The 272,427-nt window shown below is 48.3% G+C and overlaps 2 protein-coding genes, 1 long non-coding RNA gene and 1 pseudogene across 5 annotated transcripts; 2 read left to right on the top strand and 2 right to left on the bottom strand.

Annotated features, from left to right (window-relative positions):
* Positions 1–3,414: 3,414 nt before the first annotated feature.
* Positions 3,415–173,572, bottom strand: ABTB2 (ankyrin repeat and BTB domain containing 2). Of its 2 annotated transcripts, XM_045808515.2 has the most exons (17): positions 172,265–173,570; positions 47,995–48,141; positions 41,616–41,829; positions 21,895–22,047; positions 20,419–20,584; positions 17,683–17,772; positions 17,176–17,277; positions 15,091–15,187; positions 14,656–14,791; positions 12,601–12,830; positions 11,053–11,231; positions 10,787–10,892; positions 10,556–10,658; positions 9,942–10,032; positions 5,708–5,776; positions 5,011–5,124; positions 3,415–3,750 (listed from the first exon to the last, which is right to left on the bottom strand). In XM_045808515.2, the coding sequence occupies exons 1-17, from the start codon at positions 173,145–173,147 to the stop codon at positions 3,553–3,555; spliced, it is 3,078 nt and encodes a 1,025-aa protein (XP_045664471.2). In that variant the 5' UTR covers positions 173,148–173,570; the 3' UTR covers positions 3,415–3,552. The 2 variants fall into 2 exon arrangements, with proteins under 2 accessions (XP_045664471.2, XP_087710866.1); XM_087854740.1 differs by lacking the exon at positions 5,708–5,776 and having other exon boundaries at positions 172,265–173,572.
* A 43,662-nt stretch (positions 173,573–217,234) lies between these two features.
* LOC148107854 (uncharacterized) lies at positions 217,235–230,085 on the bottom strand. 2 transcript variants are annotated; one of them, XR_015721418.1, is made up of 3 exons: positions 229,981–230,085; positions 228,395–228,487; positions 217,235–217,383 (listed from the first exon to the last, which is right to left on the bottom strand). It is a non-coding gene; the product is annotated as an uncharacterized LOC148107854 (long non-coding RNA). The 2 variants fall into 2 exon arrangements; XR_015721419.1 differs by lacking the exon at positions 217,235–217,383 and adding an exon at positions 220,744–223,932.
* LOC123799516 (thyroid transcription factor 1-associated protein 26 pseudogene) lies at positions 225,610–226,306 on the top strand (annotated as a pseudogene).
* Positions 230,086–230,158: 73 nt separating the features above from the next.
* On the top strand, positions 230,159–266,402 carry CAT (catalase). The gene is made up of 13 exons (XM_045808512.2): positions 230,159–230,333; positions 244,545–244,716; positions 245,964–246,074; positions 247,068–247,198; positions 247,662–247,766; positions 248,363–248,488; positions 251,040–251,231; positions 251,875–252,027; positions 255,052–255,190; positions 258,275–258,405; positions 263,708–263,815; positions 265,276–265,359; positions 265,685–266,402. Exons 1-13 carry the CDS (start codon positions 230,268–230,270, stop codon positions 265,748–265,750), a joined length of 1,584 nt encoding a protein of 527 aa, XP_045664468.2. The 5' UTR covers positions 230,159–230,267; the 3' UTR covers positions 265,751–266,402.
* Positions 266,403–272,427: the final 6,025 nt, after the last annotated feature.

A 272,427-nucleotide genomic window follows, 5' to 3' on the forward strand; every position in this document is an offset into this window, starting at 1 on the left:
ACGGGCTCCATCCCCCTCCCCCAGCCGGGAGGGGGCTCCTGCCCCACCTGCTTCGTATCCACTGCTCATCTGGCCCCAGAAGACTCCGGAGTGACCAGGAGATGGACACACAGGGCTGTGGAGGCTGGGGGAGGGGAGGAAATAAGTGACCGCCACCTTGGAAAAACGTAGACCCGTTGTGTGAGGGCCATTACCGCAGCCACCAGCTCGCAGGCCTGCCTCCCTGGTCCCGCTGCCTCAGTGGGTGGGTCAGGCCTCAGCCTGGGAGGCGGGGAGGGGGAGGGGATGTCCGGTCTGTGGGCAGCTCGTTGAAGCGGGAACGTCATCGTCATCGTGTGGATTTTGCAGAGGGGTGGGGTGGCAGCAAATGGAAGGCCCGAGGCCCTCCTGCAGAGCTGTAGGAGTTCAGTGGAGGAGAAAGTTTCCATGGTCCTGGTGTCTGGCTGGCACGGGGTAACCAGCAGAGAGCAAAGGAAAGGGAAAGGAGGATTGGGAAGGGCAAGGGACCCGCAGGTCTGGAGAGGATTTCCTTTGGGAACAAGGCCCAGGATCCAGCTGCTAAGCGCCTGCTTGTCATCGCCTGCAGGGCTGCTGCAGGAGACCGAAATCCCTCTGTCTAGAACTTGCTTTCAGCCCCTTGTTTCCCTGGGACTCCTGCAAAGGACAAGTTCGCTTTCCTCTCCTCCAGCCTGCCTTTGGCTGCTAGTAGCCTGAGGTGGCAGCTGGAGGAGAAATGGCCCCCTGTGCTCTGGAGCAGTGGCCCTGAGGAGGCCCAGCCACCAGAGGTAAGGTAAGGTGACCAAACACCTCCACTTCTAGTTCTCCTAGTCCCTTTGAAAGAATCTGATTTTTTTCTAATTATTTTTTTAAGTAGGCTGCATGCCCGGAAACATGGGGCCTGAACTCACGACCCTAAGTTCAAGACCTGAGCTGAGATCAAGAGCGGGACACTTAACCGACCTAGCCACCCAGGTGCTCCTTTATTATTGAAATGCTTTCTTGGTATGTTCTGCTACACATAGGCTCAAAGGGGTCCCATCCCTCCCTCCCCTTTAGCCTGCCCTCCAAAAGAGAAGATGGCTGAGTTCTCTAGGTACTAGGACTGAGGCATGGCCTACAGGGGGCACAAGGAGGGGGGAGAGAATTGTGGGGAGGGTAGCCACTGCCCCCTGAAGGGTCGCCACTGCAGACGGCAAGTGCTGGGCAGGGACAGCCCCCCGAACCAACCTCCCAGGGGCCTCTCCAGCAGGATGGTGCCAGGGGGTGCACCTCCTGCCTGTGGCCCCCAGAGGGTGCCGTGGGTCCACGCAGAGTCCCCTCCCCACCCAGGCCAGGGCCCCAGGCTGGGCCTCAAGCTGCCTGGCCTGGGCCCCGCTCCGCAAAGCTGGGCATCAGGCCTTTCCTGGACTGGCCCCATCTGACCCCCTGAGGTCTTCACGTTGTCCCCCAACTTATGAGTTCTGGCCTACCAGTTACTGAACCACAGCCACTTGGGCCACTGTTTCTAGTGACCGTAGGAATTTTTTTTCCTGCCTCAGGTAGCAAACATTTAAAAAACCTTTATTTCTGTTGGACTTCGTACCTAGAACAAATACAACCGGTCCCAGAAGACCCTTGGACCCAAGTCACCCGCTCACTGTCCTCTCTCCATTCCCAGGTGGCACAGACCAGCTTGGGCTCAGCTGGGCTCGGAGGCAGCAGCCACTGAGGGACAGGTGCCCCCTCGTCAGGGGGAGACGGCCCTGCCTCCACCTCGCTGGGCCACACAGGTGCAGACTGCACAACGGTTTGCAGACACCGTTAAGACAACCCCAACGGTAGTTCCCACGTGAGGGTCCCGGGCTCAGGGGAGATCAAAAAAGCCCCTGACGGCCATCTTACAGCTGGTGGGGGGGTGGGGGGTGGGGAGGGTGGTGTGTGTGTGTGTGTCTGTGTTAGTCCTAACTCCTTGGGGCTGGAGGCCTGAGTAGGAAATTATCCCTGGATTCTGTTCCCCAGCTCTGAGCAACCGTCCAGCAGGAGTGACAAGGCCAAGGTCATTGTTAACAAGTGTTTATTGTTAATAAAACCATGGTACATTTACAGTAAGTGACAAGGTATAGTTACACTATCGTACAATATTACAGCAATAAAATAACGCCTATTCCTTTGTACATCCAGCTCAAGCAGCCAGTCAAAAATATTTTCCAAGATTGCAAGCCCCCGGGGGCTTTTCAAGGTAACCAAAGTGACCCCTCCCGAAGCACCCAGGGCTCTCGGTGAATAAATAGTTTCTAAGGGGCAGCCAGACAGGCCGAAGAAGGCTTCGCCCAGAGCAGCCCGTCCGGAACGCTCCCCCAGTGTCTGGTCCATAAATACGACAGGCGTCCGGCCTGGTGCTCGGCTCCCCCTGGGAGATCCTGGAGCTACAGCGGGCCTGCGGCAGGCGGGAGATGAACCCCATCCTTTCCACGCCCAGACTCGCAGTTCCCACGAGAAGTGCTCTGCTCTCTAGTCCAAGTGAAAGGACTTGCACTTGAGAGACTTAGCCAGCGGTTCAGGGAGGGGTCTGCTTCCCGAGCCCCCAGAGGCAGCCTAACTCTAGGCTTGGGGTTTCAGGATTGGCCTCTAAAAGCAGCAGCAAGAAAAGCTGAGGCCAGCAGACTTGTCCCGGTACCCTGTCCACACCCGTGCCGCCCTTGGCTCAGCCTGGAAGTCTGTGGGCATCAGCTGGGGGAACTGCCTTCTCGCACTCACAGGGCAGGGGTGTGCTCCCCCAAAGGAGGAGCCTAGACACCAAAGAAAATAGGACTCCAAGTGACCCTCTGGGCAGGGATCTTCAGGCCCCCTGGAGGCTCACATCGCAAAGGCACAGCCTTGAGGAAGAAGTTCAGGGATTTGGGCAGCCTTTCGGATGTGACCTTGAGGAAAAATACCAGCTTCTGCGTGAAGCGGCCTGGGGCCCAGAGTGTGTGTTCTCTGTCTTCATCAGGACGCCCATAGCCCCGAGGCCCGGCTGAGACAGTCCGAGCCTGGGGAGGCCTGGGGAGGCCTGGGAGTTGTGGGCGGTCAGAGCCTGAAAGGCACGGTCAGAAGCTGTTTCAAGCAGGGGTGAATCAGGATCAGCCGTAGACCTCCAGGAGGGGAGAAGGGGCACACAAGGATGAGTACAGGTGGTCCTCAAGGTGCAAACAGTATGGGGGTCGGTGGGGAGGGGGTGGGGGGAAGGGCCACCTTTTGGCCTTGTCTGCCCATCACTCGTCAAGCAAACAGCCCTGGGGCAGAGGGGTTGGAGGTGGGGCTGCCCGGTGACGGGAGGGCTCAGAGCATATCTACCTGCCGGAGGACAGAGCCACACCAGAGAGGATGTCTGCAGAAAGAGGGGGAAACTGAGTCCCATGAGCCTGGCTCCAGGAAGGCCTCCAACCAGTGCCCCTACCCCACGCCCGCAGCGGGACTCCGACCGTGCACAGGCCCGAGGTATGTACTTGTTCAGGTGTCCCCAGAAGCACTTGCTCCCAGCCTTTCACACCCCGCCCCCGGGCGTGCCGCCCCGCTGCGCCCCCACTGCGCTCAGACCCGGGAGGTGATGTACACCGAGTGCACGCGCTCGGCCAGCGTGCTCTGCAGGTCCTGCAGGGGGTCCAGGCCCTGCACCTTGCTGTTGCGGCTGTAGATGAGCTGCCGGAAGGAGTCCTGCTCCAGCAGGGCCTTCATGTGCTTGAGGAAGAAGCCTTCGCAGAACAGGGCCAGTTCAGGGGCATTGTGGATCTGTGGGGGCAGGGGAGTGTGAGAGCCAAGGCCTTCGCACAGCCCCACCAGAAACGGCACCCCCCCACCCCCAAATCTTGCCCAGGGGCCAAGGGCCTTCCCCTTATCTGGATTGCTTCCATAATTCTCTCCTCCAGACGGGACTCATCTGGGTTGAAATCCCAGCTGTGTCACCAGGAACATCACTGTCCTTGGGCCCATCATTTACTTTGCCTGCATCGCACTGCTGCCGTTACTGAACGGCAGGCGTCCTTGTTGGGTCGGAAGCCCCCTTACCAAGGCGAGGGGCGGGGAGCCCAGCCCAAGCCCAGGGCCTGAGCACTTCACCCGGTACGTGCTCGGTAACAACTTTAACTCAACCACTATCAAGTGTCCACTCTGGGCCAGGCACTGGGCACCAAGTTCTGGGGGCCAGGTTTCTGCCATGTGCTCTTAGAGCTGATGTTCTGCTTTGGGGGAGACAGAGAAGCCAGAGAACCAAGTGAGGTCACAGCAGACGGTGATCAGTGGTGTGAGAGAAGCAGCAGGTGCCTCACGGGAGAGGCCAGGGGAGTCGGGGGCCTGGGAGGAGCTTAGGAAGGCGCTTTCCTGGGGGAAGGCCGTGGGGGAGGCGTGAGCTAAGAAAGCCAGGGGGCCAGGTGAAGGGAGCCGTGGGAGGGGTCCTAGGGGGCCGGCCAGTGTGTTATTCAGCCTGCAAGCAGAGGAAGCTTCGTGGGAGGGAGGCTATAAGTAGAGGAGAGACATGGTCTTAACGCTTGTCAAAGAGCCTGGAGACGGCAGGGTGATAGCCATGCAGGGGGAGGCTGAGCCAATGTCGTGGTCCAGAGAGGTGACGGTGGGTGGCTCAGGGCAGGGTGGGCACAGTGGACATGGAATAAAATGGACAGACTGCCGATGTGTTCACAGGGAGGGAGCCGGCCTAAATGGGGCCAAGTTCTGAGCCTGAGCAGACGGCCGTGCTGTGTGCTGAGGGGCAAGCTGAAGGACAGCTTGGGGAAAATGTCAAGTAAGAACCTAAGGAAGTGATCTGACTCGGAGAAGCTCAGCCCTTTGGCCCAGGCCCCCCAGCCTGGGAAGCTCACCTCCCGAGCTGCAGGCTGCCCTGCTGAACAGTGGGGACCCTGGGCTCCAGAGGGCATCACACCCCCCTCCACTCCTTCCACAGCCTTTCGGCACGGCCCCAGCACAGGAAGGCAGCCGAGGCCCGAGGCCCCGGTGGAGCTGAGCCCGCGGGAGGCAGCAGGCGGCCATGGCGCTCACCTTGGCGTACTTGTAGGTGTTCACGGCGCTCTCCACGCTGAGGGTCTGAGAGCAGAGGATCTCGCAGTGTCTCTGCAGGGCATCCAGCTGGAACAGGCTGGCAGCTGACAGCAGCTGGTGGGGGAGGCAAACGTGGCCTTGGATGTGGGCAGCCAGGCCTGTGGCCCAGCCATCGGGGAACCGAAAACTCCGTGCAGCGGGCCCTGGTTTCTCCTAATCCTCGGGCCCTGCCCGCCTCCGCATGTCAAATCCAAGGACTGATTTCTTTCTGTTCTAGGCCACTTAGGGACTTGCTGGGACACTTTGGAAGGCACAGGATGGGGGACAGACCCTGGATGGGATTCCTGACCTCAGAAGGGTTTCAACCGTGAACTGCACTCTTTGTCTCCCGGACCTTCTAGCCAGCACCCGACCAGCAGGGGTCAGTTTTCTAAGCAGTGAGGTGAGTGGGAGGCTGCCTTTGATCCTCCTGGGCCATTATCCCTTCACTGGAGCCCTTCCTCCCCCACCCCTGGGCCAGGAGGGGGGTGGGCAAGTGGCCCTCCCTGTCACAGGAAGAGAAAGGACCAGCAGGGAATCAGGAGGTCCTGCAAGAGGCCGCCTCCCCTTTCAGCTCTCCAATGCCCCGTCCCTGGGAGCCGGCGGCGGGGCACAGGCACCCGGGCCGCTACCCCTCTCCGCGGCGCCGGGCCCTCACCTCCAGCACGTCGGCGGCTGGGATGTCCATGGCCTCCGCGCCTCCGTGGTACAGGTACTGCATCATCATCTGCGGCGGGAAGGGGCGCCGTGTGAGCGCCAAGCAGACCCGCGCACCTGGGTCCTTAGCGGGCTCCGCGGCCGCCGCTCTCCGCCCTGCGCCCGGCCGTGCCCTCCGTCCCTCCGCGGGCGGACGCACACACATCCCCCAACTCCCGGAAGCTACTCTTTGTCTGTGCAGCTTCTAGAGGTCAGCCCCGAGATTCTGCCTCCTTCCACGGGGTGGCTCCACTCCGATCCTCAGGACCGACCCGTGAGCCCAGAAGGGAAGGTACTATTCGCAGATGGGAAACTGAGGCCGGGGGAGGGGGGAGGCAGCATGGCTCAAGTCACTCAGGTCTCCTGATTCCTACACTAGACCCCCAGGCGGCACGCTGCGTATCTCTCTCACCCACATTCTAAATCTGGGCCCAGGATGGAGGGGCTGCCCTCAGAAGCTGCTTCCAACTTTCCTGTCTGTGCTGGGATCCAAGGTGGAGGTGAGAGCCAGACCCTGCCTCCCCCCTGGATTTGTTCCCTTGGACGGCAAGCACAGAGCTGGGGTGGGGATCTGCTCCAGAGGTCACCTCGCTGCCTGGCCCAGACCTGCCTGGGGCTTCTGGGAACAGAGGGCCCGGGATATCAAATGAGGTGGCCCAGGAGTGGGGGAATGACATTTAGTTTTGTTGGGGTCTAAGTGGCGAACTCTGCCATCACCCTGGAGTCTGCGAAGTTCCCCCTTGGAAACAGACAAGCGATTTGCACTGGCTGGCTGAAGAAATAGCCCCAGCAAGGAGCTGGCAAGTGTGTAAGTAAACACGGCCCCAGCCGGCACAGTTGGGCTCTGTTAGCAGCAGGGCCCCGGGCTAGAAGAGGCTCCAGAGGGTCTAGGGAAAGGAGCCCAACCCCGGGGGAACGGGAATGGGGAGATGGCCTGGCCAGACTGTCCGGCCCTGACACACACACAGAGGCGGGGCGCCCACGGGCCTGGTGCAGCCCCTGCTGCAGGAGGCGTGTGCCTCGGCGGGCCCCAGGCCTAGGTTCTTCTGCAACCGCCCCCCCCAGGGGGGGCTCAGAGCTGTTCAGGACCGCACTGTAGGGCAGCCATGGGTGAGCCGGGGCTGGGAGTGGGGTGGGCGGGTGGGCAGGAGCTCCCAGCATCGGTGACTAAGGGATGACCTCAGGGCAGCCCCTCAGCAAGAGGGGACGCAGGGGTGTTGGCAGCAACCTGCCACTCCCCTTCCCAGCCTCAGCCTTTCGGGAGCTGGTTTTGACCAGGCACAGCCAGCTGTGGCCCGTGGAGCTCCCTGAGGTTACTTGAATGCACAGTAGTCCAGGGAAGTCCAACCACAACCGCTCCCTGGGAACCCTGCGGAGGGAGCTGGGTTTTGGCCCGCCCGGCGGCCCCCAGGCAGGACGGGGGTCCTCTGCCTCCCAGCAGGCTGCCCACGGCTCTGGATAGGCTGCTCTGGGAAAGGCCTGGGCACGATCAGCAGCAGAGGGACAGCATGGTTTGCTTCTGGGCTGAACACGAACCCAGGAACCCGCATGCAGGAAGGCCACGGACACTGCACGGACAGGACCGAGGTCAAGCCAGATAAGACCAGCAGGGCTGCTCCTCAAAGGCCTGGGTTTAGTTGGCAGTGACCTCGACAAGCGTCTAGACCCGTACTAATGCCACAGCCACTGGTCACGTGTAGCTTTTAAGCATCTGAAATAAGACTGGTCTGAACTGAGACGTGCTGTGTCAGATACACACTAGATTTGAAAACTTAGTATGAAAAAAAGGAAAATGTCATTAATTTTTATATCGGCTGTACTATTTGGGCTATAAGGAGTTAAATATATCATCGAAATAAACTTTACTCATTTCTTTTTGCTTGTTTATGTGGCTAATCGGAGATGTTAAATTACATATGCGGCGTGCGTTATCTTTGTCTTGGATGGCATAGCTCCGATCTCCTTGGGCCTGTTTCCTCCTTTAGAAAACAAATACAGTGACTGATGACCTCCCTTCCTCTCTCCCTCCTTCCCTCTCTCCCCCTCTCCCAGTGCTGGGAAAGCCGGGGAGATACTCAGGGGCTGCTCGCACACTTTCAGGCTTTGTCAGGAAGCCCCGGCCTGGGGTCGAAGGGCTCGGGCTGAGCCCGGCACCAACAGCATCTGGAGGCGCCAGCGGAAACGGCGCTCCCCCATGACAGATGTGCCCACATTTCCCAGGCTCGTGCGTGCCGGGGGTGCTGGAGCTGATGTTCCCGTGGGCCCTCCCCGCAGCCCTGAGAGGCTGTCCCGGGGCTGCTGAGGCTGCTGTGGCATGGGCACCCTCCCGGTGAGCAAGCACAGTCTTGCTGGGCGGCTCGGCGGCGGCGGTCAGCTGGGGCCACACACGGACCCTCACCCCAGCTCTCGACCCGGCCCTGCTGCCTGCCGCTCCTGCACTGCCGTCCTGTGTCTGCTCATGGCCCCATCTCAAGTTTCAACTCACCTAGACTTTGGGCTTCTTAGCCAAACAAGTTTCTAGAGCTGCCCCCTTCCCAGTGAGTTGGATCAAGGGGTGGAAAAGAGGGAAGCAGAGACAGACCCCACTCTGCTGCCTGTGCCAGACCCCGGGCCTCACTTCCTCCCCGTCAGTCCCTGGTTCCGGTCCACTCTCCCCCCATCCCACTGCCACCACCTGCTCACCTCCATCAAACAACTGGACTTCTCTACAGCCTCCTACCTGGGCCCCTGGCTAGAGTCATGGCCCTTCTGGGCCCTTCCTCACCCACTGAGTGGGCTTTGTAAATGTGAACTTGACCATTCCACACAGCCTAGGTTTGAATCCCGGCTCTATCACTTCCCAGCTGTGTGACCTGAGGCAAGTTACTCAACTTCTCTGTGCCTCTGACTCATCTACCAAGAGGGAATTATGCACCTACCCCTCCAAGGACCGTGCTGTGCCCTGGAGCTTACCTGATGAACATGGGCAAAGCACTTGGAACCACGCCTGGCTAACATCAGCTAACCACTGATGACCTTTCAGTAAGCTTCCTCTGTAGGTTAAAGGTCAAACCATGCAATGGCTCCTCGGGGCAGCGTCTTCAGAACACCTAACCAGACTAGACCAGAGGGCGTTTCTGGAGCATGTTGTGGTCTCTGCTTCTGGAGTTTTGAGCACGCCGTTCCCTGGCTGGCTGGCTGGCTGCCCGCCCCAGTCCCTGACAGCCGCCACGGCTGTGGGTTACATGCCCCTCTCCTGAGCTCCCAGCGCTCCCCCCCACCTCTCACACTCTCACAGTCCTGTCTCCTGGAGGGCAAGGCCCTGCCCTGCTGTCCCCACAGTGTCCAGAGATGACGAAATGCTAAATAATCAGTGGGTGAAGACAGCATGAGGGGGAACTAAGCCATTTTAGATGAGGGCTTCCTGTGCTTCCATGAGGCACAAAGCTGTCCTGTGCAGGGCCAAGCCCTGGAGCCCATACTAACTGCCCCCTGGCCTCAGTCCCAGCCCCTGGGGGTTGTCCCTGTAGCCCAGGGTCCACCACACAGCTTGGAGACCTGGAGTTGCCACTTCCCAGAAAGGAGCTCTCAGCTGGGGCTCGGCGGAGATCCCAGCCAGTCTCCTCCCTCCACACTCTCTGGCCATGACTGGCGGCCAGCCTGTGGAGTTTCCATCACGCAACCTCTGATGTTCTCCAAAGCTGAAGGACCAAAAGACCTGACCTTGGTCTTCCACAACCAGGATGGACTCAGCTGGCTTTTTCTGCCTGGCCTGCCTGGCTGGGGTCTGATGCTTGGGAGGACTGGTGCAGCCCACACCACGCGCCTCAGAGTGCGTGCATGCCACCCGCCTGGGGGCTGGTTGATACACGAGGGGTGGGGGGCAGGGGGCTGACACACAGGTCTGTGCTGCAGGGAGCCCACCCTGAGGAATGAGGGCTCCTAACGCATGTGTGGCGGGTGCCGGGCCTGACCTGTGCATCTGTCCATCTGCCCAGGCCCCTCACCCAGTGGTCAGAGCTCAGGACTCGTGTGAGAGGCTCTGAACCGTAAGCCCACGCTGCAATGGCTATTGTGGCTGGGACAGACGCGCATGCTCCAACCGGACCACAGATTCAGCGAACGCAGAAGGCCGTGGGCGTAGAGTGCAAGATTATGGCCAACTCCCAGCTGCCTCCCGGCCCAGACGGAAACGCGCAGCACAGAGGCCCACACACCTGGAAAATGTGGTACTTCATGTCGCTGATCTCGATGGTTTTGCCACCGTCGCCGTCTTGTTCTGATTTGTTGGTCATCAGCGTCTTGAACCTGGAGCAAAGGGGGTGAAACAAGGCGGGTCTTGCACATGACTTTGACCTCATCACCGGGCAGCAACGGCACCATCCGTCACCTGACCAGTCACCGGGAGACGGGGCATTTGTACAATTACTGCGGCGCTCCCAAAATAATTCTCCGCAAATGGCAGCTTACATCATCCTGGGCTGACAGCCGGGCCGGGCCCCCATCTGTCCCCACTGCCCCCCCCATGAATGGCTGTGATGCCTGTGACCCAAAAAGTGACTCTTCATTCCAGAACATTTTCTATTAATTGAAAGCAATACCTCAACCGGGAAGAATACCACCACAGAGCTCCTCCTGGAGAACTCTGGGTGCGACCCCTACTGTCCCTCTGTCCACTCTGCCCTGTGCCCCCTGTGGGGCGGCAGGGCCTCCACGGCCACGTGACCCATCTCCGCAGGGCTGAGGCTCGTCTCCGGAACGTGGTCACCTCCGTCTACATGAAGCCGCCCCCACCCGTCCGGGGTCGGGGCTTGTTCCCCGAGGCGCCTACCTGTTAGACGCCGTCACCAGCAGGACCTTGTGAGCATAAAACAGCTTTCCTTCCACTAGGAAGGTCACGTCGGACATCTCCTTGTTGTTCAGAAAGTGAGGATCTGTGCCCGAGGGAAGAGAAGGGACGTGACCCAGGGCCCCCCGCTGCCAGGGAAGCATTCCGAGAGGCTGGGGGGGCACCAAGGGGAAGAGCGGAGACACTGAGGCCGAGGCGGCGGGGGGCGGGCACCTAGCCTGGCGGGCAGGGTCCTCCGGATCTCGGGAATGCCGGGCACCGGGCTGCTGCCGTAGCAGTGCGTGAAGATGGCGGCCAGCTGCTGCGTGACGGCGTCGTTCTGCGGGCAGAGCACAGCGAGGCCCGTGAGGCCGCCTGGTCCTCCCGCGTGGACTGCCTTCCCGGCCGGGCTCCAGCCCCCCAGGGCCGGGCCGCGGGAGTCCGGGCGCGGTGGGCGCCAGGGCCCTGCTCCGGCTGGGGACCCGCCCCGCGTCACTCACCTTGCTGGTCTTGAGGATGTCGAACAGGAGCTGCAAGCCCTCGGTCACCAGCTCCTCGTTGTACTCCTCCTCCTTGATGGAGCTGAAGTCCCGCAGGAGGCTCTGCACCACCGAGTACCGCGACTGGGAGAACGAGGTCCTCAGAGACTCGATCCACACGTGCAGCTTCCAGGGGACGCCTGCGGGACGGACGGACGGCCGTCACCTCTGCCGGCGCGCCGCACAGACCCCGGGCCCAGCCGGCAGCGACCCCCACTGCGGGCGGGCTCCCACCCCGTTCCCTCGCGCTGCGGGACTCTGAGGCCAGGGAAGGACAGCTTCCATGGACCCCGACAGGCCGGCCGAGAGGTCAGAGGGGACTTCGGGTGCCCGTCAGAGAAGGCAGAGGAATGGCTCTGGCCCAAGGGCAGGGCACCCGGATGGCTTGGCCTGGGGCCACACCAGCCCCACTGTTTGTGGGGCCCCGGAACCACTTACTGGGAAGACCTATCAATTACGAGGGCTGGCCAGGGGCACTTGGAGGCCTCGGAAACGTGCCGGACACTGGGCCCACGCCTGTCTAGAAGCCACCTGACCTCCCTCTGAGGGCTTCCACAGCACTCCGGGCACTGGCATCCAGTGGCATCTAATTACTGGGTACCAGCTCCCTGGAGTGTGTCAGTGGGGCCATAAACTAACTTAAAACTACTTTGTGGAGGTCATGACAAAAGCTAGTAATTTTCTTGGTAATTACAGAGATGGCTTCTTACCCCCCAGCCTCACTCTGGATTTAAAAAAAGGATGGATGGCATTCCCCAGAGACACGACGACGTAGGTGGCATGAGCATCCTCGGTGTTCTGACTGTAGATGGGAATGATATACCCATTTTACAGTGAGGAACACTGAGCCTGACTGGCTGCAAGATGGTGTGGCCTCCCCCTCCCCTGGCCCGGCTGGGCATCTGTGTATGGTGGTCCCTGTGACAGTAGCCACGCTGCCATCATGCACGCAGAGCTCCCGGACAGCCGGCCGCAGGCCCTGTGCCTTGTGGGACGTCATGTTCTTAGACGAAGATCAGCAGTGCCAGTGATGGCGGAATGGCTGGGGTCTCACCTAGGGCTGCCTGTCTGCGCGGCCTCCCTGGAGGAAGGAGCGCCCATAGGTGCGCAGGCCCAAGGAGCGAGTGAGTCTGGCCGAGTGACAGCAGAGCATCTTGTTGACCAGAAACGCTGACTCATAGTGATGCAGATGCTCCCAGGGCCACACATCCTGGCTGTGACAAGGCCAGGGGCCGTGGAGCTCCGACCAGGGAAGAGGACGGGCCTGAGGCTGGAGGGCTGGGGCGGTGCCCTCTAGATGCCGCCCCGTGGAGGACCATCTGAGGCTCAGGGCCTCTCCCATCCCGGCCATCGGCTGTCAGGCCTGCGGCGATGGAGTCCCGCCCTGCGCCCGGCTGCCCTGTGGCCTGTCTGCCCCTGTGGGGCCTCTTCCAGTCTGCTCTCGAAGAGCAGAGGGTGCTCGTGTGTGTGTGTGTGTGTGTGTGTGTGTGCACGCCTGCGGGGCCTCACCCAGCGCCCGCAGCTCCATGGTGATGTCCACGTAGCCATGCTCCGCGCTGTAGTACATGGCCTCCTGCAGGGCCTTCGTGCGGGTCCGGCTCAGCCGCACGGGCCCCTCGCTGCTGCTGCCCTGGCTGGAGGCATCGCTCTCCTCCACGCCCTCGGCCAGGATCTCCTCCAGGGACAGCACGTCCGCTTTGGCCTGCTGGGGCTGTGTCAGGAGCTTCCTCAGGACATTCCTGCGGGCCGAGGGATGACGGAGGCGGATGCCTGAGGTCCTGAGGGGCCCTCCCAAGCCCCGTGGACTAGACAGGCTGCTCTGGGGCACCTGTGGGCACTAGAGGCTTACGGTCTTCCCCTCTCAAGCAGGCTGGGCCGGGGCTCCCAGCACCCTCCACCTGCAGCCACCTAAGCAAGGCAGGGGAGAGTACAGGGGACCAGTCCTGGGGACCCCTCACCACACCCTGCCACCATCCTGGTATTACTAAGTCGTGGGCTTTGGGGCCAAGCAAGCCCTCCCTTCCTGGCTGTGTGATCTCAGACAGCTTGCTCTGCCTCTCTGGGCCCCGACTGCTCTGTCATCTGCAGAGCAGGGTGTCCGCGTCACCCTCTTCCAGGGTTAACCGTAGGCCAATGTGACGGCATCGGATGTAGAGCCTGACAGAGCAGAGCACTGAGATGGCAGCCAACTGCACGCGGGAAGCGTCTGAAACCCAGGACGTGCTCATACGCCTTTGTTTCCCGGCCTGCCGTGAGTCGAGACGCCGGTTACGTGGACTTCATGTGTAGAATGCTGGACTTGACGGAGCTCGCTCCCCTGTACCTGCTGCATCAGCCCTGAGAGCCCACGCACCCCGCCGTTCCTGACTGGCGACTGCAGCGTGCTCCAGGCCACATGCGGCAGGAGTGCGGACTCCAGCCCAGGACTGCTGGTTCCATGCCCCAGGCTCATTCTGTCACATCCTGTGGCCTGGGATGGTGGCCGCGGGGGCAGGTCCACAGGTCACCTCCCAGCAGCCCTGCCCAGCCCGCTCCCCAGTCTGTGATGGAGGTCGTGTTGCACCAGGCAGAGACCCCCTTGAGAGATCCAGGGTCATCTCACTGTCGCTTTGCTAGCTCACCGAGCTTACAGAGCACCTCGTTTGTGCCAGGCGCTGGCATGGGAAGGTGAGCCGGCCACCACCCCTGTCCCCCAAATCCCGTGTTCCAGAGAGAGAACGGGAAGCAGATACATGGGCAGAGTGTGTCCGCACAGGGTGAAGAGGCTGCAGTAGGGGAAAACACGGGGTGCTGGCTGGGTGAAGAGGCCTGCTGGCCCTGACGTGCAGCATGGTGCTGGGGGGCGGAGGGGAGGGTGATTTAGGTGGCTGGCGAGCAGGGACAGCATGGGCAGAAGCTGTGGAGGAGAGCATTCTAGGGAGGGGGGCACAGCGGGACACACTCTGCTTCTGAGACTGGTGTTGGAGAATAGGGCACAGTTGTCCTGCCCGCCCTTCCCTTCTGGCCCCTTTTCTGGCTTCTAATAACCTCCTCTCTTGTCTCACTCTGCCCCCTAGAGCTGCCGGATGGCTCTGGTCCCAGCCTGCTGCCCGCCCTGTCACACCCCTGGGCAGGCCTGGCCCCCACAAAGCAAGGTCCACCATCTGCTCCTGGAGTGGGATGTGATCTCCCACATGGCCACCAGGAGGCTCTTCGGGGTGAGCCATATGCTGTGCGAGGCCCCTGGAGCCCTGGGGAAGAACCACCGAGTACAGGAAGGGAAGGGACGTGGGCCCAGGGTGGGCCGGCATGCCGGGAGAGTCTACAGGAAGTGGAAGGGCCTGCCCCGGGCATCGGGACATCTGGGCTGCAGTCCCAGGTCCACCAGGAGCCGATGGTGGGTGGGGGCACAGGGGCCTCCAACATCTGAGGCCTCGAGGACCTGCCTCTTCTTTCTGGGTGGCTACCACGCAGAAACCCTGTCTGGAAAGATCTCTAGCTCTTCTGCTCCCCATGGGGACTCAGACTCCTGAAAGCCTGTTTCATGCTCCCACATCACACGGGGCAGGAACCCCAGGTGCGTACCTGTGGCCATGGGCGGCCGAGTGGCTGAAGCAGTTCATATCCTCATGGAGGGAGGAGGCCATGCCATTGGCTTCGAGCATGCTGAGTAGGGGGTCTGCCCCTCGGCTCAGCAACAAGCTGACCAGCTCGTAGTTCCCTGGAACACAAGGCAGACGGAGGCTGCTTCCACTGCCCGCGTCACCGTGTGCCTCCACTGGCCGCTGCCTGGGTGCTGAGCTCCACGAAACGCTGAGAGTGGGGCGAGGGGGAGCCCCCAGGGGCCCAGAAGGAGAGGTTTCTAGGCTTGCCCCAGGGATCTGGGCTTGGGGCTGTGAGTCTGGCTGCAAGTCTGGCTGCAGGCTCAGCCAGGCTGGGTGATGCCGCAGGGAGGGGCAGGCGGAGCCCTGGGGGCAGTGGGGGACCCTTGCTGGGCAGGGCAGCTGTCTGTATACCTACCAGCCGCAGAGGCCAGCTGCAGGGGGGTCTCCGTGTAGCTGTCCTCACCGCCACTCACCGCTGAGCCCTCCACGTGGGCCCCGGCGTCCAGCAGCAGCTGTAGGACACGGGGCAGGACACGTCAGCGTGACAGGGAGTGTCTGGGATGTGTGCAGGGGAGGCTTTGGGAGAAGGGCCTCTGGCTCCCTCCAGGCATGTGACCAAGACCCAGCTCACCTGGGCACCTGAGGAACTGGAACTCTGGAACTTGAAGTTACCCTCAGGCCTTCAAGTTTCTAGAATCTTCACCTCTACTCTTATGGCTTTGGACCAAGCCCCTGAGCTGTGGGGACCTCTGAGCTGTTTTTTCTCTTTCAAATGCTTTCCTATGAATCAACTGCAGTGACCTAAGAACTTGTGCAAATGAGCAGAATAGAAAGGATCACCCCCAATCTACCAGGGGAAACTGAGGCTCTGGGAGGCGGCAGAGGTAGTGGGAAAGGCACAAGTATTAGAGTCAGAAAGAGCTGAGTGTCAGTGCCAGCCACCAACCAGTGAGTGATGTGGGGCGGGGAACGAACCTCAACTCCCAAGGCCTCAGCCTTCCTCATCTGAAAAATGGCCAGAGGTCTGCCTTGCCGCCACACTGGGGATGAAATGAAATGGTGCTCAACCCACCACAGGGATTCAATAACCAGTGGCTTTTCAGGGTCTCACTGGAGAGGTCCGGCAAGCTACCCAGGCTGGGAGGCACAGGGCTGGGGCAAGACCTCGCCGCCCAGGACGCCTCTCTCCAGTCTGGCAAGGGCAAGATGGCACAGGGCTAACAGCCGCCAAGCCATTCCCGCGGAGCCAGGCCTGGCTTTGCCTTGGGGCAGGGGTGGTGTCCGCGCTGCTCCGACAGGTGACTTTCGGCTGCACCTCACCTTCCCTGACCGGCTGCTCTGCAACGAGCACCTAGATCCTTCCTGGATTTCTGGACATCAACCCCAGAACCTCCTCCAAACCCAGGGGAAACCCCGCCGGCCCCACAGTGGGAGACCAGGCACGAGGGGGCCAGCTGACCTCCAAGCCTGCGCCCCAGTGTGTGGGAAGTGGGAACGGCTGTTGGCTGGAGGCTCTCATCAGTCAGAAACAGGTTGTGGCGCTTTTGCCGAGCCGGTGCGCCAAGGTGGGGGAGGCGGAGGCCTGCCCGATGGGGTGAAACTGGGCCCCAGTCCAGGCAGGTCCAGGGCATAGCCCTGCACGCTGGTCCGGGCTAGGCTGGAGCTCTGCTCAGCTGCTTAGGAGGGCAGGAAGCAGCAAGCAGGCAGGGTACGGCACAGGCAGGGTACAGACCATCTGCTGAGTCACGATGGCGGGCCAGGGCTGTGCTGGCCATGACAACCGCCTGGACACGGCCCCTGCCCTCAGAGGACCTGCCATCTAGCAGACAGCGAGGGTGACACATGGACTCCCAGGAGGGAGTGTGCAACCCTGTATACCCAGTGGCCCGGGGAGCAAAGGCGTCTGGGAGTCGAGTGGCAGGGTGACTCGTGGCCATCCTGGGGTGGGCTGCTATTCAGCTCTACTTCTGGGCCTGAACCTCACCTTCATACCAGCCACAGCTACCTGGGCCATCGTGGGCACAACACGGCGTGGCCCGGCTGGATAGGTGAGCTGTGCCCCTCTGAGTCCTCTCAGGAACTGGGAAATTGAAAGACTAAGCCCATTAATGGGGACGGGCAGGGCCAGAAGGATGCCCCGATACAGGGCCAGCTCTGCGGTACCATTCACGGGGGAGCAGAAAGAGCCACGGGTGGGAAAGATGGTTGCAGGAAAGGAAACGGAGCCCACGTGCTGACTCCAGCATGCCCGGCGAGTCCCGGACAGACAGAGATACCGGGCAGGCCCGGTACTGCTTGGACCTGGCCTTGTTCCCTCAAATTCCACATGTATCCTTATAGTAAAGCCGTCTCCTTGAGGCAAACCGGGGCGGGGGGGGGGGGGTCTGTCCTGCTGACCCGGAGCAGTGCCTCCTCCCTGATTCCAGGCGGCCGCTCGCCTGGGTCAGGCACGGCTACGTTCGGGGCCCAGCCCGCCTGGCGAGCGAGGGCAGGGGCTCACCTGCACCACGGAGATGTGTCCGTGCAGCACGGCGAACGTCAGTGAGGTCCAGTGCCGGCTATCGGGGTGGATGGAGGGGTGCCTGGGAGAGTTGCTCGGAACCTGGAAAACGCCACAAAGGATCCATTTTTTTGGGTGAGTGCTGTTCCCAGGCAGGTGATGCAGGCACCTGAGTGAGAGGGGCATGCTGCAGGGGCGGTGACTAGGAGCCTATTCGAGTGCTTTCTGTTGCACTGGTCACGTCTGCATGGCGCACCCATAGCCCAGCTCAGCAGGATGGCCAGTGAGCGCTGCCTGCCCTGGGGAGAGACACGGCCGCGGACGAGGCCAGAACAGGGCTGTGCCCATTCTCTCCGCTCAGCTCCTCACTCTTGGGCCGGAAGCCCACGTGGGAGGAGAAGCGCTCTTGGCTCACGCTCATCTCCATGCATCTGTATTCCCGTTCCTCCGAAACGCTGCACCCAGCGTGGCTGCTGGACCCCGTGGGGCGCTCCTTGCTGGGCTCACCTGGATGTCCAAGTTCGCTCCCGCATCAATCAGCATCTGGACCATGGCTTCGTCCCCGGCGGCGCAGGCGTACATCAGCGGCGTCAGACCCTACGGGAATCGAAGGCCGACGCTAAACCACCTGGGAACGGACGCAGCCGCGTACTCCACAGGCCTCTGTCCCGGAAACCACAGTTGGTCTGCTGGACTCAGCTGCTCACCCCGAGCAGTCCGGCGTCGTGGCTCGACCTCCTGCCCCTTCCCGGCCCTCTGGACACACACCCCGTGAGGCGTGGGTCAAGAGCACAGGCCCCGAAGCCAGACCGGGACGCAGAGGCCACCTCTGCCATGGGGAGCTGTAAACCGTGTCCAGGTCACTCATCTCTGTGCCTCAGTTTCTTCTTTAAAATGAGAACAACAACAGCATCTAGCTCAGACGGTTGTCGTAAAGACGACGAGTGACCGTGTCTAAAGTGCTTAGTACAGAGGCAGCTGACCTCCAGAGCTAGGGAGGCACAAGAGTGCAAGGAGCCCGCCCCGCCCCGGCGACATACCGTATCCGAGCCCGCCCCCCGCCTGGGCACTAAATCGCCGCGTGACGTGATCGGCGTGCAACGTCTCATTGAGTCACCGTAACATCCCCGTTAGGGAGGCTCTATTATTATCCCCACGGGACAGACGAGGAGCAGAGAGGCCCAAGGCCAGGCCACACAAGGAGGAGGAAGAACTCACACGGGACCCCGGGGCCACCTGAGCCATGTAGCCCCCCTCCCCCGGAGGCAGCTCACAGAGTGCGGACAGGCGTCTGACTCGGACCTCTCATGCTACCGAGCAAGTCAGAGCTTTTCCGAAAGCGGAGGCCCAGTCCCTCCCCGAGTCTAGGTGGACGGCTTGCAGGGCTGCCTCCTGGCTGGGACTCTTCCTCCGGGGCCAGTCATAGCAAAGGCAGCCGTGGAAAGTGTTATTTCACAGCTGGGTCCTGGCGAGCGCGTGTCTGGAGCCCCGCGATGTTATTTATTAGGTTATTTGTGTGTAGACAAGATCTCCTTACCTCATAAATCCTTGCCTAGTGCCCAGAGATAAAGAAATGGCCTGACATTAATCACGGGCGAGAGAGCTGTTTACCCACAGATCGTCCTATAAATACCAAGGCCGAGGGCACAAACAGGCTGGAGCGTTCAGAGGAGGGAGGCTCTGGCTTGGTTTCAGCCTCCTCCGCGCTTGCTCGACTTTGCTCCCCACGCGTCTGTACACGGTCCAGCGTTTCCATCGGCTAGGAGTCTTGGGAGAAGACACTACTTTTCTGTATCCGCCCTACCCCCACTCCAGGTCCACAGGGAGGGTAAAGCAAGAAGGGCTGATGAACAGAGCTCACGGCTAATCGTGGCTGTCCTCACGTGGACAGCGAAACCCAGAAGGAACACTCACTAAGCCTTTATTGTGCGCCAGATGCAGCAGTGTCCCCGATCCCTACAGGGCAGGGACTGCTGTCCCCCTTTGATGGAAGCGAGGAAAGTGACCCTCAGGGAGGTGGAGCAGCTTGTCCAAGATGCCATGGCTATGACAGGGCGCATGGCCCTGGGCCTCACCCCGGTGCCCCGAGCGGGGAGAGGACGCCGCAGGATGAAAGCCCCCGCAAGGCCCAGGGACCTGCCCTGACAGTGGCACCCCAAGGAGATCTGGCACCCAGCCTGTGGCCTCCCTGCTGCCCTGCCTCGGCCCCATGGCCCAGCACACGCCCTGACTGTCCCACCTCTGTGCCCCTGCTCTGGGTCATCTCCTCTCCCTGGAGTGCCTGCCCCACCGCTCTCAGCTTCATCCCCACCCGCCCCCACCAGAGGCCACGTCCCCAGCCGTTCTGCTTGATCCGTCACCTGTCCAGGTCCACCTGGCACTTCAGCACTTCCCTGTCCCGTGCTGGCATCTCACGGGACAGCATTCCACCCAAGCCCTCTGCTGTCACGGAGCCTTCCCCCCGTCTGTGTGGCCTTCCAAACCACAGTGCCATCACCTATGCGGCGAGGACGCACAAAGTGGCATCAGACGAACAAACCAGACAGTCCATAGTGGTGAAGAGCCTGGAGTCAGACTGCTTCTAACCCCAGTTCTGCTCTGTACTAGCCTGTGACCTCAGGTAAGCCAACTTCTCTGTACCTCAGTTTTCCTCATCTATAAAATGGGGATAATAATAGTATGACATCCTAGAGCCACTGTCAAGACTGAATGAGTTCATCTGGGCAAAGAGCTTTGACCAGTGCCTGGAACATAGCAGTGCTCTATAAATGTTAGCTCTTCACGGCAAAAACAATAAGCAAAGCAAACAAAATCCCTCAAATTCTATCTAAAACTGTAAATCACTTCCAATGCTTCCTTTTCCAGCTTCATTTTACTCTCTAGCGCTTTTCGCGGACGTTCTCTGTGTTTTACGTTTCTATTTCTTAGCACGTGTTTCCCCGACTAGAATGTTAATTCCACGAAGGCAATGGGTTCTGTGGCCCCGGTACAGAGTAGGCCCACGAGGCGCCCAGGGCACACACCCCAGCGCTTAGCACTCACAGCTGGAAATCCTGCTGGGGCTCCTCCGGCTTCTTCCCAGCCCGGCACCAGCCGGGACAGTCCCCAGCCTTCCAGCCAGTGCAAGCAGAACTCTCCGTGACAAAGGTCTCCCCAGTGGTGCTAGGACTGTGCGACCCCCCTTGCCACGGCGAGCCCCGCCTGTGTCCCCCGCGCCCGGCTAGCAGAGCTCTCCGCACGCACCTGGTCATCCATCGTGTTCACCCCGTCCGGGCCCAGGGCGTCGATGGCCTGGTTGATGAGGTCTGTCCTGCCGCAGTTGAGCATGCGGAAGCCCAGGTCCTGGTTGAATTTTTCGGTGGCCGCTCGGGCGTCCAGCCTCCGGAAGGAGCTGAAACAGCACTCGGGTCTGCACAGACGAGACCGGCGGTGTATGAGCAGGACCGTGTGAACGCCGGGGGCGAGGGCATCGCGCACAAGGAGGCAAGGCGGACGAGGGGCAGGACGACAAGGTGGAGGGGAAGGACGGGGAATTATGGCTCCATCGGCAGCGACTGGCCTTGTCGTGCTCAGTAACATGAGCAGTACAGACTTCTGCTCCTCTACAAACATGTTAAAGCAGAGCGCTGAGCTCTCTGGAGCTGTCCACTGTCGGGAAACGATGTCCCCTCAGAAATAACCCACCAGGGACTCTGCCTGAGCAGGACGCAGCTCCAGCCCGGGCGTGGGCCACGGTGCTCGCCTGTGTGCTTTCTGCAGGGCGAAGGCTGCCCTCGGACTACAGCACGGCCACTGTGGCCCAATTCCAGTTCTTGGCTTACATCCTCTCTCCTCAAGGCTTCCTGAGGAGGCCCAGAAACACCAAACAGATGGTGGAGAGAGGCCCAGAATCCCACTGCCATCCAGCCATCCTACCAACGAGAGTCACAGATTACAAACTGCATCTATGAGACGGCACACCACAGGCTTCCCATAGGGGGCTTCAGCCTGGAGCCCTCGTTGGGCCGAAGTGTGGAAAGTTCATGTCCCAGAATGACATTTGGGAATTTGCCACGGAGACAGAGGAGCCTACAACTGGGGTTGGGGCAAAGAGTATTAAAAAAAAAAAAAAAAAAGGCAAGTCTCTCACAGGATAAGGATAGCCATGGAGAACATTCTCCAGACCGACTTTAGCAGACCAGTCCAATATAAGACGGTCGTGCTGGGAAGAAAGTTAAGAGCCCAGGCTTGGGGCCACGTAGACCTGGGTTCAAATTCAGACCCTTTGCTGAGTATCTGTAGGCAAATTATTACTCCTCCCTGGTCCTCAGTTTCTCCATTTGTAACAGGGGCATTAGAGTCCCTCCTTTTCCAAAGTTCTCATGAGGACCAAGGTGACGCATTATACAAAGGAAGGGCTCAGCCCAGCGCCTACACCAAGGAATAGTTCAGAAAAAATAGTGGCAAATATAGAAACAGAGGAGAGGAAGGACCCGCTTTTGCCGATTACCCCCCAAATATCCCACAGAGCCGGACCAAGTGCGCGTCTGCTCCGTGACCAGTGGCTGCAGAAGATGCACCCAGAAAGCAGCCAAGGTCTGGAAAGTTCAGTCTGACAGGCATGGCACCCACGCAGCATGCCTGGGGAGGGGCCCCTCCCAACCTCCAGGAGAGGGAGGTGTGCAGGGGGCTGGGCGTGGAGCTCGGGCCCCCCAGCCTCACTCGTCCCCAGTTGCGTACTTGAGCTGCCGGGGCTCACAGTCCAGGCCGGGCAGCAGCAGCCGGGCGGCCTGCCGGATGTCGCCGCTGTCCACGGTGAGGCTGCGGCGGTGCTCCGCGTAGGTGATGGCCACGCGCATCCACTCCATCAGTGGCGGCAGCAGCATGAAGGGCCTGGGAGGCAGCAGAGAGAGAGGGTCAGGCTGGGCGGGCGGGGGGTGTTCTGAGAACGGCTACAGAGGCTGGCCACCCCAGAGGCTTCAGGCAATGGGGTGTGGAGGGGGCTTGCTCCTTGTCCTCACAGAGACCCCAATCTGTCCCATTCCACGGACACTGTCATGGGTCAGGACACATTCCCATCATGGGCCACGAGCAGAACCCTAGGGCCTTAGGTGGCCGCCAATGAAAGGAAGGGTTTGCCAGTGTGTCAAATGGGGGACGCCTGTCCTCTCCAAAGAATTCAGATGGGGTCTCTGGGTCTCTCTCTGCAGGAGGGACTGCCTCCTGTGGTAGGGGCATGCGGAGGAAAGCGTCCCACAGACTCAGGCTCCCACCCCAGCTGTGCCCTGAGCAGCCGTGCTCCGTCGCCGCAGACCAGCACAGCTCGAGCCTGTGCCCTGCGTCTGTGAGCTGGGCTGTCGTGAAGCTGAGATGATGAATGGCACGCTAGGCATGCGCAGCTGACGGTCACCCCTTCCTCAACCCGCACCTGGGTGGAGGTGGGCCTTACGTCACTTCCTGTGGCCGGCCAGAGCCGCCTCAGGTTGGCGCTCCACGTCCTACAGGGACCAGTGGTCTCCGGGCCTAACACTAAAAATCCAGGGCCACAGCGACATGGGGCACTAGGGGGAAGCAGGGAGAGACTCTGCGTGGGAAGGCCTCTGAGTTGCCAGCTCCAGGGGGCACCGTTCACAGGGTAGTCCATGTGTCACCAGGGGGCGCCATTCACACGGAATGTGACTAGCGCCCACCGGCATTGAGCAATACCGCCAGCACAGCTGCTCAGGGGCTGTCCTTTCCCTGCCCCAGGCCCTCCCACCCCCATCCCGCCTGATCTGGGGTACAACTGGGGAGGCGGGGTCCGTCCACTATTGAGAGAGGCTTTTCTCCTGTCCTCTATCAGTTCTGGCAAGTCTTCCACCGTGAAGATCTTGGGAGACCACCTCAGTCCAACCCATCTCAGTGCTGGGGGAGGCCCTGACGGCCAGTCTTTGGCTGTGTGACTCAATGGACAACCAGCCTGCTCTGCCCAGAACTTTCCTTGCCCGGTCACAAGGATGAGGCAGCCCTGGCACCCTGCCCCTTGTGGCTGTTGTCTCTAAGGACAGACCGAGTCTGCCTCCCATTCCTGTGTGTGTTCCCCGCCCTCCTGATGCCTGCCACTCCTCCACACCCCACTCCCTCTGACGCCCTGTGCTCCTCGAGCATTAGGCGTCTGCTGTCACCGCCATGTTGCCCCTAGACATGCAGAGAGGTACTGTGACCAGGAAAAGGATCTCTGTTCTCTCTCTTCAGTCACTAAGTCAGTCAACTGGAACCAACGAGAGACCCTCAGATCACTTGTCTCAGATTTCCAAACACTTAGGAAATCGTCAGAACTTTAAGAGCTTCTCTCCTTGAGGGAAAGGATGCTTTTAGTTTTGAACAAACTAAGCAGATGTGATCTTGAAGGTGGTTCATTTGGAAGTAATTCTGATGTTCTGGCTCCATCGTTTCAGAAAACCTATCTGGGTCCAAGTGTACCAATCAGAGTGATGAGGAAGAGTCACGGGTGGGGGAAGCCTGGCTGGTCTTGGCCTTCAAGAGTGCCCTGGACCTCACCCCATTTCCAGTCCTGGCGATCTCCTTCACCAGGACACACCAGACCACCAGGCCCCCGTGGTTCTCAAGCCCACCCTGCCCTCCCTCCCTCTCCAGAGAATGACCTTGCTCCCACCTCTGCCCATCCAGATCCTATTTATCCTTCAAGGCTCAGTTCCAATACCTTCTCTTTCCAGAAGTCCTCCCAGATCCTCTCTCCCCAAAGAAAATAATCTCTTCCTGCTCCAGGATCCCTTAGAACTTGCTCTTCCACCAAAAATGTGTCTCATCTTCCTGACTAGACCCACTGTGCCTCAGAACAGGAACGATGGCCTGCTCATGACTGCGTACTCCCAAGTATGCCCAGCATGGGGCCTGAACACAACAGGTCCTCAATAAACACTGGCCGAATGACTAAAAGTATGGTTGAACATCAGGAACTTGTTATGATATATCTAAGTTTTCACTTCTGGACCAACTCCTTTTTTTTTTTTTCTTAAGATTTTATTTATTTATTTGACAGAGAGAGAGACAGCCAGCGAGAGAGGGAACACAAGCAGGGGGAGTGGGAGAGGAAGAAGCAGGCTCATAGCGGAGGAGCCTGACATGGGGCTCGATCCCAGAACTCTGGGATCACGCCCTGAGCCGAAGGCAGACACTTAACGACTAAGCCACCCAGGCGCCCCCCCAACTCCTGTTTCTTCCCAGAAAAGAATGGCGTACAATTTTCAAGGGCATGGTGCTGACGTGCTAGAGTGGGAAAGCCAGGACTCTATGGGGGGAGCTTATAGAATGTAGGAAGGAAAAACAAGCCATTTGTGAACTCCTCTTCTGTATACAGAGCTTTGATTATAAATACCCATTTGAATTCTCCCCAAATAGTCTTGGATTTTCCAATTCTGACATTGCAAAGCTAGAAGGCGAGCTCAGACACATATTTCTATATATATATCAGTCCTTCTGATCCAAGGGGAAGGCTTTATCTAAACCACCAGCATTGGGATTGAAGTGTAAATGAAAAGATCGTTGGTGGATTTGCCAGGCACTCTTCCCTGTTGTGGCCAACAGCCAAGACCAAGTGCCAAGTATGGACACTGAAGCTCTAAGCAGCATCTCCCAGCTGCACTAGGGGAAATCCAAGAGGGAACTTGGGGAATCACCAAGTCTAATCAGATGGTGTTGTGATTCATTATGCTCCGGGCCTCTTAGAACTCGGCACATGAAAAAATACAGTGTCGATAACCTTGGTGGACAGGTACTAGGGATTGGCTCATTCAGCCTCCATCATCTCATCTTTGTTGGAGACATAAAACGTTGAAAACTACATTTCCCAGACTCCTTTGCAGCTGGAGCTCTGGAGGCAAATTAGGTTTCGCCATTAAGATGCAGCTGCAGATCTGGTAAATAGGTGTGAGACTGAGCCCACCTTTGTGCCCCCTTTGCCTGTTCCTGCTAGCAAGCCAGGTCATGAGACACGAGGTCTGTTTTTCTTTTCTTACCCTTCCAGTGTCCATTTTCTGCCTTCCTGAGTGCTTCAGAGGCAGTGGTAGTGCTACAGAAAGCAACGACAAAGACGTCTCGATTCCGGCTTCAATCCGGGATTGCATTTCCAGGAGATGTCTCAGAGGGAACAGCCCCCCGGCTGGAGGAGTCTGGTAGCATCCTTGGAGGCTCGGCCTTGCAACCTGCTCCTTGAGCTCTTCCAGTGATTCTATTGGCATCTAATTCCCTGCATTAAATCCCTTCCTGCTTAAAATACTTAGAGTGGTTTCCATTTCCTGAATTGAACGCTGACTAGATATTCTCAACATACAGAAATCCTCCAGGGTTAAGAGTGTCCATCTGCCTCTGGGGTCGTGGTTGGCGTCCACCTGTCCACCAACAAGGCAGTGCCAGCCCCCACACGGACCTCTTCAGGCCTTTTTCCCTGGCCTTCCCACCCCTCTGTGAGCCATGGGAAGACAAAATTACAAGCAATTCATGGACTTTCTCAGTAACATCCTTCCCTTGGCCTGTGGGTTCCAGGCTACTACTTCCTTTCTGGTAATTTCATCTAGCCCACTGGACATGCTGAGAAGCTGGCCTGTATTCCTGGACGTTCTGGAAAATCCCCATAAAAATTCCCATCCATACTGGCCACGGCTGCCTCCTACCCGCCCGGTGAGAGGGCTCCAGAGGAGCAAGGCTGGGGATGGCGGACCTCTGCACTGGCCCCAGGGTCTCCTGCTTGTCCCCTTCCAAAGAAAAAAGGCGGTTTCTCTCTTCTGGCCGTTCCTCTAGGCTGAGCTTGGCTACAAGCCTTTCACTGCCAGGGCAGGTATCTGCTGTGCCAGAGGGGGAGGGGGCACAGCTGAAGGAACCCCCTTTGGTCAGCCCCTCTGCCGCCAACACTCCCCCTTGCTGGGTCCAATATCTCTGACTAGCGGTTCTGGAGTGTTTTGGTCTCAGGATCCCCTTTGTACACTTTCAGATTATTGAGGCCTCCAAAGAGGTTTTGTTTAAGTGTGTTATTCTATGGCTATTTACTGTATCAGAAATCAAAACAGAAAATGTTAGGGGTGCCTGGGTGGCTCAGTCAGTTAGCTATCTGCCTTCAGCTCCGGTCATGATCTCGGTCCTGGGACCGAGACCCGAGTCAGGCTCCCTGCAGGGAGCTTGCTTCTCCTTCTGCCTCTGACCCTTCCCCCACGTGCTCTCTCTCTCTCAAATAAATAAGTTCAGAAAATGTTAAAACATGTGAATATGCAAGTTTGCACCCCCCATCAACCTTCAGTGATACTGTCATCACCTGTCACATGGCCTCTGGAAAGCTCCCCTGGACACATGTGAGAAGATGAAAGTGAAAAGGCAAATAACACCTTATTCTTAGGAAAATAATTCTGACCCTGTAGACTCCTAACCATACTTTGAGAATCACTACCTCAAGACAAGGCTGTACTGGGGCTGAGTGTGGGGCTGGGGTTCTGCCTCTGGTGGCACACGGTCTGGCCGGTTCTAGAATACCGTATGATTTACATGCGCCCTCCCAGCCCAGCAAACTGAGGCTCCTACCCCATTCCCTGCAGCACCCTCACTGCAAGAAAGCCCCAGTGTCCTGGAAGCAAGTGAACCGGCTCCACAACCTGGGGCAGATCATTACACTCTGGGCCTGTTGTTCTCTTAAAGAAGGGGTAAGCCAGTGGCTTCTGGATATTTTCCACTGTGAGAACCTCTTCTGCTGCTATTCCACAGACCCCACGTGACAATGGCTGTATCTGCTCTGCAGTGATCAAGAGTGCGGGCTCAGGAGGGAGTCTTCCCGTGCTACTGCCACAAAGTCAGTTGTGGTCCTGTGCACCTGCAGCCTCAGTCGTCCCATCCGTGAGACAGGTATAAGTAAAAGGACCGCCTCGCGAGAAGTACGTATGGAAGTGCTCAGCCCAGCATTTGGCACACGGCAAGTTCTCAATAAAGGTGAACGATTATTACTATGTTAGTATCTGTTGATACAGAAAACACATAAAGCAAAATAGGCTATAGGAATCTGGTCCTATTAAATGCCTCAACTCTAGCTCTTCAAGCGGAGCCGACTCTCCCCTCCCCGGCCCTGCAGCAAGTATAAACATGTAAAGATTGCAAAAGCCTGCCAGCAAACTGCCCATCACCCACTCCATCCCAGCTCATAAAACAGACAGAACAAACGCAACCACTATGTTGAGTGTGATCTGGAAGCTGTTTCTGGCAGCACAGGCTCTCGGCCTTGGCGGTCGCGGGACCTTGCACATGGGAAGGGACAACGACAAGGAACACGGACTCACCAACATGTGACGTGGTGGGGAGGTGGGCACGGAATTATGTCCAGGGACCTGCACCCCCTGCACGCCCCAAATGCTGCCGGTGGCCGAACCCAAAAACCATCACGCTGTGCACACCAGCACACCGGGTGGGGCTGCTGCTGTGACAAACCAAGACGCTTAGAAGGACCACCGACCGGCAGCATTGTCCGTGTGTGCGCCCAACAGCGGCCACAGCCACGTGGGACCGGCTGGGAGCTGCACCAGTGGAAACGGGCCTGCCGCGTGAAGAGGCGGGCGCTGCCTGACCGACTCCTATTTGCTGGGGAGGAAACGGAAACCCCCTGGGGCAAGCGCTCCACCCAAGGTCACGGAGCCGGTTCCGAAGCACCAGGGAGACCGGCCCCACACGTCATGACTCAGTTTCTCCTCGTGTCTCTAAGTTAACCATATCAAGCCACGGGTCTCATAAGGCCCTTCGACAGGACCAGGCCTGCAAAAGCCATTTTTCCCCCTTAAAAAAAAAAATGAAAGAGAATGAACTTCTTAAGGCCTTGGTTTTAAGAGGTCCCTGCAGCCTGGAAAAAAAAATAAACCCAGCCCCACTCAGCAAGCTTATGATTTATTGGGATTACAGCCCTATAAGCAGTGTCTTAACAACATGGAACAGGAAACGACTCTAATTTCCAGCTCAAAGCAGGCTCTGTTCTTCCTCGAGGTGGGCAGCGGCCTCGGGGAGAGGGGCAGGTTGGCAGAGGGGCACAGGCCTGTAACTGGAGGCTGTGTGCCCTAAGCCCTCTGTCCTCCCCCGGCAGGTCCCACCCCTCTGTGCCCACCCACGAGGAGCCAGGTTTGAGCACGCAAGCAGGCCCTGGACGTGCCCCCCGGCTGGGCAGGACCTGGAGACCTGGCCTGAGTTCAGCCCTGGGAAAACCAGGCTGCGGTTTCTTCACTTCCAGCCTTGGCAGGGAGCACAGAGGGCTCCGGGGGCTGGAAGGGTCTGGGGAGGTCCGTGCCGCCTTCGGCTTGCTTGCTCCCTACGAAGAGTGCCCCCTTCCCCAGGAAGCTCAGCCACCCCGCCTGTGAGCACGCTTAGTCCAGGAGAGGAAGCTCACGGCGGCCAGCCAGACGGTCCCCCACCCTCAGCCCTACCTTCAGGTGGGGCCACTGCCAAGCACTGGGGTTGCACGGGGCCATCTCCCTGCTGCATCACCCCCTCCTAGCTCCCGTGCCCCTCCCCCCATGCTGTCTGGGCTAGGGCTATAGAGTGGCAGCATCCGGAACCAGCAAAGGGGCCAAGCTTTGCCCGATCGAACAACAGCTCTGTAGGCAAACACGCCTCTGGGAAGGTCAAGGTCAGCTCTACCAGGCCAGCTCTGAGGCCTTCCCATCGGTTGTCTAAGATTTCCGAGAGCCACTGTGGCCTCAAACATTAGCCAAACCATCCATGCGGGAAAAAACCCACCGTGTCCCACTGAAGTCAGATGCTACTCCCAGTACAAAGGAAGCAATTCTAGTCCGGCACATCTTGGGCCAATTAATTTTCTAGAATTGCTTGGTAAACCAGAATGGTTTGGCCCAGCTTGGAGTCCGAGTCGGGTAAGCACCTCCTCTGACCCCCAGGCCTATCTTCTCCAGCAGCCACTCTGCCCCAGCACCTGGAGCTGACCCACGGCAGGATCTCTGCGTGGGGTCAGAGGACTGCTGTCAGAGGCAGAGCTCAGGGCTTGCTGTGGGAGAAATACTCTTTTCTTATTAAAACTCATCTGCTATGGATTAGAGGCCTAAAAAACCTCTACTTGCCCAGATATACATATGGATATAAATTTAGAATATAACCAAGTCATTAGCTGTGAGCAATTTCTCTGCCTCTTCCCAGGGTCTGCCCGTCAGGCCCCGTGGGAGCCTAAAAGTGGGCAGTGGGATGGGAGGTCAATCGGGTGACGACTGGGGCATCTTGGCTTGGCTCCCAAGGCGTGCGGGAATAACAGAAAAACACTAACAATATTTCTAGAGCGGGCTAAGCACCTGGCACTGTTTTAAGCCCCTCATACCTACTGACTCGTTTCATACCGATGTTACGAAGCAGTTCCCCCACACATGGGGAAACTGAGGGCTGGAGAGGCGGACTGCCTTGCCCCAGATCATGCTCCTCGGTAACTGGCAGAACTGGGATGAGGTCTCTGGCTGTGTACCCCAGCCCCCGAGCTCCCACACAGAGCATTCCACTGCCGCCCAGCTGAGGAAGCTGGCCCTGGTCCCCCACTTTCTGAACACTTCCCCGTGTCCCCCATCTTAGGGATGAGGAGTTTTAGGCACAATAACCATATCTTTTGTCACCCAAACTGGCCCACTTTTCAGAGAAAACCAGAATGCTGCTGCCTATCACAATGGGCGGCAAACTGTCTCAGACAAACCAGACATCTGGTCACCCTAGCATGAGGGCCCTCTGTAAGGCACACGGCGGGCTCACGCCGTCCCCCACCCCGAAGCGGCTCTCCGTTCTGCCCCCCAGCACTGCGCCTTCACAGTGCTTACCCGCTCTGCCATCATTTCATTTGTGTGCGAGCCCGCTCTCTCTTCAGACTAGCTCTCTCCAAAGGCAGCGACTTTGCCCATTGACATTCCCACCCCTCAGCACAGGGGCCCACGTTAGAACCGCAGTCTTCGAATCTGTAAATGTGTGGCATGTTTCTCCCTCCTGGCGGCAAAGCCCTCCAGCTGCGACTGTGTTTTCAGGGGTCTGCTCTCACTCCAGAACTCTCTGTGGGGCTCCAGAGTTCTTCCCAGAGGGCTCCATGTGCCATGAAGTCAAGGGCATCTGGCCCAACTCTCTGCAGGCAAATGAGCTCGTGAAATGGGGACCAACTTCATCTTTCATTCTTGGAGGCTTGAGTTGGCTTGGGCATTGGCAAATGGTTGCCTTCAGAAAAAGAAAGTACTTCCCAGATAAAAAGACGACCAGGGGTGCCTGGGTGGCTCAGTCAGTTAAGCGTCTGCTTTTGGCTCGAGTCCTGCATCAGGCTCTCCCTTTGCCCACCCCCACCCCCCGCTGGCTTGTGCTGTCAAATAAATAAAATCTTTTAAAAAAGATTAAAAAAATAAATACAAAGACAACCATTTCACAGGAGACTTTCCGACCCAGGAGCAGTGTCCCGGGGCCGGGCTCCGCCGACTGGGGCGACCTAGGCAGTTGCGGGGCGGGGGGGGGGGGCACGGCGAGGATCTAGGGGAGCCTTCTCGGGGAGGGAAGCAGCAGATGTGCTTCCGCAGATGTCAGCGTGGCGCGGCGCCCCGGTGGAGGGGACACGGCCATCTGTCTTTGGTAACTGGGCCTGCGTCCAGGGTGGCATCTCTGTGGGCAAGACGGCATAGATTCCAGGGGAGCCTGCACACAGGCCACCCCCTCGCCACCCTCTCTGGCCCCACAGGGAGGGCTCTGCGTGCTGCGTCGGGCCCGTTACTCAGGCGCCAACTCCCTGCGCGGTGGCCGGCGGGGGGGGGCAGGCGGCTGGCCCAGCGGGCCCCGGTGGCACTGCTCCCCGCACTCTGGCAGGGAGCGGTGTGGAAGCAGGTCTCTCTCCGCTTGGCTGGGGTGTGGCTGCCTTGGCCTGCCGGCCACGCCTCACCTGCGGAGCTGCCATGTGCGTGAGACCCACCTTCTGCACCTCTGCTCAGCGTCTGGGATGGGTGACGAGAGACCACAAACTCTTTCACCATATGGAAGCCAGACCGGCAAAGGCCTCCAACCTGTTCACACACACAGCGAGGGCCCTTGCACCACCATCAGCCTCTGCCAACGAGGTAGGCTTGGGAGGAGGCTGTGGCTTAGCTGTTCTGCTTATTTGTCTCAGACACCGGGGCGGGGGGGGGGATTCTTTTTTTAGGGTTTCTGGATGGTATTCCTGTTCAGATTCAGCTGAGTATAATCACATAAAAGTTGTCCTTCCCTCCTCCACAGCCTAAAGCAAAAAAGATGACCCGTTCACGCTGTCAGGTAAAGAGTTTCTAGAAACTTCTAGGAGGCGGTAGGGGCATGGGGTTCTTGGGGCCTGACAGAGGCGTCAGGGGGTAATTCCTGATTGGCCTCTAGTGGCTTTGACCCACATCATCAGCATTGGTGAGCCCAGCCAGAGGAACAGGAAAAGATGGTATGGGCTCCCAGGACTGACCTTGCTTTCCACACCCACATCCCAACTGAAGCTTCGAAAAAGACTCTGGCGTGGGCTCCTGGGCAGTAAAGCCACACTGCTACGATTTGGTGAGGGCCTACTATGTGCCGAGCCGGCATGAGGCCACTCTGCAGGGGGGTATAATTATTAGTGTGCGTTTTACGAACGTGGAGACTGAGGCTCTGAGTGCTTGGGATGCAGATCCAAGGTCACAGAGCTAGCCACCGGCAATCTGTTTGGCTTCAAAACGAAAAACAAAAAGATTCTGGGGTCCTTCGTGAGACCAAACTGCCACCCGCAAGGTGTTCTGAGCCCACCACCTGGCTGGAACCCCGGAAGCAGGCAGGGTAGACAAAAGGCTGGCCTCAGGGGCTCACCTAGGCCCCACCCAAACTCCAGCTTCTGCACCTATGGCCTCATCAGCGCTGAAGTCAGCAGGGAACGGGAGGCCGGGCTGGACCCCAGAGCCTCAGGGGTATTCTCCAGACCTCTGGAGAGACTTTCCCTCCCGGATGTCCAATACGAAAGCAGCAAAGTGGGGTAAGTCCCAGGTGGCTGTCCCGTCCCAGGTGGTTGGTCCTGTGGGAGGAGGGGGATCTGTAGAGCTGCATGGCAGGCAAGCAGGAGCGGGCCAGAGATAGACATCATCAGAGCCGCTCTCCTGTCCCCTCAGTGCCTGTGCCGTCAGCAGCTCAGCCCTGAAAGCCACCGTTAAGAAGGCGAGGCCATTCTCTGTAGAACTGGGGCTTCCCAGCACACCCAGGCTCTCCGGGATCCTGGCGATATTGCACACAAAGGGGATTGTGGCTGCCGTGTTACAAAAACACTGCCAGTGAATGAAGCCCCCAGGCCTGGCAGCCCCCTCCCAGTCTTCTTTTCTGTGAGGACCGGTGGCCCCAACAATGCGGCAGGAAGTCAGACGCAACAGGCAGCCCCTAAGGGCACTTGTCAACGGCAGGGCCAGGATCCAGCCTGGTCGCCATCTCCCCATCCCCCGTTATCTGGCTCTGCCACTTTCTTTGTCTGCCCCCAATCCCTGGCTCATTCCTTGTCAGATGCTGGACACATGCCCGCTGTCAGGCTGGCCACCACGAGCCAGTGGGCGCTCGTCTGCCGAGGAAGAGGCCCCAAGTGGTTGAGCGCGGGCCTAAGTCACACTGGGTAGAGGTGGTGCTGCCCAAGAGACCCGGCTCCTGGGGTCTTGCGTCCTCTCTCCTGGGAGCACCCCCGATGGTATGAACACTGTGCTGTTACAATCACGCCTCCCTGCCCGAGCTCCAATCTGCCTCTTCCTAGCTGTGACCTTGGCTGCCCCCTGACCTCTCTACAGCTCAGTCTGCTCATCTGTAAATGGGAACAGTAACAGCTTGCTCCAGGAGCTCTTGTGAAAATCTCTGAGAGCTGTGTACGTCAAGTGCTTTATGGACTGTGAAGTTTGACTAGATGCTTCCAGCCCGTGTGAAATACATCAGGTCATCTCACTCCTCAGCTGGAACCTAGTAACCACAGCCCATGCTGTGGGAGCACTGGGGCTGAACCAGCAAACAAGGGGCCAGGGTACCCCAGGAACGGTGGGGAATGTCTGACTCTCAGTCCGCTTGGTCTTTGAACCAATGGGTGGATGAAATCCAGTTTTTAAAGTTTTCTTCAATCCTTGGGTGGTAGGTTGTGATAAATCTAAAGTTTGTACACATCTTTGTCCACAGCAGTCCTCACTTAGTGCTTTGTGACATCCGGTCTGCTTCACCTTCTGTCCCTCGCCTGGCTCCCCGGCTTCTGTCAGGGCTGAGTTAAAGGAATTAAGGGCAGGGACTGAGGGCGAGTATATGACAGAGAGAGAAAACACACATTTAAAAAAAAAATTATTTGAGAATGAGAGAGAGAGACAGAGAGAGTGAGCAGGGAAAGAGGGAGAGGGGGAGAGAGAGAGAATGTCCAACAGACACCCGGCTGAGTATGGAGCCCGACACGGGGCTTGATCTCACGACCCTGAGATCATGAACTGAGCCGAAGCCAAGAGTTGGCTGCTTAACTGACTGAGCCACCCCGCGCCCCGAGAAAACACGCATTCTGAGTAGATGTGATTTTTTAAAATTCACCATTGTTTCTGGATTATTTATGCATTAAACACGATTTAGTTGTTTTAGGCCTTCCATCAGGTTGACGAAAACAGTAATTACACAGCTAACAGCAGCTACCATGTATGAAAAGCTTACTCCGTGCTAACTCCTCTAAACGTAGGGCCTCCCATGACTGCTGCCAGAGCCTCTGGAAGGATCAAGCCATTTTCCAGTGCAAGCTGAGAAGTTGAGGCCAGAGAAATAAGTCCAAAGTCACCCAGCTTGGAACTGGCAGAGCAGAGACCTCATGCTGCGTCTTTCTGACACCAGAGTCCAGCCTTCAGGCTCTGCATCCTGTTTCATTAACTGAACAAATTGTTAACGGCCTACTACGTGCTGGGCACACAGTGGGAACACGGCTGGTCTATGGTGCTCACATTCTAGAGGGTGGGGAGCGGGGGGCAGACAGGTAAGCAGACAGACAGGTAGCAGCCAGGTATCACCGGGCAGAGGAAGGTGCTCTGGAGGAACGCAGCAGTGGGTAAAGTGACGGGGAAGGACCGGGTGTTGGAGGCACCGGTCACTGCCCATGGCGGACCATAAACAAGCCACTTCAGAAGTTACTGGAGGCGCCAGTCTGGGGAACACAGGGAAACAAGTACTAATTCACCCAATTGCTATTCTGATTTCTTTTACTTCCACTTTGGGTAAGCAGATGGGAATTTAATGCACAGAAAGGGGGAGAGGAAAAGAGAGAAAAGAGCTTAACGTTGCAAATCTTCTTGAAATGGTATTTAAGGGAACCCTAAGTCAGTAGCATCAAGCCCCCACTGCCATCATCTCTATTATTTGATAAGAAAACACTTTCGCAAGCTGAGCAAAAGATTAACGAGCCCACTTCTTCAGACTGAGCACACAGCCTATCCATGGCGCTTCCTATTTATGTAGAGTGCTCGGCTGAGGGGAGACATCCCCCCTTTGCATCTGGAAGGGAACAAAGAGGCGCCTCTCCTCTCTTTGTACCTCACTTGTACGGGGAGTATTTCCCCAGAACTTGGGGGGGTGCCCCGAGGAGGCAGAATCTGGACACAGAGGAGCCAGCAAAGGTGGCTCACTTTACACAGAGGGGAAACTGAGGCTCAGTTGGGAAGCTGGACTTGCCTGGATCCCAGAGCCAGAGGGGCAGGAGCTGGATGTGACCCTCCGGCACCTGTGAGGATGTACTTTCCCACTGGAGAGCCGCTCTAGCCCCACCTCGACTTATTTGCCTAGATACACAGTCAATGAGAACTTGAAAAAACAAAACCCAAATTCTCTCCAACGAATTCTTGTGATTTTAAAATGTAGATCCGGTTTTGTCGTGAAATACACACTTTGAAACCACAAAGTCCTTCTGTGACTCTTGCTGCCCCCTGCCACGCGGCCTGTCCCAGTCTTCCTGGTGGCTGTCCTTTATGGCCCAGTTAAAACCCCAGGCTGCTCGGAGGCCCTCCCCGACCCCACCAGGTTCTGCGAGGTCCCCTGAATGTGGCGGTGGTGAGGGTGACGGAGCATCTTGTGCGCCGGGAGCTGCTCTAAGGGCTCTCGGTATATGAACTCGATCCCCACAATACCCCTGTGAAGAAGAGACGAAGGCACGGAAGCTAAATGACGTGCCCAAGGCCACCAGATCGTCAGCAGCAGAGCTGGGAGCCAGCCGGGCAGGCTGCGCGGCCTGAGGGCCGAGCTTCGCTCCATCAGGTGGCAAGGGTCTGCTGGGTTTGGCTCCTTCTTTGTCTCCGGCCTCCCTCACGAGGCTGGGGACTCCGCCTTCATAACTCTCTTGCATCCCTTCCCCACGGGGCCACAGGAGCCCAGGGAGAAGTGGGTCAAGAAGCAAAGCACTGAAGATGGCACCTGCCCCTTGCGCTCTCCAAACGCTGGCTGCCTCCGTCGGGGCAGGATGGAGTCACGCTACTAGTTGCGTTAGCAGTCATTGGAGTTAGGTTAGTAATACCAGTATTAGTAATAGCAGGAACGCATTAGTCCGATCTTACAGAGACCACTTGAGAACCACATTGTAAGAAACGCCATTCTAGGTCAATGAAGACAGCTTACGCTGCGTGTCAAACATGTGTTTATGAGCATTATAATGAGGAGGGTGGCAGCTGCCATTTAATAAATATATTTTTTTTAATGAGCCAGGCGCTGAGCGCAGGGCTTCGCCACATTATCTCGTTTACTGCCGGTGACCATTGTACCTTCGCCATTTTCCCAACGAGGAAACAGAGGCCCCAAAAGATGAGCTGACCTGCAGCACTGCTTGCTGGAAGACAGCAGAGGGAACAGCTCCAGGGGGACCCGAGAGGCTTGTGGAATCTTCCTCCTCTTGGGCGGGATCTAAAACCACAGGTGTGGACTTCTGGGGGAGTGAGGGGACCCGGAACGGCTGGTGCTCTGGCTGGCTCCACCACTTCTGAATTCTGTTCACACACTTGCTGGAAACTTCTTGACTAGCCTGACATGGAACGGAGCAGCCAAGAGCTGGGCCAGACACACGCCGTCTCCCACCAGGATCTCACCTGGACAAGGGTCTCCTCGTCCGCGCAGGCCCCGGAGCCTCGGCAGGGCTAGCACTCTGGGAACCATATCCTCAGATGACTGTCAAGCCAGCACTTTGGGCCCCTGGTCCCTCTTGAGGCTGTCTGGTGGGGCAGGACCACAGACCAGACGCTCCAGGCCGGGCCGCTGGGATGGGTCTCGGGGGGAATGCCTCTCCTCGCAGCATCAAGGTGAGCAGAGTCGGAAGGGCTGCCTGGCGCCCTCTGCTCCCCTCGCTCTCAGAGGGGTCCGGGCACTGAGTGCGGAAGGCTGGAGTGAGGGCGAAGAAGAAGCCCCCAATCACGGAAAGCACTGAGCTGGAGGACGGGGCCAGGACCCTCCAGCCACAGCTGAGCCCTCTCTTTATCTCGGCCCGCAGGGCCCCGGCTTCCTGCAGCTTCGTCCTGCCCTCCGATTCCTTGCTCCCTACCACAATGCTCCAGTCTGTCTCTGCTAGGGACCGCGTTCTACCCTGCCATGCGGTCTCTGTCCAGTACAAGTGACCCTGTAATTGTAGTAGCCCAGGTCTGGCGTTCACTGTGTCCCAGGTACTGTTCTAGAATGTCAGCAAGGTGAACTCATTTAGATCTCGCACCTCACCAGTGACTGTGAGGACTGCGTGCTGTTGGTCTATAGACCCGAGCTTTGGCGGAACCTGCTGGCCGAAGGCTCTAAAATCACTAAGTGATAAGCCCGGTCTGAAAGGTGCGTGTTTCACTAGCAGTTCCCTCCTCAGACGGGGCTCTGGCAGGCTAGGAAGTCATGACGCCGGACGCTTGCAGGCTCCGTCTCCAGTCAGACTCTGGCTCGCCTCCCACGGTCCTCCTGGCTTAGCATCCTGGGCACCGGCAGCCCCCAAGCCTTCTGAGTGTGCTTCCCTCCAGCAAGGGGTGCTGGGCGAGGCCGGCGAGAGGGAAGAGGCCAGGGCTCCAGAGAACACACCGGTCTGTGGACAAGTGGTCTGCTGTCATTCCTAGGATTCCCAGAGAGTCCTCAAAGGCCCGGCGTCTCGGCCGCCACCGCCGTCAGATCACATACACTTGGGAATGCCGCTTGCTGAGCCCGGGCCCTCCAGCGCCCGAGGCTTTGAAGCAGAAAATTGGTTCACCTCCTGTGTACCTCAGCCCTCTCTGCACCTCAAACTATCTGTCTCCCTCATGTGCTCTGCCTGATGACGCTTTCTTCCAGCAATTTCTGGCGAGCTGGCAGACCTCCCGCCGCTCCTGTGTGTCCACGTCGCTGTCCTCCCCGCTGCCCAGACACCTCGTCCCCCCGAGGATGATGGCCAAGGAGGTCTCTTCCACCCACGATGCTCTTTCGACTAGCTCATCCCTCTGCCTCCAGGCACGACTAGCAAGGACCACACTTAGCCAGATGGCTGTCCATTCTCCTGCAGACCTCGGGGGAAGGCGGCTCCCCCATCTCCATGGGCAACCCTGGATGTCTGACAGCAAGTTCTTTCACTTTTCAAGCTTGGTCTCGGGTGATGACATGCCCTGCAGGGCAGCAGCTGTGACTAAGCCTGTGCTTGAGACCCTGCCTCATGCCTTGCTGACGCCTGCGATGCCGAGCTGCCAGCAGGAACGGCGCTCCGGGAGGGGGCAGGGAGTCTCCCTGTGCCAGGCTCTGCCGGGGGGGCCAGGGATGGGTGCTGGGAATGGGCAGGCAGGTGGGGCCGAGATGGCCCCGGGAGACCCCCCCCCCCCCAATCGGGTAGTCTTGAGAGTTTGAGGACCAGGGCTTAGCAACTGGGCACGGTGAAGAGCAAGGGCTTTGAGGTCAGACAGACCTGGTTCAAATCCCTGCCCAGCTGCCACTTAGCTACTGGATGCCCCCTCTGGCCTCATGCCCTCCTTTGTAAAATGGAGGTCATTCTGGCACCTATCTTGCTGATCTAGGGGGCACAAAAGAAACACAAGTAGGTAGAAAGGCCTTTTAGAAGGAAGAGCCGGCTGCCTGCTATGTGTCATCTCACTTTGTCCTCCCCACTTTACAGGCGAGGAGCCTGGAGCGTGGAGAGGCCTGTGCGGGAGGCTGGATCAGAGTCGAGGCGTCAGCGCCAAAGCCTGGACTGCTTTCCCTGGTGCTGCTGGCTCACTGCTGCAGCACGCGCACGGATGCTACAGTGCCCGGCTGTCCCTTGCTACGCCGCCCCGCCTGCCCACGCTGGGCTCCTACTGTTGCCGCAGCTCCCTCCTCCCACCACCTCCCTTCCCACACCCAGAGCAAGAGGCTCTGGGGAGACGGCCAGATACTCGGGCCCGACAGAGCCGGGCAGAGGCAGCACATGGCGTAGCAGGGGAGGCCATGATAAGCTTCACACAAGACAGACGGACGCATGTCCCACCCTCTATCAGCATGGATGCGGTCACACGGCCCCCCGTGGGAAGGAAGAAGGGTCATTTCCTCCAAGCAGACATCTGAGCATAGACTTAAGTAGACCATCAATGCTACCATGTGGCCAAACCCATGCCACCCCACTGAGCTCCTTAGCCCCTGTGAGCAAGGCAGTGGAAGAGGCCACTCAATCCCCACAGACCCAGGAATCCCCAAGCCATGCAATCCCGGAACGGGGGCCTCGGGACCACATTACGCCATCACACCGGCAATCAGAGGCTCTGTCCGATTCTGGCTGGGTGGACTTGGGACAGAGGGAGGAACTCCAAGAGTCAATGAAGTGGGGGTACAGGGGGCAGAAAGACAGCCAGCCATCCCCAGACTCACGAAAGCAAAGCTCTGTCACCCTGGAGCCAAGTCCGGCTATCTGTGTGCACGGAGAGAGGTTTCCCAGAGCTCTGGCGAGGGTACCAGCATGGCGGAGCCTTGAGGAGACGTGTGGTTTCGCCTGCCGTGGAACGCGAGCTCGGGTGGCCCCCAGGAAGGGCCGGCCAGGCTCCCCAGGGCCTGCCCAACCCGACGGAGTCCAAGCATGGCAGGATCCCCTTCGACAGCCAGGAGCCGGGCCACCACACAGCTGTCAGGCTGTCTGCCAGCCTGGGTATTTTTAGGGTGTCCTCCTTTTTGTGCCCAAATCTGAAATGTCTGGATACTTTTTTCCTAATGGCGCTTCCAATTCCTCATGTATCTAATACTCATTTGAAATGATTCATGGAAAAATGCCTTAGCTACCAATTCTTTTTGTGCCACAGACAGTGTGGATTTTAAATACTGAGATATCTACACACACACACACTTTGAAGCTCAGCGGCTACAATCACGTCCAGACAACAGCCCAGGTCATACCGAAACCCTGCCGCTGTGCTTTACAGCACGGGGGCCGGGAACTCTCCCAGGAGGAAAGCCAGGGGGCAGCCACAGATACAGTCAAGGGGTTCTGGGCGCAACGGCTACAGAGGAGCACCTCCCGGGCCTGCCCCACGGCCAACTGCCACGGCCACCGCCAGAGGGCCAAGCAGCCCAGGCCGGGGCAGTGGGCCCAAAGAAGGCTCCTCATCTTCTCCCAGCCACCTTTGCTTGGGTGATCGGGCCCCGTCTAGCACTGCTGGGACCTCACCAAACAACCAGCAAGACCCCCACCCTTCACATGTTTTCCTTGCCCTTTCTCCCTCCCAGCCAACTCTGGAAACCACAACCATTTCTCCACAAAGCAGAAACAGCTGCGGCCTAGGGCCTCTGCTCGGTTCCACCTTCCTGCCGGGTGCTTCCTTCAGGAAGCCTGGAGCCACCCCAGCCGCCTTCTTGCTCGGGGTCGGGCCCCACATTCACTGTCCTTCTCCAAGACGATGACAATCTAATAATGACCGTGGTCGTAATCACAGCAGCGGCAGCATTTACTGGGAACCTACTACGTGTGTGTCACCGGGCCACTGCTGCTTTGTCTCTTGTCATGAAAGACAGTACTGCATGTGTAGTGGTTGGGAGCAGAGCCTCTGTGGCCTTGGCAAATTATCAAATCTCCCTGCCTCCACTTCCTCATCTGTCAAATGGGGCCGTGAAGCACGCACGTTTCCTGTGGGTGCACTCACGAGGGCACACGTGTCAAGTGCTCAGCACGGTGCCTAGAGCCCAGTAAGCGCTCAGGAAACGCCATCACGATCCAAACCCTTACAACCGCTTCGTTCCCACCCCGTTCACAGCAGAGGCGGCGGAGGCTCAGGGAGACCTGAAACCTTGCATAAAGTTCTCGAGCTCCATGAACGCCGTTTGTGCCCAGACCCCTTGACTCCCGGGCCACTGCATTGCCAGCCTGCCATGTGTGTTGTATGTCTGCAGGATTTCCCGTATTTTCATGATGGCTGTCTTGAATGAGCTGGGGTGCATTGCCCCTCTGTGTTCTGTGACCGTGGGGGCACAGGAGTAGTGGGCCTGGTGGTGGAGCAGGCGTGAGGACCGCAAAGTTGATGAGACCCAGCGCCTCTCAAAGGCAGCAGCCAGCTGGGGTGGAGGCCTGGGAAAGCGGCAGCCTTCGCTCTTCAAGGCTGTAGGTCAGCTTCCTTCACCATGTGGCACAAAGCCCCTTAGGCTCACTCCCTCTCCAGGGCCTGCTGAGTGGTGGAAGGCGTGCCGATGATGCTTTCTAAACCAAGGGCCAGTCTTACTCACTCCCAGGACCTTTAAGCACGCAACTCTTGAGCCCCCAGACAGACCCTGCCGGGCGGCCATGTTAGCCACCAGCCAAGGCTCATGCCAGTGTATGTGATGTTTTGGGCAAATTATAAAAAAGCATCCTCTCTAGGGAGAAAAATTTAAAAGGCAGCCCTCTGAGTAAGACCAACTAGAAAAGGCACCTGGTCTTCAGGCTGATATGACCTTGTGGTTGTCTCCCACTTGTGCCCCTCAGTGGGTCCCCTTGTACAGTGCAAAACCTTCACATCTGTTCTTAGCAGCCCTGCTCCCAGCCGGGGAAGGGTTAGGATCCTGTAGAGAGAGCAGCAGGCCTGGGTCCTGCGGCTATGCAACCACTAACCTACCAGAGCCACAGTGCTCTTGTCGGTGACATGAGCGGACAGGGCAGAGCAGGCCTTAGATCCCTACCAGCAATGGGAACGGTGGCATCACCACGATCACAAGAGGTGACAGCTACCATCGACGGAGGGCCCGTTCCTACCCAGACACCGTCCTGAGTGCTTTTCCTTGGAGCCCTCGCTCACTCAATTCTCACAGGCCCCTTTCCAGGCAGCTGTGAATACCTGTTTTTATAAAAGGGGCGACTGAATGTCGGAGAGCCCAGGAAGTGGGTGCTAGAGCTGGAACCTCCGAGACAGAAGCCAAAATCCACTCTGAGCCTCGACGATCCCGGGCCACCCCCACCCAGGGTGAAGAGCACGACCGCAGGCCAGGGCCAGGCCCCTGTTCGCTGCATCGCCCCTGCTGAGCAGCCCCAGGGAGACCCCTACCGTTCGTTGTTCAGGGCCATCCTCGGGGGGTCCAGGTTGGGGTTCTCCATGGATTCCATCTGCGGACAGCGCAGGAAGTAGTAGAGCGTGTGGAGGGCGTCGGGGGACCAGGTGATGGGCTGCGGCGGCTGGCGGGCCTGGCGGGCGGGGCTGGAGCCCGGGCACAGCGGGCGCCGCCCCTGCATGTGGTGCATGGCGCGGGACACCAGGTCACCTGCGGGGAGGGCGGACAGGGAGAGAGAAGTTTGAGTTCACCACCCCCATCCTTCCAAGGCTCCTTGTGGCTCCAGAGAAACAGCTCCAGAGAAACAGCTCCCCTGGCTGCGGCGTGTAATTGCTGTTAACCCTGGAGCCAAAAGGCGGAGGTGGGGACAGTCACCTAGACACAGGAGAGCAATTTCACTTTCCTTTCACTGCCAGTCTCGCCTGCACAGCCGAACTACAGACTTGGCAGGGCCGGTCTCCTTCAGAACTTATGCTAATGTGGTTTCTCTTTCGACATCCCCCCTCCCTCCACCACCGCAGGGGCCTTTCCCCAGCTCTTTGACCAAGGCAGTCCCGGCCTCCAACACCCAACGCCAGGCTGCGCGGTGGTCCTCTGCCGTGCCGTCTGGCGTAGAGCCCAGGCGCTTCTGCGGGGCAGGTCCCTCCATCTGCAACATGTCAGGTTGGACGACCGCTGCCACCAGGCCTGAGTGCTCACTGCGTGCTGAGTGTTCGGTTTCCCAGGAACAGAATTTCATCTGATCCTTTTAACGCTGGGGCCCAGTATTATCCCCATTTTACAGGTGACGAAATTGAGGCTTATCTGGTAAACACACACTTAAGTGACCCCTATGTCTCCCCGGTCACAGGGAGGCTGTGGTGCTCAGAGCTTAACCAGCCAAGATCCTGTGGTTAGTAAACGGTAGAGTCTAGATTTGAATGCAGGCATGAACCGAACTGTGACCCAGGCCTGACCCGCTGAGGTCTGTGGGGTCCTCAGGTCCCCATATCCTGCGCTGTGTTACTACCCAAGTCGAGGCTTTTCAATATCCCACTGGCCTGGGACAGGAAATGTCCCATCATTGTGTGAGGCCACAATGCTGAGACAGGATGGGCCACGCAGCCCCAGGCACCTGCGGGCCCCTCTGTTCTGGGAAGAGTGGCACCCTTCCATTCTCCTCAGGCCTGAGAACTGAGGGGGGCCTTGCCTGTGGGCCAGCTCCCCCCCACCCGTGGCAGTTCCTTAGAGATAGCCCCTTCCAAAGAAAGCCTCTGGACAAGGCTGGCCCTAAGGCGAGAGAAACGAGCAGGTCTGAATCTGGTGAAGGGCATTCAGTGTGGCAGAACCAGCTCTTTTATTCAATTAACCTTCAGGATACAGCCTCTGTGAGTCGGGTTCTCTGCTCCGCTGCGTCCCGAACACCCTGCACAGGGTCTACTGCACGACAGGTGCCCCCGAAACATTTACAGAATCAAGAAATAGTCTTACATATTCATTTCATTTTAAAGTACAGCTTCTGGTAGGGCTTGACCTGAGCCCATTAGTGGCCAAGTTCCCCTAGGACAGCCTCAGTGACGGTGTCTGGCTTCCAAGCAGGGAAATCTCCTAGAACTGGAGATCTCCACTAGCAAAGAGACCTCCATGCCTCCCTGCCCTTCCTCTCTCCACACCTGACTCTGCTCATCCCTGTGACTGTAGCTCGCTGCCTGGGTACCTTGCGACTTACGGACACCTGGCTCCCATCCCCAAGACTGATTTACTTGGTCTGGGCAGGACCCAGGCATCCACTTTTGCAGAAGTTCCCTCGGTGAATCTCATGTCCAGTGACATTACGGAATCGCCAGGTTAACAGATGAGAGCCCAGATTCCAGAGTCAGATACACCTGGCTTCCAATCAGAGCTCTGCTATTTCCAACCATGTGCCTCACAGAAGTCTCATCAGAGCCTCCATTTCCTCATCTGTAAAATGGGATCTACCTATCTAACCTCAACATTGTGAGGATTCAAATAAATAGTAAGTGTACAGCACTTAACATCATGCTTGGCACAGAGTACTTGGTGAAGGTGAAATACAACACTATTATTATTACTGTCCTATTCCTATCATTCCTCTACCCTCCAGGCCACCTTCCACGGTGCTCTTCCTTCCCGGATTCTTTTCCATGCAGTCAAGCCCTGCCCCGCATTTCCCAGGATGGGCGGAGTCTTAGCCCTGAGATGCCAGGTCCCAGCCCTGCCCTCGGGCTCCTGGGTGGCAGAAACTGGCGTGGACAAGCCCCAGGCCAACCTGTCTCACAGCAGCTAGTAGTACGGCTAAGTTGGCTGCACTAAGCTGAAACCTGGCTTCCATCTCTCATGGTCAAAATATCATACCTTTTGGTAGCATCACAGGACCACAAGGAGGCGAAGTCAGAGAGTCCCTGATAGCATCAAAGAGAGACCTTGTGGAAACACTTCAAAGGCTTGACAAGGTAGAACCATTATCATTAATTATGTTTATGATTGTTTTATTGTTATTGGTGTAGAACCCTTTTGGCAGCACATTTCCAGCCAGAATGCAGGCAAGAAAATCAAGGAAGAAATGGAAGCGACCCTTAAGCATTCCCTAAAAGGAAGTCGGGTACAAAAAGAGGCCTTCCGAAGAGTGGGGGTGTGGGAAGGGCCACAAAGGCAGCAGAATGGCTGCTGGAGAGGCAGGTCCCCCGCCTCTCAGCTCCAGGCCCAGCTGCATGCCATCAGTCCCTCAGACCAAGAAGCAGGTGCCTGCGGACAACTCTGATCAGGCGTCTGAACACTCCCGCTGCTCAGCAGCCCTCCTTTCCGGCCAAAGCCAACCGCTCCCCTCGGGTGTTCTCCCCAGGGGGATCTTCCTCCCTGCCACTTCATATTTTCTAGGCTGGAGAAATGGGAAAAATAGACTAAATCTCATCTAATCTCCACAACCTCCCTGTGAGGGAGGTATTTCCATTTTACAAACGAGGAAACAGGCTCACAGAAGTTAGAGGATTCGTCCTGGCTGTACTAGTAAGTGGACCAGCTTGGACTCAACCTGGGGACCCTGAATCCCAAACACATGCTCTGGGCCATGGCTCATGAAAGTGTGGTCTGTGCCCTGAGACAGGCCTGCAAACTGTGTGTTACTGTTTGATATTGGGTCACAACAAGCTAATTCTAGAAACTGAGAGTGAGCTTTAAAAAAGTCTCATGGCAATTGGACAGAGTGATCTTCTAATCATTTTTTAAAAATTGGCTTGCATTTTACATGTCTTTGGTTTCATGCTTCTCGACATGCGTTTTCTATTCTATTTTACAAAGGTTTCGGTCTGCAGCAGAGCGGGGGCCCAGCACCCGTGTCCGTCACCGCAGCGGACTTGAGAAGTCCTGGCCCAGACCGGCCTGCACTCTTGCTCTAGTGCACGTGGGTGCTCTGAGCTGCTCCAGAAAGGTCCTTGTACTTGAGCGTCAGTTGATCCTAAGCTCGGTGAAACCTCAGTCTGAAGTCCAGAAACGCCCATAAGGCGCAGAAAAGCAAGCCCACACGGCTGGCTAATCGCGAGAGCCTCGGTGAGAAGAGCTGTGGGCTTCTCGTCTGTCCAACCCTCATCGTGAGCCATCAGATAAAAACGGCAGGCAAGAGTCTGCAAGGTAACTCTTCAAAATGAGCCTATACCACCCAGCTACCTTTAAAAAGAAATGCTTCATTTTGTTTATGTGGTATTCCCTCCCACTTACCTTTTTGTGGGGAGAGAGGGACAGGGAAAAATACAAGTGCCTACATTCCCTCTGCAGCTGGGCCTGATGCAAGAAGGAAACTTCTAAACCACCTGGCAGGCCGGTCCTGGCTAGGTGCAGGGAGTTAATGCCTGTTCAACCCGCGGTAAACTTTCGGGTACGAGGAGCTCGGTGCCAAGTATCACTAGCCTCGTTAAGTTCCTCGGTCTTGGAGAGAAAATCTGCATTATCGGCCTCCATCTTCGTCTCCTCCCTCCTTCACAGTGGGTTAGCAAAAACCCTGGTTTCAGGGTGGGGAGGTGGGGCAATGTGACATATGATCCAGCCTGTTTGGTCGTCTGTGAAAGGATGCGAAGGGGTATGCTTCTTCCCTTTGCCCCGAGGAGCGGCTGGGCCAGGGTGTGGACCCATCCTAGGTGGGTTTTAGGAGGCAAACACTGGACAATACAGAACTCATTCCTTTCCACACACACACATGGCGTCAGGGACTATTCTAATCATGGGTACAGTACAGCAGGGAACAAAACAGAGAGAGTCTATTCTCATGAAGCTGACATTCTATTCAGGGGAAAGTAAATATGAGATACATTTTATAAGATACATTTTACATATTTACAAGTGAATATGAGATACATTTTAAGTGGTGACCAGTGCTTTGAATGAACTCAAGTTGTAAGGGGGGAGCCCGAGGAATGAGAATGGGGTGCTCATCTATACAGGGGGTGCTCAGGGAAGGCCTGTCTAATAAGGTATCATTTGTGCAGAGACTTGAGGAAAATGAGATGAAGGACCAACATGGCTGAGTGTCTGGGGGAAATGGTCACAGGCAGAAGGGAGGAGCCAGTGCAAAGGCCCTGGGGAGGGAGGATCTTGGTCAGGAGGGAGTACAGTCCACAAGAGAAGAGTAGTAGGCGACGAAGCCAGATCATATATTGGATTCGGGCTGTGGTGAAGAGTTTGGATTACGCTGAGCGAGCTGGGAAGCCATGGGAGGATGGAGGGATATTCAGCAGAGGAGTGACACAATCCAATTTGTGTTTGACATGGCCCTAAATTGGGCTGAGTTGATAGGAGAGGGGGCGGCAAAAGGGGTAAACTAAACTTGGGATATTTTTAGAAGGTAGAACCAATAGGGGCTGAATGATAAGGGCAGAATGATGACAAGTCCTTCTCTTGAGGAAAGTCTCTGAATGGTCCTCCCTTTGCCTGGCTGTGGACTGTCATGGGCACAGAGGCTGCCATGGTAAAAGGCAAAGGATCAGACTCCAATCCTGATCTCAGCTGCCTGAGATGCTGGTGGCCGGGCTGCTGGCCACATCTAGGAAGCCCACAGGCCCAGGCAATTAGAAGGGTGGCCACATAAACCAGACATACCTAAGCCTACTTCCTACAGGGTCCTGGGGCAGTCATGCACTGGCCCTGACTTCTGTGATGCCCCCAGGAGACAGAAAGCTGGAAGTCCTGCTTTCTCTCCCAGCCCTATGATGAATCTGCCTTATGACCTTGAACCAGGCACTTTCTTTCCTGCTCTGGGAAGGAGGAGGAAGGAGGTGGGGGAAGAAGGATGGAGGGAGGAAGCTGTGTCCTGAAGAAGCAAAAAGGTTGCCATTCACCATTCAGAAAGCTCAAAGAAGGGGTGCCTGGGTGGCACAGCGGTTAAGCGTCTGCCTTCAGCTCAGGGCGTGATCCCAGCGTTATGGGATCGAGCCCCACATCAGGCTCCTCCGCTATGAGCCTGCTTCTTCCTCTCCCACTCCCCCTGCTTGTGTTCCCTCTCTCGCTGGCTGTCTCTATCTCTGTCAAATAAATAAATAAAATCTTAAAAAAAAAAAAAAGAAAGCTCAAAGAAATCACAAGTGGGAAGGGCGAGAGCAGAGTGAAACTGCACCTGTTTCCACACCGTGCACTTCACCCCTGTGTGTGTCCCAACCCGTCACTGGGCGGTCTCATGGGGCCACAAGGGAGAACTAAGGAGGTGGAGTGTGCAGTCTGATTTCTTAAATAACTGGGACAGCGAGAGAGAGATCAGGAGATGCATGAGATTTCTTGCCTAACAGTCTCTTTTGAAGCAGCTGCCAAACAGTAATGACCTAGACTAAGGGGTCTCCATCTGTGTTCTGCAGGGCTCTGAGATACCAGGAGAAGCCCAGGGCCACTGCAGGGCTGAGGCCACCCCAGCATAAGCAACTTCCGCCAGAGGAGCTCTGCTTTTATCTTCCATTCTCTACACTGAGATTTCAGGGGGCACTTTAAGAAAGAATAGCAATTGTAAATGTGGAGCAGTGTGGCCCAGGCAGGTGAAACAAATGAACGAATCGGGCCAGCTGTAAAATACTGAGCTATGTGACACTGCAGGGAACACGTGCTGCCCACCTTGCTGCTCCTTAGCTCCCCCGATCGCTGCCTTGCAGGAATGGGGTGCAGAGGCACGAGGTCATCTGATTTTTCAAGAGAAACCAGAGATCCAAATCTGCCTATGACTCAGCCCACATGCTAACCAAACCATACATGCTTGTGGGTCTCCAGTTTGCCATCTCTGGCCTAGAAAGATCTGGCTTTCAGAGACAGTGTGGAGGAGGGGCAGGAGGCTGGAACCTAGAAGGTGAGCTCTTCCCTGACTTCTCCCTTAGAGCCAGCTAGACTGGGATGCCCCACACTTACTCAGCTCTGAGATGCTTCCCACACAGGTGGCCAGGAGGGACTGCTCCAGGGTCCGGAGCTCCAGCTGAGCGTAGGCGTCGGCTCGCTCGTCGTGGCCCAGGGACCCACCGTTGTAAGGGCTGAAGTATGCGGGGAGGGAGAGGACACCTGTGGGGAAACAGGCAGACAGGTAAGTTCAGGAAGGAAGCCAAGGTCCACAGGCCCAGCCCTGCAGCTTCTGATAGAGCGGGGGTGGGGGTGGGGTGGTCCGTGGGCAAACCTCAAAGCTGTACTTGAGGACATCTGAGTTCTCCAGAAGCCAGAATGAGGAGCAGCCTGCTTGTAGATGCGGTTTCTTGGAGCTGCATAAGGAACCAGCCTACACGAGCTCATGGGCCATAAAAGAATTCATTCACTCCTTTGCTTCTTCATTCACGGAATATTCAGAGCGTCCTTGGCCCAGGCCCTGTGACATTCAGGATGCTGGGGTGACAAAGAGACCTGGCTTTGCCTTCAGGGACCTCAGGGGATGTGAATGTCCACCGTGTCCACCCAAAGGGTGGACCCCCCCCCCAAGTCCTCTCACTTCCTCATGTTGCCCCCTTTCCTTCTTCCTGGCGACGAAGAGACGAGGACAAACCACAGAGAAAGCGATGCTGTCTTCTGCACTCCAAGAAGGGGAAGCATCCCAGCCACTGGCCAAGTCCAATTAGTGTTTTTCATTAGCACTGCAGTGCCAGAGGGACAGAGCTGTCAGAAGCAATCCCAGAGGGTGACAGCCTGCAAATTTCTCCAACTCAATGTGTGGCTTCTTAGAAAGCACCAGAAAAGCAAAATCAGAACGGCTTAAAATTACATGTTGGTTCTTAAGAGCCCGTGGCCACAGAGATTCCCAGCCTTCGGTAACTGCCGTTTCTTTGGTCAATGCATCTTTGTCCGACACCCCCTGAACTTTTTTTTTTTTTTTTTTAAAGAAAAATACCCACAGGAATTTAATCGGTCACTTTTGGGAAGATCTCTTAAAATTCCTTGAGAGAGCTGGAGAGCCCCTGGGATGTGGCCAAATCCGGGTCAGAATTCCCTATCCTGCAAGCAGAAATGTAACGAGGATGGCGCCAGCCAGAGATGGTAAAGCAGAAAGGTCAAGACCGGGCCTCGGAGCTGGAGCGTTTGGGTTCCTCATTCCGGCCCTGTCACTTAACCAGCAGTGTGATCTTGGGCCAGTGACTTCCTTCTCTGTGCCTCGGGTTCCCTGCACGGTAGCCAGGATAAGGCAGGATAAGGCAAGCAGCTGGTTCGCAGCGTAGCCGTGAGGACGAACGGAGCTGTGATGTCCGTGCTTGCACCATGCGCGCCTCCGAGGAAGGGCTCTGTGGGGAGCTCTTGCTGTTATTTCTGCTATGCGTTGGGAATGGAGGCTTAATTTACACCACAAATTTATTCTTTCTGCAAGGTAGGCACTGCTGTCTCCAATTTAGATATTGGGGGACCGACGTTCAGAGTTTGAATAACTTGTTCAACTTAGTGGCAGAGCCAGGAGCTGAATCTGGATGTGACAGGCTCTCAAATGGGTACATTTCCCCCTCTTGTAAGCCCACATCCGAGGAGCACCCCACTGAGGCTCACCTATGGTTGTCCCAGTGCGGTGGCCCGTGCGTGTGCCAATACTGTCATATTACCACTGCCCGGTTCACCCCAGAAGTCCCCCGCTGTCCCACGGGGCAAACACGCATGGCAGTCTTCCTCCTGCCCAGACCTTGGCAGTGTTCTCTGACCTCTCTGCAGGCTCAGCTGACAGTCCACCCGGCCCTCTTCGCCTGGCCTCCCCCTGACCCAGCCTTCCTGCCTCCTCTGTGCTGCCTTACTGCTCTCCAAATCCCCCGTCACCCCTCCTGCCTGGCAGCGGCCCCTCCCATCACATTTGGGTCCCACAAGGCAAAGCAGGGCATCACAGCACTTCCTCAAAGCACTGTTCCCAGTGGGGGAAGGGGGAGGGCATGATGGGGTTCCTCCTGCTCCCCAGCCCTGTGCCCCAACGCAGAAATTCTCCCTGATGGCTGAGTACCCAAACACATTAGGAAGAGCTGGCTCTGAGCATTAAAACAAGTAAAACAAAAGAGAATTCGCTCCCCTCCAACACACACACACACACACACACACACACACACACACACACAAGAGAATTCGCTCCCCTCCAACACACACACACACACACACACACACACACACACACACACACACACAGCGCAAACATTTGGGAGAGTTTCCACACATCGAGGGGTCCTGTGCAGGCTCTGCTCCCCCTCCCTTCTCCATTATTAATCTACGGAAACAACACTGGGGACATGTGGATCAAATTTACAGTGCTTAGAGCAAGGGAAAAGGAAATTCAGCTGATTTGTCAAAGGATTCCCAGAGAGAAATGTTATGTCAATGGGTCCAGTAACAGGAGCTGGCGGGTCCATTAATAATAGTTCCCGTTTTCCTAGTCATCGCCCACCATAGGGGCTTCCATTTCATATTGTGGCAAAAGTAATTATGAACCTATTATTAATAATAATTGATGGCATCACAGCTTTTGCATAGAACCTTTTGCTTTTAAGAGATGTTTAGCATTGAGCAACGCATTCTGCCAGCGCGAGAGGCAGGGCGCTCAATGTCAGTAAGGGCCACGGCCGCTTGTCACTGAGGGCTTCCTGTGTGCCGGGCACACACGATCCCCTTTAATCCCCCAAACTTCATGACGTACTCTCTGCACCCATCTCGCAGATGAGGAAACCGAGGCCCCCAGAAGACTTGCCCAAGGTTCCTAAGGGGCAGACACTGTCCTGGGGCTAGAATTTCAATCTCTTGGGTCCCAAACTGTAACCAAATGACGCCCTGACTGCGGCTGCCTCGTCCTTTGAACAGTCCCGGGAGATTTGTGAGAAGAGGGTTCCATTCTGTGTGGGCCTGGGGTTTGACAGGAGGAAAGAGAAGCTAAGAGCCAGAAATGGGACTTTCCTTTTAATGGGTCCCCGGGCACCTCTCGCCAAAGATCCCTGGAGGCCTCCCGTGGAAGTCTGCAGACGAAGGCTGTCCCCTTATTCCCTCGGATCTTTCCAGCACGCAGCTCTACAACTTGTGCTCCACATCTGCCCCCACAAAAGCCTTTTTAGTGTCAAATTCATATAAGGCTGTTCCGCAGCAGCTCTCACTGGAGATGGAAAATCTTTATGTCCTCTCAACACCTCAGGACCTTCTTTGCCCCACACACATTCCCAGCTTTATGATAGGGGCTGCCAGCACAAGGCCATTCTGGAAAAAGGGATTTCTCTCTCTCTCTCTCTCTCTCACACACAGCCAAAAGAAAAGAGCATCTCTCTCTTTTTCCCCCCATTTTTGTAAAATCCTTAAGAAAAATTTTTTATTTCAGTCCCGATTGAAAAGCAAGCATGGCGGACTGTTTCCCTTGGTGAGTTAATAAGGACATCCTTGATCAATCCCTGTTGAACTCTCTGAAAGTGACAGAGAAAACCGTCATGCATCACTCCATCATTCCTGCGAGCGATGTGACCCACGGAATTGCAAGCAGTAGGAAGCAGTTATCCTTTACCTCCCTGTCCTGTAAAATGAGCATCTCTGCTCAAACAATATCCCCCTCGAATGTGTTCCAGCGGCATGTGAACCTCTGCATTTCTCAATCTATACACAGAACCGTCACCTTCCCTCACTCAATTTTGCTCAATCTGGTTGCCCAACTCCCAAATCTCGGAACTCATTATCTCATTCCCCAAAGCGCGGCTGCCTCCTCCCCCATCCCCTCCTGAGCACAGCACCACATCCGCCCAGTTGCACAAGGACAGCCCGTGAGTCACCCTCATCCAGCCTCCCTTCTCCTCCTCCACCTACCCGACCAATGATCAACCACAAGCCTCACTGCTTTGACCACTGGGGCGTCTCACAACTCCACCGCTGCCCTGACCCCAGTCCAGGCCACTGTCTTCCCTCACCAGATACTCACCTGCCTCCTCCCACCAGTCTTGTCCCATCCTTGCCGGCCTTACTCTGGTCAGTACTCTTACTCACTTTGGCTTGGTACTCTTCAATGACTTCCTACCGCCCCACAACAAGGGCAAATCCCTTTCCACAGGTAACAACCGATCATTTTCTTTCTCTGAAATGTAGGCACAAAAACAGTTCTACCAGTGAATGGGGGAAATCCCCAGCACCTCCCAGGAAATCGGGGGAGTCAAGAAGCCTACGCATATCTGATCCCTATGTCTCCAAGCTGTTTTGTGAGTTGGGTCCCTTGGCTCTGCGCCAGCCCTGGGTTTGGAAAAGCAACATGCTTTCTTCCCAAGAGATTCTCCACCAGTGCCCAGAGAGGGCGCCACTGAGTCAGGTGGGAAAGCCACTGAGAGGAGGCCTGGGAACTGCGCCTTTTGCGGGCGGTTGCCAACCAGGAATCAACCTGGGTTTCAGTTCGAGGGGGCACCAGCGCCCCCAAGCAAGCAGCAAGCCAGAAGCAGATGGGCCGCACACGGGTTGACAAACCAGACTTCCAGTGCTAAGGCTTTTCAGAAGCAGGGCTCAGTCCAAAGGCCAAATCATTGGGGATTTCATTCTCTTCTCTGTGAAACACTGGGGTAGAGTCGTGGCTTCTCGAGTCTTCTGCACCGGGACCCTACGGTCCGACTGGCCTGTGTGCTGATGTGTAGCACTCAAACCTTCTCCCTGCTTTCATTCCACTATCTAACCTCCTAAGTATCAACAGCGGGAACGAATAGACCCTGTTGTTATGATTTCCTGGGGTTTAATTCCCCCCACAGCTAGCATACCCCCTCCCCAGTACACACACACAATTTTAAATGTAAAGATGTCTTTTTTGTGTGTGAAAACTGGATAGATTTGCGGTTCAGCTTTTCTGACCAGTCATCAAAAAACCATCAAGACTATAATATAACCGTACCCCCCCCCCAACTCAACAGGCTATTACCAGCGCTCTCCCCAGACTTGTAAATGTTCTTTTCAGGGCATGGGGACTCCAATGGGCCCAGATCCCCGTGCAAGCCTGCATCACCCGCCCCTGCCTGCAACACTCCCCACCAGCAACCGGCTCAGGGAAGCTCATTTGTGAAGGCAGCAAAGGCCACCGCCTGTCTCCTGTTCCTTTAAAATGAAAACCGGGATGCCGAGAATTACTCTTTTATTGCCCTTGTGAGGAAACTTGGCAGGGTGTATTCTGCTGGTTTTCTTAGGAGCTGGAAGCTTGGGTGGGGTTCAATCCATAAGCTTCTGAAAATAAAAATTATATTGCCCCACTGAACAGTTTCCAAATAGCCCACATAATCCAACAGTTTTTACTTTTTAAAAAGTGTTTCCATTCTCTGATCTGGAATTTTATATATAGCACGTTTAATGCCCAGTGTTGGATATTAGTCATACGGAAACAAAGTGCTGAAAAGTTAAAGCATGAATAGTTTTCAGAGAGACCCAAAAGGAGCACAAGGACAGTCAATTCTAGAAAAACGTCACTGAGTGGTATTTCTCCTGACATTCTGAATCAAAAAAAGGTTGGGGGTGGGTGTTGAGGCAACGGGCAGGGGGAGGGGAAGGAAATAAGAAGGAAAAACCTGGCGAACTGTCCATCATTCATGTGAAACTGATTCATCAAGAATAATCTAAAGGTTGTCCAGCTCGTGCCAGAACCCACCCGAAGATGAGACCACTATGCTATGAGGCTCAGGAGTTGAAGCAGGAGAAGATGAGAGCTGGGGGAGACCGGAGTATGGGCTGAGTTTGGGAAGCAGGTTTTCACCACAGGTTAATAAGGAATGGAGGGGCGCCTGGGTGGCTCAGTCAGTTAAGCATCTGACTCTTGACTTCAGCTCAGGTCAGGATCTCAGGCTCATGAAATTGGGCCCCACATCAGGCTCCACGCTGGGCACGGAGCCTGCTTAAGATTCTCTGTCCCTCCCCTCTCTAAAAAAATAATGAATGGAGATGGGCTACCACATAGTGAGTGGTACTGTAAGCCAGGAATGGGATGAACCCCAGCATGTGAACCCACGCGAAGACCTCAGCAGGGGTCTTATTACTCGTAGCAGGGAGCTAATACTGCTACCTGCTCCACATACCACTGAGGGACACCGAAGTTCAGGTGGCCGGGTCACTAGGCTAAGGTCACAAAGCTAGAAAATGGCAGAGGGGGATTCAGACCCAGCCTGTCCGACCCCGGTATCCACACGGGTCACCAGCACGGCACACCCTCCCATGTGGGGCCCTCCCCGTCCAAGCCAAGGGACAGACACTTGCTTCTGCGCGCGCCATTCCCATAGCGGTGTGCTTTCCCTTCTTTTTAGGGTCAGGACATTAAAAGCAAACAATTGTGCTCTGGTGCACACCTGACTCTGGCTAAGTTATCAGAACACGAGTGGCTAAAGATGGTCATCCAGTTGAGTCAGGCCAGGGGACTAGGAGCTCACTGTGGAACAGTAAAATCATAATGCACATTTATGACTGCCCAGGGAGCTGGGGGCCAGAGAACCCAGGGCAAGATCAAAGGCTGCTGAAGCAGAGCGCGCTCATTGCCAGCATCCCCAATTCTCTTTAAAAAGATGATTCAAAAGAAAACGGTAAAATGCAAACCTCACCAGGAATTCTGGGCTGGAATTCACCTCCCTCTGGAACCCGTGACCGTCCTGGGCCTGCTGGCAGAGGACCTGCTTGGGGAGCTGGCCTCTGGGCTGCCTCCTTCCCTCCAGCTGGCAGCAGCACCTCTGACCTCAGGGCTGACTCACCCAATTCTCAGGGGGCTCCAAGGGGGGCCGAGGATGTATGGGGGGGAGCGGGGCCACCATAAAACAACAACAACCCAACAAAGTAGGGCTGGGGGGGTGACCCCGGAATCTCCACGAAGAATGCTGCCTCCTCGGCATTCTGGCCACTGGTTTCATTAAGATACAGATTAGTTCTGTCCTAGATCAGGAGGATGGGTGTTGGGAACCCATCAAAGAACAAACTACTAGAGATCACGGATTGCTGCTTAATTTGGGGGGAGTGAAAAACCTAATAAAATGTAGTCTTTTCATTGCCATTTCCCTTCTTTGCAAGAGAGTGAAATAAAGCCAGAGTAACCAAGCAGATCAGTTTCAGGAAATTAAACCTAAAGGTGAACTCTGGAAAAACTGGCAACAGTCACAACATCGGGCAGTATGGGGCAGAAAACTCACAGTGACCCACTGAGCTTTTTCCCATGGAAAAACATCTCCATAGTGTTTAGAGTACTTTTTAAGAGATTCTGGGTGGCCTTACTGCAAAGCATTGATGTAACACATCAAGAACCTGAGTGACCAGGAAGCGTGAGTCTTGGAACTGTTGCCTCTTAAAAAAAGAAGCCACCACGTGACCAAGGTCCTTTGTCGAATGCCGTCCTTGACCCACACCAGGTGAGCACATGAATTCCTGTGAGCCAAGACCAACATAGAGCCACTTTTGTATAAAGGCACACATTCAATGTGCATGGGTGGGTACACACAGACATCACCCTAAAATATCGGCTTTTTCCGCTGTCCGTGCAACCCAGGTAAGAGCGGTTCTCTCTATGCTAGGGTTTTAAAAAGGTTTTGAATTACCATGCTTTGTAAACTTTTTTTTTTAAACAATACATATGATTTATTGGCATAGTAAAATGTGATTGTTATAAGGGAAATGGGGGACAGGGAGGGAGGGATATCCTTAGAGAATGAGGAGGGTGACCAATGTGCTTTTTTTTTTTTAATATTTTATTTATTTATTTGACACAGAGAGAGAGACAGCCAGCAAGAGAGGGAACACAAGCAGGAGGAGTGCGAGAGGAAGCAAGCTTCCCAGCGGAGCAGGGAGCCTGATGTGGGGCTCGATCCCAGGACCCTGGGATCACGCCCTGAGCCAAAGTCAGATGCTTAACAACTGAGCCACCCAGGCACCCCCCAATGCTGCTTCTGAGCAAAGGAAATCCGTAACTTCAAATGTGGCAGAAAATTAGTTATCAGAAATTAAATATTTATATAAGAAAACAAGCAAATGTTAAAAAGAAAAATACTACAATCTATTTACCTGTAAAGAGCCCAGAATGGAGGTCATCTATCATTAAGGATAGTTCTTTCTTTCTTTCTTTCTTTTTTAACTTTATTTATTTATTTGAGAGAGAGAGGGAGTGTGCACAAGCAGTGGGAGGGGCCAAGGGAGAGAGAGAATGAGCTGAGCAGGGGGACCCGACACAGGGCTCAATTCCGGGACTCTGGGATCATGACCTGAGCTGAAGGCAGACGCTTAACCAACTGAGCCACTCAGGAACCCCCAAAGACAGTTATTTCTGCATGGGAAAATTTAAGATGAATTTTTTTCTCCATTATTCTTCATACTTTTTTCCTACTAATTAAATAATGACCACATGTATTTTAATAAAAACAAAACCATTATTACAACCATTATGAGCTCATGGAGGCAAAAAAAAAAAAAAAAAGATAAATAAAAGGAAAACCTGGTTGTTTTATAGAAATACTACTATCAGAAAACAAAAAACAAAAAGGTAAGAAGAAAGGATATTCCTTTTGGAAGAAATCCAAGCAGAAACTGTTCTGCATTGCTAATGAGGGGGTAAGATTTTGTCTGCATGCCTCACTCTAAGAATCGGCCCCTCTGAGAGCCAGCACCTTCCCCTGGCCAGGGGGTGGTGTCTCCGGGTGACTCAGGGGCTGTGTCACCAGTTGGACTCCCGCGGCATCCTGATACCAGCTCAGCTGCACTGAGCCTGTGTGATCGTGACGTGGCCCACCCGGTGGCCTGGACCTCCAGTACCCACCACGGTGGGTGCAGGCTGCAAGGTGCTGGTAACTGAGGACAGGGACAGCCAGGAAACTCTTCACGCCACGTAACCAGAATCACCAACCAAGAAGAGGCGCCTCGGGCTGCCAGCACTGGTGTGGGGGTGCCCGTGGGCACGGGGATGGGAGAGGGGGCAAACCTCAGGCCAGGACTGTTCCTGAGCCACATCTCCTGCTAGGGAGCAGCACTGCCAGGAGGAAAAAGAGGGGAGCAGAGAAATCTTCAAGTGTCAGCCCAGAGGGGAGGAGAGGGAAAAATAAGCCAAGCACCTAACACACACACAAGTCACCCCTTGGGGGTTAAGAAAGTTGCAAAGATCACAAGGTCCAGGGCAGATGGCCAAGGCATTTATTAACAGATCATGAGCGCATTAGTCAGAAATTTCCTGCACTAGAGTTCTTCTAACAAATATAACCTGCTTCAGTCGGCTTTGGGTCCCACTCCAAAGGGTTTTGACTATTAGACTTTCTAGATGAGTTAACAGAATGAGTCAAAGAGAAGACGGTTTAAAATCCAGCTCCGAATCTTATTAGCTGTGTGACCTTGGACTACTTACTTCACATCTTTGAGCCTCAATGTGCTCATCTGTGAAAAAGGCTTAATAGCTCCTAGTTCACAGGACTGAGGATTAAAAGAGGTTAAGTGAGCATTTAGCAAAATGCCTGACACATAGTAAGTGTGTAATAAATGGGAATATTCTTATAAATGGCTTTACTGATTCCCAGCGCCAATGGCTTTGGAATAAAACCACCAGATACCATATTAAAGTAGTTACCACCATTAGGAGGAAGGGATGGACCCAAAGCCAATCTATCCCATTATTTTTTTAAAGACCATTGTGGCCTACATGGATACTAAATCATGCTTTACTCACAAAAGATGGGTTATTTATTCTGCATTTGTTCACTGACTCATTTATACAACAGCTATTTATTGATGACCTAATCATGCACCAGAAGTAGCTATGCTCTGGGGATAGAAAAGTGAACAGATAAGGTCCTTACCCACTTGATGTTTGCAGTATAAGGAAGGAGGGCGGACGGTATACCAGTCAAGTCAATATCGTGTGGACAGGGCTAGAGTCAGCACAAGGAGCCCAGAGGAGGGGTGTCCAAGCCAGATTTTCCAGGGCTAGTGGTTCAAGGAAGGCTTCCTGGAGGAAGGGACATCTCAGTTGATGACAAGTAAATGCCAGTCTGATGAAGGGTTGGGTGGGTCTTCCAAGGAGAGGAAAAGCCTACTTAGGAAGGGTCTGGGGCAGTGATAGGTTGGGGAGAGGCCCAATGGGACTTGTCATGAAGTTGTGTTTGTACAGCAAGCACATTATCTGTACTAGGGTATGTGTTTATTTGGCTAATGGAGATCATTGCCCTCTTTCCACCCACCCTTGGAGCCAGTGCTAATCCAAGGGTTAGCAAACTTTCTCTGTAAAGAGTCAGAGACTAAATATTTTTGGCTTTGCAGGTCTCGGTCACAACTGCTTGACACGGCCTGTGTACTGTGCATGTACAAGAGGCAAACATATGTGCGTGGCTGTGTCTCACGTATGAAGCTATAAACACAGATTGGCATTTCACATCATCTTCATGTGTCATGAAACAGCCTTCTTTTAATGAGCTTTTCCAACCATTTAAAAATGTAAAAGTCATCCTTAGCTTGTGGACCCTATGGAAACAGGGGTCAGGTGGGATGTGGCCCTGGGGCCACACCTGCTGACCCCTGTACTGATCCAGAGCCACCCGGAGGGACTGAGAGGGGGAGTGCAGAGGGATGGGCAGACTGCGACTGGCCTCGGGGGACGGGACGGGGGAGGGCACCGGTCACTAGAGTCTCACAGCCTGGGGCTCTGTCTTGAGGGCAACACAGACCCACTGAAAGGGTTCAAGCTGTTGAGTGCCATGGTCACACGCACATTTCGACAGAGAGATCAGGCAGCGGCGTGTGAACGGCTGGGAGGCAGCATCAGGCCGGGAGCCCATGCTGCTGGCGGACACCACCTTCTCCGCCCTGGGACTTCACAGTCCCAAACCCACACCGGCCGCTGCCTGGGCTCTTCCCACAAGAAAGCCGCGCATTTCTGTCACCTTTTGCAAGAAGCACTTCAACGTCAAAGACAGAGGTAGCAGATGGTAGTTTTTGGAACCAAAATTCAGCAAGGTACCATTTTTAAGGCCAAATAAGTGAAAACTGTATTTGACTACTTTTAAAATTGATGATGTTCCTAGGTCAACTTGAAGCAGTTGGCAAATTTCAGTCAGGCTCAAAAAGGTAACTCCCAAAGAATGGGAGAGTTTTTACAACACAGGCCTTGAGATCTGGGTCAGAACAAAGACACCCCAATGCTGAGTGCGTTGGGGACACCAGGGCCCAGAGGCCGTCGTGCCCCCTTCGTAACTCATACAGAGCTCACACACACATACCCGCCCCCACACATAGACAAACGGCTGCTTGCAAGCAGCTAAATCCTGCAACAGAGAACACACTCTCTAAGGCCCTGGGACCCTCTGTGTCAAGGTTAACTGATGGCTGCGGAAATTTTAGCACTGGGCTATTCCCATGATTCATTCACTCACGCAAATATCCCTTATGTGCCTATTAATTACCCTGAGCTTGGCACTAGGAGCACAGAGGTGAATAGATTCAGGATTCTGCTCTAGAGGATAGGAAAACCATGTAGACAAATAATTAAAATGCAGTAGGGCATATGTTGGGGAGGGGGTCTGGAGTCTGTAATAGAAATTTGGACAGAGCCTAGAAAGAGGGCTTTTGTTATGTGCTGTCATGAGCTAAGGAGGAAAAATAACAGAATGTTTCAGAAAGCTCCCACTTACTCCAAGAATCCCAAAAAGGGATTTTATAGACTTCATGAGAAGCAAACAGTCCCTGGTCAACCCACGGCTGAGCAACACCACGCAATACCAGAGTGGGTTGAAGAGGATGGAGGGGGGGGGGCAAGGAAGGAAGCTCATTTCTAGAAAGGAGGAGCAATTCTACAGAATTGCTCATTTCTGGGCTGAGGACATGCCAAACCTCACTGGGTCACTCCCAGGATCTTGAAGGACACCGTATCTTTCCCTGCTAAGATGTATGAAAACGGTCACTGGGTGCTTGAAACTGTGCCGATGCTCTCAGCGACCTACGCGATGCCATTCCTTCTTTCTAACAGAAACCCTGCACTATTCTGTCTGGAATAGTCACATACTCTGAGCCCTAGGGGACGCTTCCTTGGCCTCCCTATAGCTGTGCAACATGATTTCAGACAACGGACATAAATTCCAGGCGTTCTGGAAAATGTCATTTTTCCCAACCTAAGAGGACAGGCCACCCAGCTGGCAGAACTTCAGCTTTTCTTACTGCCTCCAACGTGACACACCATCCAAAGGTGCAGCAGCAGCCGCTGTGCGAACAGGAGGCAGGCTACCTGTGGCAAACGCTGGAGCACCGTCCAGGGCCCACAGTCCTTCAGTGGAGGGGGGGGGTGGCTGCAGGAAGGGACAAGAGCGAGATGAGAGCCAATGTGCTCAGGATGGCAGAGCAGAAAGCAGAAAGAGCCTGGGTCTCCCACAGCCTCACCAAGCAGCTACCTACCAGCAGGAACTGCCGGTCTCTGAATGTTTTCCAGGAGAAAACTAACCCCTTGTTGGTCAGCGCGTTTGTTTTCTAGGGCTGCCGTGACAAAGTCCCACAGACGGGTGGCTCACAGAAAGCTATTTTCTCACAGTCCTGGAGGCTGGAAGGGCGAGATCAGATGTTGGCAGGGCTGTTTTCCCCGGAGGCCTCCCTCCTTGGCTTGTATTTGATCGTGCTCTCCCCGTGCTCTGTGTCTGCGTCCTAATCTCTTCTTACTAGGACACCGATCATATTGGATGAGGGCCCACTCATACGGCCTCATTTTACCTTCATTACCTGCCTAAAGGCTCTATTTCCAAACACAATCACATGCTGAGGTACTGGGGTTTAGGACTTCAACAGACGAATTTTGGAGGGACACAATTCCGACTCTTAACAGTCAGGTTTCCAATGACTTGCAGATGAAGGGATCTCTCTAATACAAAGATGATTTCTGTAAAACACGTTTCCGAACTATTTTTATGCCATAGAACCCTTTGTTTGAATGAAATCATGTGGAAAGTCCCACAATAAAGCCCTCTCCCCACTCCCAGGGCCCCCACATCTCCATGAAGGGTGGATGACTGCTCAAAGCCCAGTGTCCATTCTGGCTGGCTGTGGAAATGCCCCTCAGACCCCACCAAGAACAGAGTGGTCTGGTCCATGATGCCAAGCCCACAGCAACTCCAGCCCTCATTTAGTTCAGACCGGAAGCTTCGTGGCAGACCTTCCTGGCAAATCATTCGGCCACTACCAGGTGAGTATCCATGCAATGCCACTCACAGTTTAATTTCAAAAAGGCAGGTAAGCAGAAAGAGAAACTAAAAATCATGGTAACTTTACCACTTGAGATACTCCCCACTGACATGATGGTTTTGTATCCTTCAGGCTTTGGAATACGCACCTATGCTTTGAATGTGCATTTATACTTTAAATAAACCTTTAAAAAAATAATTTTTGAGAGACAGAAAGAGAGAAAGCATGCATGAGCAACGGGGAGGGGCAGAGGGGGAGGGAGAGAATCTCAAGCAGACTCCCCACTGAGGGAGGAGCCTGACATGGGGCTTGATCCCACGACCCCAAGATCACGAGCCAAGCCGAAACCAAGAGTCGGATACTTAACCAACTGTACCACCCAGGTGCCCCTGTATTTTTATTTTTTAAAAAGGAACCCTACCATATACTTTAATAACCTCCCTTTTTGCTTAATATTTCATGGACATTCTCCACGGCCCCAAAGAATGTTTCTCATCATTGTTTTCAGTGGCTGGACACACCATACCTGAGGCTCACGGGAGTTACTGCCATTATTTTGGGTGAGTCAGGAGGGACCCCTCGAATAGGACTTCACAGTAGGCAGTGTTCCCCAAGTCACTTCAAACTCTGGTGCTCTTGCACTGAGAAGCTCCCTCAACGGAAGGGCTCCACCGGGGAGGGGAGGAACGTCCTCTCCCACCTGGGACCTGTTAGGTGACCTTATCAGGGCCTCCTAACAGGCATCAAGCAGCACCGTCCACCTCTGTCTTCATTTGAAAACCGGTCTCACCAAAAGGGAATTAAAGCCCCAGGAAGATGCTGGATTTCCTCGCACGTGTCTTTGGATGACAGACTCTCTCGCAGAGGCCTCGAAGGGCTGGCTATGGGGCTGTATCCAGGGAGAAGCACTCGGGTCTCTAGTCCACTGATATCTAGCCCGGGACTTGCAAACAGGTCCACTCTCGAAGGGGTCCTTTCCCCCCTGGGAAGCCCAGGACTCTCAGTGCTTTCCATGAGAACCCAAATGGGAAGATCTCTTGCTAAGCCGCAGGTTTCTGGGGGAAAGACAGCCTGCAGCAAGCTTCCCTGGGAGGGCGGCCTCTCCTGGGGGAGCTTCCTTGTTCGGCTGCCGTGGGCATGGCAGATTCTCTGCCTGTCTGCAGAGCTGAATGTGACCCCGTGCACTTCAGCTACAACTTTGGGCTTTGGCCGGAGTCCCTCACTGTTTGTTTTACAAACTCCTACTTACAGTCTCAAATTAGGCTCATTAAAAAGCCAGCTCCCCAAAGGGCTATAAACGTCACACGGACAAGCGGAGAGTGAGTTTACAAGGCTGGCGTGTGATCTGCCCACCAAGACCGCCGCGGACCCAGTGGAAATAGTGAATCAGCCTTTTTGGGCAAAACCCCTTTCCCGGGCCCTCCCCGACCGAAGCTGTGCTGGCAATGGGCCAGAGAAGAGGCAGCTCGGGGAAGTCCTTTCTGGACAGCTGGGCTGGCTCGTTCTTGGATTTGAGTGGCACTGGGAGAGGGGTCTGCTGCTGCCCCCAAATCCTCTGCTAACTCAGCCTTTTCTCACTTCTTCATGCGCAGCACGCCAGCTGTTTACGCCGCCCCCCCGCCCGCCCCGTGCTCATCATCGCAAGCAGAGGCCGCTGCCACCATCCTCCAGTACTGCTTCTCCTGCCCTCATCCTAGCTGTCATCTCTGCTTTGCAGCTTCTGCCCGTGGCAGGGGCCACACCCGGTGGCCGGCGGGTCTAGGTGAGTGGAGGGCAGAGAATGTGTCTCCTGATCCCCGGCATCAGGCTCATTCTTGAAGCATCCACCAGTCAGCATGCCCCGAACTCCACTGAGGCTGAATGTAGCCATGTGTCACCTCGGAGATCTTACTCTCCAGCCCCAAGCCACCTGCCAGAGGGCCAAGGTGAGAAAGAATCAAAGTCTTCTAACCTCCCTGACGAAGTTTCAGGAGATGCTTTCTCCATCCCAGGGCTTTACTAAAACACACGCAAACAACACTTCTCCTACCTTCACCTTCCACCCCCCATGTAAACCAGAACACACCCCATATCTATATGGGCTGGAAGGGACTATAGAAACCACACGGCCTCCAGCCCTACTCGTGCTTACCTGCGGTCTAGATTTAACATGGGGCCATCATGTTACCTGTATTCGTCCCCACCCAGTACCCAGAGCTCCAGCTCATCACCGCTCTGATGTGTGACATGCCCAGCCAAGTGGCTGTTGGAGGGCATGCTCCCAGAGACCACAAACTCACTTCATCCTAAGAGAGCTCAAGTGCAGCTCCAACGGCTAGAAAGTTCTCATTCAATCCAATTCTATCTTGTTGCAGCTTCTACACCCCCGGTCCTGTGTCCACACCAGTAAACCTACCCCCTGCCCATGGTGGGGCCCCTGCCTCCATCACAAGCTCCCCATGGGCCATAGCTCTACCCCTCCTAGATCTGGGAGCCCAGGACTCCTGCACAACTCTGGGGTGTGTGGTGTGTGTGTCTACCCTGACTGCTCCAGAGTCTGAAATGCTCACAATTACAGCCTCAACATTAGTGGCTTCTGTATCGATGGCCACCGGCCCCCCCCTTCCCAAAGCCGACCCCGACAATAGTGCAGTGGTTAGGACTCCAGGCCTTGTGAATTAGGCAGGCCCAACCTCAACTCTTGGCTCCAGCGCTTACTTGCCGTGTGGCTTGAGACAAGTGACACCTTCTCTGAGCTTGTTTCCCTGCCTGTGAAATGGGGATAAGACCCACTCTCAGAAAGCAAGAATGAGGATCAGCTGAGACCACGTGCAGATGGACTTAGTACACGTAGTGCCAGGTACAGAGTGGGCACCCAGTGGACAGAGGCTGTCCCTGTCAGTGCCACCATCCCCGGCCGTGCCATCAGCTCGTAGCGACTGCCACTGCACTCTGCTCTTCTCCCAAGTCCTCATGCTTGATGCAGGAGTTCTTTGTGGTCCGAGGTGGGGGGGGGGAGCTTACGAAGGGCAGAAGCGATATTTTTCATCTCCCTCACTCCTTCTCTCTGCCATCCCTGCCGTGCCGAGAACATAGAAAGTATGAAAAACCCAGGTTCAGAGAGCACGAATTGGACACTTGCAATATTAAAGCAAACCAAAAGAATGGCTGTGGCTTCAGATGACATGAAAGGTTAAAGAAAACCACCATCTCTGTGACATCCGTCCCCTCCAAAAGCAGGTCTGGGAGGGCAGGTCAGAGCGCAGGGACTGGTGGGGGGCTGACCGCTCTGCCACAGACAGTGGAGCAGAATGGAAGGAGAGAGGGTGTGTCAGCGTGGCCGCCCGCCTCAGCCCTCCCCCACCCTGAGCCCCCTCCGAAAGATGGGCTGGAGAGCCAAGCGCTGGAACCATCTGCAAGGCCTGGCCGCCACCGTTCTGGTGAAGCCGACCAGCTGTAAACAGCGGCTTTGCAGACCGTAGAGCCCACCCTCTTCGCCCCTAGCTCGCCCCTAGCTCGCCTACTCCTCTACCTTAAAAAGAAACAGAGGGGGAGAGAGGGAGAGAGAGAGAGATTGTGAGAAGGAGGGAAGGAGGGAGAAAGGGAAAGAGAAGAAAGTGTTTATCTGAAAAATAAACAATGAGTGCTACACGACTGCTTTGAACTTAGAACCCTTGTGACATTTCCATTAACTAAGTTTTAGAAAAAGCCACTGCCTATTTGACTCTCTTAGTCTTCAAATAAACATTGGGAATGGCTTGGCAGGATGAACCCTCCAGCTGCCCAGCCCCCAGGAGCCGGGTCTCTCAGAAGGGGCGGTTTTAATAGAGGGGCTCTCCCGTGGGGATGGAGAGTAAAAATGAAGCTCCCCTTACAGGAATGACAGCCCTGCGTCCTCGGGGAGCAGTTAACAGCTGCAGACTGGAGGCGGACGTGCAGAGGGAGCACGGGGTCAGAACGAAATGTCCCAGGGAACCTGAGACTGAACGGTGTCCCCATTTTATCATTAAGCAAGCGATGCTGGAAGATGGTAAGCCTGACATCACACGGCTAGGAAGCAAGAGCCCGCACGCCTCACCGCTCTGTTATAGGAAATCTGGGCCTAGCATTTACAAGTCACGGTTGTTTTTGTTAATCTGAGATACAGTTCATATATCCTAAAACTCCTCCTTTAGGGGCGCCTGGGTGGCTCAGTTGGTTAAGTATCCGTCTGACTCTTGATTTCGGCTCACGTCATGATCTCATGGTTGTAAGATTGAGCCCCGTGTGGGGCTCCGTGCTGGGCGTGGGGGCTGCTTAAGATTCTCTCTCCCCCTCCCCCCCTTAAAAACACAAAACAAAAAACCAACTCATCCTTTAGAAAGATACACTTCGGTGGTTTTTAGTAGAGTCACAGAGTTGTGAAACCGTACCACTATTTAATTCCAGAACATTTTCATCATCCCAAAAGACACCCTGCACCCCTGAGGAGCCATACGCATGGTCCATCCCCACCGCCGCCCCGCGTCCTTCAGCCCTGGCGACCAGTAAGCGACTACCTGTCTCTCTGAGCACACCTACCCTGGACGGTTCGTATAGATGGCGTCGCACAAGCAGCAGTCTGCCGTGTCTGGCTTCTCTTATGGAGTTTAATGTTTTCAAGGTTCATCCATGCCGTGGCCCGTGTCAGTCCTTTACTCCTTTTTGTGCCCAAATGATCTTCGGTTGTGTGAATAAACCACGTGCCATGTCCCTCTTCATTTGTTGATGAACATTGGGTTTCTTTCCACTTGGGGGCTACTGGGGAGAACACGGCTGTGAACATTCCCATACAAGCTTCTGTGAGGACCTTCGTTTTCGGTTCTCCCAAGGAGAACCCTAGAGTGACACTGCTGGGTCAGAGGGCAATCCCATGTTTCACTTTTTGAGGAACTGCCAGACCATTTTCCACAGGGACAGCATCATTTTAAGTTCCCACCAGTGGTCTAGGAGGGTTCCTCGCCAACACCTGTTACTGTCTTTTTGGTTAAAACCATCCTAGTGGGTATGAAGCTGTATCTCATCCTGTGACAGTTTTTAAAAAATATATCGATTCTTTGGCAATGACTCGATGCTAGAATGGGCTTCCTCAGGAGGCGTGCCACCACAGAAGATGTGGAGGAAGCCCAGAGAAAAATGAGACAAGCACATTTAATAAGAAATCAGTCCTAGGACATTAGGATGATCCTAAGAATGAAGCTTCCTCGCCAGCTTCATGTCAAATTACTTCTTTTATAATAATAATTAATGCACGCTTACTTCAGAAAAATAGAGAAAATACAGTCCAGTGCAAGGTAAAAAATACAAGTCACCCATAATGCCATTCCTTAAAGAAGTCCTGATGTAATTTTTAAACACGCGGTGTTGTAGCATTCCACTTACTACACAGCAAAGCATTTTCTCGGGCCATTAAAGAGCTTCGAGACAAGCCTTTAAATGTCTACACGGTCACTGCCCCCTGTTGCAGGCTCCGCTAGCCTGCTTTGTTCCGGGTCTCCCACATGTGTTCACTTTCCTGTCTTCTGAAACTAACCATCATTTAGTTCCCAGCATCAGGGCCTCTGGTTGGATAGAACTTCCTTCGGGAGGGGGGGTTGGAATCTGTGCGGAAGCCCCTGGAGAGCCTGTAGGATGGATAGACAGGCACGTGCATGTGTGCACACATGTATGCACATGCATGCAAGTGCACATACACACTTGCACACACACACACACACACACACACACACACCACACGCAGTCCTTACACCACCCCGGGATGACCATTCTGATGAAAGAAAGTGGAGAAGGTGGACCTGTGGACTTGGGGACACCACAGTCCCCAAGCACTGAAGGTCACTGAGTTCACAAAGACACTGAGGGGCAGCAAAGCTCAATAAAGGGGAATCTGAGGGCCACACTGAGGTTTGAATGCAGGTTAGTCCCTGACCCAGGGATGCTGGGCACATCTTCAGCCTTTCAGCAGTAAAATGGGGCCCAAAACACCAAAAGTACCTTGCAGGGGGCTGTGAGGGTCCAGGGAGAGACTAGGGCTGTGCCTGGGACACAGAATGTGCTAGAAATGGTCCCTGGGGCCAGGCGGTGAGCAGAGAAAGCCCTAGTAAGTTAGCAATGGGGAGGCTTGCCCCCCGAAGGCTCCTGAATGAGCAGCTCCACCCTAAAGCATCTGTGACCACTTATTTGCCTGTTTCCAACCCTACTCACTCCACAAAGCCCAGGCCACGGGACTCTGCGTGGTGTCCACCTAAAGTTGCTGATTTGGCAAGAGGCTTAGACTGCCTCTTCTGGCCCCTTCCCTCTAATTTCCTCACTAAACTTTAGTACAGATGTGGCTCCTCTTTTCCCAGTTTTTGAAAATCTTCCCCAAAGCATTGTTCCAGACAGCCCAGGAGCAATGAGCACATGCCTCCCCTGACCCAGGGTTCTAATGCCATTCTCCAGTAAAAGGACCCAGAGTCCCAACAGAGAAATGGCAGGTTCTAAGAACGGGCAGCTGTACAAAAGATGAGCCTGGACATGTAGCACCAGAAAGTACGAGAGGGGCCGAAAAAAGAAAACGATAGGGTGTGCCAAAGGATGCAGGAGCCCAGCGAAAGAGCTCCCAATGGCCCAAGCTGGAACACTGCGAGAGAGAAAAAATAACATAGCATTGGATTATAATCCAAAGTAGAAAATAAATATCCATGTGTCCATATGATTAATAATGATGGGATGACTGAAGGGGAAAACAGTTAAATCTTTCATACAAAATAGTTCTAACTAACTTATGTAAATGCATCTCCCTCCAGGAGGTGGGGCATAAATTCCTTCCCCTGAAGTGTGGGATGGGCATAGTGACTTCCTCCTAAGTAGTATCATATGGAAAGGGCTGGTGGAGAAAGTGTACCTTTACAGCGAGAAGCCTGACAGACACTACCTCAGCCAGGTGGTCGGGGTTAACGTCATCAGTGACGAGACACGTTGATATCATGGACCCTTGATAGGACGTGAGAACCAGGGTGCTTGACCTCTGTGATCTTCTGCCCCCAAATCCTACAATCCCAACCTGATCATGAGAAAAACCTCAAACCCAAATTGAAGGGTATTCCACAAAATACACAACCGGTACTCGTCCAAACTGTTAAGCTCACCAAGAATAAGGAGAGGCCGAGAAACTGTCAGAGCCAAGGGAGACATGGGACTTTAAATATAACACAGGATGCTGTGACAGGAAAACATTAGGTAAGAACTAAGGAAATCCTATTGGAGCATGGGCTGTAGCCAACAACAGCGTATCAGCATTCATTCATTATGACAAATGTACAATGCGACACATCTAAGATGATAATAGGGGAAATTAGGTGTGGAGTATTTGGGAACTTGCTGTAATATTCTTGCAGCTTTTCTGTAAATCTAAAACTTCTGAAGTAAAATGTTTATTAAATGTTATTAAATAAGTAAATTCTTAAAACAAAAAAAAGAAGGTGCCAGAAGCATCATGTGTACTTCCCAAATTCCTAGTAAGGTGGCCTGTCCCAGAATCTCTAAAGTCCTTCTAAAATCTGCAGTCACTTAGCTCATACGACACTTGCAATTCTTAATTGCGTTATATCTATTGATTTGTATATCCATTCATAAAACATTTTTATTGAGCCCGTACTGGGGGGGGGCAGGCACGGTGCTAGGCCCAGAAGATATGATGGTGGAGAATTCGGTTTTTCCCTTTTCCCTGTGCTGGGGGCTGTGACGGGAGGTGCCCTGTGGAATTGGCTTGGTTCTTCTGTGACCAGGGAGGCAGCTGGGGTTGCTGGGTGAGCGTTCTGGCCCATACGCAGGCACTTTGTGCACTTAGTTGGCACCTTTGGGTAGCTAGGCATTTAACGAGGCTGACGTCCTTTAGGACACTTCGGGTTGCGTTATTTGCTTTTTTACCCCCCATATTTTTTTTTTCTGATTACAAAGGTAAATACGATTATTTAAAAATCAGAATGACAATACAAATTTTAAAAAAGGAAGTTTCCTATAATATATATATAATATATACTTAATACAGTGTAAACTTTTTCTTCAAATAGTTTTTTTGTATATATATTAACATATCAATATATTTTCCACAGAGAGGTAAAAAATAATGTCATTATGATCCTAACACTAAGTCTATATTTTGTGGACATTTTTTCAGCTCATTATACTTGGCAATACATGTATGTGTGTGTAGGGGGGAGTGTGTTTGTGTGTGTGTATGTGTGTGTGTGTGTGTATATATATATATATATATATATATAATTATTATTATTATTTTTTAAGATCTGCACAGTTTTCTGCTACACCTGCCTCCCCACATTGGGACTGTGTCCACAGCTGGCCCCCCTGGTGCCCTGGCTTTCTACTGGCTCAGTAAGAGGTTTCCCCTTTTCATGGCTCCTCCCCTGCTGGGGTGGGGGCAGCCAGCAGAGCGGCTCCTGGGAGGAGGTGCCCAGAGCAGGCCCTGAGTCAGGCAGCGGAGCTTCCAGATGAAATCATGCTACTGCGAGCTGCGTGTGGACACCCGGGCGGGGCCCGCTGAGCACTGACTCAGTGAGGTAGGAGGGAAGGGACGGGGGCACCCATCTCAAGCAGAACTGGTAACAGCTGATGAGAACACCCTAGCCTGCCTGGAGAACACAAGAACCACAGTAAATTACCCAGGGCTTCCCCATTAGGGAGATTCCGGTTACTTTCACTGATAACAGGACAACTGCTTACACCGGCTGAGGGTGAGGCTGAGCCAGGGAGGCGCCGGGGCTGCTTCCACCCCGTGGAGGAGAGATGCAATCCTCTGTTGTGCCTCAAAGTGTCAGTGTTGCAGGCTGGGCTTCTCATAAAACAAGACCAAGGTGCTTTGCACGTAATTGTTTCCTCGTGCAAACGCAAGGCTACGCGCAGTGCTGAGGACTGGGGACATCGAGGGGACTCATTCTGCCCAATGAGGGTGATGCTACCTGCTCCTGCCAGCTTCTGAGGCCACTGGGCATCCTGGCTCAGGCCGGGAAGGGCGCCCTTTCAGGGCCCTCACGCACTGAGACAGAGACTGCTGTGGTCATCTGCTGAAATGTTCAGTGTCTGGTGCTTCCCTCCAAAACACAAACTCCTTTTGGCAGGAGTTGCCTGAATGATGGTGGGCATGTGACAGGTGCTCAATAAATATCTTCTGGGGGAAAAAAAATGAATGACATTAACTAGCTGTCCCACTGTGACCTGGGTAACTTATCTGACTTCTTCTAGACCTCAGTTTCTTCATCTGTAAAATGGATGTGGTGTCTTCTCTCTAGTGTGTATGGGGAGAATTAAGAGGGCAAATGCACATGAGCCCGAAACCCAATGCCTGACACTGCAAGAGTTTAAGAAACCACTAAATGGGCTCTTTCTGTTACCATCATCAGAGGTGAGAAGCATCCTCCAGCCTGCAGGAAACGGCCACATCCCCAGCACTCAGTGAATTCGCCTTTGTTCAACCAGCCCCACAGGAAGGAACGGCGCCTTTCATCCCACCTTCCTAAGAGGATTTGCCTATCAGAGTCCTGGAAAGGACCCTGTCTGAGTGGAGATCCTGCCGTTTGGTTCCTAAAGCACAAGCCACGGGTCCCAGGAAGCAGCAACAAACAACCCATCACTGATTGCCATTTTGCAAACCTTTTCCAGATCCAGGCTGCTGAGTCCCGCTAAAGGCACTCATTAGTTGCAGGAGGCCAGCCCTTAGCTAACTGAACAGTTTTTGTGCCCCAGGTAACAGAGCCAGGAAGGCAGAGTGGAACCTGTTCGTCCCTGATACAAACCTTCCAGGGAGCAAAGCCCTGAATGGGGAGCTGCATGCTCAGGGCAAGCACAGCACCCGGTTTCTCTGCTGCCCAGGGGCAGGCCAATCTCCAGAAGGGAAAGGAAGTGCTGTCTGGCGAGGCCTGGTGGGGACAGCTCTGCAAGCAAGAGGAGGAAAGAGGTCCTGGTGGGAAGTCCCTGATGATTCTTGTTCTGGGTTGGGGGTGGGGGGTAAAAAATGGGAATAAAGATAGAGGCTGGAGGAAAGGGGGTAAAAAAAAATAAAGAGTTGAAATAGAGGGAGCTCTTTCCCTAAAAGAAGAGGTCATTTGGAAACATCTCTTCACAGGAAATCTAAAAATGCATTTTGAAATAGCTGAGAAGATATGGAAATTTTCTTCTTCCTTCTCTCTTACGGAAGTTTAGAGAGTTCACACTTGCCTTCCACCTCTGGCCTTGCGTGAAGGGCAGAACACACAGGATACAGTTTCATGTACTTTTCAAGAAAAATAAATTCTTCCTGATTTGGGCTGGTTCATCCGAGGGCTTTCAGAGAGCTTATGTGCAGGGCTGGAGAAGGACCCTGCCCCTCCAGATTTCCCAGACAGCAGCTCCTTGCAAGGTCAGGGTGGGGGGATCCCCTGCCCCCTTCTTCAGGACATGCAGATTACAGACAGTTAGAAGCAGAGAGGACCCCATTCCCTTTTGATCCTGTCCCCGCACCCTTCCCCCCAATTTACTGATTTACTCCAGGAGGCCTCAGGGCCCAAGGCCGGGCCTTGATCTCCAGGGGAAGCAGAAGTGATTGAGATGCCCATACATCAGGCTTGTCGGCAGGGCCCAGGAGGGAGCAGGGAGGATAAACAGACAAAGAGTGAGGAGGGGGGAGATAAACGAATTCACATCAGCTGCAAAGCGCCTCCCCTTGATGGATTAGCACCTTCCTCTGCCCTAATCATTCTAGACAGCCTCAGTGGCTTGGGCCAGCCAGGGCCATCTGGGAACCCTCAGGGATTTGGACTCTTGGTTCCATGGAAATGTTTTGGCAGCTATTATCCGTGATCCTCAAGTTTATGAGAAAGTTGAATGTAAACATAAAGACTTAATATTTAAATTGTACAAGGAAAGCAAGCTATTTAAAGTCACGGCCAAGAGCAGGGCCTTTGGAGACAGATCACCTACCTCTGAATCATCGTGCCTGTGGGCTCCCATCTGTAAAATAAAGCCCACAGCACCACCTCTATGGGGTTGTTAGGAAAATTACATGTGCCAACGGATACAGAATAAACAATATTGGTAGTTTTTTTTAACAATCACCATGACTAGACCCCACGACATTTCTGGATGTTCTGATTTTACACTGTTTTCCTATTATCTCTATGAATTCCTTTGCCAGATTCTTCGTGCTTCTTATGATCACCACAATACGCTCTTTGTAAAGGATAGTCTCCCTTTCTGAATTGTTATTTGTATAAATCTGAACTTGCCTAATTCAGGCTGGCTTACATGGGGGACCCACTCAAGAAGAGCCCTAGGCTACACAGCCAAGAAGCTAGGACACCCTCCTAAAGGTAATTCGGATCTCCATCTCCTTCCCTAAATCACAGCTACCTATGGGGGAAGGGCCACAGGTATAAACAAGTGTGAAGGCACCGAGAAGCCCCAGTGAAAACCATGTCCCACCCAAAGGAAGGAAATCCTGGAAACACTCTGTTCCAAGGATAGGCCAAGTCCAGTCCACTCGTATTTCTGTAACTCTCATCTTATTTGGAGAGAAAAAGTCTGGCCTTGACGTTTTCAGACACTCTAGTTTCCTCAAGGGGGAGTAGCAGGGAGGCAGGGCACCCCAGGTTCAGGGTGCCCTCGTTACCATCAATTTCCTCTGGCATCTGAGAAGGAAGGTCAAGGTGGGACAGAGCAGGCCACCTCTACCCAGAAATGTGCTGTCTTCCCTGAGGACATCAGTTTCCATCTTCTAATCTTCCCTGACACTACCTGGTCCACGAGACCATCATTGCTCATGTGGCTTTCTGCAGTGGCCTAGCTGATCTCCCTGTTGCTCTCTTTATACTTCATTCCCAGTGGAACAAAGAGAAGGATCCTGTTAAGACCAAGAAGCCAAGTCTGATCACGCCACTCCTCTATTCAAAGCCCTCCTATGGTCTACACCTGTGGGCCCTCCTTCCACCCAGCACTGCATGCTGAGTAGGTCTTTAAATTGGCTTCAGAGCCCTATATCATCCCCCATACCCCAATCTCTCTGGCCACACTACACTGGCCCCCTTGCTGTTCTAACAAGACAGGCGTGATGCAGCCACAGGGCCTTTGAACTTGCTGCTCCTTTTCCTGAAATGCTCCTTTCCCCAGGTATCTGCATGGCTGGCTCCCTCCCTCACCTCTTTCAGGGCTTTTCACAAATACCACGCTTCCAGTGAGCTCTTCCCTGACTTGTATCTGCCCACCTCCAGCTCTCCCTATTCACATTTCCTGCAATATTTTTCTCTACTACATGGCTCACCATCAAATAGATTATGTATTCTACTAAATTATTTTCTTCATGAATATTATCGAAACCCCATGAGGCAGGGCTTTTGTTTGTTTGATTCATTGCTGTATTCTTAACATCTAGAATAATCCCGGGATATAGTAGGTGCTCAATAAATATTTGTTGGATGAATATCAACCATATGACCATATTAATATGCATCCATGCATTTGCATAAATATTAATCCAGGACCTACCATATGGTAAGTACTTAACATATAGAATCCCATTAAACCTTGTAACAGCCCGTGAGAGGAGGTGTGAGCTCTACTTTATAAATGACAAGGCCAGGCCTGGCAGCTAAGCTAAGAGGCTCTCTTGGCTATTCTCTTTATGTCTGGTCTAATGACTCCTCACACCCTATTGTGATCAATGGCATCCTTTTGCTCAGCCGACTGGAAGCTCCACGAGGGCCAGGGCGGAGTCTGGCCTCTTCATCCCTGTGTCCTTGATGCTCAGTAAATATCCATGAAATGAGTACAGTCTGATGAAGAGTGGCGGGGTGGGATTCACTGCCTTGCCTTTCATCTAGCTCCTGGATTTGGTTCCCACCTGCAGAGCTTTTCAGAAGCATAGAAAGCAGTTTACCCTGAGGCTGAGCCAATCAAGACTTCATGCTCAGGCTTCTCCATCTTTCCTATCCCACCCACCCCCACCCTGGGCTTTTTGCCAGCTAAGAACAACTACCCAAACAAACTGCAAAACAGGCCTTTTCCTGCAACTCAGACCTATACTGTAGTACAAGGCCAGTCTCTCTGACAAGAGTCTATGATAAAAATTGACATTTTGGGGGCTAACGGCAGTTGTCACACTCTCCCTGCCCTAGGCCCCCTCCCCCACCCTCTCCTCGCTTCTTGGCAAAAATCCACCACAGACCCACCATCAAGACAAAGGGCGGGAAGGTGTTCTAGTCTGAATTGACCATTTTCCTAGAGAAGCAAGTAGTCTAGGCTTTTTTTTTTTTTTTTTTAATATTGGATAAAGACCCAAGAGCCTGGGGACTGAATTATCACTTAATAGTTAGGTGGAGTTTCTTATTTCAGTTACACAATTTCCTCACCACAAGATAGTTTAACGGACACAGAAGATTTGACAATTCATATGAAAATCATCATAACCTCAATGGCTACTCATCACAGTCCATTTTTCCCTGGGCTTCTGAGAACAGGGGAGAAGACAAGGTTGTGTGTGTGCAGGCCACGCCCGTCCCACCACCTTGCCCGCTTAGAGCTGGAGCCAAGGGAGCTCTCAAAGAACGCCCTCCTTCCAGTGCCGGAAACTTCCATTTGATGCACCCACTCCACTTGCTAGGGCGGAAGCCAAGCTGCTGACAGGAAGAGCTCAAAGGTGGGCAGTCAGGATTCCAGGGAATCTCTGACGATCCACCTGGCCAAAGCACGTGGGCTCCCAAGAGCCAGGCTTCACTTCCTCTGTTGGCAACCCCTTGAGAAGGGTCCCCCAGCCCCTCCACTGTCAGCACTGGTTCATCAGGGACAGGGGAGATTCTGTAATAATAAACTAATCATGCAATAGATGCTCCCTGGGCCCAGTCCACTGAAGCATCATGTCCCTGAGGGCCTGGGCTTACATCTTCAGAAAGGCCAAGTTCACAGGGTATGGGCGGCGAGGGAGAGAGACAGAGAGAGAGAGGCAGTTGCCTTTTTTCTCAAAGAGCAGCATTATGGCACGGTGGTTAAAAGAATTTGAGAGCCAGATGGTCTGAGTTCTAGTCTCAGTTCCACCAGTTACTGTGTGACCTTGGGCAAATTACTTAACCCCTCAATTTCCTCATCCGTACAGTGGAAATAAGTCAGTAACCTTCATGGGGCGTTGTGAGGATTCTGGGGGTTCATACCTCTGTTCTACAGCCTCACAAAGGGGAAATGGAAAATGTAATCAAACATTCGTTCGTGCATTGCTGGGGAAGGGGAGGGAGGATAAGGAGACGAGGCGGCCTTCACCCCAGGGACAGTCCAAAGGTGCCTCCGTCATCCTCCGAATTTCCAGTGAGAGGACATCCCTACTGCCCCAGTGCCACAGAAGGAGTGGGAGATGCTGGAAGGACACCACAAACCACTCATAGGCCCCTCTCTGGGGGTCCAGGCTGGAGCCAGGAAAAGGGCCCAGCAGGCTTGTTTTGTATCCCCTACACCCAGAGTTCCAATATTGCTCATTTATTATTATTTATTATTATTTTTAAAGATTTTAAAGATTAAAGATTTTATTTATTTATTTGACAGAGAGAGACAGCCAGCAAGAGAGGGAACACAAGCAGGGGGAGTGGGAGAGGAAGAAGCAGGTTCCCAGCAGAGGAGCCTGATGTGGGGCTCGATCCCAGGATCACACCCTGAGCTGAAGTCAGATGCTTAACGACTGAGCCACCCAGGCGCCCCTCATTTATTATTATTTTTAAGAGGCCCTGTCAGTCTTCTATTCTTCTTTAGAAAGAATGTAACCTCAGCTACATTTTATTCTAAAACGTAAACACTTGTCACCCTTCCTCATCCGTGAAAGATGCCAAGCTTTTAGGATCCAGGCTGAGTTTCAGTCAGAAACAGGCCAGAGCCCCCAAGACGCTGCTGTGAGAGGCTAACCCCTTCAAGGTGTCCTGTGAAGGCTCCACACGGGTGATCTTGCCTCCCAGCCCCTCATTTACTTTAACAAACCAAGCAAATCAAAAAGCAGAGAATACTGCCCGGGCCCTACCTCTGGATCTCTCGGCAGCGTCACTCTTGACCTTAACTGTGCTCTGGAAACCCCCACTTCTGAGGCTGCGTTGTGACTACGGAAAGAGTGGGCTTTGCCTTTTAGAAATGAAACCAAGATTCATTCAGGCACAGGTCTGTGAAGTACCTCTGTTGTCACCCGTGAGTCAGACCTCGCCACGCCCTCCTGGTCCCTCGGGGGCTCAGGGCACAGTATCTGACACGTGGGTTGTCGTGATGGGACAGTGACACAGCCAACACTCACATCGTGCTGCTGCTGCGTGCCATGCCACACGGCGGCCCGGGAGTGGAAGCTCTTGTGGGACCGGGTGTGGTTCCTTTTTTGGGGGGCTGGGGGGAGGGGAGGAATCCCCTAAGAGAGCTCTCTGCCGTCGCAGCTGCATTCATCCCGAGGGAGGGGCCGGTACCGGTGTCCTGGGGGAGGAGGGACTGTGGACTCGCGGGAAAAGTGACCAGCGCGCTCGTCTCTGTCACAAGACCGTGTGACAGATCTAGCTAGTCACCGCAGGCCGCGGAGCCCCACTTCTGCCCCGAGCTACACGGTTCCCTGTGCATCTCCTCAGCTAATCTCCACCGAAGTCCCTAGAGAATGGGCACAGTCACTGTCTTCATTTTCCAGAAGGGGGAACTACAGCTCAGAAAGAGGGCCCTGCCGCTAAGTGGAGGCCGGTAGGTCACTTACAGGGCCTCCCCAAGGGCCTGACCCCAGGAGAACCAAGGCTCCTCCCACACTAGGGCATCTCTCCTTGCTCCCTTGCCTCCCTCCCTGCTACACCTCTCCTCATCTCCCCCTGCCTGCCCGCTCACAGGCAACCTGTCGGGGAGCCTGATGAAGCAGCAGACTGGACGTGGGGGGCCTGCACAGGGGTCCCTACTGGTGGGGCTTTCTCCCTTTGGAGTAGCCATCACACACAGGACAAGAACAGCCAGGAGCTGCAGATGGGGAGGCTGTGGGCCCCACACCCAGAGGGGTGAGAGAGGTCTGCTTCTGCCAGGACTAGCCTCCTGCCCCGGGACAAATCACTTCTAACCCCCCTTTCCTCACCCACAACCCTCCCCGCCCTCCGGAAAGAAACCACTAAAATAATCAGGGGAGATAGACCCTCGTCTTATCCCCATTTTCCAGATTGTTACTGTCTATCTGTGAAAATGGGAACGATACTGGTTCTCTTATGAGGCTTCTAGGACGACTCCGTAAGATCATTTATGAAATGCACCCGGCATAGACTCAGTGTTTGGAAGGTGAACACTCAAAGTCCATCCACAGCCAGCCCTAAGGTCAAGCCTCAAGTCAGACCAGAATGGAGCCCTGAGACCTCCAGAGCCCGACGCTCTTCCAGGACACGCCCCAGCCCCAGGTATCTGCTCGGTGACTCAGCAGAGGGCCTTCCACTGCCTCATAAAAAAATTATCCTGGAAAACCCCTCTTGACTGTGGCCAAGATCCTTCTGTACCCTAGGACATGAGTGGATGTGTCTGCAGAAAGGATGGAATTTGAAGCATTGGGTTCAACACAAAATGGCCCCACGCATGTAATTCTCAAACCACCTTGGTTTCTGCACCAGTCCCATGCCATGCCCTGCAGGAGCTCTGGACATACAGAGAGAGAGGAGATCAGCTTCTTCCCTGGCACCAGCCTGGGTACCGGCAGACCAGTCTGCCTGGGGAACCGGGATGCTGACCCAAGGAGATGTCACTGTTGACCAAAAGGGGTGTTGTGGGTTTTTTTTTTTTTTTTCCCTCTCTCTCTCTCTAAATCACTTCCAGTTGTTAAATGAATAAACTCTAAAATACTTAGAAGATAAGAGGACAATCTATCAGGTCTCCCCTGACCTTTGAAAGCTCAAAGTGAAAAGGGAAGCAGGCCTGGGCTGGCTGTGGGAAAAGTAGATAAACAGCAGTTTCATGGGCAACACAAAGGGACTGAAAACCCTGCACATTTTAAGCGTGTGACTGGAATAATCCACAGCTGGGCCCCCGGCACAAAATGCAGGCTAATAAAGCGCACGGGAAACAGAGATATCCAGGGGCCCTCATTATAACCGAGTGAGCGCTTCTCTGTGCCCGCTTAAGCCTTCCACGGAGATCACCTCATTTCAGCTGCTCTCCGCGCAGTGGGTGGGAGCGGGGTTGAGAGTCGGTCTGGCTGCATGGCTATAGTCACTGCCACCCCTTCTGCACCCACCTCGCCTCGCTGGCTGGGCAAACTGGGCACACTATTAAACGCTTTAGGCCTCAATTTCCTCATCTGTAAAATGGGGGGACTAGGACCTACCTAGAAGACTGCTGTCCATGCTAAACAAAGCAAACCACATAAAGTGCTTGGCAGATTTTGGGACACAAGCCTCCAGTTAACATCAGCTATCGTTACTATTCCCGCAACTGTGACCAGCCCTGTGACTGACGTGCGTGTCACCTCTAGCACGCACACGATTAGGCTGGAACTTCCCAAGGTCGGAAGCTACTCACACTGGGTCCAGTTTCCTCTCCAGAAGGGAGTTGTCCCCCACCCTGCCTCCGTGGAGCCACCTCCCTGCAAAACCTTCCCTGCAGGCAGAGGGGCTCCTGCCGCCCCCCCATTCAGAAATCACTGCCTGAAGCAAACCACCCAGGAACAGGAACCGTTTGGGGGTCTGTCCAGGGAAGCAGACTGCAAAGCAGCCACTGGAAATGCTTGGCTGGGCAGACCCGAGGCCCGGCTCTGGCTGAACCACGGCTGCGCTGTGAGCCGCAGACCCGGAAGGCTTCCCCGAGGTGCCAGGACACGGAAGGCACGAGCCGGGACTAGCCGCGGCTGAGACCCCAAGCTGTCCGCAGCGACACCGCCTTTGTTTGCCGGTTCTCCTCCTCTGACCCAAAGGGATGAGCAGGAGAGGGTCTGGGGGCTTCGTCACAGGAGGGCTGTCTTCAGACCTTGGCCCTGACTCCCCCGGGGCGCCTCGCACGCTTCCGCACACCCTGGGACACTTCAGCAAGTGCAGAGTCTTACCATGAAGACAAACGAGCTTTTTGGCAGACTGCTGCTTCTCCCCTGAGCGCTGAGCCACGTCTGGGCCGCCACTGGCACAACCCAGAGCCAGCCGCTGCCGGCAGAGAAAGGCTGCTCCCTAAGGTGGATCTCGGGGTGCTGCCCACCCGTGCCTGTGACTATCACACCTGTGACAGAAGGCCTTCCGTGAGGCCACAGCCCTGCCCACAGGAGACTTACAATCCGAGAGGAAAGAGATAGTGACCAAAAAATTCTAACGAGGTCATCCCAGGCCCAGACTCAATAGAGCAGTCGGAATCACCCCTCCAGCACATACCTCGGACCATGTCGCCCCTCCGCTCGAAGCCCTCCAAGGGCTTCCCCGCTCACTCAGAGTGGAGTCCTGAGAATGGCCTGTAGGACCCTGTGGGGCTGGCCCCAGGGCATCTCAGATCCTACTGCCCCGTGTCTCACTGGAACTCCTCAGGCCTTTGCGCAGGCTGTCCCTTTTGCCCAGAATAGTCTTCTCCCACAGTCCCACATGGCAAGTTCTCTCAGCTCCTTCCAGCCTTGTTACAGTCATTAAATCCGTCCCTGACTAGCCCATTTCAAACTCCGACTCCACCGCCTGCCCTCCTGCCCTGCCTTCCATTCTTGCCCATTTCCCCCTTCCCCCTTCCCACCCTCTCACATACTATATACACTTACTGTCTTCACTGCTGGTCATCTTCCCGTCCCCCCGAATCCCCAAATCCACTGAGACATAAAGGCAGAGATGTGTGTTTCATTCTCTGACATACCCAAAACACCCAAGACAGTGTCTGGCACATTCCAGGCATTTGGTAGACATTTGTTGAATGAATGAATCAATGAATGAATGCATACTATGACAGGGTATTTGAGCACTTGGAGTAGAAGGGCAAATTTGATCTAGGGGTCAGGAAAAGCCCCCCTAGAGCCTGAGGGTATTGGGGAGAGGGAAGTAAGGGTAGGGAATCACCTCCTGACAGCCAGTCTCTGCCCTAGGAAGGGTGAAGGTGTTGCCCTTGCCCCCTCCCCACGAGGGACAATTCCACCGACAGAGGGCGACACCCAGGCCTAGTCCTGGCCATCCCAGGTACTTCCGGCTACCTGGGCAGACATCTCCACTTCAGAGCATGAAGATTGCCTCGAAGAGAGCTACTTGCTGAAGCCTGACCTTTGAAATCGTTCGTCAGCCAAATCCCCCTGAAGATTCTCAAGTCAAAGACTATACCTAGTCCAATCCTGGCTATTAGGTTGAAGGACAGAATGGAAGTACCCAACAGAAAGTTAAAAATAAATGATATTTATTGAAAGCACATTATGAGCCAGGCACTATTATAAATTGTTTTCAGGCTTCATTACTGATGAATTGGGCATCTCCAGTACGGTGACAGGCGGATAATAATGGAACCCGCCTCACAGTGTGCTTCTGAGCAGCACAGGAATTCAAAGTAGGAAGTACTTAGAACAGAACCTGTCCCTCTAAGTCTTCGCCACTACGTCACCTTCCTCAACAGATGAGAAGACTGGGCCACAGAAAGGTGACATAACCCAGCCCAGCTTCCACAGCTCACAGGTCAAGCCAGGATTCAAACACAAGCCGTCTGATTTCAGAGTTGATGTTCTTTACCCTATGTTACATCGTTCTCAGAAATCAGGCTCCTCAAAGCAGAGTTCTCTCTGAAAATTAAATTGTACTTGGCCTTATTTGTAGGACATCGGCTGAAAGATCCGGCAGCCAGCTATGGCTGAAAAGCCCAGGACCTACCCGCTCCCCTCGAAGGCTCCCCTCCCCCCTCCCCAAGTATCCGCAGCCACTGTGCTCTTCTGGACCATATTGTAAACTGAAGAAGAATCCCAGCCTTCGATGCTGCAACCACAGAAACGCATGGACCCCAGCAGAGGAGCAAGGCCTCCCTCCTCCTGGGGCCACAAGTGTCTGTCACATACGTATCGGTCTTTGCTGTCAGTTCCTGGGAGTGTGTGACCACCAGCAGCCCTCCCACACAAATGCCAGTGGAAGGACAGAGCGGCTGGCTGGGGCCCCACACTTCTTGCTCCCTCCTCCCCAACACCCTGACTTGGATGCCCTCCTATAAAAAAAAAAGAGAGACTTCCTCACTTCTTTAATTATGGCTTCATTTCCATTCCACGTTCCTCGAAGACAGGACGGCTTTTAACTCAAAGTAGGAATCCTTAAAAGGCGGAGTGTGGAGTTGCAGCTCCGTCCAGTTGAGAGGGGGACGTGAAGGGAGGGGCACCTGCCGGCACATAACACCGCCCCGCAGGGTATTGAAGAAAGGTTACAAGGGACTTAGTTCACAGTGTGGTTTTCATACATGAATGCAAACCTACAACTTTTTAAAAAGGGACCTGTTGCTTTTTGGGGGGGGAGACTTCGGCAACATCCACTGAAGTCGTCATGACATGATGACCCCTTAAAACTGCGAGAACTACGACGCCGGCAACGCAGATGCAGTGCCGAGGCCGTGCGGAGTGGCATGCTGCTGGCGGGGGCCACGGACCACGGTGGGGACCCCCCCAGGAGCTCGGCAACCCCCCCGAGCCCGCAGGCTCTGCGCTGCTGGGCCAGCTCTCAGTGTGGCCCTGAGGTCAGCAGCGGTCGAGGCACTAGTCCATAGGCACCGCTGAGCAACTGAAAAAGCTGGGCAGGACTGGGGAACCACTAGTTTTACGCCCAAAGCATCCACGGTTAGGGAAGGATTTAAATCCGATACTACGAGAGCAAGCCGCTCACAGCATCTTTGACCCGAACCACCCCCCCCAGCTTCACAGGGAGTCAGAAGCCCTTCGGGAGTCTCCTCCAACGGCACAGGGCTAAGGCCCAGAACGTGGGCCACAGGGCAGGCCCCCGGGCGGCGGGGGGGTCTCACCACCACCACCTGAGGAAGGGAAGGCCTTAGGGGCCTGAGCCCACCTGAACACCTAACTTGGAGCCTGGTCCCCCTCGGGAGCTCTTGCGGAAGCCCCGTCACTGCACGGTAGCAGCAGAGTGGACGAAGGCCCAGGCCCAGCCCTGCGCTCGCGGGGTCTGTGGTGCGGCCGGTGAGACAAGGCCTCACCCAAGTCGAGGCGCAGCCGTGGCCCCGGCAGCATGGCTGTGATGGCGCCCAGGGGCCAGGACGGCTTCCGGGGGGGGGGGGGGGGACCAACCCGAGCTGGTCCTGGAAGAAGAGCAGGGAAGTTCGGACAGAGAGAGGCAGGGGTAAGGGTCCAGGGAGCAGCAAAGGCAGAAGGGTGCAAGCTGCCCCAGAACAGAAAGAAGAGGGGGCGTGAGGGGCAGGCGTTCATAAGAGAGGGGGGCCGGGAATGCTGGCGAGGTGCGTGGGGACAGGGAGCCTGAATGTCACCCCCTGGTGATAAGGGGACACTGAGGGCATCCATGCAAGAGAAGTCTCTCCAGGCCTCCTGAAAGGCCTTGCAAGCGTTTGGGCACTCCCAGACCGTGAGTTGTGAGTTCCGTAGGGGCAGGGGGTTCGCTCCCAGCACCCATGGAAATGCCTGGCACATGGTGCATCCTCAGTAAATATTTGCTGAATAAAGTCATGACAGATGTGTATCCAGAACCCCTTCCTTCCTGGCCCAAGGAGGCATGGGTTTCCCGTGGCAAAGCAGGTGGGGGTGGGGGTGGCTTCCTAGACATCAAATGACAGGGTTTTGGCCAACTGCAACAAGTCCTCAAATGACCCCTAGGGTCAGCTTTCTGCTCGCATGGGGATGAAACTTAGCCCTGGGAGAGGAGGGAGGGATGTAGAAAGTGAACAGTCATGGCAGAACACCTCATCCTTCCAGTCTCCGCATCAATTCTCCCAAACCCCAGAAGCCGTGATTGAGGTTCCCCCTCAAAGAGGGACATCAGCAGCCCCGAGCTCCCTTCTGCAGCTCGCACAGTGGGTGCCTCCCTACCAACACCACAGCCGCCGTTACTGTGATCCCTCCATGTGCCAGCACCATACAGATGGCCCTCTGCTCACTTAGTCCTCGGGGTAACATGGAGAGGTGGGTTCCATCATCCCCATTTTAGAGATGAGAAAGTTGAGGTCCAGGCAGGCTAAGTAACTTGTAAGGTCACACAGGGGCAGAGTGAGATCCACACTGGCCTGACATCAAAGCTCATGTTCTTCATCTCTACACTCACCCCTCCATCCGGATCCCTGACATTACCCCAAAGAGGAAGGGAAGGGGGACAGGTGCCTGCAGAATGGACAAGTAGAAGCCGGCGGGTTAAGTGATGAACATTCCACCCTGGCTTAGGAGCAAGGCCTGGCTTGGCTGTGATAGAGGGAAGCGGGGAGGGGCCTCTTAAGATGCAAGGAGACCGGCTCCTCCCTTCTCCTATGACAACCAAACCAAAACAGAGGGGGCGAGGCTGCCAGTGGGCGTGGGAGCGCATCACTCCCAAGTGAATCACGCCTCTGTGCAGGGCGAGGTGCCTGCTCAGACAGCCGACACTACTTCTGCTCTGCCTGTGTGGGAGCCGAAGGGTGAGCGGCAGAGCTCTTTGAAAGGGAGATGCATGAAGTCTGGCCAGAAGCATGCACAGACACCCCGCACCCTCCCAAGCACCCAGGGGACATTAGGGGGACTGGCTCTGTTGAGGGGATGATGTCTGCCGCCTTGTCCTGGGTCACGGTGACCAGGCATCCACTCCTGTGCCCGGTAGGGTGTCAGGTGCTCTGGGCCATAGGAGAGACATGGTCTTATTGAAACGGTAAAAGGAGAATTCTTTTTTTTTTTTTTTAAGATTTTATTTATTTATTTAACAGAGATAGCCAGCGAGAGAGGGAACACAAGCAGGGGGAGTGGGAGAGGAAGAAGCAGGCTCATAGTGGAGGAGCCTGATGTGGGGCTCGATCCCATAACGCCAGGATCACGCCCTGAGCCGAAGGCAGGCGCTTAACCGCTATGCCACCCAGGCGCCCCTAAAAGGAGAATTCTTTACTCAGTTTATCTCGTATTAGATGCATTTTTATAAAATTCCTTTTTTTTTTTTTCTGGGACCAAGCACAATGCAAATAAGTGACCAAGTTCTTTCAAGTGAAGCAGTACACAGGTATTCGGGGTTATGTCGCAGAACGGACAGTGGAGTTGAGGACACAGCTGTCCTCGTGCAGCAGCAGACGAGCAACGCAAGGCTATGTGGAATAAAAGGAGAGGAGTTCTCCTGCAGACTAAAACAACGGTGGTTTGGAGGATAAAAACAGACCGAAATGGCTCCCGATTATCGCAGTTCACGGGCACTCAGGAGCCAGTAGAAGAGAAACTGCCCTTACCCATTCCATCCTGCCTGCTCACAGGGTGTGGTGTGCGGGGCACTGGTGGATCTGAGCCTGCCACAAGGGGCTCATCACACATCTGGCGAAGGGGAGGCTCTCAGGAGAGAAGTAGCACTGATGGTCAGTCCCACATGGTGGTTCTGAGTTCAGGCTCCAGGGACCTCGCCGAGGGAGACGAGCCTGGCTGCGGAGGGTCAAAGAGGTGAACTGTAAGGCAGGCCACCTGACATGGCACCGTCCCCAAGCCAGAGCCCCACACTCCACACCCAGGGGAAGGATACGTGGAGCCAGTCAGGGGGCCAGATGCCAGGCTCCTTCCTGAATCTTCACATTTCCCCACTTCCTTTTGGTCTGTCTGGGCAGCTCATAATGACCGCTGCTTAACTAGCCTTCCCTAGTCACAGCAGGGGGGTGCCATTTGGATAGCATGACCCAGCCTCCACGGGACCACTGACACCTTCCCAGAGAACTGGAAAGGGAATCTAGAAAGGTCCCTAAGGTGCGCAGTTAGGCATGCACCCCCAGCCCCAATCCCCAACTGTGCCCTTGTTTACAAAGAAGCCCACGTGAGAGAGGAAAGCAGCTAAGGAGAAGAGGGAGGGAGAAAAGGAGACGTGGTGCATACTGCTGGACCTTGGGTCACAGCACATCCCAAGGCTCAGCTCTCCTGCCTTTGGGCTCTGCCTGCTTCCAATAATCCTTTTCCTTTTGTATTTCTACCTTACGCTCAAATATGTTTTGTATAACTTACAACCACAAGATCTAGCCATTACAATCCCTAATCTAGTACCAGAGCCAATGAGACGACCAGCTGGGCCAGAAGACGCAAGGTGGTCTCCAGGGAGCCATCAGGGGACCAGATCTGGACACCTGGCCCCCTCCTGCCTCGTTCCAGGTGGCCATCACCTGGCCAATGTACAGCTCAGGGCTGACTCCATCCCTCCATCCCTCGGAGGAAAGGGGCTTCCATGGCTGCCATCAGTGGAAACGCCTCCTGTTAGCAGTGGCCCTGAGCTCCCTCCCCCACTTCCCAGCTAATACCCATCTCCATGCTGGAGAAGACTGGCCTGTTATCTCCTCAGCATTCTTCCCGGGTGACAGCAGGCTTGTCTGCTGCAAAACCAAACGCCCTGGCCCCTTCTGGGCCGGGAGCATCCCTGCCACTGTCTCTCATCTCATCACTAGCACCTGGGCCAGGGGACAGCCGAGGCCTGGGGTTTGTCACTCCCTTCCTTCAGAAGGACTGGGAGCACCGCCCAGAAGGCCGCGGCCGCGGCCCCAGCCCAGAGATGCGGCCCAGATGCGGCCCAGCTCAGAGAAGCCAGCCCGGCTTACTGAAGTAGCGACACTGATTCCAGGGAGCCACAGAGGAAACAAAAAGCCCGTGGTTATCTCTGCTTCTTCCGGCCTGGGAACAGTGCGCCTCCTCCCTCCCCCACCCAGTAAGGGGTTCACGGTCTGCTTTATCCTCCCAAAGAAGGGCTACATCTTTGGCCTTCAGCGCACTTGGAACAAAACTGCCCTGTCTGGCCATCACACCCTTGGACTAAAGATGACCACACTCTCTCCTTCAACACCCCCTTAGTAAAGTTCACCTGTCCTTCCTTACGTAGCTCGTAAGGGCGCGGACTGTGTAGATGTGTATTTTCCCAGACGATGTAGCAGTGGAGGGACAGTACCCACAGCTTAACACACCATGACTTAACTAACAAGAAATCACATGAGCACTGATGAAGTGCCAGGTACTGAGCTGACTGCTTGGCAGACACAATTTCATGAAACCCTCGTGGCTACCCTGTAAGGAGGGTACTGATACGTTTTCCATGTTACAGACGAGGAAGCAGAGGCTCAGAAAATCCAGGTCACCTCCCAAGTCCTAAGGCTGGTGACTGACAGAGCCTGGAGCGAATCCCCATTCCCCATGCTAAACTTGCTCAGGACTGTGAGTGCCAAGCCCCCACTCCTTCTGACCTCAGAAGGAGGGGAGGCTTCTATTAGCACCTACTTGCTTATGCTGGTATACAATGGCGCTGGCGAATGTGGTGGCCACCAGCCATGTGTGGCTACCAGGCACTTAAAGTAAGGCCAGTGAATATCAGGAACTAAATTTTTACTTTCATTAGTTTCAATTAATTTAAATAGTCACGTGTGGTTAGTGGCTACCATCCTGGGCAACACAAGTATAAAACCATATTTTGTGCAAAGTACTTCCATAGGTACCATATCATCCCATTTTCAGGCAAACAGAGCAGGTAAAATTAACCCCTTTTACAGATGAGAAAACCGAAGTTCAGGGGTTTGCTCAAGTTTCATTTACTCTAAGCTCTCAAACTATTTCCATCATGTGTCCTTTACTCAAACTTGACCTCTGACCTGAGGGCCGGGAAAGATGGTCTTGACTGGGCCGCACTCTGGATCCACTATTAAATGGACACGTCACTTTCTCACCTTCCCCTCCTACGTGCTGAAAAGTAAGAGGGACAGATGCACATGGCAGAATATTCTAGAAAGCCTGGGGTATGGTCTCCTCAGACCAAAGGGAAAGGTAGTCAGGATTCAAGATCCTTCTAAGCTCCTGTGTGGTTCCAAGTCACCTTTTTTTTTAAATTAAATTTTTTTTTAAAGATTTTATTTATTTGATGGAGAGAGAGACAGCCAGCGAGAGGGAACACAGGCAGGGGGAGTGGGAGAGGAAGAAGCAGGCTCCCAGCGGAGGAGCCTGATGTGGGGCTCGATCCCAGAACACCGGGATCACGCCCTGGGCCAAAGGCAGATGCTTAACGACTGAGCCACCCAGGTGCCCCCCAAGTCACCTTTCTAAAGTGAGGAAAATGAGGCAGAAATTAGATAAATTCTTTCCCTGGTCCACCAGACTTGTCTCAGAAACCATAATTAGGGGGAAAAAACATTGTCCCACATTCTGGCCTCAAGGACATTCCAATGCCTCGGTAAATGAAACCCAACTCCTGATCGTTTCCTTTAGGACCAATCCAATCCTCAGGACATCGCCATTCAGCCAAAAATGGTATAATCCACTGGGTGGGCATTAAGTCCTTGCCAAACACCCTGGAACCCGCCCAATATTCATTCCCACTCCTGGTCCTTTGTGAAAGCCAACCGATGAGTCTCAGCTATGATGCCAACACTAGGGTCGGTTTATAATCATACGCCCATACTACAGCCAGGTTACAATCTCCTGGGGGGCGGGGGGACATCTAGAGGTGGAAATAAATCACATGAGAAACAAACAGAACACGTGAATTTAATAAAATACAGACAGAAAATAAACTACTAGTCCAGCCACTAGTGACCAGTGCAATGTTATGTTTTTCCCTCTGGTCCCCGGTGAGTGCCCCCTAATTCTGGGAAAGGCTCCCTTTCGTCTTCTGAGTCAGGCCTGAAGGAAGACTGCCGTATTTCAGCCTTGGGTTTCTAGCAGAGAAACAAACCCGGTTTTGTCGTGTAATTTTCTGCACCTCCACTGTAATAACACATCATTTGTGAATCTATGCTAAAGCAAACACCATCTGGAGGCTGTGTCAAAAGCGGTCCGGGGTTCTGACCTTCGAGATGTAAGGGGTTTGTTTGGGAAAAGGAGGCTGAGTGGGGGGAGAATCAAGACGGTAATGAGACACGGTGTCGGCAACCTGTACCGGGTGACATGTGGAGGCTCAATGTTGGAAAACGAGGCTGGTGTCAGGTTCCAAACACTCGAGGCAAAATCACCAATAATTCTTTTTTTTTTTTCTTTCCCAAGTGAAAAATGTTTCCTGAAGTCTATTTTCTCAGTTTCTTACCGCAACTCTCTCACACACACGCACACACACACACTCACACTCACTCCAGTGGGGAGGAGCGTAGGGGAGCCACGGGCTATCCAAAAGGAAAATGACATCCTGAAGGGTCTGGCCGGCGAGCTGTTTTGGGGACTGCCGTAGCCGTGCAGCTGCGAGAATGAGGCAGAATGTGCCCTGTCTGCAGCCCAAGGCTCTGGGGGTCTCTGAATCTCTACCACAGCACGGCTCACGCGGACACAAGACCACTCACAGGAGTCACTGCCTTCTCAGGACCTGAGCTGCTTAGACACAAGCTCATTTAAGACATTCAAAAATTCTCAACACACAAGATAGTTCTGTTCTTCCTCACGCGTGAAAGGAGCCTCAATGGTCAGCACGAAGAGCAGCTGGGCCTGTAAGATGGTTTTTTATGAAGGCAGGTCTTACGGCTGACCTCTGAATCCTGACTTGAATCAGCTAAGTCCTTCTGAACGCACAGGGAGGGCAACTGCTCCAGAATGAATGCACACCCCTGGGTCCTTCTCTGGAGGGCGAAATTAAAAGAAAAATGAACCCAAGAGCCACGTGTGCCTTTGGAAGACCTGGTTCTACGGCATCAGAGGAAAAAGCATGACTAAAGCATTGAGAATTGGTCCTCACCAAAAAGCCACTCAGAGCAGCTAAGTCTCCAGGAGCCCCTCTGGGACTGCAAGAGATGAGGAAGAGTTTTTGGACTAGAAGGGGCCGCAGAGGCCAGCCCTGCAAGGAGCAGGCTTGCCTTCACACACCCAGAAGAATCAGCTAACAGCGAGAATTTTCTGCTAATGATGAAGATGTTTTATATCTACGCCGTCCAACATAATGGTCACTGGTCACATTTTGGCTTTGGGCACTTGATGTGTGGCTCGTGTGCCTGTCTTAATTTAACATTAATTGAAATATAAACTTAGTCACATGAGGCGAGTGGTTACAGTACTGGAGAACACCATAAAATCAAACCCCAATCACTTCATGAAAAAGCGCCCAAACTGCCTTCAGCAAAGCGCTCTGACAGTTACTCTTTTTCCTTCTTTAAAAAAAAAAAAAAAAAAAGCTCAGCCAAGCTCACACCTTCTAACACCAGGACAGCCAGCCACAAAACCTAGGAGGCCCACTTGGGACCAGCCATCTTCTAGCCAAGATGGGCCCTGATGCATTGCCCCCAGAAGAGACATTCTCTGCCTGATGGTCACCAATCCTGTGAAGCCATCAAATCCTTCCAGAGCATATCTGACCAATCATGGGCCACGCTGCCTCTGGCCAGCCCAGACTCCCTCGGGGGGCAAGACCCACACAGTGGAGCACCCCCAGTTCCCCTTCAAGGCCTGCAGGCAGACTGCTTGAATGACCCCAAAACTCCACTGTCTCAGGGCTCCCCTCAAAAGCCACAACCCGTTTTGTCCAATAAAATCTCAAGGGGTTGTTGTGGTTGTTTAAATTCAGTTAATTAACATATGGTGTATTATTAGTTTTAGGGGTAGAATTTGGTGACTCATAGTTGCATACAACACCCAGCGTTCATTCCATCACGTGCCCTCCTTAATGCCCATCACCCAGTTACCTCTTCCCCCCACCCCTCCCCACCCTAGCAATCTTCAGTTTGTTTCCTACAGTTAAGAGCCTCTTACGGTTTGTCTGCCTCTCTGATTTCGTCTTATTTTATTTTACTCTCTTCCCCTATGCTCCTCTGTTTTGTTTCTTAAATTCCACATATGAGTGAAATCATATGATAATTGTCTTTCTCTGATCGACTTACAGAAATCTCAAGGTTTAAGATGAAGTCCCGTGGCATACCTACAGATTGCCATGTTGGCCTGTAGAATCACTCATTTCAGCAGATACCGGTAATTATTAGACACCACCCACATGCCTTCTCTACAGCTCGTTTGAATAAGGAATAACACAGATTGCTGCCCTGCTCTATCATTAATTTTCTCCACTAATCCTGACAGTGAGGGAGAGATAGAGGGAAGAACTAGCATACCTGCTTCAGAGATGAGAAAAGTACACCCGTCAGGGGTTTACAGAGGTGGAGTTAATGACCCAGCAGAAGACTGAGGATTACCTTGTGTCGCTTTGGCAAGTCGCTTAGCCTCTCAGTGCTTCAGTATCACGTGTCAAATAGGAATAAAAAAAAAAAAGCAGCTGCCTCTTAGGGTTGTCAGGAGTACACTTGTTTGCACAGTACTTAGAAAGGTGCCCAGCACAGAGAGAGCTCCCCGAGAGTCTCTGTGCTTATTCAGAAGGCTGTGATGTGTATGCCTGGGGGTGCGGGGACAGTACTATATGCTTACACACCTGGTTGTGTAAGCATACACACCACTGCTCCGTGCACACCATCCTACATGTGAGCAGTTTAACAGATGCTTGGCCAAGTCCAAGCACTCAGTGTGTTTGCTATCGTCCACTATTGCTATTATTCTGTTACTGGTGTCAGGCCTGTTAGCATTTTGGTCTAACAGCCTGATGGGTCTCTCCATCCCAGCTCAACCTCTGCTCTCCCACCCATCGTCTATCATGAGGTCCCGTGTGCCTGGCATCACCTTTGAGCCTGAATGAGGTTGGGAGGCTCAGATGCTATAGCTGTGGTCTGAATCAGGTGTGGTGATTTCACAGAAGATCAAGGTGGGTGAGATAAGAGAGGTCATGCAGCTGCATCCCCTAAACTCCTATAGGTAGTGTGGGGGATTGGGCAAGAACTACCACAGAAACTTCCAGAAGATAAACAGATTTCTTTTTTTTTTTCTTTTAAGATTTTATTTATGTATTTGAGAGAGAGATTGAGAGAACGAGTGGGAGGAGGGGCAGAGGGACAAGCAGACTCCCTGTGGAACAGGGAGCTCGACTCGGGACTCGATCCCAAAACCCTGGGATCATGACCTGAGCCAAAGGCAGACACTTAACTGACTGAACCACCCAGGTTTCTGATAGCGGGGAGGGCAGGTTGTACAATCTTCCCCAGCTCAACTCCATTCCTTCTCAGAAACAAGCAAACCTCTTTCGTCTGGGCATGTGCAAATTCAGCCTTTGACACTTACGGATCTGCGGGGTGTCTGTCTCCTTCCCTCCCTTTCAGCAGGTGGGCTCTGGCCTAGAGCCTTACTAAGCAGTTGAGTGTCACCAATCAATGGCTTTTCAGAACTGGCTGGGTGGGTCACAGGGTCACACATATTGCTGTCCTCAAAAGTCCAGCACCCCTAGAGAACTAGGATTAGTCAACAAATCCTCAGAGCCTCCCCAAAACGAACTTAAAAAAAAAAAAAAGATCTCTGCTAAATGTAAGGCTTTGGAGAGATTGCTTTCAGGGGCGCTCCTGCCCAGGTGCAGAGTGGACAGAATCACAACCACCTTCCAAGCACCTTGAAGTGTCCCTGTGAAACCCCCAGAGGCCCTGGGAGCTGAGGAGGACCACGGTCAAGCGGCACAGGCAGAAACACACTGAATACAAAATGAGGATTTTCTGAGTTCAACAGCCCACCTGATCCCGGCTGAGAAAGTACCTGTGTGGCAGGGCGGTGTGCCGCTACCTGAATAATGCATCCTCCAGGTCCCACCTGCCGACCGCGGTGTAATTCGATGAGGGGTCTCCCAAGAGGACACGTCGGCGGCGCACGCCACCGCGCCAGGCCCTCGAGGACGGGGTAGAATTCCCAGATCAGGCTTCTCCCCCAGAATGCCGTCCAGAAACACTCCTGCACCTTTCTAGGGATCAGTCTGCACTGATAACAACAGAGTAACAGGTTTTCTAAATGGACACTTGGCCCAGCACTGCCTTTTTGGAAGAATTCCGTAATGGTTACTCATTTCTTGGTGTTTTCTTAACTCTTCTAATACCTCCTTTTACAGATATTTAAACTGACCCCGATGGAGACCAAGTGTTCTGCCTGAGGCCACGTAAAAGGTGAGGGCAGAGCCGAGGGGACACAAGGCTCCTGATTCCCACTCTAGCTTTCCTTCTACCCTATTCCATGGCCCCAGCTCTGCCAAATGCCTCGTCCTGTCCTGTGTGGGTTCAGAGTATCCTTACATTTCAGTGATACTCTGTAGGGCACGTTCACATCTCCTGTCTCCATCTCTCTCCCGAGGTTCAACAATCTGAGTTTCTAGAGGAAAGATGGAAGCGAATGTAAAAACCAACGCAGCCAGAATGGTTGGGTGCACAGCGTGATAGCTGTGGATATGAAAAATCCAGGCTGACTAAAAGATAAATACACACATGCCTCTTTGCTTTACACAACTATTTACCATAGGGTTCCAGTAAGTAGCCTGTTTTTCTCATGCATTTGAAGGAAGACTTAACTTAGAAAAATCCTCCCCCCCCCCACCATTTTTGGGTTTATACCAATTGCATTATGGTAATTGGTATAAACCGATTTTTTTTTTCACTGCCAGCTTTTTATTTCCGAGAAACCAAGGTGGGGATAAAAGGACTATGAAGGATAATGGTTACTGACCATAATGAGATTCCCATTTTACAGATTCACAGGGAGGTCAGAAGAGAATTCTACACCCTGGGAGAAAAAAGGCCTCAAGAAACCTGATGCTTCCTTAGCTGTAATGAGTTAATCCACTTAGATCTCATGCATAATGGGCATGATGATAAATTTATAATTATCAGCATTCTCACTCTTTTAAAATGCTCTCACACATTCTCTTCTGGCGTCCCCCACCCGAGGCACAGCCATTTGCACAGACTGGTGAATAAGCTGCATTCTTCTGGCTTTTAACAAACACCACACAGTGCTGTCTGTACCACCCCCCAAATTAAATCAGGCTTGTTGCAGCACAGCTGCGGCTACTGGCTGCCAGCCTTTCTGGAGGCCGGCACAACTTCCGACTTGGCAGGGTGGGCTCTAGTGTTCGCAGACCCTTCCAGCCCCAAATACCACCACACCCCTGGTACGGTGAGCCGGGCCCCCTGCAAGAGAACAAGGCCAACTCACGTCCTCATCAGAAGCAGCATGGGGGCCTCTCATTCTCATGACCATTCTTTCACAGAGACGTAAATGCGGCCCAGAAATGCAACAGGTTCGGTGCTTGGCACACAGTAGGTTCACAGTAGATGGCAGTGAGGGTTGGGGCCAGGCACAGCATTGCAGCCTTTCTCGGAGGAGCGCAAAAACACTTCTAGCCAGTCCTCTTCCATCAACTTATGCCTTGAGCAAGGCGAGGGGATTGTGCTCCCGTGATCACCGACCCGAGCGCTCCCCTGCAGAGGGGGGACCTGAGACTCCAAGGTCAAGCCCCTCGATGTGTGGGAGCCGAGATTTAGCCCTCGGTCAGCCTGACTTTGTTCCTGCTCTTTTTGGAGTCTTTGAGCGCCCCAGATGCAGGGGAAGAGACAAGACAGAGGTGGGGCTGGAGCGTGGCGCTCTTGCAACAGAGCAAACAGGAACACACAGTGAGGCTGTGGGGGTCTCTTTCGATTGTACCTCCAGCAATGATACAACAGCCCACCCCCACAACGTCTCCCCAGGGACTTCCTCCATTAGCCTTGATAAATTACAAGGCCCCTCGGCAGGGACTGCTTCTTCTTCTCAGCTTTGTTTGCAGCATTGTCCCAGTGAGGCTCACATAAAGGGCTATTATTAATGGTGACAATAATGCAATACTGTTTTCTCAAGGGCCTCCACAAAGGTTTGCCAGACCCATGCCATGCTACTTCCTGCCAGCTTTCACTGGTGGCTTTCACCTGGGCACTGCTGGCTGCCTGGGGGCGGAGGGTGGTACCCAGCGCGGCCCCCTCCCCCCATTTGTGCTGCCTTAACTCCGTCTCTTTAGCTTCTCAAGGGCCCTGAATATCGGGCAGGGGAAAAGGGCCCAATCCAGCACATCAGAATGCCGGCAGAGGACGAAGAGGGCAGCCGCAGGGGACAAACCCAGGCCAAGGAGATAATACGCCCCAGCTTTGTTTTGAACTGAGCTCACTTGCAGCCCAGGGCATAGAGTGAAAAGCTCTGGGGACTGGTTCAGCGTCAGGAGTGTTTTGTAGCTCTGGTTTTCATTAGGCACTTTGGGCCCGTGGAAGCTCTGATAGGTTAAGGGTTCATCTCTTGAGAGACGCTGCCTGTGATGAAGGAGGGGACACGGAGGGGAGCCCTTGCGTGTTTGGGCTCGTGGGTCGGGGTCCACGTGTGCAAGTGTATGCATGAAGGCCAGGCTCATCCTTCACATTCCTGAGCTCTGGGCTCCAGCTAGAAATTCATTAATAAAGGCTCAGTGCGGGAAATAAAAGGCTTTTATTGCAACAAAAGCCACCATCAGGATGAAGGGGGGAGGATGTGGAGGGGAGGTGGGGTTTAAACATAAGTTCTTCTGCAGGTTCGCAGCTTTTAATTAGCATACCTCTGGGGACGGAGTCCTCACCTCTACCCCCACGCTTATAAACAGCAGGTCTGCTCTTGCTTTACTTTTACTGTCACCCATGACAGGCCCAGGTCACCAAAGGAGCTGGGCTCTTCCTTGAGCCTCTCATACATGTGGTCGACCTGTTCTCGGGGAGGCTGGAGAGGCAGGCAGGTGTGGGACAGGTGTGGCACGCTCCCGTCATGCACCAGTAGATCACAAGCTTCCTCTGTGGCTAGAGCTCAAATCTAGGCCCAGTGGGGAAGCAAAGACCATGAGCCTAGACTTGCTGCCCAAGCCCTTTCCTCCCAGTCCAAAGAGCAAGATCAAGCTCAGAAACTAGAGGCGTATCTGACATGCACGATACCACCACCTTCTCCACCCCTACCCCCAGCCCTCTTGCTGACAGCTGCTGGGGAGGCTGTGATCTGGGGGCCTAGGAGGGAGAACCAGAAACCGCCTGCTAACAGGGGGGTCATGGGGGGTGCTGTGGGCCCAGGTAGCTCCCCTTCCCACACTGACGTCTTCACAAAGTGTCTTTTGATTGGCTCTGCTCTGTAAAATCAATGGTTTAACAGAAAACGTTTCCCGGGGGCGCCTGGGTGGCTCAGTTGTTAAGCGTCTGCCCCTGGCTCAGGGCGTGATCCCGGCGTTCTGGGATCGAGCCCCACATTAGGCTCCTCTGCTGGGAGCCTGCTTCTTCCTCTCCCACTCCCCCTGCCTGCGTTCCCTCTGTCGCTGGCTGCCTATCTCTGTCAAATAAATATATAAAATCTTTAAAAAAAAAAAAAAGGAAAGAAAGAAAAGAAAACGTTTCCCATCTTCTTCTCCAAGGGAAGCGGCCCAGGCCTTCCTAAGCTTCTCCAGCAGGACCAAAGAAAGGGCTCCGGGCCCTCCTGATCTTTGAGCGGCAGCTTGGAGAGGAGCACCGCTCCCCATGGAGCACTGTGAGCAGGGAGCCACAGGCTGGGATTCTAAGCTAGACTCTCCCTCAGTCCTGATTTCTTCCTCTGTGAGAGGCGAGCTTCCATTACGCTACATCCACGATTATGTGGCGGCACATCCAGAGCACACGTGGACGTGGCTCCTTCCCTGGGACCGTGGACAGGAAGAGGCATGATCAGAGGTCTGGGTACAGCTGGCGTCTCTACAATATGCTGGGGAGGTTAGAGTGGACGGAGGCCCTTGGAAATCACGCTTAATGGCCCCAATCCATGGGAATTTGCCCAGCTCCTCGAGGGGCGATCTTTCCAACTTGTTCAGAAAGTCATCTTGTTTGACATTTGGCTGCCAACATTTAGTTGAGTGGGTCACTTTTTCTACCTCTTTCAATTCGTCCCCACCCCCAACACTGATCAAAGAAACCCAAACTGAGACTCAAAGCCCATAGCCAGCTATAATGCGCTCCCTGAACAGGACCAGTGGTGGGTGTCATGGACTGGCCACTCTTCAGCACCCCCGGCACGCTGAACTCAGAAGCGTGTCCCAGGGCTACTGCCTGGGGGCAGATGCAACACATCTTTGGGCCTGGCTCCGCAGGGCACCAACCGCCCCTTCCTGGCCTGGTTCCTTCATCCTTAGAATAAGGGGCTTAGCTTCGCTTTCCTGTAAATGTTCTTCTAGCCTAAAATTTCACAATTCCTCCACCCTTCAACGGGCTCGGCCCCCAGAAGTGGGGGATCGTAATCCAGCACGAAGGGCCAGGAATGAGGAGACATGCATTGCAGAGCCTGTTCTTTACTGATAACTCGGAACTTCAAGTCATCGTACTCTCTTATGACTCAGTTTCCTTATCTAAGGATAAAGGAGAGGGCAATAGGCCTGTCCTTCCTAAGGGAAAAGCACGATAAAGGAAGGAACAGAAGCGAATGCACCCAGTTTGAGAGGCAGGTCTTTGATAGCCCTTAAAACCTGAACCGAGTAAACGCCCCCACTCTCACTGTCTGTTCTCTCTAGCAGAGACAGGCAGAGAATGGGGCACGGCTGCATCAGCACTTCTACAGTCTACACAGTCACCGGTTGAGGCCTCTGACATCTCGGGGGTACGACGACAGTTCTCAGAGATCTCAGTCCAAACAGGGATGCTCTTAAGACCCACAGGTAGCCCAAAGGGGTCCCTTCCGCGACCAGTCCCAAGCGGATGTCGCAGCAAAAGGAAAACGCCCTCTTTGAGCAAGGAGGAGAGAACACGGATTGAGAGGTGCTGAGGTCTGGGATCTGGTCCCAACACTACCGCTAACGCATCATGCGACTCCGAAGAAGTCCCATCCCCTGCCCGAGCCCCATTTCCTCGTCTGGGAGCTGAGCTAGCCTACTGGAGCGATCCCTTCTGGCTGACGCTGGGCACTCCTCCTATGGAGCAGGAAAACAGTAATGGGTCTTGTTATTTCGGAGCAAAGGCCCTAATTGTTCTCTACAGCATGAACTCCTCTATCTAAAAACCACAACCTCTGCTTCCCTCCCTCCCCCGGCCGCCCCCTTCCTCTGAGATCCGCAACACTGTTACAGAATATTCAATTCTTTTTCTTCAGTGCTTGGGCTGAAGACTCTGATGACTAAGCCATTGAATTTTAATATGCTACTGTGCTCCCGGGAGGATTCCTTCATTTCCCAGCTCCCACCTCTCTGGCCCCCTGCGCCCCGTGGACATGTGGTAGTCGTTAGAAGCCGTTTGATGAAGTTTGGGCTTGCCGAGTCAAGGACAGACAGGGGAGGGCTGCTAGTGAGGCATGATAAATGGACACAACAGGCCAGAGAGCCACTCAAAAAATAAACATAAAGCTCCTTTTGAGTGAGCCCACTAAAAACAAATTCCCAAAAAGCTTCCTCCTCCTTTTAGTGTGTGTGTGTGTGGGGGGGTGGTGGCGGTGCTGGTGGGAGAGGGAAGGTCTCCTGATGGAAATGAACACGGCTTGGAGGGAGGAACAATTCTCTTTATTGGCAGCAACAAGGAGCGCGCCTCGGGGCGCTGCCAGCCATATGCCAGGAACGCGGAGTCCTCCGGAGCTGAGGCTGGGCATCCAACTCTCGGCTGCCCGAGAGGCAGCGGCCCTCAGGAGAGCCGGCCAACGCTGGCCCACTTCCACGGAGAAACGTGCGTCCCCACGTCCCTGGGGGAAAGACTCTTCTGGTCAAGAACACCCCATGTGGGTTCAGTCTTGCTGACTTTCTGAAAGCCCTTCACAGTCCCAGGGGACTTCCTCAAATTTTCTTTCCTGGATCCCCACCCCAGCCTCTTGCCCACCCCGATGCCCTTACTCCCTCCCCCATAGCCTCCATTTCCATCCAAGCAATTAAAAACCCTAGCCCTGAACTCTAAACACAAACGCGGAGCGTGACACCTGCCAATGCGAGTGTGCACAGGCATGGCAAGGACATCGTGGTCATAAGAGACGCATTTTTTTTTTTTTTGAGATGCATACTGCAGTAGAGGGGATGCGGTGACATGAGCTATGGGTTATGTTTTCAAATACTCCAGTAACAATGGGGACGGAGACACAGGGGAAGTGGGGCAAGATCGCAATAACTGTTGAGTCTGGGGAATGGGTACGTGGTCGGGAGGTCTTCGTACAACTCTTTACACGTGTCTATACGCTCAGAAATATTCATAGTAAAGAACAACAGTCTTGAACAAAATGCCAGACTTTCAGTGGTAAGCATTTCACTTGCGAGCTGAGTTTCTTCACAAGTCTGTGACCTGGAGCGTGAGAGCACTCGCCTTAGCAGTGGACAAGCATGGCACTTCCGGAAGCTTTCCTTGCGGATTTCACTGATTTGTTATGCAAGAGTTGGGCAACCGGGTGCTGCCTGAGAAGGAAGTATATCAATGTTCTTATGCTTTCCAGGAGGCCTTGTGAAGTCACCTCCCATGTTGGGGTTATTTGGGAGATCTCCCCACGGATCCCTTTGGCACACTCTTCGGATGCACTGTAGGATGGCTAAGAGAACTGATAGTTCCCTCCTCGTCCATTATTCCCCAACTGTAAATAATACACAGACGTAGGCAAAACACATCCCCCAACTTCGTTTTTTGTTTTTATGTTACCGATTGAATTTTCCTCTTACACATTTGAGAGCTCGTGCAGACAAGCTCACAGGACCACAGCAGGGTGAGAAACAGGAGGCGGAGGAGCCGTCACTTGGGGAGCACACCCCTCCCTCCGGGAGCATCTCTGCACCAGCCCTAGGAATGCCGTTCCCCGGAGCAGCAGCTTGGACCCGGGAGGCCTGGGTTTGAGTCCTGCTCCGCCACCGGCCCAAACCTCAGGCAGCTCCCCGAAGCTTGCCACACCTCTGTTGCCTCATCTGTAGAACAGGGTGAACGCCAAGTGCCTGGAAAGGCATCAGAAGGCTGCACGGAGGGTGGGCAAGCTGCCCGATGGGTTTCCTAGGGTTGCTGTAAGAAAACACCACGGACGGGGTGGCTTCAAGCAACAGAAATGTATCCTCTTACACGTCTGCAGACTGCAAGTCTGAGATCAAGGTGTCCACAGGGCCACGCTTTCTCGGGCCAGAATCCTTTCTTGCTTCTTGCTAGCTGCTGGTCGTGGCTGCAGATCCTTGGCATTCCTGGGCCTCTAGATGCCTGGCTCCAATCTCGGCCTCCACCCACACATGGTGCTCTTCTCCCTGTGTGTCTGTGCTGCAGGTTCCTGCTTCTGATAAGGATGCCGGCCATGTCCGATTAGCGGCCCAGCCTACTCTATTAGGACTTCATCTTCCGTAGTTACATCAGCAACAACCCGACTTCCAAACAACATCACACCGTCACATTCTGAGGTGCTGGGCCTCGAGTTTCAACATATCTTTTAGGGGACACAGTTCAGCCCTAACACTCTTTTTTTTTTTTTTTTTTTAAGTTTTTCATTTGTTTGTTTCAGTTTGTTTGTTTTTTGAGAGAGAGAGAGAGTGAATGAGAGAGCAGAAGCAGAAGGAGCAGCAGAGGGAGAGTGAGAAGCAGACTCCCCACTGAGCAGGGAGCCCGATGCGGGGCTCCATCCCAGGACCTGGGATCATGACCTGAGCCCAAGGCAGACACTTAACCGACGGAGCCGCCTGGGTGCCCCAGCCCTAACACTCTCTTGCAGGCTTATCGGAGCCATAGCTGCGTCTCCTGTCAGTCTGTGGCTGGGGGGAGAAAACTGCCCACCAGGCCCGTTCGGCGGTTACTATGCTGGAGAAATGCCCATTGTGACAGGAACAGCTTCTTCTCCTTTTGCGGTTTTTGCTAAAAAGGGGATTGGTTTTACGAAAAATGTTGTGGTTTTCATCAGGAAGTGCCCCTAGCTGGAGCCCAGAGAATGGGAGCGTTGCTCCATGGCAGTTAAACTGAGAAATCCTTGGCTTTGTCATGAAGGGCAGATCTGCTGTGGGCGTGGAGGATGTGCCTGTGTGGTTTGAGACCTGAAAACACTCCTGGGCCACCGACTTGCAACACTACCTACGTCTGGCTGGGAGAAGTCATGAAGAAAAAGAAGTGGGGGATTGAGTCACTATCCTTCCAGGTTCTTCCCTAGAGGTTGCTAAGTTTTTACGGTAAAAGGTCAGATAGTAAATATTTTATGCTTTGGGGGGCCATCTGGTCTCTGTTATGACTACCCAACTTTGCCGTTCTATCGGGAAAGCAGCCACAGACAACATATAAACAAATGGGCATGGCTGAGTTCCAATGAAACTTTATTTACAGACACTGAAATTTGAACTTCATAGAAATTCTATGTACCATTAAGCATTATTTATCTTTTACTGTTTTTCAACCATTTCAAATGTAAAAACCACCCTTTGGGGACAGAATTTGTCTCAGCGCCCCAGAGTGCGGACCCCTGATTGTCACGCTACCAGGGAGATGAGGCGGTGTGTTTCCCCACAGCACGCCACTGCTGGCATATTACCTCATTTTTCAACACAACTTTGCACTTCATAGCATATTTTCATAGGATTAGGAAACTGATCCTCTTATCCACCCCATTGGTAAGCACACTAGACATTATCCCCATTTTACAGATGAGAAAACAGAGACTCCAATAAGTCAAATGCCCTGTTAGGAAGTGATAAAGCCAGACAGAAACATACATCTTCTGACTCCTTGTCTGGTACGCCAGCTAATACTCCACATCCCCAAATGTAGGCCAAGCCAGCTACTCCCCCCCAGATGTACATACTCCCTGATCAGCACTGGTCATCTTCCCGTCACTTTTCTAGGAATTCTGCCACAACTGGGGTGTTGGTGCGGAGCAAAGCAGTCTCCTCCAGAATCCTAGCTTCCCAACTAGGACGAGCAGGTGTAACGCTGACCTCGGAGGAGGAGGGACTTGGAGCAGCTCCCACTGCTCCCGCTGCACCCACACAGGGCAAGGAGCGGAGTCTCAGGACCGGCTGGGGCCCGATTAGCTCCTGATCCCGATGCTTCTAATCGGCGACACCGTTCAAGCCACTCTTCCTTCTGCATCTGTGTCAGGAGTTGACAACAAGATGCTTATGAGGTCAGGCGTGCAAGGTAAATGAGTGAAGTTTGGGGGATAGAGGCGCACAGCAAATTGGAGAACATCTGCTCCACTGGACGGGGCAGATACCACTCTGCTTTAGCCAGCTGTTGCCAGGTCACGAGATCTCTGAAGTTTAAATGATAGCATATTTATTATTTATTTTTTTTAGGGAGTATTAGGTCAAAAGATACCCATAGGCCTCTGCGTGCAGCCTCTGCCCTGAAGCCTGTCTCTAAACTTCAGGCAGGCGAAACCACCTTGTAGCACATAAAGCTGACTCTTTTCCCCCAAACACTCATTACCAGCAGCCAAAGGTGTGGGTGGGTGGGTTTTTGGAGAGGAGACAAGGAGAAACAAGCAGCCATATGACCCTGAATAGAGTAGTACAAGGAAAAAACAAAACAAAAAAAGCCTTGGTGTTTGGAAGTAGATGAACACTGAATTATTCAAGGCAGGTTCAGCCCAGGGCAGAAATAGAAAATAAGTCCTTGCCATGTCCCTATTCAGACTAAATTGAACTTGACGGTACCCCGTCACAAGACACCTTTGATGGAAATGAAGATGATAATCACTGATGCCATCCAGCATGGTGATTGATAATGTTCCCTCTTCCAAATCACAACAGTGTCCTTGAATCCCAGCAAGGGGCCTGGCTTGGGTCCAACATTCAGACTCTGGATCCAGAGGAAGGAGCTCAAGGCTCAGTGGGTACCCTGCTCCCAGTTTACACTCTGTAAATACCGATAACTTGCCTTTTGCACCATGACCCATTACATGCTCTTTGATGGTAGAACCGTGTTGCGGTCGTCCTTGAAACCCTGGCACCCTCGGTGCCAAACCTCAGCAGAGGCTTCGATTGGCCAACGCAATGCTGTGTGTAGCACCCGGCAGGGCCCCATGATTGCTGAGCCAGCACATGGAAATCAACACTTATGGAACATTCCTGCACCGGGTGCTTTATTCCACCTGATAATCGTAATAAAACAAGGAGCTACTGCTCCTGTTCCCGTTGTACAGATAAAATGAAAATTAAACCTAGGAGTTTAAGCAACTTTCTTAAGGTAAAAAAACCTGATGAGAAGTCAAGCTGGGATCTAAACCCAGGTCTGAGCCCCCAAAGTCCACTCTTTCACTGGGATGTGAGAAACACCTGCCATGCATTGCCAAGGACATCGCTCCAAGGGCCGCTGCACTCAAGTGACCAGTGCATCCTTCATGGGGAGGAAGGGGACTGCTGGGAGGAGCAGTGTGGAAGGAAAAAACAGGATGGCACTTGACTGATTGGACCCCTCCTCGGGTCTGCCTTGGACCAAACAAGGTCCGGGGCTGTTCCAAGGAGATACCTGTCACCCAGGGAGCTTGATGGCGGAGCCTGACACAGGCACGTGACACAGAGTTGCCACGTCACACGCTTTCTAAATCTTCCTACTTCCAAAGTGCATTCTGCGCTCAGGCTCTGGAGTCAGGAAGGCCCCATGGCCTCCTGACTTCCTAGTGACTGTCCATCCCTGTTTCAGCTCGCCAGGCCTCAGTTTCTTCATCTGTAACTGAAGGTGGTGAAGCACCCACACCTCCGTGGGCTGCTGGGAGGATGAAATAAAATATCTGTAAAGTGCTTAGCACAGTGCTTGGCATACAATCAGAACACAATATAATGCTGCCAGTGGTTGGTTTGTTGGAACCTTTAATTTTAAAATAATTATAGTTTCACAGGAAGCAGCAAAACTGCAGAAAGGTCCCGTGTACCCTTCACCCAGTTCCCCTAGATGGTTACATATTACCGTACAATGGCAAAACTAGGAAACAGACATTGGAATAATGGGTATGTACGGTTTTACGCCATTTTATCACATTTTTATGGCTTATTTTTAGGATTAAAACCATTTTAGAATTTATAACTATCATGAGAGGCAGCATAGGGCTGTGGTTAATTGTGCGGCCTTTAACTGCAGGCCATCTGGGTTCTAGAACTGGGTTTGGCCATTACTGGCTGTGTGACCTCCAGTAAGTTACTTAACTGCTCTGTGCCCTAGTCCCCTTATCCGTAAAAGGGGAGCGACAAGAATAGAACTTCTCTGGCAGGATCACTAGGATTAAATAACTTAATATATGTTAAGTGCTTAAATAGTGCCAGGTAGACACTTAAGAAAACACTCCATGAGTTTTAGCTACTGTTATGTTCATAATTTTTCCTATTTCTGGGGCCCAGACAGGGCGGGGGGAGAGTAACGTTGGCCTGCTTCTGTCATGGAGCTCAGGTCTTTCTTCCCCTTTGGTTGCTGCTCAGGATGCTTTACAGAAGTGAGCCAAGGAAATACCGGGCATCTGCTTTCGTTGCTGTTTTGTTTTGGAATAAACCCTTGCTGCTTTCTGGAGAAAAATCAGGCAGCCTGGGCCTGAATCTGCTTTTTGGAAGGCCTGGGGTCTCTGTTGTGGAATCTTGACGGACTCCAGGCTCACTGTTTTGGAAAGTAAGCTGGCAGGGAACGTGGGAGGGGCAGAGCTGGCTGGCTCTACTGGCCTTTCTACCTCATGAAGGCCAGCGCTTGAGCCCGGATCGTGGTATCCCAGAACGCTCAGGCTTTCTCTGAAAGACTCCTCCATCCATCCGACTGGTGGCCCCCTGGACGGGCTTCCCAGCACAGCAGCATGAGCAGACCTCAGGAGGGTGGACGAAACAGGAACCCATCCTGACAATGCGCCCGTGGGAGGAAAGCCGATGGTGGCCACACGGTCAGGCTTCAAGGTCAAAGTTCCTAAGAACTTACATGTCCTTACGCACTAGTATCGGAGCAAAGACGTAGACAAGAGGAAGATCAGAAACGTACGGCTGCATGGAGGGTGTCACCCCCAAACAGGCTGTTGCTACGGGAGGAGGGAGGACGGCCGTCACACTCGTCACTGCCATTCATTAAGCACTTTGTGCTGGGGAGACTCAGCTGTCAGACCAACGTAAGATGTGGTACCATCACCCAATTTCACAGTAAAGGAATAGAAGGTTGGAGAGGCTCAGAGCTAGAAGCCACAGAGCCAGGAATTAAACCCAGGCTCAAGAACTCCCACGTGGGAGCTCTCAGAGCCACCGGGCTGCACCCCTGCCCTGCAGCCACAGCTCCCCAAGGCTGGCTCTCATTTTGCCCTTTATGAATGGCTACGATGCATGGTTGGCTCGGTTCTGCTTACAGCCCTTCTAGTATGATCTTATGCACCCTTGCATTAGGTAGTGGATTGAAATGGTTTCTATATATGAACAAACAAAAACCAGCACACAGCAGCTGGATAACATTAAAAATAAAAGACAGGTTTTTGTTTTTGTTTTTTTCTTTTCTTTTCTTTTCTTTTTTTGGCCAAGCAGGTCTCACTGTGTTTCATTTGGGAGATAAATTTCAGTTTTGGGATCCTATTAGCTGCATGGGTCAGCCCGCGCTGGCTTGCCTGGCCCAATACCGGGCAAAGGTGCCTTGAAATTCCACGATGCGTTCGTGCCGTGGAAACCTCGCCTGCTTTCCCACTTCCAGCCGGCTCTCATCCTCGGGCCGAGGCTGCCAGTCATTCCAGACTATGTGGGGGGATGACGTCAACAGGGAGAACTGGACCAGCGGCCTTGACCGTCTGACTCCTGCCCGGGGCCCCAGTCCTGGGGCTGCTGAGCCTCACGGAGGGGACGGACATCTCCAGGTGCTGAATGAGTCACCTGCACTCCATGCTGGCCGGGCCAGCCCGACATCTCTCATTCCACTCCCTGGGCCGTGAGTGTGAACTAAACAAACCGTGAGGGCCAAGTACGCCACACACTGACGCCCTCACCTCAAAACCCAACAGGAAAATCAGATTCCATCATTTGGAATCTATTTAGCTTGGATGCATGACAGCATTCCTTACTCAAGACCTGAGTCGGAACAGGGCCAGAGCCCACAGGCTAAGGCTCCGCTGAGGAGAGGCAGAGCTGCAGGCACGGTCCTCCTCACCCTCTTGGAGTGTGGGCTGTAAACTATGACAAAAGAAAAGTTGGTGGACATCCCCCCTACCCCCGTGAGAAATGTGCCATCCTGCCTGCTGTGCAAACAGCACATGCCAGACTTTTCCAGAGCCATTCGGTTGAGGGGAAATTGTGGGGACAACGGCTTGCCACAAGCTTCCCCTCAATATTGGGCATCATTTTCCTTTGATTCTGCCCTAACAGGGGGCTAAAATAGCAACATGATCTCTGGTTTCCTGCCTAGAAACAGCCGCCGATGACACTGGGACCCAACGGCAGCTCCTAAGTCCAGAATTCACCCCCACATCTGTGGGTCTCAGCTCCGTGCCTCCTTTTCGTATCATTTCCCATCTGCTTCTCCCAAGCTGGTACGGCCAGTCTTCCCTGGTCTGCCGGGCCTCGGTAAGGACAGTTGTTAATTAAGCACAGCAGGCTGAGCAATAATAATACATCCTGCCACCCTTTCGTGTCAAGAACACCAAAACTCTCAAACCTGTTAGATGAGCTGCGTGCACTATTCTGTCGGGTCGGCTGTGGTCTTCTTCACGGGCGAGCGAAACAACGGCCAGAGCCGGTGACTGTCCTGCTAGAGGTGTCACAGGGGGCCACCGCCGGCCGGTGGAGAGACGAGACACTCAAGCACTCCGAGCAAGGTCACTGTCACATACTTGGACAGACACCTTTCCACATTTAATTCAGCGACTTGTTGAGCTTACATAAAAGAAGAAAAGGGCCTTCGGGCCTTACCAACGTGGGAGGGCTCAGAAATAACAACTCAGAGGTCTTCGGAATCACACGAAAGGCCCTGCAATGAGTAGAATGACATGTCCAAGCAGAAAAAAAAAATTGGCATTAAAGAGAGCCCTGTCAAAAATCCTGACTCAGTGTGACCAACAATTCCCTAGACCACACTGCTGAAGGGTCCTGACCAATTTAAAAGTTTTAAAAGCATTTAAAATAGACCTTCCTGCTCCCCAAAACTTAATCAGTTATTCTTGGCTGCAAATAAAACCGATGCTGGTACTCACTTAAAGCTATATTTCATAATCCAGTTACTATTCTTAAGGGATAATATTAATACATACAATCCTTCTTGGCTATATATACACCATGTGGAAAAAATATAGGGCAACATGATTCTTACGCACACACGCGTGCACACACACAGACACACACACGCTCTCTCACTCACTCCCTGGCCCAAGCCTGCCATTTCATCTGCTTTATTGGCATGCACATCTGGATTATATAAATTTCAAGTATGGTTTTCAATATTAGTACCGCTTAGGGTTACAATATTTGACAAATCTCAAATGCCAGGATGTCAAATCAAATTAGCTTGACCAGCCACAGGAGCAAAGGGGTGAGTGGGATGTATAGTTGAAGGGCTAGAAAAATAAACATAAGCTGGCAGAGGGGCCACTGTTTCTTGCTTAGTTGGCACCGAGGTTTCAGGATTGACCTCACGAACTCTCAAATCCAGGATACTGGGGAGGGACCTGCCGATCCACGTTTCCATTCCTTACGAGAACAGTCTAAGGAAGTGAGCAATGAGGCTCGGGGGGGGTCTGGTCATTCATCCCGATTTCCACGGTGCAGCATTATGAGGACACTCACATTTTCAAATGATTCTTGTCAAGGCAATTCCACTGCAAGGCAGTTTTGTGGATTTAGTGCCATCCCCAGAGACACAAAGTATATGAAAAATATTTTTCGGGATAAATCTATCACCCTCGATCTTTCATACTGCTTTAATACTACTTGATCTAACCGTAACAACTAGATCAGGGGCTGGCCCAGGAGATGCCCAGTTGGCTGGGAATGTGTGCTTGAAGGCTCAAAGGGAACTACTTGAATCCACAGCCCCAGTTAATCCACAGTCTCATTAAGAGCATCTCTGAAATTTCAGATTTTACCTTTACTCCTCTGGTTCAAGTCTGACCCCCCGCCCCCGCCCCCGCCCCAGTGGAGAATCTTCTGGTGGGTCATGTGGGTCTAGGCTGCTCAGACACTGAGTATTTTATGATCAAATCTAAAAGTGGCCACAAAAAAAATTACCCAATACTTTTTTTTTCTTTTGCCAAGTATTTAACTCTACTTGAATTAAAATCCCACCATTTTCTAAGTGTCTTATTAAAAAATTACAGATTCTGGGACGCCTGGGCGGCTGCCTTCGGCTCAGGTCATGATCCTGGAGTCCCAGGATCGAGTCCCACATCAGGTTCCCTGCTCAGTGGGGAGTCTTTTTCTCCCTCTGACCTACCCCCCTCTTGTGAACTCTCTCTCCCTCTCTCGTTCTCTCACTCTCAAATAAATAAAATCTTTAAAAAATAATAATAAAAATAAATTAAAAAGTACAGATTCTCTCTTAATACTCACATATCACCTGTTAGAAACTCCTCTAAGATAATTAAATTTCTTCAGTGTTTTTTGCCTAGCCCCTAGCAATGCTAATAGATGTTACGTGAAAAAAAAAAAAAAGTGCTCACGGTGAATTACATTTGGGCACTACTGGGTTAAACAAGTTAAGTTTGCTCTTTTACTGTAGGACTTCTCAAGAGCCTTGAATGCGCAACAATGCGTATTATAAAATGCCAAGAAGGAAAGACAGTGTAATGCATTTTCCAAACATATTTGGCCATGGACCCTGGAAAGTGGTGCATTTTTACATGGCCAGTGTTCTAAGATTCGCTTTGGGGATTAGGTGATACTGGGGTCCTCTACTTCATAATCACCACCTCAAATCTGCAGATAAGGAAACCAGGGCTGTCCAATGTGCTGGCTTCCATCATGAGGGACTGGCTGAGTGTCACCAGCTCCTGTGAGCACACGATGGACAGAATCGTAGAACCGTGGCCGCCCTCTGGCTTCCCACAGCACCTTGCAGGGTCTGAGGCTGTCAGTAACACAGCTTTACTGCCTGCCAGGTCTCCCAAATGTCCAGCACTCTGGCGGGGGGGGGGGGGTGGACACCGCACAGGCGCATTCGTGAGCATGAAATCACTGCACACACAAAGCTGTGTGTTTGGCCTTTCCAAGCAGGAGACTCAACGCCAACTTGGCAATACTTAGGAGATGTGCTCCAAGTCAGGCCACCACCGCAAACAGGCTGGGGAGATGCCCAAGGATCCTGGCCACTACGGACATGCAGCGGACTCCAAAGGCCACCGTGAACATCTCGGGTGGCCTAATGTTTGAGAATGACTTGTGAAAGACGTAGAGATGCCGCTCTATGGGAGACGATGCCTGTGTGCACGGAGGTCCTGCTTTCTTCCTGGTGTTCTGACAGCCACCGCGGAAAATGAAATAGAAACCAGAAATCATCCTTTAACTTCAAAATGAAACCTGCAAGATGCGGTACAGCGAGCACGACTGAGGCGCCGTGTCAGCCCTCAGCACAAGCAACGTCGCTTCCTGGAAGCTCCCTCCTGCCGTGTGCTGGGTGTGTGTTCCGTACGTTAGTCGTCACTGCCTGAACCCTGTGAGAAGGCCACGGTCGAGCCTATTTTACAGATGAGTTAATGAGGCCAGAGCAGTCGAAGGGGCAGAGTCAGGATCCGAACCCAGGTCTACCTAGTGTCACAGCCTGAGCTACCCCCACCTAGCCCCCCAACAAACCTTTAGGAGCCCTTACTTTGTACTGCATACCATGGGCGCTAAATGGATCAGATGGGGACTCTGCTCTCGAGGAGAAAGAAGATGTTAAGAGGAAAGACCTGAGGCGTGGAGAGTCCAATTCCAGAAGGCGCTAGCCAGCATTCAGAGAGAAAATGCCTTCCATACCCATTGTTCTAATGGTCGCTGTCCTAAATGCTTTTTATAAATAAACCCACTCGATCCTCTTGAGGATCCTATGCGGTAGGGACTATTACGCCCTTGTACAGATGAGAACACGGAGCCAAGAAATGGTTAGAAACTTGCCCCAGGTGACACGAGCAGAGAGGATGGAGCTGGGATGGGAGCCTGGCACACGCAGGCTTGATCACTGTCCTAGACATCATGGCAAAGGGAGGTGAGTCTGGAGCTAAGACGGTGAGTTAAGCCGGGCTAAGGTCCTGGGCTGTGTCTCCTGCGCTTGCCTGCTGGGCTGGGCTGCCTCCAGCACACAGGCCAGGGAGGAGAGCGTCGCCCGGTTCTCGCTGTGCCTGTGCGGGATGCCGTCTGCAAAAGCCTTCAGCCACCCGGCCCTTCCTAGCTCCAGCAGCTGCCCCGGGGCCCCTCTCTTCTCCTTGTCATTTTAGAAAGGTGTAGCTCTATAATCTGCTGACAGTGACTGTTTTCCCAGCCCAGGTCCGGGAGCCACAATAGCTGTCCTAAGCCTTTTGACCTCAGAGCCCCTATTACTAACTTAACAGGCATGTCTAGTGGGATCTGCCGCCGGATAATGGTCCCTCAACGCTTACAGAGTCGAACTACATTAAGCCCTGAAGACCAATGGACGTTGTAAGCACCTCCCACTGAGTCAGTGACTAAGGGCTTTACTTTACATGTCACTTCTTCTCATCCTTACAACCACCCTGTTCTCTACAGAAGTTAAGTGACTCACCCAGCGATGACCCGGAAGCCGTCGGAGGTGGAATGTAAGTGAAGAGCCACAGCCTGACACCCAGCAGAGCCCTTTCTGGACATGGAGTGTGCACCCCTCCTGCACGCACGTGCGGACACCCCTTCAGTGTGCAGCAAGAGCTCTTCGGTACATACCAAGGACACAGCACGAGTTCTCTAAGACCTTCCTACTGAAACCGTCGACCCTGGGTCCACACAGGCTGGCTCTCAGATCCGCGTCTGCCCTTTGGTGTGGAGGTCCCCTCACTCTGCAAGCGGGGCTCCCAGCTCTGCACCGGCTTGAATCACCTCAAGTTCCGTAGCACAGCTGCCCACACCCCAGCCTCGGATCTGTTCTGGCTTCTACCAAAGGCCAGGGTGTGATCCCAATACGTGCAGACAGTGTCATGCTTCCCATCTGCTTACAAGAGCCTCGGCCCCTCCCTGGGCCCTTGTGTCGAGACAGTCCTGTAACTATCACCAATGCTGGGCCAACCATGCTTTGAGGTCCTCGCACAGCCCTTTGTGGCTACCTGCTAGGCAGGCCACTGAGTCCCAGAGGCCAATTTGCTTTCTTCAGAAAAACCAGATGATGCCCAAGAGCCATTTGCCACAATGAAGCCGCACCCCTGGTTCAGCATATCGACAGCTTACCCTCCTGAGGTCCATATGAATGGATACGGGCTACATCCCAGGAAGGAGTGAGATCTCAAAGCCCACCTTCCAGCTCTTGGAACTTCAGGCCTCTCGTTCAAATCTTATGCTTTTTATATGTGTTCAAAAAGTTATCCTAAAGTAATCATTTAGCCATGTGCAAATATTTTGCTACAGATGAAGCTCATGACAATGTTGATAAAACAGGGAAACTGTAAACCAAAATGCCCAGTCACAAGCGATGAATTACATAAATCCATTACGCAGAGCATCCCATACGATGAATACTTTGCAAGACATTAAGAATGAATATGTACAAGACCTATACTTATTGACTTGGAATGATATTTATAGTGTATTGAATGAACAGATTATTAATAGTCTGCAAGCGAGATCACATTTTTGTAAAAAAAAAAAAAATCTGTGTGTGCATTAACCTTTTTTTCCCCAAAGATTTTATTCATTCATTTGAGAGAGAGAGAGCAAGAGAGAGCACAAGCAGGGGGAGGAGCAGAGGGAGAAGGAGAAGCAGACTCCCCACTGAGCAGGGAGCCGATGGGGGGCTCGATCCCAGGACCCCAAGATCATGACCTGAGCCGAAGGCTGATGCTTAACTGAGCCACCCAGGAATCCCTGTGCATTGACCTCATATGAAGGCACTCTCTAAACCGTGAGATTATAGATGACTTTATGGATCAAAAAGAAGCACATTGTTTTTAAAGTTTGTCTACACTGAACATGTTAGTTGTACAACAATCATAAAAAGTTTTCTTTTGATTGAAGAAACAGCATGTGTCCATTTAGCAAGTGTAAAAAAATATATGGAACACAAACAAAACAAAACCACCATCCCACAAATCCAAGCTTCAAAGTTTCAAATCAGTGCAAAGGCAAATAGTAGTAATTTAGGGCACAGATCAAAATGGAAAATTGTCACTAAACGCCAGCCAGTCTAGAGGGTATCATCCCCAGGTGGCCCCAGAGGACACTATTTTTTGTAGGTGGTCTTTCTACATCAAAACATTTCCCAGAGGGGCGCCTGGGTGGCACAGCGGTTAAGCATCTATCTTTGGCTCAGGGCGTGATCCCGGCGTTATGGGATCTAGCCCCATATCAGGCTCCTCCGCTATGAGCCTGCTTCTTCCTCTCCCACTCCCCCTGCTTGTGTTCCCTCTCTCGCTGGCTGTCTTTATCTCTGTCGAATAAATAAATAAAATCTTTAAAAAAAAAAAAAAACATTTCCCAGAGAATGAGAAACTGCCAGGAAGCTTAGTCCTCGGGGTCAAGACCCACATTTGGTTCCTTACTGTCGTAAAGATGCTTCAAACTGGTTTTCTTGTTTCCTAACAAGGTCCCCTCCGAAGCCAGAAGGAAGGAAGAATGGACTCTTCCCCAGCCAATGTTATGGGAGTAAGTTGCTGGGTTCTCTTACCCCCTACCCAGCTTTATAATGTCCTTGTACAGAATTTCTCGAACGTCACCATATTCATGATCCCTGAGATCTTGTCAAAGTGCACGCTTGAATTCAGCAGGTCTGGGGTGGGGCCAGACACTCTGCATTGCTAAACTGCATTCCCAGGTGATGCCGAGGCTGGTCCAGGGCCCACAGTTTGAGAAGCAAAGCACAATCCATGATTCTCAGATGGGGGGCCTGGCTCAGCCCAAATCCATCATCCAGGAGGGCAGAAACGGCTTGGCTTTAGGAAAAGTCTGACCTCCTCAGGTCACTAGTGTGACCAATCAGCAAATGATCTAGATGGAACTCTGAAGGATCCTGACGACTTACTGTTCCTGTTCCTATCAAAATGAGCCGTTTACCGCAGTTAGCAGAGGGAGCAGCCCCCATGCCCGGGCTGCCCTACAGAAACGCTGTAGAGCCAGAAACACCCGTGGGTACCTGAACCAGGTGGGTGGTACCAGAGATTCCATTCAGAAGCAGGACACTCATGACAGCAAAAACGAAGCAGCCCCAAACAGTCATTCTGATTGGCTGTGCCTGACACTAGAAGGAAGGTGTGAGGCCACACTTAGGGGGAATTAGAGAAGGATGAACAGGAAGCAGGGAAAGGACTACTGTTAACAGGAAAGGTAGGGCGAGCAGAGGACATAATAACAGTAAGAGATGGACCCAAGTAGCCCGCTGCAGCCGTAAGCGTGTCCCCAAGGGCCCCGAACAATGGCAGCAGACGCTGAGCTTGCGCACCCCCCACTTGACACTGTCTAGACCTGGAGGGGCCTTAATGAGGCTGGGTGGCGAGGCGACTCCATTTTTCATCCCTGACACTCAGATGGGCAGTCCTCAGCCCAGGACCTTGGCCAGTCAATCAGCCCCCAGCTCGGCTGTGTATAAACACCTTCCCTCCTCCATCAGCAAGGGAGGCAGGTGCTGGAGATCTGGTCACGGTCAGTTGGACAATCTGATAAAGCCTTCCTGGGGTCGCGGTGGCCCGAACAGACCGGCATAATTAGACCAGGCGGAGGGGCTGTCAGACAGCCCAGGCGGAAATAACAGGCCTCTGCCAATCAAAGGGAAACCCAACCGAGGTGGCGGGTGGGGAGGGGGGCGTCCGTTGTACCAGCGGACGGTGGGGGAGGGGAGGCTTCCCCGAGGCTGGCCGGGGACTCTGGCAGGGCTTCGCAGCTCATTATGCGAGCCCCAGAGCTAGGCGGGGGCTATCGATCACTATCGGGGGTCTCCGGGGACTCGTCATTATGCAGCAGGACCTGGCGTGTGCTCTGCTCTGGAGGTAACCAGAGGAACATGGCAACGCATCCTTGCCAGTGGGAAAACAGGTTGGCCTCCCCACCACCCCCTCTTTTTTAATTATCTTGCAGCTCTTTTAACTGGGAAGGTGCAACAACGGACAGTTACTATTAAAAGAGCACAGCAGGCTTGTCGTTTACAAAGCCATTCTATCCATGTCATCTCGGAAGGTCAAAGTGGGGGGGCAGTGCTTACGGGAGCCTAGCTGGGAAGGCTGGGGCTCACCACCCCAGCCTTTGGTCCTGTTACACTCACCCCGTCACACACGTGCACAAATGGCTGGACTTAGTCAGGGATTCCAGGATTTTCAAGAGCTGGGCAGAGCTCACCAGCCTCTGTCCCAGCCCAAGGGCACAGCATTTGGCTAGCCGCTCTCCCACTGCTTTTCAGGAAAAGGGACCCAGGACACAGTGAGGCAATCATTCTCCTAACCCTTTCATTCCATGTCTTCTATTTAATTAGCCAAAAGTTGTCCTCCTGCAGCTTGCATCTGGGATGGATGGGAACCCGATAGACAGTTTCTGTCCTCGGCCCGTGTGCACCTTGAGAAGCAGAAGGCTGACTTTTGGCCCATCCTCCAAATGAATTCAACTCCATAACCCAACAGTACTGAAGGTTTCTTGGGGAAAATCAAAGAAAGTTCACACTGCGCAGTGACAGGAGAAAACTTCATCTGGCCTCCCTTCATAGTCCTACTTCCTCCAGCCTTCCTTTCCCAGGGCCCGCTGAGGTCCCCACGATCCACCACCATTTTCATGTTGTTCCTTCCCCTGCCCTCACTCCCAGCAAAACAAAAGCCATTTAACTGTTATTCTCAACGTGTCCCCAGGAGGCTGAAAAACATATTCATGGGCATGATGTTGTGTGAAAACAGCCAGACGCAGAATGTTATGTATTACAGGATTCCACGTACATGATAGCCTCAACAGACAGACCATGATGTAGGACAGAACAGCGGCTGTCGGGGGTTGGGCAGGGGGAGAGGATGACCACAAAGCAGAGTAAATGGGAGCTTTTGGGAGTGATGGAACTATTCTGTATCTTGACGGCAGTGATGGTTATACAAAAGTACACATGCATTAAAACTCATAGAACTGTACACATCCCCAAAAACCAATTTTACCATATGAAGATAATTAAAAAAAAATTTGTGCCAACAGAACTGGTCCCCTCCTGGGATGGCGGTGGAGAAATTCTGCAATTATGAATGATGGACTGATCCTAGTCACCAAATAGAGCCACTTCCTCCAAATCCTTCCAGTGACAGCCTTTACACGACACACACAACCTCTCTGCCCACACCAGGGCCTCAGCCTGCATTACTCTGCTTTGGGGACCCCATTCATCATATGCAATGTGAATGGTACCCAGAAATCTATTCAATGGAATACCCTCCCCACCCCCACCCACGGCTGCCTCCTATAATCAGAGGAACATTCCAGGCCTATCTTGTGAGCCTCTGGCTCTGTCCCTGATCTCTCAGCCGCTCTTCCTCCCACACCACCCCCCAACACTAGCCTTCTTTTCTTTCCTCAGATACACCAAGCTCGTCCCCATCTCTAGGCCTCTGCACCAGCTGTGCCCCACCTGTAACACTCCTCCCTTCACCTTGCATAGTCAGTGCCTTCTGTTCACTCAGGTCCCAGCTCCAAAGTCTCCTCCCTGGAGAGACCTTTCCTGAGCCCTTTGCATGGAGCACTGTGTTTCTGTGGCTTTTTTTTTTTTTTTTTCTGGTTCTGGAACATTTCACTATTGCTTGTCTGTTTTCCCAGCAAAAGAGGGAAGGATGTATGTTAGGCAGTCAGAGGACCATCTTGCTCACCGTCACATCCACATCACCTAGGACAGGCCCAAACGTGCCCAAACACAGCGACTAGACCATGAAGACGACAGAGCTTGAACAAAATGGGGAAAGGATTACGAGGGTGGGGGAGGGGGCGAGGAGGAGTGGTGAAGTCACAAATTTATGAATTCTCTTTTGCCTTTTGCCCAAAGTTTTACACCCAAATATTTCACCCCCCATTTGGTTATTGAACATTTTTCAAACATACAGCAAAGTTGAAAACATTTTATGGTGAACCCCCCTGTGCGGCTGCTACGCAGACCACCACCATCACTTACATTTTGCTAAACTTGTATTACCATAGGCCTGTCCATCGGTCTGGTCCTCTATCTGTCCTTTAACCCGTCTGACTTTTTCTCTGACAATTTCTCTCCCACAAGCTAAAATGGCCCCTTTGCATAAACAAAGGAAACACACCAAGGATGAGAACACTCCTCGGAGCTGTCCCAAGTGCAAGAAGAATCATATTTTTCCAGGAGCTGGGGCCCCTGGCAGCCGGGCATCCCTTCCAAGTTTTCCGAGCGCTCTCCCTGAGCGCTGAAACCATCAAGCAGCACAGAGCACCAGGCGGCCTCATTAGTCTCCTTAGTCGTGTTTGTGGCCCAGGGGGGAGGGGGAGGCGGGAGGAGGTGCTTAGGGACTCAAGGGTTCACAGGGGGACGACAATGAAGGACGACCCTCAGCCACGTTTCCAAGGCCACTGCCCTGGAAGCAGGCTTCTGTCTTGCTGCAGAAATCGCTCCCCGGGTGCATAAGGGAAGGGTGTAGCGGAGTGTCCTCGGAAATGCTTCCTCTATCGTCCTGACGCAAAGCCCAGCTCTCCTCTGGGCGCTCCTGCGTCTGGTCATAACATCAGCAGTGACCTTCACAGTCCTGCTGGGGTGATTCATCACATGTCCGCACCTCTACCCATGCCTTCACATGGAAACCCAACAACAGGGACATTTTCACTGAGGTCACACGGGCTGAAGGAGAGCCTGCTTTTCCGATTCTGATATCGGCACTGCCTGGAAAACTGGCTCTGCCCGGGAAGACGGTGGGTCAGTGGCGTGAATCTATGGTCAGTCGAGTTCCGAGGAGGATGGAAAGAGCTCACCAAACACGACTTTGTACTTCTAGGCCCAGAAGGACCAGCTTGTCACGTCGTAATGACGTCCTCGGCTGCCCTAAACAGCTTTCCTGTCCTATCTTGGTGGATGTTTAGAGTCTTAGGGGTGCCTGGGTGGCTCAGTTGGTTAAGTGTCTGCCTTTGGCTCAGGTCATGATCCCAGGGTCCTGGGATCAAGCCCCACATTGGGCTCCCTGCTCAGCGGGCAGTGAGCTTCTCCCTCTCCCACTCCCCCTGCTTGTCCTGTCAAATGGATAAATAGAGTCTTAGGAAAGGTAATGGGTCTCCCCCCCACACCCAGGAAAAATAAAGTGCATGTCAACACAACACTGTGCAATTATTTTTAGGGCGTCACCATGGCGCACCCACGAACAGCCGTGGTTAATGCTAACGCAGCTGACTGCACACTGGGTTCCACGCCTGGCACTTCACCCACATCGTCTTATACAATCTCATGACCCCTTCATCACTGCCATTATCCCGTTCTCAGAGGCACAACATGAAGCAGAGAAAGGCAAAGCAATTTACCTTCCAGAACTACATGACTGGTAGGCAGCCGAGTTGGGGTCTACCCAGACCTGACTCCAGGACCACCGAGAAGCTCATGGCCTTCTTGCGATCCCTCAAAGCAATTGTGCTCAAGCCATGACTTGAAGCTACCCTGACCCCAGGTCTTCCTTCCCATGCAAATGGCTTCTTAGAGTCAACTGATGAGACAGTGTCTCCTGACAGGCCAGCCGGAATGGGTGCTGGGCGAGAGCCAGGAGCCTAAAGCTCTGGGGCCTGAACACGGGAGGCCTAGCGGCAGGTCACTAAAACCTGAGAGACAGGGAATCAACCCCCAAAGCACAGAATACCCCATAAAGAACCAGCTCCTTAGCAGATGTCAGATTGCACCCATGAGCCCAATTCAGGCCAGATGTGTGTTGCTTGGCCCACACAACTTTGCCTTTTTTTTTTTTTTTAAAGTTTAAATTTGAATAGCTTTTGGTTGGGTCCTGCAGCTGACAGTATAGTCCTCACTATTCCCAATTGTCCTGCCTCCAATACCTTCATTAACAACATGAACAAAGACCTAGCCCCTGAAAACATGTGAGTGGAATTCCTAAATCGCAGCAAACCAGATGTATTGACTCCTACGATGGAATTTTGATACTGACCCCCAAACACTTCTCCTACCGCTTTGGATTTTACAAGCGCCAAAGCTCCCCACCCCCAGACTTTCTCAGAATGCCCATTTCCATGTTTGCTCATAAGCTAACACTTCTCTAAGCATACAATAAGAGTCAGCAAACAAGTAGGTGGATGTTAGCTCACTCCATTTTTCTCCTACGGTCAGAAAAAAAGAGTGAATCAATAAAAACACTGGGGTATTACAAAGTTTTTACAAAAATTTTCATATACAAAAATAGAATTAAAAAATGATTCCAAATGGTTTCATTGGTGGTTAATGGTTAAAAATTTTTAAGTGGTTAAAAATACCTGGTCTAAAAAAATCCCAAACCAAACTACCCTATTCTTCAGCTTTAGCTTGTGTTATTCCCTCGGCACTAAGAGTTAAAATATTTATGTAAGTTAATAGTCTTTTACACAAATATAGCAATAGAGAAAAGTTGTGTTCTACAACGAAAGCACATATAAAGATGTGTGCTCCACAGACATGTGAAGATAGGAAGGACGTACAAGGAGACACTACCTCATGCCTGTCAGGATGGCCACTATTCCCAAATCAGAAAATTACAATTGTTGGCAAGGACGTGAAGAAACAGAAACCTTTGTGCACTGCTGGTAGGATTGTAAAATGGTACAACCACTGTGGAAAACAGTATGGAGGTTCCTCACAATATTAAAAATAGACCTACCATGTGATCCAGCAACATCTACTTTTGCGTATATATGCAAAGGATCGAAAGCAGGGTCTGGAAGAGATTATCTGCACACCTGTGTTCATGGCAACATTGTTCACAATAGCCAAGAGGTCGGAGCTACCCCAATGTCCACCAATGGATGAATGGGTAAATAAAATATGGTATGCGCATATATTGCAATACTATTCGGCCTTAAGAAGGAAGGAGATCTGACATAGGCTATGACATGGGTGAACCCTGAGGACGTTATGTTGAGTGAGATAAACCAGTCACAGAGAGGCAAATACTGTATGATTCCACATATATGAGGTAGCTAAAGTAGTCTAATTCATAAAAACAGAAAGTAGAATGGTTACCAGGAGTTGGCAGGAGGGGGAAGAGGGGAGCTGTTTAATGGGTACTGAGTTCCAGATTTGCAAGATGAGAAAGTTCTGGAGATCTGTTTCACAACAATGTGAATATATTTCATACTACTAAACTACCTAAACATGGTTAAGGAGGTCAATTTTATGTTTTTACCACAGTTCAAAAAATATATTTAAAAAATGAAAACAAATGGATGAATACTGCTGAAGTTTGGGTGTGTCTCTGGGGGTCGATTCATGGGATACGTGTGTTCTGTGTTTCTTTCATCCTTTTTTTACAATGACCGAATATTATCAGACAAAAATCAGTAGAGTCATCCCCTTTGCGAAAAAGAATGTCAGGTTTAACAGGGTTCTAAGGACAGGATAAGGGGTTATACGTTAATAGGAATTTCCTGGATGAAGTACAACTCTTTGCTTGGGGTAGCTGGCAGAAGAGACTCCATCTGAAATATCTGGGCCAGAGTACTGGCCCTTAAAATTATGTTTATTTTAAATACAGAGAGCAGGAGAGACCCTAATACACTCATATAAGTTTGCATTATAAGTAAGGGGACATGATAGATGGAATGAAGCATTTTCTTACCCTTTTTCCTTTCCTTTTTTTTTTAAATTAAAATCTTAAACAGTGTGGGAACCCTAGTGATTCTAATCTTTATTTTGTTTCTATCTCAAACAATGTTCCTAAACGCTCTATTTTTATATTCCGAGAAGGCCCTGCAAATTCCTCACTTCTGTAAACTACCTTAATGTGCTTATGCATGTTGAGTTTTCGCATATCTAAAATCAGAATGGGGTTTACAGTCTACGTATACTCTAAATACAGACCTTCTGAGTCCCTCAAAAAGTTATTTCTAAATCAGTATTGAAGAAAAACAACACTTATGCAAAAGAAATACTACTCTTAGCACAGTGCCAGGAAATTTAGTGATATCGGGATTTACACCTTAAAAAATTAATAGTAGCGTCTGTTATGTGTTAGAAAAAATAAAACAAGCCCAACAAACTCGATGCTGTGGACAGTATGTCTCAGAACAGGGCTGAATTTTTTAAGCTGGATTTAAAGAGTGATATCGAGTAAAATGTAATCTGTTTACAGCCCACGTATTTAGGTGTGGACAAAATCATGAAACGAATAAAATATACAAGCAACTGGATGAGGGCAGGTATCTTTGCAGAGTGGGACTGGATTTGGGTTCAGTCCCATTTGAGATCAATCATCTGCATTCTCAAGATGGCAGCAGGAGTTAAGTGTTACACGGTGGCCAGGGGAGCAGAGAAGGCACAACTTTCTCTTGTGAAGGTTCTAATTCCTCCCTGACTTAGCAGTCCATGCCAATCCAAGTAACCCCAGGAAAATAATTTCTAGACTTTAAAAGTGTGCTTCTTCTCTGAAATAGATGGTGGTAGTTGAAGAAAGCAGATATTTCAGGCAGCTCATTAGCCACATATGGCAGATAGGAAAATCATCTATACATCATCAAAGACAGGTGGCCTTCAGAAAAGCTTCAGAGGGGAAGAAAAAAAAAAGTGGAACAAAAGAAAAGTGTGTGCCAGAGAGGAGGGAATAATTGTGACTCGAACACAGACGGATAAGTGTCTCCGGGAATTCCACAGCCAGGACTAATAGCTAAAATTACCAGCTTAAACTATTTCCCATGTTCATTCTCCGAAGTGCTATAAATGGAAACAGTTATAAATTTTTTTCCCCAATAAAGTGTTCATATTCTTCTTTCTAAGACACAAGAGACTAACGCTCATTTAAGACCAACTGAGGAAAAAATAGAATTTTATAGCCACTGTGCAAAACCCTGAAAACCTTCATGTGCTGGGTAGCAAAGGGAGCAAGTGGTTTCCAGGTTTCTCAGCAGCACCCCCCCCCCCCCCCCCCCGGTCCCGCACTCAGGGCAGCCTAGAGCCTGTCCTTATGTGCGCATATCAATGAGCTTCAGATCTAAGTCAATGCCACAGTGATCCCCAAGGGAACTGGCTAAGTGTTCCTAACAGCCTGCTAAACTTTGGGAATTTGGAGGACAATAGTATCTTTTTCTAATTGGATCAGAATCTGCTTTGATGTCTTCATCCCAAGTGGACCAGCTTCTGCTTCCCAGCCAGCCCATCATGCTGGGGTGAGGGGTCTGTAAACAACATTCCCAGCCTGGAGGGAGCAGAGCTGGAGACCCCTTTGTCAACTGAACACACGGGGCTGCGGAACTGGCCAGCTGACTCTGGAAGATCACAGGCTAGGACAGCCGTGGCTGGGTGCTCTCTGGGGATGGGATGCGGGACAGCAAACTGTTCCTCCCACGGATCTTGATTAGGTTTATTTTTTACATTGTTTTTAATGTTATCATTTAACATGAATGGGCTTTCAGTTGGGCGAAAAGAGTATGAAAAGAAACATCCCTACTTGAGGCTAAATTAGAGTTTGGGTTTTTAAAAAAGGGTCTTCGAATGGCTCACACAAATCAAACAAAAGTACCATTTAAATGACTGTGGTAGGGACCTGAGCTCAGCAGATTCATACACCTAAAACATGGGCCATGTACACAGAGTCGCAGAGTCCCAAGCCCAGCCTCCACACTTTGCAGATCTAATGAACTGGGGCAGACGGCAGGCAAGTCTAAATAGACCTTCAATCAAAAATACGTCATTCTGCTTGAAACCCTGGTCTGAAGTCCACTGGATCAGGACCAGGACTGCATTCCTTTTGTTCATACGGTAACCCCGCTCCCTCCCCAGTAATGAAATTAAAGCCGCAGCGTTCAACGACAGGGCTGGGAATGGTTTAGCAGACTCGCGTGGAAACTTCGAAAAGAACTGCAAGAAGCTACATGCCCGGTGGCACAAAGATGATCTTTCCTACTCTGCAAATTGGTGAAATGTTAACCTGAAACCAGCCAGTGGACTGGAGGATCCTTTTAGTCACGGTGTAGAAGGCGGCCAGCCCAGGGCCACTGGTGTCCAGTCTTCTCAGAAACCAGCCAGTCATCTTGCCTTTGCCCCGCTGGACTATGGGATGCTCGCGCTATGGAACACTTCTGTGATAACAGGTGCCAGGGCATTCGATAGCGAACGGACAAAAGTCCTGACTTAAGGGTCTTCCCTTCTCGTGGGGGGAAAGGGGTCATGGATAATTAGCAAATATACATAGCAGATAGCAGTTGTTGATATGAAGAAAAATTAAGCAAGACAAGGGAATGGAGAGGGACAGGGGAGTGGAGCTCCCCCACAGGGAGCTGGAGGGGGTGCCAGTGAAGCAGAGACCCACACCAAGGGAAAATGCCTACGATGGGCCACTTGGGTGAAGTGCTAGGCCACGAGCAGGTGCACAGCCCTGAGGGGTGGTAACAGAGGAGTCACCCAGGAATGCAGGGGCCAGATCACAGAGAGCTTGGAGGCCACCGAAGGAGCTTGAATTTGATTTTAAGTGTGATCAGAGGCCTTTGGTCAGGGGAGTGGCAAGGCAAATTCTGATTCCCGGGGAGACAGGTCGGGAGGATGCCGATGTTGTGGAGGGGAGAGAAGACAACAGCCTAGATGAGAGCAGAAACAGAGGATTCTTTGAAGGCAGAGCCAGCAGGCTGGCTGATGGATCAGATGTGGGACAGGAGAAAGAAGAATCGAGGATAACTGCCGGGTTTTTGGCAGAGTGACTAAAATATGCCACTTGCAGATAAAAGAAGGCTTAGGTGAGAAGTGCGTCTGGGAAGGTGAAATCAGGACGTCAGTTTTGGGGCATCAAATCTGTGACATCTGATGGGAGACAGAAGGCAGGGGGAGAAGAGCTGGGGGTCAAGGGAGGCAGTCCAGGCTGGAGGTGCAATGTGAGTCTCAGAACCAAATGAGATCACCCAAGGAATGAGCAGAGATGGAGAGGCCCCAGGGCCAAGCGCCGGAGAGCTCTCGAGCCCTCTGGGGAAGGACGGAGAACCCACCAGAGGGACAGTGAAGAAGAGTAAGGGTGTTCTAGACACCAAGAAGAGCTTGTTCCAGGAAGGAAGAGTGACCCACGGGGTCCGACGTTGTGCATGAACAGCGGAGGAAATAGGTGGGGGGAGAGAGAGAGCAAACCTGGTAAAATGTTCACACTGGGGATCTGGGTGAAAGGGAGAAGGGGATACTTCATTCTATGCTTGCAACTACATCTGAAATTTTGTCCAAGTCAAAAGGAAAATGATGTTTTTGAGCGGTCCCATCAGATGAGGCACATAGAACAGGCCAGAGTCCGGCCATCCTGGAGCTGTAGATACCTCTACTAGGCCAACTCCAGTGGAGTGGAGTAGATAAAATCCTGATTGTTGGTGGGCCCAACAGAGAAGAAAAGGGGAGAAAATGATGATACTAACTAGAGACAACACTTTCAGGGGGTTTCACTGTAGACTAGAACACAGAAATGGGAGGGGGCCGTGGGCAGGAGGTCAAGTGAAAAAAAAATTTTAGGAGGGTATGTATGTGAGATAGCATCTTTGCTGATGAGAACAATCCAGCAGAACTTTAGGGACAGAGCTCCTTCAGAGGCTAGAGTGGGTGGGCTGCTCATACAGAAATGGAGGGCTGGCCACAGACAGGTGGAGAGACAGGCCATCCGCCGGAGGCGCGGGAGTACGTCGACACGGATGCAAGGTCATTCAACTTGGCAAAGGCAAGAGGAGGAGATTCCCTTCTGATTGTTTATATTTCCTCAGTGATATATAAAGCAAAGTCAGCAACTGAACAGAGAAGGAGAAAGTAAGTGTTTAAGGTTTCAGAAAGGAGAGGAGCTGTGGGGAAAATAATATAGTGAACGGGCTGCCAAGCAAAGCAGAAAGCTCAGTTGAGGTAGGTGGCCGTAAACTTCAAGTGAATCTAATCAGGATGATGACATGCATGTTCTCTCCCAGCCACGTTCAGCTGCTCGGGTGCCAGCAGGCAGAGGGCAGACGAGGGTTCAACCAAGATTAAGGTTTTCCAGAAAGTGTGAAATGGAGTGACGGACGAGGCAGTGATGATAGTGACGGGTCCTGAAATCTAATGTGGGTAGGGAGGGAAGAGAAGGATGAAGGGTGTTCATGGACTGTGGGATCAAAAGGATTGGAGGTCCCACTGGAATAAAGGGCACCACTCGAGTGTCAGGACACAAGAATTAAGCCAGAAAGATAGGAGGTGGTGGTGGCAAGGGGGGGGGGGGGGAGAGAGAGAGAGAGGACTTCAGAGATGCTGCCGTTAGTGGTCATGACAGGGCCCAGGGAGGTGTCCAAGAGCAGGTAGCTGAAGTCAGTAAAGGACAAGACCATTGGGAGTGAGGAGGTCCAGGAACCAAGAGGGCAGTGTTCTCTGTGGGTGCTGACGCTGCCCGGAATGAGGTGGGGGTGGCAGTGGCGAGAAGGGCAGTGAGGCAGAGCCCCCATCTTCAAGGAAGGGTGGGGGTCTGAAGATGGGCAGATTAGTGAAATGAGGGGTAGAAGCAGGTGGCATAATCTGAAATGCCTGAGGCTTTGCAGGACCTGGGAGTCTGTTTGTTTGTTTTCTTTCTCAGGGGAAAATAAGGGGGAAAGGTCTGGAAATGACAATAAGGAGCCAGGGAGAGTCCTGACCTGTATCCAGGCCCTGTGGACACAGACTGTGGGAGACACAAACAGCCACTCCCCGAGAAGCCTGTAGGTCAGTAACGGCCTCCAGCCCACAGGGAGGTTTAATGACAACATGATGGCAAAGGAAATGTTAAAAAAAAAAAAAATCCGGACTTCTGAACAACTCTGACATGCTCCAAGATGTAGAAAAATTTACCGCCATTCATAAGTCTGTATATATGAATAAAAGCCTAACACCCATAAGACTAAAGGCCTCCTGTCAGGACGTATGGACGATTTAGCCATCTATAGATGGCTTACCATGAAAGGAAACACCTTTTATAAAAGAGCTTCCCTAAGGAAGATAGTTGAGTCTCGGCACTTTAGGTACCTATCCATCTCACATCGCTGCTTGTCCGCCTCATGCCTGGTGCACGGCAGATGCTCTGTGTGAAATCAGGAACAGATCTGCTTTTCCTTCAAAGTCCCTGGCCTCTCTGAAGCCTTTGTACCTCGTGCTGGATCTTTCTCCCGTCTTCTCAGCGCCGTATTTTTTAAGTGGTTAACTTGAAGAATGTCAGCCAAATTCTGGTTAACTTTTTCTAATGTGCTTTGGAGTAGAGTATCTTAAAATGAAAACATAACCATATGTTCAAGCTGCGAGTATATAGACAGTCTGTCCAACTTCTGTCATCTCACTCAGACAGGCTGAGTGACTTGCCCATGATCACACGAGGTATGTGAGACAAGGAGCCAGAACCCAGGACCCCTGGCTCCCAACCACTCCAATATACACCGCGTAACATACGTTCTCATCTCAGCGCAATGGCACTGACCGGCCTCAATCACTTATGGCATACCCTCGGCATAAAACTCAGGTCTTAATTTCTACCTTTAAAACAATGAAGGTTACAGAAAGAAACTTGGGTCAGGGGTAGAGGACGTAGATCTCATTTTTTTTTCCTTTTAAACCAATTACTTTTAAAAGCCATTTTACTCACTCTCCAGCCTTCCCATAGAAAACCATGATTGGCTTGGATACACACCAAAGCCGAAGGGTTGAGTGTTTCCTCTGTAAAATTGGGCCTGCATAAATGTTTAAATTAATGAAGATCCCTGTTCTAATTTCATTCTTGGTGCTTCTCACCCTCTTTCAAATTCCGGCCCTTGAACGGTTTGAGTGATTGAAGATGCAGCTTAAGGTTTCATAGGAGATTTTCAGGGACGTCTGCATTAATCCTCTGTTCCGTGCAATGTAGAAAACATTAAGTAAAATTGTCTGAAGTTAAAATATGTACTTAATTCCCACTACGGGGGATGGATCTTTTTAGCAGATGTTTTTCTGGAATGGCTGGTGATTGTAAAATAGGAAGAACTAAAAGAATCAAAGTCAAAGTAGGTAAGGAGGATGGACCGGGCAGGGGTCTGGACCAGGAGGCAGGAATGGCATATCAATTAAATTTCCAGACTATTGCTTATGAAAAATAAGCTGTCTTCGGATTGTTTCTAGGACGTGGCTATGCATGGTGGTCATGGACCAAAGAAAATGAATCCAAATTGACGTAAAAAATATAATAATCATTTAAGCAGGTCGTTCCTGTGATGTTTAAGCCAGGATCTCCAAGGGTATCGGGTTCCCTTGTTTGGAAGGACTGTGTGTTTGGGAAGTCGTGACAGTGCAGTCCTCGTGGAAAACAATGAAGGCAGTTGTTTGCCAAGGCCGAAGAGGCTGCAGCTCTGCAAATCTTGCTCCATCGGGGACCTGCTGGCCCACCACTCCCCATGGGACGACTTAGGCCAGTGAGCGAACCCTGCCTGAAGCCTTCCGGGGGCCCGGCCTTTTCATTTGCAACTGGCTTGTCTTTTCCCAGACTGAAACTGACATCAAGGATACTTTGGGCCCCCATGCCAAGGGCATTTGGAGTTTGCTTGTCTGGGGCTCCCATTCTGCACCGTTCCTCCACTGGAAGTAACTGAGGAGCGGGAGATGTGGGAGGCAGTGGAGGGCTATGGAGGCAGACCATCTCCCCTGTCTGCCACTTACTGGCTCTGAGAACCCCTTATGCTCTCGTTTCATGTCTGTAAGATCGGAGTACCATTACCACCTGCTTCAGAAAACCACTGGGAAGACTGAGGCGAGACTAGAGTAGATGACAGGGTGTCTGGCACACAGAGCTCTGTGCTTCCTGCTCACGTCAGGGAGGGTGCAAGGGGGGGATGCGAGGACCTTCAAGGTAAGAAAGGGGCTGCTTTCATGGCTCTTAACAGTATATTGTTTTCTTTTAGCGGAGCTATTCTCCAAGCCCCGTGAATCTCACTGCCGTGTTAGCTCAGCATGAATACCCCTACATTAAGAATCATGTCACACTCCTGTCTCACAAGTTGCAGAAACCCAAATCAGACTGCATTCAACTTTGGGTAGTGGGAGACATAGCGAAGGCCTTTCAATTTCCACAGCCATGATCAGAATGAAATGTTCTCGTATCAGGCGTTTCACATTTTAGAATTCAATTACAAAACCCTACCATTTAGCTTGTTAGGCTGGCTGCTCCACCCCAGGAAGAGTGACAAAAGACAATCTCTACAGCCAGGCTCCAAGTTCCAACGCTATAAATCACTGGTTATCGGATGGAGTGGAACTCATTAATATAAACGAGAAGCCTGAAAGGCACCCATTAGCATGCTATTAATTTGTTTGACGATCTCCGGCATGGCAAGAGCTAAAATCGTTAGGCTGGGCAATACTACATCCCGTGCAGAAGAATAATCTAGTCCCATTAATTTTTGTCTTGGGCTTGCCAAATGTAATTGGGCATAATCAGAGCTCATACATCCCCTCATCACTTTTTCATCCTTTCTTCCAAAAGAAGAACATTGGGGGTGGGGGATGAGCTCTTGGTGCTCAAGAAACATAACCCACAAGAAGAGGTTTCAAGTTGCAACAATCCCCATAAGGACTGTAAATGTTCTTACCTTTTTGTTTTCTTTCCTTTGTTCTTTGTTTGTTTCTCATGAAAAGAATGTGAATCATAAACACTTTTCCGGTTGGGTTAACTTTCCTTATCCTTCCTTCCATCCATCCATCTCATTTATTATGAGTGGGGGAGGGGAGGATCCATTCTATCCCAGCAGGGAAATAGGACTGTCTTCGATCTTTGCCATTAACAAGGAGGCATGAGGGAAGGAGAGAAGGTGAAGCGGCTCTATCTACGTCTCTGTGGCCTCATGTCTTTCTGTCCAATTACAGGGCATTTCTGTAGCTGGTTAGTTTCCCAGCTTCACAGGCTATCACAGAAAAGCGACTCACAGCCTTGAAGGCCTCTGCCAGTGTCTTGACTCACCTGGGTCACTGTGGTCATTAAGGACACCAGAGAAGAGGGAGCTACTCACCTGCTCCTGAACACACCCCTTCTCTGTGGTTGTTGCTGGTCAGAGGACACCCACCCACCTCGGTCAAGCCAGCAAATAAATGACTTGAAGACAAAAATTGTGTTGTTAGAGTTTTTCAGACAATAGGGCTGCACATAAGGGCCTGTGGACGCAAAATCGGTCTTCCAATGATCGTCCTGACTACACTGAGTTTTAAAAATCTAAATCAACGGATGTGTGCTCTGCCTGTCCGTCAAAAAGCGAGCATAAATGATGAGTAAGTACACTGGTGCAGTCACATGTACTAGCAAAGCATGCAGGCCTCACCCCAAAGCTGAAAGGGAGAGAAGACGGAAATGCTGGTGAGCTTTGCAATTTTGTTGAAAACCAATCATTTTAGCATCACCCTCCATCTGCAATCCAGAGAAGAATCCACCTTGGAGCATTCAGAGCTCCTCAGCTTCTCCTCACTGCGGGATATGTAACATTAGAAAACATTTTGACTTCGTACATCTTCAGGGCACAAAATCTGGCAAATATTATAAAGAATAAAGAAATAAAAAATCCTGTGTGTTTCCAACTCCCTAAGATAATCACTAGTAACACTTTGGTACATTTCCACACACAGCTGACATGTGTTTTTACAGAACTGGACCATGGCAGATAGAGTTTCCTGTCCCGCCCTCCTGCCTACCACGGCTGGATATTTGCTAAGCATTTCCCTAGGCCACCACATTTCCCTCAAATATGTACTCTTTAATGGATGCATACATTTCACCATATCCAAGTGCTGTGATTAATTTCACCATTCTCAGATGATATATAGACAGGATTTTAATTTCTCCCTGGCTTCTTTACTAAAATTAAACTCTTATCTTCCTATCTGAAAGTCATGATCAGACAGATTCAAATCCATCAAGGGATATTCTATTGGGGGAAACTCGAGAGCAGGAATTCTTGCATGACAATCTCTGGTAGGAGAAGGTCCACTGGCTCTCCAGCCATAGAGGGCTCAAGCAACAGCCAGAAAGGTTACCAAGACCTGAAATCAAGTGTTGGTCTGGGCCCACCATTTCTGTCCTCGGTTTATGCCGGTCAGTGGGGCTGTGGCCCTCAAATGATTCAGTGTTTGTGGCCTTGAAAATATCTTAGGCAGCAAAGCAAGATGTTCCCTGTGGTCAGCTAATGCTAAGGAGCCTCCAAAGCCTCAGAAACAGGACCTCTTAAACCCTTATATCCGAAGCCCCGGTCAGAAGGGAAGCTGGGACGTTCCTGGTAGTTTGGCTTATTACCAAGAAGGCATCCCAGATTCATGGGGGTGGGGGTGTTCTGGGCTAGGCAGGGGTCTGGAGCTGTCAAGCCTCCAGTTGTAAATGGAACCGTATCTGTGTATCTAGGTGCTGGGTTGTTGGTGCTTCTCTGGGAGGGCAGGGTTAAGATAAGCACCTGATAAGAGAGCTCTAACTCAATTTCCTGCTCTGGCAGATTTATTCCTGAAGAGTTTCATTCCCAACATTCCTGTCCTTCAGGCCTTTAAGACAAAGGCCACGGGACACTTTCTCAGGTGGGAACCCAGGAGAGAGACCACACAATGAGGATCTCCCACTCCCCACAGTCCTATCGGGTTTATGGTACTTGAGAAGATGGCCGTGGTCAGCTTACTACATTGGTCAAGAGAAAGAGCCACAGAGAGGCGGACGAAGAGGTGTAAAGGTGACTTCCTGCACTGAACAGGGTCTAACTGCACGTCAGCCAACCATCAACTACCATCCGACGGCTTACAAAGCTTTCCTTTCCAATTCTATCTTCCACTTTTATTTACCAATCAAGAACAGGTCACTTTACAGGGTGATAAGAAGATCAGAAGCAGCCTCCCCACATCTGAGACGATCTTGATCATTTGCAAGGAATTCACAAGTGGCACAGTGGAGGAGCTTCCTGTCTAGCGGAAGAAGGGATCAAATGTTTTCTTTTTAAATGCCAGCTCAAATGCACTCTTCGCCCTTCACAGCGGTTGCTCTTTAAATGCATGTAACTGACGTGAATGCAAATATAAACACTTGAAGGAAAAAAGCTTCTGGTAGCAAACACTTAGAGGAAACTAACCATGTGCCAGCACTGTCAGAAGCACTTGCGATACGTGAATTCACTTCATCTTCCCAACAGCCTCTGAGGTAGGTATGGTTCCCATTTCACAGATGGTCAAGTGACTGTCCGTGGACACAGAGCTAGGAAGCGGTGGGGCCAGGATCTGAACCCAGGCAGTCTAGCTAGGAGGGTTCTAGGCCAACCGATGGCTGAAGCAGCCCTGCAGACTGGTATTTTGGCTGCACAGGCCCTGGAGTGAGGGTCGGGGGTGGGGGTGGGGCAGGAGCATGAACTTGTCCTCCCTCTGTCGGCCTCAGTTTCCGGATGCCATTCTCTGTGTACTTTACAGGCCATTTAAGGGATTGTCAGGAGAAATTCTGGCCGGGTGTAATTTCTGCGGGATGCACTGACATCACAGCCCAGCCGCCGTCTAAGGTTAAGACCCTCCGGAAAAGTGTCTGGAATAGCGCACGAGGGCGGATAACTGGCTTCCACATCAGAGCACACATCGCAGGCTAAGGAAAATACAGGCTTCAAAGGAAGACCCCACATAGGTGAGCTTGATCTGCAGGAGGCCCTTGCATCCTCTGGCCGAAGATCAAAACGTTAAGCTGCGCCTCCACACTGAAACTCAGCAGCACGCACCCAAGAGACCAGGCCTGGGCTCACACGTTAACTCTTGGCAGCGTTTTCCTAAAGCGTGTGAGCGGAGAAGCCTTCGCGGGACTAGCCTGCTCCCGCGTGCACGTGTGCTCGGTAACGCACAGCTCATCTGTCCCCACCAAAGGAGTGAACCCTGCAGTCTGAAGCGGCTGATACTCCCGACGGCATCACCAGGGCGGCAGTCACCCCTCAGGGACCGCTTTCCCAGCAAACCAAGCCATCGAGTCAAGGGAGCCATTGCTGAGATCTTGCAGAAATCCTGGCAGAAAACAATCGTGGGCCTCATGTAAATGGTCTACTGGTGGCTTCGAGGCTGGCTTGGAAATGAGTGGAATAAGGGAATAGGAGGCGCTAAAGAGCTTACATCTCAGTCTATTTCATTCATGGTGATTTCCACTCTCAGAGACAGCCGAGCTAGACTACAAAAGACGCTACATTATGCTTCCCCTCCAAGTTTTCGTTTTGCAAATGTCTAAACTTACAGACAAACGGGAAGGCGAATACAGTGAGTACCCATATGCCCTTCACCTTACACTTACTTCTAAAAATATGAAGAGTCAGCAAAGCCTCAATTGCATAAAATAATACAATTGGATTTGTACAATTTGGACTCAATTTCTTAGAGGGGATAATAATTCTAAAATGTACAAGAGTCCACTCTCGGGGTGCATGGGTGGCTTAGATGGTTAAGCATCTGCTTTTGGCTCAGATCGTGATCCCAGGGTCCTGGGATCGAGCCCCACGTCCAGCTCCCAGCTCAGCAGGGAGTCAGCTTCTCTCTCTCCCTCTGCCTCTCTTCCCTCCTCATGCTCTGTCTCTGTCTCAAATGAATAAATTTAAAAATATTTTTTAAAAAAAGAGTCCATTCTCGAAGTGTAGTTGGGAGACTAAAATACCTTTCATGTGATGATTAAGTATTTGCGAGGTCTCAGCACCATGAATCTAAGCCAATTTTCTCATTAAGTAACACTGTAGATAAAGTTCAAAGCGAATGGAGCCCACTACACATCTGGGTTGTTTTCAAAAAGATATTCGCTTGGGGGCGCCTGGGTGGCTCAGTTGGTTAAGCGTCTGACTCGTGATTTTGGCTCAGGTCATGATCTCAGGGCGGTGAGATCGAGCCCCACATTGAGCTCTGCACTGGGTGTGGAGCCTGCGCAAACTTCTCCCTCTCCCTCTGCCCCTTCCCCCTGCATACACTTGCTCTCTCTCAAAAAAAGAAAAAAAAAAAGGATTTTCACTTGTGTTCTGGCTTTTTGCCAGCCAGTAAAACTATTTCTGCTTTAGGGAAAGAAAGACTGGAAAGTGAGCCACTTTTCTTTAGTTGTCTTTTCCTTTTTATAAACAAATATTACCTTACAATATTTAGAAAATTCTGCCACGTGAGAGCTCTGATGACCTCAACACATAACATGTATTCAGAGTTGCCTAGTGACTGAATCAAAGCTTGCCTACCGGTTTTCCAACCACAGCAAGAAATGACAGCTAATAGTGTCATAAGGGACTTAACAAAAAAAACCCAAAAAAAAGCAAAGCAGAATAAATCTTCAAGCAAGAAGACTCAGTGACGGGCCACCGAGTGTGAGACTGACTTTCTTGCATGCCTCCTTGAATGAATCACTCACTCACTCAGAGCTCAGTACCCTAAGAACCCATAAAACAGTGTCCCAAACCATCCCGACCTCCTCTTGGAACTGCCAGACTAGTCAACAGCAACCAGTGTGTGAGGTGCTCCAAAAGGTAACTGTCACTGGTCACACACGGAGAAGTCCAGAACAACTAGGGCACGTCTCTAAAATACTTGTGAAATCAGAACTGAGAAATGACCAACCATGTTCAACTGAATCACATTTCCCCTAGGTCTTCCCCGATCCCCTTGGATGTACATCCTGCATCTCGACTACCTCCTAAAGCTCGTGGATAACTCAACAGCTCACGTACCCGAAACCTAGCTCTTCGGCGATCTCCACCAACCAGAACTCGGTCAATGATCAGGAAATGAAGGACAAGAGCTTGAACAGTCAACAGTAATGCCCTGGACCCCATTCATGGCTCCAACAGGAGGGCTGTCCAGACTCACACCACGATTCTTTCCTTCCATGTACATTCGAGAGAGTGATCTCCTTGGGGGTACAGGTAACGCTCTCCGGGTCTGATTCTACACTACCAGTGGGTAGAAGTCCAGCCCCACAGTGGATGATTCTCTGAGTTACAACATGGCAGAATAAAAACAGTGGGTGTTTTAGAATCAGGGTCCTTGGGCAAGTTCCTTAATTTCTCTGAGCTCTGATTTCCTTATTCTTAAAACACAGTGTAAAACGTTTCCTTCGAGAGAGTGCATATTGCAAAGCCACGGGGCACAGTCGTGAAGGATGTGGGCTCTGGAGCCAGACCACACAGGATGGAATCCCAGCCCTGCACCTCTTGTTCCACGATTCCAGACAAGTCACTTCACTTCTCTGAGCCTCAGCCTCCTCACCAGCAGGATGGAGGTAGTAACAGTAGCACTTACGTCATAGCTGGGGAGGACCCATACTATGGGGACTACACGAGTGGATACTTAGAACACAGAGCAAGCACTCAATGATGCTCGTTATCATTCATCATTATTACTCTACATACAGTTCCCAGCTCGTCATCACCTGACACATAACAGATACTCAGAAGAGCGTACTGACTCCAGGAAAGCTGGCTGGTTTTTGTTTTTTCCTCAGACCACAGCTTGTTTGGAGAAATGAGAGCTAACAGCTTTAGAAGGGCTTAAAAATGTACAAAAAGAGGAGCGCCTGGGTGGCTCAGTTGGTTAAGCTTCCGACTCTAGGTTTTGGCTCAGGTCATGATCTCGGGGTCCTGGGATCGAGGTCCACATCGGGCTCAGTGGGGAGTCCGCTTGAGATTCTCTCTCCCTGCCCCTCTCCCTGTGCTTCTCCCCCCACTCATGTGCATGCTCTCTAAAATAAATAAAAATATTTTTTAAAAAATGTACAAAAAAGAGAAAGCAGACATAACTCACGACTAAGCATGGGGCCATTTGGTATTGGGGTCAACGCCCAGTCACATCTTGGGGTCCCTGGGTGACTCACTCCGTCAGAGCAAGCACGGTGCTGTAAGAAGACTCATACGAAGACTCTGAGTCATCAAGAACACATTCATGTCTGCTCAGCTCACTCTGTTTCAGAAAACAGGAAACTGTGTGAAACACTTCTAAGACACTCAGGTCTAAACAGTTGACAAGTTTTACGACAGTGACAAAGTTTGGGCGCTTACGGCACATGAATGTGCAGCTACCCTGGCTGACCTATGTCCCCGCAGTCTGACGGGCTGAGGTTTCAGCCGAGGCAGATTTATGGTGAAGCCAAGGAAGCTTAAATTCGGGGCAACCCCTACATGCATAGGTCCCTTCCAGAACCCTTGGTGGGTCTAGCAAGTGTTCAGTTGGACATGTGTTTTTACAAAATTTGGCCAAAGCAAGATGACTGACACCAGTTAAGACTGCTGTCTCTTTCCGCTCCAACTGGCCATCCATCCAGTGTCCAAGGGCATTAGGTGGGCACTTCCGGGAGCTGGGTGAAGGGGAGTCGAGTTGGGGACACAGTCCACTAGGCTTAGTGGTGAGCAGTCGTTTCCACAGACAGTTAATATATCACTAACCTTGTGTGTACCAAGGACATCCAGACACATCACCGTGGTCGAATGTGTTCTGACACAGGGTGCCGGTTGTATGAAGGCAGGAACGGGTCATACCGCGCTCAGCACCAGAAGGGGATGGGGGCAAAGAAGAAGAAATGAAGCTCAGAATGCAATGGGGCCAGAAGCTAGTTTGTAGGAAATTCTTCTAAATCTCACCACTTGTAAATACATGTGATCACTGTTTCTCTAAATTTAACAACAGTTCTATAAATATTTGACATCACCAACGAGTTGGTGAGTATCTGTTATAAAATAAAGCCAAAATATAGTTTTCTAAACTATCAGTGATACAAGAAAAACAAACTTTAGAAGAACGATTCTAAAGGGAAGACTGAATTATCCCTATAGAAGGGAGCTTAAAAGCATTGTCATATGAAGAGGTGATCAAAGCCAAAAACTGTGGGGAAAAAGTCCTGTCAAGGTGTATCAGGCAGTTAATCAAATGATTGCTCTGGATTTTGCGATGTGTCAGCTTTCATGAACGTGTTGTAGTATCATTTTCATTCTAAAGAAATACTTGCATAATTTTATGCTCATGTTGCATTTGTAATTTTGGATCCTTTTTTTTTTTTTTTTAACAATCTAATCCATTTATTTGAGAGAGAGAGAATATGAGCGGGAGGAGGGGCAGAGGAGACATAGACTTCTGGCTGAGCAGGGAGCCCGACAAGGGACTCGATCCCAGCACTTCGGGCTCATGACCTGAGCTGAAGGTAGACACTCAACCGACTGAGCCACGCAGGCGCCCTGGATTCTTTTTCTTTTTTTTTAAAGATTTTTAAAATTTATTTATGTGACAGAGAGAGAGCCAGCGAGAGAGGGAACACAGCAGGGGGAGTGGGAGAGGAAGAAGCAGGCTCCTAGCGGAGGAGCCCGATGTGGGACTCGATCCCAGAACGCCGGGATCACGCCCTGAGCCGAAGGCAGACGCTTAACGACTGCGCTACCCAGGTGCCCCTGGATTCTTTTTCTTAACTGCATAAGCTTGAGGTCTCACCGAACCTGGACTGCCCCTGACGGTGGCCTAGTGTGAGCTTCAGATCACTTAGGTCTGACCCCGAGACTGATGACCCCTGTGGTTTAGGAGGCGTCTTCCTCCACCCACTAGGCCTCCACTCTTGTTTCTAAAAGCGGGATAAGCACTGTGTGTGTGTGTGTGTGTGTGTGTGTGTGTGTGTGTGTGATGCGTGTCGGTGAAATGAGATAAGGCCTAGAAGGGGCTGAGCAGCAGGAAGGACTCCAGGACCTCTAGATACTGTTCACCTAAGTGGGGATGATTTTTAAGTCCTCTTCAGATCCACTATCCAACTCGTGACTTACAACCTTATTTGGATATCTCACAGATGCCCCAATCTCAGCATGTCCCAAACCTGGTCCTCTCCCCTTAGGCCCCTCCCCCAGCTCAATGAAAGCCTCCGTATCTACCCTGCTGTGAACGCCAGACGCCTGAGTCCCGATCGTCCTGTCCCACTCAACGCTGCCAACATCTAATCAACTTCCAAATCTGTCACTGTGGTGTCCTTCAAACCACCTACTTGCCTCAATCCTGAAGCTACCTTGGTCTGAGCTTGCTCCCTCTCCCCTGGAGCACCCCAGAGCCTCCACACAGGCTTCCCGCTCACCGCCCCTGCCCTAAGCACCCATCCACTCTCCAGCTAGAGCGAGTCTTCCTTTCCCAGCACAGTTCTGACCATGACAACCCCTGCCTCAGGACGAATACCACAATCCTTAGTCGTGCTTACCACTCCAGCCGAGCCACTCCAGTCTTTATGTCCTTGCTGATTTCTGCCGCAGGGCCCTTGCACAGGCTGTCCCCTTTCCCTGTACAGTCCCTCCGCTCCGCACCCACACTCAAGTCCTCCCTCTCAGAGCCTGGCTTCAGGAGACTTCCTTCACCCAGTGCGATCAGGTGTCCATGGTTCAGGGGGCACACGGTTCTCCTCCAGGGGCTGGGCTGCACTGTGGTTAAGCACTGTTTAATGCACAGCCCCCTGATGAACCTCGCTGTCCCCTGCCCTTCCCTATCCTCTGTCCCCAGCACAGCTCCTCCACACCAAACACTCAAGGCCAGCTTTTAGAACACATGCGTGCACACGTGTGATATTTTTCGAAGGTAGGCCACTCCTCGGTGCTGGCCCCTCTCCTCAGCCCAAGGCCCAAGGGAGGATACCAGTTGGACTTAGGATGGCACAGTCATGAAGGAAATCACGTGGAGAGGACATTGTTCTATTCCCAAGGGGCTCCACACACAGCCCCCTCCTCCACTGCCCTCTGTTGCTGACCTTTTAGGCCTGTGAGAAGGAACTGCTTCTCCGCTCTCTGCCTCCCAGCTCGTTCTGGGACCCCGGGCCTCAGGCCGGTGGCTCGTGGCAGGCCTCACGCACGCCCAGAATGGCGGCCTCACCCCTCGGAGAACTGCAAGCTGCGAGGCGAAGCTGGCTGGGAGCACAACACTTGCATGCTACACCCCAGAAAGGCCCACTGCCGTGCTCAATTTATCTGCCGCCAAGAGGTCTAAAAATACCGAAGGTGAGGCCTCATCGTCCAAGTACCAGAGCCGCTTGGACAAGGGCTCAGCCGGCCCCTGGTCAGCCTGAGCTCCAAACCAACCAGAATCAGTTTGCTGTAAAACACGACCTTCTGCACAGGGAGCTTCAAACCAACCCCTCAACCACCCCCTGAAACCAGATTAAGGCAGCGCCTCGCCTCACCTCACCTAGAAATTCTGCAGTTGCCACTGATATTTTACCTGAGAGGGAGAATGGTTCTTCCGGGGGTGGTGGCTGAGGTGGCTCTCCAGGGCCGGAAAAAAATTTAAAAAAATTTTTTTTTTTTTTTTTTAAATAAGGTCTGCATTTTCAATGTGAGGCAATCGTTAACACACAGCCCTGGCTCCTAGCATCCCGCCTTAGGCTAATTATGCCATTTCTCTTGAGTGGAATCCTATAGTGAAAGAGCCAGCAATTGACTATTTCTCTCTGCTGGGGCAGGACTTTATCTTCTTCTTCTTCTTCTTCTTTTTTTTTTTTTTTTAAGTGGGGCTCAAACTCAACAACCCTGAGATCAAGAGTTGCGTACTCCACCGGCTGAGCCAGCCGGGTGCCCTTGGGGTAGGACTTCTAATTGTCAGTTCATTCAGAGAAAGTGACTCAAAATAATCCTCTGGAACCTCCGGTGGTTCTGCCTGGAAAGATGTCTTTGAAGTGACTGAGCACCTCCAGATGTACCCAAGAGAGTTCCCAGTTTGGTTCAACACTGGAATCCCAGGAAAACGCACATTCTCCACTCACCTTCAGAGGGTCTCTGAGGGGTAAGAAACACTGGATTTGGGGGTCAGAAGCTTCTGGCTCAGATCTACAGAATCAGGCAAGCTTTCTCGACTGTGAATCAGGGGTGGTGGCTACTGTAGGGGTTGCCTCCAGGATAAAAGATGTGAACCACAGGCATCGGTGGGGCTGGACCCATATTTGCTGCCGTGGAACCTGGTCTCTGGCTTTTGGGCCTAGTCGAGTATTCAGTACTTTATTATTTCTAGATCAAAAAGATCACTCTAAAACGGTCCCTGCATCCAACTGGTTTGCAATCCTCGGAGTTCCTCTTTCTTCTTTCCTCTCTTGGTTGATCTAAGAAAAACGAGCCTCCCCAAGGGTATTCCTTAACATCAGACTGCTTAAGAGCAGCAACAAATGTTTACTGAGCACTTACTATATGCCACGAACTATGGAAATACGTTTCGTGCATTATTCCACTCAATCCTCTCAACAACCCTGTGTGATAGCTTCTATTATTCTCACTCTGCAAGAGGAAACAAGCTCAGAGAAGGTAAGTAACTTGTGATAGGTTACAGAGCTAGCAAGCGGTGGAGCTGGGCCTCAACCAAGCCTAAGTGATTCTAAAAACTACATTCTTTAAAAAATTAAAAACAAAACAAAACAAAACAAAACCTTCCTTAGCAAGTGAGAGACACACACTAAAATCAAATCTGTATTCTTGATTTGGAAACGGCCCAGGGACTAAAAGGCTTAATAAGAGCTCATTGTCCGTGGGACAATTTATACACAAGCCCATGTGCATTTTTTTTGCTCAAGGGTTCTGGAGCCTTCTGTGAAATGAGGTCAGCAGCTGGAGAGCGGCTGGCAGTGGGAAGAGGAGTAAGAGGATGACCAGACACCCCAAACAGGCACTCCTGAGGGCTGGCTCACAGACAGATCCTACTATTGGCTGGCTCCTGAGCACCCCAGCTGTCTCCTGGGTAGGATGTGGTCTGACCACATTCTTTCAAGTGTCTGGTAGCTCCTTGCAGGCCACCTGGCTCACGAGACCAGCCGCACCTGAGCAGCAGCCAGACTCACCAGAGAGGCCCCACCTCCTGCCCCCGTGGAGCCGGCCATGTCCCCGGTTAAGTCAAGGCCCTTCCATCCCTCATGAGCAACCAAGGGCGATCGGACAGGTGGACATCTGGAGAAGTCATCTCAAACACCCAGAGAGATAGCAGGCGTTGGCAGCACACATGCGCGTACGTGCACACACATGCACACAGACGATGCTATCAGCCGTGCCATGTAAGTGGGAGAGATGTCACTGTGAGGACTCACCTGCCTCAGTTTCCTCATCTGTGAAACAGGCTTAATAGTAGGACTTTGCGACTCTGGCAAAATGGGTTAATATGCACAAAGCTCTCAGAACACTGCCTGCTGCTTAACACTCATCGAGCGCTGCTAGTTATCATTACTACTACTACCGCCACGGCAATGGGCAGCAAGAGTTCACAGACTCACTGCATAAAACCTCAACCCCCCCCCCGCCCTCGGAGAGGGACTTCCCCAGCTCTGGCCGGCGGAAGCTAAGGCCAAGTTCTTCTCCAAGCTGGGGGAAGGTCACGGGGGCGTGACCCGGCTGACACGCAGCGCTGGGGTGAGGGGACTGCCAGGGGTGTGCTAAGTGAATAAACATCTGAGAACCAGTCCCCAAATTTTACAACAGTAGCAGGAGACTGATGCCAGGGACCGAGGGTTGACAGAAAACACTCCCTGGGACGTTCCCCCGAGTGTGGCTTTGATCCACTGAGAGCCACCACCCAAACCCAGCAAGGGCGGAGCTGGATCCCAGCCGTTCCACAAGTCCTGGGAGGGTCCCAGACTTTTGAGGCTGCCGCTCTTCCTGGATAAACTGAGGCAGAGCAGAGACTTCCGTAAGCTGTTCAGTGAAGGTGGGGTGGGTCTGAGCTTATACTTCCGCTTCGGTGAAGGCAGGGCCCAGGCACGTTTCCTCAACGAAGCGTCTATACCCCGAGTCTGCCCCAGCACACAGTATGACATGTTAGTCAGCTGCGGCTGCTAGAACGAAAACCACAGGCCGAGTGGCTAAAACAACAGAAACATTTCTTCTCAGTTCTGCAGGCTGGAAAGCCCAAGATCAAGGCTCAGCAAGGTCTGGTGTCTGGTGAGAGCTTGCAGCAGAGGACCAGCTACTGTCTCACTGTGTTCTCACATAGATGTCTCTCTCCACCCCCTCCTCATTCTCCCTCTTAGAATGCCACCAATCCTCCTGGATCACACCCCCACCTTCATGACCTTAATTATCCTTTATTTTACCCTTGATCACCTCCTAAAGAACTGATCTCCAGATATGACCACACAGGGGGTGTTAGGGCTTCAACATATGAATTTAGGGGGACACAATTCTGTCCGTAGCATATGTGTTCAACAGTACTTGCTACACAAGGAAAGGACTAGAAAGGCAAGCCAGAGTGTGTTTTCAAGGGCCTACTACGTGCCACACATTGGGCTACCTGCTGCAGGGCATAACCTTTCCTTCTCTCCACAGCAGCCACAGGCGACAGGTTCTCATTTGAAAGGAGGACACAGAGGCCAAGAGGTGAGCGTCCCCTAGCCCCAGGTCTCATGGCTGGTGAGTGGCAGAGCCCAGCCTTCAGCCCATGTGTGTCCACCCCTGATGCCTGAACCCTCCTGGCGAGATGGGCCACATGACTTATGGGGATCAGGGAAAAATGAAAGTATGGAGCCCCTCGTTCAAACTTAAAGGGTTTCAAGATAGTGACAATAAGTCAGTAAGTGAAGCGTGGGGCCCTTCTGAGTGGGGGCCCTATAAGACCCCACAGGATACACACCCATGAGGCTGGCTCTGCCGCTAGGGGTTGGCTCTGAGAAGCTGAGGGAGACACGGAGTGTACAACACGTAATCAGCCCCGCAGTGCTCCTGACCATTTTCACTTTGCCACGTTCCAGTTCAACTCTCCAAATGACTTCTCCAGAAAGGCCATCAAGTATTATCTTACCCTCTTAAAAAAAAACAAAAAAACTGAAGACTGGAAAAATCTCTGCCAGAAGCATTCAGAATTCCACATTAAAAGGAGGCCTGTGCTTTAGTGAGTCTGTCTTCTGGATAAGTCTACGTTTGCAGGAGGCCACGTGAGTGGCAGACACTCTGTGGAAACAAGCTTGCCGGCATTTGGAAAGCTAAGTGGGACCAGATCCTCGGTTGAGGAGCCCCAGTTACCACAGAGCGAGTTGTCCTGATTAAAACCAGTGGCTGGAGGTTCCTGGATTTCACTGAATAAACACACCCAGTTCGGGCCGACTGATTCCTGCTGACGGAGAGAAGGGAGTCTACCTGAAATGACCTGTGTCCAGGGCACTCCTGACCTCAGGCTTGGAGGAGTCTGGGGTCTGGCTCTCAGAGGCTCAAAAACCCATCTCTGGGAAACTCTGAAACAATAGAAAGCTGTTTGGGGGCAGCCAAAAAGCTCTGGGGAATACAGCTCCAAATATTCATGAGGAGGAATGGAAACAATTAGACTGATTCCAGGGATGAGTTCTGGGTTCCCATTCTCCTCTCTCCCCCCAACCAGCTCCCTTCTCCTCCGTTTCTCTTCCCCTTACCCAAATCCCAGCTCACCCACAAGCCTCAGCAGATGCAGCAGGGAGGAAAGGGAGACTTCTGGCTGGCCACAGCCCTGAGGCCTTTTTCTCCCCCCACCATGAGTCCGGTTCTCAGGCACACAGGTCTCCAAGCCGATTTCCCTTTTCCTAGTAGCAATCCGAAGCGACCACCCTTCATGCGTTAGACTATCTTTCATGGCAGGATGTCCATGCTTCTGACACAGGGACAGAATCCCCAAACACCTGTGCTGGGCAGTCCCTTTACAGAGAAGGGACATGAGGTGGCATGGGATAATTTGTCCAGGTCAGCATACACAGCCACTTCTAACCAACCTGTGTCAAGCTGCTAGTTAAATGTTTACACTTAGAGTTGTAAGGTAAGAAAAAGATGTTTTGCAGAGTTCTAACACCTGACATGACCAGAGCCAACTTCATGACTCAGTGGCCAGATTTGTTCGAATACGGCTAAAAACACTAACATCACTGCTTTACCCACCTAGCAGGACAGGAACTATGGTTCCAGGCTTCTAAGGGTGCTCCGTGGGGCACGGGGTGGAGACAGCTCTCGGCCGAGGGCACCCAACATGAGCCCATGTTCTGTGGTCTGTCCCAGGCTCTGGCCACACAGTAGCACTTGTCACATGGGTATTAGACAAGTTGCAAACTATTCCCTTTTATCCTTTTTCAACCATCAGTAATCGGGACCCTCCAGAGAGACAAGAACTCCTCAGCAGGTAAGTACTCACTTTCTAGAAATGACTTCATTTTAAACTCAGCTCCAGCCCAGCCAGTGGTCTGGAACTCCTGATCCTTTGGGAGGCAAAGATACTCTGTGGATCCTCTCCTACATTCTGCTCAGTTGCTTTCCTAAAACCGACAGGCTTAAGTCGGTGACCAAGCGTAAACATGTGTCTGCCACGAGCATCTCACCATCAAGCACAAGGCACCAGGCTGAGTGCTGAGAAAGCCGAGGCCAAGTTACTGTTTCCAGCAGGGCCGCTAATCTGTGAGTTCTAGCATATACACAAATACATGCAAATACATACTTACCCATACACATTTGAAATATGCCACATACTTAAACGTGATAAAACTGCAACAACAAGACTGCACATAAAGAACTTCCAAGGGGCGCCGGGGTGGCTCAGTCAGTTAAACGTCTGCCTTCGGCTCAGGTCATGATCATGGGGGTCCTGGGATGGGGCCCCGCATTGGGCTCCCTGCTCAGCCGGGGGTCTGCTTTTCCCTCTCCCTCTGTCTCTCCCCCCACCTGTGCACTCTGTCTCCCAAATAAATAAAATCTTTAAAGTAAAATAAAGAGCTTCCCAGAATAAATCAAGCTCAGCTAGGCCTACCCTAACAGACTGCATGAAAGGCACACTAAGGACCAATGCATGCATACGGCCGTAGTGAGGCTGAAGAGGTGAGCAGTCCACAACACAGCTCCCCGCTCCACATGCCAATGATCTCATGGCGGGGCGGGGGGGGGCAGCCCAGAAAGGCACATGGGGAAGAACTTAAAGATCTGGGCAGAACACTCAGGCCTCATCAGTATCAGCTCCAGAATGACCATGCGGGAGGGGCTTGGGGCAGGAGAGACATCAGGGTGTTTCATTCTCTGCCACTAGCAGGCAACTACCGATCCACAGAGGTAAGGTGACTCCAACCTCCAACCTCCAACCAGAAACGCACGGAAGACCTCTTGACATCTCACAGAGTACACGGTCAGATGCCTCATAAAAACACAACCTGTCTTGGGTGGGTGACACACGTCACCTGTGAGATGAGTTTCTACTCTAGAGTCGCTGGACAAGGCCAAGCTCAGGCAGTCCTTGCCCTCTGATTCCACTGCCCTGCGTTCAGATCGTTATCACAGTCATTAGCATGTTTGGACAGGCCTGTCTACCCTGGAGACTATAATCTTCCTGCCAGCAAAGGCGCTGGGACATGTCCCCTCTCCCAGTGTTGTAGTCTTACTTCCAAAGACAGCGCTCGGCCCACAGAGCAGCCAGTGAGCAGGCGTAGCCGGAGAGAACAAAGGTAACGAGCGACGGTAAGGGAAAGTGCTGGTCAGCAGGACTGCGAGTGGAAGGGCAACCAGACACCACCGAGAGAAGTCACGTCCCAACCATTCCTCGAGAAGGAAGCTCAGGCTCCGAGGGTTCAGGTGACTGGCCAAAGGTCACTCGGCCATCTGCTGGCAGAGCCAGGACGTGACTCCAGTCTCAGCTAACCAGACAATGGAGCAGTCATCAAAATGCCAACTTAGGTTTCTGGGCTCTCTGAAAGAAGGTGGTTTTACTTGATTGTGAATCACCAAATAAGTACAGAGTCCAAAAGCCCAGGGGATTGTTTTCCAGTTCGTGCCAGCTGGGGTGTCAGGACTCCATGTTCCGAGTTGGGAGGTGACCCATTGTGTGATAAGGACCCAATGCATTGCTCTCAGGTTTTCCTTGAGCCGCTTAATCACCAACCCAAGTAATCCACGAAACCCGGTGTTTAGAGCAACCAGATGCTTTGATGAAGAAATACCAAGAGGTATCATCTGAGGGCTAAGGAAGGCAGCTGGCACGCCTGTCAAAGGACTGGCCCAGTTATCGGCCTGAGTTCGCTACGCTGCCAAAGGCACCTCTTCCCCAGACTAAACTTCTGGAGCCAGAGACGAGCACTGCCTTAGCAAGAGTGACAGCACACACTCCTGCAGCTGGGGACCACATTTTGTCATCCCCACAGAGTAACAGGAATGGCACTGGAGCACAGACCACCCCAAACTCCAGGAGACGAGACTGGCAAGGCGGTGCATTGAAGGTCTGCTGCCTGGGTCTGGTGAACAGGGAGCCTCGCTTCAATCCTTCTTTCCCACAGTCCCATGGACTTTAGGCGGTCCCTCCATGGTCAGGTGGAGAAGGTCACAGAGCCATCAGCAAGGCTCCTTTCGGCTTTCTTCCCACCTTGTCATAGAGGTACAGGGCCCACAGGACCAAGTGATGCCTGGGCTGGCCAGTGTCTCAGAGGCAGGGCAGGGGAAGCTAGGTGGAGGATGGCTCCATGCCACGGATGGGCTGTGGGCGAGAAGGGAATGGCCACCACGCTCGGAGCCATGGCTGCGCTGCTGACTTTGGGAAGCAGTTCAGGATCAGGCAGATCTGGGTGCGAGGCCCCTCACCATCCCTGGTCGCCCCGTGGGAAGTTACTCCACCTCTCCAAGCCCCAGTTTTGTCATCTGGAAAATGAGTCACCATCCCTTCTTTGACAGCAGACGGATAATGAGTTACTAGCTATGAAGCATGTGGAGCCTAGGGCCTAGAACGTACTAATCCCTTAATACAGATTCCCTAATTTTATTTTTATTCTTAACACACAGCTCATTCCCCAGGATCCTGAGTCACAGGACTGAATGTGATTTGATGTCTCTCGGTCTCACGTACATGCATGGGTGACCCAAACAGGAACCAGTCTAGCTTTGAAGGTACTGATGTGTTTATAGGAGGAAGGAGCAGACTTTCTTAAGGATGTTAAACTTGGGCAAACACTGAAACATTCTGCATCTCCTGGGCAAGCCCTGTGTGAAGACAGGGCCCTAGAAATGCACTCGGTGGCAGAAGCAGTCCAGTGGATGAGGAGAAATTGTACTTGGATGATTTCCAAGTTGAAAGGCCATGGCCATTTCAACTCCCCACCAGTGGAGAGACTTACGACAACAGGTCACCTGAATGGACGTGTCTCACCACAGCAGAATCTTTTCTCCAAAGGAGAGTGGAAACGGGAAGCCCAAGTTTTGGGTGGGTGGCATGGAGGGCCTTTTCCATTCACTCACCTAGCCATCACTGAGTACTTCCTCCACGAGCACCGTGTGTCCACATCAGAGGGTTGCCAAATTCTCCCAGCGCATACATACCAGGCTAAATTTATTTCCCCCGGGGCAAGGCCTGCTTGCTGCCTTTCCCCTCCTAAGGACAACAGCTTGTTTCTGTTACCAACACAGTTTTTATCTTTCTTTCCGCCAGATGCACTAAGGTCTGCCATGAAGTTTTGCTTTGCACCATTTCAAGATATGCCACCTTGGGTGAAGTCTTTGCAAGGAGAGAAGGGACATCTGCAGATTTCCCCCTCCACAGAAGTCCTGACTGCACAGAAGTCAGACCTTCATAAACCTTTCTGGACAAATCACGGACAGCGGTGTGCCAAGAGCTCAAAGGAAGAGGAGAAACATTAACCAACCAATTCGAAAAAACACAAACAAACACAGAGATTTAAGCAGGAGGATAAGGAAGGAGAGTTTGAAGGTCAGTTCCCCTTTTATGATCCATAGAAAATCAAAACCTATGGATTTTAGGTTTTTAAAATGATATTTCTTTTTCCAGAAAGATGCCTGTGAACTGGATGTTTCACTGGGATGCTTCTGGGTAGAAAGCAACAAAAAGGAGCTTAAACAGTAATGGGAATTATTAGCTCTTAAGTCATCTCAGGTAGAGGAGTTTCAGGGTTGGTTGGTTCTGTGGCTTAACATTATCATGAAGGATCCAAGTTATTTCCTTTTCTCCCCCTCAGTCTGCATCAAGATGGTGGACTCTACCCTATTTCCCTGCATAGCCACTGGATGGCTCCTGTTTGGGTTAACAACAATTCGCAGTGGGCGGACCTCATCTGGAATCTGATTCAAACTAACCAACTTATAGAAGATATTTTGGAGGCCACCAGGTAAACCTGAATATGCAGTAGGTACTGGGTCATATCAAGGAATTATGATGATGTCATTGTGACAATTAAACATAAGAAGCTATATAACATGTAAGCAAATCCTTATTTCTTCAAAGGATGCATACTGAAGTACTTAGGGATAAAATGTCATGATGTCTGGGGTTTGATTTATCTCAGACAAGTAGAGGCATAAAGACAGTGTCAAAATGGTGCTAACCGTTGAATCTGGGTGATGGATATACAGTTGTGCATTACACAATTCTCTACTCGTTTTAATGTTTAAAAATATTTTGTAACAAGGATTTAGTAAGTAAGGTATGCTATGATCTCACCTTGCCTTCAGAAAGCTCACCATGCCTTCCAGCTGTTCTTCCTTGAGGCCCTTTGGACCTTCTCTGCCACCTTTCTGGGATGTTTCCCAAGATCCTTGCATTTCTGGCTCCTTCTTACACTCAGACTTCTGTCCCGATGTTACCTCCTCGCATTGGCTTTACTTCCCCCCACAATCTTTCTCTATCTTATTAGCCTGATTTTGCTGCCATTCGGTACTCATTGCTACCTGGAGTTACCCCATTTGTTTACTAGTTACTGTCTATTTCTTCCATCTAGAACAATCTCCGTGAGAAGAGTGACCTAGTGTACCCTCTACAATCTTTCTCCAGTGCCAAGTCAGCAGCACGCATATAGAAGGCTCTCAAATATGTGAACGAAGAAATCAAATTCTCTCTCTTCTTAAAAGCCCTCTGCTTAAAAGCAGAGTGATTACCATTTAATGAACAATTTGCGTATATTCATTTAATCCTCACAATAATCCTAGGAGGGCAGGTCTTGTGCTACGATTAAGGTCCAAGACTTATTTAGCCGCTGCACACTAAAGGTGACACACACCTGACACACAGGCTTCTAGGCCATTCCTGGGCCCTTGGACTGGGATCCTTGATTGATACCCAGATTTTCTCATGGAGCCTGGATTCGACACAGTGCTCTAGGCAGTTAGTGTCATTCGATTAGGCCTGGTCCATGAGGTGAGGTCTACTTGCCATTCCCATACTAGGTCTTGCTATTGTAGATGTCAGTGTGATGGAGTTCCCCCTCCAACAGTTCTTTCTGGGGTTCATTCCTGCCTCTTCAGGAAATGCAAAACTGGAGGCTCCAAACAAACCTTGGCCTTGGCGAGTGACCCTGCCAGACCGCTGGATCAGCCTCCAGAAGGTTATTAAGTAGCGCGGCCCAGCTGCCAAAGCCCTGTGAGGCTTGGCATGCAAGGAAGGGCTCCCCTGTGGGGACTGCTGGCTGTCCCCATCACTTACAGATCAGAATTCCCAGCTCCGCCACTCTGCCGCTTCCCACACTTTTCCGCCGAGAAGGCACACGGAAGCACAAAGACCAAAAGCAGGAATCAGGAGACCTACGTCCAGTCGGGACTCTGCCTCTCCATGAAGGCTGCTTCACTCCTCCCGCCTCCGATTCACACCTGAAGGGAAGTCCCTTCCAGTTCTGACCTCAGATTCAAGGTCTGTTTTCAGAGCTTTGACATTATGTGCGTAACGCCCGGCACAGAGAAGGTCTCCCATCAATGTTTACAGGAGGGAAAGGAGCCTCTTAGTGGGCCATCGGCAGGCTCTTGCAGGGGGTGATCTCAGCACGGTGGAGAGGGCAAGACTAAGAGTCTGCATACCTTCCAGTATGTTCTTCCTCCATTGAGGCCCTCTAATAGTGGGAGAAAAATCAATGGGTCAAAAGTCTGCTGTTTACTGGCTAGGTGACCTTGGGCAAGCTTCCTCATTATAAGATGCAGATAATTATAGTACCTCCAGTAAAGGGTTGTCGGAATAACATGATGCCTGTAAGGAACTTGGAACAGTGCATGACGCATAGTAAGTGCCCCAAGTTAGCTATTATTACTCTTCTTACGACCAATACTAGTCTTTGGGTTATCCAACCTAGAAGGGAGGGGATTCTCCTGCCTGGTTAGATGTTAGATAAAGGTTACTGAAAGGTTCCATCAGTTCCATTCATTCCTCCCCCTCTATATGACCTGATTGATGGGTTAGAATGATTTCCTCTAAAGCTAGATTTTTCATGGAGGGTAAAGGGACCTGTATGGTGGAGAACAGTCTACACTGCACTTGAAGTATGAAGATGTGATTCCTCAGGTGATGCGAAAACATATGTATGTATTTTCTTAAACCTCAGAGCAACCATTTTATAAAACAGAACTACACCAAGAGATGGTAAAAACATGTAATAGATAAAACGCAATACTAAGAATTGTTCAAATAATCTAAAGGCAGGAAAAAGGAAAGTGGAGTAAGAACAGTGGGGACAAACAAAAAATAAAATGGTAGAACCTAGATCCAAACATGCCAACAACTACATTAAGTGCAAACAGGCTAAACCAGTGCAGACAGAGATGGTGAGAACAGAGAAAAAACAAAATGCAACTACATGCCGTTTACCAGAAACTCACTTGGCATGTGATAGGAACCAGTTAAAATTAAATGTATAGAGCAATAGCCTATGGGAACATGTATCAAAAGAAAACTGGAGTGGCTACCATTAATATCAGCTCGAGTAGACTTCAGAGCAAAGGTAATTCTTCGGGACAAAGAGGGCCATTACAACACTGGCTTTTACATAAAGCATTGGCAAAGATGAAGTTTCTAGTAGGACGAGGTAGAAACCATTCAGAAAGACCCTCTTCTCCCCACCCCCTCTCCCCCATCTCAGCTGCCCCGGAGCCCAGTGGCACCGCCTGGCTCTCCCTCCCCGCCTCAGGTCCATCTAGCTCTCTGTACTCACCCCCCAGTTCCCTTCCCATCTCAATGAGCTTCTGAGGGAAAACCACCCCAAGGCATCAGTGACCTTGTTGAAAAAACTGTCCCCAGTCCAGGATTACACCTTCATCCTCTGGACCACATTCTCAACTCTGTAGCACCACGCTGTGTTCGTGGGGCTCTACGCCCGTGCTGTTGAGAATGTGGGGCAAAAATCCCCTCACTTCTATTCTCCGCCCCCCGCACCCGCCTCACATTTCTACCAAGAGAAACTATATAGGGGGGAAAAAACCTTTAAAAACCAAATGATCCTGCCCAGAAGAAAGGGTTCTGGATTATGTTTTCTGCTTCTACGACCTTGGCAGGATCTGGTTGAAACAAGCCCCCGGCGGTGTGCGTGTGTATGGTTAGACGTGCTCTGGCTGCTGTCTGGCCTCCCCAGCCTGGCTCCTCGCAGGGGTTCACACTTCCACCCCCCACACCGCCTGCACCCTCCAACGTGTCATCTACGCGGTGTGCGAAAATACCGAGACTGCGGTGCCCTCAGCAGCTCTGGACAACTCTGGTCCCACTCGATTTCCAAAGCAAGACTTGGTTTGTGCTCAGACCGGTCCTGCTGTCCAGGCTGCAGACAGGCTGGGCCGGCAGCTCAGAGTCAGAAGTCGGACAGATGGAGGCATCACGTGGGTCAGACGGGCTGGCGGGAGGCCCACCCAGTATCCTCCTTCTGGAGAGGCACTGGCCTCGGCAGTCAGGCAATCTTCTTTCTTCCCAGGCCTGCAGTTTCACAAGTGATGAAATCTGTTATCAGGGGAGAACTCATGTTTTGGACGGTGAGAAATCCTGCAGTGACAGGCTCCCTCCACGGCACTGGGGTGAGGGACTCGGGCTGTGCTGCTGGGGAGAGCCCACCATGAGCCTGGCTTCGCTGCTCACTTGCTGTGTGACTTGAGGCAGGGTGCCTAACCTCTCTGAGCCTCCCCAGCCTCTTCTGCCAACCCAGGACATAGTCTCTGCCTTCCTCTGGGGTTGTGAGGATTAAATGAAACAAGGTATGCCAAGTGCTTTGCTCGGGGCCTGCACAGAGGAGCTGCGGAATGAACAGTTTCTGTTGGTACCGCCACGGGATCATTCGTTCCTACAGCGGGGAAACCACTCCTTTTATGTCCTCCATGATGCCTCTAAGACGCCGGCCCAGGGCAGGCATTCAGGGAACCCTTGCCGGCTACACAGTCACACTATCTGGATCTAGTTAGCTACAGGTACTTCAAAAGGAACATTTAATAACACCCCTCCTTGTCTGGTTTAGTTCAGAAACGGAAAGCAAATTAGCCACCACACCATCCAGGATTCTGAAAACCTGTGGCCTCTAATATTCTCACACCTTCCACTGGCACCTGCAGCTGATTAAAAGCAAGGATCTGCGAGATGAACTTGTCTGTGATACTTGACGGCACACAGCTTAGACCAAACGGTCTCACTAAGCCTTGCAGGTGGCACTGAGCTGGAGATGGACCGGAAGAAAAGAGAGGTGGCCCTTCAATCCATCTGGCATAATTTAAGGTACCATTAGGACAGGAATCAGCACAGTCACCAGCAACTCGGACCTAATGGCTCTTTCCCTCAAACCTATGACGTGGCTCTCGAAGACGCACTCCGAAGTGCTCTTCTTCCAGAGAGGAAAGGTTACATGGAACAAACGTACACTGAAGCCAGTGAATATAATGAAGAATAAATTGCTCTAATAGTTGCAACAAAAAGACACTTGTGAGCTTCGCATTTGCACTAATGGTCTGTGGAAGCTCTCTTCAAATAAAAAAGGTACCCTTGCCTAGCCTAACGTGGCAGATGTGTTTCTCCATAAAACTGGCTTTTCCATCTGACTTTTCCTCCCGGATCGCCCAGCCTACCGCCCTCCCCCCCACCTCCCAGGTCCCCCAGTGCCTTGTCTCCACGGCATCCATCCTTCTCTCTTCTACCCAGAGCCCCCTTATGGTTCCATGACCAGCAGGGCTCCAGGCCCTCCCTTCCAGCATGGAACTGCACGTGCGCAATGGACTACAGCGATTGGTTCAATGGTGGGCCTACGACCTCAGGCCACTCAGGGCCAATGAGACTCTGATCCAGGGTTTTCACTGGAGCTGCCAGGCAAGCAAACGGCCTTGTCCCGTTTGCTATGAGGCTTTAAAGCTGAGGCCGCTGCAGGTAGCTTATAATCACGAGGAAAAAAGCTGATGGATAACGGAGCCACCCAAGGAGCAGCATCAAGAGGAGGGAGCAAACGATCCCCTGAGCCCCTGAATCAAAGCACCCTGAAGCCAACCTTACTTCAGGACTTTTAAATAGGCCAGTGTAGGTCCTTCTTCTTGAATCAGCTTGAAATGTGTCTGCAATGTACAGAGTCCCGACACAGCAGTTTTAAACAGAAGTGTACTTGGAAGTAGCAACTTGATGGCTTCTCAGCTTCAGAAAACTTGGAGTGGGAGAGCGCTGCACTGGATCCCCAGAATTCTTCCCATCTGGCCGCCCGGAAGAATGGGCACAGGGCTGGCCACCTCTGAGCAAGTGGCTGCTGACTTAGAAATGCGGCCACCTGGGACGCCTGGGGGGCTCAGTCAGTTAAACATTGGACTCTTGGTTTCGGCTCGGGTCATGATCTCGGGGTCATGGGATCGAGTCCTACATGAGGCTCTGCGCCCAGTGCAGAGTCTGCTTTGGATTCTCTCCCTCACCCTGCTGCTCATGCTCTTTCTCTAATAAATAACTAAATAAATAAAATCTTTATAAAAAAAATGCTGGTGACCTCACTTAGATAATACTGCTCAGGTTAATAGGTCTTGGGTAATGACAAAGTACGGGTCCCTCAGGGGACCCAACATCTGGCCGCAGTCGGGTCACTCATTGTCCCTGGGACCTCAAACATACCCTCGATTCCTTCTAATAAGAGAATGAAGCCATCTGCCTGGAACACAGGGAAAATGAGAGGCACTACCCCCATGGCACTGAACAACATGGGCTTTGAGTTCGGTAGATTTGGGTTCAAATCCCCGGTCTGCCCTCAACCAGCTATGTGATCTTAGGTCACAGGCTTAATCTCTCCGGGCCAGTTTCCACGTCTGTAAAACAGAAACAGAGTGTTACCATGTGGGGTTGTTTTAAGGATTAAACACGGTGAAGTTTCTAAAGTGTTCAGCAATGTAGCTGGTCCAGAGTAAAGGCTCAATAAATGTTAGCTGTAATGGAGATCAAATGAGGCAGAACGTGGAAGGACTTTGTAAAAACCGTAAGGTGCTGTCCCCATTTAGTGAGTATTGCCCTCACCTCACTCCTAAACTGTTGGTGGTTAGAATGTCATAGTGTGGGGTGAGGGCAATCAACCCAGTGAAATGACTTCAAGCGATCCATCATACCTGATTCAGCAGAGAGAGAGAGACAGCTAGCTGTCAATGGGGCACAGGGGTGCGAACCCCATGCTGTCATTGTCATTGCATCAACAGTTTAGCTCACTCCCCAAGAAACAGATCAGGGCAGTTCATGGAAAGCTCTATCAGTAGCGACCTGTTAAATGTTCCTCTGGAAGCCTGGAACTGTTCCCAAGCTGTGAACAGTCTGGCCCGTTCTGCACTTTTCCAGAGCGACATCTGCAAAAGTACAGGCAAGATCCCCTTCCTGATTTTTCTACTTCTTTTAACAACTTCATGGGCAGGATGAAAAGGTGCTTCTTTATGAATGAGAAACTTCAGTTGCTGGACTTGGCGGCAGAGATTTCCAAGAAACCCAGCCGTGAGGAGTGCTGCCTGACGGCAGACCCCTCCTATCTTCCACGGGCACATCCCGTAAAATGAGGCAGTGTGGGGTTTCACAGGGGCCGCTCGCAGGAAAGAGACAGCTGTGGCAAAACCAAAAAGATATTCCTTCCAGGCTCTGGAGAAAAAAGTCCCCCCCAGGCTGAAGGGACGCTGTTTTTTAGTGTGGGAGCTTTAAAAAACACATAACCAGTCCAAGAAGTGCTTTCCACAAACATACAAAAGGGTCACTTCAAATAACCCAAGGATTGCTTAATATGGAAAAACTTAAAGCTTGAAAATCAGGTCCATAAAACGTAAGGAGTCGTGGAAAAACAACCCCATTTGATTTTGCACTACTCGTGAAGGAAAATAGATAGATTGTTCTCTCTCTCTCTTTTCTAACTGCAGCCTGTATACCAGCCGTGTGTATTTTGGACTCTTTCCCATCCTACCATGATTTCCTGTCTAAGTCTGGGTCCCATGGTAACTGCAGAAATCTGGCATCCTGGCCCCAAATGCGATGACTGGCCACGTGAGGGATGCCAAGCGGGTATCTTCTTCCATCACAAACACATCCCTCTACTGGTTCTGTGGCAGGCTAGTCTCTTGCTCATAAACTCTTACTAATAAAGTATTCAGTTTATAAATGGATCTCTCCACCCAGCCTGTCTCACCCACCACGCAGGGAAGTGAAAATCTCTTGCAGAATCAGAGGGCCTGTGTATTCAACACTCCATTCATCGCCCAGGGTAGAGAGGCTACAAGGTTGCTGAGGGAAACAATTATCAATGGTCCTGCCACCAGCTAAAGCATCAAGCAGTTCAGTAAAACCAAAATCTCCTTCATGGGGTGGACGGAAGTTATCCTTGGAAATGTATTTCGTGAGAGTCCCAAGGATACCCTGATGGAAGCCGTGTGTTTTAGACATCTGAGGCTTACCCTCTATTTATCTTTCTGATCTCCGCGCAAATGACACCAGCTCTAGGACTGTGATAACCCTGCACCCCCAATCTGGATCAGGGGCCGTGGTCTTCCAAGCACAGCATCTAGCAGACTGTGTTACAAATATCTCTTTAATTCCTGCTCCCCGACTGGATGCTTGGCCCTGAAGAGCAGGGCCTGGAACTTATCACCTGTACTTTGACACAAGACTTAATGTTCTTTAAATGTGCATACGATGTCTCGTGGGCAGACCTGGCCCAGAACCTCATCACGAATTCAGGGATTCTGCCTTCATGGCCTCCCTTTGCCCTCTGTTCGTTTGCTGCTGCCCACCAACCACATGGTTCCACCTCCTCCCTCATGAAGACCTACCCACAGGAAGGACAGGATAAAAACCATTCGGGTTAAGGTCACACGGTATCATACACCAAGAAAACCGAATGCACCCCCCCCCCCCGCCCAAACTCAGGATATTAGTTAGTACATCCCCTTGACCTAAGGAATTGAATTACGATTCTAGAATTTCAGGCAAACACAGAAGACTCTTTTGCTTGTTGTTTTTGAGGAACTCAAACTGATGGCCCCTCCCGCTGCTTCTGAAACCTCACAATGACCGCAACTCCTGGCATTTCAGCAAAAGCAGCATCCACAGAACCCCCACTCAGGGGAGTCAGTCCAGCAATGCCTCTGTTGATTCTGCTAATAGAACAAACAGACCCTCTTTGGGGGGGGGGGGGAAGAGGCAAAAGCTGCATAACTCTGCTTTCCTGCCCATTTCCTCTGCCTTATTCAGTAAGAAACCCTGAAAACCACAGATGGAACCATCTCGGAAGGGTGCTCAGCAGGTCACAGGGCATGGAAGGGCATGCAGGGCACAGGAAGCAGGTCTTGCAGCGAGCGCACAGGGGAGAGGCCTGCGTCTCTGGGGGGGACACAGGCAAAGACTCGGAACTCCACCATTGTCGACAGTCAACAATAAACAGCTTTACCTGATGAAGTGTTAACTGTTTTACACATATTTTACTAATGACTTTACACATGGTGTCTCATTTGATTCTCTTAACCCTACAAGTACTACAATTTCACTTTCAAAAAACCCCCCAAAAACAAAAAAACAAAAATGGGGATCAGAAAGGTTTGATGATGATCCCACCCCTAAAAGTTCCAGAACAGGCAAAACGAACGGATGGTGACAAAAGTCAGGACACTGGCTACTCGGGGTTGGGGGTGGGGTGGGTACAGGCAGAGAAGGACCAGGAGGGCAATTCCCGGGGTGGGAGAATTTTAGATCTTGACCTTCACCTGGGTCAATTACACAGCTGACCACCTGGGTAAAATTTCATCAAGCTGAATGGAATTTAGGAATCCACACTTTATGCCCCTCAATTTAAAATAAGGAAAACCAAATAATGCCTGTGCCTCAAATGACATGGTGAAGATCCCGAAAAATGAACCTAGGTCTCCCTAATTCCAAAACCTATACTCTTCCCTCCTCTCCTTCGTCAAATTCAACGGGTGGCAGGGCAGAAGGATCATTTAGACCCAGATGCCATGACCAGGCGGCAAGGACCAGGGTGTCTCCAATGCCCTCCACGCTTCCCCTTTCTGTTAAAGGAAGGAACCACGGGTAAAGAAAAGCCATAGGCAAAGGTCAGGATGCTTGATGGTGGCAATGAAAGCAGAGAGGTCTAAGATCCTACCAAGACAAACACCATCAGATCCAACCCAAACATTGCCTTCCCTTGGAAAGAAATCTCCTGGCGAACATGAATGCTCCTGAAGTGATTCTAATGAAAGCCTTTATATCTGGCACAGCTAGGACAAAAAACAGCCCTGTCTTTGTTCGACTGTGTTAGACACACACCGGAGCTGATGCCAAGACCTGCAACAAACCCAAGGAGCGAGGCAGCGGAGATACCCCTACTCCTGCACACTCCGCACGTGGAAGCCCCTGCGGCCGGAGGTGGGAAGGCGTGGTTCTCGCGGCATTGTGCACAGACGACAGGCCATCTCAGAGGGTGGTCGTGGGGGCCTAGGGTGTGGTCCAGGTGGTTCATGGGATAATGAGTTACCACCTACTGAGAACCCACTAAGTTCTTAACTTCGATGCACAAATTGGATGTATTGTAATCCCTGGTTCATGACCATGTTTATTTAGTTGTAATAATGTGAACTCACCTCCAAGACAAAGCTAGAGCCTTGACAACCCTCCGCGTGGCAGCCACCGGGACCCCCTCCCCACACAGGACATAAACACCGTCCGTGTTCACCACCCACGCTCAAGAGAGTGTTTACGCGGTGTTCGTTGTGCCCGTGATGTGCCCCTCCATTACTTTTTCACTTAAAAGCTTTGTTTTTAACTTTACACTGTATCATGCCATATGTAATCTTTTGAGGCTGATTTTTATTTTCACCTCTTATATTGTTACGGTCCATTCAACTCCTCTTTTTCTTCCCAATTCATTCATTGCCAGCTAAGCCCATGCTTTGCTTGTGTTTTTGCCTTTCACCTTTACAACATTACAAGGCAGGTGCTGCTGTCATCCCATTTTATAGACTAAAAAACAAAACAAATCAAACAGGCTCTGGAGCTTTCCCAACCTCACATTAAAAAAAAAAAAAATCAGCTTAGCTGGGATTAAAGCCAGATTTGCCTCTAAAGCCTTTGATCTTTTCCACGGTAATACTCAGGATGTGCTCACATAGGAGTGGGTGCCCTCATCATACTGTGGGAAGGGTCACCAAAGCCCCCCATCTCCACGCCCAATAGTCACCGTTGTCCTCACGATCATCATGGTAACGGTAACAGACCAGACACTTACATGACAGCTATTATTTTAAGCACTTTATAAAGTGTAATTCGCTTACTCCCTGCAACTACCATGGGGGGGGCTGGTATCATCTCCACTTTACAGGCAAACTGAGGCTTGGAGATATGAAGGAGCTCATCAAGGAAGCAGCGGACCCAGGCTTTCAACCCAGGTGGTCCAGCTGCACGTCTGCAGCCTCAGTTACAAAGCTGTCTGGGTCTCAGGCTGCAGCCAAGGACAACCGTTTGAGTACCAGTGATGAAGTGGGACAGTGGCTGCGAGGCCTGTGTGGAGTTTGCACCCTGGGCGGTGACTGCCCCACTCCCAGATCCGGATTTCTTTATTTATTGAGGAAGGCGCTGACTCTAGGCCTGGGTCCCAGGAGAAGAGCTGCATGCAGGGGCCGGGCAGGGAAGGAGGAAGGGGGACGAGGAGGAAGAGAAAAAGCAGACTAAAACACAGACAGGCTCAGCGACGACCGGCAGAGTTTACTGATGGCTGGTCTCAGTCAGGGACCTGGGTCTGCAGACGGAAAGAACCAGGCTCCAAAAGCCAGGGCTGCAGGGCCACAGGGCAGTGTTGTGAGGAAAGATGGCATGGCATATCCTTCTGGAAAATCTCCCATTCTATTTAGAATACAGAATTCTTATTTGACCCACTCCCAATGGCCTAAGGATTGTGATTAAAATTCCAGTCAGCTTCCAGCAATGGAAGCCATGGGCTTTGAAGTCTGACAACTCTCTGGTGTGTGTGTGTGTGTGTGTGTGTGTGTGTGTGTGTGTGTGTGTGACCTTGGCCAAGTCATTTTAATTGTCTCTCTGCCTCAGCTTCCTCATCTGGAAAGGGAAGATAAATAGTACCTCTACTTTATAGGGGGGCAGGGGATTCTGTGATATAATCCATGCAAACCACTTGGAATCTTGCCCCATGTCATAGCAGGCACTCGGCGAACATCAGCCTGGCTCCTCACCACCTCAGAGTGTGGTGAAGAGGACTGAACAACAGAGCAACCAATAAATGTCAGCAATGCCCTTCCCTACCTCTTCCTGCTCAGCCACCCAACCACAGTCTTCACCCCACTGCGCAGAGACCCCCCAACAGACCAGCCACACATGCCTCCTCTCTCTCTCGAAGGGTCCTTTGCCCGATGCATATTCTGGAAGGTGCCTAGAAGTCAAAACCCATCTCCAAGAGAGGATGGATTCACAAACTTGAATTACCTGAGGGGCATTTAGAAAATACACATGTTTTGGTCCTAGTTTTCCAGGTTCTTACTTACTATGTCCAAGGTAGGGCCCAGAAGAAATGACTGATGTAAGAACTGCCTACATTTTAGGAGGGCAGGGGTATGTGCAGGCTCATGCTACGAGTACACAGACAGACACACACACACACCTCACTGGGATCTTTTGACATTTGAGGGCCCCCCCAGTAATGGAGGAGACGCTGGCACAGATAACTAGCAAAGTGACTATTTGCCAAGAAGGGTCTGAGTTACCGATTAACCATGAGTGATTTGTCAGTGCCAGGGAAGCCAAAGGACAAGGGTTTGGTCAGCCTGGGAGGGCCCACGGGGGGCCCAAGTTACACAAATGACATCATGATAATGCAATATCCTGGCCACATGTCCTTCGCTTCTTCCCTTAGAAGCGTTTGTTTGAAAGGGGTGCCTCCCTCGGTAGAACCATCCGTAGAAGGAAAGTAGGGATATCACCACCCTCAGTGGCATTTGGAGTCCCCTTATTTAAATCCATTTCTTGTAACAATTGTGGTGAAAATTACTCGATTCCCTCCATACGGTTCCAAGTTATTTGGCTTTCATTACAAGCGGCAGATTTAGCGCATTCTGGATGTGGGCAGACGAGTGGCAATTGTATAACTATAAGGGTATTTCTCACCACAAATTAATCCTATAGCACAAACCTGGCTCTGATTACACTGTTTGGCGGGGCGGTGCCGGTCACCCAGGCCAAACCAGCAGGAGGGAAGCAGGCTAGTGGTTACCACGTGAGGACCTGACATGCCCACTGCACAGAGTCATGCTCTTTACCCACACCGTCCTCCAGAAAGAAGAAAGAGGAGGAAGAGAAAAGACCACGTGGAGGCTCAAGATACGCAAACTCAACCTAGCCATTCATTGGGAGAGCGGACAGACTCTGTGTCACTGCTTCTGACCAGACAGATAACACACCCTCAAGTAGAAGACACGAGCATCACGGGAAGTGAAAGCATGCCAAATGCCATTGCCCAGAGGCAGCAACCGCGAGGATGGCCAGCGGTGCACGCCTGGTGGCTGCTATGTGCCAGGCATGAGGCTGGGGGCTTGGCTTTGCATCGCCCCATTTAATCCTCAGAAAAACCCTGACAGGTAGGTTCTAGGATTGTCCCCATTTTACAGATGGTAAAATTGAGGCACAGAAAGGTTCCATAATGAGCTGTACGATCTGGGCAAGTGAGTAATGGAGTTGGTGTTTGAACCCAGGCCCCCAGAGTGAGCAAATATCCTCTCAGACGCCTCTACCCATCAGAGAGGCCTCTCTTGGTCCTACTGTTCTCAAAGGACACTCCTTTCAAAGCCACCTCCCTCCCAGATTCCAGAACAAGGCTTCTCTTGGGCTCAGTCCTCTTGGCAAAGGATGTGAAAGGACCCCAGGCCCTGCGAAGCACTAAAAATCTTAACCTCTTGGGTAAAGGTCAAGTTCTAGGGAGCCATGGGTTCTGGCAGCAGTGGCTCTCCTGGTGGATACCGACGGGCCAGCTTTAGGCAAAACGCCTCTGAAAAGAGCTCACCTCCAATGGTGGAGGACGGGCAGTTCCTAAAAGAACGTGCATTCAGAAGGGCTTTTAATTCAAACAAACAGTCTCTGACTTCTGACAAGGGGCCCATCAACCAGCCCAGGAAGGAAGAAGAGGCTTGGAGAACTCTGGAGCTCAAGTTCAAGTCTTCCGACTCAGCGGTAGGAGCAGCAGGAGAGGTGGCAGCCTTGGAACCGGGGGAGCCTGCTTCCTGTCTCACCACCGGGGAATGGCAACAATATCTACCTCCGAAGGATACTGTGTGGCTGCGGTGAGAAAATGCACAAAACTTTGTAGCACGTGTGTGTTCTCACTCCGTGTCAAGCATTTTAATGTGTTTCACACCTATCTCTTCATTTTGTTTAATTCTTACAAAATCTCAAGGTATCTTTAAACCACCCTTTCACTGACAAGGAAACCACTTCAGAGAGGCTAAGTGACTTGCCTAGGCCACGCAGCTTGGAAACCATAAAACCTGACCTCATGTCAAGGGTCCAGAGGTTAGAGCCACAAGAATCAATGGCCTTCATCTCCACTTCCATGAATCTTCTTGTTTCTGCAAACAGAGAGCTTTAGAGAGGCTGGAGAAGAGTTAAAATTTTGAGGCCTGGGAAAACCCAGAGAGCTGGCCCCAAGTGACCGACCAATGACCCACTCTAATGGCCACGTGTCCCACAGAATTGCCTGTGATGATGGAGAGGCCTCGAATCTGCCTTGTCCAATATAATGGCCACCAGCCTCAGGCGACAAGTGGGCACTAGAAAGGTGCCTTGTGTGACTGAGGAAGTGATTTTTTTAATCTCATTGAATTTTTCCTAAATTTCCATTTAAATAAGCCTCACATGGTTAGTGGCTGCATCCAGAACAGAGCAACTCTTCTCCCCCACCGCGCAGGCCTCCTGGGCACCACGCAGTGAAGGCTGTAAGAAAACGCACGCTTCCAGGGCAGGCCTTAGTGCGAATGAATAAAATAAAATAAATTCTTCTCACCCCAGAGCAAACACCATCACTGTGATCTGGGAACTTTCGCAGCTGGAGGAGAGAAATGACTGTTTCCAAAACAAACGGCCTCGCCTCATTTTTTCCTTCTCCTTTTGAAAGAAAACATTAAATGTGTAGCCCCCTACCCCCATTAAATTACTTAGGAGAGGTGGTCACTTTTTCTGGGGACCAACTCCTTTGGTTTACGGTGACAAAAGGGCTAAAATATGGTAGAAAGGAAAAGCCAGAAGAATAAACAAGAAGAGGCCCAGTACTCTCTAAGGTGTCATAAATCAAGAGGAAATAGACTCAGGGAGCTAAAAGCTTCCAAACATTCTTCCTCTTGAACTATTTTAAGCAACCCACACATACAATCTCTCAGAGGTTATTTCATTCACAGCAACAGATGAGAAGCAATGAGCTTGGCAGGAGAGCTCTTTAAACATGCAGAGAAACAAACACCTCCAACCACAGCCCTCTGGCCTGTCCGCCCGGCCACCCCGCCGAGCGAGGTCACTGTTTTAAGGCACCTACATGGCTCCATGGTTCAGAAGCAGCGAGGATGCTCTGGCCTTGCTTCAGTTCCTCTTGGCCTCTTGGACCAACCCGTTCCTTTCCCTGCTCAGGAAATCACTGCCTGTGCTTCCTCCCCACCCAGGCCGCTCCCAAGGAGAGAGGCAGCAGGGCCAACGGGGACTCTGGAACCCGACAGGCCTGGGTTTGAGCCCTGCTGTGTCATTCACCAGCTATGGCCCTTGCACTTCTCTGAGTCTCATTTGCTTCTGCTGTTGGAACGGGGGTAAGAAGAAGACATACCTCACCGCATGATTTTAAGAATGACATGGTAGGATACAGGGAAGTGCATGACCTAGGGCCTGGTACTTTGGAAGGCTCCACACATGGTAGGAATGTGCTGGGGGTCTGAGTCAAGAATTCAGTCTCTTGGCTTCACTGGCTAGGAAGGGTAGAGAAGCTGGAGGCAGGCTGCCTGGGTTCGATTACAATCTCTACTTCTTATTAGCTGCACGACCTTGGGACAACCTCTCTGTGACTCAGTTTCCTCTAGTCAAAGATGGAATAAAATAGTACCCACCTCATTTACTAATGGGATTAATAACTTTGTTATATCTTGCTGCTACCATTCTAGATCTAACTCGGCCCTTTCCATGCAACCCTAACAATTCAAGCTTCTCTTGGGTGTTCTCTGGTGATCCTTCCAGATGAGTGAGCCAAAGCAGCATAGCAACGAAGTGAAGGAAAGTCACCATCCTGGGTGGGGCAGAAATGAGCGCTCCAGAACAATGATTCTTTTACCACCCATAACAGCTGATGTCTGAGCGCTCACGGAGCACCAGACTTCCCAGGAACCTTACCCACATGGTCTGGGCCCCACTCCAGGACATTTACATCAGAATTCCTGGAGGTGGGGCCTTAAGACACACACTTACACAGGTGTGTGTGTGTGTGTGTGTGTGTGTGTGTGTGTGTGTACAAGCACTTAAAGTTCTCCAAGGGATTCTAATGTGAATCCAGGGTCAAGAGCCACTGAAACAACCCTCTGAGATAGGAACCATGATAAATACCAATTAAACAGGAGAGGGAAACTGAGGCTCAGAGACCAGGGGGCAGTCAGGCGGTGGTGACTCTTTGATGTTCCATCCCTCGGCCACCCTGCACTGGCATGCCCCTCCTGAGGAGCAGGGGACCACGCCATCTAACAAGCACTCCGACACTCCCAGGGCCTGTCTCAGACTGTTCCAGAGCCCCCTCCACCTTCTCAAAGCACCCAAGAAGGTTCTCTCTCAGCTACATTCCTGACCCAGATTTGACCTCCACGAACCCCAAGCGGCCTGAAATGGAGCGTCACTTTCCAAGGACCAACGGATACATGCACAAAGTCAGAGCAATCCACACAACAACTGGACCTAATTAAACAGATCCCATGTTAATGGCAGGAAACAACAGAGGGGACGATCTTCATTAAAGGCTGCGGGCTGCCCCTGAAGAAGCTGGAAAGCAAACTTCAGGGGCCCTTAAGGCCATCAACTGTGGAATTATAAGGCTGAAAATAAAGTCTCTCCTGCCTGAGGCCCGATCTGACCCTGCTGGACAGTGCCCACTAGCCGGTCAGACAAAGGAGGGCAATGTTTCAATCCATCATATGATTAAAGGCATTCGAGGAGATCTGGAGGCCAACCTCCTTCTCGATAGCTCTATCTAGAAGTGTGGAGCAAGCCACCGAACTCCCATGCAGACCTCTGGCTCCATCGGGCTTCTTCCACACACAGCTGTTCCCATTCGAAGCAATGGCTACTCCCTTCTTTCAGGTGCTTAGAGCATAAACCTTGGTGCCCTACCGATTCCTCTCTCACCCTTCACACATCCAAGCTGTTGACGTATCCCACTGGCTCTAACTTCAAAATACACGCATAACCTCCATGCTGACTCCCAATCCAAGCCACCGCCCCGTCTGGCCTGCCTGCCTGTAAAGCCTCCCACTGGCCTGCTTCCGCTCCGTCCTCCCTGCTGCGCTCCCTTTCCAGCCTAGCAGAGGGCTGATCTCGTTAAAGTACAAATCACATGGGTCATTTCTGTGCGGAAGTCCCTCCGGTGCTCCCAACAGACTCTGAATTAAAAGCCAAAGTGCCACCCAATGGCCTACGAGGCCCGACCTGGCTCACCACCCCTCCACTGGCTCTCCACCCGCACCCCCTCCGACGTGGCCTGCTGCCCCACACTCGCCCCAGCCCAGCCACACCCGCTTCCCGGCGCCCACCAGACACTTGCCGTTTCCCCCGCCCGGGTCCTCAGCTCCAGCCTGGCTGGCCTCACTGGGATTCCTGCCGCATGCTCTTACGCTTCCTCCTTCTCCCCCAGGCCTGCACCCTCCTGTCCCCCCCCGGGGCTCTATCAGCAGACCTGGAAGCGTGCCCGGCGCACAGTAAGCCCTCAGTAAATATTTGTTGGATGAGCAAGTGGACGGACGTACCCCAACCCGAACTCTTGGCCTCTCCCGTGCTCCCAACCCCCAGCCCCAGCCCCCGTGACCACCATCTGTCTCCTCAAAGACCAACATGGCGGAGCACGCACAGGTCTCTCCCAGGATACTTTGCAAGCACCCACTAGACGGGTGGGGCTCACCACGCAGCCTTTTCAGAGGCAGCGCCGTGGAGCGTGCTCACCTGCTACTGCACTGGGTCCCAGCGTCACTCTGGCCTGCCCGGCTCGGCCCGGGAGGGTTCTATGCAGAAGAACAGCTGCAAGCACTTGCTGCCGAAGTGTGTGCTGGTGCACAACGGATCTACCCAGCTCTGAGACGAGCTCACGACGCAGCACCAGGCCCATGGTTTTCACAGAAGCAGCTTTGGGGGCCGTATGTTCTGCCTCCTTCAGAACATCTTATTCATTTCTCAACATGGGGATTCGTCTGGTGGATGGGCTGGTGGGGAAGAGGGTGAATAAGCCGCCCCATTCGCAGAGCCTCTCAAGGTGACCTTCCCAAGCCCTGCTCTAACTTTGTGACTGTGGGGTAAACTGGGGTTCAGAACCCACACACCTTGGACCGTTGAGATCTGCGTCTCAGTGCTTGGAGTTGCTGGCAGCCTGTCATCCCCACTTATTCTTACTTTCCCTCCTCTTTGAAAAACCGGCCCTGCCAACTGCAACAAACAGCATTTAAAAATATCTTGCTGGATTATACAGCCTTGCTTTCTAAATTCCTCACAATGCCTGTCTCTGTCCCACATAGTATAAAGACGGGTGTAGCGTATTTAATTTTTTTTCCCCTAGCTGCTCCCCTGCTATAAATACCCAAGTCTGGGTAGGCGGGCCTCAAACACCGGCTGCATGAAGTCACCTCGGAGGGAGCCGATCCCACCACAATGCTGGCCCGCCAGGGGCTGGACGCAGCTGTTGAGCACTGAAGTACTGGGTCGGCCAGGAGGACACAGAACTTCTCTGTCCGATACGGGGGCGGGAGGGGTGGTGGTGGTGGTGGTGAAATCTCTAATACCGTCATCGCAGTTAATCCCAGTATGGAAAAGGATGGTGTTTAGTCCTACTACCCAGCCAGGTCTCCAGAGAGCTCGTCCAGCTCCATGCCGGGCTGTTTCTTTCCCAAGGATACTAATCACAGGGCTTGACCTCAGGAAAATGATTTCACAGTGTCCTTGTGGGGTCTAGAAACATCAGAGACAGAAGGGCCCTTGGAGGATCTAGCCCGACCTCTTCACACCATAGATAAAGCAACAGAAAGCCAAGAAGATAGTGATTCACTCCAGGTCATGGAGGGGCCACACTCCAACACAGAATTTTCTGGTTCCAAACCCTCTGCTCTTTGAACTGGATCGTCCTAGATGCTTGTGCAAATATAGTTGCTTGGTGTGTGAGCTTCAGCTTGTGTTTATTAACAGCTCTCCTCACAGAAAATGCGGATTTTCATATTTTAAAAGACACAAACTAAAAAATAATTTTTTTTAATTTTTAATAAAAGCTTGGCCTCAGTTTCAGGGATGGTTTTCATGCATGGAAAGGTTTGTCTTGCCCTCTTTGAGGTCCAATCTAATCTCTCCCCACCCTAATCTTGTCTATCTGGTACTGCCAAGTTCAGTTTCCCTACTTAATTTTCCCATCACGGACCTGCACACACCCCCTTCTCCTCATCTCAAGGACCCCAAGTCATTAACCACAAATGGCTGTGTGTGTGTGTGTGTTTGTATATGTATTTCATTCATGAGACCTTTTTCAAGTGACAAGAAAATTCCTTCACTGGGATCAGGGAAAGGACTAACAACAGATTATTAGCTAGGCCATTGATGATCTATCACATTTTATTATTGTCAGTGGAATTCAACTGGACCCTAGGGAGTCCAATCCAGATGGCGTGGAGGGATAGGGTGGTTACACCAGATCAAACATTTAACAAGACTGAAATCTTTATTATCAATGCTCTGGAAATACCTTCACCAAGAATTGCAAGGTGACTAAACGTCTCTGAGAATTGATCTACTGGTTTCCAAAATGATCAATGCTAAACTGGAAACTGAACATATCAAGTCAGACTCATAACCGAAGAAAATATCTCGTCCTGCATTGTGTCCCTCTCCACTTCCAGGATTTGAGAGCGCTGCCTGGGCCAGAGTCAACCCAACGGCCTCATTTAACGAGTCTGTCAGCCCTGACCTTGGTTTGGTACTGGGACTGCTTTGGCCTGACATGCTCCGCTCCGGGCCCTGGGAAGAAACGCTGAGTCTGAAGCCAAGTGGAATGAGAGAAGCAAGGTTGATGGAAGCCGTGTTCTTCATGCCCTCTCAGCCCAGGTCTGCTCGCTCAGCCTTCCCGCATTCCTTGTACTGCTAGGACAACGGACAGGGGGGCACTGCTGAGGCCAAGCTTTCAATCAACAAGAGGAATAACAGGAGGTCTGGGGCTGTGGTTAAGATGCGCTGGGGGACCAGACACACTTGATTTCTGAATTATAAAAACGAGTATTGGAAAGCTCTCTTCCTGCACTCTGGCAGGCTTCTTAACATCTGGATAAAAGATGTGGGAAAGTTGTCCCTCTTTGCTGTGTTATCTGCCCTGCTCTCCCCGTTCTGCATCTGAAACTGCTGGCCAAACAGGGTTGCCTGCTGTTCTCCAACACACACACTTCGGCTTCCAGGTCTTTGCGCACATCGTTCGCTCCCTCTGGAAGCCTGTGTGCTCTCCGCACTGCCTCCCCTGCCCTGCCTGCCCAAATCCCACTGGGCCCGATACCACATCATCACAAAGCAGCCCTGCTTCCCTCCCTCCGAGCCAGCCAGGCCTCCTCTCTCTCCCCTTTGAGCTCTCTCTCCACCAAGAGCGTCCAGGTCCCCATCTACAGGGCAGACGTGACATCCACCTCCCAGAAGGGCTTGGGAGGAGAAGCGGGACAGCTGAGGGAGAGCAATCCGCACCGCCTTGCCAACCCAAGCCAGCGACCCCGGACTTCCTTGTAAGGATCCGGGTGTGTGCCTTGCTTTCCCTACTAGACGCTGCGTCAGGTAAGACCAATTCTTGCCCTCCTCCAACTTGTCTCCATTGCCTTGTCTGCCGCTGGCTCTCAGGAAGCAGCCGGTTAATGAGGCCGGCGTGGCATTTCTCGGCGTACTTGGGCTGTGCTCCCTCAGCTTCTCCTCCCAGTTCGGCACGTGGCTCCAAACACATCGCCAAAGCTGCAAAACCATTTAGGCCTTTTTTTTTTTAAACAAGCAAGAAGACCACAAAGTATGTTTACATGGCAGGCCAGCAAAACACGAAACACCTGCTGTCCATGGCTCAGGACCTGGCAGCTGCAATGAGCGGGGTCCAATGTCCACAGTGGAATTGCTCCCTGGGGCCCGGAGCTTTGCGTGCGCACTGCCACTGTCCTTGGCACAGGGGTGGGCAGGAGCAAGGGGCGAGGGGTCCGATCTCGCTGCCCCCTGCCGGCCGGCTTCATCTTCATCTGGGGGACAATCGAGCCATAACTGAGCAGGGTGCAAGGTGCTTTTTCCAGATTCTCTAACTTCCTTCTACCTATTAGTCACCAAGGAAAGCCTTGTGACTCAACCTCGTCACCCTGGGATTTGGGTCACGATCTTCCCCTGCCCGGGAGACTCCCACTACGGCAAAAGCAAACATGACCAGCACATGCAACACGAGTCTGCAAAAAATACAGCAATAATTAGAATTAATATTTTATGTGCCAGAGTACAAAGTTCCTTACAGAGGCTTCCATTAAATCCTCATAATCATCCTACGAGGTGGGTACCGTTTTCAGCCCTACGAGAGAGCAGCACTTCTCAGTCAGTGGTGGTTTTGCCCCCCAAGGGACATCTGGCAATGTCTGGAGACATTTTTGATGGTCATGGCCGGCAGCAGAGGGTGTGGGGGATGCTTCTAGCATCTAGTGGGTAGAGGCCCGGATGCTACTAACCATCCCAGGACGCACAGGACTGCCCCCACAGCAAAATTATCCAGTCCAACATGTCCGCAGTGACAAGGTTTGAAAAATCCTGTTACAGAGAAAGAAACTGAGGCACCGAAGTTAACTTGCCCAGGGTCACACAGCTCACAAGTAAGGCGCCAGGAACGACACCAGGCAGTCCAACACTGCGTGATGCTCTTCTCGCGGAACCCAGCAGCTCGGCCATCCCGGGAGCCCCGACTCTGCACCACGTGCAGCGCCCCACACAGAAGAACCAGCCCCTCGTTTTACTGTAGATCAACGGAGACTTGGAGCAACTTACTGGAGGCAAAGCAATGTGGGCCCCAACTCAGACTTCAAAGCCAAAGCATTTCAGGGCTTGCTGGGGGGCTGCTTTTCTCCGCAGGCTCCCAGCACTGAGATTTCGCCCTGTGAAGACTGCACCGACTCAAGAAATCATAAAGGCTTTTCTGCCAACTCCAGAGCCAGTGAGCTGAGCTCCCGGAGGCCAGTGGCCTAAACACAGGCTCCCTTGGGGTGCCTTTCCTACTGGGTTTCCTTCTTCCCTGAACTGACTCAGCCTCGTAAGAGTTTGGCAGTGGAGGCCACAGCTTTTCCATTCAGCTGGGCTGACTGATCAAGCAGCTGACACTTGCAAGGCCCTCCCTGGGCAGCAGGGCTCCCTGCCCCCTCCAGAGCAGCGCTCACGGCTGCTGAGATCAATGTGCTCGCAGAGCACGCTCTGCACACGACAGAGTCACGCAGACTCCTTTGGGGGCTGGTCCAGGTCTGGATTTCACCACTGGTTATGAAGAGTCACCGGCCTAATGCATTTAGGGGGCCCGGACACAGCAGGCCACCTACAAACAAAATCTATAATAAATACTTTGGTCGCTAAGAGTTTGGTGGTGAGGGTCACATGCTGACCTGTTCCTCACACCTTTATTTCTGTAACTCTTCACAGGAAAAGCACAGGCCTAAGGCTTGAGCAATACAGGACTTGGTCCTGGCACGGCTGGGACCTCGCTGTGAATTCTGGGAAAGGGCAGTTCTATTCCATGGATTTTTATAGGGAGCCAGTAAGATCACGGAGGAAAAATGTTTAAGGTGCTGCACAGAGTGTCGAAGTGTGGAGACAGGCCAAGGCGTCCACCCCTGTCCTGTCTGGCAAAGGCCAGACACTGACAGTGGGCGGGTAAGGACCAACCTGAGGATTAGGAGCAAGGTGTCTCTGGCTTGTTTGGAACTTAGGTGTCGCTCACGCACCCCAGGAGCGTCTTGGCTGTCGATCGCTTTAGTTCCTTCTCAGATTGGAGGCGGGGGGAGGGGGGTGGTGGTGGAACCTCTTCTGAGCAATAGTCATCAACCGAGCTCGCCCTCTGGGACAGCTCTGTGGGCAAGGGCGGGGTGGGGTTGCTATTCTTAGGGCAACCGGCTGCCTCCGTCTCTCAACTCAGTCCTCCTGTGGATTTATCTGCTGCCTATTAGACTTTTGCTGTGACACCCCCACTTTGGGTACTGCACCCTGAAGGAATCTCCTATACACCTCTGACATACAAATGAAACCCCACCATTTACATTTACTCATCACACCTGGCCTTGGGACCCCTGTGAGAAATTAGGGTATCAAAGAGTTGAATGATGTCCCTAAGGCTGGGGAATCCCCAAAACGCTGCCTCTGTTCAAGACCTTGAAATTCTCTGCCATGGTATAGAAGGGGGAAGGTTTTTCCATGGTGTCAAAGGATCTCAAATCACCTTTCTGGAATTAAACATCTATGTGGTGGAATCATTTATTTGCCTGACAAGTACATACGGAGCACCTGCGATGCGTCAGAAGCCATGCGGGGCACCGGGGGGACGACGAGCTCACAGCTGGGTGGGAGAGACAGACCCGAGCAGGAAATGATATGAGCATATGGTCTGGGCGCCGCGGAAATGTCGAGGAGCGGCTGTGGAGGAGTCAGGTAAAGCCTTCTGGAAAAAGCAGAACAACTCCACCTTGTTCCTCTAACTACTTGAGGCTGGGTTGCACTTCTCAGGCATTCACGGGGGGAAAAATAGGTTTTCATTTCCAAAGCTTGCTTTGTTTCAGTTTTACCAGCTCCCTTGGCTTCAATAAAATAGTCCAAGAGAAGCTGCCTTCCTCCCTCAGACTACCCAGGTGTGGAAACTGATGAAATAGCAACCAGCGGCTCAATTAGCCCTCGCCCCCTTCGTTGATGATCTCAGGGAAATCTCCTTATAATCTCCGTGCTAGCTGCATCCTACCGGAGAACAGCACATCCCTGCTGTAGAGGCAGCCCTTGTATTTCTTGGCTGTAAATGAGATTGTTGGGTCTTGCCTCAGATGATAAAAAAAAAAAAAAAACTGAATAATTCAGAAAAGTCCCCAGTCACCGTATTTTGCCTAGAAATTTTTCGACAGCAGTGGTATCGATACACTATTACTAGGAACACGCCACAGAGGCCCTGCTTGGCTGTCATTCAGATTAGCTCTAGTCACGCTATCCCATTACCTTGCTTTGTTTTTAATAACATTTACTACTAAGGGTAAATCCCTATTTGTCACTGGTTTATAAGCTTCATGAGAGGCGGGCCCTCCCCTCCCTCTTCTCCACTTAATCCACAGCACTTTTAACAGCGGTGGGCACAGGGTCAGTGCTCAGTAAATATTTGTTGAATGAACTGCTACCATTTACTGAGCATTTACTATGTGCGAAGATCTTTAAATCTATGATCTCACCCAATCCTCATACCAACCTTACGAGTTAGGTGCTGTTATTACCCCCCCATTTTACAGATGACAATGGTTAAGAAATACGCCCCGGGTCACTCTTCTAAACAGCAGAGGTGAGCTCCAAACCCTGTGACTCCGGAGTCTGCACTCCTTAGCTCTGTGATGGGGCTACTCTTGTGCACTTCCTGGTTTGGAGTAAGAACGTTCTCAGCGAAATCCTCTCATTTCACATACAGTCTTGGAACTGAAGAGGATTTTCTCAAATGTTCTGAACACTCATGAAAGCTGCGTAAGACAAACCGCCAAGAAGAAACCCAGGAGTGAGTCTCAGTATCAAACTTACACACAGGGATAGGAAAGAGCAGGCAGGGAGGAGGGGGGGCAGTGAACCAGAGAAGCTTCTATTTTCTGCCAGCCCCGTGCTTATAAATACTATCCTATTTAAGTGGTTTCTCTACCTCCCATAAGGAAGCCATGGAGATATCCCTTAATGACACTGCCCTGGGAATACGGACATCAATACCAAATGAACAGGTGATATAAACTCCTGCTGCTCTATGAGGCTGAGATCATGTTGTATAAACACTACAGAACTTTTATCATCCATCACGGGCTGAGCAAAACCATATTTGCCCAGCACTCTGAGTAATGGCCAGGACTAGATGGATTAGGGCCCTTAAATTCCTGGTTGGAAGACATTAAAAGTTTAAGAGCCCCATATAGCTGAGTCAAATGCATGTGCCCATGCTGTATAATTAGCAGGCACGACAACAATAAAGATATAATTGAAAGGGAAGACCAGCAGGACAAGAACACGAACCGGCGCCCTCCTCCCAGGTGTAGCCACTTCGCCCTTGGACTTCAGCTGTGTGAACGGTAATCGTGCCGGCCTTGGGCTTCAGTGTGACAAAGGTTTGGCTCTCCCATTCCTTCCCTGAGCAATTTCTGCTTCCCTCTGAAGTCCGCTTTCAGGCATAAGTAATTCACCGCTCCTCTACCAAACATTCAGTTCACTTTGTCTAAACAGACTTCATAAATCCGCCTAGTAATTGTTTACGGAGGCCACCAGCAGGATCTCATGTATAAAAGATGAGCATCCGTGTTCCTAAGTGGAAGCGAATAGTCACCTTGCCTGCAAGAGACTTCCCAGGAGACCAGAGAAGGCTCAGAGGGAGACGCTTGCTCTGAACATCTAGGGAGCTCTGCTGTCTGTCACGTGGAGTCCTGCTGTCTTGACGACCACGGCTTGAGAAGGATTGTTTGGCGTAAGGGAGGAGGGTCAAAAACTCATCCTGCAAAAAAAATCCCAAGGAGTGATGACCCTAGATAAGAAACGGCGCTTTGGGATAAGCCCTTTAGTGGAAGACACCCGTGTTCTAGAGATTTCTGGCTACTCTGCATTTTCAGGGGACCCGGGAGAGGCAGCTGTTCTTTCGAGCTTCAATTTGCAGTTGGAAAAACTGATAAGTTCCTCTACCTGCTGGGCACCAGCTGTGCCTGAGGGGCATTTTTGGGTTCTGTTTGGCACTTAGTGTTCCGTTTTTGTTCTAGTCTGGTTTATAGGCTTGGGGCCTCCGTCTTTTCTCCTAGGGAGCTTTCCTTGAGCTCAGTCTGGGCCTCCCCCTCGGCCCAAAGTATAGGACTCTCCCCTGGGCAATGATGGTGGGTGGAAATCCCCCTGCCCTCCACTTCCTCTCCTGGAGCTCATGTTCCCGGTGTTAATACCACAAACTCAGAAGGCACAGCACAATTATCAGCTGTGACATCATCAACACAGACTCTGGGCTGATCTCAACTCTGACCTGAGAGAAGGGAAATTAAAAGGCAAATACTCTTCCTTTCCACGCATTTTCTTTGGTGGCGCCAGAATGAAAACCCAAACCAAGGAAGGGCTAAGCAAAGCCGTGCTGCTACATACAAACTATTTTCAAAATGAGGCCTTACATGTCGGCTGCCCTCCTTGGAACTGGACTCACAAAAATGAAGCTGTTTCCTCTTCTCTGATGGCTAGAAGCCTGAACTCTGGAGCCTGCCCAGGTTCCAATTCCAGCTTTGTCACTTAATATCTGTGTAATCTTGGGTAAACTGCTTCACTTGGTTTCCCCATCAGTATACTGAGGATCATACAAGAGAGCACCTACCTAATTAGGTTGCTAGGATTTCTTGAGTTAATGTATAAAGTGCTAAGAATATGACTGACATACTGTTAAGTGCTCACTTTAAATTTTAGCTATTTTGATGTTCAACCACGATTAAATTTGACTTCCTTTATTCCTTTTCAGCACCCATCTGGCCTCTTCCACGGACTACTTGTTTACCACCGAAGGCTGTTCCCAAAATGGCCTTCCAATCAGATTGCAAGGATGTCTAGCCATAGTACCATCCTAAATAATTTATGGTTTGCTGACTTCTGAAATTGGAGTCTGGTAGGCAGTTTGCTGTTAAATGTATGTCACACCCTAACCTTACCAGGGAGAAGGTCAAATGCTTCCCTTCCACCCTTTGCACTGAAGCCTTGTCATCCTTCAGAGAAATGCAACTGCCCAGTGTGGTTCCCTTCTCAGACTCCACATCATGCAGCTGCCCATCCCCCACACCTCTTTCCCATAACCTAGTTTACTGGGTCATCATTTCTTCTAGGAAAGCCCATAAGGTTGTGCATTGAATACAACACTGAGCACAGTTAAGAACCCAACACTACTTCTCCGCCTTCCAGGAGGAGGCCTGAAGTGTATCCTTCAAGCCTGCAAAGCCCAAGTCAGCTGCACCTGATCCTGGGTTTCCTGCATGCTTCCTCCCATTCCACTTATCCAAGCTCAGGTCTTGAGTTTGGACCCTCTGGCTGCTGCTATTGGGCTGGAGAGATCCAGGGTCAGAGCCACAGTCCATCTGCTCTGCTGTTGGGGAAAGACCACTATACATCCAGTCAAGCAAGGCAAAGAGTGGCGGGGCAGGCAGCTTCGCGGTAAGAGAGGTTCGAGAATGGCTTGGTCAAGAGCCTCAATCCGTAAACAGCACCCACATAGTGACAACGCCGCGAGGAACAGGATGCTGTACATCGACCTCAACTTTATCCTCCAGAAGCCGGTCCCCGAAGAACTATCTTTGGCAAGAGCCATTTGATGGACTCCACCCTCAGAACAAACGTTTTCTTCCAGGTCCTGGCACACCCACCAGCTTTGCCCTAGGAAGCCCAGAGCGGGAATTCTCTACCATCCGTCCACGGCCGAGGCCCGCACACTTACCGTTGGCGTTCTTGCCGCAGATGAGATGTTCATATGGCTGCAGGACGCCCCAGAGCTCGGCGTCGTTGTTGATGACCATCTCCAGGGCCTCAGCGGACACCTCCCCGCCCCCGGCCCCTCCACCATCGGGGCTCTGGCTGGCCAGCACCCTGGCCCGGATCTCCTCCACCAGGTTCTCCATGCACGCCGTGAGCGAGATGGCCGCGTACTCGTGGATGCGCACGGAGATGCGGGTGTCCACCATCCAACGGAAGAAGCGGCCCACCGAGAAGGTGAGGCCACAGCGCGCTGACTTGCCCCGGCGCAGCCCGTCGCCGGCGCTCATGCTGTACAGTGACAGCGCCTTGACCGCGGCCAGCGCGCAGCTCTCGGCCAGCGCCCAGCTGTGCACCAGGCGCACGGCGCTCTGCACCTCGAAGCGGGTGCACTTGGCGTGCAGCACGCTCAGGCGCTGCGCCTCGCGGGCCACGCGGATGAGCGCCCTGCGGAGCAGCCCGGCCAGGCGCCGCACCGCCTCGGCGGAGAACAGGGGCAGCCGCCGGCCGCCGGCGCCTTTGCGAAGCACCCGGGCCACGTCTCCCTCCGTCCAGGGGAACTCCTCCAGCTCGGGGAGGCGAGGGCAGCGCGAGAAGAGGTCGGCCACTTCGGGGTCCTCGGGCAGCACCGTGTTCACCGTGTCCCAGCTGTTGTGGCGGCTGTTCATGGAGCCGGAGTAGCACCACCAGGCCGCCCCGCGGTGCTGCTGCGCCGAAGAGTTGAGCGCCTGCGAGTTGGACTTGGAGGACGAGAGGCTGAGTGAGCGGCACGAGTCCCCGGCCCCATACCCGGAGTCCAAGGTCAAGTCCTCCAGCGTCTTCAGAGTGGAGCTATACGTCCCGGCCATGGGGAGCCTGCCACCGGCGGCCTCGCCGAGCGAGGGGAGCTCACAACTCCATGCTCCCTTCCCCAAGTGGGCAGGAACAGGCTCTAGGCTCTCCGGGGCGCCCTCCTTCCTCTCGGCGGCCACATCGCCCGCCCGGAGGCCGCGGGAAGGTGGGCGAGATTCTCGGCGGCCGGGGCCCCACGCGCCCAGCGTCCGACGCGAAGCTGTCACTGGAACGGCCCTCGCCGCTCCTCCTCGGCACTCCCCCTGGTCCACCTCAGCCTCCCGCCAGCAGAGCGTCTGTCCTCCGCAGAGAAGGAATCCCGGGAGAACAGGGCGGCGGCAGAAGGAGGAGGCGGCTCGCGGCGCCGCGCTAGTCCGGGACCAGCCGGCGAGAAAGCGCTCGGCAAACTTCTGCGCGGCGCCGGCGGCCAGCACAGCTGGGTACCCCGCCGCCACCGGCATGCAAATAACCCGGGGCGACTCACCAATCATCGGCCACGACGGGCAGGGGCTGCACCAATGATCTCCTCGAGGGGCGGTCACTATGCAGATTTCACGGGGCTGCGGGTGAAACCCCGCGGCGACGGAGGCGGGGCTGGAGGCCGAGGGTCGGGTGAAGCCGCTGGGTTGAAGGTGGAGGAGGGGGAAGAGGGCCCGCGAGCCCCGGAGCGCGCTGGGAGGTGGGCGCAAAGGCCAGGAGAGGAGGGGTCGAAGCGTTAGGCTCGGGAGCTGACGATTTAAAGAAAATTTTAAAGGAAAAGCCATTGTGCGCTGCCCCCTGCCCGCCGTCCAGGCTTTGGGCGTTCGCAGTCCCTTTTCAAGCCCTCTGCAGCCAAACACCGAGGCTGACTTGTCGAGTGTGGGTCCGGGGGTGGGAGGAAGAGCCGACTGGGGGAGAGGGGCACAAACCGGGCACCGCACCCCTCTCCCGGACTTTCTGGAAGGCCCTCCCGTTCCCTGAGATGAAACTCCACTGCTGTTTAGAGGGAGGAGGGACGCCCCCTCTTGCTTCTCCCGAATCCGTCTGGTTTTCTTTACATTGCTATCCAGGTTCCAATTAGAGCAGATCTGATGAATAGACGGGCTCCAGGAGGTCTGTGGTCCCCCTCCCTCCCCACCACGGGAATTGCGCAGCTTTCTGAGTATTAACTCTGGGGAGAGGGTCCTAACTTTTATCAGATTCTCAAAAGGGCCCGTGACTTCCCTGTTACATCTGTACGGTAGTGCTGGCTGTCAGGTGGATCCTTTCTGTCTGAGACGCGCGTGTCCGAGTGCGTGTGAAGGTGAGAAATGTACCTAGCACTGGCCTGCACTCCGAACATTCGGCTGCAAGCACCGCCTCCTGACGGCGTGCTCTTGGGCGAGCCCTGTGTCCCCTTGGGACTCGGTTTCCTCCGGGGTGAAATGAATGCTGACCTCCAAGCAGCGCCGTTGTAAACCTGTCTCAGGGCCTGTGTCCAGAAGCGGTTCAGTCAGAGAGCTATTGGTTCCAGCAGATCCACGCCCAGTCCTTTCCGTCCGGCTGCTGTCCTGCAACTATGCACACACACGTGCTCCAACGTGCCTTTGCCCCCCTCCGGTGGAACCGCAAAGTCAAGGAGGAGATTGTGCACGCGTTGCCCCCAAATCAGCCTCCCGCGCTCCTGAATGGCTCCTTTGTGCTGTGTCTTACAGAGTTCCAACCTCGGGCTGTGAGTTGGATACGAACTAGAAATGTCTGGTTTGTCTCTTTCCTTCTGAAATTAATGGCCCTTTCCCTGTGAAACTCCTTTTTCTTAGCAGTTTGGCTTCATTTTTCCTTTCTGCGGGTCTTTCTTTATGCAATATCGCCGCCTCGTGGTTAGAAGTGGGAACGGAGTCAAGGGTGGAAGTAATGCGAAAGGCACAAGTCCACCGGCATCAAGTTAACAGAAGACACAAGATGTGACTACAACTGATAGAACTGAGATAAGAAGTCAAATGTGGGTATTGAGGTTCAGTATGTGAAAAATTCGAAAAAAAAATTTGATGCAATTTAAAACTTATTAGGGGAAATATAATTTTAAAGCAAATGTCGCCCTCTAACGGACATTTAGAGGGAAGAACTTGCCCACAGGTCCGTCTCCCTTCCTTCCTTCCTTCCTTCCTTCCTTCCTTCCTTCCTTCCTTCCTTCCTTCCTTCCTTCCTTCCTTCCTTCCTTCCTTCCTTCCTTCCTTCCTTTGTTGTGCACACCCTTAAGAAGAGAGAAAATTTCTTAACTGGAAATTTACTGCAGGGAGCTTACTGAATGGAAAAGTTATCTGGGAAAGAGCCGATGTCGTTTATCTTACATTTAAGTGACTTGATGACATAAAAGTGTAAAGACCATCAAACATGACTACAGCCAAATTTCAGAATCTCGTGGATGTTAAACTACTACACAAAGATTTGTTCCTCAAAATTCAGCCATGGAAAACACTACTGGAAAAACAATTGAGTTTCACTAATAAATAAATTACAAGGAGAGAAAGATGGTTAGGAACCGTATACACTAAAAAAGACGGAAGACATATCAACTAGTTAGTTATAATGTATGGAATTTATTTGGAATTTGATTTTTTTTAGAATCAATAAACGTTTGACATTATGAAACAACTGGAAATCAGGAACATCGCCCGGATCTTTGCTCTTATGAAATCATTGTTCCTTTTTTGATGTGGTAATGGTAATGTGGTGTGTTTTTTAAGTATTCCTGTCTTTTAGAGATACACAGTGAAAATGTGTGTTATAATTTTTTTGTTAAAAAAGGAAAAAATTCTTATGGGAAAATCTGGTAAAGGGACTAGAAAGTTATGAAAGATGGTTAAGATTGTAGATCTCTTGTCTTTCAGATATTCACCAAAGTCTTTTGTGTGATGGGGGGAGATAGAAACAGAGGAAGATAGAGGTAGAGGCCAGGACACATTGAGCCATGTTAGAAATTAACCAACTGATTGATTTCAGTTAATCCTTTGGGAAGTTGGCAAGCAGGGTGAAAAACTTTGGATCACGAAGGAAAAGACATGGCTTCTTACACATATGTGTGTGTTTAATTAAGGCAATCTGGTGGTAATCTGCTTAATGTTAGGAATGCAAATTATATTAGAAGAAAAGGAAGTATCATCGCAACCCAGGCCTGGCCCAAACATCATGTTTGGAGACAAACAACTGTCTTGTATCTGGACACGTTAAAAAGAACATGATGAAACCATGGCAAACATTGGGAGAATTCCCAGTGGAGTGAGTAATTAAAAATCTGGGATTGCCCATGCAAAGATTATATAACGGAGGAAGCTCGAAATAAAGGTTAGAAACTTTACCTTGGCTGATGTCTCATATTTTGTTATACAGTCTTACAAAATCAAAATCGATCTGGAGATTAGGGGACAAAATACCCTAGAATTTATCTTGAAAGTGAAGAGATTAAAACTAAGTACAGACAGAACTCTCGTGTGAGAAAGGTAGATTATGTCCTTGACTTTAGACAGTGGCCAAGTTTCAATTTAGTTTGTGGATCATTTTTAGTAAATTCTCTTAATAATATTTATTGAATACCCACTAGGTCTAGACTGCTAGACACTACGGAGATGCGTTAGACAAGGTTCCTGCCATAAAAAAAAACATACCCATTATACAGAGAGGCAAGCATACGAGACTTACTATTCTGCAAAATATGCTTTGCAGAGCTGCTCAGAAGCCACTGACCAAGGGTGACTGCCAGTTCTTTGACTCACCACACAGGCTGATGCACCTAGAGGAGACATGGCACAAACACGAGGAAGAAAATACTCTGTGGAATGCAAGGAGAGCTGGAAAAGGTGCCCATCGTTGTACGAGCATGCCATGGTTAGCAGAGAAGTTTTGTGACAGAAAATCAAGCAGAACCCTCGGTTGTTGTAAAGGAACCAGTGCTGTGGGAAATGTGATGTAATCCTTCCGTTCCATGCAGCCCATGTTAGCCCAATCCTGACACCGGGTTGTTGTGTCTCTCTTTTTTTCTGGACCTCATGACTAAAGAGATATACAGATCATTTGGAACAAAGAGCCTCCAAAATGACCCAGGGAAAAAGAAATCCACTTCTCCAAAGCACGTTCTGCAGAATGGTGTCGGGGGTTGGTCTGTGAAACAAGGATCAGTTGTTATGTTTGGGAAATTCTGCATTTTGTTTCTCCCTCTAGTATATTCATGATGGACAGTATTTTATTTCGGGCTCTTTCATATTTCCTTGAACCCAGGCTTAACTGGGCAGAGAACTCCTCCTGTCCGGGGGCTGCTGCAAAGTAATTGGGACTTTTTACCTAGCTCGAAGCAGAAATGACAGTGACCATGCTTTATGAGTCCGCTCAGGCAGTGGCTGGAAGGCAGGACCCTTGGAGGTAATCCAGGAACCTTGGAGGTAATCCAGATAAATCCCAGAACAGAGCAAGGTTTCACATCTAACCCCTGCCCAATGCTGGAGTTTGGTGATCTGTTAGACATAAATGTGATTCCAAAGGTAGATCTAAACCTAGGGCATTGGTCCACAGGGGAAAAGGAGGTGGTACGGGTTTGGGCACTGGCACAAGTCAAAAGGTTTACAGAGTAAACAAGATGGGGTGGGGGTGGGGAATGTTTCTCCAAGGGGGGAATTCTGCTTACTAGGCAGTCGGTATCACGGACTTGTTAGCTGCTATCAGAGACGAAACCATCTGCACCTGGGGAGTAACGGCAAGAATTTTAGGGGATGGTCTGGAACTCAAAACTACAGAGCTGAATTCAAACAAGAGGACAGAAAACCAAGGAACAAGTTCAAGGAGGTAACAGCGCCAAGTCCCCCATATCTGGATGTTCTGTATGCTGGCTATCAAGGCAGTGCAGTTGTGCTCTTCTGTCCTGGTATAGAGAATATCTAGGGTGAAATATGATATTCCACTCTGCAGTGTTTACTAAACATTCATCTCGTAAGACTCATCTGGCATTCTTACTGCAAATCTGAAGTCCCAGCCCCCTTTCTTGAAGGTTCTGATTCAGGAAGCCTGGGGTGTGATCCAGGTAAAAGTATTTTCGACAAGCATTCCCAAATGATTCTTATCAAGACCTTGTTTGAAGGTCCTGATTCAGGAAGCCTGGAGTGTGATCCAGGTCAAAGCATTTTCGACAAACATTCCCAGAATGCTAAGGCATTTGTCTCTTCAACCTCAAACTGCCTGAGGATTGGTACAAAAATGCTTATTCTTGAGCCATACCTGCAGAGTTTCTAATTCAGTAGGCTTGGAGCCTATGAAACTTTGTTTTTAACCTATGGGTCTCAGGTGATTGGAATGCAGGGAGTCCAGAAAATTTGCTCTTCAAGTTGCACGTCAGGAAGTTCAGAGGCTTCCAGCAGGTGGCGCTCTTGTTCGCTTTGCTAAAAATGTGTTCGTCAAAGAAATGAAATTCATGACTTATGAGTTGGATCTTTAAAAAAATTTTAAATTTCCCAAGTGGATAGCTCTGGGACCAAATAGTGATACTTACTGATGAATTCACTGCATAATCTGAAGACGTCTCTGTCTTCCCTGAAGCAAGGATGCTCAATATTACAGGAGTGATTGTACACAGCTCCCAGCACAGGGACGGGACTGGAGGGAATGACATTCAGAGTTCAGACAGTGGTCTCTTCCGCTGTTTCAAGGCTGAATTAATTTGAAGACAAGGCTGTGGTGGGAATATCTCTTAATTTAGCACTAAAGCTTTAAAATTGAACCCTATTTTAGTCTTTTTAAAAAGCAGTCCAAAATAAAGAATCAGCTTGGAATTGAAGAGGTTAGTGGGCATTAGGGATGACCCCCTATATTACAGATGAACATGGGAACACAGAACATTTTCTTGACTCCATTTGGTCAACAAACCAGAATCAGACACATGATTAATAACCAAGATTTGTTGACTTCTACTTGAATGATCTTAGTTAAAAACTTTTTATTACTGAGAATTCCAAACATAGAAAGATGGACAGAATTTGATAACGAGCCCTCATGCACCTGTAACCCAGCTTTCCTGATGATCAGTTTGTGGCCAGCCTTGTTTACACTGTCACCTACGTCCCCATCTCCCAGTATTTTTGAAAGCAAATCGCAAACGTCAGAACGTTGGGTAATGTCCATGTAAGTCTGTCTGCCAGGCTGACTCAGCAGTTTGAAGCAGGCCTAATAGAACCTTTTTTTTTTTTTTTAAGATTCTGTTTATTTATTTTAGAGAGAGAGAGAGCATGAGTGGGAGGGACAGAGGGAGAGGGAGAGAGAATCTCAAACAGACTCCATGCTGAGTGCGGAGCCCCACTCGGGGGTTCAATCCCATGACTCTGAGGTCATGATCTGAGCCGAAATGAAGAGAGGGGGCTGCTCAAAGCCACCCAGGTGCCCCATAATAGGACCATTCTTAATTTGAGTCCTGCTGGTTTCACATTAAGAGAACGTGCCCCAGGGTTGCAAAATACTGCCCCCGATGCCAAAAGACACTTGCAAATGTGGGTGTCGCTTTAGATGGCAGGGCTTAAGGTACACTTGATGAGGTATTATTTTCCCCTCCTATGTGAAAATAATTGTTGTTATCAGTAGGGACAATCACTATTAATCTGTTCTCTTAATTTCTGAATTGAAGCCAATACACCCCCACTTTTACCAAGGGGCTGTCTATAGGATGTTGAAGGGAGTAATTCTCTAATAATTATTTTTCTTGTGTATGGTTTTTGGTTTTTACATCATCACCCTCCCTTAAGTTAGAAAAGAAATGCTTTTAAAGTTTACATTAGGAATCTAGGATAGCAACTTTATTTCTAAGATTTACATGTCTTTCTATATTTAAAATTTGTATTTGGAAAATAAAATAAGGATAAGTACCAACCATAAACCCACCAATTGACAAACTGTACAGAGTAGGAGGTAGAAGTTCTTTGTTTATTCCTTCAGGCTCATGCCCCTTAACAACTGGGCCTTCCAGAATTTTCCCTCGAGCTTGACAGATACATCTTTTTCTACACACACACACACACACACACACATTTTTTTTCTTTTCACAGGGATGAGTTTATGTTATGTACATGTTCTGCAAGACCTCATGTGAAAAGATAATGTGGATATCTTTCCAAGTCAGTCAGTAATGTATTTTACTGCGGTCTTTTCAAAGACAGAATAGTATTCCATTGCCTGCTATGCCATAATTTTTTCAGCTAGTCCTTTATGGAGGGACTTTTCTTCTTTCTTCCTGTCTTTTTCCTTCTTCCTCCTTCCCTCCCTCTCCTTCCTTCCTTGCTTCCTTCCCCCTATTTCTGTCTTTCATCCTCTGTTGTACAAACAATGCTGTGAATCTTTGTACATGAATCTTTCTCCCCTTTCAATTATTTCTATATGATAGATTGCTAGAGGTGGGATTATGGGTCACTGGGTATGCTCTTTATTTTTTAAAAAATGTGGATCACCAAATTCCCCCCATTGTTATACCAGTTTACATACTGCCTTCGCAAATCCTACATATCTTCCGTTCAGCAGAGTTCCTACTCCTAGCTTCTAGCTGAAACTTTGCCTAGCAGTCTAGCCCATGAGCAAATGTTATGCCCTCACCCCATTTCAAATGTTACGGAGTTTCACTTCTTAGAATCTGTGGTAAGGAAATTAGAGTGAGCTCAGATATTTAACAACAACAACAAAATCCATTGCAGTATTGTCAGTGATTCTAAAAAAGAAACAATGTAAATAACAAGGCTTACCTTTCCCTGCTTCAGACCTGGATCTGTTATTTCTCCAGAAAGCTCCAGTTCCTTTTAGTTGAGCTTCCTGGAGTTATCTTCTCTGTGAAGTTTTCTATAACCTTCCTGTACCCTACTCCAACCCTCAACCCCACTTCGATTGTAATGATTCCTCACCATAGAGTGATGAGACTCCTATTTACTTGTCCGATTTGTTTCCATTTTACTGTAAGCACCTTGAAGTCAGAGATTTTGTTTCATTGAACTGTGTATCCCTGGTTCTTACCTAGCACAGGCCCAGGAAAAGCGTTCAGTATTTTTGTTGAATAGATGAGTGAATGACATTTATCTTGTATGCCCAAAACATAAGCGAATTGTTTCTTGGACATATGTCTTTTCCTTCCAATAACATTACCTGTTTTTGGAAGAAACCTGTTTTACGTCTCGTGTTCTATACCCTTTTGCCTCCAGAGCCTAGAGCTGTTTAAACCCAGAAGAGGCACTCAATAAATATTTGTTGCATTAAACTCAGTTGACTTACACTGAAATATGCAACGTTCATTGCTCAGAAACTGAAAGCTCTATCTCCTTGTATCACCTTGCTTGTGAAGACTGTACAGCAAAGGGGATTTGTAAATACTCATTAAGCACTACAATTCAGAGCAATCTTTCGCTCTTCAAAATGAAGAAGATTCAAGGTCAGGTAGATTAGCTAGAAAGAAACCAGTATTGTAACAAGATACATCATTTATGACAGCAAACAGGAAAAGTCACCGCAAACACTCAGTCCACAGTTAAAAATTACTTAATGAAGTAGGTCTTCCAATTACCTAACCACCTCACTACAAACATTCTATTTTCAGGAAGCAGGAGAAATAGAGTCAATGTTCTTTATTCTTGCTTATTGTTAATATGACAATTATGTAAAGTGATGACTCAGATTGTGGCCGTCTTCACGTCCATTCTGACACCTTAATGACAAGAATAAATGCCATTTGTCTCACCCACTCATCCATGAGTCTGAAATTACAACCTGCTTTCTGAAATTCTTCAGGAGTAATTGATATGATAATTCTGATGAGGCAACTCTGTTTTGCTGTCATCTGCGGCTTCTTTTCTTTTTCTTTTTCTGACTTTATTTTTTTAGAGCAGTTTAGGCTCCCACCAAAAATAAGAGATAAGTACAGTGATTTCCCATATATTCCCTGCCCCCAAATATACATGGCCTCCCCCTTATCAGCATCCCTGACTGGCCGGGTACATTCGCAACAACTCATGAACTTACACTGACACACTGTCATCACCCAGAGTCCGCAGTGTTCGTTAGGGTTCACTCTTGGTGTTATACATTCTATGGGTTTGGACAAATGTATAACATGTGTCCCCCACTATAGTATACTACAGAATAGCTTCACTGCCCTAAAAATTCTCCGTGTTCCACGTATTTCTCTCCCCCTCCCCCCACTGCAACCACTGATCTTTCTACTGTCTTCTGTCTTCATAGTTTTGTCTTTTCCAGAATGTTATGTAGTTGGAATTCACTTTTCAAAGTGTTACAGAGTGGAATAAGCCCTTTGCCGGACTTCGTCTGGAAACTGGTGATCTAAGAGGGGCCAGTGGAACTCAGGTTATGATCTTGGGGACTATGTCTTTTCATGCTCTATAATGTGACTCCTGGGTTGTTTCTAATATTTGATAAACTGGGGCACACTGAAGCCAGAAGAACTAGGCAAGCTGTGTTGCAATCACTGTACCATTATGCTCACATCGGACCTGCCTCGGAGGCCCTGGTTCATTGTTTATCATTGAAGAAATCTGCCACCTCCTTGTCCTGCCTTTCATTTTCTCAAACAAGAATATAACCCCCAGAGAGCAAACTGCTCTTTATTTGAGCAAAATTAACATGCTGGCAGTTAGCGGGGAGTTGAGAAAGGGTCACATGTAAGTTCTCGAAGCAGGAAATATACCCATGATTTTGGCAAGCCACAGCTAAACGTGGCCCAAGCAGAATCTTGCCAAAGGTGCAGATAGTCTGAGTTACAAATATTGACATTAGGGAAAATATCTGAAAAAAGAAAAAAAGTGGGGAGGCAGTCTACAAATTATTCCAGGCAGCCGGCCATTCAGGCTTCAAGAAGACATTGCATTTCAGAACTAGTCATAATCTTGTGTTTTATAGCACAGTGAGAGCCTCCAGCAAGCCACGGGGGTGAAAGTCACTGAACTTTGGCCCACAGTACATGCCCCTCTGATGAAGTTTAATCCATAGCGGCTGGTACTAAAACCCAAGACTACAAAACACAGCTGAGCTGGGAGTCTTACGTTGTGGTCATTGTCTCTGAATCTCCCTACGGGTGAAGTACTTCAAGTGTTACAGGCTTTCACTTCTTGGAATCTGTGGTAAGGAAATTAGAAGGGGCTCAGCTATTTAGCAACGACCGCAGCAACAACAACGAAATCCATTGCAGTATTGTCAGTGACTCTAAAAAAGATAGGAACAAAGTAAATATCTAACAATAGCAGATTGCTAAAATAAATAATAGAATATCCACGTGTAGAATAATACGTAACCATTTAAAATGCTGTTGTAGAAATATATCTTTTATTTTGAAATACGTTCACGATCTATTGAATGAAAAAAGCAGATTATAAAACATATATGTTGGGGCGCCTGGGTGGCTCAGTTGGTTGAGCATCTGCCTTCGGCTCAGGTCATGATCCCAGGGTCCTCGGATCGAATCCCGCATTGGGCTCCTTGCTCAGTGGGGAGCCTGCTTCTCCCCCTGCCTGCCGCTCCCCCTGCTTCTGCTCTTTCTCTCTCTCTCTGACAAATAAATAAATAAATAAATCGTAAAAAAAAAAAACCTGTATGGGTTTTTTTTAATGTTTTTTTTATTATATTATGTTAGTCACCATACAGTACATCCCTGGTTTCTGATGTAAAGTTCGATGATTCATTAGTTGCGTATAACACCCAGTGCACCATGCAATACGTGCCCTCCTTACTACCCATCACCAGTCTATCCCATTCCCCCACCTCCCTCCCCTCTGAAGCCCTCAGTTTGTTTCTCAGAGTCCATAGTCTCTCATGCTTCATTCCCCCTTCTGACTACCCCCACTTTCTTTAGACAATTATATGATTTCTCTCATCTATGGAGCGTAAGAACTAGGAAGCTCGGTAGGGGAAGAAAGGGATAAAAAAAACCTGTATGTTTTGATCCCACTTTTCTTAAAAAAATAGAAAACAACTTAAAATCCTGAAGTGCTAATAGTGGCTCAAGGTAGATAAAGTAGATGGGGTTACAGTTTTAATGTTGGGTTTTTTTGTTTTTGTTTTTGTTTTTTGCTTGCCTGCATTTTCCAATCTTTCTGAAGCGTGTATTGCTTTATTATAGCAAAACAATACATTTTGCAAATAAAACTGTAGGTCCTGGCTCTATTAAGTATTATGAAAATAAGTGAATGAACCAAAGGTTACTTAATGTCCAGTTGTCCCCACAGAGCACTTTGTGCTATCATGACGCGTGAGGCAAATGTTTTAATAGAATATTTCACATTGCATTGTGATTTATCTGTTTACAAATCTGCCTCCCCTTCAGCCCAAGCTTCTCCAGGGTTAGGATTATTATTATTCATCTTTATATCCCTAGTACGTAGGTCGGGAATGTAGAGGGTGGTGAGTAAATGTTCAATAATTGAGTCTACAGTAGACCGAAGAATGTTGAAAGATTTCAACTTTAGTCTCAAAGCATAATGTTCACAATCACACCATCTGTCTTGCTCTAACCTACGAATGTAGTCAATGTATTTACATTAAAACAAACTTCGGGGGCGCCTGGGTGGCACAGCTGTTAAGGCGTCTGCCTTCGGCTCAGGGCGTGGTCCCGGAGTTCTGGGATCAAGCCCCACATCAGGCTCCTCCACTATGAGCCTGTTTCTTCCTCTCCCACTCCCCCTGCTTGTGTTCCCTCTCTCGCTGGCTGTCTCTATATCTGTCAAATAAATAAATAAAATCTTTAAAAAAACAAACAAACTTCGTATTGCATGGTGCGCTGGGTGTTATACGCAAATAATGGATCATGGAACTTTACATCAAAAACTTGGGATGTACTGTATGGTGACTAACATAGCATAATAAAAAATTATTATAAAAAAACAACTTCGATGTGAAAAGAGCGGTGGTTCTCAAACCTAGATGATGATCAGAAATATCTGGGAACTCTACTCTCAAACAACCAAATCAGAATCTGACATAAAGAATCTCCAGCTGTAAATATGGCAAAAATCCAATCCACCACGGGAGGTTCTCGAGGCAAAGTTAAGAAAAAAGGTCAGGGTCCAAGGGCTGAAGACAAATGATTTACAGAAATCCCATGTTTGGGTTGTGGGTTCTACCTCAAAGACACCATCAAGTTTGGGATCTCAGAAAGTATTCAGGAACACTGCAAAGAAAGCAAACGATAATACTGAGTGCTTTCAAGAAGGATAAAGAACTCAGTGCATACTTTAACGCCTGTTTGCTGGAGATCAAGTGAAGCATATTCATTGAAAGCCTTAAGAATAAGCATAACTTTTGCCCTGGTAATTTCCCTTCGAGAACTTATCCTAAGGACATGACCGTGGCTGTGCCGAAGAAAGTCACTCCAAGGACCTTGATCACAGTTCCATGTATAATACCAAAAACAAAAGAACCATGAAAATTAGTAATGGGAAATCTCTCTAAACGGAGTCGGGAGGTTTCAGCAGGGGCAGGTCTCAGGCCCTAGCACGCCGTAGTCGATTGCAGACCTAACAGAGGAGAGAGACTTGATCTTTCTCGGATTTAAACTTGCACGTAAATACTACTCTACCGCTCCAGCTGGAGGAAGACACACTTTTCTTATCTCCCCGGTAACAGTTCAGCCGAGGAGAAACTACCGCACTTCAAAGGCCGGTTCACTCCAGGGGACTTCTGTTTTGTTTTTATGTGGATGGATCAAATATGATGAATGGCTGTGTCTGGAGGAGGGAGATTGTGGATTGTTAGAAGTTTCTTTTGTTTCTTTGTCTTTTCTGAGTTCTTTGTAGTAAACCTCTATTGCTTTTATAATAAGAAAAAAAAGAAAATGAAGACTTTAACAGAAACATACACATATTACAGCCTGAAATCAATAAGGCCGGAGGAGAAAGGCTTTAATTTTGGAAGCCAGTTCTTACATAGCACTTACTATATATACTGTGTGTGCTATCAAGTTAGTTACATTCATTAGCTGTTCAATCCTCATTACAACCCCGTGAATAAGTCACAGAGGGAGTGGAGCCAGGATTTGGACCCGGGAGTCTAACCCTAGAGTCTGCACTCCTAGGGAGCACCCTATTATGAGGGGACAAATCTAGGTCTGTATCTCGCTGTCATCACATCTCCATGATGTCCATTTGTCATGTCTCCTTGATTCTAGGCAGGTGGTAAGGCAGCATGCTGGAAAGACTCTGCCTTACCCTGCGGGAGTTGGCTCTGAGAGTTATCCTGGGCTAAGCACGGTGGGTGAAATTGATTTCTCAGTGTCTTCTGCCTTTATACCTGCGCCTGGCTAAATTTAGTGTCTTCACCTGATTATTGATACCGAAGGTCTACTCTAAATGTCTGGCGATTTCCTGATAGATTTCTACTATGTTAAAGCCTAACTATCTTATTAATTTAACAGCTGACTTAACACTCAGCAACTGCTAGCCAATCTTCAGAAACAAATCAATGCTAACATGATAAAGGGCACAAGCGTGTTGGTGACGTGTCACACTTCCAGGCAACATATACATGTAAACAGAGGCCTTCTAGAAATTGCTCCTCAAGCCAAAGAATTCATCATTCTCATGGTAGATATTTTGGACATTGCAGGTGAAATGTTTTAGGCATTCATACCTGAACTGGCTGAGGAACAGCTGTATCTAACCCCCTTAGCTCCTGCCAACTTCCCTAAGAAGGTTGCGAAAGCTAAATAGACTCCTGTCCCCAGCCTCCCTGCAGCTAAGGGGAGCCATGTGGCACAGTTCTAGCCAACGAGATGTGGTTTGTTGGGGGTTACGGAAGAAAATTTCTACTTTTCTTTTTTTTTTTTTAAGATTTTATTTATTTATTCGACAGAGATAGAGACAGCGAGCGAGAGAGGGAACACAAGCAGGGGGAGTGGGAGAGGAAGAAGCAGGCTCCCAGCAGAGGAGCCTGATGTGGGGCTCGATCCCAGAACGCCAGGATCACGCCCTGAGCCAAAGGCAGACGCTTAACGACTGCACCACCCAGGTGCCCCCAGAAAATTTCTACTTTTCTGATGCTTATACCCTCCAGAGCCTCCTCCTGCCCCAGACCAGTTGCCTTCAACTCCATACCTGGAGCCATTTTAGTCATTGGTGACTGGCAGGAAAAGTTCAGAAGAATCTTGCAGATGCCAGCCCAGAAACGATTGAACCACTGAACCAACACCAGCAGCTGCCTGTATCCAGATCTTTCTTTTTTAATGTGTGAAAAATAGTCTCTGTGAAACCACTGTTAGTCAGTTGCCTTTCACCGTCAGCCAAAACATTCCTGACTGATACACACATCTTTAAAAACAAACCGCAGTTCGAGTTCGTGGCTCTAGTTTTATCCAGAACGTTGAAATGCAGTTCCAACACATAGCAAGGCAAAGAAAACCAAAGATCCACACCATTGTGGAGTTTGTTCACAGCATTCCTGAGCGCATTATATGTCTTTATTTAATTTCTGGTTACTTTTTTTTTTTTTTAAAGATTTTATTTATTTATTTGACAGAGAGAGACAGTCAGCGAGAGAGAGAACACAAGCAGGGGGAGTGGGAGAGGAAGAAGCAGGCTCCCAGCAGAGGAGCCCGATATGGGGCTTGGACCCAGGACTCCGGGATCACAGCCTGAGCCGAAGGCAGACGCTTAACAACTGAGCCACAAGGCGCCCCTAATTTCTGGTTACTTTAAAAAGAAGGATATTAAGATTAAAAAATAGAGGCTACTATCTGAGATTCATCAGGGTAGCAAAATGTAATATATAGCATGAAAAATTATATTGTTTCATTGACTTGACAAAAATATTTGATAATGTTCATTTTGATAATGTTTTTCAGTTTTGATGAATCCATCAGGTTCTTAGCAATATATGTTGCAGGAGCTTACTGATCAGATCTGTTTTCTTTCTTACTCATCTTCTTTTTTTTTTTTTTTTTAAAGATTTTATTTATTTATTTGACAGAGATAGAGACAGCCAGCGAGAGAGGGAACACAAGCAAGGGGAGTGGGAGAGGAAGAAGCAGGCTCATAGCAGAGGAGCCTGATGTGGGGCTCGATCCCATAACGCCGGGATCACGCCCTGAGCCGAAGGCAGACGCTTAACCGCTGTGCCACCCAGGCGCCCCTCTTACTCATCTTCTATTTTATCTTTTCCTCTTTTCCTTCACTCCCTTAAACCCTCTCTCCCTCCCTTCCCTTTTTTTTTTTTTTTTTTTTGGTAAATCACAATCCCATATGGAAAAAAAGAATAACATGTATAGGTATGATGCAATAAATAATAATGAAGCAAGCATGGGGTCAAGATGCATGTGCTAGATAGCTTCTGTTTCTCCCCCTAGATCTGTTGTCTACCTGCTGTTGATCCTGGAAGCTGATCAGTGTGGACCCATGAGCAACTTTGCCGTCTGACTCTCTCTTGGGTCTGGCTGATGGGGAGCCTCTGCTGGAGATCCAAGGAAGGAAAGAGAGTGGGGTAGGGCATCCATTCCCTTGGCTCCTCATGTAAGGTCATCTCAGGCTGGCTGTGTCTTTCCACTCTTCCTGACATGGTAGAATCTACTGAATTTTCTGTCCTTCTGATTCCAGGAACCAAGCATTCCCCTTGACCCTGCAGGCCTAGGCGTGGTAACAACTTGTCTGCCGCTAGCCCCAGGTCGTTTCCCCTACACCTGTACCTTTGTAATTATTGTCTTATAAATGAATCCTCCTCAAATTACCTGATTGTGACTAAGCCTGCCGTTTCCCATTAGAACCTTGATTGATCCAAAATAGATACCACATTGTCCAAAATCGTAGCTGCTGGCTTCATGTGACTATTTAAATCTTTGTTTTAATGAAAGAAATGAAATAAAATTAAAATTCAGCATTCAACTCCTCGGTCACATCAGCCACATTTCAGGTGTTGAATAGCAGCATATGACTAAAGGCTACGGTGTTGGCCAGGTCAGATACAGAAAATTTCCATCATTCCAGAACATTCTACCAGACAGCACTGTTGGAATATTGGCCACCCCCAGACCTCCCTTTCTCCATCAGGCTTCTTCTTGTTTTTACTGTAATCACATCCTTGCTTTTCTTTATCATTTTACCACCTCTGTAAGCATACTAAACAATATGTTTTAAGTTTTGCCCGTTTTGAATTTTAAAACGTAATTTTACAGTATGTGTTTCTGTTGTCTTGCTTGTAGACTGTTTTGAACCTCCACTCATATTTAACTAATGTTTCCTCATCATCGTTGCTATATAGTATTTCATTATATGAATATGTCACACTTCAGTAAAAATCCATCTACTCTTGCTGGATGTTGGGGTTGTTTCCCGCTTCTGATCATGACAAACCACACATCTGCTTCTTTGTGGGTGTTTGCGCTCGTACATAGGCACATTCCTGGAGTAGAATTGAATTTCTGGGTCATCGAGTGTGCATCTCTTTCCCTTTAATAAGCCATGCAAATCTGCCTTCCGGAGTGACTGAGCCAATTTACACTGCCTTCGGCTGTATGTGAAAATACCCATTGCTTCACACCCTCACAGCGCGTGGTATGTCAGATGTTTACATGGCAGACGTCCTGATGTGTGCAGCAGTCTCGCCCTGGGCTTTTTAAATTGCATGTACCTGCTTACGAATGAGGTCAGCACCTTTTAGGTCCAATTTCATTTTTCCCCACATATACAGTCAAGTATCTCAGCATCATTAAAAACAAAACAAAACAAAATACAACTGTCCTTTCCCCATGCCCTGTGCCACTTATGTCTAAATCAGAGTCCATATTTGTATGGGTCCTTTTTTAGGGTATGCTTTTCTTATCTGTTGGTTTCTTTGTCTATTATTGTATCAATTCCACACAGTTTTAATTACTGTAGCTTTGATATCAACGTATCTTGGTATCTATTGGAGCAAATCTTCTGACACTGTGCTTCTTATTTAAGATTTTCTTGGATAGGGGCACGTGGGTGGCTCAGTCAGTTAAGCATCTGCCTGCAGCCCAGGTCATGATCCAGGGTCCTGGGATCGAGCCCAGCCTTGGGCTCCCGATTCAGCGGGGAGTCTGCTTCTTCCTTTCCCTCTCCCTCTTCCCCCCTCTACTTGTGTTCTTTCTTACTCTGCTCTCTCAAATAAATAAATAAATAAATAATCTTTTAAAAAAAAGATTGCCTTGTATATTTTTGGTCCTTTGCATTACCATATATGTATGTTTTATTTTATTTCATTTTTTTAAGTTCCATGATTCATTACTTGTGTATAACACCCAGTGTACCATGCAATACTCCTTAATACCCATCATATATGTATGTTTTAAAATCAGCTTGTCAAGTTCTAAAACAAAACAAGACAGAACAAAACCTCCAAATTCTGTTGAGTGTGTTTTGCCAATGAATATGGTATATCTTCCCATTTAACCTGGTCTTCTTTAATATATCTCAATATAATTTTACAATTTTCTCTGTAGAAGTCTTGTAAAATTTTAAAAACAATTTGTTTCTAGGTATTTAATATTAACAATGCTATTGGTTATAGTATCACCTTTTCAAATTTTATTTTCTATTTGTTTTTGGTACAGAAATGTGTTTATTTTTCTTTATTGACTTTGTATCCTAGCAACCTTGCTAAAGTCTCTCACTGACCTAATAATATAAAGTAGATTCTTTTGGACTTTTTATATCATTATTGTACAATTCGTAAATTAATTTTTCTTTCTTCTTTTCTAATTGCTGTGTCTTTTATTTCTTTTTCTTGCTTTATCACACTATCTAGGGCCTAGAGTATACTGAACAACATCAAGTGGAGGTTATGAATAGAACTGTCTCTGTCTTGTTTCCAATCTCCAAGGGGAAGATTTCAGTGATTCACTCAGTTGACTATTTGCAGGGTTTTTTTCCCCCAGATACCATGTATCAGATTAAGATTAAGGAAGTCTCCTTCTATTCCTGGCTCGTTAAGAGTTTTTTTTTAAATCATCAATGGATACTGAATTTTATCAAATTCCTTTTTCGTATCCATTGAGATGATCATATGTTTCCCCCCCTCCCAATTACTTATATACCAGCCTCAGAAAATCAGCTGGAGAGTTTCTAGGTCTATTTTCTAATATAAATATCTTATGATGTGCCTCTGTGGGTATATCAGGTTAGGCTCTTTTGACTGCAAAAATAACATAAGACAAAAAGGGAACTTACTTTAACCATTTAACCAAAACTTCGGCACAGGTGAATTTGGGCATCAAATTATGTCATCAGCACTCTTTCTCTTCATCACTGTGCTCTGCTTTTCTCTGTGTTGGCTTCCCTGCACCCGCCCCCCCAAATCTGGGGCAAAAGACTGTCAAAAGCCATGGGCACCTTCTTCAAGCTTCAAATTCAACAGAATAAGGTTAGGCTTCTTTCTCTCAGCTTTCCCAGCAAAACTGTCATTGTATCTCATTGCCTGTAACTGGGTCATGTTCTCATCCCTAAGGCCATTACAGTGGCAGCGTCATACAATGACCTGATCCATCAGGCTTTAGTTATGAATCTGGGGGTGACATCAACTCATCCTTAAGCATATGGATTGGGGGAGTGGCAGGATGTAGGTGATTTCTGAGAGAAAAACTGGAGTATGGTTATCAGAAATAGAATAAAAGATGTCTCTTACACTAACCTAGATCTTTACCAGTATGCCCGCCACATCTATTACAATCGTAACTTGCTGATTCGATTTTTTTTTTTGTTTATGTTTAATTTGGCTTATTAAGTGCTTAGTCATTGTGCTAAGTGCTTTGGATGAATTGCTCCTATAATTTTCACAACAACCTTCAGAAGTAAGTACAAATATTACCCACACTTATAAAATAAGGCCCAAGTGACACAGTTGAATGGACAGACTGGGATGGAAACTCAAATCTATTTATCTCTGGGTTCTGGGCTTTTCACATCACCCAACACTCCTTCTCTAATCATCTGACTCTAAAATACAAGGATACTGAAATTGGTGAATCTTATTTTCTAAATGTAAGCCCCTTTATCTCATTCCAACAGAATTTAGAAATTTCATCCCTGAGAAATGTTTGTAATATAACATACCCCAGAGGAACATACAAATGGAAGGGTATATGATTTGTCACAAAGGATGTGCTTCAACAAGAAAGCTAGAGAAAACAGCGATCAGTACCAGCTTGCCCTGTTGCCCAGCCTTCATCGGTGGCATGGGGCCGTTTCTGAATTTAGATTCCCTGTGAATCAGCCACCTAATCCCAGAGCATCACGTTAAGGAAGTATTACCCGGTTGGCAACAAAGGCATAATGAGGGTAAAATGTCCCCACGGCCATGTAGAGTGTTCCTATCCTCACTTTCTTCCTGCTGCTGCCTGAAGGGTGAGATTTTGCAGTATGTAGTGCATTCTGGTCCCCCATGCGTTGGATCCCTATATGTTTCACTGTGACCCACCTTCTCTATTCCCCGGCTGCCAGTGTCCGCAGAGATGCTGCCCTCTGATAGTCATTATAATTAGAGAGTGAGACTCTACTGTGATCCAATTATCAGTGTACTGCTTTTTTTCATCGAGAAAGTCTTATATTAAAAAAAGCTTGTTTTCTAACTAAACTGGACTGCTTATCGTTCTGCTGTTATTTCCTAGCTAACTCAATGTTTCTCTTATTCTCTATACCTAGAACAATGGGAAACTGGGTTAATTTAGGTTTGCTAGGAGAAACTTTGCAAGAGCATAGTTTTTTGGGTTTTGTTTTGATTTGTTTTTAAAGATTTTATTTTATTTATTTGACAGAGACAGCCAGCAAGAGAGGGAACACAAGCAGGGGGAGTGGGAGAGGAAGAAGCAGGCTCCCAGCAGAGGAGCCTGATGTGGGGCTCGATCCCAGAACGCTGGGATCACGCCCTGAGCTGAAGGCAGACGCTTAATGACTGCGCCACCCAGGCACCCCTGGGTTTTGTTTTTTTACTCATTTTACTGATGCACCTCAAGTGTCAAGAACTATTCCCGGCACGTAATAGGTACTCAAATTTTTTTTTCTTTAGCTCAGTTAGTGTGCTGAGTGTCACAGTTGATTTGTATTCTGGAATGAGCTCCTTACCTCATCACAGAGCAGTTACGAACAGTTCATAAACTGTCACACATGTCCTTGGCCCTCCCTTTGAGTAACCCTGATCTTGTCCAGTGTTTCTCTAAACAGAAACATGTAAGCTTCTTAGCATGGGGTCTTTGAATTGGCAGTTTTTACGAGGAACCTGGGTAATTTTTATGCATATTAACACTCGAGATCCCTGATCTAGTCCAATATCTTATCTGATAAAAGAAGTAACTTACCCAAAGCCACACATTTTAGGGTGTATTGGTACTTGTTCCCTCTCCCTCTCTTGCTAATGGTATCCAGGTTTTTGTTGGAACATAGGCCCCCTTCAGAGACAGCCTGTGTACTTTGGACGAAGGTGAACAACAGCCCCCTCAACGTCAAGGTTGTACCCTGAATGGCATATTTAATCTCCCTGGACACAGTAACTGGTTCAGAAGTAGAGACACATGACCCAAACCAGTCCAATCAAGGTGAATGTTAGAATTCTCACAGGGCCTGCTGACATGTCAGCACTCTCTCTTTCTGAACAGCCTGGGATGGTCTTCAAGCCTGAGATAGTTGCAGCCATTTTGCATCATGGGGAAGCCAGGTACAACATAAAGCTGATGGGGAGCCAAAGAGGACAGACAGGCTGTGATGACATCGCTGCGCTGTTGAATCAACTCGACCGAGAAACAGGCCCTACTTCTAGGCCTTTCTGTTAGTTACGTGAGTGATCGTTTGCCTTTATTATTTAAGCCAGTTAATTTGGTTTTTCTGTTACTTGCAAGTGAGTATGTCCTAACAGATTTATTAAGATGTTTTAAAGAAGAGAATTTAAGAACTTCAGCTCTTTGTGATTCAGTTTTATAACTAGTAAATTAATGGATTGGAACATATCAGTGGTTTTTAAATATATTTTTAGCTACCAAACCCATTTTTTCAAGGAAAGTTTTACACGGAACATACAAATACATAAAATACATTTCAAAAAATCAACAAATGGACTCCTTATTCAGTAATTCTCATTAGTGATGGCAGCTATTTCATTGTGGAACCCATGGAAACTTTTATTTTCCTTGGAGCACAATTTAAAGTCCACTAGCATAGATAATAAAATATATGTAACATATTATATATAATAAAATATATATAAGTATATATAATAGCTGATATTTATTGGTCTTACTTTGTGCCAGAGATCGTGCTGAATGCTTTTCTTATACATGGCTTTATTTTAAATTCAACACCAATCCATGAAGTAGGTACTTGTATTTAATAAAGGGGAATAATAATGCCTAACTTGTGGGACTGTTGGGAAATTCAAACAAGACCCTAGACTGCAGAGTGAGTGACTTATCATTGAACTTGAACCTAGAAGAATGAACACCTGAAAACCTTGCCTATGCATAGGCTTTCTAATTTCAAATCAATAGATTTCCCCTGTATATGTGAGCCTTAACTGGCACAGATTCTTTGTGAACTTGGGCCTTAATATTCTCATCAGCAAAAATGAGACTCAACTTCTGTTTCCTCTTTTCCTCTGTGATATGTGTTAGTTCTTTTGTCGACAGAAAATCATACCATCAGGAGCAGTACATTGAGAGTGAAAACAATAATATATTCATAGACACCACAGAATGTTTGTGCTGAAGCCCTCATAGTCACGTTAGCTTAAAGAGGAGTCACAGGCAGGTTTAACAGCTTCCCCGGGTTGCATAGCTCATTAGAGTCTGGAGTTGAGACTAAAATCCAGTGGGCTCTGACTTCTGGGCCAAGGCTCTTTACACTTGATACTGCTCTTAACTGACCTGGCCAATTTTGGTCTCTAATAGCCAATGAATTTAGCCAATAAGAGAGACAATCTGGTGGGTATTAAAAGCAAGTATGTTCCAAATTTGACTTGCCAGGACTTTCAATGGCCTTGTGAAGAAAATATTTTGCACTCTGGTTTTCTGTGTACACAGAGGTGTGACTGTGGTTTTGAAATCTTATTGGAACCCTTCACGTTGAAAGGTCAAGTACAGATCCACTGAAATAATACTTGGTAATGTTCTCTAGTTTTTGCCATTTCTCTATTAGGTAGAAAACTAATGCAATGCCCTCAACATTTCAGATGTTATTTAATTTGCTCAAGTGTTCAATAGTTCCTCACCGTATACATATATATATACATTTAAATATATATGTATGTATATTGAATGTATCAGATAAATTGTTGCTAATGTATTACTTGTCTTTGATTACATCCTCTCTAATGTGACTGTAAGTTTTCTGGGGAAGAGCCCATCTTTTTATCAAGTATATACAGTCTTATCATATTTTGCCTTGTCATATTTTGATAGTTTCCAAACATTTGAATGTAGTCCAGATGTTAGTTTAAGCCTCTCATTGCACATCTTTGCCAAAATTTCTGCACATTCCTGGTGAAATTTGTTCTGGCCAGTTCCAGCTGTGATATATATATATCACAATTTCTTTTTAAAAAAATTTATTTATGTATTTATTTTTAGAAATCTCTATAACCAGCATGGGGCTCAAATTCATGGCCCTGGGATCAAGAGTTGCATGCTTTTTTGACTGAGCTAGTCAGGCACCCCTATATATTAACATCACACTTTCTTTATCCATTCATCCGTCAATGGATACTTAGGTTGTTTCCATATCTTGGCTATTATAAATAATGCTGCAATAAACATGGGGAGTGTCTATATATTTTTGAGTTAGTGTTTTCATTTTCTTAGGATAAATACCCAGAAGTGGAATCTAGATTATATGGTAGTTCTGTTTTAATTTTTTGAGGAAGCTCCACACTATTTTCCATAGTGGCTGTACCAATTTACATTCCCACTAAGACTACATAAGGGCTCCTTTTCTCCAGACTCTTGTCAACATTTGTTATTTCTAGTGTTTTTGAAAATAGCCATTCTAATAGGTGTGAGATGATATCTCATTGTGGTGTTGATTTGCGTTTCCCTGATGATTAATGATGTAGAACGTCTTCTCATGTATGTGTTGACCATCTGTATGCCTTTTCTGAAAAAAAAAAAAAAAGTCTGTTCAGATCTGCCCATTTTTAATCAGATTATTTTGGGTTTTGCAATTGAGTTGTGGGCGTTCTTTATATATATGGATATTAATCTCTTATCAGATAAATAATTTAAAAATATCTTCTCGTATTCAGTAAGTTCCTTTTTCATGTTGTGGATGTTTTCCTTCACTGTGCAACAGAGCTTTTTAATTTGATGTACTCCTACTTATTTATTTTTGCTTTTTTTTTTTCATTTGGTATCAGATTAAAAAAATCATCACTGAGTTCTATGCCGAAAGAGCTTACTGCCTATCTTTTCTTCTAAGAGTCTTATGGCTTCAGGTCTTATGTTCAAGTCTTTAATCCATTTTGAGTTAATTTTTGTGAATGGTATAAGATAGTGGTCCAGTTTCATTCCTTTGCATGGCATAAATAGGCTATATATGTATGGGTTTCTTTCTGAGTTTTCTATTTTGTTCCATTAATCTAAGTCTCTGTTTCATTGATCTGTCTATTTTTATGCCAGTCCCATACTGTTTTAAGTACTAAATCTTTGTAATAAAGTTTGAAATCAGGGAGTGCAATGCCTCCAACTTTGTTCTTTCTCCAGAAGTCTTTGGCTATTCGGGGTCTTTTATGGTTCCATACAAATTTTAAGATTTTTTTTTCTATTTCTGTGAAAAATAACATTGGAATTTTGATAGGATTGCATTGAATCTGTATATAGCTTTAGATAGTATGGACATTTTAACGATATTAATTCTTCCAATCTATGAGCATGGAATATATTTCCATTTATTTGTGCAGTCTTCAATTTCTTTCATTAATGTCTTGCATTTTTCAATATATAGGTCTTTCGCTTCCTTGGTTAAATTTATTCTTAAGTATTTTATTCTTTTTGATGCAATTGTAAATGGGATTGCTTTCTTAATTTCTCTTTCTGATAGTTCTTTATTAGTGTATAGAAGCACAACAGGTTTTTGTGTATTGATTTTGTGTCCTGTAACTTTACTGAATTCATCTTTTTTTCTAAGAGTTTTTTAGGGTTTACTATATATAATACCAGGTCATCTGCAAATAATGACAGTTTTACTTCTTACTTTCCAATATGGATGCCTTCTATTTATTTCTCCTGACTAATTGTTGTGGCTAGGACTTCCAATACTATGCTGGATGAAAGCAGTGAGAGTAGGCATCCTTACCTTTTTCCTGATCTCATCCACCCCAGGGCCAACCTCAGAGGGAGCTGATTGCACCCAGACTTAAAGTGAATGAAGCTCACCTGCTTATACTAAAACATTAACCCAAGCACAGGTATCTAATTTCACACACATCTAGAAGTCTGCTGGAAAACATGGGGATGGGGACTGGTGAGCATCTTCTTTGTGCTTTCTTTGCCATGCTCTAGAGTACCAGCATCTCCCAGATGGGAACTTTTACACATGTCTGGTGCTCTGGATTTATTAGCTGCCACCTAGGGGGCTCTCCTTGATTGCTTGGTGCTGGTGACCAGCAAGGTTTTGCTTGCAGTTGCACAGGACTGTATATATTTGCATATTTGAAAAGTTGATACGTGAGGGTCTGACTTCCAGTCAGCCTGATCTAGGCACAGAGGTCCTTTAGGACACTGACAAGTTGGCACACCCTCAACTATGGGATCTATTAGAAGTATAATAGGCTGCTTGGACAAGCACAAAGTTTTGAGAGACAAAAAAAGACCTGGACCAGGGTTGAACCACAGGGTTCATCTCCTTCAAGACTAGGGGAGGTAGTTATTTCATCTACTGTATAGAAACCAATACAGAAAGTCAAGCAAAACGAGGAAACAGGAATATATTCCAAACGAAAGAACAAGAGAAAACTTCAGGAAAAAACCTTAATGAAATGGAGGTGAGTAATTTACCTGACAAAGAGTTCAAAATTATGGTCATAAAGATGTTCACCAAGAAGACGGGAAGAACACGGTGCGAGCTACAACAAAGAGATGGGAAATATAAGAAGGTATCAAATAGGGGTGCCTGCATGTCTCAGTCAGCTAAGCACCTGCTTTTGGCTCAGGTCATGATCCCAGAGTCCTGGGATCAAGTTCTTCATCAGGCTCCCTGCTCAGTGGGGAGTCTGCTTCTCCCTCTCTCTCTACCCCTCCCCCCACTCGTGCTCTCTCTCTCTCCCTCAAATAAATAAATAAATAAATACATAAGATCTTTAAAAGAGAAGGAAAAAAGAAAGCATCAAATAGAAGTCACAGAGCTGAAGAATAAACTAAACTGAAAAATACACTAGGGGGGTTCAATAGCAGACTAGAGGAAGCAGAAGAAAGGATCAGTCAACTCCAAGATACAGCAGTGGAACTCACCCAGTCAGAGCAACAAAAAGAAAAAAAAGAATGAAAAAAGTTAAGATAGCAAAAATCTTGTTTGAATAAATAATGGCTGAAAGCTTTCTTAACTTGGGGAAGGGAACAGATATTCAGATCCAGGAAGCCCAGAGAGTTGTAAATAGAGAAACTGAAAGAAACCCACACCAAGACACATTATAATTAAAATGCCAAAGGCAAGAACAAACAGAGAATATTAAAAGCAGCAAAAGAAAAACAACTTGTTACATACAAGGGAACCTTATAAGACTACCAACAGATTTTTTCAACAGAAACTTTGCAGACCAGAAGAGAGTGGCATGATATATTCAAAAGGCTGAAAGGAAAAAACTTCCAACCAAGAATGATAGCAAAGTTATCATTCAGAAGTGAAGGAGAGATAAAGAATTTTCCAAACAAGCAAAAGCTAAAGGAATTCATCACCACTAAACTGGCCTTCCAAGAAATGCTAAAGGGACTTCGTTAAGCTGAAAAGAAAGGGCGCTGATTAGTAACATAAACAAATATGGAAAGATAAATATCACTGGAAAGGTAAATATATAGTAAAGTTAGCAGATTAATCACTTATAAAACTAGTATAAAGGTTGAAAGACAAAAGTAGAAAAAATAACTATAATTACAATAATTAGTTAAGGGATACACAAAAAGATGTAAAGTGTGACATCAAAACCATAAAATGTGTGTGTGTGTGTGTGTGAATAATACGGTTGAACCCCCTTTTTAAAATTCATAACTTGAGGGGGGTGGATGTCAATTGCCCTTTGGGAATAGTTGATTTCCTAATTCCTGGAACGATGATATTGCTAACTGGAGAAAGAGGAGATGTTAAGGTCTGTTGGGCAGAGACCATGACTGTTTACTCACTGCTGAACCTGCATTGCCTGCATATGTAGATGCCCAAGAAAAGCTTTTTGAATACTGAGTAACTGAGGACGGGCTCACCAGCAGAATTCAATTTTCAATTCAGAGCTAGCTCTATTTACAGCACTTAAGCTGCGAATCAAAAAGTTCATGATCAATGTACATTTGGAGAAACCACAAAGAAAACCAAATTCAATTACAGTTTCCATTGGTGTAAGGGGTGAGGATTCCAATACTACAGCCTACTATCAACAGGTTAGATCACTTTATAACATACCCAAATAGCGTGACTTACACTGAAAGCTCCATATGTTGAACAAAAGTCTTTTCTCAATGGAACAGATGTCTACTGTATTGATGTTGCCCTACCTAACAATAACTGACTTCCCCAGTGGATCCTGACGTTCTTTCTTCCCCCTTACCCCTGGTATCTACCATGATCACTCTTCCCATATGACAGTGGCAGTTTTCTGTGGGTCCAGATGGTAGATCAAATCCCAGGAAAAATTAAGGAAAAGCAGGGATTGTGTTACTGGTGCACATTGCTCTCACATTGACAAAGCCCAACCTCAGCTCCACTCCCAGAGATCCAGTTTAACTGGATGTTCCATAACAAGGCTGCTCAATGGGCTGGACCCATCCCAGGAAGGGTGGGGAGAGTTACAAAAGCCATCTCTGCTCTTTGTCCAACCCAGACAGTGAGCAGCAGAGGATATTGTTTTTCCTAAACTTCAGTTCTTAAAATATGAGAACTTCTACCCTCAGAATTTAATAGTATTGTTTTGCCCACAATTACATTTCGGGGGGGGGGGTGTTGAAACATTTATGCCAAGTATCTTTGAGGCTGGCCACATATTTGCCACTTAATTCTTTAAATTCTCAGTTCATGGGAAGTTGGGAATCATTGTTGTAATTTTCTAAGGAAGCTTTAACATGTCTTATCATAACCACATTTTATCTTAAATGATTGTTTGGCAATGTTGAGATTGAGAGTTCCAATATGCATTTCTCAGCAAAAGAAATCATAATTAGATATAATTTTTTCCTTCTTTATTTTTCAGATGCCTGCCTTCAGAAATGAAGCTCAACACTATGGCATTTGACTTCTATTAACATTTGGATGAACCATACTGACTGACATCTCATGACGTAACTTCCAAAGTGACTCAAAGGTAGCTCATATTTCTTTAAGTAAACGTTTAATTATAAGTTAAAGAATTAAAGAATTTTAGCATCAGCAATATTCTAAGTTCTTCTGTTTGGATGCTTCACTTAGTAGATGCGGAAACTATGTTTTTAAAAAGTTGAATAATTTCTTGCAGACCGCATTGCTGGGAGATGGCAGAATTAGGACCAAACCCTAAAGATCTTGACTCTCAAATCAGTCTATTTCTCCACACCAGTGATTCTCAAAGTGTGGTTCAGAAAACCCTGTAGGTTTCCAAGGCCCTTTCAGGGGGTCAATGAGGTAAAAATTATCTTAATAATACTAAGATGTCATTTGCCTTTTTCTCTTTCATTCTCTCACAGGTATAGGGTGGCGTTTCCCAGGAGTTACATGACATGATATTGCAACAGATGGAATGCCAAGACAGATATGAGAATCCAATTGTCCTTTGTTATGTCAGGCATGAAAGGATTTGCTAAAATGTAAAACAATGTTATTATTCTCGTTAATTGTTTTGAAAATATAGTTATTTTTCATAACAATATGTCATTTATATTAACATATTTTAGGCTTATTGTCTTTATTTTAAAATAAAGTAAATAAAATAAATTTAAGAAATAAATTTCTAAAATTTCTCAGTTGCAATTTTTATCCATATATATATATTCATATATATAAAATTCCAACATTAATAAAAGAAAACTCTTTGGAGTCCTCAATAATTTTTAAGAGTGTAAATGGGTTCTAAGTCCAAAAGTTTGAGAACTGCTGCCCTATACCATGTTGGTTGGAAATAAATATTTATCAAGATAGGCCTATAATAGCTTCAGAAACTTTTCCTTAAAATCCAAGTTGTATCAGTCAGGATCACAGCAGGAGATAGGACACTCTGAAGGGCTCACTAAGGGAATCTTCATGAAGGGCCTATACAAAAAGTGTGATTAGACTTAAGGGAAACCAACAGGAGAGGGTGAAGCGCCTGTGATTATCAGGTAGGCTTTACCACCCCTCGGTTAGAAGAGGCAAAGACAAAAGGTGGTTCCTGGAAGTAATTACACCTGTAGCTTTAGGAAATGGCTGCGAAGATGGATATAATGGAGTACCTGGTGGGACCAATGGTTTTTGTTTGTGAGACAGTGAAATGTGATTTAAAAGATGCTACCAGTATCTGTTTTCGGAAGTGAAAATTTTCATTGACTTCAGGTTAGATGTTTTGGGCAGAAGATATGAACAGACACTTTTCCAATGAAGACATGTCCCTTAATATGCATTTCTTTAAATCTGAAAACTAACATTTTTCTTCAATTATTGACCTTTTAACATTCTCTCTATTCCATTCTATTCTTCCAGATCCTAAAAAATGTGTATTAGAGCGCTTTAATCTAGCCCCTATGTCTCTTAGTTTTCCATTCATGTTTTAATATCTTTACTGGTCTGTGTTACACATCAGTGAATTCTTGCACTAGCTTCCAATATTCACGAATTCTTTCTTTGACTTTGTTCATCCTAGGGTCCAGGCCATCCTTGCCTTGCATGGTACCATGCTAAGAAATTTGTGCATATCTAACTGTGTCCTCAGTGATCACAGAAGGGTGCAAGTGAGGACACAGTTCTGATGTGCATAAGTTGGGTTAACACTACACTGTGCAAAGTGAGGGCTGCCTGTATATCCAGTTCACCATATGTTTCTACTTCCGGGACTATATTTTTCATCAACAGGATTTCTAATTGGTTCTTTTCCATGCCCATTAGTTCTGAGTTTAAGCTGACTTTTTCTTACATTTTCTTGTGTTTTTTTTAAGTATATTATTGCTTCACTTATTTTCTTAAATTTCTGAAATGTACTTATTTTAAAGTAATTTTGAGAGTGGAATACCAGTGGCATTTTATGAGCAGTGAATTAATTTCTCCATTATTGAGTTCATTGGCTGGTTATTTCTCTTCATTCTCATTATATGCCCTGAAAATTTTATTTGAACATTTATCTTGAGTAGAAGTTTCTTCTCTCCTTTGCTCTGTGCTAAGTCTATCCTGTTCAGGCATTTTTGAAACTGCCTTCTGCTAGTTTCAGGACCTTAAATCAAAAACTAGGTGTGCAATTGTAAGTTCAGGGCTCTTGTCCTGTAGTGAAAGGATCCAGTCATTCAGCCAGTGCAGAACATGTCAGCTCTTGTCCACATGGCATTTTCTGCCTCCTCCAACCACCATTTGTAGTTTACAACTCCTTTCCCAGTGGGTAAGGCCTGCCCCGGCTCCCATTTCATACTGTGATACTGGATAGGATTCTCTGCTATGCATGGGGGCTCTTGGCTCCTGTTGTCCAGCTCTGCTTCTCTACTTAAAGGGAATCATCCAAAGCATTATCAAATTGCTTGATCTAACTCTGACATAAGGACCCCTGACCGTGTTCGGTTCTCTCAAATCTGGGTATAGCTCCATATGGTGAGATGAATTGCTGCTAGTGGATGTTCAATCATCCCAATACCCCAATACAGAATGGCAGAGATTCCGGAAAGAATAACTATAATAAAAACAATTTAAACTCATTTAGGGTAAAGCAACATAGGAAACATTACACAGTGGCCTCTGTTTCATAGCATGTACATCTTAATGGGCAGGAATTACAAGATTTCCTTCTCTTGCCAGAAGTGTGAGCAAGCTCATCTAGTTACCAGGGGTGTATTTTCTGGAGGGTACCCCTTGTCCATTGACAAATGTGGCCAATATCTAAAAAGGACTTTGGAGTGGTGCCACAAGTGTGAGCAGCCCTGACAGGGGCCAGTACCACTCCAAAGTGCCCCTGCCCCAGAGAGTGGGGAAAACAACCACACATACCAGTTTGACTGTAGCCCAAGCAGTGGGCTGGGGGCAGACAACTGGCCTAACTATAGGCCCCACCCACCAATGAAAGCCGCCCAGGGGATAACACAGGGAGAGCACCCTGCAGTTCAGTCCCACCACAGCTCTGGCAAATGCCTGGTCTGACCCAACTCAAGCCAAGATGGCCCCAGACTGGTCCATTAACAACACAAGGACCAAACTCTGCCCACAACAGGTGAAGAGAGTCACTGAAGATGAATAAACTGAAGGAAAAGGTGCTCAGCCACAGTAGCAAGGTGGACGCAACACACATAGGCGATACCTCTGAAGCACCAGTGAACAGGAGACATTGCACTGCAGGTCACCACAGGACCTCTTCTTCATAAGGCCACTACGTGCAAGAGCAGGAGACAGCTGACTTTCCTAACACATAGAAACAGACATAGACAGACAAAATGAGGAGACAGAGGAGTATATCTCAATTGAAAGAACAGGACAAAAGCACAGCAAGAGAGCTAAACAAAACAGAGATAATATGCCTGAAAGAGAATTTAAAGTAATGGTCATAAAAATACTCACTGAAGGGGTGCCTGGGTGACTCAGTTGGTCAAGTGTCTGCCTTCAGCTCAGGTCGTGATGTCCTAGTCCTGGGATCCAACCCTGCATTGGGCTTCCTGCTCAGCAGGGAGTCTGCTTCTCCCTCCCTTCTCTCTCTCTCTCTCTCTCAATCCCTCTCCCTCCTCCATCACTCATTCTCTCTCTCAAATAAATAATTAAATAAAATCTTTAAAAAAAAAAGGACGCTCACTGAACTTGAAAAAAGAGTGAAGGATCTCAGTGAGAACTTCAATAAAAAGATAGAAAACATAAAAAAGAACCAACCAGAGACGAAGAACTCAATAACTGAAATTAAAAATGCACCAGATGGAATAAATAGTAGACTAGAGGAAGCAGAAGAATGGATCAGTGACCAAGAGGATAGAGTAATGAAAAGTAATCAAGCTGAACATGAGAAAGAAAAAAAGATTAATAAAAAATGAGAATAGGTTAAGGGGACACAGTGACACCATCAAGCATAACAACATTCATATTATAGGAATCCCAGAAGGAGAAGAGAGAAAAGGGGGCAGAAAATTTATTTAAAGAATTAATAGAAAACTTCCCTAATTTGGGAAAGGAAACAGAAATCCAGATTGAGGAGGCATAGAGAGACCCCCCCCCCCCAAATCAACCCAAAGAGATCCACACCAGGACACAGAGCAATTAAAATGTAGTGATAAGGGATAAGGGGAGAATTTTTAAAGCAGCAAGAGAAAAGAAAAGAGTTACATACAAGGGAAACCTCATAAGGCTATCAGCTGATTTTTTAGCAGAAAAAGGCTGTTAGCTGATTTTTTTTTTTGCAAGCCAGAAGAAAGTGGCATGATATATTCAAAGTGCTGAAAGAAAAAAAAAACTGCAACCAAGAATACTCTATCCAGCAAGGCTATTATTCAAAATAGGAGAGAGAAAGAATTTTCTAAGCAAATAAAAGTTAAAGGAATTCATCATGACTAAATCAACCTTACAGGAAGTGTTAAAGGGGACTCTTTGAGGAGAAAGACCACAAGCAGGAGTAAGAAAACTAGGAAGCACAAAAGCAGTAAAAAGTATAACCAGGGGCGCCTGGGTGGCTTAGTCAGTTAAGCCTCTGACTCTGGATCTCAGCTCAGGTCTTGATCCCGGGGTCATGAGTTCAAGCCCTATGCTGGGCTCCACACCCAATTTACTTTTTAAAAAAAATAAATAAAATACAATAAAATTAAGTATATCTATAAAAATCAGCCAAGGGAGTCACAAAATAAAAGGATATAAAGTATGACATAATGTGCCTAAAATGTGGGAGGAGAGAAATAAAAATCTAGTGCTTTTAGAATGGATTCAAGGGAACCTGGCTGGCTCAGTTGGTAGAGCATATGACTCTTGGTCTCAGGGTTGTGAGTTCAAGCCCCAGTTTGGGTGTAGAGATTACTTAAAAATAAAATCTTAAAAAAAAAAAAAGAATGGATTCAAACTTAAGAGACCATCAAATTAATATAGACTGTTTTTTGCACAAGATGTTATATATAAACCCAATGGTAAATCAAAAAAGCAGTAACAGATATGCAAAAAAATAAAGAAAAGGAATCCAAGTATATCACTAAAGAAAGCCAGCAAACCAAGGGAAAAGAGAGCAAGAGAAGAAAGGAATAGAGAAGGACAAAAGCAGCAGTAACACAAGTTAAAAAATAGCAATAAGTATGTATCTGGCAATAATTATTTCGAATGTAAATGAACTAAACACTCCAATCAAAAGACAAAGGTAATGGAATGGATAAAAAAGCAAGGCCCATCTATTTGCTGCCTATAAGAGACTTATTTCAGACCTGAAGACACATGAAGATTGAAAGTGAAGGAATGGAAAAACATTTATCATGCAAATGGATGGGTAAAGAAAGCCAGGGTAGCAATACTTATATTGAACAAAACAGACTTTAAAACAAAGACTGTAACAAGAGACAAAGAAGGACACTACATAATCATAAAGGGAACAATCCAATAACAAGGTATAACAACTGTAAAAATTTATGCACCCAACATAGGCGCACACAAATACATAAAACACCTACTAACAAACATAAAGGAAGTCAATGATAGTATAACAATAATAGTAGGGGACATTAACACCCCACTTACATCAATGGAGAGATCCTCCAAACAGAAAATCAACAAGGAAATCGTGGCTTTGAATGACACAATGGACTAGATAGATCTAACAGACATACTCAGAACATTCCATCCTAAAGCAGCAGAGTATGCATTCTTTTTAAGTGCATATGGAACATTCTCCAGAATAGATCACATGTTAGGCCACAAAACAAGTCTCAACAAATTCAAAAAGACCGAAGTCATACTATGCCTCTTTTCTGACCAGAGCACTATGAAACTAGAAATCAACCACAAGAAAAAAATCTGAAAAGAACCCAAATAGATGGAGGTTAAATAACATGCTACTAAACAATGAATGCGCCAACCAAGAAATCAAAGAGGAAAATGAAAAAAAAAAATACATGGAGACAAATGAAAATGAAAACACAACTGTCCAGCTTTGGGATGCAGCACAAGCTGTTTTAAGAGGGAAGTTTATAGCATACAGGCCTACCTTAAGAAACAAGAAAAATCTCAAATAAACAACCTAACCTTACACCTAAAGGAGCTAGAAAAAGAAGAACAAACAAAACCCCATTTCAGTAGAAGGAATGAAATAATAAAAGATTAGAGCAGAAATAAGCAAAATAGAAACTAAAAAAACCCAACAGAACAGATCAATGAAACCAGGAGTTGGTTCTTTGAAAAGAGCAACAAAATTGATAAACTTTCAGCCAGACTCATGAAAAAGACAAAGAGAGGGCTCCTGGGTGGCTTAGTCAGTTAAGTGTCTGACTCTTGATTTTGGCTCAGGTCATGATCTCAGGGTCATGAGATTGAGCCCCGCATCAGACTCCGAACTCAGTGCAGAGTCTGCTTGGGATTCTCAATCTCTCTCTCTTCCCCTCCCCGTGCTCCCTCGCTCTCTCTCTCTCTCAAATAAAATAAATAAAATCTTTTTAAAAAAAAAGAAAAAGAGAGAGGACTCAAACAAAATCAGAAATGACAGAGGAGAAATAACAGCTGACACCTTAGAAATACACCTCAGAAATATGCAAAGAGAATACTCTGAAAAATTATATGCCAAAAAATTGGACAATCTAGAAGAAAAATGGATACATTCCTAGAAACATATAACCTTCAAAACTGAATCAGGAAAAATAGAAAAATCGAACAGACCAATTACTGGCAATAAAATCGAATCAATAATCAAAAAACTCCTAACAAAGTCCAAGACCAAATGACTTCACAGGTGAATTCTACCAAACACCTATTTATATATTTATTTATTAAAGATTAACTTTGAGAGAGAGAGAGAGCATGCATGCACGAGACTGGGAGGAGGGACAGAGGGAGCGGGAGAAGCAGACTCCTCACTGAGCAAGGAGCCCGACGTGGAGCTTAATCCTAGGACCCTGAGATCATGACCTGAGCTGAAGGCAGATGCTTAACTGACTGAGCCACACAGGTGCCCTTAATTCTACCAAACATTTAAAGAAGAGTTAATACCTATTCTTCTCAAACTATTCCAAAAAACAGAAAAGGAAGGAAAGCTTACAAATTCATTCTATGAAGCCACCATTACCCTAATACCAAAACCAGATAAAAACACTACCAAAAAAGAGTACTACAGGCCAATATTTCTGATGAACAAAGATGCAAAAATCCTCAAGAATTAGCAAACCAAATCCAACAATACATTTAAAAAAATCATTCATCATGATCAGGTAGGATTTATTCCTGGGATGTAAGCGTGGCTCAGTATTTGAAAATCAATCAGTGTGAGACATATCAACAGGAGAAAGGATAAAAACCACATGATCATTTCAACAGATGTAAACAAAACATCTGAAAAGTACAACATCCATTCATGATAAAAATCCTCAATGAAGCAGGTTTAGAAGGAACATACCTCAATAAAATAAAATAAAATATAAATATTTTTATAAAATAAAATCATATATGAAAAGCCCACCAGCCTCAATGATGAAAAACTGAAAGCTTTTCCCCTAAGCCGACCCAAGATAAGGATATCCTCTCTCACGACTTTCATTCAATATAGTACTGGAAGTCGTAGCCACAGCAACCAGACAAGAAAAAGAAAGGCATCCAAATTGGTTAAGAAATAAAACTTTCACTATTTTCAGATGACATGATACTATATATAGACAACCCTAAAGACTCTACCAAAAACCTACTAGAACTGATACCTGAATTCAGTAAAGTCGCAGGATACAAAATCAATATACAGAAATATGTTGCATTTCCATACACTAATAATGAAGTAGCAGAAAAAGAAATTAAGAAAACAATCCCATTTACAATTGCACCAAAACCAATAAAATGCCTAGGAATAAACTTAACCAAGGAGATGAAAGATTTGTACTCTGAAAACAATAAAACACTGATGAAAAAAATTAAAGGTGACACAAACAAATGGAAAGATATTCCTTGCTCATGGATTGGGAGAACAGATACTGTTAACATGTCCTTACTACCCAAAGCCATCTACAGATTTAATGCAATGTCTACCAAAATACCAACAGCATTTTTCACAGAACTAGAGCAAATAACCCTGAAATTTGTATGGAACCACAAAAGACCCCAAATAGCCAAAGAAATCTTGAAAATGAACAAAACTGGAGGTATCACAGATTTCTAGATATACTACAAATCTGTAGTAATCAAAACAGTGTGATACTGGCACAAAAATAGACACACAGGGCGCCTGGGTGGCGCAGTCGTTAAGCGTCTGCCTTCGGCTCAGGGAGTGATCCCGGAGTTCCGGGATCGAGCCCCACATCGGGCTTCTCCGTTAGGAGCCTGCTTCTTCCTCTCCCACTCCCCCTGCTTGTGTTCCCTCTCTCGCTGGCTGTCTCTGTCAAATAAATAATATCTTTAAAAAAAAAATAGACACACAGATCAACAGAGCAGAATAGAAAGCCCAGAAATAAACCCATGATTAGATCATCAATTGATCTTTGACAGAGGAGGCAAGAATTCATGCAATGGGAAAAAGACAGTCTCTTCAACAAGTGGTTGGGAAAACTGGACAACTGACATGCAAAAGAATAAAACTGAGCCACTTTCTTATGCCGTACACAAAAATAAAGTCAAAATGGATTAAAGACCTAAATGTGATACCTGAAACCATAAAAGTCCTTGAAGAGACCATAGGCAGTAATGTCTCCGACATCAGCAGTAGCAACGTTTTTCTAGATATGTCTCCCGAGGCAAGGGAAACAAAAGCAAAAATAAATTATTGGTACTACATGAAAATAAAACTTCTGCACAACAAAGGAAATCATCAACAAAATAAAAAGACAATCTACTGAATGGGAGAATACATTTGCAAATGATATGTCCGATAAGTGGTTACTATCCAAAATATATAAAGAACTTACACAACTCAACACCAAAAAGCCAAATAAACCAATTAAAAAATGGACAGAAACCATGACAGACGTTTCTCAAAAAAGACATCCAGATGGCCAAAAGACGCATGAAAAGATACTCAACATCACTAATCATCAGAGGAAATGCCAATCAAAACCACGATATCATCTCACACCTGTCAGAACAGCTAAAATAAAAAACGCAAGAAACAGTAAGTGTTGGTGAAGATGTGGAGAAAAAATAACTCTTGTGCACTGTTGGTGGAAATGCAAACTGGTACAACCACTGTGGAAAACAGTACAGAAGTTCCTCAAAAAATTAAAGAATTACCACGCAATCCAGTAATTCCACTACTGGGTATTTACCCAAAGAATACAAAACACTAATTTGAAAAGGTAAATGCACCCCTATATTTACTGCAGCATGATTTCCAATAGCCAAAATATGGAAGGAACTCAAGCGTCCACTTCCAGATGAATGGATGCAGAGAATGTGGAGCATTTTATATATACACATATATGTATGTATGTATGTGTGTATATATATGATATACATGATACTAATATATGAATATTATTCACCCATAAAAAAGAATGAAATCTTGCCATTTCCAGCAACATGGATGCATCTAGAGGGTAAATGCTAAGTGAAATAAGTCAGTCAGAGAAAGATGAATACCATACAGTTTCACTCATATGTGGAAACAAAGCAAACGAACAAAGCAAAAAAGAGACAAACAAAAAAACAGACTCTCAAATATAGAGAACAAACCAGTGGTTGCCGGGGGGGGGGGAGGTGAGGGGGGTTGGGTGAAATAGATAAAGGGGATTAAGAGTACACTTATCATGATGAACACCAAGTAATGTACAGAATTGTTGAATTACTATATTGTATACCTGAAACTAATATAACAGTGTACATTAATTATATTGTAATTAAAATAATAGTAAATTTTAAAAATAATAAAAAAAATTAAAAGGCTTTGGAGAGAAAGCTCTCGGTGGGGAGGGGCTGTATCAATTACAAGATCATTCTATGGGTTTAAGAGTCTGGGGATTGCCTTAATGGCTAAGTAATCACAGGCTCTTGTTGTTTGCTGGGCATGAATTTCTCTGGAAATATACATCTTTAAAAAAAAATCAGTTTCAACCTATTTCTATTTGCCTAACTCCAAGGTCAAGTTACCAAAGATTAGTCAGTCTTCAACTCTACGATCCAGGGTGAGAATTTCTTTTTCCCAAGAACAGGTGGTGCTTTGCCCATCCCTCAGTCCTCAGTTGAACTTGGGTTCCGCCTTCGTGTTCTTTCACATGCTGTAAGGAATAAAGGACTCTGAGAGACAAAGCTCTAGCTTACTCAGTCTCTGCTCTCCCATGGGCCAATTTCAACGGAACGTTTTCTATTGCTTATTGAAATTTTACCTAAGGTTGGAAGACAAAAATAATTCAAGAAATAAATGCAAAAAATAGACCATGAGTCTAACCCAGCAGAAATTGCATGGTTTTCTCTTCCTGATCCTAGGGAGGAGGTGAACTTGTGCAAGAGAGTGCCTGACCACTTGTCTGCAGGGAACGGTCTGGAGTAAGACTATGACAAGTTTCTCAAATAGTGAAAGAAACGTGGGCTTTGGTGTCAGGGTGACCTGTCTCAGAACCCTGGGCCTCACTCACTAGCTGCGCAAGTCACCTCCTCATTGCTGAGCCCCTCTCATAGCACCCACCCCTCCCAGGATGGTTACGGGGATTAAATGACACATGGTTTACAATGGAACCTTGCAACGTGCCTTGGCAACAGGTGGCACCAGCCTGTCTGCTTCTCCTGGCACAAGCTGTGTAATGAAGGAGCTATTCTTTAGAAAAGAGAATCTGCTAAAATATTTAGAAATTCTTCCTACCCAGCACTGACACAAGGAGTCAAAACTAAGAACCAATGGGGACTCCGAGAAGACGCGCAGTCTACCCACTTCCTTATCCACCATTTCTCAGTAGGCTCTTTCTCAGACCATCATTTTGAAAGCTTGTTTTATATTTATCAACACGAATTCTTGCCTCTTTTTGCTTGGCCAGATCCCCTGAGCATAAAACGAATGGCCTGCCTCCAGTGAGACCAGCTAGTGGCAGTGTGTAGATGAAAGCTGGAAGTGGATGTGAGTGGGGGAGAGAGACAGTGGATGCCTGACTTTGAAGGCTGGTGTGACGGGTATTTGGCCAGCGTGGGAGCGTTGTGCATAGGAGAGAGGAGTTTTGTCACTCAACTTCTAAGAATTCCTCCTACAGGAAGACTTACGAAAGTATACAAAATTGTACGGTCAAGGACAGACTTATGACAGTATTGTCTGTAAAAATGAACATTGGAGACTATCTAGTGTCCGTTACCAGGGGAATGCTTAAATACATGATGGTGTGGCGTCCTATAGAACAGTACGTGGGGATCTGAAAGAACAAGGTGTAGTTGTGTATATTAACACGAAAGCGTAGTCCTAAAAGTATTTTTGAGTAATGTAAGCAATTTTCAGGTTAGTATGTACCATTATGATGACAGACAGAAAGGGAGAGGGACAGGGAGAGAGAGAGAGGGTGAGCTTGCCATAAGAATGGGTCATGGCGGGGAAGGACTCTCACTTTTTGTACATTTTTATTTTGTTGCATCCTGTTTTAAAAGAAGCACAAGCTGTTCTTCTAAAAACAGAAGTAAACAAACAAACAAAAAACCCTCTCGCCTGAAGTATAAATGCATTACTCCTAAAGTTCAAACAAGTTAAAAGAGGAAGTTAAGAGAGTTGTCCCCTCCTCCACCTTGCCACGTGCTCTTTGTACTCACACATGATAAACCTGAGACACAGGTTAGAGGGGTGCTGGATCAGCAAAGGGGGCGTCAGCCATTCAGTGAAGATCTGGTGGTTGCTTTCCAATGCGAGAGGAGTTGCTGGCATGGGGACATTATTGGAGAGGCCACTTTCTCCTTCGTCTCTTTTAGAATTGCTTAGAATGAACATTCAATCAATGTATAAATCCATTTTCTCTAAACGGGGGACACCACAATCTCAAAACGGAGTTCATGGTTCTCTTGTCAGGAAAATGTGAGGCATGCCCTCTACTCGCAGCCTACTCACAGGGCCACGGGTGCCACAGCCAGCACGTAACATAGTCTCCTTGCTTGCAGCGCTGTGGGACAGCAGTTCGGACCTCTGACATTGGTGTCCAGTAGGCATGTGATCATGGACCCACCTGAAATCTCACTCAAATCCCCAACACACACAGTCTGGATGGAGACGTGACACTTGAAATCTGGCTTCTCAGATTTTTTTAGCATAAAACACAGCATACTTTTCAGATTTCTCTTCACATGACGACCAGGCTAGCAATCAGAAGGTCTGGGAAACTGACATGCTCCTGTCTCTCCTTCGGGGACATTTTTTCTTTCAAATAAATAAAAAGGAAAAAATATAGGATGTATGTGAAGAATGTGTTGATCTGTTGGGTGTTTGTACTATAGTTACAACAACACTGACATTCCATAGTGACGTATTCTTCTAGTTGTCTTTGTGGTTTCACTTTCTTTTTTCTTTTTTTTAAAGATCTTTATTTATTTATTTAACAGAGATAGAGACAGCCAGCGAGAGAGGGAACACAAGCAGGGGGAGTGGGAGAGGAAGAAGCAGGCTCCTAGCGGAGGAGCCTGATGTGGGGCTCGATCCCATTAACGCCAGGATCACGCCCTGAGCCGAAGGCAGACGCTTAACCGCTGTGCCACCCAGGCGCCCCTTGTGGTTTCACTTTCGAAGGCATTAAACTTCAGCAAGTTTCATATATATTCGAGTTGCATTGTTTACCATGATTTGCAAACATCATTTAATGATGTGTCTGGATGTAGTGCCCACTCCTCATCGATTCTACTTTTCGGTCGCTCTAGAATCTGTCATGGCCACTACTCGTACTTCAATTTGTCCGGACTCTTCCAGTGATCTTATGACCGCTCTTCTGGTCTCCAATCTCCCCATTTTATGACCTCTTTTTAGCTTACTGACAAATGAATCTTCCTAAAACAAGGTGCTGGGCATGCCACTGTGTGTTAAAACATTTCCAGTAGGACTGAGTAAGCCTTAGAAGTCCACGCCCCTTAGGCTGGCTTTCCAGGTCCCATAGAACTTGAGAGAAGCCTCGTTTCCCAGACATCCTCCAGTAACTTCCAGAGATCCTAAGTTCCAGGCAAACTGAATTACCCCTGCATCCCGCATGCAGTATCTTACATCTACCCTGTGTCATCTGCTGATGTGGTTAGAACTTGAAATTTCCTCAGACTTCGCCAGCCTGAGGATGAATATGGAAGCACATTAGCATCAATATCCCAGTTTCACCAGCTTCTCAGATACAGGAAGTGCAAACCTCTACCAATGTTTCTTGCAAATATTTTGACAACTGCAGTAGAGTGTCCCCACATATTGAAGTGACATTGGAGCTGAGAGCCAGGCATGCTGCTACTTCACTTTGCTAGGTGCCAGGGAAGCTCTCTGGGGTACTGGTGGTGTCACTGGCTTCCCCATGTCCTCGGGCTGTGCCTCTTGCGCCCTCCTGAAGCCACGGCTGACCTCGGCAGAGTGAGAAAGAATGTTTCTCTCTCCTTTGTCACATTCTGTTGGCGGTATGTTAAAGCAGTGTTGTCTGGGGTCGAGTGTGTTACAGAATAAAGAGAAAGAATCATCTTTCATTCTGTAGTATTGTTGGAATGAAACTTGCACCCAAAGTCGGCCTCACAGCTCCCAGGCTATATTTAGAATCGCCACTTCTCTTTGATAATTCAGGTTTTGTCCCTGAATCCTGCAGTTCATGCCTGGATTTTCTTCTTGTAGGATGAGTTGTTCTGTAAGAGGTTTCTCAGGACCTCTGCAAAGAGATTTGTGCTGGACCTTGTTACCAGTTTATAGACATGTTCAGAAACTGTGTTCTAATAGTTCACTCAACTTCAGTTCGTAATAGGAGATATGGTAGCCTTCAAGCAAGGAGACTTTTCTTTTGCCTGACCCTTTACTTTATCAGACATACCCACATCCCGTCTCCTACAGATGGACTCGGCTTGGGCAGGTTTCATGTTTGCAAAAGAACACATACAATGTGATAGCCTTTATATAAAGTTTAAAAATAGGCAGACTCTGTTCCCCAAATATTTACAGAACACATGTGCTTGGCTGAACTATAAAGGCAAGCAAGAGGGAGGGAGGAAAGTGTCGTGGGGGGGGGATATACAAAAGACATTACCCATGTTAGTAATGTTCGATTTTTAGGCTGAGTGGCGGGTCCATGGTGTTCGATTTTATTATTATTTATAGTAATGCATATTCATTATATACATATGAATTATATCACATCCAAAATTTTAAATATGAGATGTGTCATAATTAAAAGTTTGTTCTGAGTTAAGAAAACATGTAAGTGTTGATTTGTACTTTGCATTGCTTTCTTATCCCTTCGCTTTGCTTTGCTTTTTAATGCTCTTCCTCTTTATTGTCTACGGTAATCTTCAAGTTCTGGAAAGTCCTTGGCATGTTTGCCTTTTTTCTCACCTTAGGGCTGTCCTTTCTGTTTTCTCCTAAGATTTTTACCCCTGCTCCCTTCATGGCTGCTAGCTTCTTTATCTAGTTCTTGTACATTTGTTTCCGCCCCTTGGGATTTCACTGCCAGCGATGAGCAGGTGAGTTACTTTCTCCTCTTTGTTTTTGTTTTCTGAAACAGTTTTCTGGGTACATTATATGATTCATTGTCTATTAGACCAGAACTCTGGATTTTCTGTTTCCTTTTTTTTGGGCTGATGTTTGATAAAGGTACACTTTTTTTTAAAGATTTTATTTATTTATTTGACAGAGAGAGAGACAGCCAGAGAGAGAGGGAACATAAGCAGGGGGAGTGGGAGAGGAAGAAGCAGGCTCCCAGCGGAGGAGCCCGATGTGGGGCTCGATCCCAGGACCCTGGGATCACGCCCTGAGCCGAAGGCAGATGCTTAACGACTGAGCCACCCAGGCACCCCGATAAAGGTACACTTTAAGATATTTTATGGACTACTCTGTAAACTTTTTTGGGAATTGGGGTTATGGCAGATTTTTAAGAGGTGCCAACGCTACAGTGAAATGGAGATAGCCCCTAAGAAAAATGCTTTCTTAACAGTTTCTCCTTGGGAAATTTCTTTAGCCCCTACTCCAGCTAAAGAACACCTAGAGTAAGCATCTGTGGGAGACCATGTAGTCATTATAAATGATCATGTAGATTATTATTTATTGACATGGAAAAATGTTCATGACATATTAACAGATGAAAAGAAATATAGTATGCATATATGCACAATATTTATACATAATGTATATATTATATGATTTCGTTTTTATTTAAAACCTTCTATATCTAAGCACATACATATGCATAGATAAAAGTAGAAGGACATACACAATATTAATTTTATCTCATTGATAAAAATATTAACAGTGGTTATCTTGGAGTGGTGGGATTTGGGATAATATTTTTGTTTAAGTTTATTTATTTTTTAAAGATTTTATTTGTTTATTTGTCAGAGAGAGAGAGAGAGCGAGCACATGTTGGGGGGGGGTAGAAGGCAGAGGGGGGAGCAGGCTCCCTGCTAAGCAAGGAGCTGGATGCAGGACTTGATCCTAGGACCCTGGGGTCATAACATGAGCCGAAGCCAGATGCTTAACCTCCTGAGCCACCCAGACATCCCTGTTTAAGTTTATATGATTTTCTCTGTTCTCTAAAGCACTTGAAATGAGCACATGTGGCTTTTATAAAAACAAGTTAATTAATTTCCATTTTGATTAAAAAAAAGTTTTTGGTGAAATTTCTCCTCGAAAGATTTTGGGTTTCTTTTGAAAAAAAAAAGTCTGCAAGTATACTTACCTGGAAGTATCCATACCCTGTAGCATTTAGCATAACATATTAGCAGATTTTAAAGTGGAAAAAAGGAGTGAGAAATCCACATGATCTCTGGCTGCACACGTACTAGAAATCACAGTAAGTTACAAGTACAGGCCATATCACTCTGGTTGTGAGGGCAGGTCCCCCGAAGATAAGGGCACTGGGGTGAGCAGGATGGACTGAGAGTGGACTGCAGAAAGGAAGGGTGCTTCCCAGGGTTGCACAGTTCCATCTAGGGAAATAGGAGTGTGTGAGTTTCTCCAGGATACCCAGCAGAGCACCCTCGAGGCAGAGGAAAAAGCTACCCCAGTAGTTTGCTCCCGATTCCACTGTTTCCACCTTGAATTTCACGACACAAGTCAGCAGCAGTGGCAATCGTGACCACTATGGTAGTGGGATGCCACTCTATTCTGGTTTGCCGGGGCCTTTCCTGTTTTAGCGCTGAGAGACCTACATCCCTGCAAACCTCTCCAACCCAGACAAAACTGGGATGTTGGTCTCCCTGTACGGTGGGAACATTAGCAGGGGTCAGGAGATGTACTTGGCTGAGCAGCAAAAGGTCTTTGGAGGCCAGGACAATCAAGCAAGAGGAGGTGGAAGTTGTCATAGTGCCTGTGATGGGGTCTGTTAGAAGTGTTGCCAAGATATGGTGGTGCTGTTGGCAGCAGTTCTGAGCTGCAAGCGAGGAGCTGTGTTGACAGCTCCAGCAGGAAGGGAGGGGTTTCCAGTTTTCCTCTGCTGTTGTCATGAGGAAATCAAAAGTGTTGGGATGGAGGTAGAGGACCAGCCGTGATGGCGAGGATCCAAGAACTATATTGACAAAGACCACACTTATCTTACCATGCTTGTATCTCTGAGCTCTTCAGTTGCCCTGCCCCCACACTTGGGACTCGGAAACATGAGCGGGTTCTCTCCAGACTTCATCCAGTTTTGGAGACTAGAGTCACCTTTAGCTCATTTATGCACCATCACTTATCTTTCTTGTTCACATTCTTCTGTAAAAAAAAAAAAAAAAAAAAAAAGTCAAGTTATTTCTTAACTCACCAGGCAATGGAACATATATTACAGAAGAAATTCAGAGTGCTTTTGCCAAGGACAACAGTCAGGAGTTGTTAACTGCTCCAAATCAAGAATAGGAAGCTAGCACTTGGGGGCGCCTCGGTGGCGCAGCGGTTAGGCATCTGCCTTCGGCTCAGGGCGTGATCCCGGCGTTATGGGATCGAGCCCCACATCAGGCTCCTCCGCTATGAGCCTGCTTCTTCCTCTCCCACTCCCCGTGCTTGTGTTCCCTCTCTCGCTGGCTGTCTCTCTCTCTCTGTCGAATAAATAAATAAAAAATCTTAAAAAAAAAAAAGAAAACTAGCACTTGGATAGGAAAGAATAAGTCCACAGACCTGTAAGCTTGTTAAACAGGACCTGCAGTTCGTTGGTCAAGAAATAACTTTGCTGTTCCATTCCCCGAGGTCAGGCAGGCCCCGGGCGCTCAAGTTTACAGTCCTAACCAGTTGCAGCTGCTGAGAACCACTTACAATGAGCCACAGGATATTCCTCTCTGCTGTCTCCCAGGCAAGCTCTGCTCTAAGTAGGACGTTTCCTAAGTGGAAAGGTCTCCTGTAGTCAGATGTTGCTTCCCCCACCTGTCCATTTTAATCCCCGCATCAGCCACCATTCCCAGGACTTGGCTGGAACAAATTCCATTTTTTTTTATTCTGGACAAATAGTACTTTCCTTAGTATTTCCAAGTTGAGTCTTGATCACTGTTTATTCTCCCAAATTTTCTTTCTTCTCTCATCCCTCCATCCTTCCTTCCTTTCTCTGTCTTTCCCCCCACCCTCCCTCCTTCCTTCATTTTTTCTCTGATGAGGACAGACTATTTATCTCCATCAACTCACTCTTATTTCTTTAGTTCCTCCTAAGCTTCCTTTGCAGCCAGCTTCTCACAGCTCCATTTGTCCTCAGTCCAACTGTGCGGCTTAGGCTCTCAGGGAGGCACTAGCTTTGACCCCCAGGTCATTGTTTCTTTTAGATCTACAAGAGTATTAAATAATGACACATCTGCATTGAATTATGAGTCAGCCTTCCTGGCCCCACATCCACAAATTTCTAATGCTTTGGAGGGAAGGAGTGTTTGCTACAAATATTGGCTGTAGTGACAATGTTTCGATCTGCTTTTCATTTCCTAGATGTAGTCATAAACACATGTAAAGGGTGGCTGAAATGGTTGGAAGTGGAGTGTTTGGAGGATCCGACATGGTTTAGATAGAGCTGTTCACATGGCTGCACACATAATACTTTCTGTGTTTTAGTTTCTTTCTTTACAAATATGCTTCCCCGCCCCCCTTTTCTTCTAAACACGGGTATAGAACAACTAGAACTTTGACTTTGGTTTCACAATTTATGTGGCTGATTTCATAGACTATCGTGTTTCATGTTGTAGAGTATTTCTGACAGTTATGCATAATTTTTTTTTTCATTTTAGGGCACAGGGCTTTGTGTAGGCATGTTTGGAAGGGACGAAGAGTAATAACAGGGCGGAATTTGATATAAGGAGGGCATATACTTTTCCTGGTACAAACCACGTACCTCCTCTGTCCCCAGGCCAATGCAATGCTTCTGTCCATAGTTTATGTTCAATGCCCTGTCCATGCAGCCTGTGGTTAGCCGCTGCTAGAGCCTTCTTTCAACTGTGAGGCTCCCTGTGGGTTCACTGTGGTGTGAGGAGGAGTCTTGGTGACTGACATTTTGGCACCTTTTTCTTGTTGTGGGCTTCAGCCGCCTCAACTCCTATCCAATGTCATGATACTTTCCTTTGCTCAAGATTTACCTTATGATTGATTTTTACAATAGACACGTGGATATCAGAAGTTAGACCGTTTAAGGAGTGCATGGTGTTATAAGTAGGGTGAGTCTCCCACACAATTAACTTCAGACATGAGGACTTGTATTGTCAGGGTTCCTGTTAACAGAACAATATACAGAATAATCTCTAAACCTGACAGTGTGATCGTACAGCCATACAGGTCACCTTCCAACCACCACCAAAGGCAGCCATAAGATTAGGGCCTGTTTTGAAGATAATAGCTGATATTCACTAAAATAATCAGCTAAACCGGGGATATACTGTATGGTGACTAACATAATAAAAAATCATTAAAAAAAAAAGAAATAAAATAATCAACTAATTATACAGTAAAGAAAAAGTCAAAAGAAATGTTCATTGGCAAGTAGTTCCTTACCTCAGGATAATAATATAAGGTTAGCTTACAGTACTTTTGGTTGGATGACCTCAGGGTTTTAGAAGTACTAATATATTACATCTTATAATATATATAAGAATTAAGAAAATTGTATGGCTGTTTCTCTGGGTAGCCGGATTGTCTATCTGTGTTTACATTTTCTTTTTTTTAAACATGATTTATTATTTTATTATACGCTTTATAAAAAGTCCACACACACACATACCTCCCCCAATGGTCAGGAAGGGGGCTCACATCTTTCTTAATGTAGGCTGGCCATCTTCTAAAGTAGGCCATATTATTTGTTTTTATACCGTAAGATATCTCTCTCCCCTCAAGTATTTATATCCCAACTACAAAAAAATGGAGCTGCAAAGGGTATATAAAGACAAACCACATTTTCTTACTTTTTAACTTATGTCTTGGTGTCTTAAATTGTTCCTACAAAAAAATCACTAGGTCCAAGGCAAAACTGTGACCTAGGGAAAGTTTGAATTCCATGGCTTCTGCTTCCTCCTCATTTTTCTTTTTCTTTCTTTCTTTCTTTCTTTCTTTCTTTCTTTCTTTCTTTCTTTCTTTTTTTTTTTGTTCTTAATACTTCTCTTCCCACATAAGGCCTAAACTGGGCCCCGTTCTGGGTCTCAGTCAGCTATCACATAACTTATAATTAAGGTATTACCTGAGACAATATTTATATATGACTCTTCCAAGGAATGTATTTACATTTCTTTGGTAAATGTTTACTTTGATATATTAAAATTGCAGAAACTTACAAAAATAATAAAAATAACCACAGTTTACCCTTCACCCAGATTCAGTAATTGTTTACATTTTCCTCTATTTATCATTTGCTTGTTTCCTTTACTTGTATGTATGTATGTATTTTTTGAGTCATTCGATAGTGATATTGCAAATCATGCCTCTTTACCAATAAGTGCTTCAGTATGTATATTCCAAGAAGAAAACATCCTCTTACATAACCACAGTGCAGTGATCAAAACCAGGACATTTAACACTGATACAATGTTATTATTCACGTTAAATTTACAGTATATATTAGATTTCATAAATTATCCCAATAATATTTTTTTTAAAGATTTTATTTATTTATTTGACAGAGATAGAGACAGCCAGCGAGAGAGGGAACACAAGCAGGGGGAGTGGGAGAGGAAGAAGCAGGCTCCCAGCGGAAGAGCCTGATGTGGGGCTCGATCCCAGAACGCTGGGATCACACCCTGAACCGAAGGCAGACGCTTAACGACTGCGCCACCCAGGCGCCACCCCAATAATATTCTTTAAACCTTTCCACTCATTCCAGATTCAATCCAGGAACACACTTCAAACATAATTGGTATGTCTCTTTAGTCTTCTTTAAATTGGGACAGTCCTTTAGTCTTTCTCTGTCATTTTCTCACTATTTTAAAAAAGCGTAGGCCAATGATTTTGTAGAATGTCCTTCAGGTTGAGACTGTCTGATGTTTCTTCATGATTAGATTCAGGTTATGCATGTTTGGTAGGAATGCCACACAAGCGATGTGTTCTCTTTGGTAGAGCAGATCAGAAGGCTTGTGATGGCTGGAATACATCTTTTTTAAAAGAGCGTTCTTAAACATGAGAAAGCTTTCATGTCCTAAAGGAAAATATATTTAAAAATGAAATGAGAGGGTATGATGTATTTGACAAGGGATCTTATCAAATCCCTTAAGGAGTTTTGTTTGTCATGTGGCTGTCCTAGTATTACTAGGCTCATCCATTCATTCATTCCTTTGTTCACTCATTTAGTCCATGTTGATCTAACATTGACTGAGTAGTAGAAAACTCCCAGGTGCTGAGGATAAGTGGGAAGAACAAGAACAAAACAACAACGCACCTTCCTCCTGAAGCTTCTGTATTCTAGTGTGGAGAAATATACGTTCAACGATTTAGGTTGGTTATATAGGATGTTAGAAGGTAAGAAGTGCTGGGGGGTGGGGAATAGAAAGCAGGGAAGGTAGGATCAGGAGCACTGCAGGAGGCCCTAACACTAAGGGAGGTGATGGAGAAGGTCTCTCCGTAAAGGGAACATGGTAAACTTCAGGCCCAGAGGCTGAGCAATGTATTTTGAGGAGGCAGAGACTAAAAGGGCATTCAGGGAAAGAACTGTACCTTTGAAAATTTTATTAGTGAATCATCTCTAATTTATCCATCAAGTAGTTGAAATGTCAGAGGCCAGGGAGGAGGAAAGGAACCGTGACTGCTGTTCATTGGTATTTAGAATATTGGGTGGGATGGAACTGGGAAAGATGTAATCCCAGTGCAAGGTTCCAGAGAATGAACTAGGGCTTGCTAAGTAGAATACTGAGAGAAAGGTAAGGCGAGGGGCAAAGATGCAGGGTTAGGTGGGATAAATGGGGCAAAATTTGAACAACAGCTGGCAGAAAGTAAGTTAGACAATAATATATAATGCATATAATATATGCTGTATTTTAAGATTTTATATTTTAAGAAAGTAAATAGACCTTTGTTTTCAGATTGCATGAAGCAATTGCTTTTGACACCTGACACCATAGGAAAAATTTTGCTTAATGTCACAATGTCTCAGAAATGAATCTGCTTTTATCCCCATATCCTAGAGTGAGAGTGTTGTAAAAGTCATAACACAGGCCAATGGATCCTCTTGCCTGGTGATAAGGAGTCTTTTTTTTTTTTTTAAGATTTTATTTATTTATTCGACAGAGAGAGACAGCCAGCGAGAGAGGGAACACAAGCAAGGGGAGTGGGAGAGGAAGAAGCAGGCTCATAGCGGAAGAGCCTGATGTGGGACTCGATCCCGTAACGCCGGGATCACACCCTGAGCTGAAGGCAGACGCTTAACCGCTGTGCCACCCAGGTGCCCCGATAAGGAGTCTTTTAATGGACATGTTTTCTCAGGGAATATTCATTCGACTATCTTCAGAGTTTGAGGTTCCGGTTGCCTTTTGCTGTCAGGATGGAGAGATGTCTAAGGATCTTCCTTCTCCCCTTTCATCCTCACTGCCCCAGAAGCCCCATCTCCTCTGGTACCCTTTTCACCTCCTTTGGCTACCCTTCAACTGCATATGGCTCCCGTGGCCTGTAATGCTCTCGTATCACAACCACTTCCCATTCTTTCTTTCAAAGACAGTCTAGAATGGAATGTCATTTTCTTGTGGTCTTCCTCGATTATGTGGGGTTCGCAATTGGTTTACATCAGCGTGCTTTCCAGAAAGCCAGGTCTGCAGGTGGGCAGGGGGTGGTATAATGCTTCAGTTGTGTTCTAAGAATGTGGGACCCTCATCCCAGATCATCCTGTATTCCTGCTTGCTTTGTGGCAGGCAGGACCATGTCGAAGTTGAGATGTGACCTCTGGGGCCTGGTTTGAATCCTGGCCCTACTACTAACTAGCTATGTGACTTTGGGAGGTTACTTTATCTTTCTGTATCTCAGTGTCCTCATATGTAGGGCGAAGATAATAAGAGTTCATACTTTGTGGGGTTGTTGTAAAGATTGCATGGGTTAATATTGGGAAATGCTTTTAGAGTAGAACCTGGGACATTGTAGGAATGATATACCTGCTAAATAAATAAATAAATAAATAAATAAATAAATAAATAAATAAATAAATAAGTAAAATAGGTTTGAGGTGACAGTTGGGTGGAACAGGAATGTTTGGTTAGGGCAGTGGCTGGTCCTTGTTCTTCGCTCTGTAGACCTCAAGATACACCTGCAGTGGCCGGAGGCAGTCTCTTTACTCCAGCACATTCTATAGGGCTGTAATATAATCCCCTAATGCCAAGTTCATTGCATTTCCTCAACAGCTGTAGCAGTCAGTGAAAGAGCCGTGTGTAGCTCAAGAGCAATACGGGAAGTGCTGGTCACTAAGGCCTACTGTGCGCTCCATCCCTCTTGGTCCTTGCGACAACCCAGTAACATCAGTGTGGCAGATGCTGCCAGTTGACCACCAACCTCCATTTTCCCTTTCTTCTTTTATCCTAGAAGGCCTGAGTTTTGCCAAGCACATGGTCGCACAGCTGGTGACTATATCCGCCAACTTCCTGAACAGCTAGGCAGGGCCATGTGACGAAATTCCAGCCAAGGGAATGTGAGCGGAAATCAAGTGTGCCATTTCCAGGTTGTGCTTTCAAAAGGAACAGGCGTACGCTCCGTTTGCTCCTTTGTCCCCTTCTCACTGGTGGGCATACAGTTATGGCCGAGGGAGGGGTAACAGCCACCTTGGACTCAGAGACAAAAGCCTCATGCTGAGAATGGCTGACGTGTCTAACCAGCCATGCCATCTAGGTCCGAGACGTTCTGTGTGAGAGAAATAAACTTTTATATTGTTTAAGCCATGGCATTTTGGGTGGGTTCTTTTCATTTAGTGGCTTAGGTTATACCTAATACAGAAGGTGTTAGTATCTCTATCTTGCAAGGCAGAAACGGAAGCTTAGAAAGATTGAGTGACTCGGCTTGTAAGAAGCCATAGTGGGATTCAGACCCAAATGCTCTGATGCTAGATCTTGGACTTTTAACTGTGTATCATATTGTTTTTCCCCTTGAAACCCTGCTGGTTTATGATCTGGGTTCATGGGAAAGGAAGGGGGAGAGAGACACCCGTCCTAATCCTCTTGGTCTATATCCCCTGTTACACCCAATAGCTCCACTCAGCGTGTACGATTTAGAACTATTAGTTTCTTCACAGATACAACATCATGTGGTCTCAATCCATATTGAATGTGCTGATGTATCTATGAGGTTTTTGTCATTTTTTCGAATTGTCAGAGTTTAAGAACCCAAGTCTGGTTTCTGCATACAGATGTAAGCCCAGAGTCAAGCACAAACTCAGCACTTAACAGGCTATACCAGGGAGACCATCAAAATACCTCAAAGACAGCAGCCCTGGAAAATAACTGCAGCCAGGCATAATAATCCCAGTAGTTAACACGACGGGCTTGCATGGGCCTTGCAAGTGGGGGAAAGATGAAGAAGGAGAGGGCATGATAAGCAGGGGCCAAAGCCAGTCTGAGTCAGATACAGAGGCCAGCATGCTTGGGCAAACTTGAGAAAGGCTGAACTCCAGCCGCAAATGTTTGCTGGCTCTTCTCGTACTAGACAAGATGTCACAACACCAATGTTGATGAAGTCAGGCTTTCCAGGAAGAATGGAAGAAATCTCTTCAGATTTCTGTGGCCACAGTGAGGCTAACATAATGCTTTTTCTTGGCCCTATTTCCAACACCTGTTCATCCTTCAAGATTCATTTGGCTATTATTTCCTCAAGGAAGCCTCCCATGACCTCTCGAGTTTAGGTTAGGTAACCTTCTTTGGTACCTGCGGCAAGTCTATTTCCTTTCTCAGAACACTCTTCACCCAGTGTTTGTTTGTTTTGGGTTTTTGTTTGTTTGTTTGTTTGCCCATACCCATCTCATTTAGTGCTACGTTCCCGAAGTCAAGCACACAGAGTACATAGGACACTGTAGACATTCACTAGATGAAATGAATCCCATGGGGGTGGTGGTAATGGCTGAATATGACATGAGAGGTGTTGTTCTTTCTCAACAACCTAATAAGATAGGCATTGTATAGGCATCTAGAATCTAACTACGTATCTATCTTTAAGATTTTATTTCCAGTCCTCACTCAGTGTTGATGAGTGTCAACTGGCTCAAGTTTTGCAGAAAACAATGGACCATATATCACAAGGGACTTCAAATATTCATATGGTTTGAACCAAAAGTTACTTCTAGAAATAGGTCCTACGGAAGTAAATACAAATAAAGAAGGATGTTCATGATACTGTTATTTATACTAGGAAAATATTCAATGTTCCCAGTAAGGGAGTTTGTAAATAAGGGATTAGTTTTTTGACTGCACATTGTGCAACCATGAGAAAACACACACACACTTTCAAAGAATATTTAGTGACTCGGGGAGAATTTCATCCCGTAAGGTTAAGTAAAAAAAACAGGGCATAGCACAAGGTTGTTGTGCCATGGTGCCAGAGAGGCTTGCAGCAAGATGGTGGACAGGGAGTTTTGGGATACATGGCAATGGAGTTTCTCATCAGATTCAGAAATAAGAAATTTAAACCACAGTTGTGGTGACCTAACCATTTGGGGGGAAGCATTCCTGACGGACAGGCTTTGCATTTCAAGAAAACGGAAGATTCAGCAAAATTACAAGAGTTTGCTTTGGAAGGAAAAGAAGGTTCAAACCTCACAGGAATCCCTATTTGCAGTTGGATGCCCTGACAACCTGAAACATCTCTAATTAGCTGAAGAGGAAAGGCTCAGGAAGCCACTTAGAAAAGTTAAGCAGGCTCTGTCAGCAGAACAAGGTGTTCAGCCGTTGCCAGAAGAACAGGTATTACTGACCAGGCTTTGTGTGAAGCACACTGCAGAGTTGACCAGCCTCAGCCAGGACAGTGTAGCAAAAATGCAGACCTCATTACTCTTCCAAAGAAAAATAAATCATCAAATGAACAAGCACAAGAAAAAGCTGAGCAAGTACAAGCTAAGTGTGCTGCTGAGAAACAATTCTGAGAGGACAAAATGAGACAAAGTTCAAAAGCTCTACAAAATGTAAAAAATGCAAGTGTTCAGAAGACTGAGCAAAAAGCCTAAAAAGGGCCAAACCTGAATTGACAAATGGCATATCTTAAAAATAAAACAAAACAAAACAAAAACTAAAAAAACCTGGCAGATGCTTTGTCCTCAATCAAGGCTTAAGCTATCTGCTGTCTGTTGAGTTCTTTTACATATGGGATGTACCTCTCAACAATTACCTAAATTTATCAACATACACTGGCATGCCAAGCTATACTAAATAGCACATGCCTAACTATTTCATTCTTGTAAAGGAAAATCTTCTATATATGATCTACAGAATATGATTTGTTTCTGATCTATTTGCCGCTTAGGAAAGTTGGCTTGAAGAATGGAAAGGGCCTTGGATGACAGGTTTAAGCTTGTAATACTTTTGTATCACATGAAATTCAGGTGAAATGAAATGTTTTGAAAGTTTTAAAAAAAGCAGCTTGTGGGCAAAGGCAGTGCTACTTTTATGGTCCTGCAAATTTCCACTGTGGCCTAGTGGGTGGGCCAAAGATGTCTCCACTCTGCTTCTTGCCCATTACCCACTTCACTCCCCGCCCGCCCCTCAACAACTCAGCTTCCTGTGTCTCTCCACCAGTGAGGGGAGGGCCCTCCCCCAGTATTAATGAGCAACACGAGGAGAAGTGCTCTGTGCCATGGTTTTTTTGGGGCAGGGGGTAGCAGTAATACTTCGGCTCTCATCTCCCTCAGGGGCAAGGTGGTGGAGGAGTACCCAGGGTCTTCTCTGGGTGTGGGGGAAGGGCTCTAAGTGCCCACAGTGCCTCCCTGTCCCTGAGGGTGTGTCTGGCACTCAGGTGTGGACAGCACTCAGATTGTTGTAAGCTGTTGTTGTTTTGTATGAGCAAAGTTGTCCTTACTAAACAGATTTAATAGTTGAAAAAAAAGCAGCATACAAAATTATATATTCCATATGATCCATTATTAGTCCCTCTCTGTCTCACACACACATACACACACACACACACACATTACATACACGAGAGAAAATATTAGTAAAAAAGTTACCTATTTATTACCATCTGTGGATAATTGCTTATTTTACATATTATTTTATATTCCCAAGCCCCCATTAGTAGGCGGTCATTACTTTTAAAATCAGAAAAAAAGAAGTTAGGGTAGTAACAAATTCCAAATTCTGATTTCTGTGTTTTGTGTTTCTCAAACACCAGATCAATACATGGAACACATGGCCTGGGGATAGTTCCAACTGTGGCCACTACCAGATGCCGAAGGACATGTGGGCTACCTTCTCCTAAGTGACTGTTCTTACTAAAGCAGGAGTAAAGTGTGGTAAAGCAAAGTTGGCAGAGTAGAGGGTACATGCCACTGCCACATATAAAACCACTGGCACTTTTTGCAAATTCTGCTTCCCTCTCTTGTCTGCTCAGGCCTAGCCCACAGTGGGTTGGAGACATACCACTGTGGTAGAGTTCACCGTCCCTCCCTCACAGGGCATTCTGGATTGCAAAACATCTGTTTTCTTTCACACTCTGTTCCTTTCTTCTCCCCCTCTCTCTATCCCCAAGTTATTCCACAAGGCCATTGTGAAAAGAATGAAATAAAAATATGTGGAACCTTCTCCCTCAGAAGGTGGGTGGAATCCAAACAGAAATAACAATCTCGGTTTCTGTTTCTGCTCATGCTGCTCTGCGCACCTGTCATCCAACAAAACATAATGCGTCCTCTCCATTCTTTTCTTTCAAATAAGTGATGAAAGAAAATTTGTCAGTAAAGTTTCCCAGTTGCGTAGCCAGACTTTTCTCTTAGGCATTTATTTTATGGCCTACTCTGTAAGCTTGGATTTAGATTTGGTGATATCAGGATTCATAACATTATGTTTTGTGCCAGTATATTTTACCTCATCGGATTCTGAATAATCAGAGAATGGCATTTTCTAAATAACAATTTCACTCAATACCAACGAAAATACTCATGTGTTTATGTTAATAAAATATAAAAATCTGGGACCAAATTTATTTACTGAGCCAATCACTTGCAATTACCTTTAGAATCAAATGGATTTAATGTATTTTTTTAGCTAGGGCTGATTTTTAGACGTGTTTTCACTTAAATTATAATAATTGTAAAGTTAATGAATATAATACTAGGTATTATAGTATTACAGCCAAAATAAATTCATTGTCATTACTTGAAAGCACATACCTTATTTTAATGTACAAGATATGACACGATCTGAAAGTGTCTTGTTTCTCCATTTTTCTTTCCCTGGAAATTCCTTAGGAATCCAAACCAACACTAAAGGAAACAGAGAAAAAAAAAGATAAACAGGACAATGTTCATGTAAAGAACAAAGGTTAACACATGACGCCAGGTCTCTTTTTATTTACTTTGTTGAAATTTAGTCAATGAAGAAAATGATTAATTTGATTTTTTCAACATTTATTTATTCAACAAGCCATGAGCTTAGGAGATGGTCAGAGCTAGACTCCCGACTCTCTGCCTTAATAATGTGTAATTTTGGACAAGTTACTTATTTAACCTCTCTGTGCCTCAGTGTCCTGAGTTGTGGGTAGCAAAAGACATCGCACAAATCACACAGTTAATAGCAACTTCACAGTTGTGTCAGGTGTAATGAAGAAAAATATAAGTTGCTGAAGGTTGATTTTGGGGCTGCTTTTTCAATGAACTGCAAAAGTTAAACTTTTGTGACAGATTCTTGATATCACACTTTCGTAAAATCAAGAACTTCTGAAATTTTCCCTGTCATATGCCCACCCATTATTTGTAGCTTTATTGAAAAAGGTAAAATTTAAATTTGAGCACTCTTAATTTGAAGATTATGGTATGTTTCTATGTATTAAGGTGTTTAAAGAGAAATCCTAGCACCTGAGGGGGAAAATCATTAAGTCCATTTGATTACAATGACAAACAAGTCGGTAACTTACTAAATATTTAATTTTCCAACATGGCTCTTTAAGAACACAGAGCCAAAATTCTTAGAATTTTTCAAAATTCTTATTCTTAGAAAGGCAGGATAGCACCGTGGTTCAGGGCCCAGGCTTTGATACCAGAAGACGGAGGATCTAGGCTCTGACATTTTGCTAGTTTTTAAGCTTTTGGCAAGTTCCTCCACCTCTCTTCAGCCTCAGATTCTTCATATTTAAAGTGTGGGATAACCAAATTTTCATCACGAGATTGTTGTAAGGAGTAAATGATACAGTCTGGTAAACATCTAGCAACATCTAGCACATGCTAGATACTCTAAAAGATGAGCTTGCTGAGCCAAAAGGGAACCTAAAAGGCTGAACGTCCTTCCTATGGATTTGAGACTATTAAGAGTATTAAGAATCTGTCAGTGTTTCATTTTTCCGTGTTTTTTAAAAAAGCAGTTTTTCTGCGTATATAGTCTGTGATCCAGGAAAACGAGCGTGACATTTGAGAGTAAGATAACTGGTTAAAACTTAACTGCGGAATCAGTGTTTGCATTTCTTCCATATTCCCATCAATCCCTCAGTTGCAAACGATACTAACACTGGGGTAAGTAAAAAATTCGTTTTGCCCCTAGGAATGCAACCCAGGATTTCTGAATTATTAAGAGCAGAGATCGCGTTTCGAGTGCAAAGCCCCACCCAGCAGCGCCTAAGCGTCCCCTCAGCTAAACCAGCAGCCTGAAGGATGCCGATAACACGAGGCGAGAGTCAGGGCCCCTTAGGTGGGGCCCAGCTCTGGGTTCATAAGTCCCAGGGTTGGGAGTCAGAAGGGCGGGACTCCCCTCCCTTTTCACACACCTCTCTGGCCTCTCCCAGTCCCGGGGTACCGTCTCCCTCCAGAGGAGACCCAGCGCCTTGTCCGTCTCCTCCCGCCCATATTTGGCTTCCAATCCCATCCTGCCTGACGCTGGAGCGGCCAATCAGGAGGCGGCATCCCCGCGGGGGCGGGACGAGGGGGCGGAGCTGATTGGCGGAGTCTGAAGTCGCCTACTTCAGGCGCAGGGTGGTAGACGGGTTCGTCCGCTGAGGGTGGAGACCAGGGAGCAGAGGCCGCCTGCAAAGTTCTGCGAAGCCAGTCGCACACCATGGCGGACAGCCGGGATCCAGCCAGCGACCAGATGAAGCTCTGGAAGGAGCAGCGGGCCGTGCAGGTATAGCCTGCGTCCCCCGAGCCGGCCGGAAGATTTGCGCAGAAAGCTGGGTGTCGGCAAATAACGGCCCCGGCTTCGCCTGCGCAGCGGCATTGCGGGCGCGGGGGGGGGGGGGGGGGGGCTGTACCACTGGTCACGGGCCGGGGTGGGCGCTGCTTTCAGTCCCGGTGGACTGTTCCATTCCTGGGGAGGAGGGGAGAGGGTTCTGGGGCCGGGGGCACGCCTGCAGGGCTTGTTGTCCGCCGCAGGGCGTGGGTGATTGGCTCCGAATTTTGCAGTGTTGCCAGCTGGGACAGAGGTCGCAGCTTGAGGGAGGAATGAAGGCTCATGGGGAAAGAGGCAGAGAGCTACAGCTGCAAGAAAGGAAGTGAGGGGGGAAGTGGGAACGGGGCTCTAGCCTTGACCTTGCTCAAGCAATAACTACAAGCTTCCATATTTGCGGGGTGCTGTGGGGGCAAGAGTCGTGTTTGATCATCTTGGTAACCCCAACAGCAGTCACAATATCAGATACTCTGTACGCATGATATTCAACGACGAAATAAAGAATTTTTACGTCCATGATTCCATTTGCATCTAAAAACACCATGCCTAACATTTTAGAGCTAGAAGCGACATTAAGGATTGGTTAATGCGTTTATTCACACGTATTCTTTGAGTGCCTGCCTGTGCTAGTCACTGTGGTGAGACAAGGTGTACAAATGCCAGTGAGGCAAGAACTACAGTGTAGAGAATCTTAAGGTCTAGTCAGGGACATAACACAGGTAAACAGGTGATTACCATGCGGCGTGGCGAAGGCGCTATTGTATGTTACCTGTAAAGTGTAAAGGGAGTGACGGGACTTGGCTGGAAAGCTTCCCAAAGCACGTGACATCTGAACAAGAACTTTAAAGATGAGAAAGGAGTTCAGCTCCGTGGTGGTGGGTGAGGCTTTCCTGGCCTGTATCCAGGGGCACAGTCTCAAAGAGCATCTTTGAGCAGGTTGGATTAGTTGGGAGTGCTTCTGATTGGAGTCTTCTTTTGTCATATTGGCCCAGAGAGTCTTGAGAGACTTGGCCATTTCCCATGGCAGAGAAAGGGCTAGAGCCATGCTTTTTCATATCTTAATGCTCTTTCTCAAAACTGGGTTAGTATTCATGAACTGGAGTATTAATGCTAAGTGTCCATAAATTGCTTTATAATTCCCTGCTCTTGAGAAGGTTATCCTGCCCCTCTAAGGGTCTGGCACATCTCTCTTCTAGTTTTGTCCTTTATTATATGCCAGGAAGGTAGTTCAGTTTTTCATGAGTTCCTAACGTGAGCCAGAGAGACTTGGAGTCTTATTAGGACAGGCAGCTAGTTAGTAGCAGAGTCAAGATTAGAACGTAGCTGCTGGGGGCCAGGATTCTTTCTGTATCTAGTGGTTGCTAAATCCTGATTCATACTGAAGTTTTCATGATACTCTGTGAACTGAGAACAATATGGACAATGTAGTGAGTTTTTCATAAAGCACAATTTATTCATTTTTAAAGGACCCCCCCTTTGTTCTGAGACTAGCTTGCCTCTTCATTTTGAGAATCATTAACTGTTGTTAAATCATTACAACACTAGTGGCAATCTACCCTACATGGTTGCCCATGTGTGAAACATCCGGCTCACGAGAACACATCTATAATGGGGGGCTCAGAGTTGAAATACTGTTGTCTCCTCTGCCAATGACATCGCTGTGCACTGTGTACATGGTCCTGATTGGCAGTCACTTTAATGTCCTGTTCACTTTTAGCTGCTGTCGGTGAAAACTGCTTATTTCTTTGAGGTGAACTCCCTCCCACCCCCCCACCCCTGCTGATCCTCCAAAGGGAATTTTGCATTTGTCCCATAGCCTTTATAATTTTCCAATGCTTTTTATGGAAAATTTCATACATTGAGAAGAGTCGAAGGAATCATGCAGGAATCATGCAAGAGTCGAAGGAATCACCACATTTTGCTATGTGTCTTTTATTACATGTTATTCTATATGTCCATCCCTTTGTATATCCATTAACCTCCCCCTTTCTTGTGGGTACATTTCAGAGTAGGTTGTAGACATCAGTAGACTTTACCCCTAAACACTAAGCATGCAAAACAGAGTTTAATGTTTATGTGTTTAAGGTGTTGCGGAAAAATAAAAATCAGACCGGCAAGAGACCAAGTGACACTCGGAGAAGTAGAACTCGGATTTATTTTACGCCGGTGGGCCCAGATGAGCTTGTGCTCAAAATTCTGGGCCCTGGGCAATGGGGTTATAGGGCTTTTATAGGGGACTGCAGGCAGTCGGGTTCCAAAGGCTATGCTGACTGTTGTAGGTGGGTTTAAACTGGGGGAGTGGGGGCTGCTTTAGAGGGGAGCCTGTGGTGGGAAGCCTGTTTACAGAAGCTGGTTATCTCTTGCTCCCAGTAGGGCTTCTGGTTATCTCTAGCTTATTCTTAGTAACTTTCCATCTTCTGGGGCCTCCTGGCCTGGGCCTGCTCTGGGCAATTTTCCTCTTCAAAGGTAATACGTACAGTGAAAGATACAAATATTAAGTGTACCATTGCATGATATTTTGATAAATATATACACATTTGAATCCTGTTCCCTCATCAAGATACATAGGTAATTCTTGCCACCCTGGAAATTTCCCTCATGCTGTTTCCCAGTGATTTACTGCAACCCTTGCAATCTTGCCCCAGGCAACCACCCCTTTGTTTTAACCATTGGCTTATGTACTTTTGTGTGTTAACACTTCTTTCATTCAGCAAAAATGTTTCAAGATTAAAAAAAGAAAAGCATGTTTTAATGCTTTTAATTCACTCATGATGTTGTTTGTCTCAGCAGTTTGTTATTTTTATTGCTGAGTAGTATTCCGTTGGATGAATACAGACCATTTGTATATCCTGTTGCTGGGCATGTGGGCTATTTCCATTATTTGGCTCTTAAGAATAAAGCTGCAAGGAAAAGTCTTAAACAAATATTTTTGTGCACATATGCTTTCATTTCTTTTAGGAAATACCTGCAGTATGTTGGGTCATAGGGTAAGTGAATATTTTATGAGAAACTGCTAAGCCTTTTTCCAAAGCGTTTATACCGTTTTATACTTCCATCAACTGTGTATGAGAGTTCCAGTTGCTCTACATTCTGTCAACTTTGGTATTGTCAGTCTTTTAATTTTAACCATTCTTGTGAGTATGAAGTGATGTCTCACTGTGGTTGTAATTTGCATTGTTTTGATGACCAGTGAGAACTGAGCGTCTTTTCACGTGCTTATTAACCATTGGTGTATGTTCTTCTGACATAGCTGTTCAAATCTTCTTTCCTTTAAAAAATCAGATTGTCTTTTTATTGATCCATAGCTCATATTTGAAATCATATGTGGGCTAAGTGCTATAATAATTCCAAAATGTGTAATGGTATAAATGTATTAGAAATTTATTTCTAATAATTCCAAAATGTGTAATGGTATAAACGTATTAGAAATTTATTTCTTTCTTACATGATGGGCCGCAGTGGTTTAGGGTGACTACTCTATGGCCCACAGTTATTGAGAGAGGGTTCCAGGCAGACAGAGGCTCCCCCTTTGACAACACTTAGCTTTAAAGGTTGCCCTGGGCATCACTGTCCAGTCATAGAAGGTTAAGAACATGGAAGAGGGTATGATGGAGGTTTAGGGACCAGGCTGTAAGTAGTGTAGGTCACTTCTACTCACTTCCATTGGCTCCATTAGCTCTGATGGCCTGTTACCTGACCACACCTAACAGTGAGGGCAGCTGGGAAATGCGGTCTACCCCTGTCCAGGTAGCTGACTTACTATGTTATCCAAACCATCTATTCCATACGAACATCTGTTTAGCCATTTCTTGTGATGTGATGGACAGATATAATCTTTTTTTTAAAGATTATGTCATTTTTACTTTTTGACATTAAAATATTCTTTCTCTTAGAAAATTATGATAATAATTGATGATGCGTGTCTGTGTGTGTATTTTTTTTTTTTAAATTCTCCCCGTATTTGGCAAATGCCTCTATGTAAGTGGGTAGCTCTGTATCATCATGTTTCCTCCTACTCTCTGGTTTTTTATTTTTTCTTTCTTTCTTCTTTTTTTCTTTCTTTCTTTCTTTTTTTTTCTTTCTTTCTTTTTTTTTTGTAAGTAGGCTCCACATCCAGTGTGGAGCCCAGCACGGGGCCCGAACTCACAACCCTGAGATCAGGACCCAAGCTGAGATCAAGAGTCAGACGCTCAACCAACTGAGCCACCCAGGTGCCCCTTTAGTTTTTATTTTATTTTTATTTTTTATTTTAAGTAGGCTCCATGCCCCATGTGGAGTCCAATGCCGGGCTTGAACTCACAACCCAGAGATCAAGATCTGAGCTGAAATCAAGAGTTGGACGCTTAAATGACTGAGCCACTCAGGCGCCCCCTGGTTTTTAAAATTTTCACTGGACTGTGAGAACTTTAAGTTCTGGACCTACTAGAGAAAGGCACCCTGTTGTCTCCTCCCTTAAGAACCAGATGCAGAATGTCAAGCTAGGGGTAACCTCCTTTGGAGCCAGAGTGTCAACCAATGTGAAAGCAATTTATTGAGAATCTCTTCTTGTACTCAGATTTTGCTGCTGACAAATGAATTGGGAGCTTTGTAAATCTTAATAAATGATCATTGAATCAAATATGCTCATAGGTATGACTTGGATCTTCCGAAAAATCTTTATTTCTCCTTCTTTCAAAATACATTGAAGGGAAGGAATTGGTTCTCCAGGTATTCCCAGTCACGTTGGTTGGAGCTTAAGTAGGCACGTTCTTGCTCCTCTGTTAGAATGCTCTTCCTTTTGGATACTTAGGCTTAGTTATAGCCTCTGATCCCTTAAAAATTGGAGAATTTGAACATTTCCAGTTTTACCTTTTTTAATAGTCCTTTATGACCTGGAAGAGAGGTTAGGTCTTGGTCTATCCATTCCTGTCACTGAGTCACAAGACAGAGCCCATGAGGATTTATGTATCTTTTAGGGTAATTTGATAATACCTACCTTGCTATTAACACTGCCAACATTTGGGATGGAGAAGGGTTTATTGATAACAACTTATGCCCATGTGCTTTTGTTTCACTTGGGGACTGCCTAGGCGTCAGATTGCTGGGTCATAGTGTGGGCACGAGAGAGACATGAGAAGTAGAATCAGATTTTCTAAGCTTTCATTTGTTTTAGCCAATATTTAGCCCACTCCATATTTTTCTCCAGGTAAGAAAAGATAGGCTGATTGTAAAATGTAAACCAAGCAGGTCTTGATTTTTGTTTAGTTTTTTCTCATTTTTGTTCTTTATTTTCTTCCTGAGTACTGTGGCTGCTGTGGTTTCTACTAAAAAGAGTCAAGGAATCTTTTACACTTGTGGATCGACTATGCTTCATTTTTTTGAGCCTTTCTTTCTCATTTCCTCTTATTCCCTACTGTTTTGAAAGATCGAAGGACTAGGCCAGTTCTTAGTGCTCCAAGACTTAAGATAGTTTCAAGGCAGAGGAAACCTCTTGCAATAGCTATTATTTTGTGTATTTTGAAGGTTTTATTCTTGATAGGATTATTCTAAATGTTTGCTAATGATGGAAAACCAATAGCAATGTTTTGACCATTTCTTGCCGGAAGCCTTGATAAGTCACCAAGAAGGGAGAGGAAAAAAAAAAAAACCATTAGCGATTAATGTGACACTTTGACTATTACACATACTAATATAAAACAGCCTGGCTTGGAAAACAAACATTTCCCATTTGGGTGAAGGAGGAGGTGTTGAGTTCAGTCTGTGTGTGCTCAGAGATCCAGCCATATGACCTTTAAGTCTGACATTTATCTTCCTTGTAAAAGGCAACTTTTATTTTATTTTTTTTCTGGAATTAAAACCGCCCACTAGTTCTGTCTCCTGGATTTTTAAAATTTTTGTGTGTCATTTGCCCCTCCTCTCTTCCCCCACTCAGTGCAACAGCATGGACAGGCAATTCTTCGCTTGCCTGATAGATCTTATTGTTCCTTGCTCAGGGCACTCTTGTTAGTCTAAGGCCATAGAAGTTGCAGATGTGGTAGCAGTTAGCACACTGCTGAAATGGCCTGTTCGGAAGCTTTCAATATACCTTATTTAGTACCAACAGGATCCATTGGTGTTCTTTATTAAGAACACAGTTTGCATATTATAGTATTATTGTATGGTGACAGATGGTGACTACACTTATCATGGTGAGCACTGAGTAATGTCTAGAATTGTGGAATCAATATGGTGTATGTGTATGTTAATTATACTTGGGGGAAAAAAAGGCTTGATTTTTTTTTCTTACTCTTTTTGAAAAGACTTCATGTTTTCCATGATATGTTAATATTTTTTTGAGTGGCCATACCCTAGGTGGAGGGTACAGGATAACTTAGACAATGAGTAAAGTAGAATGAAAATCAGTCTTTCTTCTTGAGCTTAGAATGACCTGCTGTCATTGACTTACACAAGGCACCTGGTGGCTTAACCATGATGAAGTCCGCTTACAGGACTAAATTCATCCCAGTGATGAAGTCTGTGTGTGTAGCCCAGGAAGCATAGTTTTTGGTCATTAAGGAAATCAGAAACATTTCCCAGTGTTACCACTTCATGTATTTCGATCTTGTGAATCACCCCGGTGTGATGTGGCCTTAATTAAGGTGGGGCACCTTCTGATGCTTAGAATGTCTTAAGGTTAATTTAAAAAAAAAAAAAGCCCATCAAACTACATCTGGAATTTAGTATTAAATGGCCCACGTGGTAGTTAGGGTTTTCCACATTTTCTAGTGATGATAAACCCTCTCTGGGCAGGAACCGGCATTAACCATCTGGTCGGTTGCCCAGTGTGTATTTCGTGTGCAGTGCTGAATTCTGCTCTTTGTCTTGACCAAATGGGTGGCTATAGGGAAAGAATTCAGTATGGAGTGTGGTTAGCATATTGTGGAAAATTTCAAACCAGAACTGAAGTAGTGAGGATTGTGTAATGACCCTCCCAAGCGCCTGTATCTCCAAAAGATGACTCTTTAAGAATACCATTGTCACACCTAGAACACAAGCAGTAATCGCTTACGTTCCTCAGCCAGTCAGTGTGTTCACTTTCCCTGATTGTGCAGAAAATAGTTCACCTATAGACCTGAGATGACTGCCTTTAGAAAGGCCTACTCGCAAGGGTGGCCCCTGGCTGGCGTCTGGAAGCTGGATTTCAGGAAGGCTCCCCCACCTGAGCTGATAAGAGCGGCTGACTGTGCCAGAACCATGCAAACAATGTGGTGTTTACTGAACGCCTGCTTTCCTGCTGGGAGCTCGAGGGCACCTCCACCATCAGCTCCTTATATAAACCCCGTGCGCTGAGTCTCTAATGAGCTTCCCTGCTAGACAACATTTCATACGTGTTGCTGTATCTCACTGGGGGATTAAGAGTGTCCCGTGTGATCCCCTGGGAGAGGACTCTGGAAGCTTGCGCTGGTTTCCTCTGGACTTCACTCCATGTGCCTTTCTCCTTGCTGGGGTTTTGCTTTGTATTAAAATGCTGTAATAAATTAGAGCCTGAGTATGACTCGGTGCTAAGTCCCGTGACTCCTCCTAAGGAATCACCTGGAGCTGGGTGGTCTTGGAGACCCTTGGCACGTCTGTCTTTCTGTCTGCTTTTTAATGCTTTGTTCAAACCCAAATCTGAATAAGGTTCACACATTGCGTCCATTGATATGTCTTAAGAGCCCTGCTTTATCTTCTGGTAGTTACAAACACAGTTCATAGTGGTTTAGTGAAGCCGTGAGGGGTTAGGCTTGATAGCCAGGATTCAAATTGTGGCCTGACCACTGGGCAGGTTACTTCACCTCCCTCCCCCTTGGTTTCTCCATATTAGAAGTGGGATAATAATTCTCCTTACCTTGAAGGATTGTTGGGGACTCATTTATGTAATACATGTGTATAAATTAATGTATGTCAGTTACCAGCACATAGAATGCGTACAGGACATGTTAGCTCTGCTGTTTTAAGAAATGCTATTGTGTTGTGGTTAAGAGTTTGGATTCTTGAGCCAGTTTGCTTGGGTTCAAATTCTGATTCTGACCTTTTCTAGGTGGATGACCTGGAGCAAGTTGCATAACTTCTTTGTACCTCAGTTTCCTCTTCTGTGTAATGGGGATTATACTAGTACTTACTTCAGATAGCTGGATTAGATGTGATAACCCAAGTAGATTTTAGAACAATGCCCACATACAAAGCTGTTATTGTTGTTCTGAGGTTTGAGACCATCTAGTAAGACCTCTCAACACACACATTCTATACCTAAGCTGAATCAAGAGTCAGCGGGATGAGTGAGTTCCAAGTGTTACCTTTATTACTGGTAGACGCTTGATTGGAGAACGTGGCTTAGGAGTTTGGGCCAAGAAGGCTTGCTGACATTGCACCCCTGTGTTGAATTTATCCCTTGCATTTAGGCAGTGGAGATTACCAGGCCTGTCCCTTGGAGAGCAGGATGTGTGCTGAAGGATATGTGCTGCCTGTGGCCACTGGCTTCCAAAGGGGAGAAGGATGAGGGCCCTGTACAGGCCTGAGTTCTTTTTGCAAACTGCCCAGTCCCTTGGAATGGGCCAGGAGGCCTGGAGCATTCTGGTTTCTCCCCTTTGCCCCAAAGAATTTGAGGGCCAAGACAGTCTTTGGTTTCCTGTACATGGGTGTGCACATTGTAGATGTTTGATGAGTCTTTGTTGAAAAAGTATAGAGTGTTAAGCAATAATTTGCTAGAAAATATCAGGTATATTCTGTGTTGATCTCTGAGAATGAGAAGCTGTCATTATGACTCCTTCGGGTTTGAAAGTTAGGGATGGGTTGGGGTGCCTGGGTGGCACAGCGGTTAAGCGTCTGTCTTCGGCTCAGGGCGTGATCCCGGCGTTCTGGGATCGAGCCCCACATCAGGCTCCTCCGCTATGAGCCTGCTTCTTCCTCTCCCACTCCCCCTGCTTGTGTTCCCTCTCTCGCTGGCTGTCTCTATCTCTGTCAAATAAATAAATAAAATCTTTAAAAAAAAAAAAGAAAGTTAGGGATGGGGCTGTATTACCAATCTTTGTCAATTAAAAAATGGAAGAATGATGTTTAGTAAGTTCTTGGAACTTCTGTGAGCAGAGGACACTAATAAATGGAAACTGCTGATAGAATATTTTATTAGAGAAAGCCAACCTTCCTCTTCCCAGCAAAATTTCTTCGTTCATGTCTTAACTCCAGCCAAAAATTAGAAAGAGCAAAGCCAAAATGGAATTTTATTTTGAGTCCCTGCTTTTAATAATGGTGTCAGTTTTTAGCCAAGCCAGAGTACTTCTTTGCCAATTTCTGCAGCAGTTTTCATAACATTTGTCTAAAGGTGTTCGATCAGAATTAAAAGTTATAAATTCAAATATTTCCCATTTATTTTTGGGAGGGGAGATGCAGGGAGAGGGATAGGCATTTGTTGCTTCCTCGTTCTACTTAGAAATATCTTTCTCGGCCATTTTGTGTTGGCCCATAGTTTAATTTGCTCACATGTTGAATCCACAAGCATTTTTTTAAAAGATTTTATTTATTTATTTGAGAGAGAGAGAGAGAGAGCAAGGAGAGGAGCAGAGGCAGAGAGACAAGCAGACTCCATGCCGAGCATAGAGCCTGAATCAGGGCTCAATCCCATGACCCTGACATCATGACCTGAGCCATGATGCTTCACCGACGAAGCCACCCAGGCATCCTACCCAAGCCTTTTTTTGTGTACTTGTTGATAACGACATCATGTCAGGTGTCAGGGATATAGATGTAAAATGAGTATACCATATAGAACAGAAAAACAGTGAAGCAAATAAGGAATTATAAATATTTTGTTCTGTGGGGCACGAGAAGATTCCCCCTTGGCCCACCTCGAGGGATGGCATGGGGTGTGGGCAGGAAGAGCAGTTCAGGAGAAGCTTGTATGAATGTCATGGATAGTTGTCAGCCAGAAAGATGTAAACACCTTAACAGGTACGAATGCCACTTTTCCTGAGAGAGAAAGCACTTAGAAATCTCCAGCAATGAAAAGCTTTTCTGTCATTTAAACATTCTAGTTCTAAAGTGATCTAAGTTTAACAACAACAACAACATAGTAGTCAACAAGTGGGAAGAAATCTCTTTGCCTGTCGTACTTGTTACATATAACAAGTAGACCTGTGCCCCAACATTGAAATCTGTGTAAAATCACTTAAATTCTCCGATCATACAGCATCACCCATTAAATGGGAGTAATAACATGTCTCTCACTAGATTATTGGAGGCTTAAGTGAGATGACTTATGTAGCTAAGATAAAGCCTCGCCTATGGCAGGTGCTTCAGAAACGGTTGTTATGAAGGGAAATTGGGAATTCTGTACAGTTCTGTCAGTTGCATTGATCCTCTGTCCTTCTTGGTTGGCTTTGGACCAGAAATGGCCACCCTCCATCCTATTAATAGAGAAAGCCCAGAGCTGGCATCCTGGGATGTTGTTTCTTTGGTCTGTTGCCTGCAAGAAACAGGGACACAGGCTAGGGGGTGTGGCTGTGTTCTGGTTTACCACACTCACTGTCCAGCAGGGGCCCCTGTCCTGTTGTTTGTGCAGAACATAGAGATTCCTCTTGCCAGGCAGCCTCTATGGTCTGTGGGGATGGGGTGGGGGCGGGGGGGGGGACAGGGACAATACCAGTGGAATGAATGAGTGAGTGTTGAACTGAGTGTGTCTGAGGGGCCCTTGTTCTTAATGCTGAGCCCTCTGGGTGGCACCATGAGGGGTCCATGTTGGGATGGTTGAGCTTCGAATGTGACCCAGGTGCCCTATAGCTGCTTTTTGTGTCCTTGACCTGCAGACAGGCTCAGACTTACTTCCCCCTCCAGCCTTTTCTTCCCTAGCACCCGTATAAAGCCTGCTGTCCAGTTGCCCCCCGCAGCTTGTCTGGCAGCTGCTGGCCCGGACGTTTGTGGGCTTTTGTTCCCCCTTCTTCTCTCCTTTCGTCCCCTCCTGACCCTCTGCCCTTCTCAGCTGGTGCAGGAAGTGGCTTCACCTGGACGCACCTAATCAGGCTTCCTCTTCCAAGTCTTCCGTTCCTGGCTATTTTTGTGGTTGTTTGCAGCCCTGGAGGGCTGGTTTTCACTGCTCTCCACTGACTAGCTCAGAAGTATCCGAAATGCTAGAGATTGCTGCAAGTTTGCCCTAAACCAGAACAAAAACAAATTGTAGTTAGCATGGGGTTGATCGCCGTGCTCGGTGCATGGCTCTGACCATGGAATTGGACACAGGGCGCTCACCGCCTTCTTTCTGAGGCACCAGCTCTCCCCCCTTCCTTTTCTCGCTGCCGTTCGAGAGACACGTGTTCATAACCTCTGCTTCCTCCCCTCCTGCATTCCTTGGCCTGCTCACTGTGACGTACACCTCCCGTGTCACTGATGTAAAGTCAGACACAATGGTCAGAATCCTTTATTACGGGACCTCATGCACCCCATCGGAGTCATCTTTTCCTTGGTTCAGGTCACACTGTCAGTAGTGGTCAGTGGCTGGCTGCCTCTCGTTTTGTTACTTTATTTACCCTTGAAACTGTCATGGGACTGGTCACCAGAGGCCCCAGGTTTCCAAGACCAGAAGCCTCTTTTCAGTCCTCAATCCCATTGGTCTTTGTGCAGCAAGTGCCTCTGTTGGCTTCTGTTCCGAAGTTCTCTGTCCCAGGGTCCAGAGTCCATGACAGGTTTCTTCCCTGCCTCCTCATGTGTTCTTTCTCCTTCGCTGCCTCTTCCCTTCCTTGTCCCTCGGTGCCCTGTCCTCAGACCCTTCTGTCTCACCCTGCCCCTCTTCCACGTCCGGCTCCCTCCCGGTCATGGGCACACACACATTCCTCCGCCCCTGCCCCTCTTCCGTAAGTGTTTAGTGGCCATAGTTTTGGTGTAACAGTCTTGACAAAGGAATTTACGCGCTAACTAGAGCTGCTTTTGAGTTGGATTTGAAGACCACACTTTGCCAGCCTGGAGCGAACCTCCTATTTCCTTGAGTCTGAGACGCCGTGCACTGTGAAATGTACCAGTGTCTCATGCTCTGCTCGGAAGGAGAAACCCCTGCCTGTCCAAACCAGGACTCATTGCTAAGATGCCGCAGATGGTAAGACATACCCCGGTTTTAAAGATCTTAAACTAATAAAAAAAATCGTATATGTTACCGTCCATGAAGTATCGTAGTTAACATTTGTTTAAGAGCCTGTGCTCAGCAGCGGCCCATTCTCTAAGGAATTTTCCCTCTGAGTTGTAATTATTTCTCTGAAGAAAGAAAGTAGAGAAGAGGAATCTTATTTAGGGACTTTCCTCACAAAAATGATTACATATCTTTCATATGTTTCTTTGTTTTATATGCAGTCATTTTAAGCTGAAGATGTGAATAGAACTCTAGTGGGTGTATGAGTCTTATTTATTAATTCTGAAGTTTCCAAGATCTCTCTTGTTTAGTGCATTTTTCCAAAGAGCTCATGGTATTTTTATAGTTTTTAAAGTGACCCCTCTCCTCCTAATATCCCTTCTAGGGAAGAGACAGGTATTGACCTTCTCTTAATATTCAGAGCAGGTGTACCCGGAGAGGAAAAGTTATACACTCCACTCCAGGTTTGTAAAAATTCTGTGCATGATGCTTTTCTGGGCACATGAAGTTGGTACCATGCACTTTCATCACTAGACCTTTTTGAGTCATTCTCCTAGAATGGAGGTGGCTTGGCTTTGCCCCCCCCCCCCCCATCTCCTCTGGCTTCCCAGTGACCAGGGAAGACATTGGAGAGGCAGTTGTCCCTGGTCAGGAGTAGAGGGTATGAGCCAAGATGACGCTAAGAGCTGCTTAGGATCGTTTACTTAAAGAATGCTGCTGCTCCCATCCTAGAGAAGGAACAGCCGGGAGGCTTCCGATGTACCTGATACTGGAGAATCGGGTGGATTAAAAAACGAATTCTTTGTTACAGTAAAATAACCTATCCCACTTCAGGGACCTTTGACATCTTTAGAAAAGTAATACTATAACCCATCTCACCCGCAACAGTTTATTTTCAGTGACAATAAAAGCCATTGACTTTTTTGGCTCTTTTGTCTTGGAATTGGAAAGAGATGTTGCAAAGAGCCTGACCTACGCTGCTTGAGAGAAATGGGGGTGATCCGGGATGAGCCACTTGAACATCTGTAGCTGTCAGAAAGCAGCTGCAAGTTGACCATTGACCAGAATGGCTTCTCCAGTGACCATCTTCTCATGATCAGTTTGGACATTCAGTGTTGGGGGGATCCCTCTCTGGGGGTTTCCCGTGTGGAACTCGGTGGCTGTATCAAGAGCAGGAGCTGAGCGAGTTGGCAGCTTAGTGAGCCATCTTTCTGCTCTTCAGAGCAGACTTCTTATTTATTAATTAACTAATTTATTATTTTTTAATAATAATTTTTATTATGTTATGTTAGTCATCATACAGTACATCCTTAGTTTTTGATGTAATGTTCCATGATTCATCATTTGCGTACAACACCCAGTGCTCCATGCGATATATGCCCTCCTTAACACCTATCACCGGCCTATCCCAATCCGTCACCCCCCTCCCCTCTGAAGCCCCCAGTTTGTTTCCCAGAGTCCATAGCCTCTCATGGTTCATTCCCCCTTCTGTTTACCCCCCCCCCCCATTCTTCCCTTCCTTCTCCTACCGATCTTCCTATTTCTTATGTTCCATAAATGAGTGAAACCATATGATAATTATCTTTCTCTGCTTGACTTATTTCACTTAGCATAATCTCCTCCAGTCCTGTCCATGTTGCTGCAAATGTTGGGTAATCATTCTTTCTGATGGCTGAGTAATATTCCTTTGTATATATGGACCACATCTTCTTAATCCAGTCGTCTGTTGAAGGGCATCTCGGCTCCCTCCACAATTTATCTATTGTGGACAATGCTGCTGTGAACTTTGGGGTGCATATGGCCCTTCTCTTCACTACGTTCAGAGCAGACTTCTTAGCAGATTGGTGTTGAGATTTTTTAAGGATTTCTGAGATTCAACTCTGAATTTCAGGCAGTGGCATATCTTACAGGATTTCAGCACTTCGGACACAGGAAGTTTAAGAAGAGTTTGAGCAGAAGGTATAAAAATTGGAAAACAGTGTGCCCTCTGACAATGTAAATAGTGGTTTGATTGCACTGACTCTCCTGTGCTCTTTGTCCTTTTGTGTTCATTCACTTAGAAACCTGATGTCCTGACCACCGGGGCTGGTAATCCAGTAGGAGACAAGCTTAATGTTATGACAGTGGGGCCCCGGGGGCCCCTGCTTGTTCAGGATGTGGTTTTCACTGATGAAATGGCTCACTTTGACCGGGAAAGAATCCCTGAGAGAGTTGTGCACGCCAAAGGAGCAGGTGAGAGCCATGTTTATTTGTTGTAAAAGGATTGTTTCACAACACCTGGTTTAGTTAAAAATTACTTCCCACAGGGTTGGAGCTCCTTTAATAGAAGTGGCAAATCTCCATTCCTGGGAGAAAGGGAAAAAAATGTCCATCGGGAGAGGAATTCGTAATTAAATGATGGTTATTTCTCCGGATTGAGCATGATATATAAAATATTTTAGTGGAAACGCAAGTGATCTTCCTTTTCTTCCATTGTGCACTTTAGTGAAGAAATAAAACTATGAAACTACAGACACGGACATGCAGAAATTGTAGCTAGATTTAGATGGTACACTGACGGGATACATACTGGAGCGAACAGTGCAAAACAGGATAATTGTGTTGGGGGGTGGGTTTGTGGTGATTTTTCCTTTTTTGTCCAAAAGTTGTGTAAAACTTTTGTCTTGCTTTTATTGCAGAAACGCAACATTAGGGTAGTGTTCAAAAGAAAGCTGAAAACTCAATCGGACAAAAAAGCTTGATAGAAAGGAAGAAAATGTTTTTGTCCTAGCTGCTCGCTTGGACTCCCAGTTAGAACTTTTAATTTCTTTGTTTTTTCCTTTCATCTTCTCCAGCTTTTTCTGTGTGGCTTTTCCATCAGGGCTTTTGTATGCTGTTCAGTTTGTAGTTTGGCCTGTGGTGTCTTCCTAAGTGTTTAGTCGATCGTTTCTTTCCCTGTGTTTTCTCCTCTTCCCCCTATTCTCTTTCTCTCCTGGGCCCTCCCTGTGCTTCCAGTCCGCCTCAAGCCCTGTGCCCTTGGGTCAGCCTTGACCCCCGCTGATCTCTCCTTCCTCTTGGTTCCAGCTGCGTAGCGCTCGGTGTAGCGCTGAAGGCTTTGCATTTCGTGTTTGGACATCTATCTTCCCTTTCTTTTTTTTTTCTTTTTTTTAAGATTTTATTTATTTATTCGACAGAGATAGAGACAGCCAGCGAGAGAGGGAACACAAGCAGGGGGAGTGGGAGAGGAAGAAGCAGGCTCACAGCGGAGGAGCCTGATGTGGGGCTCGATCCCATAACGCCGGGATCACGTCCTGAGCCGAAGGCAGACGCTTAACCGCTGTGCCACCCAGGCGCCCCTATCTTCCCTTTCTTCTGTCAATCTTGGAAGCTCCCAAAGGCCGGTGTTGCACCATCCGTTTCTTTTGTCACCCAGATGCCTATTGAAGCCCCAGTGGTCTGCGATGGTCTCATGATGGGGATTTCTGTGTCTTTCTCATTAGGGGCTTTTGGCTACTTCGAGGTCACGCATGACATTACCAGATACTCCAAAGCGAAGGTGTTTGAGCATATTGGAAAGAGGACTCCCATTGCGGTTCGATTCTCCACTGTCGGTAAGTCCATCTATTTGCGTGACTGGCATCACAGTAACTCGACCCTGTAACTTCTTTGGGGCATTTACGATTACATTTCGAGGAAAGCATACTAGAAGATAGAGAAAAACACTTCTCCAAATGGTAGTCAGGTTTACCGGTAGAAAAAAATTTTTGAGACATGTAGGAGGTTCCTTTTAATTCTGTTTGTTGAGGTCTTAGGAAATCACACTCAGGCAGAGGCCAGCTCTGCAATTCTGTGACATTTGGAAAGACCTTTCCTACAAGTGGTTGCCTCAGGTGGAAGCGTGGAGTGGGTCACTTACGCAGCAACCATGATAGCTGCCCTTTATTGGGAACTGACTCTGTGCCATCCATGGTTAGGCGCTCTATAGACATTAGCCGTAATCTCATCTGGAGATGTGCTCTGCAAGGTGGGGTTATTCTATTTCAGAGGTGAAGTGATTTTTTTTCAGTAGCGCTAGTACGAATCAGATCTGTCATGCTACATCTCAACACCCCACAGTGCACGGTTGATTCTGTTTTTCTTTCATCTATGTTTGTGCATTCTTAAAATACTGTGGATGCAAAAATAAATGACATTAAGTATCAGAATCTATATTTTCACTCATTTTCTTAATATTAACCTCTTAATTTTGCCTACTCACTAATTCTCCTTGTGTACTATCTTAAACTTTATGATTATTTTCTTCCTGTATTTTAATTTAAATTTTAATTAACTGTTTAAACAAGGCTATCTTATGTTAAATGGATAATCCTTTCAGCTTTTACAGTTATGTACTCTCTCATTACTCTCAATTAATTCTTTTGTTTAATTGGTAGACTGAATTAGCTGGTAGGTGGTAGAAATAATAACCCAGGCACTTAAATACTTGATTTCCTTCGAGGTAGTAGATTGGAAAGGATAGATCCCAGTGTTTCTTAATGACTTTGGGTTTCTTGGATGCCAAGTACTCTGGGTTTTGCTTCATTTTTCCCATTTGAATTTTCTAGCTGGAGAGTCAGGCTCAGCTGACACAGTTCGTGACCCTCGTGGGTTTGCAGTGAAATTTTACACAGAGGATGGTAATTGGGATCTTGTTGGAAATAACACCCCCATTTTCTTCATCAGGGATGCCATATTGGTAGGTGGTAAAGTATATTGCACTCTATAAATGTTTGATTTAAATTGATTTCAAACACTCTGTATTGACCAGCATTTGAGGAGAAGCCCCGGGAAAAGCAGAAAGAAGAGAATTTGGGTTGGCTAGATTGCCTTTTTAAGCACATTTTTCTGTATTTAATATCTTTTTGTAAGATCAAATAACAGTTACCGTTGGTCTTCAGTTTGGCATTTTAAGATTCACCGACTTCATGGGACTAGTCCAGTTTTCCTTGCAGAGCCTGGAAAATTAATAAAAAGAGGCACTTTGCCCTGGAAACATGTAGAGGGTAAATTTAATTTCAGGGTTTGGCAGTGTAAAATTCTGGGATTATCTTGTTCAGAGTTCTAATCTGTAGACCTAGCAATAAGGCAATGTATAATGTAAGACACCATAATTCCTATAAACTTAGTTTTGGGATTTTTTTTTCTCTTTTTCTGTTTAGTTTCCGTCCTTTATCCATAGTCAAAAGAGAAACCCGCAAACACACCTGAAGGACCCGGACATGGTCTGGGACTTCTGGAGCTTGCGCCCTGAATCTCTGCATCAGGTGGGAGCCCTTCTTTGTCACTCTGGTACAGTGTTTCACCTGAACTCTGCCTCATCGTGTGTTTCTCCAGTTTCGGCTATCTCGCGGGACTTGGTTTCTGACTTTCTTTTTGGAAGGCTTCCTCAGATTTCTTGACCCTCAAGAGTTTTATAATCACTGATTTTGTTACTCTTCCCCTATTCATAGACCTTAAGTGATGCTAGAAACACTATCAATTGATATTTAACAATATTAAAGATTAAAGTCTCTAGTATGAAGTAAAGCTCTTTGTATTAGGGAAAGAAGTGTACAGTGTTACCAAATATATTGACGGTTAAAGTAGATTTTGAATAATAAGTTCAGCTACTTTTCAGATTTGTTTTCGCTTCTCTTTACTGAATTCTGAGCCATGAGGTTAATGATTTACATATCATTCTGCTTTAAAATTCTTGTTATTTTGTATACATGATACTAATGATAAACTTTCCTACAGGAACTTGCTTAATGTGTTCTATGTCATTAAGAGATTCTTTGGAAACTTAGGAATATCTTTAAAAAAATCTAGGATATTTTGATTGAAACTGAAAAATTTTAGGCTTTCTTTTTCTGTTCCTTAGGTTTCCTTCTTGTTCAGTGATCGAGGGATTCCAGATGGACACAGGCACATGAATGGATATGGATCGCATACTTTTAAGCTGATCAATGCGAAGGGAGAGGCAGTTTATTGCAAATTCCATTATAAGGTACATGTTGCCTTTGGGGCAGAAGGTACAAGGCTCCCACCACCCACATCTCTTTACTTCTCCTGAGGATTGGGTAAAGATCAAGGCCTCAGGGCGGGGAGCCTTTCCCGTCCCTCCACTCTGAAGGCTGAGAGGTACTGGTCCAGTTGACTTGGACCGTGACTCTTCTGTTGGCTCCACCCAAGTGAAGGGGAAGTGCGTGGGCTCTCTTTGGTCTCCTCTTTCCGTGTGGCCAGAGGGTAGGAGTACACAGGTACTAACAATGGTCAAGCTGTCTTCTCCTTCTGGGCCCTGGGAGCCGTGTGTAAATATTTGGGAAAATGCTCATTTAAGGCTGGTTCTCTGATTTAATGTTCCTGGTGCTGGCAGGTGAATATCCATTCTCCCTAGAGAGGGAAGACCTAAGGTTTTGGTTTGGGCTCACATGGAAGGAGATAATAGAGGCCTCCACACTATGTGAAAGATTTCTACCAGGTTCAGCCTAGCTTTCTAGACGTCTTTGTTGGAGTTTGGAATCAAGCCTTAGCAAACAGTAAAGTGTTGTGTTATGTTGCTTTGCCTTTCCTAGCCCTGAGTCATCGTGCTGAACATAGATATCTTTTGTGGCCCAGGAGGGGACTATGGCAGAAATGGGACATTCCAACCTCACCATCACTTTAATTCTGATGCCATCTTTCCAGAAACATTTCTCCTAACTTTTTTAGCTCATCCATCCATTTATTTAGCATTTATTGAGGGTGTACAATGAACAGGGCAAAATAAAATCAGTTACAAATGTAAAACAATAAAAATTTTTTTTTCGTTTACTTTGATGTAATCATATCAAACAAGTTACCTTTGGGGGAAGCTTTGAGAAGATTTTAGTTAATTGAAGTGGTTCAAAGAGTTCTCTCTTATTATGATCTTGGCATTTATTACATTAAGCAATATTCTCAGAGAACTCTAGAAGGTATTTTAAAAAACCTCTGGTTGCCTAAGAACGTGTTTCCAAATACTTCTGCTAAAATAAGCACAGACCAGAAGTGGACTGAGGACAAATATAGTCTCCTTCTAAATGGTATCTATCCCAAGACCTGTTTTCTTCTGTCTTGTCTTAATGTTTATCTGAACAACTTATGTAGGTATATCAAACAGGAAAACTGTCTCCCCTCTTTATACTTACAACATGGATATATATAATCTTTGGCAGGGGACAGTTTTAAGCAACAGTTGCCCCATTGGCTTGTAATGGCCAAAGTGTTATGTCACTGAGAGCAAGGGCTAAATGACTATATCTGGGGCACCCGCATGGTGGTGGCTCTTCAGGCAGACCTGTTTGAATTCAGATCTTCCCTTTTCTGGGTAACTGGTCATATTATTAAAAGTTCTCTGTGCTCCAGCTTTGTCACTGTGAAGTTGGGATAATAATAGCAGCTGTCCATGATCCTGGAAGGATTGGATTGCTTATGGGCCTGTTCAGCAGAGGGCCCTGGGGTGGCCTGAAACCTACTTGGATATATCAGTCTGGATTATTCTGACCTATGACTAGTATTTTCTAAGCCCAGGGATTCAGTTAAAATCAGGAAGGTATTGCAGTAGTATTGTACAATTTAATGTATTAGCTCTCTTGGTGATCTGCAGATTGTGACCTCTATTTTTAAATCCGGAAGGTGACTGTGCTTCTGGTCTGATGGTAAGAAGGGATCAAATCTTGCCACTAGCTACAGAGAGTTAGAATTTCTGTGGTAGAGTTTCAGAGTTGACTTTGCTGAGGAAATCTTTCCATGCTTGGCTTGTGGGCATCTTTCAGAATAAGATACAGGAAAGAATCTGTAGAAGAAAGGCAGTATGATGTGATAGGAGCGTTAGTGAAAGTAAAATAAAAGGAAGAGAGTAGGGGTGGAGGGATGCTGGCTAGCACAATATCAATAATTGATTTGAGCTATTACAAAACGGAATTAAAAAATTGCTTCATGCAAAAAAATTATTTTCTTATTTTTTAAATAATTTTTGATTTTTTTTCTTATTTGAAAAGTAACATGAGTATAAAAACTCAAATAATAACCACCCTGGAAAATAATTTTGAAGTTCCTCAAGAAATTAAATATAGAATTATCATATGACCCGGCAACTTTGAGATATATGCTAAAAAAATCCACTGAATTGGACACTTTAAAATGGTTAAAATGGTGCATTTTATGTTATGTATATTTTATGCCAAAAATTTTTTGGCTTTTCTGAAGATAGTAGTACAGCGTTCTTTATATGGGTGAGAAATTGAAAATAAATTATATGTTAACCGTTAAAAAAATCCAAATGATACAGGATGCAGAAAGAGAAAGATAGGACTAATTTTAAATATGAAATGTATATACAGATTCCCTGGACATTTTAAAGAATCAAGATAACCAAGTAGAGTTTCTTGTCGATGAATTCCTATTTGTATCAGATTTGAACAAGGAAAATCCAGTTTTTGAGTTGCGTTACTCATCATCCTTCAGTGAATAACTGATTAAAGTTCCATAACTTTGCCAATACATTTCAGTTTGAGCTGTTTTCTCTCATTCTGTAGACTGACCAGGGCATCAAGAATCTTTCTGTCGAAGACGCAGCAAGACTTTCTCAGGAAGACCCTGACTACGGCCTGCGGGATCTTTTCAATGCCATTGCCACAAGCAACTACCCCTCCTGGACACTTTACATCCAGGTCATGACTTTTAATCAGGCAGAAACCTTTCCATTCAATCCATTTGATGTTACCAAGGTGAGTCTGTTAACAACTAAATTGTTTTCTTTTTAAAGTCTCTTTGTACCTAATTTACAAATTCCAGTCAAGTTTTCATAATGATAGAGAAGTCATGTACAAAATCCACTTTGGATTTTCCTGGCCTGTGCTTCTCACTTCTAGTTTCCGTTTGCTGCGTTCATTGAATTCCTCAGAGTGGCTTGATCTGTCATTATTAGCAGGGAACAGATCTGGAAGAACTGGTGTCCTTTTGCCTAGGTTGTCAGTATTTACTGGTTACTATTGTGAAAGATTCAACCAGTGCAACCACCTAAAGTTCTTTTCACTTTACTGGATTAAAAAAATTATTTTCACTTACTATCGTTAGCTTGATTATATTAGAGAGCTGGTATATATTTTTTAAGATTTTATTTATTTGTTTGAGAGAGAGAGTGAGCAAGCGTGCAAGTGAGCACGAGCCGGGTCGGGGGAAAGGCAGAGGGAGAAGCTGACTCCTCGCTGAGCAAGGAGCGCAACGTGGGGCTGGGATCATGACCTGAGCCGAAGGCAGACTCTTAACCGACTGAGGCACCCAGGCACCTTGAAAGCTGATATTTTAATAAGTAGTTTAATTTCCTTTAGTTGGTTGTTTAGTAATTGTGAATATGACATTTATTTTTAGATTTGGCCTCACCAGGACTACCCTCTTATCCCAGTTGGTAAACTGGTCTTAAACCGGAATCCGGTTAATTACTTTGCTGAGGTCGAACAGTTGGCATTTGACCCAAGCAACATGCCCCCTGGCATTGAGCCCAGCCCTGACAAAATGCTTCAGGTAAGCCTGGTGGATTGAGGTCTTCTGAGGCAGGAGTGCAGGTATGTGCATGGGCGAATGCACACATGTGTGTGCATACACACATACACACATGCTGTAACTTGGCCAGACCTTTATATGAAGAATTAACTAGAACATCACTTAAATTTTAATGAATCTGGGTCCTTAGTTCCTGCGGGTCTAACGGAAGCATCCTGACATTATATTATTACAGTAGAAAGCAAATTTCATAGTGTGTTAAGACTTTGATATTTTTAGTCTCTTGATTTAAAAATTACATTAGAAATGCCTCAGGTATTTGTAGAGTAAAGCACACTTTGTTCAGTCTGTCATTGATGGGAGGAAATATTGTTAATTGGTCAATGTAACTTGATTCATTTCCTCTCCCTTGGTGATGCTTGAATTTTTCCATGTGTAAAAAGAGACTGGAGATGGTTTTTATGAACTGAACATATGTCGCCAGCATTTGAAGGCAGTGGGTTAACTTAACCATTTGTCTCAGTAATGTTCCTACGCATCCGCTAGTTTTTCATCACTCTCCACTAGGCTCCCTCAAGGGGAGAAAGAGTGAAAAATACTTTTTTGGATCAGAAATCAGTAGGAAAATAATTGGCTTAATAATTATTAAGTAAATCAATGTCTTGTGTTTTTGGACTCTGACCATGAAACAAAGGTGAAAGATTATTACCTGAGATTACGCCACAGTGACTGACGGCTGTTTCTTATGTAAGCATCTGACTCCAGTTCAGATGTCACTCTCCGTGGAGACAAGCTAAGATCCCATTGTTTTTTTTAATAGTAACTTTTCTGCTTTGACATTGGGAACATCTAAGGCTTTTATAGAAAATAAGTTTTTCATTAGCTTTCAGTTCAATTTAACATCTATCTATCTATCTATCTATCTATCTATATATATATATATTTATTTTTTTTTTAAAAGAGAGAGAGAGATGGCCCACATGTGAGGGGGTGAGGGGCAGAGGATGAGGGAGAGAGAGAATCTTAAGCAGGCTCCATGCCCAGCACAGAGCCTGATGTGGGGCTTGATCTCACAACCTTGAGATCTTGACCTGGTCGAAATCAAGAGTTGGACACTTAAGCGACTGAGCTACCCAGGCACTCCTTAACTAATAGAGATTGGACACCTCTCTGCGTATGATAGGCTGCTCTGGCTGCTATAACATACAAAAACACAAGATAACTATTAAGGCAGAATGCCATCTGAATTAGGAGAAATCTTGTCTGTTAGGAGGATGATGACAAAGTTTCAAGAATGAGGTAGCGTTTGAGATGGCTTTTGAAAAATGGATAGGATTTCAGTTTTCCACAGAGATAAAATGAGGCAGGAGAGAGACCTGAGTGTAGGCGCGATGGTGGACTGTGTTGGGTATGTTTAAACTGTCAACGGTCACTTCCTAAAGTAGAAGAAATAAGATGGGGTACATTGAGCATATGTCAGAGGGGACTTCAGTGCTTGAGTAGAAGTTTGTACAGTTGTCCCTTTTAGGAAAAGGTTTCTCCAGTTTTGAGAACTGTGATCCGCGCATATCAAGTAGAATCAGTCCAGTTGGTGAACTGGAGGTTAGTGAAGAGAGAAGGAAAGCCAAGCACACCACAGAGCACAGGCAGAAGTGCTTGTGTTGAAAGGAGTAAAGGAAGCCAAGCCCGGGGACCCTGGGCATCCAACCTTCCCTCCCTTGGGGTTGGAAGGGAGCTGAACCATGTGAAGGAGGTTACTGGGAATTGCCAAGGCATGACCTTGTCATTCGTGGGAAGAGCTAAGACTACATAACCCTGGTATTGAGGGAACAGGTGGAAAACAAATATTATCCAAATTCTTTTCACAATCCAGGTCACCGTGGGTCTCTGGGGCCACAGTGAGACCTGGAGACAGTTAACAACACTGAGTCATACAGTTAGAAGAGCCGTGCACCACTGGATGGAGGCCTAGGCCCAGGCAAAGGACCACAGATCATATCCGTGTCCTCTGCAGCAACAAAAAGCAAATGTCTAGAACATTTCATTGAAACTGTTGGGAAGAAAGTCCTAAGAAAAGATGATAAACCTAAATCATGCAATTCTGTTAGTGAATTGAATTGTATGAATGAATCCCATAATTTCTGTTGGTATTAATTTTGGCTATGGCAAACATATTTTAAATTTCATGTGTTGTCTTCTTGGTTGTTTTTTTTTTTTTTTTTTTTAGTGAGTTTAGAAAGTGAAAGGGCTTTTTTTAGTAGGTGCAATCAAGATATCAGTCCCTATCCCAGGCTTTCTACAACGTAAGTCAGTTAGCTGTGAGTTCTGATGGCAGGGAGCTTGCGAGGTGCCGTACACACGGCAGGGAAGGACTGCTGTACTCGTTTAGCCATTTGGTGACCAGTGAGGAACACTTCAAGTGTTTTGAGTTGTGAGATCATATCACCTGTGTGGGGCCCGAGGCTGATGCTCTTGGCAGGAGTGTGTAGGACGTGGTGGAGGAGGAGGGGCTGGAAGTGGAGAGCCAGGTAGGGGGACTTTGAAATCACTCTGACAGGAGCTAATGACTGTCCAAGGGCGATAGTGGCTGTATGGTCATGAATAGTGATCTCTGTTACCTTTCAACGAGATCATGTTAATAAACTTTAAAGTGTTACCCAAAGTGGTAAGCCAGATCGCAGTGAAAAGGACGTAGATTCCAGTTAGTGGGGTGGTAGCAGATGTATTTACAATGTGATACATCCTTGAGAGTAGGACGTAATACAAGGCAGGGCACTAACTTGTTATTTGAGGGGGAAGAAGGAGTCCTGACCTAGAACAGGTGTGAAGATCTGTGGCTGTTTGGCTGTACGACGGGGAAGATTAAGGACCATTCAGTTCAGGAGAACTCATTTCACGTGAGAAGAAACTGCTCTTTGGGGGGACAGGCAGAGTTTGGTGGTAACACTGTACAGAGCGCTGTGTGCTTGAAATTTGAAGTGTACAGACCATTCTGGTGTGTGTGTGACTGCGCACACTCAGCGCCTGTTTCATTTATAACTGCAGGGCCGCCTGTTTGCCTATCCTGACACTCACCGCCACCGCCTGGGACCCAACTATCTTCAGATACCTGTGAACTGTCCTTTCCGTGCTCGAGTGGCCAACTACCAGCGTGACGGCCCCATGTGTATGCTGGACAATCAGGGTAGGCCTCATCTGGCTCACTGGGGGTCGTGAGGGGTGGGAGCCCGGGGGCGCCGCTGGCAGAGTGCAGGGGATGCCCTGCCAGGCCCGTGGTCTTCAGGCTCCTGCTCTATGAAGACGACCCAGGGGACCGTCTGCTCTCTGAAGCAAGGAAGGTTTAAACTGCCTGAAGGCTCTGTTTTTGTATCTGTTTGGTATGTTTTATTGAGTTCCCATCTCAGATTTTCCTTGCCATCCATTGAGTAATGAAAGGTGAGAGAAAGATCTTTCACACTGGCTGTTGAAGGGTAGCATTCAGCTTAGGGGTTAGGTTTTAAAGACTTTTCACAAAGTGGACAGTTCCTTATCACTCCTAAATCACTAGGACTTAGACTCTTGGAAGTGCAAAAGCCAAAAATTCCTGTTTCTTGTTTTCCATTGCACTTGGCTGGGCCAAGGAGGAACAAACGTACCTGGGGTAGAGAGGGCATGGGGCAGGTTAGAATAAGGGAGACAGAGTCAATCAAGGAATTCTCCCTCACTTTTTTTTCAAAATGAATATAGTTGAATTCATGTAAATTAACTGGTGAAATGAGACTTTACTGTATTTTGTGCTTTGGAGCTCATTTATCAAATTTATGATTTTTTTAAACTACTGTTTTTGGTACCATGTACAAACAGCCTCTATTTTTGATTACTTGTTCTAATTATAGAATGTTTGATTAATGTTCTTTCCTTTTAATGCTCCCCAGTTTAATATCCATCTTAATTTTTTTTCTTTCTTTTCTTTTCTTTACTTTTCTTTTCTTTTTTCTTTTCTTTTCTTTCTTTCCCTATTTGGGCACATTTGTTTTAGTAATAGGCTGCTTACATTGATCCCTTCAGAAATTTTACTGATGATTTATATTTATAGCCATAGATGTCTGTATTCAAACAAAGTCTACTTTTCTCTGATACAAATAATACATGTGCCCTAAAGAAAATTTGGAAGATATAAGGGAAAGAAGAGAAGGGGAGAAGGACAACCTACTTACAGCGCCAATACTTGAAGGCCACAGCCATTGCATTTTGCTTTATTTTCTGTCAGTTTTCTCTGGGACTGTTTTTTATAGACTTAAGATTATTTTGTTTATATGATTTTGTGCCTTGCATTTGTTACCATTACGACTAAGGCTTTTCTGTGTATTTAATGAGTTTACTTGCTCACTAACTGATTACGTTAGGTGTTTGCAGTACTTCTGCTCCCTGAGGTTTATAGAGCTAATGGGGTGTTTTGTTGCCCAAAGTAACTGATACTCCCTGTGTGGGTCTTCTGCATTTTTATTCTAAAGGGATTTCTTCCTTCCATATTTGTCAGTCCTTTCATTACTGAGACTGGCTGTATCAGAGAGGTTCATGTATATTCTGGAACTTCATTAATAAATTGTATTTACTTCATGTTTATCATTCTTGTTTACCATTACGGTGGCATATGTATGAAAAAACTACTTAAGGATACATTTTGACACACCCTTTGCCTACTTTTAAAGGCTGAGCATTTGGGCTGTGCTCTTGAAGTTTTTTTTTTTTTTTTAAAGATTTTATTTATTTATTTGACAGAGAGATAGCCAGCGAGAGAGGGAACACAGCAGGGAGTGGGAGAGGAAGAAGCAGGCTCCCAGCGGAGGAGCCCGATGTGGGACTCCATCCCCGAATGCCGGGATCATGCCTTGAGCCAAAGGCAGACACTTAACAACTGCGCTACCCAGGTGCCCCTGTGCTCTTGAAGTTTAATGAAAGAGCTTAATTGTTCCCAGTAGTCAATGACTTGAAGACAACTCCCACTTTGAGGCAAGGTCAGAACTCATTTAGAGATCGAATTTTAAAGTTACTCAAATAGGCACATTCCAAAGAGCTAATTCTTCGTGCGAAGACCACTGGTGGCTGGTTGTTGGAACACTTTGCCCTAGAGGTAGATGAGGCTGACGTAGAATGAATCCCAAGGGCTAATAATTGGGCCGCATGGGGCCCTCCTTCCTCCTACGTGCACTTGGTACCTTGCTGGGTGTGACCTACAGGCACCCCTTGATTATTCACTCTGCATAATCTAGCCTGGCAGTGAGCTGGTTAAAATTCCAGCGTCAGACTTGTTTGTTTAAAACACTCAAGATGTTTCTAGGCCACTCCTGCTTAGGCAGCTTGTGCTCAGGTAATTCAAGCTTCGGCCAACATCAGCTGAAGCAGTTAGGAAAATAAATATGCCAAAATGAAAAAAAAGCCCTTTTATTTATTCTAGAAGTCAGAAAATATATTTTGATTGCATTTGTCATTATTTTTTCTAAAAGTCCAGATAAATGAGTGCTGCCATACTAGAAATATCAGACTGAAAAAACAGTCCTTTTTTTATTCACCTGTGGAGGGAAGTGAAAATGAAGCTAGAATTGAACAAAGTCACAGTCAATAAAGGAATGATATTCTGAGAATCTTGAAAACCTTGAAGGAATAGTGAAATAGAGTTCTGTCGTGGGAATATAGTCTGTGTTGGAATGAAAGAGACAGAACAGATTCCAGATCCCAGCTCTGCCACTAACCACCATGTGACTTTGCAACAGGCAGTTAACATCTCAGGGCTCAGTTTATATGTGTCTGTAGATTGAAGGAGCAGAGCTAGAACTTTCATTTCAGTTGCTACCAAGAATTCTGTGATTCAGTGTTTGAATTGAGCCCAAGCCCAAATGAAACTCTCAAATTTGAAATGTGTCTTTGGGTCTCATCTCCTATGGGGGCCAGATCAAACCTGTATAAATATATTCATACCGGAGAGCATCAGAAGATTTTAAAGATCAGATCACTTGAAACGATCAAGAAAACTCGAGATCTCTTCATTAAAACTCAGAGTGAGACTGCCCATGAGAGCTTTTGGAAGGTGTCATTATTCTTTAAGGATCTGAGTCCTGCCCATAGCTTAATAGGAGACATTAAAAATAATGTGTACATGGCATGCCTGTGTATTGTGCGTGTGTACTTGTATATGTGATTGCTGCTTGAATCTTATCTTATTACATCGACTATAGACTGCATTCGTTTGTCATCTCCCTAAGTGAATCTGTATGGTTTTCTTTGGAAGGTGGTGCTCCAAATTACTACCCCAATAGCTTTAGTGCCCCCGAACAACAGCCTTGTGCCGTGGAACACAGCACCCGGTGCTCTCCGGATGTGCAGCGCTTCAACAGTGCCAACGAAGATAATGTCACTCAGGTAATGGCTTCTTGGTCTGCTATGGGAGTCACTTGATCAGTTTCCTTGTCGACGTCTACCTATTTTCCCCCTCTTTTTTTTTTTTAAAGATTTTATTTAGAGAGAAAGAGCACGCATGAGCGGAGAAAAGGGCAGAGGGAGATGGAGAGAGAGAATCTCAAGCAGACTCCATGCTGAGCATGGAGCCCGATGCGGGGCTTGATCTCACAATCCTGAGACCATGACTTGAGCCAAAATCAAGAGGCAGACGCTTAACTGATTGAGCCACCCAGGCGCCCCTATTTCCCCCCTTAAAGTGTCTAATATATCTTAAATTGAATTCATGGAAGACATCTCTAATCATAAATCAGTCCCTTTATTAGATGGAGTTGAAGAGTTGTACTACCATGCTCTTCCAGTACAAGGTATGGAAACTCATTTCAGTTTCCCTGAATTTTATTGAAGGGATTATAGGTGGGGGCCATCAGGAAAGCAGTGACGCATAGGAATGTAAGAATTGTGCAAATAAAGCTTAAGTACAACTACATCTGAGAAGCTAGGCAGGACAGCCCAGATTTAAGGGACTAGAACAGGATTCACAATAGCACTAGGAGCCTTGGTGGCAAGAGTGCGGATGTGTCCACTGTAGGGCGTGCTGTCCATGGGACTCCGCTGCTCTCCACCTGTCGGCTTCTATTTTTCAGTACCGATTGCTTATCCTTACCATGTCCTCCTGACTTCCTCCTCACTACCTCATAGCTTCTGTTTTAACATTGCTGTGGCTTTGCCGTGACCTTGGCCTAACTCTTCTTTATGGCTTCTTTCTCCATATATAGCTTTTTTGGGGGGACCCTTTTTTACTGTCTCTCTTTCAGTACTTCTATATCAGATTCTGGGGAAAGGGAGTCAAATTGATTTGACTGATCTTTTCACTCTAGACTGCATCATTGACCTTTGGCCAGCCTGTGGTTAACTGTCCAGGGTCAAGTGCCCACCCTCTTTCCAATCACCTATGGCTGTCCGAGTGCTGTTCTTTCTGTGGGTACACTGAAGGAGACCCTTTAACTTTGAAGAGCAGCTTCCTCCTTAATGTGTCCAGTACAGCTTAGACCTCACACAAGAGAAGAAGGAAATTAAAAAGTCTAGTTATCCTAGAGTTCGGGTTGGGTGGTCGGTGTTAAACTTAGTATTTAAATTAGAATAGGAACTATATCTAGTTGCTCAATTTATAAATGTGGATTCTAAGTAAAAGATATTTAAATACATGAATAATTCACTGTGAAGATATCTTTATTTGAAAGGGATGCATACATAGATATGTATATATAAAAAAGGAATTACTTTAAAGTAGGATGTAAACCATATTTAGATGAAATTAAACATCTTCTAAAAGGCTTTTGTAGTGACCGCATTATTCTTGGTGATGTGGATGATGCCAAGTATATTATAATACAATCCCTGCCTCTCAAAGAATTTTGCCTGCATGAGGCCTAATCCGGTGTTAAACTAGCTAATACTACCTCTGCAAAAATTAATTTAGATAATACATGGCTTACAGAGTGAGAGAATATATATGCAGTTCATCTAACTAACGGCTCATGTCCAGAGTACGTAAAGAGCTCTACAGAGCAGTGAGAAAAAGACAGAAGAATAGAAGATGGGCAAAGACTTGAACAGGTACTTCACAGAAGAGGATATCCAAGTGACTGAAAAACATACAGAAAGTGGTTTATCTCTGTAGTCAGCAGCGATGTGCGAAATAAAACCACAAAGAAACATGCATCAGAGTAGCCAGAATTAGAGTGACTGGCCGTGCCAGATGTTGAGAGAACGGGAAACAGCTCTAACTCTCCTGTGAGTGTAAATTAGTTCTGGTATTTTGGAGAACTGTGTCTCGGTATCCATTCAAGCTAAACACATGGGTGTCTTTTGACCCTAGTAAAGTACACTGTTGTGTAGGAACCTAATAGAAATGTGTACATATGGACACCAGAAGACACGTACAAGACTGTTCCTGTTACCCAGATGTTCAACAAGAGCTTGGATAAGCACATTTGGCAAAACACATTTAAAATATTAGAAGTCAAAAGAATTGCCTTTGGGGGCGCGGTTGGAGAAAAGGGGGATAATGACTGGGAGGAGGGACTCTGGCGGGGAGATTTCTGAGGTGTGAATGATTTTCCTTCTTGATCTGGGTGGTGGTTGTGTAGTGTGTTCACTGAAAAATCATTGGACTTCACACTTAGGGCTGGCACCCTTTACAGTAGGGCTATTACACTTAAGAAGCGTACTAAAGAAAAAAATCATTCTCTCAATTTGTATATACTAGTAAATATCACGTTTCTTTTGAAAAGAATTTGGTCCTGCTCTCAAAGGTCTATGATTAGAGTGTTAGAGCTGATAAAGCCATTTAGAATCTTTATCTGGCTATAAAATTGAAGAGCCGTCCCGTGTGTGGAGTCCGTGCCCCCAGTGGTGAGCAGCTGAGCTGTATGTGCAGATGGTGTTGCTAGCCTGGTGTAAGGATATGCAGATCAGAGCGCCCTGGAGACTTCTTCAGTTTGACTTCCAAGGCCCACCTGCCTTTTCCCGAGCAGCATGACTGCTGAAGCCAGGCTCAGATGGATAAGGCTTCCATCCTTTTTACATTGCAGTCCTCTTGTCCACATGCTGAGGTGGGGGTGCTGTTTATCTTTGTGTTTGTACATGTGCTTTTTTGTTAACCTCTTGAAGCTAGTTTAACCAGATCTCTAGGAGAGCAAGTATTTTATATGGGTTTTATTGAGTGGTGTGTTGATAAATACTAATAGTCGTGTGCAGAGGGGAAAAGCCCTGGTTTATAGTATTTGTCAATTGTCTTTTTTTTTTTTTTTTAAGATTTATTTATCTGAGAGAGAGAGTGTGTGTGCGTGCACAAGCAGGGGGAGGGACAGAGGGAGAGGGAGAAGCAGACTCCTTGCTGAGTGGGGAGCCTGACAGGGGCTCCGTCCCAGGACCCTTGAGATCATGACCTGAGCCAAAGGCAGTGGCTAAACCAACTGAGCCACCCAGGTGCCCTATAGTGTTTATCAATTTTCTTGATGAAAAAAAATTCCTAGAGCTGATTTCAAGCTAGCACTATGGTGTCACTGAATCTGTGGCATTGGGATGTGAGGTTCAGTATCACATATTGTGTAGTATTTCTACTGTAGTGATACAGTAGACACGAATAACCTCAAGAACATCGGTAATAGGTATTCATTGGGAAATCATACCTTTTGAAGGTTTATTATTTTTGTTTGTAATATAATTATAAGGTTATATAATAAAGTTTTTAATAATGGCCGTGTTTAACAACTCACAAAATTCTTATAAAGATGACAATCTGCTCTCATGAGCAAGTGGGCTCCAGCACACCGCTGAAATTGCAGGACCGATTTGCTTTCAGTTTGATGGTAGATTGATGGGACGTAGGAGGCCTCACTTCTACTTGTCGTACGTGGACATGCTAGATTAAAATATTTTTTAAAACAGTAGTTGAGCTAACAGACAAAATTAAATCTCTGGGTCCTAGAGATGAAAAAGGAATCACAATAGTGCGCGAGCATCGAAGGTAAATATATCATGGTGGGTAACCAGACTGTATTTACATCTTATTAAGATTTTTATGACTCCAAGGAGCTTGCAGTTTAGGCTGCAAGGCTCTGTGTGTTGCAGAGAGCTAGAACTGGGCTCTTGACGTATGACAGAATGATGAGAGCCAGGAACCAGCCCTCCACAGGGAAAAACTACCCACCAGACTGAGCCAGCAGCTTGTCCGCATGTAGGCTCTAGATTTCCTGAGAAATTGGGCGTCCCTTTCCTCTGCTCTTCTCCTCTCAGGTGAGGTGTCTGCATTCTTGTTCCACTTAGAAATACCTAGAAGTCCTGACCTGAGAAACAGTGAGTCAGTGAACCCTTCTAGGCCTTTGCAGAGATGGTGGAAAAAAAAAATCACAAGACACATTCACAATTTGGACCCAGGTGGTGGTTCTGCAGAAGGTAACTCCTGTTGGAGATGAGTCCCAGGGAAGAATTACAAGGATATCCAGTGTCCTGAGAAATTGCACATGTAATAGATGAAAGAATCATGAACATGATAGAATAATCTAAAAGTGCTTTAAAATAAGCATATATACCATATTCAAGGAGATAGAGAAAAGAATATGATTTACAAGATAAAAATAAGATATGGGAAAACAAAAACAAATAGATTTAAGAAAGAACCAAATAGATGTTTTTAGAAACAAAAAGTACAAACTTTTAAATAAAAATTCAACAGGCACAGTGACTCAGTGGATGGTTAAGCAATTGTTAGATACAGTTGAAGAGAGAATTAGTGAATCGGGGGATAGATCTGAGAAAATCCCCATAATGCAGTACTGTGATTGGATTGTGTTCATTTCAAAAGTTTGATTTTTTGAACTTTGGTATCAAATGTAAACTTCGCTTAAATTTTTTAAAAAAATGTTTTTATGGCTTGATATTTGATAACACTTAGACAAGCTATTTGACATTTTATGAATTTGATACTTTGGATAATTAGATATTTTGTGACTTTATAAATGTTAGCAGAACAGGACATAGAACAGTGCCTGGTACATTATAGGGACTCAATAAATAAGTATTGGTTGAATGAATGAATGAATGAATGAATGAATGAAATGTTAGAATAAAATCATAGCTGATACTTAGAAATCGTTGATTTCAGAAGTGAGCAAAGCCCTTAGGACTCATATACCTTACTACTAAGCGCCAATTTTTATTTTAATCTGTTGATATTCATTTTAGAGGTAAGCTCAGTCATAAAAACAAAGTATCGCTATTAACACGTGTCTTCTCCAGAAAGCTTGGCTTCTGAAAAACTAAGGTTATATATTATTGAAGTAGGGTTTTTTCCTCTATGGTTCTGGGTGAATTGAACAAAGGTTGTATTCTGCTAAGTTTCCATTTGATGATGGCTTGCTCACTGGACTTTTCAGTAGCACAGTGTGGGATTCTTAACTGTAGGCTGTACTGTGTCTGCAAGAGACGTATAAGCACTTACTACAAAGGACATTACTAAGAAGCGTTTATGAGCTATTATCAACTGAATTCTTCCTGTTCCACAAAACAAAAAGTAAGGAACTCCATGCAAATGACAGTTTTCATTAGAATTTTAAATTATCCTTAGATTCTAAACAATTTTTCATTCTTACGCCAATGAGAAGTCTCGCTTTTTCATTTCCAAAGTGGCACATTGGGTGAGTTTTGTTCATGCCGGACTGGTTGTTTTCTCTCTGCTCTGCACATTTTCCCTGCGCAGGTGCGGGCGTTCTATACAAAGGTGCTGAATGAAGAGGAGAGAAAACGCCTGTGCGAGAACATCGCTGGCCATCTGAAGGACGCACAACTCTTCATCCAGAAGAAAGCGGTGAGTGATAACTTTGTTGGCTGCCGGGTGACATCTGCTGGTCAGAGAAGAGAGCACAGCTGTGTGAGGGAACCCTTAAATGGAAATGTCCCTACTATTCTACTTGAGCTAATCGGACTTAACAAAAATTAGTACTAATCCCCAGCCCACCTCCGAATCTTTTCTCTGTATGTTTTATCTCCGGTGAATGTGGCGTATCCACTGAGCCTTTAGCTTTCTGTCCAGTGTGTAGTAATTGAGTTGAATTCAGGGTGAATTGTTGTACGCTCTTCATTGACTGCAGCCAAGTTCCGTGCCAGAGAGTGCTGTCCAATGTAACAATGTGGGTCCTGCCACAGTTTTGCTTCGACTTTAGAAGATAAGAAGTACGGATTGCATTTTTGTGTTGCGAAGCCTGTCTAACCACTTGGTGTCGTGACACCTGACCCTCGTTCAGAAGCAACTAGAAACTTGCACGCTCTCTGGGGAGAACTGAGCAGCTTCCAAAACTCAGGCTGAACTCCTGGGCTGAGACGCCAGGCTGTTTCTGATGGCAGCTCACTGTGCTGCGTGGAGCCTTCTCACTAGCAGTTTTCGGGCCTGCCACAGGGGAAAGCTTCTTGGAAGTTGAGACAACCCCACAGTTGGCTTGTGTTTTGGTTGCTGCTGCTCTGTTCAAAGGGACAGCTGGGCCGGCAGCTCTCTGGGATGTGTTCAAAGGCCTGGAGACAAGTACCAGCAGGCTGGGCGCTTTCTCTGTAGGCAAAGTTCTGTGTCTTTAACTGTCTTTCACAAGTGCATGTATAAAAATAACCTTTTAAGTTGCTGAGGCACTATTTACACATGGCCGTCTGCAGCAGAGAGCTGGACGGTTGCTCTGGGACGTAGACGGGGGCAGGTTTTATCTCACTGATTAGAACGAGTGGGACAGCGTGTAAGTAGCAGAACTGGGCTTGAACCCTTAGCGTTCTTCTCTCGCATGTGCTGAAGCTGTAAGGCTTCCTGGGGGTTCACGATGCCCCCCTCCTGTCTGCTCAGGATCAGCCCATGGTCAGGAATTCCTGCTGGATGTGGAGCATGTGGCCCAGCACGGGCCACGGTCTATGTATTCCTCACTTTAAATTCAGGCAGTGTCTGGGCCCATCTCGTGATGCACATCACCATGACTTGTTGAGCCAGCCTGAGGTCAGCTCCTTACACGCACTAAGCGCCTCTCACCTCATTCTCTGGGGTCGGTTTGATTATGTTGCTCATTTTGTGGGCAGTGGACAACGAAGCTCAGAGGAATGACTTATCCAAGGTTGCACAGCCGGTACGTGCCAGGGTTTCCCCGGATCCCCCACATCTTGCTCTGGGTTGTTAAACACTGTGGTGCTCCGCCTTCCTTCCTCCCCTACAGAGTAAACGCTGTGCCACACGCGCCGGGGACCTGCCTGGGAAGGAGCCGGGGTCGTATTTATGTTCTTTTCATTTGGCTTCAGGTCAAGAACTTCAGTGATGTCCATCCTGACTATGGGGCCCGCATCCAGGCTCTTCTGGACAAATACAACGCTGAGAAACCCAAGGTGAGCCCACAGCAACCTGGCTGTGGTAGAGGAAGGGGGTCCCGGATCAGACTGGCTTGGATAGTTTGGTTTCCTTTCGCGATGATTCTTCTCAGGGACAACTGTTAGATTTTTCAAGCTGCTCAGACACTCGCTTGATAGTAGAGAACTCGGCTGCAAAGCACGTCCTCTGCACTTTAGCTCGGGCCCACATGAGGTAGTGGAAGGGAATGCAGCTCCCAGTGGTTATCATCTTCATCTGAGCGCACAGTAAAGCTGAGGTGAGTACCAGGCCGCCGCTGCTGAGCGAGCTAATTAACCTGCTGGTCCTGTTCCTTTAAAACAGAACGCGATTCACACCTTTATGCAGCACGGGTCGCACTTGGCCGCAAGGGAGAAAGCCAACCTGTGAGAGTCGGGCCCTGGGCCTGCCCCAAGCTGCTCTCCACCTGTGAAGCAAAGCGTGGTGTTCACACACGTACCACTCTTCGCCGGATAGAAGATTCTCCTGTGCTAGGTGCGCAAACGCGAGCTTGTGTCTTTAAAATGGTAATCCAGGTTTCGATAGCAAGTAATGTAGCAGTGGCTTTTAGTGCTGTTTTCCCAGGGGGAGATAAGGGTAGGGCTTAACAATGATATAACAAGAAAATGTATTTGCTTTTGACAGTTGGTTGGGCTATTCACTTAAAATGACTAGAATGAAAGTTTCTGGCAGAAATATGATTTTATTTGATAAGAAAAAATCTTGGTGAAATTAGTATGTTTACATATCATCTCATGGCCTTATTATATAAAAATATGGCTGAAATTATATAAGAAGAAAAGATAATCTACTCAGAAATTTTAATTTTTCTCAGTTCCGTATGGGAAAAACACATTTAATGCATTGATGTCTTTTGAAAATAATTTCATTGGCATCATAGCTTAATGCTTATTCCTGTCTGGAACTGATCAGATTTTTTTAAACTTGGAATTACATCTGTGCTAATGTAGCATTGATTTTGCAACAGACTGATTTGTAATTGCTACATTTTTACAATAAAATAATCTGTACATAAGAAGAATGGTATTTGATTTCTTTTGGTACCATGTATAACTTGGACTCTTAATCTGAATATCATGTATTATCCGATGCTTACCCTTAAACTGAAAATACCAATATCACAAGGATACTATATTATTTCTTTAAACCAGTAGCCTTTAGCTACGGCTTTCTGAGACACTGTGTACCAGAACGTTTAATTCTATTGGAAAATAGCAGATTTCCCAACTTTGAAAATTACTTAGATCTCTTGTCCATTAGCTCACTTCCTTATCTAATTATGAATTTTTAAAATAAGAACCTCCCGTTCTTTTCTTTTTTTCCTTAACTCTTCTTTTTCCTATCATGCTTAAAATCGAGTGGCATGCTCTAGAGGTGAGCGCTTTTTTTTTTTTAAAGATTTTATTTATTTATTTGACATTGAGAGACAACAGTGAGAGAGGGAACACAAGCAGGGGGAGTGGGAGAGAGAGAAGCAGGCTTCCCGCTGAGCAGGGAGCCCGATGTGGGGCTCGATCCAGAACCCTAGGATCATGATCTGAGCTGAAGGCAGACGCTTAACGACTGAGCCACCCAGCAGCCCCTAGAGGTGAGCTCTTGAGTACTAAATGAAACCTGTTTTCTTTGAAAATCCTTATTCCCTTCACCTCATATCTTCAAAACCAGTTTGTACTCTCTCTCAGGAATTCCCTGAGATCTTGGGCTTCAGGAAACCATTGGACCCCTAGAAGATACACACTTGCAATCTTTAAGCTCAAACTTTTTTTTAACCCCCCTGCCCAATTTTCCTGCTTAAATCCTTCCTGTATTTGAGTGTGCTTGGAAACGGTTACATTTGTCAACATAGAAAGTAAAATTGTCCTATTGTGCCTCGTGGTGAATACTTTCAGTATAGTGACTTCACTACGGTTCTGGCTCTTTACAGTGTTAAATATATAAGATAAACTCATAAAAATTAATATAATTTGACAATGGGGAAGGAGTTTATTTGCAAATTGGTTATAAACACAAAGATGGAGTTTTTGAGATAATTTTCTGCTTTGGTCTATTCTGTCATCTAGAAATAAGTCAGTAGTTAAAAATCACATGTATCTAACATGTTTCCTGTATGTAAAGATCTGACACCTGGAAGTGTCTCCAGTTTTGCTCTGGAGACTTCTTTCTGTAATTTTCAAAGATAAATATTGATAAGGTTAACTTCCTCAGGTTTTACTTCCTGGGAAGTAGTATGGAATTATATTCCTTTTAAGTGACATTAAGATACATCCTAAGAGTTTCGGAGCCAAATTTATAAGGAGAATAAAATTAGTAAGAGGTGGTATGTTACAGAGGCTTTAGGACCACAGAGACCAAGATTCAAATCCCTGCTCTGCCATTTTCCACCTGTGGGTGTTTGAGCATGGTGCTTCACCTCTCTGAGTATCAGTTCCCTCATCTCTAAGTGGGACCAATAATTGTTCTACCTCCCTACGGTTGTATGGTGATTATTCAAAATATTTAACTTTGACCACCACTCCTTTCCAGCTCAGCACCAGCCCCCCCAGGACTCTATCTTGGTCAGCTTTTGCTTTGTAACAAACCACCTCAAAACTCAATGACTTCAAACGATAATCATGTGTCATTCATGTACCCAGGTCAGCTAGGGATTGGCTGATCTAGGCTGGGCTCAGCCACGGCAGCTTGCCGCTGTGGCTCTGTGTCCCATGTCGCTCATCCTTCTGGGACGCATGATGATGGCTAGTTCATAGTGATGGCAGAAGTGCAGGAATGCAGGAAAAGGAAACCCACTGTTTTTCCTTTGTCGGGAAATTGAGATTGCAAGAGTAAAATCCCAATTGCACAAGTGTTTTTCAGGCCTGTGTTCGTGTCATGCCCACTCATATTTGACTGGCCAAAGCAAGTCATATGGCTAAACCCAAAATCCAAGGGTGAGGAATTGTACTCCACCCCTGGAGGTGACTCTGTGTGTGTGTGTGTGTGTGTGTGTGTGTGTGTGTGTGTGTGTGTGTTGACTCTATCTGGACATTAATTTACCATGGACTCCCCCTCCCATTAGTTCTTCAACACTACTAGAACTTTCAATCAGTTCTTAATGGTCATCACCTCTTCGTGTCCTTACTTTTCTTCTTATTTTGTTTACATTTTATCTAGTTCTAAATAATAACTACTCCAGAACCCAGCCTTGGTCAAGGACACCTCTCAGTGACTCAATTCCTGCACTGGAAATGACCATGACCGAAGCAAACCACAGCCCTGTTGACTGGGCTTTTTAAAATTGACCACAAACCTCAAGGGGGCCCTCAGCACTGCCTGGAAATCTGTTTTTCCCTTCTTGGTAAACTCTCCCACTTGGCTCCCCTTCTCCCTTCAGCTCCTTATTTCGCCTAGGATAGAATAACTTCCTTATCATTTCCTCCACCAGTGTCTTCCAACTTGCCAGCATCGACATCCCCATGCTCTCCTTTCCTTCCTGTTGACAGAGATGAGTTCTGCTCCTGCTGAAGGCCAGACCTCGTGTGCGCGCTGACCCCATGCCTTCCCTCCTGCTCTTGGTTCTCCCTGCCCTCTCCTACCTCATCCCTGTTAGCTTGCAAACCTGCTCTTCCAAGTCTCATCAAATCCTCTGTTGCCCTCATAGGGCTCTCCTGTTATTGCCCCCTTTGTTGCAAAATATCTTAAAATAATTTCCTTTACTTGCTATGCCTACTGTCTTCTATCCTCACTTGAACCCACTACAATCAAGCTGCCCTTGCCAGGGTCACCAGTGGCTTCCATACTGCTAAAATCCAATGGTCCCATCCAGTAATGCTACTTCTGGGTGTATACCCAAAAGGAGTGAAAGCAGTGACTTGAAGGGATATGTGTGTGCCCGGTGTTCATAGCAACATTATTCAAAATGTCCAAAAGGTGGAAAAAATCCAAGTGTCCATTGATGGATGAATGAATAGACAAAATTTGGTATATCCTGACAACAGAATATTAGTCAGGCTTAAAAAGGAAGGAAATTCTAACTAACATGCTGGAACATGGGTGACCCTTGAAGACATGACACAAGGGAAATAAGCCAGATGCAGATGGACAAATATGGTATCATTTCACTTATTTGAGGTCCCGATGGGGGTCCCAGGGCTGGGGGAGGGGGAAACAGGTAGTTAGTGGTTCATGGTTACAGAGTTTCAGTTTGGCGACAGGAAAAAGTTCTGAAGATGGGTGGTGGTGATGGTTGCACAACAGTGTGAATGTATTTAATGCCGCTGAATTGTACACTTAAAAATGGTAAAATAGGGGCACGTGGGTGGTGCAGTTGGTTAAGAGACTGACTCTTGGTTTCAGCTCAGGTCATGATCTCAGGGTCCTGAAATGGAGCCCCATGTCGGGCTCCACGCTTAGCATGGAGTCTGCTTGGGACTCTTTGCCTCGCTCTCCACCCCTCCCCTCTGTTCTCTCTCTCTCTCAAATAAATAAATAAATCCATAAAAAAAGGTAAAAATATTTAGTTTTATATTATGTATATTTTAGCACAATAAAAAAAGTCCAACAGTTCATTCTCCTTTTTGACTCACGTGGTCTCTTAGCAGCGTTTGACACAGTGGATCACTGAACCTCTTTTTATTTAAATAAGAGCTTTTTTTGAGATATAATTTACATACCATAAAATTCAAACAATTGAAGTATACGATTCAGTGGTTTTAAGTACACAGAGTTGTGTAATCATCACAATCGATTTTAGGACATTTTTGGCAACCCCCGCCCCCCAAAAACGCTATACCATTAGCAATCACTCACCATTGCCTCAGCTGAATCCTGCCCCAGCCTCTGGCCATCAGCAGTCTACCTGCTGTGTTAGATACGCCTACTCTGCACATTTCACTTAAATGGGGTCCTACAGCGTATGGTCTTTTGGACTGGCTTGTTTCACTTAGCATAATGTTGTCAAGGTTCTTACATGTTGCAGCATGTGTTAGTACTTCATTTTCTTTTATTGACAAATACTATTCCATTGTATGGATGTGCTGTGTTTTATTCGCCCATTCATCAGTCTCCACTTGTTGGCTCCCGTGAATAATGCTGCTGAGAACGTTCACGTACATGCTTTTGTGTGGACGCGTTTTCATTTCTCATATTCTCACCTTAAAAGGCATTTTCACTTAACCTCTGGCACGCTACTGTCTAAAAGATCATCTCCTGGTATTATATTATTTTATTTTATTTTTATTTTTATTTTATTTATTTTTAAAGATTTATTTATTTGAAAGAGAGAGAGAGCATGGGAGCAGGAGGGGCAGAGGGAGAGGAGAGAGAAACTCAAGCAGACTCTGTGCTGAGTGTGGAGCCGATGGGGGGCTCGATCTCATGACTCTGAGATCATGACCTGAGCTAAAACCAAGAGTTGGACTCCAAACTGACTGTGCTCCCCAGGTGTGCCTCAACTCCTGGTATTTTAAAATTGATGACTTCCTCTTCTGAAAAGAGGACTAGGTCTGGCCATTTAAGCTCTGGAAAGGATCTCCTTGTTCTTTTCAAATTCAGTGTCAGAATTTTGGTTTAAAGACACTTTAATTGTGTGTTTTCCTGCTAAAGGAGTATCACTCTAACTTATCTACTAAGGAAATGAGTTTTAAGAACTTAGCACGTGCTTTTCTGAGGGAAAAGTGGCCAAGCTGGTTGGCCATTTCTTTGCCTCTTAGTTCCCGGTACCACAAAGCAAATGGCCAAATTCCACTTTCAAGGAGCTGATAAGACAAATTGAAGGCTTTAAAACCCTTATCAGAGCTTTTAAAGATGTGAGAGGTTGGTAGAGGTGAACTCGAAAAGTTCTGTATACTTTTGAATTTAGGACAATTTTAAACAATCACATATGAATAAACTGAAAGTTTTCCATGGGAAGCTTTATTGTGATCTTTTTTATAAAGGATCTTATTCCTTCATTTGTTTGATAAGTGAATTTTACATTGTTGTCTTAGGTTTTTGTTTTGTTTTGGTATCGTTTGCTTCAAGTGGGGTATTTTAAGCAGCTCTTTGTATTTTCCATTCTTCCATGAATTGTGTCATGAAGCTATATATTTAAGTAAAGTTCACTTTTAAAGAGTATAGTGGGTTGAATGATGTCCTCCAACGGGATAGGCCCATGTCCCAACCTCTGGAACCTGTGAAGGTGACCTTATTTGGAGAAGAGTTTACAGATGTCATTAAGTGAAGGGTCTCAAGATACGATCACCCTGGATTATCCAGATGGTTGGTAAATCCAGTGATGAGTATTCTTCTAAGAGACCAAAGGGGAGAAGGAGGGACAGGTGACATGCAGATGGAGGCAGAGATTGGAGTCGTGTAGCCAGAAGCCAAGGAGGCCTGGAGCCACCAGAAGCTGAAGGAGGCAAGGAAGGATTCTTTCCTAGAGCTTAGGAAGAGGCACGGCTGTGCCAACACCTTGATTTCAGATGTCCAGCCTCCAGAGCTGGGAGAGAATGGATTCCTGTTTTAAGCCACCACATTTGTTAATCTGTCATGGGCAGCGCTAGGCACCTAACACAAAGAGAATGCTGATTTAATGGTTTTGTAAGGGGACAACTTCTTTAGTGACAGAGGGATAAATTCTTTTGTTCTGTGAATTGCTTGAGGCCCTCGTTATTCCCCCTCCTGCCGCCGCTGCTCTGCCCCCACTTCATTCCCCTCCATCCCCCTGCCTCAGCTTCTTGGTTCCGCTCCTTCCAAGCGCTGCCTGAAAGTTCCTAGTTACTTCCTGTTAGCACATTTCCAATTTTCTGGACAATCTCTTCTTTCAGTGGGACTGTGGGCTTTGATCCTGTCCATTGACATGGTACTTACCTCTTTAGATGGCCAGGATGGGGGTCTCAAATTCAAAATGTACAGGCATTCTGGATGTATGGAAAAAAAAAAAACAAAACTAAACTAACACCCAAACCAAAACAAACCACAAAAATGCTAGAACAGAGTTGAATGTCTGGAAGGAGGTATGACGTGGTGACCAAATTCTCTGCCCAAAGGGGCTGTTTCTACTTAGCTCCAGGAATTATTGCCACAAAGCA

The sequence above is a fragment of the Ursus americanus genome, chromosome 24 (assembly GCF_024610735.1).
Source record: "Ursus americanus isolate L20-20 chromosome 24, mUrsAme1.1.p, whole genome shotgun sequence".
Taxonomy (NCBI): Eukaryota; Metazoa; Chordata; class Mammalia; order Carnivora; family Ursidae; genus Ursus; species Ursus americanus.

Bases quoted from the DNA above. Each gene is read 5' to 3' on its own strand.
- ABTB2 (XM_045808515.2), bottom strand. From the start codon at position 173,147: ATGGCCGGGACGTATAGCTCCACTCTGAAGACGCTGGAGGACTTGACC. The intron at 20,585-21,894 runs GTACGCAACTGG...TCGTCTGTGCAG, and splicing joins TGTGAGCCCCGGCAGCTCAA to ACCCGAGTGCTGTTTCAGCT. The intron at 11,232-12,600 runs GTGAGGCCCCGC...TCCGTCCCGCAG, and splicing joins CATGGAGCTGCGGGCGCTGG to GCGTCCCCTGGAAGCTGCAC.
- CAT (XM_045808512.2), top strand. From the start codon at position 230,268: ATGGCGGACAGCCGGGATCCAGCCAGCGACCAGATGAAGCTCTGGAAG. The intron at 244,717-245,963 runs GTGAGAGCCATG...CTTTCTCATTAG, and splicing joins TGTGCACGCCAAAGGAGCAG to GGGCTTTTGGCTACTTCGAG. The intron at 263,816-265,275 runs GTGAGTGATAAC...ATTTGGCTTCAG, and splicing joins TCTTCATCCAGAAGAAAGCG to GTCAAGAACTTCAGTGATGT.